General features: G+C 60.5%; 13 protein-coding genes across 24 annotated transcripts in view; 8 read left to right on the top strand and 5 right to left on the bottom strand.

Annotated features, from left to right (window-relative positions):
- Positions 1-3,256, top strand: part of CBX4 (chromobox 4) — a 4,532-nt gene extending 1,276 nt beyond the window's left edge. Inside the window, exons 4-5 of the mRNA XM_041485753.1 lie at positions 444-510; positions 1,039-3,256. Coding sequence (XP_041341687.1) covers positions 444-510; positions 1,039-2,373 — 1,402 coding nt within the window. The 3' untranslated portion in view covers positions 2,374-3,256. The remainder of the gene's footprint in view (positions 1-443; positions 511-1,038) is intronic.
- An 18,011-nt stretch (positions 3,257-21,267) lies between these two features.
- CBX8 (chromobox 8) lies at positions 21,268-24,948 on the top strand. 3 transcript variants are annotated; one of them, XM_041485755.1, is made up of 5 exons: positions 21,268-21,395; positions 21,724-21,767; positions 21,947-22,012; positions 22,111-22,177; positions 22,328-24,948. In XM_041485755.1, exons 1-5 carry the CDS (start codon positions 21,327-21,329, stop codon positions 23,150-23,152), a joined length of 1,071 nt encoding a protein of 356 aa, XP_041341689.1. In that variant the 5' UTR covers positions 21,268-21,326; the 3' UTR covers positions 23,153-24,948. The 3 variants fall into 3 exon arrangements, with proteins under 3 accessions (XP_041341689.1, XP_041341688.1, XP_041341690.1); XM_041485754.1 differs by having other exon boundaries at positions 22,087-22,177; XM_041485756.1 differs by lacking the exons at positions 21,724-21,767; positions 21,947-22,012; positions 22,111-22,177 and having other exon boundaries at positions 21,297-21,395.
- Positions 24,949-30,128: 5,180 nt separating this feature from the next.
- On the bottom strand, positions 30,129-34,080 carry CBX2 (chromobox 2). The gene is made up of 5 exons (XM_041485854.1): positions 34,009-34,080; positions 33,883-33,926; positions 33,293-33,358; positions 31,729-31,798; positions 30,129-31,484 (listed from the first exon to the last, which is right to left on the bottom strand). Exons 1-5 carry the CDS (start codon positions 34,078-34,080, stop codon positions 30,129-30,131), a joined length of 1,608 nt encoding a protein of 535 aa, XP_041341788.1.
- Positions 34,081-34,723: 643 nt separating this feature from the next.
- On the top strand, positions 34,724-164,900 carry RBFOX3 (RNA binding fox-1 homolog 3). Of its 5 annotated transcripts, none has more exons than XM_041485733.1 (15): positions 34,724-35,063; positions 97,084-97,198; positions 136,123-136,167; positions 146,266-146,602; positions 158,030-158,281; positions 158,825-158,962; positions 159,358-159,411; positions 159,916-160,008; positions 160,933-160,993; positions 161,238-161,291; positions 161,666-161,798; positions 162,349-162,388; positions 162,963-163,024; positions 163,316-163,394; positions 164,850-164,900. In XM_041485733.1, exons 4-15 carry the CDS (start codon positions 146,501-146,503, stop codon positions 164,850-164,852), a joined length of 1,071 nt encoding a protein of 356 aa, XP_041341667.1. In that variant the 5' UTR covers positions 34,724-35,063; positions 97,084-97,198; positions 136,123-136,167; positions 146,266-146,500; the 3' UTR covers positions 164,853-164,900. The 5 variants fall into 5 exon arrangements, with proteins under 5 accessions (XP_041341667.1, XP_041341668.1, XP_041341666.1 ...); XM_041485734.1 differs by having other exon boundaries at positions 146,550-146,602; positions 164,190-164,885; XM_041485732.1 differs by having other exon boundaries at positions 158,828-158,962; positions 164,190-164,885.
- Positions 41,218-46,326, bottom strand: ENPP7 (ectonucleotide pyrophosphatase/phosphodiesterase 7). The gene is made up of 5 exons (XM_041485736.1): positions 46,077-46,326; positions 44,315-44,460; positions 42,917-43,537; positions 42,112-42,327; positions 41,218-41,304 (listed from the first exon to the last, which is right to left on the bottom strand). Exons 1-5 carry the CDS (start codon positions 46,321-46,323, stop codon positions 41,218-41,220), a joined length of 1,317 nt encoding a protein of 438 aa, XP_041341670.1. The 5' UTR covers positions 46,324-46,326.
- Positions 164,901-167,001: 2,101 nt separating the features above from the next.
- Positions 167,002-171,292, bottom strand: ENGASE (endo-beta-N-acetylglucosaminidase). Its single transcript, XM_041485788.1, has 14 exons — positions 171,111-171,292; positions 170,848-170,924; positions 170,537-170,738; positions 170,100-170,248; positions 169,853-170,010; positions 169,602-169,750; positions 169,295-169,460; positions 168,868-168,971; positions 168,534-168,642; positions 168,260-168,432; positions 167,902-168,056; positions 167,719-167,821; positions 167,513-167,627; positions 167,002-167,421 (listed from the first exon to the last, which is right to left on the bottom strand). The coding sequence occupies exons 1-14, from the start codon at positions 171,221-171,223 to the stop codon at positions 167,017-167,019; spliced, it is 2,178 nt and encodes a 725-aa protein (XP_041341722.1). The 5' UTR covers positions 171,224-171,292; the 3' UTR covers positions 167,002-167,016.
- An 820-nt stretch (positions 171,293-172,112) lies between these two features.
- Positions 172,113-176,969, bottom strand: C1QTNF1 (C1q and TNF related 1). 2 transcript variants are annotated; one of them, XM_041485793.1, is made up of 5 exons: positions 176,840-176,969; positions 174,396-174,530; positions 174,024-174,174; positions 173,768-173,910; positions 172,113-173,425 (listed from the first exon to the last, which is right to left on the bottom strand). In XM_041485793.1, exons 3-5 carry the CDS (start codon positions 174,158-174,160, stop codon positions 172,875-172,877), a joined length of 831 nt encoding a protein of 276 aa, XP_041341727.1. In that variant the 5' UTR covers positions 174,161-174,174; positions 174,396-174,530; positions 176,840-176,969; the 3' UTR covers positions 172,113-172,874. The 2 variants fall into 2 exon arrangements, with proteins under 2 accessions (XP_041341727.1, XP_041341728.1); XM_041485794.1 differs by lacking the exons at positions 174,396-174,530; positions 176,840-176,969 and having other exon boundaries at positions 173,768-173,942; positions 174,024-174,156.
- On the top strand, positions 176,961-181,303 carry CANT1 (calcium activated nucleotidase 1). 3 transcript variants are annotated; one of them, XM_041485792.1, is made up of 4 exons: positions 176,961-177,066; positions 179,260-179,899; positions 180,141-180,344; positions 180,793-181,303. In XM_041485792.1, exons 2-4 carry the CDS (start codon positions 179,281-179,283, stop codon positions 181,161-181,163), a joined length of 1,194 nt encoding a protein of 397 aa, XP_041341726.1. In that variant the 5' UTR covers positions 176,961-177,066; positions 179,260-179,280; the 3' UTR covers positions 181,164-181,303. The 3 variants fall into 3 exon arrangements, with proteins under 3 accessions (XP_041341726.1, XP_041341724.1, XP_041341723.1); XM_041485790.1 differs by lacking the exon at positions 176,961-177,066 and adding an exon at positions 177,631-177,752; XM_041485789.1 differs by lacking the exon at positions 176,961-177,066 and having other exon boundaries at positions 177,778-179,899.
- A 3,193-nt stretch (positions 181,304-184,496) lies between these two features.
- TIMP2 (TIMP metallopeptidase inhibitor 2) lies at positions 184,497-192,868 on the top strand. Its single transcript, XM_041485795.1, has 5 exons — positions 184,497-184,843; positions 190,290-190,390; positions 190,473-190,581; positions 190,837-190,961; positions 191,349-192,868. The coding sequence occupies exons 1-5, from the start codon at positions 184,717-184,719 to the stop codon at positions 191,547-191,549; spliced, it is 663 nt and encodes a 220-aa protein (XP_041341729.1). The 5' UTR covers positions 184,497-184,716; the 3' UTR covers positions 191,550-192,868.
- A 24-nt stretch (positions 192,869-192,892) lies between these two features.
- Positions 192,893-203,555, top strand: USP36 (ubiquitin specific peptidase 36). Of its 3 annotated transcripts, none has more exons than XM_041485786.1 (20): positions 192,893-193,550; positions 193,888-194,176; positions 194,242-194,466; positions 195,129-195,239; positions 195,503-195,605; positions 196,216-196,283; positions 196,672-196,742; positions 197,093-197,175; positions 197,478-197,598; positions 197,856-197,996; positions 198,329-198,429; positions 198,646-198,784; positions 199,001-199,666; positions 200,238-200,341; positions 200,942-201,442; positions 201,680-201,816; positions 202,200-202,364; positions 202,635-202,750; positions 202,830-202,962; positions 203,047-203,555. In XM_041485786.1, the coding sequence occupies exons 1-20, from the start codon at positions 193,548-193,550 to the stop codon at positions 203,049-203,051; spliced, it is 3,282 nt and encodes a 1,093-aa protein (XP_041341720.1). In that variant the 5' UTR covers positions 192,893-193,547; the 3' UTR covers positions 203,052-203,555. The 3 variants fall into 3 exon arrangements, with proteins under 3 accessions (XP_041341720.1, XP_041341721.1, XP_041341719.1); XM_041485785.1 differs by having other exon boundaries at positions 193,021-193,550; positions 200,831-201,442; XM_041485787.1 differs by lacking the exons at positions 202,830-202,962; positions 203,047-203,555 and having other exon boundaries at positions 200,831-201,442; positions 202,649-202,752.
- A 4,369-nt stretch (positions 203,556-207,924) lies between these two features.
- CYTH1 (cytohesin 1) lies at positions 207,925-219,436 on the top strand. The gene is given in 14 exon segments (XM_041485746.1): positions 207,925-209,673; positions 209,675-209,768; positions 212,179-212,261; positions 212,935-212,999; positions 213,649-213,715; positions 213,899-214,017; positions 214,310-214,390; positions 214,482-214,594; positions 214,667-214,815; positions 214,911-215,022; positions 217,363-217,439; positions 217,538-217,609; positions 217,921-218,075; positions 218,298-219,436. Coding segments are annotated over 14 exon segments (1,329 nt in total). The 5' UTR covers positions 207,925-209,610; the 3' UTR covers positions 218,377-219,436.
- Positions 219,437-219,537: 101 nt separating this feature from the next.
- DNAH17 (dynein axonemal heavy chain 17) lies at positions 219,538-254,485 on the top strand. Its single transcript, XM_041485744.1, has 80 exons — positions 219,538-220,882; positions 221,595-221,788; positions 222,059-222,251; positions 222,343-222,442; positions 222,520-222,605; positions 222,726-222,851; positions 223,102-223,257; positions 223,335-223,418; positions 223,742-223,909; positions 224,165-224,281; positions 224,398-224,666; positions 224,781-224,976; positions 225,078-225,224; positions 225,475-225,583; positions 225,723-225,826; positions 225,930-226,070; positions 226,190-226,333; positions 226,505-226,687; positions 226,784-227,038; positions 227,145-227,314; positions 227,554-227,776; positions 227,856-227,972; positions 228,088-228,174; positions 228,400-228,552; positions 228,924-229,172; positions 229,405-229,527; positions 229,744-230,091; positions 230,171-230,262; positions 230,405-230,531; positions 230,750-230,902; positions 231,284-231,409; positions 231,535-231,642; positions 231,763-231,894; positions 232,188-232,348; positions 232,435-232,591; positions 232,857-232,961; positions 233,393-233,550; positions 234,134-234,272; positions 234,781-235,008; positions 235,161-235,298; positions 235,808-235,940; positions 236,125-236,252; positions 236,343-236,491; positions 236,656-236,938; positions 237,028-237,201; positions 237,801-238,008; positions 238,103-238,268; positions 238,352-238,454; positions 238,596-238,743; positions 238,840-238,931; positions 239,107-239,268; positions 239,359-239,523; positions 239,668-239,859; positions 240,280-240,546; positions 240,977-241,138; positions 241,629-241,862; positions 242,054-242,218; positions 242,313-242,408; positions 242,501-242,718; positions 242,952-243,159; positions 243,341-243,456; positions 243,721-243,913; positions 244,015-244,250; positions 244,549-244,665; positions 245,156-245,360; positions 245,688-245,852; positions 245,980-246,120; positions 246,261-246,431; positions 246,574-246,696; positions 246,837-247,030; positions 247,139-247,287; positions 247,393-247,520; positions 247,759-247,986; positions 248,498-248,689; positions 249,281-249,460; positions 249,780-249,962; positions 250,618-250,800; positions 251,000-251,143; positions 251,625-251,850; positions 252,598-254,485. The coding sequence occupies exons 1-80, from the start codon at positions 220,535-220,537 to the stop codon at positions 252,843-252,845; spliced, it is 13,389 nt and encodes a 4,462-aa protein (XP_041341678.1). The 5' UTR covers positions 219,538-220,534; the 3' UTR covers positions 252,846-254,485.
- On the bottom strand, positions 252,364-268,774 carry PGS1 (phosphatidylglycerophosphate synthase 1). Its single transcript, XM_041485745.1, has 10 exons — positions 268,564-268,774; positions 264,453-264,642; positions 264,015-264,092; positions 263,036-263,135; positions 262,204-262,393; positions 261,702-261,880; positions 260,286-260,819; positions 256,657-256,805; positions 254,496-254,638; positions 252,364-252,779 (listed from the first exon to the last, which is right to left on the bottom strand). Exons 1-9 carry the CDS (start codon positions 268,722-268,724, stop codon positions 254,519-254,521), a joined length of 1,701 nt encoding a protein of 566 aa, XP_041341679.1. The 5' UTR covers positions 268,725-268,774; the 3' UTR covers positions 252,364-252,779; positions 254,496-254,518.
- Positions 268,775-270,073: the final 1,299 nt, after the last annotated feature.

The raw sequence follows: 270,073 nt of genomic DNA, 5'->3' as shown, positions 1-270,073 counted from the left end.
CCCGGCGGGGCGGGCGGTGCGGGGCCACCGGGCGACGCCTCCGGGTCAAGGTCCCCACGCCGCGGTCCCCCCCGCGCCGTGCCCCCCCACGCCGCGCCTCGCGCTCCTTCTCCCCGGGATTCGATGCCGCGAGTCGAGGAGGCGGCGCTGCTGCTGCTGCTAATTTTTTTTTTCTCTTTCCGCGCATTTATTTCCTGGAGTGTTTTGGCGCAAACTGTGAACTTCAGCCCCTCCCCGCAGCGGGGAGGCATCAGCGGGGAAGGCGCCTGCTGCTTCCACAGGATGCCCCGGCCCCCTGCCACCTGCGGGCCCCGCTCCCCTCCTGCTGCCCCCTCCCTGCGCCCGCCTAGGGTCACTGCCACCGCGGGAGCTGCCGTGCTGGGGGGTGGCTCCGGAGGTCCGTGTGCCGCCCTCGGGCTCACCGTGCCGCTGTGTTCCCGCAGGGAGCGGCAGGAGCAGCTGATGGGATACCGCAAGCGGGGGCCCAAGCCGAAGCCGCTGGTCGTTCAGGTAACGCGGGCGCCCAGCCCCAACCCCCGCGGGCCGTCCCCGGGGAGCCGCTTGCAGCGGGTTTCATCATGCTGCGGAGCCTGCGCAGCCCGGGCGCCTCGCAACGCCCCGGGGACCCCCAGCGCTGAGCTCAGCGGGTGCCCCGGCCCCCCTTCCCTCCCCTGCGGGCCACAGACCCGCTGTGCCCGTGCCCGGCTGGCATTAGCAGGCTGCTCGCGGGCTCGGCAGTGGCGGTCCCGCTCGGCCCCCGTTCCCAGACAGCTGATTGAAGGGGGCTTTTCTTCTTTTCATTGCTTCATTAATCTGGAGCAATGCACAGCCTCTAAGTTGGAGTGGGCTGGGGCCGCCTGCTCGAGGACGCGGTGCCCCAGGATGCAGCATCCTGTAAGGAGAGCTGCCCGAGGGGCAGGGGCTCCGCCGCGACCTCGGGCACCTGGCGGAGCTCTGGCACCTGACACCCGGAGCTCTGGCACCTGGCACCCAGTTCTCCAGCCCCGTCTGACCGCAGCTCTCGGTTTTGCCTTGCAGCTTCCATCCTTTGCCCGCCGCTCGAACATCCTCACGGGGCTGCAGGACCCGGCCGTGGACACCAGGCCCAAGCTGGACCTCGGCTCCTCTGGCAAGAGCCAGCAGCACCAGTATGAACTCAACAGCAAGAAGCACCACCAGTACCAGCCCAATGGCAAGGAGAGCAGCATGAAGCACCAGTCCCACAGCAAAGGGAAGTATTACTACCAGCTGAACAGCAAGAAGCACCACCACTACCAGCCTGACCCCAAGATGTACGACCCCCATTACCAGCCCAGCAGCAAAGAGCCGCAGGGCCAGGCCTGCTTGGACAATAACAAGGCCCCCCTAGTCGCCCACCCAGACAAGTGGGCTCATGGCCCAGCCAAAAACTTGCTGGGCCCAGTCAAGAACCTCACAGCAGAGAGCAAAAATGGAGCTGAGAAGAACCTGTCCAGTGGTACTGGGCCTCCCCCCCGGGACAGGGTGACCAGCAATGGCCTTGGCGGGAAGATGAAGATCGTCAAGAACAAAAACAAGAACGGGCGCATTGTGATTGTGATGAGCAAGTACATGGAGAACGGCATGCAGGCGGTGAAGATCAAGTCTGGGGAGCCTCCCCGGAAGCGGGCTGCGGAGGAGAGGACTCCTAAGAAGGGTGGGGAGGAGAAGGTGGAGGCTTGGAGGAAGCCAGGGGAGGACAGGGTGGTGGGCAGCAATGCCCTGAGTAAAGCGGAGGGCGAGAGCCGGCAGCCCCCTGCGGAGCTTGAGGAAGGTCCCCAAAAGACTCCCTTGGCCAAGGAGCTGCCCCTTCCTCCAGCGGAGCAGCCCTTGCAGCTCACTACCAAGCCGGACCTCGTACCCTGGTCCCTGAGTCCCGTCTGCGAGCACAGCCCTTCCTCCATGGGACTGAACCTGTCCAGCGCCAGCTCGCGGAAGCGCTGCCTGTCGGAGCCGCACGCCGAGCACGAGCCGGGCAAGAAGCGCCTGACCTCCCGCAGCATCAGTGCCCCCACCTGCCTCAGCCCCCCGGCCCCCGAGCGGCCGGAGCCGCCCGCCCAGCCGGAGGTCATCCTGCTGGACTCGGACCTGGACGAGCCCATAGACTTGCGCTGCGTGAAGCCGCGGGCGGAGGGCGAGCTGGCCCTGGCGCAGGTGAAGCCGGAGCTGCCGCCACCGCCACCGGCTGAGAAAGCGGCCCCGGAGCCTCCGCAGCCCCAGGAGGCCGCAGAGGAGGAGGAAGAGGAGGAGGCCGAGTCCCTGCAGGAGTTCAAGCCCTTCTTTGGGAATATAATTATCACAGATGTGACCGCAAACTGCCTGACTGTGACCTTCAAGGAGTACGTGACGGTGTGAGGTGGGATGGCAGCCGCTCCCCGTGGGAGCTGCCTGCCCATCCCGGGGCCGCCGGCCCCACGGCCTCCCTCCAAGGTACTGGTGCCCCTTCCCCGGAGCCCACGTGCCCCTGCCCGCGCCGCGGCGGCCGAGCCCGCCGTCTCCAGCCAGGGGACACCGGGACAGGGCCAGGCACGGTGGCCATCCCTGCCACGTGGGGTGACCCCGCAGCTGGGGGCTGCTCCAGGACCTGCAGGCAGTGGGACACGCAAGGATGGGACCCGCCAGTTACTCAGAGTTATAGTATTATATTTTAACAGTGCTAACTTGTCAAGTGATTCTTGCTCCCGTTTGTACGTGGTGTTACTGAAATGTATTGTTTGAGCTGAAAGCTGGTCGCTCCCTGGCCACGCTAATATATTTATTTGTAGGTATTTATATAATGAAATATAAAGCCTAGATTTATGGAGTCCCTAGATCACCTTATAAACTATATCAAACGACTATTTTCGTTCTCCTTTTTAACCATTGAGCATTTGTTAGTCTTGGTCCCTTGCCCTCCCCACGACCCGCAGGACCATCCCGTATATATTTTTTGATACTGTACACATGTGGTGTTTCTATGTGCAAAAAAAATCGTTATCTAAAGCTAAACGAGCTATTATAGAGATTGCTGCTATTAGAAATGTCTAAACTATAAGCTTCCAATTATTAATTGCTTGAATGTAAATATTAAATGGAGATGTTGAAAGTGCATTTGATGTTCTGCAGCTAGTGTAGATCGGAGTGCAAAGCCCAGCTGCTGCAAGCTGCCAGCGGCGCATCCTGGTCTGAGGGCTGTGTCACAGGGGAAGAAATGTATCATGCAATCATGGCAAAGGACTATAAACCTTTACAAAAACTACTGGGATTTGGAGTGCATTTGTTACAGCTTTACGGATGGCAGGTCCCTGTGTGGGCCGGCTGCAGCTGGGCTGCCCCAGAGCTGGTACCTGCAGGTTAAAAAACGTACTCAGAGGTGCAGCGTTTTGAATTTAATTCAGTTTTCACCCCCAGAGTGTCGTGCCCAAGTGCTGAGGTCACCCTGTGTCGTGGGTGGGCAGCGAGGCTGGAGGAGCCCGAGGTGTGGTGCTTCCCTCCAGCAGGGCCGGGGAGGTCTGTGCTGGGAACCCGAGGGAGCTGTGGAGGCACAGGCTGGGAAGGTGGCACAGTGATGGGTGATGGTTGCCATCCCAGCAGTGTCATCCCAGTGTTGGGGAGGGTCACAGTTAGATAAGAAGCTGAACGTCTCCAGAAAGGAAGATGGTCCAAATTCCACCAAGAAAGCTGCAGCTGTCTCTGAACAAGATTAATCATTGCTGGAGTCTACTGGAAATACAGTGCAGGGCTAATTCTTTGTGAGAGGGCTTACAGCGTGGTGACCAAGATAGAGTGCTCAGTCTCTGTTCCCCCAGTGACCGGCTGTCACCTCCCCAAACAGAGCTGAGTGCCTGGGCAGTGCCACCCTCCAAACCCACTGCTGGCAAAACTGGCTCTGCTGCCAGCAAAACTGGCACTGCTGCCAGCCTGTCTCCTCTTGGGCTTTTGGTCAAAGTCGAGGTCTCCTCAGCAAAGGTCTTGGCTGGAATAATGTTGATGGCACATTGATGTGGGTGGACCAGAGCCATGAGCTTGTGAGAAGCAAATTGAATTGGTTTGGGTAAGGTGGGGCCTGCAGTGATGCCTGAGCCATGGGGTGAGGGACAGCCCTGTGTCCTGCTGTCACCTGTCTGTCTGTCCAGCCGTGGGGCAGTGCTGTTCCCGCAGCACAAATCACCCCCCATCTTGTGCTGCCCACTTCTGGGCCACCCAGGCTTCCCAGGTGTCATCTCATTTACATAAATTACAAACTCATCTTGGTAATTGTTCCTTTGCAAAGCTGAGGGTGGTGTGGTGTCTGTGGGAAGGTGGGACAGCATCCAGGCAGGTGTGGGTCACAGCAGGACCCCCTGCCCTTCAACCCAGGCCTTGCCCACAGCAGTTATGCCGGAGCTGGAGCACTTTTCCAATGCAGTTTGGGTTGAATTGGTGGAAAAGGAACCACTGGGTGTGTGGATGCCATTTTCCCAGCCAGAGCAGCCAAAGAGGCTTGTACCCAAGTGGGAACACTGCCTGTGGACACATTGCTGCAGATGCAGGCTTGGCTCTGCTGCAGCTCAGGCTGAGGTGGGAATGGCAGTGGGGAGGTGGCTCCATGGGCAGGGACAGTGCTGACAGTTCGGTTCTGCCGTGGTTTTGGTTGGTGCTCCAAAGCCAAGGACACTTGGGCAGTGTTCACCTGCCTGAGCAGAGGCCCCAAAGCTGGTGGTTTGTGCACCCAGGGCAAGTGGAAATGGTGAGCTCTGATTGATTAAATTCAACATTTGCCTGATAGCTGTGCTGAATGTTAAGAGGGTTTTAATCAACGCTACGTGTCACCAGAGCTCTGTGGGTGACGTGCTGAGGGTGCTGGAGAGGTGGTGTCGGGGTATGTGCTGGTGAGCCCCATTCTGCACAGGGGGGTGCCCAGGGATGGGTTGGTGGAAGTGTTTCCCTGCCACCCCAGGCTTCAGGATCAGAACATACAATCAGAAATGATGCGTTTCCCTTGATTAATTAAGCTAATGGTTATCTGAAAACAAAAATGGCATGGAAGAGGAGACGCATGCTCAGAATGCAAAATGTGATTTATGAAAGGGGAAGTGTGGCTCAACAGACAGCCACGGGAGCCAGTGCAGGAGCGGGGCCGGGCCACGGCTCCGGGGCAGGGCGGCTGCCAGGGCACAACTTGCTTTTTAGCCAGACAAAGGTGGATGAAACCGGCGGGGTTTCTCACAAACAGCAGGTTGTGTCTTTGAACGTGGGCTTGCAGGCTCCGGGCCAGAGCCTGGGCATCGCTGCTGCCACGAGCCGGCTCGGCAGCTCCCTTCCCTGGGCTGTAGGTGTGCGAGGCTCTGGGCAATTAATAACTGCTGCAGGTTTGCAGTTAGCTCAGCTCATTAGCATTGCTGAAAATGGAGGGTGTTGTGCTGCCGGTTTTTAAGGGAACGCTGTCCCTGTGAGCTGGTGTTTCTGAGCTGCCTCCCTGCAGCCAGCACCCCCCGGGCTGCAGAAGCCCCTGAAGCGCTGTCTGTGCCAGCAGCAGCCGTGGCTGGTTTGAGGCACCATTTCCCGGAAACCACACGGCCAGATATTTCTTACTTTAATAGTTTGATCATGTTTATCACAACTCCAGCAGCTTCCTGTGCTGTGAAAGGTGTGATAAGTAGTTACTGGTTTAAAAGCTGCGCCCTTCCCTCGCTGGGCCGGTTGGCTGGGAGAGATGAAATGTTTGGATATGAATTACTTATTCCTGCCACTCTCTTTCCCCAGTAAATGCATCAAACCTAAATGCCTGTTACTGAGCAAATTAATGTGGAGTCCACGGTGACTTCCAATGGTTATCAGAGTGATCCAGGGCGAGCTGGAGCATCACCACGCTCCATTAGGAAGACTGGTGTGCGCTACATTTAATGTATTTCCCAGGAATGTGTTAACCTCTGCTTGGTTTGGATTTATTCCAGACAAACATTTGCTGATGTAAAAGGAGAATTTGTGTTCGTCTTTGAGCCCTTCTGAAAGGGCCTGATGGATCCTGTGCACAGGGAGGGGCTGCAGCTCTGTGCTGATCCTTTCAGGTTCTCCCTTCTCCACGGTGGTACCAGCACCAGGCTGGGATCCAGCTCCATCTCCAGCAGCTGCTGTGGCCCTGTGTGGTTTCAGGAGGTGTCAGTGGGATCCCTGCTCCATGGAAATTGATGGAAACACCACCCCAGGCAACGACCTGGCACAGTGGCAATGTGGGCCTCAGGACTGGGAGGAAGGGCTCCCTCCGTGGCGTGAGGATGCTGTAATGAAGAAGGATGTTCAATAAACACAAAACAGAGCTGATGTGTTTGAATCAGAGTAAGAAACAGTCTTGTGAGAACTGGGAGGTCCAGTCTGGGAATGGATCCAGACTTCAGGTCCAGACTGGGAATGGGAGAGGAGCTTCTCCTGAAGAGGGGCAGAGAGTGGATGTGGGTGTACGCAGTGGAAAGTGGAAGATTTCCCTGGCAGTTGGGGCACTCAGTGCTTTTGCTCATATGTGGGGTGGGGGCAGCTCCTCCACGCATCCACTGTGTGCATTTTGTGAGATTTCTCCTTTATTTTCCCATTCTACTCTGGTTTTGCTATGCAGTGTCAGGAGGTGACGGTGTGACTGCTGAATGTGGTGATCTCAGCAGCCATCCTCGTTGGAGCAGTCAGCCACAAGGTAAAGCATTCATGGCCACTTTTTGGGAGGGAAGGCCACTGCTTGGGTTATGTTTTTCTATGCCTGTCCCTTTGAGCACAGCCATACACAGCTGTTACAAACAATTTTACCTAAAGCTGGGTCTGCGGGGCTGATCCAGCAGCCACTGAGGGGATTTACTGGGTTTTGGTGGGGTTGGTGTCCCTGTGTGTGGGAGAGCAGCTGTGGGAGGTGCAGCCCTCACCAAACTGGGACAACTGGCAAGGGATGGAGAGGGGGCTCGCCCACTTCAGCCCCAGCCCTGAACTCCCTCATCTCCCCCATCCCACAGGGCTGCCTCTGGTTTGAGCAGTCAAAAATGCCTGCAGTAGGAAATTCTCAGTCTCTCCACAGATAAGATCATTTGGACTCAGCCCAGATTCATGTGAGATCTGTCAGACACGGCCACAAGGACACAGCTCTGTTTACGTTTGCACCAGAAGAGGAAGGCAGCTGCACACAGGCAGCACAGCCCAGACCATCTCCAGGTGCTTCCAGAGCCTGGTGGAGTGGCTCTTGATGATCCCCTGTGCCTGGGAAAGCTCCTGCTGCACCCTGAGCTGGGGAGGATCCCACGGCAGGCAAATTGAAGCATCTCACACACAGGATGTGGCTGGGGCAGCACTGTCTGACCTAGCCAAGGTCTGTGGCATGGCCCAGCCTCAGGCAGCAGCAAGGAAGAGCTGTTCTGTGAGCAAGAGGTTGGATGGAGACAGGGGCTGAGCTCCCAGGGCCCCCTCACTGCACTCCCCAGGAGGGATCCCCGTGGTTGCTGCAGGGAGTGACAGGAGAGGGGACAAGATGGGGGACTTGAGAGAGGGGCAGAGGTGGCTGCGGTCAGGTGTGTGCAGCCTGCCAGGGAAGGAAAAGAGGTTGGTGGTGGGCTGGGATAGGGATCAGGAAGGGAAGAGGAACGGGTGGTGCAGCTGCTCGTGGGAGCCATCCCTGGATCCGTGCCAGAGTGCAGAGACTGAAGGGGTATCACTGCAGGACAGACCTCTGGGTGCAAACGGAGAGAAATGAGGGTCTCTGCAATGATGGAAGTTTGGGCCAGGCCCTGGCGGGGCTGGGGGTGGCCGGGGTCTCCTCCCCGAGGGCTGGGAGCCGCTGGTGCCTCCCGTGTCAGGGTGAGATCCCAGGCTCACCCCAGAGCCATTTGCCAGCACCTCCTGAGGTCGTTTCTCAGAGAGCCGTCAGTTCAGCTGACACCTTGATGTAGTTTAAAGCAAACTGCAAACGCGAAGATTTATTTTTATCGAAGGAGCAGGCACATAAAGCACGCGGTGTGACACAGCAGGAAGCACCCCGGGTGCCGGGAGCCGGGACTGGGGCACCGCCCTGGGCCGCCCTGCTGGCAGCGGGCCCTGAGCCTCCGGGCTGGGGACAGAGGAAATTCGATCACCGACTGCCAAACCCTCCAGGATTTCCAAACCCTCCGTGGTCCCCAAACCCCCCAGGAGCCCTGTCAAACGGCAGCACCCGTTCACAAGAAGCGGCGCTGGCAGCAGGTGAGGGGACAGGAGCTGCCCCAGCCCAGGCAGCGAGGCTGAGCTCCGCCAGCGCTGCAGGCTCTGTCCCGGGAAGCTGCTGAGAAGGGGGGCACGGCCACGCTCCAGGGAGTGTGCATTGCCAGGGAGTTTATGCATTGCCGTGGCCTGAATGGGGGCACAGCTTCCACAGCATAGAAGGAAGAGCTGCTTCAGTCAGAAGGTCTTAGTTGGACGTGAGAAAGGGATAACCTAAACCTTTCAGAGGTGCTGCTGCTGTGCTGTAGCAGCCAGGGCGAGGACTTGGATATTATTAGAAAATGCATTAACAGAAGCCTGGATGGAGGGTCTGAGCTGATGGAAGCTTTAACAAACGTGTATTTAATTTCGATATGAAGACTACGCTGAGCAAGGAATTCTGATTGGGAATTTTTCGTGTTGAGAATTGGGAAGCCCCTGGGTGCTTCGCCTTTGTCCTCAGCAAGGATGAGTCTGGGATGTCCAGGACAAGGGGTGGTGTTTGATAATGGCTGTGAAATGAGCCCCAGAGGGAACACCCTGCCCCAGGAAAGGGCTCCGGGGTTCCGGGTTTGCCCCCTGCCCTGATGCCCAGCAGGGGAAGGTGTCACTTCGTTTGTGAAACACAAGGATAGGAAAATCAGGATGACTCAAATGTCACACGCTATCCCTCGGCTCCAGCAGCCCAGGGCAGCTCCCAGAGCTGCGAGCAGCAATTCGGGGCTCAGCGTTTCCCGCCTGCCCGGTGCCGCGGCTGGCGGGGGGAGCGCGCTCAGCCCGGGGGTGGCACCGGGCTGCTCCGGGGGACGTTCCGCGGAACCGTGTCCCGCCAACCGCGTGGGCATCGTCACGCCAGCCCCGGGGCGGGAGCTGTCCGCAGCCGCTGGAGGGAGCGAGGAAGCGGCGGGGGGCGGCGAGCGGGGCTGCGGCAGCGGCGGGGGAGAGTGCGGGCTAAAATGGCCACGGCGGGCTGCGGGCGTGGGCTGTGCCATGCGGAAAGGGCTCATCCCCGGGCGGCACGCCGGGAAACGGGCGGCAAACAGCGCCGGGGAACGCGGGGAGCGGCAGGGGGGCGGGCAGCCCTCGGCCCCCTCGCTGGGGAGAGCGGTGCCGACCTCCTGAAAATGCCCTTTGTGATGGACTGGGCATGGTGTTTCAGAAGATGAGGGTTAGAGGGGTTCCTCTCTGAATTTCTGGGTCCCTGACCTGGTGCCGCCCCATCTCCTGCACCCCGGAGGTGGATCTCCCTTCCCACTGCCGGTGCCTGTGGGGGGAGCGGGCTCCTCAAGTTCGGGGAGTTGCTCGGGAATAAATATTTTATATTTTGTCTGAAAGAAAAAAAACAATGGAGCGTCAGGTTCCTAAAAATGCCACATACAAGCTTAGGGGAGGGGAAGTTTGCTCGATATCAAGGAGCCACCGAAGCATCTCAAAACACAAAATAAATGGTAATATTCACATATGCTTAGAAACGTTAATTTTCACACGTTAGTATTTCCACACGGCTGAAAAATGAAGGCTGAAGCGTTGTCCCCGCTGCACCCACCCATTCGCCGTGCGGTGCAAGCCAGGCTGTCATTTCAGCATCAGGAATGTGCACTGGATCCAGCCGTGACACTGTCCTTCTTCCGCCTGTGTTCTTTTGGCACATGAAGTCACCAGCAACAGACAAACCAGGGGATTCACGGTGAGCTGTGCAAAGAGGCTGCGGTGCTCGGACACCAGCGGTGCCACCCCTCTCCCCGGTGGCTGGTGGAACGATGCTTTATCTCGAGTTTAAGGGCTCAACCTGACCCTGAGCCATTTTTAACCCGAGGTGGGAAGAGCCCTCCCTGGGTGTCTCTCTCTCTCTGCTTTGAAAAATCTTTCACTGGCTACACGGCAGCCGATTTCCTGGTGTTTTTCCTTTTGTAGCTCTGCCACCTGAAGCAGACCCACTTTCTCAGGGTTTGATGCTCTGCTGCTTGAAGATGCTTTAACTCTCCGGACTTAGAAATAACTCCTAGAGCAGAGCCCCAACAAGAAGGCGTCTAATCTGATATATTCCATTTCCATATTTTGTGCTGCAAGCAGCAATTTGTGGTTCAGCAGCAGCGGCTGAGCAGGGACGAGCATTATCACAGGAATGAATTCCTTCCATCTCATGCCTGAGTATGTGACAAATAAGTCTCGCTCGTGGCATTGTGTCTCTGCTCTTGGGCTGTCAAATTTAACTCCGTTCTCTTTCCTCCTGTCTTTGCCCCGTGCCTTCCCCCGACGCCCCCCACGGTCCCCGTGGCTGAGAACGGCCGCTGGTGCCACGTCCCGAGTGCTGGGAGATCAGGACGCAGAGCTGGGGGGGCACAGGGGCCGTGAACAGCAGCACCCCCGTGGCCGTGGGCTACCGGCGGCCAGCCGGGGGCTCAGCACAGCCCGCTGAGAGCTGGAATTCCACGGGCGGGGAACCTGCGTGGGGGTGCCTGGGACCGCGTCCTGCGAGGGGCTGGGTCACAGAAGGGGCTGCGATGAGCGGGGGGCTGCTGTAGAGAACCAGCCCGGCTGCCGCTGGAGCGGGGCTGAGGGGCTCAGCCACCCCTGGGGGTCCCGGGACCCTCCCCCGCTGGGGCAGGGCGAGCTCTCAAAGGGCTCCCGAAGTATCCCTGCTCCCGGAGAGGAGCCTGGCAGGAGGAGCCGAAGAGCCAGGGCTGAAGCTGCTCGGGGGACGGAGGTCCCCCACCAGCACCCGGCTTGCGGTCAGGGGTCGCTCTGTGCCCGCACACATCCAGCACTGCTCGATGAGCTCACAGCAAAGCTCCGCCGCGGGCACCGCGCGTACCGCCGCCCTCTCGGTGCCAGCGGGAGCTGTGGCACTTAGAGAGGGACAGGGACGGACACAGGGACAGGGACTGCATCCCCGCCGGTGGGGGCTGCCCGCGTGTGCCGGGGACCGAAGGCAGAGCGGGGCGGCGGTACTGCTCGGTGTGTGGCACTGGTGAGCCCGCTTTCGCGTGGAACAGCCTCCGGTAGCTGAGAAGAGACATTGAAATATTGGAGAGGAGTCGGGGAGAGACGGAGGGATGGCGGGGGGCGCGGGGAGCCCCAGAGTGAGCTGCGGGGGTGCCCGGCCTCCCGAAGGGAATGTTAAGGACATCTTGATCAGCCCGAAAAGTTCTCCCAGGGAAGAAATTCAGGGGCTTGGCTGAGCTTTCATCCAGTAAATGCAGACATGGCAGGATCCAGCGGCTGAGTCCGCACCAGCAGGAGCTGGAGCTGGAATGCGGTGCCATTTTTACCGCGTCAGAAAAAAAACATCCAGGTGGGAGGGCAGAACCCGGTTTGCCTGGCATGGCCGGGAGAGAATTACTGGATCCAGCCCCAGGTTGCTGCGGCAAAAGTCGAACAGAGAAGGGGGTGATCCAGAGCCTGTGGAACAGGGGCGGGCAGTGGGGGGCTGTGGTGGCCCCCCAGTCTTAAGTCCCGATATTTTATGCACCTCATGGTCCGCCGTGCCCTGCTGGGTTTGTGCCTTTATCAGCGGCTTTTACAAGCTGAATAATCCCTTCTCTCCAGGGCGCTGCCCGCACATCACCACACACGGGCACCTCGAGGTGGGGGGAGGCGACTGCGGCGCGGGGCTCCCCCTCACCGGATGCTCCCACGAGCGGCCGCGGTGCTGCGATTCCGAGTGTCTGACGGCAGCCGCGGGGGGACCCCCACCCCGCCTGGGACCCAGCAGCGCTGTTTGCTGCTGGACTGCGCAGAGGGGTCAGCGGGGACAGGGAGAAGGAGATGGGGACACAGAGACCCGGAGGATAGGTGGGGAGGAGAGAGATTCTCCCGGGAGAAGCTGGAACGGAGCAGGGCAGAGCCCAGGGATCCGTCCCGAGTGGGTGCAGCACCGGGGGCTCCGCAAGTCCCGGCATCGAGGGGAGACGCATAGAGAAGCCGGGGTGCTGAAGGGGGCCCCCAGGGTGGCTGCTGGCGGCGTCCGCCGGCATTCAGGATGAGGGTCCCTCCGAGCCCCCAAAACCGGGTGAGCGGGCGATCCCGGGGACACAAGCCGGCTGCGTCCCGCCGCGGGAGGAAACGTCCCGCGGTCCCGGCAGGGGCGGGAGGAAAACGAAACGGGGCCGAGGAAGCAGGGGAGAGCGGCAGCCCGACGCGTCTGGGGCAGGGTGCGGCTCGACCGGGCAGGGGATGCCCGGACCGGTTCGGCCCAGCCCGGGTGGGGCTTCCATCCGCATTGCCGCAGTGACGGGCGGCGGAGCGCGGCCGGGCCGGCGGGCTCGGCGCGGCGCTGCATTGCAGCACTGCAGGAGCCCCCTCCTTCCCCGCTCCTTCTCCGCCCTCCGCCGCCGCTCGGCTCCGGGGGCCCAGCCCGGGGCACGCACCGGCCCCGCCGCGCTCCGCTCCCGCTCGCACGGGGCATCCGTCGCCGCCGCGCCGGGGTCCCCCGCGTAGTGCCACATCCGACCGCCTCCCCCGAGCCGGGAGTGCAGCCGTGGGAGAGGGACGTGCACCCAGCGGCGGGGTTCTGTGGTTGGTGTCAGCCCGGCGCTCATCAGCCCCGCGCGGGTGGAGGGACCGGCCGCCCCCGTCGGGGCATTCGCTGTCCCGCCCGCCCGTCCCCGCGCCGCCAGTGCTGTCCTGCGGTTCGTCCCGGCCACCTCCGTCCGTTCTCCTGCCACCCTCCCCGGAGGTCTGGCCATGCCGTAAACCCCGACGGGGTGCCCGGCCTCGCGTGGGCCAACCACTGTCCCCACGGGTTTCCCGCGAGGGAGCCTGGGCTGGTCCCACGGGGAGCCGCGACAGCCACCGACACCGGGCAAGGCTGAAGGGTGCTGCGCCGGGCGGCACGGCCCCGCCACGAACCCTCCCCGATGGGACTGTCCCCTCGGCCGTCAGGTCACTTGCGCTGCCCATGGGGTGGGCGGAAGGCGGTGACCAGCCCCGCGTCCCCAGTCCATCGGGAAGGGAAGCCGGGGACCGCGCTGCAGCATCCTCCTCCTTGGGGCCAGCGGCCCGGGACCCGGTGCCAGCCCCGCGTGACAGGGTCCTGCATGGACTCGGGCAGCCACGACCCTCGGGTGCTGCGGGCGCGAAGGGGAGCGAGGCGATCCCGGTGGGAAGGTGCCGGCGGTGGCCGCGCGTCCCGGGACCAGCCCCGCTGCCGGGTGCGGCGCGGCGGGGGTGGGAGGGAACGGCGACACGGGTCGCGGGGGGCGTCCGCCCCGGCACAACGGGGGCCCGTTCCCAAGGCTCCCGCTCTGTGTCTGCTTTGGGAAAACGCCAGCACGGTAACAAAATGGCGGGGAAAGGGTGGGATTGTCACGGCGAGCCCTGCGGCGTAGCCCGGCTACCCCCGGCCCCGCCCGCCCGGGCTCGGGGCGCCCGTCCCGGCGGAGGGCAGCGGGGCGGGGGTCCCCTGGGCTGTGCCGCCTCCCGGTCCCGCCGCCCGGCTGAGCTCTGGTGGAGAAGCAGCTGCAGAAAATGGCTGCTCGGCGGAGCCCGCTGAATCCTGCCATGGTGGGGGGGACGGCGAGGAAGCGGCGCAGCCCTCCCCGCCGTCCCCCCTCCGGGGAGCCCCGGGGCAGGCGGCGCGGGGCACGGTCGGAGGTTCCGCAGGGCGGCGGGACCGGAGTAGAGCCCGCCCGCAGGTGAGGCCCGGTGTGTGGCCTCACCTGCGGCGCGCTGGGGGACCGGGGCAGCCTGCCCCGAGCGCGCTCGGCCCGTACCGCTGTGCACGTGCCCGCAGCCCCCGCCCGGTGCCCGCCGAAGCAGCGGCGACTCCGAGCCCAGGGGGGCGCGGCGGAGGGGCGGCCGGTCATCCCTGGCAGCCCCACACGGCGGAGGAGCACCAGCTCCGAAGCCGCTCTGGCAGCGCCCAGTTTTGCTTTCGGTTTAAAATAAAATAAAAATAAAATAGAGAAAAATCATCGGGGCGCGGGCACGCGGGACCGTGCGGCCACGACTTGGCTACGCATGGGCTCCGTGGCGAAGCCGCAACGAAAACTCGACCCGGTGTCGCTGCACCGTGTCGCCGCCCCCTGCCCGTCACGGCGGCGGCCCCCCGCAGCCTGCCCGCAGAGCAAGAGCGGACACGCGTGGGTGCGCGGCTGTCGCCTGCGCTGCCGGAGGCTCCCTCCCCGCCGGTGGTTTTCGCGGGTGTCTTTGGGGTGAGGGGATGTCCCGAAAACGGGATTGTGGGAGCCGAGATGGGGTGGTCCTTTCCCCACCGGAGAGCGGGAAAAGCTTCCCCCGCGGCCGGTGTGCACCGTGGCGGCCGGACACTGCAGGCGCTTTGCCGCGCCGTGGGTGCGCATCACGGGAGGCGCCCGCGTGCGCGGAAGCCGCGTCCGCGCCGCGCTCGATGCAAAGGGCGCCGCTGCCTTCTGTGAATGCCTCGCCTAGCAGCGTTGCCCCCCCGGCCGCCTCCGATTTTTGTGCCTCAAATCGGGGTCACCCCAGCCCGTGCAGCGCGGGGGCCCGTTCCCCCCTTGCCCACGCACGGTCCGGCTCCGCAGAGCAGCGGGACCGCCCCGTCCCGCCGGCTGTCTTAGCCCGCGGTCCCTCCGGGTGCTCTGCCGCAAGTGGGGCAGGCAAGGTCGGCTTCCTCCGTGCCCCACGTTGCGGAGACAGAGGACCGGTGCTCCCGCCGCACTTCGGGAGCGCCGTGGGCTCCCAAGTGCCGTAGGTGTCCACGGAAGACCCGTGGCCAGATGGCGGGTGGGGATCCCCGGGTCGGGAAGGGGCAGCGGGGCGGCGTGGGGGGCGCACGGCAGCCGGGGTCCCGCCGGGAGTGTCCCGTGGGAGCGGAGGGTCCCCGCTCGGTGCCCGCGGGGGTCCCGGCCGGGGGCGGGGGGGCGTGGGGCCGCTCCCCCCCCCCCCGGGCCGTTGCTGGGGAAGGGGCAGCGGGGCGGCGTGGGGGGCGCACGGCAGCCGGGGTCCCGCCGGGAGTGTCCCGTGGGAGCGGAGGGTCCCCGCTCGGTGCCCGCGGGGGTCCCGGCCGGGGGGGGGGGGGGGTGGGGCCCCCCCCCCCCCCCCCGGGCCGTTGCTGCGATACGGGCGGGCCAATCAACGCTCACCAGCTCACCCGGGCCCCGGCACCGTTTCCTTATATGGTGCGCGCCGTCCGCGGGGCGCCGCGCGCATCACCATATAAGGGCATGAACCTAAATACAGCGCCTACCTTGGTCCGGGGGCGGGGTCTCTGTGTGGGCGGGGCCGGGCCGCGCCCCCCGCCCCACCGGTCCCGGTCCCGCCGCTGTCGCCGGAGCGTGCCCGGCCCGGGGAAGCCGCCGGTCATTAAGCGGAATGCAAATGAGCGGCGCTTTACCCCTAATTGCTTTTGTTAAAAGCGGAGTCGCGGGGCTGCGCACGAGCGAGCGGCGACGGTGGGAACGGGCGGGGACGGGCAGGGACGGAGCCGGGTTAGAGCTGGACTGGGTGAAAGACGGTGGTAGCGGCAGCCCCGGGCGGCTCGATTCGCACTTCGTCTCATTTGTCACATTCCAGCCCCGTTCCCCCCGCGGCGGGGCCGTGGCCACCGGAGCCGCTGGGCCGCGCTCCGTGTTCTGTCCCGCCCTGGCGGGGCCCTCGCGTGGCCACTGCCCACTCGTGACACTCCCTTGGCCGCCGCAGGGACAGATCCGTTCCGTCCTTCTGCCGTCCTTGCGCGATCAGCAGCCGGCGGCGCGGAGACGCGCCGACGAGACGGGGTGCAGGAACACCCCGGAACATTCCCGTTTGCTCTCCGTATTCCAGCCGGTTCCTCCCTCTCCCCATCCGCACACAGCTCGTGTTTATGTTCCTACAAATAATGAGCAAAATCAGAACCCCCGTGAACAAAAGATCTTTTGTGCGGAGCGCTCGGAGCCTGGAGCGGGCGATAAACGACGCCCCCCGGCTCGCCGCCCCCGGGAGCGGCACTTTCCCCGCCCGGGCGGTTCGGGGCGACCCGCGGAACCTCCGCGCCGGGGGTGACGGGGGGCTCCGGGTATGTGACGGCACGCCGGGAGAACCGAGAGCGGCGCTTTGCCGTCGGGGCGCTCCGTGGGCGCTCCCGCAGGGAACCGCTCGGGGATTCCGCCGTTCGGTGCGGCCGGAGCGGGGGCTCAGGGCACGGCGCCCCCGAGAACCGATGGCTGCAGGACACGCGTGGGTCTCTCCCACGAGCTAAGCCGATGCGGGAGGCTCCCCAGCGCCCGTGGGTCTGTGCTCCTGGAAAGAACGGCGGCTTCTCTCCGCCGCGGGCACCGCGGAAGGAAAAAAACCCGCGCTTTGCCCCGGGGCTTGGCACAACTCCCCGGGGCTCCTGCGGGCGCTCCGCCCGGCTGAACCGGCGGTGCGGGGGGGCGGCCCGGGGTGGAGGCGGCGGCAGTGCCCCCCTGGGGTGGCAGGAACGCCGCCGGTTGCGCAGAGGCCGCAGCCGCCATTTCCAGGAGGACGGTGCCACCTATGGAAAGCACCTGGAATTCACCGGGCCGGCGGGGACGCGCCGGGAAGTGCAGCGCTTCCGTGCGGCACGGTCGGGACGAGGCCGGGCTGCGCCCGCCGCTTCCCGGACGGTTCATGGAGCATCAGAGGGACTTGGCCGCCACGGTCCTCGGCACCGACTGCCCCGGGGAAGATGTGCGGCTCAGTCCCGGGGCGGCGGCGAGACCCGAGCGGGACGGGCACTGAACTGCATCTCATCGGGGCGGTCGTTTCGCTGACTGGCCAAAGCCTCCGTAACCGGGCAATAACGATCGCAGGGGCGGAGAGAAGTTCCTCTGCCCAGGTGCCCGGTAGTCCCCGAAGCCGGGATCCTCTCCTCGCTCTGTGTCCGTCCACGCCGAGATCTCTCCGCGGCTCCGCCAGCCCACTTCGGTCCCCGGAGAAAGGGCAGCAACCGTACCCGGTGCCCTCCCAGACGTCGGCCGGCCCTGAGCCGTGTCCGGGGGGGCACGGTGCCTCCCGTCGCCACGTCGTCTCCGGAGCCGCCGGGGAAGCCCTGCCCCGTCATGAATTCGATGTCAAACACCTCGACACGAAAACTTACTCGCACGGGAATTTCTGGGATCTTATGGAGCGTCGGCGTCGCCGCTGCATGGGCACACCCGAGATCTCCCCTCCTCGGACCGGATACCCCCGCGCTAGCCGGCAGCAGCCCCGGCGGCACTGTGGGGTACCGGTGCCCCAGGTCGGAGCCGGTCGCTGTCTCCCCAGTTGTCCCCGAGCTGCTCGGAAACGAAAAGGCAGCGTCTTGGGGGCCGGGCTGAGCCCCCAGTCTCGGACAGGACCGTGAGCTGGCGGTGCCAAGGAGTCTCGGGTCCTCGCCCCCCCCCGTCGGCACAGCCCGATACCGGTCCGTGGGGCAGTGAAGTGCCGATGCTGCTCCCGGCTCCATTCAGCTACCGAGGGAGAGAATAGTTTTCCTGCACGGCTCGGGCACGGAACCGAACCGGGAGAAACGCGCAGCAGATCCGGGCGGCTGGGTTGACCGGGAATCCGGGGCTGGCCTCCCCGAATGTGCAGGGGAGTGCCCACGCAAGCAGAGAACTCTCGTGGAAAGTGGCTCCGGGGCGTGCTCTGTCCTGCGCGGCGGTACCCTGGCTGCAGGATGCCTCTCCCGGGACCCCAGGGCCAGCCCGGTTGGGGGATCGCTTCGGGGGTGGGCAAGCTTTGGGGTTCTGCCGGGGGCCACTTGCTCTTCCCCGGCTCCCCTCTGCGGTCCCAGAGTGGGGGCCGTGCTCCGATCGCCCAGGAGATGGGGACACGCTGGGACGCGACCGTGGCACAAAGGGGTCTCTGAGGGACACTGGAATCCTCGGCCACCCGGGCAACCGGGTCGGGTCGGACTGGGAGCTGTGATGGATCCTGTCGTCCTCGACGCGGGTGGCCGCGGGACGGAGCAGCTTCTGAAGCACGGCCACCGGAGCACACGGGAGTCGCGGGGAACTGCCCCGCTGCGGTGCGGGGATCCGTGGTGCCGGCGGTTGGGTCGGAGCCAGGTCCGCCCCGCAGCCCCGTTCTCCCGGCTCAGCCGCACTCGGACACGCGCACTCGTCCCGCCGCCCCCACGCGCGACCCCGAGAGGGGCTCCAGCCCCCTGGTTTCGTTGCAAAACTCGCTGCCGTGGTGTCCTCTGCACAGAGAGAACCGAGGGGGGAGCCGGGCACTCTGCTCCTCAGCAGCCCTCTGAGCCCGAGGAGTTCATCTCACGAGTGCGGGCTGGAGGAGCGTAGACCCCGCAGCCGAGAGGATGATTTGGGGTCAAATGGGCGGAAACGGGGTTTGCCGCGGCAGCAAACGCTCTCGCCGGTCCGGAGCTGTCCCCTTGTCGGCTCCGAGTCCCGGGATCCCAGAACCGGGCCCCGGGCTGGTGTGGGTGACGGGAGCCGCAGGGATGAGCGGCCCCACCTGGCCGAGAGCCCGTGGGGCCCCCACGCAGCTCCTGCCGTTGACCCCGGGAGCGTGGAAGGCTGCCCGTGCCCGGCTCAGCTCCTGCTCCCTGTGGCTCGGTTGTGCGGGAGGGGCCCCCGCAGTGCCGGCAGCCCCGGACACCCTTCGGCAGCGGTAGGAACTGCCCGGGTACCGTCCCGCCCGCCGCTGCCTCGCCCCGCACGGCTGGAGCAGCTCTGTCCCACTTCTCCTTCCGGGCCAAGACCCCCACGAGTGGCCGCAGCCCCGGCCCCGGCTCACCCACGCGCGGGGACTTCGGGCGGTTCCCCCGCGGTGGCGGTCGCTCCGCGCTGCTTTCCCCGCTCCGTTCTCGTTTGCATCTCGCCTTCTGCCTGCCCCCCTGCACCTCAGCCGGGGCGCAGCTCCGGCCCCGCGCGTGTTCCGCGTGGGTTCCGGAGGGAGAATGGAGCTGTTTCTCCGCTGATGCCATCGTGGGAAGCAGCCGGAACCTCGGCTTCTCCCATCTGCGCCCCTACGCGTGGCCGCGGGGCTCCTCCGCGGCGCCTCCGAGCGCCGCGCAGGCGACGGGGCAAAGGCAGCTGCTCAGGCGGGAGTTACGCGGCCCCTCAGGGCTCGCGTGTGGCGCCGGTACCGGGCGGAACGGCCTCCGATCCGCGGTTCCAACGTGCACCGAGGACACCGATAGCCAAGATGCCGGGCAGACACCGACTTGCTCGGGGCTGCGGCAGCTCCACGGCCACGGGAATGGGCGCCGCTCCGCCAGCACCGGTCCTGCTGGGGGGCACGATCAGCCTCCGACCCACAGCCTCCCGCCCCCCGCCGGACCCTGCGCCCGGTGCCGCCGGCTCTGTCCTCTACGAAGCACCTTCTCAGGAACGGGGACCAGTCAGCCGCGTCCACGCCAAATCACGAGCCGCTCCGCGACCAGCCTTAATTAACAACGATTAATTTGACATTAACGAAAAACTTCCCGGGACGCAGCTCGCCGGTGGCCGGGAGACCGCGGAGGTTGCGCTTTCCCCCGGCCCGGCCACGCCACGCAGAACTCGCGTGCTCCCGTGGCCGCGGGGTTTCAGGCTTGGTGTGAGATTACGGGAGCTGCGGAGTGGGAATCTTCCGCCTCCTCCCCGGAGAGCGGTTTCACTTCGGCCGGGAGGGGCGGGAGGAGGGATCTGGCCACGGAGAGCCCACACACGACCCCCGCGTCCCGCGTGGAGCCGTGCGGGTCCGGTTGGCGGCGCTCCCCGCGGGGTCCCGCAGCCCCACTCGTGTCCGCCGTTGGCGGTCCCTGCCCGTCCGGGTGGCGCGGCGGCAGGCAGGATCCCCGGGAAACTACGCCGGTGCCCTCCGGTCCTGGCACCCCCGGGGGGCTTCCCCAGCTGGGGAAAGGGACGGGTCTCGCAGCCCCAGCCCCCGGCCGACGCGGCTGTGGTCTCATTCACCGGAGGGCAGGCGCAGCCGGATCCCCGCGGCCGCTCCCGCCGTGGGTTTCCCGCGCGTGAGCGTGGCGGCCGCCGCCACGCTCGTCGGCTTCGAGCTCCTTAGCGGAGGGGACACCGAGATGGGGACAGGAGGGAAAAACCCACGAGAGACTTCGTCTGGTCTCGTCCGTCGTGAACGGCGCCGCAGGAGCCCACGCACGTCCCACTCTCGGGGCAGCTCCCAGCGGCGGCGCTGCCCACGGACACGGAAACCGCTTCACTCCGCGGGACCGGGCTGAAAGGCTGCCCGGTCTTCCCGGAGCTTCACACCGACAGCGCGGGGGTCGGGTTCGGTCCCAGCCCACTTGCGAGAAGCGGTCTCGTGGGTCCTCCTGTCTCCCAGCGGCTGCACCGGTTTCCCGGGACTCGCGCGTGTCTCGTTCTTCCGTGGCCGGCTCGGGGAGAAGGCGCTGTCTCCCGACGCCGTGCCGCGGGGCGAGAGGCAGAGCCGGAGCGGGAAGGGGGTGCGGGTACCGGCTGGCAGCCTCCCCGGTACCGGCTGGCAGCCTCGCGGCGCAGCCACATTCCTACGCCCGTTTGCTGACAGATAATGCGGGAGATGGACCAAATCCCGCGTGGGGCCGCCCCGCTGGCCCCGGGTCAGCTCTCCTCCCGCCTGGGACCGCAGCCGGGGGCTGCCGGCACAGCGAAACCGGCGGCCGCGGTGCCCTATTTTGCCGGTCGTGTCCGCGTCGCCGGGAAGGATTCTCGTTTTCGCAGCGGCGGCGGCGCCGAGCGACACGCGCGACCGCGTCTGTCCGCGGACGGCTCCGCGAGCTCCGCCGCTACCGGGACGGCCGCTTCGCGCGGGAGCGCTCCCGCCCCTGACACCGCTCTCTTTGTCCGACCACCGGTAGGCGTGCCAGCCCGCGGAACCCCCCATTCCGCACCGTCCGGGCGCCGCGGAACCACCCTGCCCGTCCGCGGTGCCGCAGAACCCCACTCCGCCCCTTCCCGGTTCCTCGGCCCCGCTTTGTGCCCCGGTCCCCCTCCCGCCCTCCCGGGGCCGTCCCCCCGAGCGGGGCGTGGCGGTGGGCGTGTCCCGATGGGCGTGGCGGCGGGCGTGTCCCTAAGCCCCGCCCCTGCCCATCGGGACGCGGCGCACGTCGGGTGGGCGGGGCGCGGCGGGGCCAATGCGGCGCGGGCGGAATATTCCACCCGGCTCCGGCGCGGCGCGCGCGCGGGGGGGGGGCGGGCGCGGTGACGTCAGCGGGCGGAGTATTATGGTCTGGGCTGCGCCGGGGCCGCCCCTGCGCTGCGAGCGGCCGCGTAAACATGGAGCTCTCGGCCGTCGGGGAGCGCGTCTTCGCGGCCGAGGCCCTGCTCAAGCGCCGCATCCGCAAAGTAGGTACCCCCCCCCGCCGCGCCCCGCACCGCTGAGGGCGGCCCTGCCTCCCCCCGCCGCTGGGCGGGCTCCGCTCCGCCGCTCCCGCGCCCCGCGCCTGTGGGGGGGGCGGTGTTAAATCCGCGCGCGGGGGGGGTGCGTGTGGGAAATCCGCGTTATTTTTCATTGTTACATCCCCCCCACTCCGATGCCGCCCCCACCCCCCGCCCCGTGCTCCGCTGCCTGCCCGGGGCGTTGCGGGGGGACCTTTGTTGCGGGGCGGTTTGTCGCGGGTTTGTCGCGGGTTTCGCTCCACGCGTATTTATTTCCCTCGCTTCCCATCCGCAGGGCCGCATGGAATATCTGGTCAAATGGAAGGGCTGGTCGCAGAAGTAAGTGGCCCGTGGGGCCGCGGGGGGATGCGGCGGGGGCCGGGGGGATGCTGGCTGCACCCCCTGCTCTCCCTTTGTGCCAGAGCGAGAACCTTTATGCCCCTGGTTTTTATTTTATTTGTCTTGCTCCCTCCTGGCTCCTTATTCTGTTCCCTCTCTCCATCCCGCCTTCCCCCCAGGTACAGCACTTGGGAACCCGAGGAGAACATCCTGGATGCCCGGCTGCTCGCAGCCTTCGAGGAGAGGTACAAGGCCTTTACTAGCTGTAGCAGTTGCGCTTGTAAATATGTTGCTGTCTTGTAGCTATGCTGAATTGAAGCTTTGGTTCTTTTAACACCTCTAGGGAGCGAGAAATGGAGCTTTACGGGCCCAAAAAGCGAGGCCCCAAGCCCAAAACCTTCCTGCTAAAGGTAAGGAGGCCGGAGCCCGCGGGCCAGCGCAGGGGTCCCTCTCCGGCCCCCTCGGAGGATGCTCCCCTCAAAGGTGGCCTCTTGCAAGTTGCAATTACACAGCCGGATGGCAGGATAATAAAGTCACCGGGTGATTTATCTTCTTTGCAGGCCCAGGCAAAAGCCAAAGCCAAAACCTATGAATTCCGCAGTGACTCTTCCAGGGGGATCCGGGTGCCTTATCCTGGCAGGTCCCCCCAGGAACTGGGCTCCACGTCCCGGGCTAGGGAAGGACTGAGAAACATAGCCCTGGCCCCCCAGGGCAGCTCCAGCAGCAGCGCCCCCAAGGCAGACGCCATCCGGGACCGGGTGATCCGCGTGGAGGAGAAACCCGGAGAGACCCCCAAAAAGAGAGGCCCGAAGCCCAGGAAGGAGCTTTACAAGGACCTTGCGGAGACTCTGGATGCCTCCAAGAGGAAACTGGGGGACCCGGGGGACAAGGTGGGGGACTACCTGAAGGCCAGGAAGATGGAGGAGGCGGCGGCAGGGGCAGCCAAGTTCGGCTCGGGACACAGCGTGATCCAGCTGGCCCGGCGGCAGGAGCCCGACCTGCCCGGCGCCCTGCCCGGTGCCAACCGCGCCGAGGCGGGGGCCGAGGCCTTCCCCCCGCGCCTGGCCAAGCACCGTGCGGACTTTCTGGACCCCAAGGGGCAGGGGGGGCTGGACCCCGGCGGGGCCAAGCTGCTGCACGGCGCCGTGAGCCCGGGGGCCGTGGGCAGCCTGTACCGCGACGGCGTGGGGGGCCCGGCGGGGCGGCCCTCGCTCATCGCCAGGATCCCCGTCTCCAGGATCCTGGGGGACCCCGAGGAGGAGTCCTGGAGCCCCTCTCTCAACAACCTGGAGAAGGTGGTGGTAACTGATGTGACCTCTAACTTTTTGACCGTCACCATCAAGGAGAGCAGCACGGACCAAGGATTCTTTAAGGAGAAGCGATGAGTTTGGTGGAGGTGGTGCTGGGGTTTTCTTCAGTCAGATCCAGACAAAAGCTTGGTAGAGCTTGGTGGGCCTCTCTTTTTTCTTTTTTTTTTATGCTCTTTTTTTTTTTTTTTCCTTTTAAATTTTTTTTCTTTTGTTTTTGGTCCTGGAGAGAATTTAGAAACTGTCCTAAATTCATTAACTCATTCTTTTGTTTTGTTGTTTTGTTGTTTTTTTTTTTTTCACGTCTTACATTTCGTTGGAAAGATTATCTCTAGAGTTATATTTTCTATTAGATGTAAATATGTTATTTAAGAAAAAATGCTTATATATATATATCTATATATATATATTTCAACTCTGAGTTGTTTTATTTAAATGGAGACAACAGTGACTGCTCAGTTGCTCCTAGAAAGGACAATAAAACTGAGAACTAACGAGTTCACGCATCTGCCGCAGGAGCCGGTGTACATAACAGTGTTCATAGCTAAGTATGTGCTGGTTTTTTTTAACTATTATTTTTCATATGATGCTATGGATGGTGGAGGGGGACGTGTTGCTCCCTCGGAGGGCGAAGTGCCCGGATTTCTTGATTGTGATTTAAGGTGTTGCTTGTACAATCAAGTGTGCTGTGTCCAGGACTGTTGCCCTTGACAGTTGACGTGAGCACTTGAATTCACAGTGTTGTTGGGGATGGGGTGTTTCCAGTCTAACAAAAAAAGTCATGTTGCTACAAAGTCGGGGCGGGGAAAAGCAGAAATCCATAAAAAGGCTAAAAGTGTTGGAGTATTAACTTGAATTCCCTTTTCTTGCGGAGGAGAGGAGTTTGTGTGTGTAAGGTTCCTGAGGGGTGATACTGAAATGCACTTTAATAGAGTTGTCGTAGCAGTTGTGGGAGATGGGACTGAGCTGAGTATATCTGTTTTCATTTTGTCTGGTCGCTTGATTCTGTTCCCCCACCCACTAAAAACAAAAAACCCCAACAAAACCCCCCTCTGTTTACATTCCTGAAATGCCAGAGAGGTTGGGGACGGAACATCTCACTGCCCATATTTAGTTACTTTATTCTGCTACAGAAAGTGGATTATTATTATTTTTATTCCCATTCACAGTTTACTTCAGATTGCTGGAAGACTCCTGATAAAGTGTTTTCTAATATCCACATCCCTGACAAATCCCAGGGTCACCTTTATGCATTCAGAGACAATAAATGTTTCCCTTTCCTTACGGTGGTTAAACAATAGCCAAGAGGTGAAATATTCCTGTGCGGGGCAGCCCTGCTGCCTCGGGTGGATTTTGTGCTGGATTTGCCCATGGGATTCCTCCAGGGCTGAGCTGCAGAGCTGAGATTCCTCCCTGGTTGGGGCAGGGAGGGTCTCGGGGCTCTGGACAAGCTGCAGCAGGTTGGGGGCTGGGGGTGCCCCTGCTCTGCTGCTCCCCCAGCTCGGCCACCCCGGGCAGGGGAGGGAGCCTGGGCCGGGCTGTGGCAAGGTGAGGTGGGGCAGGTGGCCCTGTCCTCACACCTTGCTCTGTCTGGGCAGCAGTCGGATGGGAAGCACAAGCCCGGCAGTGCCTGAGGGCTGGGACTGAGCCAGGGCCCCTTGTCTTTGCAGCTCCTGGCCCAGGGAGCTCGCATGGGCTGGGCAAGGGGCATCTCTGCTCCAGGGCCCTTCAGCAGCTTCACCTTGCCCGGTCCCCTTCCCCATCCTTTTGGGACCCATGAGGTGCCTGGCAGGATGCTGGATTGGCTGTGCAAAGGGAGCCATCGTGTCCAACAGTTCCCAGTTTGTTTTTCCTTTCTTTTTTTTTTTTTTTTTTTTTTTTTTTTTTTTTTTTTTTTTTTTTTTTTAATATTTATTTTTTTTTTTTTTTTTTTTTTTTTTTTTTTTGACATATTTTATAAAATTGAGATTTTTAACTTGGTTTGTAAGAAGAGCCGATGCGTTGGTTCCGGTGCTGACACGGTGTTGTTGGAGGATGAGCAGGGGGTTGAGCTGTTTGTGCTCCTGCTGCAGCCGAGGCCGGAGGATCCTTCCCTTTGCAAAGAGCCCGGAGCCGCTCCTGCCCCGCTCCAGCGCCGCGTCCGTGTGTCCGACACACCTGGAGCAAACCGTACCTGTGGGTGTAACTGTGTGTCTGTACATAGACGTGTACTCTGCGTGTGTGTGTGTGCGGGCGGTGTGTGTGAATTATTTAAGACTTGTACAAAAACGATTTGGCTAAATCTCAGTCTCAGAAGTGAAGCTTAACTACGTGTCTTCTGCCAGCCGTGAATGTCCATATGAGACCTGCTTTTTATGTCAGTTTAAATATATACTTTGTAAATAGAAACGTGTCTGGCTTCCCTTTGTGGTCCTGGGGTGCCTGGGAGTTCCGTGGGGTGCGCTGGCGGTGGGTGGCCCTGCAGCTCGATCCCTCCCGGGGAACAGCTGGGGCCGGGACCCGACGGGGCTGGGGGCAGGCGGGGGCTTCCCGGCCGCGGATGTCGCCGCTCTGGGCGCCCCCTCGGGGGTCCCGCGGTGCCCTCAGGGGGCCATGGCGGCCGCTGTGAGCGGCTCCGGTCCGAGAAACGGCGCTGGGGCCGCCGCCACGACGCCGACCGGTACCGGGCCGGGCCCGGGTGCTCCGCCCTTCCGACGGGTCGGGCCGCGGCGCTCCCTGCCCGTCGAGCCCGGCCTTTGTGTGCGGACGCGCCCAGGCGGGGGTGGGGGGCTCCATGGGGTTTTTGAAGCCGTGTCCTCATTAACCTCCTTTTTCTGCTCGGGCGGGTGGGGCGCAGACCCCGCGCCGCGGGAGCTGCCAGCGCCGGGAGGAGCGGGAGGAAGGGCCGCACAATGGCGCCTTTCTCCGCCGGCCCGGCGGGGGGGCCCGTTCACACGGGCCGCGGGGCCCCGCGGGCGGCCGGGGCTGGGGCCGGGCCGGGGGCGTTCCGGGGCCGCTGCCCGCGCCCTTCCGCGGCCGCGCAGCGCCCTCCGCAGGCCAGCCCGGCCCGGCGAGCCCCGGGCCCGGCCCGCTCTTGTCCCGCTCCCGGCCCGCTCCTTGTCCCGGTCCCGTCCCGTTCCCTGGCCCGCTCTCTGTCCCAGTCCTTGTCCCGGTCCCGGTCCTTGTCCTGCTCCCTATCCCGGTCCCGGCCCGCTCCCTGTCCCGGTCCCGCAGGTGCGGGCGGAGGCACCTCAGCTCCGCTCACGGTGCAGGGGCAGCTCCAGCCGCAGCGGAGCCCGGGGCCGGAGGGGCTGCGTCCGGCACGGAGCCCCGCAGGGAAAGCGCTGCGGTTTCACCGTTCTGGTTTCCCGGCTCCGGTCCCAGCCTCGCACATCCCCAGCCCGGGGCCCCGCCACATCCCGGGCCGGGAACACGGTGCCTCGGAGCGGGGCCGGCCTCAGGCGGTGCCGGGGTAACGGAGGGGGACGGGAGCTCTCCGGAGCAGTGACCACACGAGGCTGAAAAGTTTAAAAAAATATTTATTGATATGCTAGAAAAAAAGTGTGGAAAAGTCATACAAAACCCCCCACCCGACGTAAGCATTTCCTAGTGTTTTCCTGCAAATAAATTAAAAGCAGCCTAGAGCTGGGGGGCTACACTAGCATTAGTGTCCAGGAGCACCGGAAAACTGCACAAGGAATGTGGGCTGGGAGGGATGGGGGTGCTGCGTGGGGAGCTGGTCCTGCTCCCACAGCACTCATGCTTTCCCAGGGCAATAACATCCCCGACTTTTGTTCTCAGAAAATAAAAGCAAACAAACAGCTGCAGTTTAAAGCAATTATAAGTGTCATACAGGACCGATTTGGCTCTCTCTTTAATTAAAACGTACAAATCAGAGCACTGACTGGCACAAGTTATAAGAACAATTGTTTGTATTCACCTATCTCAAATTTGATAGTAAAACTTTCTCCTGGCTCTGGAGCTTATCACACACAGCCTAGAAACTCAACACAAACCAAACCCCTAAACTATCTCCATCCCTCCGTGTACTCCTGGGAAATTTTTTTTTGGTACAAAATATATATATAAAAATAGACTCAGTTTCTCGGGATGATGGCTGAATCGGCCACCTCTTCCAGTCCAATGGAAAACAACAAGGATGCTTAACCAGATTACGCCTGGGGAAAATATCCATTCACTATACAAATACCGCAGGACTTTCCACATCGGAAACCCCTTAGAAAATGACAAGTGACAAACCTTTAATTGCCTGTCTGACACCCGGCTGAACATGCCAACCCATAGCAGCAAACTCAAAAACAAAAAAAAAGGAATAAAAAAAGGTAGAACTTGAATCCTAATGGTACATAACCAGGGTCTGCACCGACCAGGGGTCTTCTAACCCCTGTCCACCAAAGATTCCAGTAAATTACTCACAGGATCTGTCTTTGGGAAGCAAACCCCAGTGGGAACCACGCACTCAACCCCCCCAGCTGCTGAGTGAGCCATGATCCCAGAACACCAAGTGAGAAAGGGGCTGGGGAAGAAATGTAGAGTGAGATGGCCAGAAAGAAATCCTGGATTATCATTTTCACCATCGTTAGACCTTTGGAATTGAACCAGCTGGTGAGCAAAAGGCACAATAGCAAGTGGTGACAGCAGAGTCCTGTGCTGCTAGAGGGGACATGCCTGGGAAGGCTGGGTGATGGAGGGGCTGCCCGCTGGGACACGTGTCCCCTTTGCCCGAGGAGGAGGCAGGAGCCAGGTCCTGCAGGAAGAAACCCGTGGGATAGAGGCTCTGGAGAGAGCAGCCAGCCCAGAGCTGCTGTGAAGTGCAGCCAGCACTTCACCTGCTGTCACAGCCCCACCCTTGGGGCCTGGCCCCTCCTTGGAGCATCTTCAGATGATTTTCTCCCCCTTGGAGAAACCAATCCACACATCCTCTTGCTGCAGACAAGAGCATCCCTGCCTGGCCAGCTTCCCCTCTGGGGGCATTGCTCAGCAGGGCTCTGCACGACAGCAGGTGTCCCACTGGGGACCAGGACACCTCTCCCCACTGGTGTCACCGTGTCCCCAAGACCCTGTGACCACCCTGCTTTGCATAGGCACAAACCTGTGGTGGCAGCGGTGCCACAGACAAGGCTGAGATAAGGACGGTCCAAAAGGCACATTGTTATCAGTTTGGATTCCCAAAGGCCTAGTAGCAAATGTTTGGTGTGCGGCTGAGCGTCACCCCACACTCCCAGAGCCCTTAGTTCTTCTCCCAAAGCACTGGCACCCCTGGCACACGGGCACAGCACACACCCTGCTTGCTGCTGACACAGCCAATGCTTCCTTGGGGCTCGTTTGGCAAAGTTACAGTAGAAGGCAAACTGCACAGACTGTGACATTTTGGCATCACCTGAGAGTGACCCCACTGCCAGGCAGTGGCAGCAGCCACCACCATGGGGGGCTGCTGCCTCAGGGGGTCACAAGTACCTGCACCCCCAGTATGGTCCAAGGACCCACACTCCTGTGAGTGGCCCTGCCTGGGGCAAAGGGAAATGCCTGTCCTGGTGCCAGCTCAGTCACCTGGGGACCCCCTAAGCAGTGACCTGCTGGTCAGGTGGAGGCATCAGAACCATGCAGGGAGGGGCAGCTGCCAGCTGTTCATCGCCTCCGAGAAAAGGACTCAGCATCAACAGAACGAAAATGACCTCGAATGCTACTAAACTCTGCCTGAACTGCTGCTAATTTTGGCTTCTAGGACAAATCTGCAGCAGGGAAAACACTGCAGTGGAAAAGCCATTTAGTGGGTGCCATTACAAGCCAAAAGGAGCACCCCAGCTGCTGGGATGGCCAGGGGAAGGTGAACGGCTGCTCTGGTTCCTTGGGGAACAGCCGCTTGAGGGACCCACTGGTCGTAGCCCTTCTCCCCCTCCCCTTCCTTCCCACCACTCCAAACCACCTATGCAGGTGACCTTGACCAGCTTCTGAGCATTCTGGAGAAAACATGAACGATCAGAGTGGGTCTAACCCAGGGAGCAGCAGTCCTGGGTGTCCTGGCAGCCCCAGCAGCAACGCACCTGCTGCTGGAAGGGTTCACACATTCTGCAAGGCTTAAAAAATATTCCCCAGCTCAGTCCCTGTGAGTGCCTGGAACCTGCTGAGCAGGAGGTGGAGATGCTGGCAATGCCAGGATGAGGTACAGGAGTGGTGTGGGGGTTCCCTGGGCTGCCCAGAAATTCATGTTCTTCTGGAAGTCAAGTCACTGCAGAGAAGCTGGTGGATCCTGCTGGCTTTCAAGGCAGGACTTTCCTCCAGCAGAAAGGAAACACCCTCCAAAAAAAAAGCATCTCTGCCACCTGTTCTGTTAGTGGCATCCAGGACTTCACCTATCTTAGACTGGGGTTATTTCCCTCCCTCATGAAAAAAAAAATCCTTAAGAAAAAATGTAAACAATGTTTCCCTATCAACTGGAAACCCCAACAGAAATGCTGTGGGTTTCCCATCATTGGAAATGACCTCGCCCAGGGGGGTGGCTGGGCTGAGCGTACCCTGAAAAACCCCCAAATGCAGCTGCCCTCCACAACCCTGAGGGCTGGGAACAGCAGCTGCCTCATTTGGATTGACTTGCAGCTCCCCATGGCTCACAGACAGATCCACAGGAAGCCCAGAAGAGACTCTCCCAGGTGTAAGACTGTCCCTGGCAGCTCCACACCCCTGTGGCCAGGGAGCTGCAGCCCTTGGCATCTGCTGTTTCAAAGCAGAGAGACCTGCAGGCAGTGAAGCCTGGCTCGAAACCAGCCAGCCTGACACCCCGGCAGCCCCAGTGTCCCCAGAGCATGGCATCGACCACCCCCACACGGGGCACGGCTCCAGAAGAGGATGGAGAGAAGCCAGGGAGGAAATCCAGGAGCTGCTGGCAGTTTGGAGCGGGTTTCACTGCGTTATTGGTCCAGCCTATCCAGACACGAGTTCCAGCAGGTCTCACGAGGGCTCTGCGTTTGCTTGAAGAAAAAACCCCTGATGGAAGAGCTGGGCAAAGGTGAGGGTGAGGCTGAAGGGCCCTCTCCCTCCTCTTAGGCTCCTGGGCTCAGTATTGCCGCAGGTTGAAAAACCCGACGCTGGTGGGGGACTCCTTGACCGTCACTGTGATCAGGTTAGCGGTGACATCGGTGACAAAGACGTGCTCAATCAGGCTGCGGGTGGGTTTCCAGTCCTGGCTGGTCTGGATGGAGACAGACATGTTCTGACCCACACCTGGGAGGGAAGCAGAATCCCGGTCCGAATCCGAGCTGGTGTCCTCGCCTGTGCTCGCTTCGGACAGGGCGGAGGCTTTGCGGCTCTCTGTGGCCACGTGTCCCTCTGGAGCGCCCGCTGAGCCACCTTTGGCCGAGTCCCTGTCACCTGCCCGGTGTGTCTGCTTCCTGCTCTTGCCGGCGTCCCCCCCTGGCAGTGCAGCAGCACCGGCAGCGTTCAGCCCGGCCCCTGTCACACCACCCTTGGCACTGCCAGCACCCTTGGAACCCGCACTGGCCATGCAGGCAGCGGAGCCCTTGGCCAGGGAGCCGCAGAGGTGCCTGGGCAGGCTGCTCCCGCTGGCCGCGCTCGGCCCATTTTTGACGCTCTGCAGGTTCAGAGCCTGGAGGTTCAGCTCCTGGCTGGAGGCTGCCTGGCTGCTGGCCCCAGATGAGCTCGACGGTGCCTTGCTGCTGTTGGGCAGCATCTGGCCTCCAGCAGCAAACCCCGATTTCTGGTCCCCTCCAGAGCTGCTGCCGGAAGCCTTTGCAGTTTTGGGTCCCTGTGTGTTCAGTCCCAGCTCCCCAGAGCCTTTCTGGCTCCTCATTTTCAAGTCCAGCCCTAAGCTGCCCTTACTGGCTGCCTGTGCCTTCAGCGCCAGCCTGCCCAGGGTCGAGCTTTCGGCTGCGCTCTGGCTTTGGGACATCCTGTTCATGTAGTGCACGATGGAGCTCTGCCAGCTGATGGCCTGGCTGGGGCTCGCTGAGCCGCTCTTCATCATGTTGGGCAGGTTCTCCACTGAGGAGCCCCCTGAGCTGAGCCCAGCCAAGGTGCCCGGTGGATCCTTCAGCATAGCCATGCCTGAGCCCTGTGTGCTGTGCTGGGGCTGCAGCTTCCCCACCAGCTTGGCACTGCTCCCCACCTCCTTCCGGGACGTTTTCAGCACCTTTGTCAGGTTCACAGTCCTTCGAGCTGCTTTCTGCTCTGGGGGAAGAGGTTTCCGGCCACGCTTCTTCCTGGAAGCGTCTTTCATGTCGGGCTTGGCCACCAGGATCTGAGCTTTCTTCTGCGGCACCGGGTGCGTCTCCCTACTGCGGGGACCTCTCTTTGCTTCCAGATCACTCTCATCCTCTTCCTCGGAGGAGGAGGAAGAGGAGGATGTGGAGGAAGAGGAGCTGCTTGACTTAGTTTTCGCAGGCATCTCTGGTTCCTGCAAAGCAGCAGAGACAGGGAGAGTTAACAGCAGTGACCAAGGAGTGGTTATGGGCACTATAAACCCTCCAGGGTGGCCTGGCCAGGGGCCTCAGACACGGCCAGGTTCTCTCTCTCTGTAGCTGATCTTCAGGGGTCCATCAGCTGATGGGACGAGTTGTGTGCTCGAGGCCTCCCCCAAACCCCGGTGCCCTCCAAAGCCAGAGCCCCTCCAGAGCTGCCCCAGCACTGCTGGGACTCACCACGTTCTTCCTGGGCCTGCCCCGGGGCCGCTTGCCCCTCTTCCGATTCTGCACTTCTTTCTCGTGTTCCCTGCAGGAAACAAGGATTAAAGACAATGTTTATGGGGAAGAAAAAACATTTGGGGAAACTGAGGCAGCCAGGTAGTGACAGGACAGCATCCCAGTCTGCACCAGCAACATCCCTGCAGCTTCCAGCACTCAGTGATTGACCACATGGTGTTACCCATCCTAAACCTGTGCCTTTTCCAGGTGAGATTTGCCATTTTTCTGGCACAAGAGGATCAGGCAAAGGGAAGGGTCTGTCCCCAGCCCTGCTAAGCCTTGCTTTGATTATGCCCCTGCTGTGCTGAGCTTCCATGCTGGGTGTGGGAGAGGCAAAGCCAATCCCTGGAAGCTCAGTGAGTCCCCTCCTCTGCTGGACTCCTTCCACCTCTCCTGCACCTCCTGCTCTGGCCATGGTGGCCCAGGCTGGGATGTCTCAGGTCACAGTACTCATTTCCTAGTTCTGTTTAAATGGGATGGTGTTTAGATGTAACACATCCAGCTGATTAAACACCATCCTATCTGCACCCAACACCAGATCCTATTCTTGAATAAAATGGATCCAGAAACCAGTTATAATTGAATCCTATAATAAACTTTAATGATTTTTATTATTACTATGTCAAAGTACTTGGCAGCACTATGTCTGCCATGGCCAGCTGGCTCCCCTCTGCTCTGTGAGTGGTTCCCGGGGTGCAGGGCTGTGGAACCATTGCTGTTCTCAGCCTGGCTCCAGGCAGGAGCATGCACCGGACAGGACAGACACCATTTTGTTCTGCCATCCAGGTGCTTCAGCCTGGAGAAGGCTCTAGGGAGACCTCAGAGCATCTTCCAGTACTTAAAGAGGCTCCAAGAGAGCTGGAGAGGGACTTTGGACAAGTGCCTGGAGTGACAGGACACAGGGAACGGCTTCCAACTGACTGAGGGCAGGGTTAGACGGATATTAAGAAGAAATTCTTCCCTGTGAGGGTGGTAAGGCCCTGGCACAGGCTGCCCAAAGAAGCTGTGGCTGCCCCATCCATGGTAATGTCTAAGGCCAGGCTGGACAGGATTTGGAGTCACTGGAGTAGTGGAAATGACAGGGTGGATCGGGAAGAGCTTTAAGATCCTTCTAATCCAAACCATTCTCTACCATTTTCTCCCAGATATTATTTCCCTCACCCTCCACAAGCTCACTTTAATGCCTCACAAGCCCAGGCACCATATCCCCCCAGGGGTCTGCGGCTGTCCCCCAAGCATAGCCAAGGTCCCTGAGCCCCGGATGGGGACAGGGAGCCCCAGGTCCGTGCCCCATTCCCCTGGTGCACCCGGAGGCCATAAACCCTCGGGGTCTGTCTGGCCAGGGCACAACGCTCTAGGTAGACCTGGACCGACCATGACTCCAGGGACAAACAAAAGGGCCTGGCCACAAAGGGCTCCGCCAGCTCCAGGCTGTTGTTTCCAACGGCTTCCACCACACGTGCAGCCAATTAGAAGTTAATTGACTTTACAGTTTGCTTAGAAACATTTAGAGTTTGCTCACTTCTTTTGGAAAGCCAGGAGCAGCCGGGGGTCCAGGATGTTCTCCTCAGGCTCCCAGCTGTTGTGCCTGCAACAGAGGACACGGACCGGCTGAGAGCAGGGGGCCGGACCCCCCCCGCCGTTCCGGCACCGACGGGGCACCGGGGGCTTCCCCCAGGGACACCCGGGCCTGGCACGGACCGGGGCATGCCGGTACCGGGGGCCGGCACAGCCGGGGGGCGGGCAGGGGAGAGGGGCCGGGGGAGGGAGATCGGAAAGGGGGCGGCCACGCCGCCGCGGGGCGAGGCGAGCCCCGCGCATCCCGGGGGAGCTCCGGTTTCAGCACAGCGGGCGAGGGGCCGGCACAGCCGGGGGGGTGCGGCGACTCCGGGGGGGGGCTGCACCGGCCCGGGAGGGGGGAGCGGAGCCCCACGCGGTGGCGGGGAGGGCCCGGCCGCGGCCGCGCTTATTTGTAAACAAAAGGAGCGGCACGACCCAAACAAAAGCGGCCGGGCGGGCGGTACCCGCGCTCCGCACCGCACGCCGCTCCGCACCGCATGGTTCCGCAATCCGCGCCCCGCACCGATCCGCGCCCCGCACCGCCCCGCTCACTTGGAGGACCAGCCTCGCCACTTGACCAGGTACTCCAGCTTGCCCTGCGGAGAGAGACGGGAGAGAGGCGTTAGCGGCGGCGGGGGGTGCGGGGAGAGCGGGGGGTGCGGGGGCGGCGGGTCCCACCTTGCGGAGCCGCTTGCTGAGGATGCACTCGGCGGCGAAGACCTGCTCTCCCACGCTGCTCAGCTCCTCCATGGCCCCGGCCCCGCGCACACCCCCGCGCACTCACACACAAGGGGAGCCCCCGGGCGCGCCCCCGACGGCGGCCGCGCGCGCTCCGACCCCCCCAGATCCACGCGCGCCCCCCGGCACAATACGGCGGAGGGGCGGGCGGGGGGTCCCCAAATTCCCCGCCGGCCAATGGGGAGCGGGGGGCGGGGCGATCCGGCGTGGGGGGTGGGGGGAGGCATTGTCTGTGTGCGACCCCTCCTCTTCCTCCCGCGCGGGGGCGGCCGCAGCCCGGCCGGAGCGGGGACAATGGGGTGGCCCGGCCCGGGGCTTTGTTTGCCTAGGCAGCGCAGGGGGCTTCCCCGGCCGGCCCCCGCGGGGATCCCCCCGGTCCGACCCCTCGAGGGGTTCCTGCTGCGAGGAGCCGGGCTCCGAATCCCCCGCCCGGGGTCCTTCCTGGGGACAAAGCACCCTGGGGCCAGGGCAGCCGGCGCCGGTCCCCGCCGGTCCCCGCCGGGCCGGAACAGGCGGCAGCAGCACCGGCACGTTTCAGTCCTAAAATAGTTGCTTATAATAGAATAAAAGATTTCCCGGGGGGGGGCCCGGTTGTGACCCTCGCGCGGTGCCGGCTCGCAGCTCGGTACCGCCCGGCCCACGATCCCTCCCGAGCCGCGCTACCGGGGGTGCGGCGGCACCGACCGCGCCGGCACCGCACGCACCGGGGCGTGCAGGGCTGCGTGAGGAGCTGCTGCACGGCGGTTGTGCGCTGTGGGCGTGGAAGGATGAAATATGGTGCTTTACAGGCATGGAAGAAGATGAGTCAGCACCTCAGGGAGTTCGCCGCCGCGGGCCCGGAGCCTGCCGTTAACCGTGCGGGAGCCGCAGGGATATGAATTGCCGTCGCCCCGGCGCCTGGGTGCCCGCGGCGCGCAGGGACTGAGCAGGAGCCGGACGGGCCATGGGGTGTCCTGCGTGGGGCCTCGCCCGCACCCCGGGCACTGCCGTCTCCGGTAAGCGATGCCGGGTTTAGCGGTGCCGGGTTTAGTGAAGCTGAGTTGAGCAATGCCGGGTTTAGCGATGCCGGGTTTAGTGGTGCTGGGTCATTTGGAGCAGCAGCGGGTGCGTTGGCTGTCCCCGTTGCGGGGGGAATGTCACCACGGGGGACCCTCTGAAGGAGGCAATGAGAGGCTGGAGTCAGGAGCGGGACTGCTCGGGCACCGCGGGATGTGGACGTGCCTGGGGTGCTGGGTCCATGCCAGGGGGCTGTCTTGGGTCGGGCGCTGTCACCTTTCATTTTCTTTGACAATTACCGTGGCCGTTCGCTGATGAGCTGTAGGAGCGGTTTTTTAGCCGAAGGTGACACAGAATTGTAACAGCGCCGCACTTTTTGTTTGAGTTCATTTACCTTCTGCCAGCTCGGCTCTTTGTGTGTGACACCTCTGAGATTTTAGAAGCTCTGTGTGACCTCCCCTCACCGTGTGCCTGAGCCGTGCACAGCCATCCCAAGGGATGAGGAGCCGTGGGGCTCTCCTGGCTGCAGGGATTCGCCTCTCAGAGACGACCCCTCTTGGGAATGAGCCCTGGTTCGGTTGATGCTGGGTGAGCTCCTCTCCCAGCCGCCCCTCAGTGCTGCTGTTCCTCTGCTCCCCACGAGGATGCTGGGCTGGGGTCGCTGTTCTCTGCCCTCCCGGGGCCAGGAAGGGGAGGCCGTGTGAGTGGAGAGGCTCCATCCGCTGGCTGCTGGGCTGGCGAGGGGCTGGGCTCAGAAGTGGGAGCAGCCCTGGACGTTTGTGTCTCCTTAGGGATCACAGTGTTTGTGGGGCTGTGCCATCAGCACTGTCCCTGGTCCCTTGTGAGGACTCTGAATGATCCCTAATGCTGCTCATGCCACACGTCCTGTTCCTGCTGAGGGTGGAAAGGACCGTGCTGCTCACTGGGCTGGAAATCTCCTTTCTCCTCCCAGGGGTTTATTAACAACTGGTCCTGGGCAGTCCCTCGGCTGCCATGGGCTCTGTGCCTTTTACCCGTGGCAGAGTGTGGTACCCCAGGGCTTCTGGGATGTCCTGTTCCCTCCTGGTCAGTCAGAGGAGACCATCCCAGCCCTGGAGCTTCCCTGGGCGCTGCTGGTGGGAGCCCCCACTGGGGCTGCCCCTGCAGGGGCTGCTCACTGGGGTGGGATGAGATGACCCCCTGCTGCTGCCAAAGCTGTGGCTCCACCTGTGAGTGCCTTTTCCATGAATTCAGTGTTTCCCATCCCTGACAGGGACTTCACCTTTCTGGAGAAACTCAGCAACACGCACTGGATAACTTGGCCCCACGCTCCCACCAAGCAAAGTAACAGCAGGGCAAATAAATTCACCAATCACCATGAAAACCATCATCATCTTAAAAACGAGAGTCAGACCCCTGAACTAATCTGATGGAACATGATTTTGTAGCTTTTCCCAAGTAGGCCAGGCATCCCAGGAATGCCATGTGTCCTGTGTTGTGTCTGTAGCAGGGGCTGTCAGGCTGAAGTGGGGGTTTGGTGTTGAAGGAAGGGATGGGGATGGTCCGAGTCCCCTTTGTGTGTTGAGGGGGAAAGGGCTGTGCTGCTCCCCAGACTGGAAATCCCTTTAAACTGGGGTTTACTGGGAACTAGTTCAGGTCACCCCTGAGCTGCTGTGGGCTCTCTCCCATCCTGCCAGGCTCAATGAAGGACACGGCCGCTTTCCAGGGCCTGTGGAGCACGGAGCCCTGGCCTGGTAGGTGCAGGGTGGGGGTCAAGGTCCGGGGGGATCCAGGCCGTGGGGGTTCCCACAGGGTCTCTGTGTTGCTGCTGGACCCCCCAAAAGCAGATGCATTGCAGGGGTGCCCCGTTCCCTCCACTGCGCCGTGACCCCCATGCCGGGAGTGCCTGAGGGGGTGCGGGATGTCCCTGACCCCAGAGGGTGAGGCTGGGGCCAGCCCAGGGAACAGCCGGGCCATGGTGGCCATGTTTGTTGTGGACAAATGGTGGCTGTTTTCCCCAAGGCATCAGCCAATCAAAGCACAGAGATCTGCATCTCATTTGGGTACTGCAGCCGGGTGTGGAGCTGTGCAGCTTCCCAGGATGGGGTGGCCGGGGACCGCGTGGTGTCCGGGTCCTGTGGCCCTGTGCGGGAGTCGGAGGGGCGCGTGCCACCCCCAGAGCAGGCGTTTTGGGAGGCAGCAGTGTCCCCACACACTGTGTGCCATAAATAAATAAATACGTGTCCTTGTATGTTTGTTGTTATGTTCCCATCCCGGAGCGGCTGGGACCCCTGGGCAGCGAGCAGCTTCCCAGTGCAGGAAAAAGAAAAGGAAGCAAATGGTGTGGAAATGCATGGCAAATTGGGATGCAATACACAGCGGGGCTCTCCCTGCTGCGTGACCCCCAGCCCGGGGAGGGGGGCGGTGGGGAATGAATTACGTGGGGCCGGGAGGGCGGGAGGAGACGCGGGGATCCTGCAGAGGATGTGTCCGGGCAATGCCAGGCTGGGCTTTGCCTTTGTCATCGGGAAATATCTGCTGAAAATGTCCCACATTGCCCATGCACGAGGTGTGAGGAGCAACAGGAATGGCTGGGAAAGGCTCCAAGGACGTGCAAAATGCGACAGTTTGGGGTTTTCCTTGGAAGAGGCTGAGCTGGAGATGGCTCCTGTCTGGGGAGCAGGAGCTGGTTTAGGTTCTGTGTGTCTGTGGGATTAAAACTCGCACCCACAGCAGGGAGGATCCATCTCATCCGTCTGGCCTGGGACATGGAAGCATCCCCCAGCCCGGGCACGCAGTCAGGACTGGGAGGGGATGGTGACATTCCGGTGTGTGTCGTGGATCTTCGGGGCATCCCTTGGATCATCCCTGCGAGGGTGGTGCAGCCGGAGCTGCAGAGGGTGCTGGGGAGCGCCCCGGGCCCGGCGGCACCGCGGGTGGTTCCCAGGCTTTGTCCCTCGGGACGAGGAGCGGATCCCTCTCCGGGGCAGCCGCCGGGGCACCGCATGGCTCCGGGGCAGCGTCCGGTGCTGGGCGGGAGGTTGGTGGCTGCGGGCGCCGCGGCTTTGGGGAGATGCTCCGGGCCGCGCTTTCACCGTGAGCCGCTTCCCCCGCCGGTGCCGGGAGCTCGGGGGAGCTGAGCGTGGCTCGGGAGCCCTCGGCCGCCGGCTGCCGGTACTGCACGGGACACCGGGACACACCGGAACACCGGTACTGCACCGGGACATTGGGACATTGGGACACCGGTACTGCACCGGCAGGGACACCGGGACACTGCGACACCGCCACACCGGGACATTGCGACACCAGGACATTGGGACATTGGGACGCCGCCATACCGGGACACTGGGACACCAGCAGGGCGGGAGGCAGCGGGACAAGGGTACGAGGGGATGGAGGAACAGGACCAGCTCTTGGGCCAGAGGGGGGATCCCCCAGGTCCCACGTGCTCAGGAGCCCAGGGCTGGGGGATGGTCCGTGCTGGAAATGCGGCTGCAGCACGTACCGTGACCAGCGTGCTGCTTCCAGCCACCCCGAGTGGGAGCAGCCCCAGCGAGGTGTGTCTGGTGGCAATCCCTGTGACTGGAGGGCAGGGGAAACCCTCCTGCAGGGATGTGTCAGGGTTCAGCCTTTCTCTAGGATGGTCCCTTCCTCACCATGGATTTTTCTGGCAGAGCTCTGTCTCACCTAAATGCTGCTGGTTGAGTCAGGAACTCAATTCCTGCTCCCAGCTGAGGGAAGATCAGCTCTCAGATGAGGATTTGTGTCAGGAGATTGGTCACTACAAACTCCATGTTCCCTGTGTGGGTCTGGGAACCAGACTGGGACCAGCCCTATGAGCACTGTGGCTCTCCAGTACTTAAAGGCTTATAAAAAAGGGAGAGTGGCATTTTAAATGGGCAGAGAGTGATAGGACAGGAAAGTGGTTTTAAACTTCCAGAGGAGAAATTTAGGTTAAATGTTAGGAGGAAATCCTTCCCTGTGGGGTGGGCAGGCCCTGGCACAGGGTGCCCAGAGCAGCTGGGGCTGCCCCTGGATCCCTGACAGTGCCCAAGGCCAGGTTGGACATTGGGGCTTGGACACCCTGGGACTCTGGGGTGTCCCTGCCATGGCAGGGGTGGCACTGGATGGGCTTTGAGGTCCCTTCCAACCAAAACCATTCCATGAGTTTGTGATCCTGCTGTATGCCTGCTGGGCATGAAGACGGTCAGAACCTGGTACCAGCAGGTTCTGAGCTCTGCAGGCTCTGCCAGGATCTCCAGGGTACCAGCAGAGCTGGCTGCCCCTGCCCGTGGCTGTGCTGACCTGCCAGGGAAGCCCCAAGGTCACCAGCAGGAGAGCTGGGGAGGTTTCTGTGCACACTCTTATCATTTAATACCATTTTCAACAGCGTGCACAGCACTGGCCACGCTCCCCTTTCAGAGCCTCCCTGCTGCTGCTGCTGCCCTGACCCCCACCCCAGCAGCGTTTCAAGCCAAACATTTTCTTCCTGTTTTTCTGAGGGTGCGGCTCTTGTTTCATCTCGTTGGGTGAAGCCGATGCAGTGAGAGAGTCTCTATGGCAACAGATGTTTATCGAGCCCCTGAGATGAGGCACAGAGCTGGGGAAAGGCACCACAGCATCTGGGAGGGGTCTGGGGGTGCTGGAATGTCACGCTGGGAGGGCTGGAGTGGGGGCTGCAGGATGGGGGGAGTCTTGCTCCCTGTCCCCTGAGCGCCAGCCTGGCTGAAGGACCCTGGGCTGCTTCCTGCAGAGAGAGGTTTGGATTTGTATGGGGGCTTTTACCTCAGCCCTGCTGGGGAGAGGTCCTGGAGCCTGGCACAGCCGGCCCAGGCTCTGCCAGCCCCTGGCTCAGGATTCACAGGGCTGTTTGCTGTGAGCTGGGGGGTCTTGGCCCTGGCACTGCCACATTCCCTGTCTCTCCAAAAGACACCAACGCCCCTCCCAGAACTCCCAGGAGCTGACTCGGTTGCAGCTAGGGCAGGTCTCAGCCATGGAGCAGAGCAGCCAGGCCCATCCTGCCTGCAGGTTTGCTGCTCAGGGCTGCACTGGTGGCATTTCCCAGTTTTGGCCAAGCCACAAAGCACAGAAGGACAAGCAGGATGGTGCTGGTCGGGCTCTTGCGGCAGCAGCTGGAAGTGCTGAGTGACTTTGGGACGCTTCCCAGGCTTTGGGGCTGGGGGTGCCACGGCCAGCCCTGCATGTGACCAGCAGGGACAAAGGGAGCTCTGTGTCCTCGGCAGGTCCGGGCTGAGCGGCTCCACCCTGGGTGGGGCCTGGCACCTTTCAGGGGAGGCTCCCAGCATGCTCGGAACACATTTTAATTAGATAAGACCCTCATTATGTGTCAGCTGTCTCTGCTCCAAACCCACCCTGGAGCTGTCCTGCCTCCTGCGTTTGGGGTGATGCAGACACGGGGTGACTGTGTCAGGCTGGATGGACAGCAGTGCCACCTCCTGCAGCAGTGCATCCCGGTGTCCCCCAAAGCCTGGGAGAGGCATCTCCTCTGGGGACTGAGGCATGCTGGAGGAGCGTGGGTCAGTCATTTAGAGAGGTTTTGGGAATTCTGTCCCATTCCCTGAGCCTGGGACTCAGGTTTTCTGTGAGCCATGTGTCTTTCCCCATGTGTGCTGGTAGAGTTGCCTGGAGCTTGGGGGCTGCCAGGACAGAAGAGCACGGTGCTGCTGCTGCTTGTTTCAGGTCTCTGCAGCCTGTGGGTGCCAGGGGATTGGATCAGGAGTTACTTGTTCTGGTGGTTCCCTGGACAAATTTGTGCTGTGAGGGAAAAAGACAAACTCTGGTCTGGCAGCCACACAGAGCCACATGCAGAGCCAGGAGCAGTGAAGGATCCACCCCTCGTGGTTGCTCATGGTCCAGACCTGGCTGCACACAAAGGAGAGAGGGGACAGGGCAGGGGGCTGTGCCAGGGTCCAAGAGGGTGCCCCCCCTTCTCTTCAGCCCAGCCCATGCCCTGGGTGGTGCCAGTGCTGACCCGGGGCAGGACAAACTCAGAGTCCTGTCTGAGGCGTGAAGCCCCTGCTGTGCCCTGCAGGGAGCGGTTTCGGGGGCTCCACAGACAGGGGAAACCCGGGGAGACCACGCCCAAACGAGGCACGGTTTGCCAGGGTGTTTGTCCCCTCCTGGGGGTCCGTGGGGTCGGGTACCTGACTGCTGTTAGAAAACTCCTCCCCAGCATCCCAGAAGGACAGCGAGTCCCAGCATCAGCGGCAGCTTCTCGGCGGGGTGGAGAGAGGGACCGGAACCTGCGGTGCCGAGAGCGGGGTGAGTGCCAGCCCTGCCCCGGGGCCGGCACCCACCGGTGGCGGGTGACTGTCACCTCCTGCCACCCGTTCTGCTCCCTCCACCCGGCCGGGAGCAGCTCCGCCCCGGTGCCACGGTGACCTCTGCCCGGTTACCGAGCGCGGGAGCCAAGCGGCGGAGGGGGCGGCGGGGATGGGGGGGCACGGCCCGGTGCCCGGAGCCGCCGGGCGGTGGCGGGAGCGGCGGCGGCCGCCAGGTGTCGCTGTTCCCGCGGGAATCCTGGCGGAGCGGAGCGCTCCCGGTGCCCGGTGCCGCTCCGGTGCCGCTCCTGGTGTCCATTGCCGCCCCCGGTGCCCTCCCGGTGCCCATTGCCGCCCCCGATGCCGCTCCCGGTGCGCTCCCGGTGCCCATTGCCACTTCTGGTGGCTGTTGCTGTTCCTAGTGCCCACTGTCACTGCCTGCTGCCACTCCCCCTGCCCCCCATGACTCCCGCTGCTCACCATTGCTGCCATTGCCATTGCCGTTGTCATTGCCATTGCCACCATTGCCATCGCCATTGCCATTGTCATTGCCATTGCCGTTGTCATTGCCATTGCCACCATCGCCGTTGCCATTGCCATTGCCATTGTCATTGCCATTGCCACCATTGCCATCGCCATTGCCATTGTCATTGCCATTGCCGTTGTCATTGCCATTGCCACCATTGCCATTGCCATCGCCATTGCCATTGCCACCATCGCCATTGCCATTGCCATTGCCACCATTGCCATTGCCATCGCCATTGCCATTGCCATTGTCCGTGTCTTCTCTCAGCATGGGCTTGGTGACCTCCAGGGAGCCATCGTGGGGCTCGGGGGTGATGCCCAGCAGCTCGCAGAGGAGGGCGTAGACATTGACACTTTCGAAGGGCTCCACCTCCAGCCCCTTCTTGAAGGCCGGTCCCACGGCACGGAAGATGGTTTTCATGTTCATGGCCTCGTTGTCAAAACCGTGTTCCCCTTTATTGAACTGGACCTTGTACCTCTGGAGGGGAGAGCAGGAATGTGACCACCCCAGCCCCGCTGCCCCCCACACGCCCCACCTCTCCCACCTCCTGCACTGCGCTGTGCAGCTCTGGGCTTTCGTGGTCTGGTCAGTTCCTTTCAGTTTTGGGAGTTGATCTGTTGGTGTTAAACTCTGCAGAATCCAGAGGTGCCTCCAGACACAGCTCTCAAGCAATTACATCCTGCACGTTCCCTCCCTAAACGTTGGCACAGCCAAATTTTGTTGTACTGAGGAGCTTCCAATGGGAAGCTGCCTGCTGCCCTTGATGCTGGGCCTTTCCTTAAGTCAGGCTAGGAAATTCTGCATTGGATATTCTACACTGGATATTCTACAATGGATATTCTGCATTGGATATTCTGCATTCATGCAACTCCTGCTCCAAGGTTTCTGGATACTTTCTCTTCTCAACAGCAGAGAAGATCTTTACACAAAGAGCTGAAATTTGTATCTGTGTGTATGGAGACCATTTAACACAAAGGCCTAAAGCTGGGAGGGTGCTGGAGTGGGAGGAGAGGAGTGAGAGGCACATCCCAAAGGACAGCAGGATATGCCTGAGCATACACCTTACCCCGTGGATCACGTAGCCTGGATCGCTGTACAGCAAAAGCGGGGTGATCCGGGAATGGTTGGCGTAGTGGAACCTCTTTGGAAACTCTTCCTTCTTGTAAACGTGCAGCTTTGGGTGGGCGTTTTTCAGGACTGAGTACACGTGCTCCAATTTCCCTTCCTTTGGCACCAGGAGTCCATTTGGTCCATAATCTAGGAGTTCGAAGTCAATGTCTTTGAAGGTGAAGTTGCTGACGGTGCGGAGGTGAATCTCGTTGGTTTTCAGGACGGTCTCCATGCCGTGGTCGGATGTGATGATGAGGTTGAGGGTTGACTCCAGGCCGCTTTCCTGGATACGCTGCCTCAAGTAGCCGACGGTTCTGTCCACCTGCTTGATCATGTTTTTCCTCTGTGTGGATTCAGGGCCGAACTTGTGTCCTGAGGAGTCTGGCTCCCCAAAGTAGAGCGTGATGAAGTCGAGGTTGTCCACTGTGAACCACTCCATGACGGTGTCGATGCTCTGCCTCCAGTTGGTTTCATTGCTGTAGTTGAACAATGCAGGTTCCACCAACTTCTTGTACACTTCTTCTCCTTGGTATTTCGCTTTGGTTCCAGGGAAGTGGATAGAGCCTGTCTTCAAACCCTGTGAGTGGAGACATTCCATAAACTCACCTGAACTCTCGGCAGCATCCTTCCATCTGTCAGTGCAGCCACCTCCTTACACGATTAGTTCATTCAGTCCCTAATGTCTACTTCTGCCTCTAATGAGGTTTGCTCGTTGCCAATTAAAAGTGAATAATTGAAAGCACTGCCCTTGCACCTGGTCCCTTCACTGTGTTTTAACACCAGTTAAAACTTTGGAACCAGTGACCCATTTGCACCTTGCATGGGCCCTCCACCTCTTGACCATCAAGACATTAAGGTGTGTTTTATTGAAGTCAGAGGAGCCAATTGTCAGGCAAATGTGGGCAAAGGTCTTGGGCTGGGGTTCATGTCCTGCCTCAAGCCAGATTCCAGGCCTGCTGGGCTTGCTGCAGTTCCAGGGGAGTAGCCCCTATAGCTGCCACCACCCAGCTGCCCTGGATGTGCCTCGGGCTGTGTGGGGCTCCCAGGCTCAGGATGCTCCCTGAGGAACTGGCTGAGGCTTCTTTAAACAGGAGCAGGATAACCTGCTTTATTGATGTCTTAATAAAGCCAAAATGCATCTATTATTTTTTGCTATTTTTAGTAGAATGTTCATAATTATTCCTGCTAGAGTCTGGGGATTTCAGTTTTTTGCTGGTCTAATTAGCCTGACGTTCATAGGGAGGCTGGGATCTCACGGCCACTAGGGATCCTGGCTTGCCTGTAGCTTTTCCCGGGGGATGGCAGGTTGGATGGGTCTGTGCAGGGTCTGTGTGTGAGGAGGTCCCACACTTGCCTGTCTCTGGGCAGTGATCCAGATGGGGAGGCTGCCGTTGTCCCACCAGCTGCTTATGCCTTGTGTGGTGTAGTAGGGCAGTTTCACGCCCGTTTTGGTGTTGAACCACATGTTATGGATCACCCCGTGGTTCTCCAGGTACCGCCCTATGGGAGAGATGAGAGGAGGGGGTGAGCCAGGCTGTGCTGGGGGGTCTCACCCCCACACTGGTGTAGGGCAGAGGGGACCTTTGGCCTCCCCTTCCTACCCTTGCCCTCTCCCAGCTGGGGTCCCAGGGCAGGGAGGGAGATGCTGGGGGACTGCTGCTTCCCATGTGGGTTGGTTGATGTCTGGTGGGTCTCACCTGGACCCAGCCAGGCACTGGCAGCACCTGCAGTGGTTGCTGCCCTCTGGGCACGGGCAGGTTCCCATTATCCTGGGTGTATCTAACCACATGGTGTTTCACTTTCGCTGTTGCTCGCAGTCTGCGAGGTCAGTGAGCAGAAGTTTCCATTAGAAGGGAGAGATGCACTTTGACTCCTACATTTTGTGCTATTTTTGTTATTCTGGTCCTGAAGACTGTGCAGTCCCTTCTGCACGACATCCCCATCCTCCCTCGTATTGACGCTGCCGCCCTGCTTTTGCCCATCAGCAGATTTCATTAGCATGCTCCACTCTTTCATGCCAAGGTTATTAATTAAAATCTTAAATAAGATTGGCTCCAAAATCGATTCTTCAGGAATTCCCCTGGTGCCCTCCCTCCAGCTTGACAATCTCCTCTCAGCATCCACTCTGTCCTCCTCCCGTAGCCTCTCACTTCCCCACATTACAGATTTTGTGCTAATCTTCATCTTCTCCATCTTAACTAATGATTTCCCATGTGGCACTGTATCAAATGCACTACTCAAGTCCAGAAAGATTAAATTTAGAGCATCTCCCTTGTTTAAAAAATATTTTATCTTATCAAAGGAGGCTATCGAGTTGGTCTGGTGCTATTTACCTTTGATAAATACAGGTTCAGTTCATGGAATCCCAGAATGGTTTTAGTTGGGAGGGACCTGAAAAACCATCCCATTCCACCTCTCTGCCATGGGCAGGGACACCTTCCACCAGACCAGGCTGACTCCAAGCCCCGTCCAACCTGGCCTTGGACATTTCCAGGGATGGAGAAATCTGTGCCTCACCACCCTCACAGGGAGGAATTTCTTTGTGTCTGGTTTAAATCTATCATTTCTGCATCTCTTGCCTGTCTGCTCTGAAGCTCCATGTGCTGCTGGGTCAGGATGGTCTGAATGCCTCCTGACCTCATGTCCTTCACTGGCCCCTACGCCCTGACCCTGTGTGGTTGTGTTCAAGGGTCTCAGGACAAGGGAAGAAATGAGAATCTTGACTCCATGTTTCAGAAGGCTGATTTATTATTTTATGATGTTATATTAAAATGCTATACTACAGCTATACTAAAAAGAATAGAGAAAGGAAAGCATCAGAAGGCTAGAAAAGAATGGAATGGAATGAAATCATAAAGAAAGCTCATGACTCTCAGAGAGTCCACAAGCTGGACCATGGTTGGTCATTAAGTAGAAACAATGCACATGGACCAATCAAAGATGCACCTGATGCATTCCACAGCAGCAGATAATTATTGTTTTTCTTTTCCTCTGAGGTTTCTCAGCTCCTCAGGAAAAAAATCCTAGCAAAGGGATTTTTCGTACAATATGACAGTGACAACCCTGCCCTTCCCCAGCGCCCGTGCAGCTCCCGTGGCCCCGGCCGGGGCACTCACCGGTCAGCAGCGTGAAGTGGCAGGGGCTGGTGAGGGTGACGAAGGCAGGAGTCATGTACTTGGCCTTCACCCCATCTGCAGCCATGGTGTCCAGGTTGGGGGTGTCCACGTCCTGGTCGTAGTTCCAGCGAAAGCCGTCGAAGGACACCAGGAGGAGTTTGCTGCGGTTGGGCGCCTGCTGCAGGGGGATGCATCTTCCCAAGGACAGGGCAGCAAAGAGCAGCCCCAGTGACAGGAGCATCTTCATGCCCTTGAGCCGGAACAGCCCAGGTGTCCGGAGAGCTCGCATTAATACGTGCAGGATGGGACCAAGTTCAGTCCTTATCTAATCCTGCAGTTGCTGATCGGGTGTGTGGCTTCAGCCAGCATTTGCTATCAGGACAAGTGTCTGTTGTTTGTCTCTCTGCAGTAGATTATCTTAAAGTTCTTTCTGGGTCAAACACCAAATCTGCATCTTCCCTCAGCAGCGGTGGTGCTGTTCTGGTGTGAACAGGGAGGTTCCTGGTGTGGTGGGAGGCTGGGAACCTGCCTCCATAGCCCCCCGTCCCTCTCAGCCCCCCGTGGTGTCCTGTCCCCACTCCTGGCTCTCAGTGCCCTGCTCTGTGCTCAGCAGCTCAGCCTCAGAAGGCAGCTCACGCCCCAGGACTGCTTGTCCACCTTGAGATGGAGGCTCCGAGGCTCAGGGAGGGGCTTGGATTTACCCACAGCTTTCCAGTGTGGCTTTGTTGAGCTGCTCACTGGAGAAGGAGGCTCTTCCTTGGATTCTGACCATGCATCAACCCCCAGAGATGCTCCTGAGGGTGAGCCCAGCTCTGAAGCCCCATGTCCCACTGCGCTCTGCTGCTCTCCACGGGTGACCCTCCTCTGCTCGTGCACTGCTGAGCTTCGCTGTATCAGCATCCCACCCTATCAATATCTGCTGGTTTATGGCTTCTCTGGGGTTTAATCATTGCTGACGACTCGTTTCTCAGAAAAACGGAGTTTAAGGCTTTTGTAGAGTTATGTAACAGAGGTTGCCTTGGTTCCCTGGGCTCTGAACTCACAACATTTATGTCTTTGCTGATGTTCCTCTGCTCAGGTTGCAGATTTATTCCTCGGTGCTTTGCTTCCTAACTGCCTGCCACCCTCTCCTCACCAAGCAGAGCTGTCTCCACCTGGTTTTCCCTGCCCTGTCTGGGGTCATTCCTTGATGTTTCTCCCCAAGACTGGGCTGGGTAGATGAGTCTTAGGCACATGGGTTTGTTCTTCCTGTATGGAGTGACAGCCTCTTTGTAATCCTGAGCGTCTCAAGTATTCCCACCTGGACTGATTTGTCAGAGGGCGTTGGTGTCTCTTCCAGTGTGGGTGTTTCCCTGGTGTGACATGGGACAATCCTGCAAGAACACTGCCAGAGCACCAGGGGATCCCAGCAGGCTCCTCAGGGCTGACACCAGCTGGGAGTGCAGCCTTGGGCATTTGCAGGCAGTGAAATGCTGGGGTGGATCCTGCCCTGAGCCCCCAGCCCTGCGATCCCAGCCCTGAGCCATCCCTCCTGCTAACGGAGGGCTGGACTAACAGCACCCCAGCTCTGCTGTTTGCCAGCCCACACTGCACTCCCTCAGCTCGGTGTGCCTCTCTGCCAGCCCAGCACCTTCTCTGCCAGCCCAGCACTGATGTTTACTCAAGGAACTGTTTTTTTATCTGTGTGTGTTGCCCTGAGTTCAATACTGTCCTTTAGTGAGGACAGAGCCTCCTGGCAGCACCGAGGGTTTAAAGGGCTCACGATAAAGATGTTATTGCTTGCCAAGCTCAGGGAAAGTCCTAAATATTCAGCTGTTCTGAGGTGGGTCAGCAAGTCCCTGTGCCGCTGCTAACAGCAGGTCCTGATAACGTATCGTGTCCATCGCTCCTCAGGGAGGGAGGAGATGAGCCAGGAGGAAGCACTGCACCAATCTCCGAGGAATGCTGGATGTCAGGAGTGTTTCCAGGCATATTTTGATATCGGTATCTGAGGAGCACAAGGCACAGATAAAGAACATCACCTTTGGCCACCCTGCCTGGGGCCGCTGCGAGCTCTAGTTGAAAGGGCTGATTTTGCACTAACAACGCCCCAGGCGCTGGTTCCGTGTGTGTCTGTGCCCCAGGGGCCGTGGCTGCTCTGGGCCCATCACGTCCTGCTCAGCACCCTCTGGAGCTCCAGCTCCAGGCTGGTAGCACCAGTCCTGCATCCTTGGAAACATTGCTGAGTTCCATGGGCACCACAAGCCGTCAGCCCTGTCCCTGCTGGGGCTGACACTGTCCACCCTGCATTCGTGCACCAGGTAGCTCCATGAAGATTGATGAAAGGGCTACACATAGAGAACGTGAGCCCAGAGAAATCTCCTGCTCGTGGAACTGTCCTGCTTGGTGTCCCAGCCTGTTCCCAGCCTTTGGAAGAAGTGATGTGCTGAGCACCCCACGGGCAAACCTGCAGCTCCCTGTGGCACGTGGCTGCATGGGCAGTGCTGGGGCAAGCGGCTGCTGAGCACCAAGGAGTGGACAAGCTAAGGGTCAGTGTTACTAAAACCTCTGCTACAGCCTAATGCTGCCCCAGGAGCAGAGCCAGGGATGCTGCAGCATCCCTGGGGGTCTGGGGTGACTCTGGGGGGAGGTGTGGAGCTCTTGGGGATGGGATGCACCTGGGCAGGTGTGTGGTGTGATGGGTGTGCACCAAGGAGCAGGGCAGCGCTGCCAGGGTGTTGGATGGATCCGGGAGCAGCCCTGGACTTGGCTCGAGCCCTGAAGCAGATGGAGGGAGGAAGGTGCTCCAGCCAAGCTGCTTGGGAGGGCTGGAAAAGAAGAAGGAGGTGGGAAAAGAAGCTTTGAGTGCTCTGGGGGGCTCTTCGGGCAGGAGCTGGCTGCCGGTACCAGCAGGCAGGAGTTCGACTCCTACCCCTGAGCTGCAGCCTTGGTGCCCGCGGGAGCCGCTGTGGGGTGTCCCGGCAGCTCCGTCCGCGGGGCTGGACTCTCTCTCCAGCGTGGGGATGACTGAAGAGACCCCCGAAATGACCCCTTACCCTCAGCCCCTGCAGTGAAGGGTCGGGCAGTGCCCGCGGGGCCCAGGCGAGGAGCTGCTACCTGCCGGGGGGAGCTCGGAGGGACCCCGGGAGGGACCCCGGGAGGGACCCCCGACCCCCCCAGCGCGGCCGGATTGGGCCGGCAGGGGGCGCTGCGGGGCCGCGGCGGGGCGGGCGAGGCCGGAGGGTCTCGGGAGCGGCGGGGCTGGGATGGAGCCGGGATGGAGAGGGGATGAGAGGGGATAGAGCGGGGATGGAGAAGGGATGGAGACGGGATGGAGAGGGGATGGAGCAGAGATGGAGAGGGGATGGAGCCGGGATGGAGAAGGGATGGAGACGGGATGGAGAGGGGATGGAGCAGGGATGGAGCCCGTGTCCAGAGCAACATGAGGTCCGGGAACACCTCCCGGGATCAGGGGTGAGATTTCACCCCGGTGGGAGAAGGGAGCCCATCCCGGTAGGGATCTCGGGGAGCAGCTGCTTTCCTTCCCCTCCTCGAGCACCGCCCCGGGCTGGAACGCTCTGAGTCAGCTCTGCCCCCGTGCCTGCTCTGCCCTCCCTGAGGATTCTCCTCATGCTGCTCCTCCCTTCTGCCTCGGGGTGATCGGGCTGTGGCCATCGAGCTTCGGCGAGTGTGGGAAGGGAGCAGCGGGGCTCAGGACTGAGGGCGACAGCCTCGGAGCACGGCGCTGCTGTTCGGCACAGGGGTCGGGCTAGCTGGAGGAGCGGGGGTGATGGAGCCCGGGGAGGGTCTCATCTCCAAGCTTGAGTCACTGGCTGCGCTGTCAGAAGCCGAGGTAGTGCCCACTTGCTGTCTGCCTTTCCTAGCACTAAATTTGCTCATGGGCTGAAAATCAAGACTCCCTCTTGAGGAATTCCCGTGCGGGGGCTCAGCCGGGTGGCTCCAGCCAGGGGGACACTGGGGCACCGCTCAAGGCTGGGCAAGCCCTGACTCAGCAGCAGCTCTGCTTACCTGGGCTGGTGCAGCCCCTTCCTTCTCGGGAGGGTGAGCTGTTCCACGCTGAGAGCGAGCTCCTCCCATGCTGGGGTCCTTGGGGAGTGATCTGGCCAGCACTCAAGGTGAGGAGAGAGACAAAAGGATGAGAGCAGGGAGGAAGACTCCGTGTCTTGCTCTCTGCAGCCAAAGACAAGCGCCGTCCCTGGGTGATGATCAGGGGGTCCGGCCCCATTCCCTGGTCGCTGCTACTGAATCTCGTGGTGATTGCCAGGGCTCAGCCTGGGCTCCTCCTTCTGCTCCTCGGTGGGCTCTGAGCCCTGTGGAGCAGAGCAGGGTCAGCCCTGGGGCTGCAGCCCCGCTCTGCTCTCTGCCCGGGACCCTTCCTGTGCAGCTTGGTTAATCCCGGCTCTGCTCCCTCCGGCCTGCGGCTCTCGCTCAGCTTCCTTAGCTGATGGCTGTGTCTGCCTCCCATTGATCCCCAGCTGCAGAGCTCATTGATTAACTGCATTTCTTATTACACTTAATGGTGTTTTACTCCTCTCTGTGCTTCCCTCGTGCCAGCTGCTCACCCTGCTCCTGCTGGGTGAATTCCTCTGCCCAGAGAAACCCCGTCCATGCCGGCCCTGCTCTCCTCCCCCTGCCACCACCGTGGCTGCCCTTTCTCCTGCTCTGCTTGCCCCTTCCTCCTGGGCCAGGCAGTGCCTCTGCCTGCTCTCTGCCTGTTCTCTGCTCCTTGGGCCCTGCTCCCATGCAGGGCTGATTTTCTTCCAGCGGTTCCTGCAAGTGGCACAGCCCTGCCAGGGTGAGGCACTGCCCAAGGCACTGTGTTCTTCCCTCCCCGACACCTCCACACTCACCACGTGCTACTTGCTCTGTGCCTCACCTCCTTTCAACTCTCTTGCATGCATCATTCAAAAGCCATAACATTATTTGGCATAAAATATTTACTTAACTGAGCTTTTTGCAAATATTCCCCTCCATTATTTCCTCTCCTTTTGGGAGCAGACACTGCTTCGATGCTCAGTGCTCTCAAATGGCTTCTCTTAAATAATACAGCAAGAACGCATGAACACCCAGTAGCCTTTTCCTTTCTCCTGAAATACCCATAAATGTAACAGTGTCACCAATCCATTAGGGCCACACCAGGACCATGCTCAGGAGCACCCAGCAGCTCAGCCTGCGGAATCACCTCACTCTGGGTGTGGGACAGGCAGGGAAGGTGCTCCAGGAGAGAGCAGAAATACAGGAGAAGGTCTGACATGACGCAGGGTATTAATATTAATTAAAGAATGTTCCTTTCAGAAGGGACAGCTGAAGCTTGGCAGAGAGAGTGCAGGAATGAGCATTCCCAGTCTGCTCCCCACAGGATGCTGGGACAAATGCTCCAAACAGAATTCCCTCCAGCAGGGAATTGGCTGGTTCTGGGGAGGCCAGCCTGGGACACAGGGTGCCCAGAGACATGTCCTCTTGTCGGCAGCAGGATGGGCAGGTCCTAAAGATGGGATATGGAATTGTAGGAGCCCCTGGAGCCATCCCATCAGGAGAGGCTCAGCGGGTCCCTGCTGTCCTGGGCAAAGGTTTGTGGTGCAAACTTGGGCTTCTGCTTGTTTTCTTCTGATGAGGGGAGTGGTTTGGAGCTGAAAGGGAGCAGGTTTGGGTTCTGTTTTCTTCTGAAAGGGAGCAGGTTTGGGTTCTGTTTTCTTCTGAAAGGGAGCAGGTTTGGGTTCTGTTTTCTTCTGAAAGGGAGCAGGTTTGGGTTAGGTGTTGGACAAAACTTCCCTGTGAGGGTGCTGAGGCTGCTGGGGAGGCAGGGATGGAGCCCGGGAGCTCTGACCTGCAGCCAGGGCCGGGCTGAGGCAGCTGAGCACACGCAGCGCTGCTGCTCCGTCATTGCCCGGCCCGCAGGAGCCGGCTCTGAGCATCCCCGGCTCTGCCCGGGGCCGGGCTGGCCGCGGAGCTCGGTCACTCCGGCTTGGGACCTGCCTGTGTGTTACCGAGCCCCGTTTCGGCGTTCTGTGTTCCAGCCAGGCAAACAGCCTTGTCCCTGTAATGCCGGCAAATCCCTGCTCCTGCGGAGCCGTTAATTGATTTCCCTTCCCGGCGCTGCCGCCCGTGGCTGTGCTGACACTCGCTCTCCTGCCCGCGCTCCCGTCAGCGCCTGCGACAGCCAGATCCTGAAATTATTGATAAACACTCATCGGGGCTGGAGCCTGGGAAATTGCCAGCAACCCCAGCGGGTTTCTCTCTTGCCAGCATCATTTTTCTTGATGACAGCATGTTCCGAACTTTGGCAGGGAGGGGACAGGGCTTCCTGGTAACTTTTTTTGTTGTTGTTTTATGCATTGGTAGTTTTGAAAGATCCCTGCAAAGAGCAGAGTGGAGACACTGGGGAGCAAGTGCCTGTGATTATCTCTGTCCTCCACCCAGCCCCACAGAGAGCCGTGCTGGGCTGGATTCTGCTCAGAGCTCTGCTCTCACAGGTCAGCCCTGCTCCTCCATCCCACTCAGTGCCTCAAGGATCCCTGTTTCTTCCTCAAGTCCTCTGGCTGTTACCCTGCAGGGACACCAGGCCGGCTGGTGTGGGCAGGAGCAGGAGAGGCTGCCCAGATCCAGGACAGTCCTCATCACCACGGAGCCCAGATCCAGGACAGTCCTCATCACCACGGAGCCTGACTGCTCTGCCAGAGGGCAAAACCCGTCTGTGACAGCTCCCTGAGCTGGCCCCATCCCCATCCCCCTGGAGCCGTGCCGGCTGGTGTTGGTGCTGTCCCGGCTCACACGGCACACTCGCGTGTGGCTGGCACCTTGGGTTTCTCGCTGGGGCTCCTCCTGGAGCTCGGGGCATTTTTCTCTCTGCAGGCTCTGCTAATTACTGGGAGGTTGTGGATTAGCAGCAGAGGGAAGTGTCCTTCTGTGGTTCTGGCACTAGAAATAATTGAGCCATTTTTCACCTATGGCCAATCTACTTCTGTCCACATCTTGATTTTTCTCTTAATCGCGTGGAGATGCTGTTGCAGCCCTTGGATTCGCAGCCATGTCCAGAGCTTTTCAGTAATCTCCTGGATTTTGTACTCTCTTTTTGCTAACTGGTTGCTGGTTTCTCCTAAATTTGTGCTTCAGCTCCTCCGGGGTGGAGCTCACTCTGGCCGGGCTGTGTTTGCCTCTGTGCCGGTGTTGCCCAGCCCGGGCCGGTGGCTGCAGAGCCGGGGCAGCTCCGGCGGATCTTGGGAATGCCCCAGGAGCACATCCCGGCACGGCCCGGCGCTCCCGGACAGCGCTCCGCTTGTCCGGGGATCAGGGAGCCCCGGGGCCGTGCCAGGGCCGTGCCAGGGCCGTGCTTTGCCGTGGCAGCGGCCGGCCAGGCTGGGGAAGTGAAGATGTTCCCGGCAAACTGAAGGGTGTGATTTATCAGTGCTGGTCCCCAGAGGCACAGGGCCTGTCAGGCACCAAAAAATCCCATCCATCACAGTGGGGGAGTGAGCTGCCTCTTGTAGTTTTTTTTTTCTTTTTAATTTTTTTTTTTTGGAGTGTTTTTTGGCCATTTTATTTCTGTGTGGGTGCTGGAGCTGCAAGGGGGAGCAGTGAGAAAGGCAGCCCTGGGCATGGGGGCTGTAGGGATGGATGGTGCCTCTCTCCTTCCCGTGCATTATGGAAATCTCTCTCCTCTGCTGTGCTTTTTGGGGGCTGCAGCCGGTGTGAGGTCTCCAGACTGTGCACAAAGCAGGGGCTCAGCTGTCCCCCCCAGCTTCTCCCTGTGTCCCCCGTTTGCCCCCGTCTGTCTGCACGTGTGTGTGTGTGTACATCTGTGTGCAGATCTGATTGTTTGCTTCTTTATAACATTTTCTTTTCCCAATGTTTATGGGCCATGGGATTGGAAGTGAAGCATCTACTTAATTGCTGTCAGGCAAGGAGACGGGTTATAAAGTTGCCAAGGGAGAAAATAGCTCACTCTGGGGTAGATGCAGGGGAGCAGGGCTGATGAGAAGAGGAGCAGGCGGAAGGCTGGGGATGGAGGAGATGAGGAGAGAGAAAGAACAGGAAGGGATCAGCAGGCAGTGAAGGAGCTGGCTCAGGAGAGGAGCTGCTGGGGAGGAGGAGAAAGGCCACACAGAGGTGTGCTGGGCAAGAGTCAGCTCCCCTTGGGGAGCCTTCTGTGTCCCCCAGGATGCTGTCATTTGCCTTCTCGTGTCATGAGTGTGGCTCCTGGAGCACTTTACAGAGGGAAAACAGGAAGAAGGAAGCCCTCCTGTCCTCCCCATCCTCCCCAGCCTCCTGCCTGCCGCTCCAGTTCCAGGTTCTTTGCTTGCAGCCCTCTTCATCTGCATCTCTTTCTTGTTTGCTTCATTATCTCCCAGTGTAACCCTGCACCGTGTCATCCTCATTGCACGGCTCCTCCCTCTCCCTGGTCTCCACATTACTCAGGCAAGGACTCCCCTTCCCATCTTTGAGTCTCAGCACTGCACATAAAAGCGCTCTGATGGCCGTGGCGTGATAGCAAAGACAGAACTTAATTTCACAGCATTTTCATATAATACTCCATAAAACTGAGCAAATTTGCTGGAGTCCAAATCCATCTCATTATGCAGAGTCATTGGAAGGGAGCTTTTCTGTTTGGGGCCTCAGAGCTCGGTGAGGGGATGGTACAGAAGAAGGGAAAAATAATTAATTAGGTGCTGCTCTGGATCAAAGATCCTGCGTTGTAAGGCACATTAAATAAATGCCTGGCTCGTGGATAAAACTGCACCAAGCCCCATTTTTCTGTCCCCACACAGAACATCTTCAGTGCAGCTGAAGCTGGATCTCCCCTGTGTGGGGAGATCTTGGGCCTGAGACCATGCCCCAGGAAGAGGAGATGGAGCAGGAGAGGGGAGATGGATCTGGGCATGGAGGGGATGGGTCTGGGCATGGAGGGGATGGGTCTGGGGATGGAGGGGAGATGGATCTGGGCATGGAGGGGATGGGTCTGGGCATGGAGGGGATGGGTCTTGGCATGGAGGGGAGATGGATCTGGGCATGGAGGGGATGGGTCTGAGCATGGAGGGGAGATGGATCTGGGGATGGAGGGGAGATGGATCTGGGCATAGAGGGGATGGGTCTGGGCATGGAGGGGAGATGGATCTGGGCATGGAGGGGAGATGGGTCTGGGCATGGAGGGGATGGATCTGGGGGTGGAGGGGAGATGGATCTGGGGATGGAGGGGAGATGGATCTGGGCATGGAGGGGATGGGTCTGGGCATGGAGGGGAGATGGATCTGGGCACGGAGGGGATGGATCTGGGCATGGAGGGGATGGGTCACGGTGTGCTCAGCCAGGCAAGGGAGCAGAAAACCTTAAGGAGGAAGCAGGGAGTGTGGCTTTATTCCTTGGCATTCCCCCAGTGCCCTGGTGTGGGAAGCAGGGTTGGCTGGAGCTCCCCTGCCCCGATGGATGGCAGTGCTGCTTGCCACGGCAGGACAGGGCAGGGCAGGTGGATTGGAACTGCAGCAGCCACGGGAGAGGAGAGGAGAGAGCTCGCTTCGCTTCACTTCACACTGTTAATTAATCTCCGAGCCAATGAGGATGTTCTCATCTGGTCTTTGCTTAATCCATAACCCAGAAATCCTCAAATTATGTCATTTGTTCAATACAGATGAAATTAATTACTCTGGGAAATAGGCAACAAGTTGCATTTCTGATGTTCCCAGCGAGCTCGGTGCAGCCGCAGCGGCAGCAGCGGGATCGCCTGCAGGGCGGGAGAGCTGAGCAGCATCAGCTGCGATCCTGCCACCGGGAGGGAGCCAGGGCTGCCTCCTGCCGGGACCCGGGGCCGGGGAGGCTCCGGGATCGCCGGGGACGCAGAGCCCGGGCGGTGCTGGAGGTGCCGAGCAGCCCCAGCTCAGCCCCCGGCTCTTCCCCTTTATTGCCTCTTGCTGCGGTGTCAGACACGGCTTGCAGCGCTCCCTGGGCACCAGAGGGAAGGAGCAGCCCTCCCGGAGCCCTGCCCACTCCCCTGGGGCTCTGCAGGATGTGTGCCCACAGCCCTGCCTGGGCACGGGAGGCAGATTCTCGTCAGGATGGGTCAGAAGAGCTGGGCACAGAATTACAGCATTTCCTCACAGAATTGCAGCATTTCCTCACAGAATTGCAGCATTTCCTCACAGAATCACGCCATTTCCTCACAGAATTACAGCATTTCCTCGCAGAATTACAGCATTTCCTCATCCCTGCAGTCATTGTGGGGACCCAGCAGCACCAGGGATCCTGTGGGGAGCACTAAGGGTGATTCCCAGAGGTGTCAGAGCCACACTCACATCCAGGGGAGCTCCCTCCCCTCAGTGCCTGCTGTGCCCATGGCCAGGGGCTCTGAGCATCCCAGGGCATGTCCCAGAAGGGCTCCAGTGACAGGACGAGTCCCTGGGCTGGGCTGCCTGCACGGGGGGACCCCTCACCCCCTCTCCCTGCTCAGATGGGGGGTTCTGGGGATCCCTGACCCCTTCCTGGGGGGAAAGCTTTACTGTAAGTGCTTAAGGCAGGCACCAGCTGACACACAACTAGCAGAAAGAGCTGTTTTAACAAAAAATCCGTAGCGGTTGTTTGCTAGAATGGCTGTAATGAATTGAAAAATATGACAAGCTGGTGCAGGCAGCTATTGGGAGGTGTCAGGGCCCTCAGCCCAGCTCTGCAGCTCACCTGGGTCACCCAACACGGCAGAATCCTTTCAGAGGAGAGAAAAACCAAGTTTCTCTCTGTGCTATCAATTTAAATAAATTACCTATTACATTAGCTGCACTTAAAGCAAAGCAAGAAATCAATGCCTTGCCTCAGCTGCTCTCAAATCCTTGGTTTGCACCATGAAATCTGTAACTGCCAGAGCTCCCCATGCCAGCAGTGTCTGGTGGTGAGGAGCTGTGTGTGTGGGGCAGTGTTGGGGGCACGGCCCAGCTGTCCCCAGCACTGCTGCCCTGGCCTTGGCAGTGCAGGTACCCCGAGGTACCCCCAGGTGAGTGGCAGCCCCGTGCCAGGCTGGCAGCAGTGCAGAGGCTGGGCTGGCTCTGCATCCCTGGGCACTGGCACCTCGGGGCACCCGAGCCCCAGGGCAGCTGCGTGGCTTTGTCCTGGATCCCTCCAGCCCCAGCTCGCCTCGGAGGGGGTGAGCAGAGCCCTGCCCAGCAGGCAGGGAGGGGGACATGGGGCAGGGATGGATGCAGGAAGCAGGGATGCAGGCAGGGATGCAGGCAGAAATGCAGGCAGGGATGCAGGGAGGGATGCAGGAAGCAGGGCTGCAGGGAGGGATGCAGGCAGAGATGCAGGCAGGGATGCAGGGAGGGATGCAGGAAGCAGAAATGTGGGCAGAGACCCCTGTGGGAGGTGGGCAGGGCAGGGTCCCAGAAGGCAGGGCAGATTTCAGGAGCAGCCTTTCAGACATGGCTGTTTCCTTTGTTTTTTTCCTGCTGAAACTGCTGCCTTGTGCAAAGCTGCTCGAGCTCCTCAGATAAATTAGCGTCCAGGGGATTGTTTTCCTCTACATTTTGTGCAGTTGCATAAGAGGGAGGAACAGAGGAGCCCAAGGAGCAGATTGCTTTGTAGAAGCATGAAACAGCCGCTGCCCCTCCTGCTGCCAGAGCCCAGCGCCTGCAGCTGGATGGGGCTGCAGGGTCGGAGCTGGGAGAGCTGGGTCAGCCTGGGCAGGACAGGGAGGGCAGGGGCTCTTCCCAGCGTGCCTGGACATCGCCTGGCTGCTCCCGGGTGTCCCAGTCCGCCGCGAGGCCGTGCCCAGCAGTGCCTGCGGACAGCCCAGCCCCTGCCCGCTGCTCTGCCTCCGCCTCGAGGGGACTGGGAGGCTCCTCGGCAGGGAGAGCCAAGAAAGCCCCAGCAGGCTGTAGGAGCTCTGGGGGCTCCCGGGCGGAGGCCATTCCCAGCACGAGGAGGAGGAGGAGGGGGAAGAAGGTGTCAGTATCCACTCAGCTGCCTCCCCCTGGCCCGACCCCGTTGATTGTACCGATCCCGGCGTGAGGAGATGTGTGAGGATCGATGTCCCTCAGCCCTGCCAGCGAGGCACGGCCTGGGAGTTTGCTTTAACCCTTCTCGCACCCCATTGCGGGTCCCTGCTGGGCTCAGGGGCTCCTGCCCTGCTCCTGCTGGCCGGGCTGGGCTGCAGATGCGTGGCTCCTGACCTGAATTATTCCAGGTGATTATTCTCAGGCAGCACCTCCGAGCCGTGGCCTCCCCGGCCGTGCCCAGGTGGGTCCAGTCCGGTGAGGGCTTGGCTCAACGCCCCAGCGTTACTGCTTCACCTTCCCGTAAAACTCCCGAGAGGAGCTGGAAATGAGCAGGGGCAGGATGAGAGACCCGACGAGGCTCAGACTTGCAGGAGGGCGAAGACATTCGGGGAAAGGGGAGGAATTGAGGGAGGGCGGGAAGGGGGGAGGAGGGAGGGCAGGGGCTGCAGAGATGTCGGGGGTGCTGGGGAAAGGAGCCGGCGGGGAGGAGGGAGCGTGGCTGGGAGCGCTTTCATAACCCTCAGCCAGAGTGATTTTCTGAGGCATAAGTGATGGAGGTAAATAGGATTATCTCACAGAAGGGACCAGTGAAATAATAAACATCTCCTCCAGCACCTCTCCGGTGAACGAGCGGGGGTGCGGGAGCAGCCCCGAGCGGAGCCCGTGCGGGGCACGGGGCTGAACGCGAGCCCTCGGTGCTGTTCGGGACCTGGCCCGGCTCTCGGCTCCTGTGAGTGCCGTGCCGGTCCGTGCCGGGAGGGCTGCTCCGGGGTGAGCTGGTATCCTGCGGGGGGCTCGGTGGGGCGGTGCTCGCAGCCTGCAGGGACCCGCGGGTCCCAGGCTCGCCCCGGGCTGTGACCAGGTGCGGGCAGAGGCCGCGGGTCCCCAGCCCGGATCCCTCGGAGGGGGGACCCGTGAGGGCTGTGCCGTGCCCTGCCGGCTGCCACCGAGGGCTCTGCCCTGCCCTGGCACTCTGCTCCTGTCCCAGAGCCCGGGGGGTGCCGGGCTGGTCTGACAGAGCCCTGCAAGTCCTGTGCCAGGGGCGCTTCTGTGAGGAGGGGGAGCGGAGTGCTGGGAGCCCCTCGGGTGGGCAGGGCACGGCAGCTCGGGTGTGACCGGGAGCAGCAGTGCTGGGAGTCTGAGGGGTGTGGTGGCTGCAGGGGACAGCAGTCCGGGTGTGACCGGGAGAAGCAGTGCTGGGGGTCTGAGGAGTGTGGTGGCTGCAGGGGACAGGGGTGCAGTGGCTCCAGGGTGCCTGAGGGGTGTCCCCGCAGGCAGGGGATGCAGTGCTGGGCCTGGGGGCTTCTGCTCTCCACAGAGATCTCCTTGGGATGCTGCAGGACAGAAGGTACAGAAGTCTCCCTTGACTTTGTTGCGGTGACAGTCTCAGTCTCCTCGGGCTGGGAGAGGCTCTTTAGCCACATTAACAATCTGAGATCTGTCTCCTCCCCACCACTCACTTGAGGTTCTGACAGAATTGCCACAATTAGAAAAATTCACCTCGAAGCTTCATCTGTGAAGGACCAAACTGTGAGGAAGTGTTTGGCCCAGAGGGAAGCAGAGGAGGAATTTCAGCTGCCTCTCATCTTTCATCATTTGCCTTCTCGGGCTCCTATCTTGGCAGCCCCAGTATTTTGCTTTGTCTCCTTCAGGTGACTAATCATTAGACTAATTAGTTGCTAATCAATGTTTAATTAAAATGTAGTGGTTAATTACTGGAGGTGGTACTGCAGGTTGACTATAAAGTGTAATGGAAACATTTTTAAGGGCAGTTCCCAGGGAGCTGCTCCCTGTTCCTCGGCTCAGGGGTGCTCCAGGCTCCCTCCCCTGGGAGCTGCAGGTGAAACACACCCTGGAGCCAATTCCATTGCCTGGGACCAGCTCCTGGTGTGGGTGGCTCGGGAGCATCCCTGACACTTTCCTGTGCATCAGCTGGGGATGGAGGTGCCTGGGCAGCCCCGGGCAGGGCGAGATGTGGAGGATGTCACCAGGCTGGAATGGGAAGCAGCCAAAGCAGGAGCCCAGTGCCCACCCAGGGTTGCGAGCCCCTTGCTCTGGGAGCTGTGTGAGCATTTGGGACGCTGCTGAGCGTCTGCCCAAAATCCCAGTGTAGGAGAACAGCTCCTGTTCTCCCTGCTCAGCCTCTGCCTGTTCCCATAAACCCTCGGAGGGCCAGGAGTGAAGGAGGCAGGGAATTGTGACAGGCCAGAGCCAGGAGGCTCTGCATGCTCAAGCCGTTGGAAAGCGCTGTAAATGTTCCATCAGTGGTGCTATGTAGGTCACCCAGGTGTGTTCCTGCTGCCTCCAGGAACCGCCTCGACTCAGCCCTTGGTGGGGAGCCTGAGCCTGCTCATTAGCTCTGCAGCTCTTCCCCCTCCCTGTGCCCGCTGTGCCAGGGCTGCTGTGCCCGCCTGGGGCAGGGTCTGGGGGGTTTGTGCCAGCTGGGGGCACCGTGTCTTGTTCAAGGCTCTGAACCCCTACAGCTCCATAGGGTGGGCACCTGAGGGAGGGCAGGGACCCCCAGGATGGCCGTGCACGAGCTGTGTCCCCTCCTGGGTAGTGGTAGGGACAGGCGCTTGGTGGGTGCTGTGCTGTGCCAGTGCCACCATTTACATTCTCCCTGCTGCTTCCATCCCTTATTTCACTTCACTTGTCATTTTATGGCTCATTTTAATGTCTTGAGAGCAGACCCACAGCATAACAAGGTCTGATGCTGCAGAGGGTCCTGCGGCAGACGCGGTGTCTCCATCCAGCTGGAGACACTGGAGCACAGCGAGTCTGGGTCAGGAGTGGGGTGTCTGTCACCAGGGATATGTTTTTTGGGAAAAAACATCCTTGTTTTTTCTCCCCTGCTAGTTAGAGGAAGATGCTAACAGCAGCCCAGGGGTTGGGTGGTTCGGGTGGTGACAATGCAAGGAACAAGCTATGTTTAGAAATAATTGCTTTGTCTTTCACAGAGGTATTAGTGCCTCCATGCTGGCAGCTACAGGAATTAGCTGGAAGTTTTGGTGACACAAATACAGAAGCAAAATTATTGCTACTTATCATGGTTTCTGTGTGTGTGAGGGGAAAGAGACGTTACCAGGGCAGAGGGAGGGAAGCAGTGAAGCAGAGGGGCTGGATCTGGGGGAGCCCAGCTCTGGCGGCTCTTGCTCCACCAAAGAGATGCTGGTTTTATGCCAAGGGGGTGTGCCCATCCCTGGGACAGTCAGAGGGGACCTGCAGCAGCTGGACTGGGGAATGGCACACCCTGCAGTGGGAACACTCAGTGCTGGGATCCTCGTGCAGGGCTGATCCAGGTGAGCAGCACCACAGGCACACAGCCGAGGTGAAGGTTCCCTGTGGTAAAATTCTCCTCTCCCTGGATCCTGGTGTGCCCAATCCAGGCTCCTCTGTGGATGGAGGAGCAAACCACGGGGCTCAGAATTGGCACCATTTGGCTGTTCACATGGCATGGGTGGCAGTGCCCGCTCACCAGCCCAGGGCCCCTCGGGATGTGGGCGCTCAGTGGAGCAGCAGCAGCTCCGTGTGGAGTACACGGTGCAGGGTAATGGGAGGATCCTCCCTCAGAGCAGGCAGCAGAGCCCCTCGGGAGGCTGCTCTCCCCGGGTGGCAGAGCTGCTGCTCCGTGGGGAGCACCCGTGGCTCTCTGCTGTTTGTTTCTGCCTGGCTCCGCCAGCGCGGTTCCCGCGGCAGCGTCCTACCCCGTGCTGCCCGTCCCTGGCGGCCCACTGCCTCCAAAAGTGACGTTGAGTGTTTGGGAGGAACAGATCTCTGATGAAACGGGGCCGTTCGTGCTTTCCGATATTAAATTCCTTGCAGAATATTAAATAATTTCCTCTTCAATGATCCCGGTAAATTTAATTAGCTCTTGTTCCCCCGATAGAGTTGTTGTTGCCATCGTGAGGCGTGGATGAGGGTTGGAGTGAAGGGGAATGCCGCTGCCTTCCTGGGCCTTGCCAGTTCTGTCCCCAGCATCACCTCCCTGCTCCTCTGGAGCGAGATCCCAGCTCCAGCTGCTGCTGTGGGGAGCTGCCTGTGGGAGCTCCTTGCTCGCTGCTCTGCCTGGAGGGAGCAGGGGCTGGGAAGGAACCGGGGGCAAAATCAGGGGTATTTTGGGTGGTGGTCCAGGGCCTTTTTTATAGCTTGAGAGCTGGTTCCAGGAGGGAAGATGGGAGTCACACAGGAGTTCACTTTCAGGAGACATGTTTGCTGTGGTGGTTCTGGTGTTGCTGGTGATTGGTTTTTTTTCTGTGTATGTGATGTTTGGTTTGTTTTTACAAGTTTTAGAACATCAGAGCAAAGAGGGGAAAAAAAATCTCTTTGCAATGGAAGCAGCTAATAGTGGGTTATAAATGTGTCTCTGGCACGGTTCATTAGCTGCCATGACATATTGAGGGCTGGGAGTAGTGTGATCCCAGCAAATCAATTCCAAATTTCATCTGAGAAGGAATGTGGGGAGGCCAGATCATGCAACATGTTACCGAACATTCCTTCCCAGCCAGAATGGGGCTGCTCCTCTCTCCGGGTGCTGCTCCTGCTGGGCTGCGGCTCAGAATGCAAAATAAATAAATAACCAAGGATCTAATTTACTGATGATTAATTTGCATAATTAGTGCTGTGTCAAATCACTTCACCGAGGTGCAAGGCACACTCTGCTGAGGTGTTTGCATGGACATCTTCGCAGGTTTCCCCAAGCTCACCTTATTTCACGTTTAGCAATCTCCTGAGCATGTCACATTGGTGTTGATGGGATTTCACAGGGTCGAGGGGGCTGTGAGAGCTGGGGGTCTGCAGGGCCAAACCCCTGCCAGCCTTCTGGTGCCCCAACCTGGCGCTGGAGCAGTGCCCTGCCCGGGAAACCTGTGTGGCAGCGGGTGGCTGCAGTCCTGGAGGCAGGGATGAGCTCAGCCCGAGCCCTGCTGTGGGCACGGGGCTGCCGGCTCCGGCTGATGCCCGCTCCCTGGAGAGGGGCAGCGAGGTAGTGGCTGGATCCCGGCATTCCGGATCCACTGCTGCTCCCTGATGCTCCAGGGGTGCTTCGGGAAGGGGCTTTGGCTGGGGGATCAGTGCAGCGCTGGGGCCCGAGGCGGTGCCTGGGAGGGGACAGCGGTGCCCGAGTGCCGGGCAGCACCCGCTGCCGTGTGCCCTTCGCTTTCCCAAGGGCTTTGTCTCTTTGCAGGGCGATTTCAGCCCCCGTCGCTCGCCATCGGGGCAATCCCCGAGTGGGACCAGCGGCGTTTCCTCACCCTGCTCCTGCTCTCAGCAGGGACTGGGGTGCGAGCACAGGGCTGGCTCTGGGCTCCTTCCCTGCCTGGAGCAGGGGAAGCAGCTGCGGAATGCCGGCAGGTGAGGTGGCCATCGATGCCGAAATCCGCGGAATGCTCTAAAGCACGCCGCGCTGCGGGCAGCCCCGGTCACATCCCTGCTCCTGCTCCGTGTAATGGATATCAGATTGTTCTCCCAATCTTGGCATTGTTTCAATAATTGACTGATGCAGCGCAATGTTCACTGATTTAATAAGTTTGTTAGTGTAATAGAGGCTCAGGATTTCGCTGTTAATGTGCAGTGACAATTGCATTGTGGATTTGCTCATTATGTTACATAACTTAGCTATAAAATCTATCGGAAATTATATTTAAAAAAGCATTATTGCAGAACCCATCAGCATGGCTCTCCCCGCTCCTCCCACGGTGCTTTGCAGTCTGAGTGTGTCTGCTCAGTGCCTCGCTGGGATTGCACGTTCTGCTTTGGGTTTTTTGGGTCAGGGCACCTGACACTTGCCAAAAAAACAACCCGGGTCTTGCCATGCCACCCCATCTTCCCCACTGCGGCCAGGGGTGGTGCAGGTACCCGCTGCTCCGGCAGCTCTGGGGAGAGCTCCAGCTGGCACCGTGCCCCCCGGCCCGCTGGTGGGACAGGCACTGGCAGGTGAAGCTCTTGGCAGGTCCAGGCTCGAGCTGCCAGGGCTGTGCCAGAGCTGAACACGCTGCAAACCTCCCCTTTTAGGGCAGAGTCATGAGGAGGGGCTGGACATCCTTTGGGCACCTCAAAGCTGAGGGTCCCTGAGGGCCATGGGGGAGGATGTGGGAGCTGTTGCCGCATTGTCTTGAGTCTCTCCCTGGTGCTGAGTGGCCTCCTGTGCCTTGTGGAGGAGATTCCAGGATTGGCTGCCCGACAGTGTCCTGACTGGGGCACGGTGCTCAGCCCTGGGGCCTGAGGGGATCCCCAGAGCTGGGGCTCCACATTCCAGCAGCTGTGTTCAGGGAAAAACCCAGATGGAGCCACACTGGGTCTTGTCATCTCTGTGCTCCAGCCGTAGCTCTGAGGAAAACCTTGTCTTCCTTAAAGATAAAACAAATCCCAGCAGCAGTAATTTAAACAGCTCTGACTGCCTCCAAATGAAGGCCCTGATAGCAAATAGGCTGTGAAATCGGCTAAGAAAAAAGGAAAACCATCTTTTTCCCAGAGTAATACTTGTTCCCGCGGTTCACAAACAGCCTTGCAGGGGTTTGTTGCCTTGTGCTGTTTCCAACGGCTGCTCTTCCCTCCGCTGCCGCTCCGTGCATCCTCAGCCATTATCCCCCGCCTGCTCCTCCTCCTCCTCTCCCACGGCCCGGGAGGACACTCCTCCGCTCGCCCTCCTGGAGATCCCCGGGCAGGTTCCCCCGGAGGATTCCCCCGCGGGTGGTTCCCTGCCCGGTGTCCCGGTGCCGGTACCGGGGCTCGGGCCCGTTCCGTTCGGGCGGGCTGCTCAGCAGGGCCGGCCCCCCGAGCGCGCTCCGCGCCCCTCCCGCTGCGCCTCCCGAGTGGGAGCCGGGCTGCGATTCCAGAGCGGGTGGATGTCAGCCAGCCGGGACCCGGCTCGGCATGCGGGGAAGGTTTTGCAGAGCTGAGCTCTCCCGCGTTCCCAGCTCCTCGTTCTCCAAATCTGCTGCCTAAAGCATCTTCAGCCTCAGCGAAGCGTGAGGAAGCGGCACAGCGGGGCAGAGCCAAGAGCGGGCCTGGCTGCCTTTGTCGGGAGAACAAGGGCTGCCGCGGCCCCGAGGGCTAAAAATACACCCGTGGATCATACAAAATAGATGTGGGGATGGGTGAGGTGCAGCCCGTGTGTTCACGGTCCTCACTCATGTGGTGGCTCCTCATAACCCTGATGGTTTCTCCAGAGTGGGAGGGAAGGGGAACAGTGAGGGGAGGGGGAGCAGTGCCTGGTTTGGGGGGCTCTGCAGGAGCCTGAGAAAGTCAGATATGACCCTGTGCTAAAGTCATAAGAGATAAAGTCCTGCTAAGGCAGGCTGTAGATATTCCAGATATTTCTCAGGAAATAGAGCTTGGGGAGCTTCACCACAGTCTTAACTATTGGGAACCACAAATAAATCGTTTGAGCCGGGAAAAAGTGCTGAGCCCCATCCAGGAGCACCAGCAGGAGCAAGTCACTGTCACAGCACTGTGACATCCCCTAGGCCGGTGGGATATGGGGGGCTTGGCTGCCCGCTGAGAGGGACCTGCTGCCAGAGCGGCTCCCGGCTCTTTCCGGGATGGAAGCTCCCGGCAGCGAGCCCTGGAAAGGGCAGAGCAGGAGCGCTGACAGCCGGGCTCTGCTCGGCCCGATAGCGCAGGTCTGCGCCGCTCCGCTGCCTTCCCAGGGGAGGAGATGAGCAGCCGGAGAGCGAGAGAGCCGTGAATGCCAGAGGTCTGCTCTTGCATAACACCCCGGGAAGCTTCCAGCTGCTGTGGGAATGCCCGGATCGTTGCCCAAAGATCCTTAAATGTGATTGAAAGGGAAGAAAGGGTAAGAGGCTGAGACACGCACGGAGCTTTAGTGCGTCTGGGGGATGCTCCAAACCCACATCCTGTGGACTCCCGGCACTGCCTCGCGTTTCCCGGTGTTTGCAGCGAGGATTGGAAATCCCCTTCCCCGCTGCCGTCCTGCCAGGGGCTGACGCGAACCTGGGCATCCCACTCAGTGCCGGGCATCCCACCCAGCGTCCCGGTGGGTGCACAGCGACGGAATCGGTGTCCCTGGTCCGGCTTGTCCGGAGGTCTTTGCTCCTCACCACCCGCGGGGCTGCAGCCCCCGGTGCTGCTGAGGACGGGGAGGTATTGGGAGGAAGCCCCGGGGCAGCCCGCTCCGTGCCGGGGCCGCTGCTGGAGGCTCGTTTTTGGGGGAGAAACGGACAAAACCCGGCAGCGGCGGGAGCGTGTGCGGAGCGGCCGCCGGGCGCGGTGCGGGGGGGAACAGAGGGTCCCGACGCCCCCATCCCGCTCGGGTCTCCCCGCAGAGGGAGGGAGCGAGGGAGGGGACGCCGGGCGGGGGGCGGCAGCGTCTGAGCGCGTGAGTTACCGGGGGCGGCGGCGGCACCGTCGCACCCCCGCCCGGCCGCACCGGGGAGGGGAGCGGGGGGGCGGCGGGAGGGGGCGGCGAAGTTCCGCCGGGGCGGCTCTGGGCAGGGATGTCCACCGGGAGCCGCACTGGGAGGCACGGCGGCAGCCCCGGGGCGGCGCTGGCGGAGCGCATCCCGGGGGAAGGCTGGCGGCTCCCGGCGGAGCGGGGGAGGCCGGGGTGGCCGCGTCCACCCCCGCACCGGGCGGTCCCCGCTGCGCTCCGGATCCGGTTCCGCGGCGGCGATGAGGAGCCTGTGAGGGTTCGTGGCTAAGCCAGCCCGGTCAAGGGGCAACGCGCGATGTGCCAGGGGCCCCATTAAGTTTGTGTTAAGGATTCGTAATACCCCTTAATTAGGGAGGGCTGCTAACAATAACCTGGCGCTGGTTGTCATCACAGCCTCTAGGTGAAGGTAATTTGTAGGAAAAAGTTGGGTGAGGTGGAGTCTGGAGAGAGGAGGAGAAGGAGAGGGTTCTGGGTCAGTTGTGGGGCAGAGCCAGGCAGGCGAGGCAGCTTTCCCTGGGCTGTTCTCCCGAATTCCTGCCTGTCTCCTGGAATTTCGTTGCAGGACGGGCTCCCTGTGCAGGGCTCATGCGCCGGGAGGGGGGGTGCGTGGCGCAGGCCCTTCGGGGGTCGCCTGGTGTTTCTGTGTGGTGTGTGACCGCCCGGTGCCGCTATCCCTGTGGAAGTGCCCAGTGCCATTCTGCAGCCGTTTTCCTGGTCCCTGGAGGTGTGCGTGCCAGGAGCTGTACCGTGCTCAGTGCTCACAGCATCCCTTGCAGCGTCACCCCCGAAGGCGGCAGGGCACACCTGGAGCGAGCAGCCGCGGTATGGGGCAGGCCCTGCACGGGCAGTGCCCGGAGCTGGGGCACGGGCTCGTCCATTCGGGGGGAGCAGCCTGGCAAGGCGTTGGCAGCGCTCGTGTGTGCAGGCGGAGGGATGGGGGGAGCAGGGATTTCTCAGCTTCTCACTCCAGTGAGCGTGACATTAACAATCCCAGCTATTTTCGGCTGCTTTTGGTGAAGATTTGGCGCTCGCTCACTGCCTCCAGAGATGCTTGGCACTGGGGCAGGGCAGCTCTGGCTGCTGCGTTGTGTCCTGAGGGGCACAGCCCAGGGTGGGCGTAGATCACCATTGGTGACTGCCCTGTTCATTTTCCCTTCTAATGTGCCCATCGTTCTCTGGGATGTCCAGGGCTTGTGGTTCAGCTCTCAATGTTTTGGGGGTGCATCCTGCTGCCCAGTGCTGTTTGCAATACCCCGATATGGAGGCCTGGCTGTGCTGGGTACAGTGCAGAGATGAAGGCACTCTGCTTCCCAGGCAGCTTCCTGTTTTCAGGCTAAAATGGTTGAGGCTTGATAAAGCCTCACAAAGCAAGAAATTAAGGCTGTTTTTTCTGGGTAACAGATGGAGAAAGAGCCCAGAGTTGATAATTTTCAGGGAGGGCTGATTGCAGTGGCTGGGGCTGGCAGGGCTGCCTGGACCTGGCTGTTGTTCGTAGCTCATTCCTGGCTCTGGGGAGAGGTGCCGAGGCTCTGTTTGTTGTTTCACAGAAAATACTGAAGAATTTTTACTGCCCCCCACCTCCTTTGGAGTGATCTGTGTGGTTGTTTGGCACGATACAGGGCACACAACCGCAGCAGCGTGTGAACCTCTGCTGATTGCTTTTGGGGATGGAGGGGCTGGGAAGCCCCAGCCTGGCAGCGGCAGCTCCTGCTCCTCCCTGGCACTCTGGGCACCATGTGCGGACAGGCACTGCAGGACTGAGGTGCTGAAGGAGCCGTGGCTGACAGGCACTTCCCTGGGAGCCTGCTGGGTGCGAGGCTGGCATCTCTCCTGGGCACCCTGTGCTTGGTGACAGGGCTGTGGCAGTGCCTCTCCTGTCCTTTCCTGCTGCTCCTGGGCAGCCTGGGAGGTTTTAGGATGTTTTAGGATACCAACCCTTGCTCTCTGTGATGCTCCCTTTGGAAAACCACCTCTTGCAGCCTTTCTCCCCCAGCCTCAGCCAGCTGTGTGCACTCCGTACGCTCCACGCTCACGCAGCCCCTCTGTGAAAAGGGCTGGGCATTTTCCCTTTCCCAGTTCCACTGTTTCTCCATCTCCCGTCACTAGAACATGTCGTTCTGAATTACCAGGATGCCATCCCAGGCCCTGGGATGGCTGGGCAGCCTGTGCTGGTGGCAGAGCCTGTCCCTCCATGCAGCTGCTGATGCTTTGCCACCCTGCAGGATTCCTCTTTGCCACCCAGGATGGGACAGTTGAGTTCTTTTGCCACCCTGGCTGAGGGGAATCTCCCCAGCTGGAGGGGGAGTGCATTAGTGGGGCTTGAGCCAGCTGTGTTCAGGCACTGGGGGGTGAGGGTCCCCTCAGTGCCCTCTCCAGCAGCCTGGGCCAGATTCCTCCTTCGGTGTGTGAAGGTTTTCAGCTGTGCATTTCTTGAATTAGTTTGTCGGCCCAGCTCTCAGCTGCTCAGCTGACGGTGGATAAATCCCTCTGAAGGTTATTGAGATAATAAAAGGCATGAGGGAAGTTCCGTAATTTATTTGAGTTCTCTTTTAATTTACAGCCTTACGGGGTGAGAGCTCAGTGGATAATGAGTCCTTATGGCAGATCTGCTCCTTTCCAAGGGCCATGGCAGAGAAAGGGGAGCTGGGGGGGAGGTTTGAGTCGGGGCAGGGTGGAGGGGATTGTGCTGGAGGTGCTGCAGTCCTGGAGCTGTGGCTGTGTGGAGCCTGGAGCTGCTTGGGCATCACCACGGAGCTGCTGCTGGTCGGGAGCTCTTCCGTGGGGCTGCTCCATCCCTGCCCCGGCTGGGGCTGCTCCATCCCTGCCCCGGCTGGGGCTGCTCCATCCCTGCCCGGGCCAGGGTGCTCGGTGCTGCTGACAGCAGCTTCTCCTCCCTCCCTGCTGTCGCTGTACAGGCAGTGGCTGCTGTTGGTGCTGTTCCAGTGCTTTCTGCTGGAATTGTTTGAGGTATTTTGGGATGTGTGTTCCTGCAGATTAATTGACAGGCTGGGGTACCAGATGAGGAAGCAAAGTCTGTCATTTTGTTAGTTACTGAGATTGCAGTTGTTCTGAACCTCTGATAAACCAGTCTGAGGGCAGCTCTCCCCTTCGCTCCGCTCGCACGCAGATGCTCCTGGCATCCTTGTCTCTTCCCAGCGAGACCAGATTGAATTTCTAACGGGCAGAAACACGCACAGGAGCACAGGATCCCTTTTCCTGTTCCATTACCCACTGTGGATGTGTCTCCTCGTCCTGCCATCCTTGTCACCTGGGAGGTTCAGGGGCTGAGAGGACAGATCCTGAGTGGGAGGAAGGGGATCCAGAGGGTTTCCTTGCTGGGAAAAGCTGGTTTCTCACAGTGTTTTGCTGTTGGTTTTCCCAGAGGTGGAAGGAGGTGCACACTCCCATGGACCCTGCCAGATTGCCCACATTTCCCCTCTAGGATGCTTTTCTACCTGGGGGGAAAAAAAAGTAAAAAAAAGGCTCTTCTGGAATCTGGGCTGGTGCTGCTGTGGGAAGTGTGAGATGCTGGGATGAGGATGGGGGTTTCCAAGCCCCAGCAGGTTCCTTCCTCTCATGCCTGGGCCACTGTGCCTCTCTGGCACTCAGCACTGCCCAGGCAGAGGTGGGGGTAAAATGGGATTTCCATTAGCAAGAGGACCTGGACTAGTGGATTTTGAATGCATCCACTGCTGTTCCCTCTGGGCAGTCTGGTGGGTTTGGGGGTTCCTGGAGTGGGAATCTGGCAGTGGCCTGGGAGCTGTAATCTGCCAGAGTTACCACAGGGATCTGTGAGTGTGTCTGGAGAAGCAGGGCAATTGAAGTGAGGAAGTCACCACAGCTGGAATTTATGGAAGTGATAAAACAGCTTTTGACAACAGGCTCAGCTCCCGGCAGCTCCTCTGCAGCAAGAGAGAATATTTTCCTCCTGTTGGATCAATAAACAATTAATTCTAAAGCAGGAGCTGGAGCAAAAGGGAGAGTTTTCCAGGCTTCTAAACTCTTAATCAAGCTCTGGGTGAAACACAGATGTGAGAATCTGAGACCTGCTGATAAAATCTTGACCTTGATAACGTGTTCCTCAGTTCCTGGGCCATGGATGATACTTCCTTAGCTGAATAAATCCTCTTGTAAATATAGAACTTGTTCCCCAATATTTATGTTTCCAACATGTTTAATGTAGCTTTGCTTAATAATCTGCTTCAAAACGCTGACTTTCCCCCCACATTTTAATTGGATTCTAATTTCCATTCAGAATCAGCTTAAATTAAATGAGTTTTAAAATATAGTAAATAATACTTATAATTCACTTACTCTCACCATAAGCTGTGAAAATAAAGACTCAAATAACCCTTTAAAGCTGCTCATGGTGCAACCCTCTGCTTAGCAGAGAACCTGGCATCCTTTGGCTGAGTGTGGCAGTTTAGGAGTTTGTGCCCAGCCGGGCTCAAGGAGCTCTTGGTGCCCCTGGGTTCTTTGGGGCTCAGACTGTGTGGGGACAGGAGGGGGGAGCTGGGGGCGAGGGCACTGCTGTTCTGTGGGTTTGTGAGGTCCCTGATCACTGCTGATGAACCTTTGGCTCTGGCAGGTGCTCCAGCAGCCTTTGGTGCCATGGCTGATGGAAATGGGGTTTAATGGAGCTTCCCCAAACACTGCTGGGGCCAGCACTGATGGATGAGTGGTGCTGGGTTGGGGGTGCGCTCCAGCACAGGCTGTCTGTGAGCTGGGAGGGTCTGTTCACTCTCCAGCGCTTACTGGGCTTGTCCAAGAGCCTCTTTTGCTGGAAAAAGGGTTTAGGGAGCTCTCAGAAGCTGTGCTTTGGCTAGTGGGCAGTGATGGCAGCTCTGCCCTGTAGGGATGGGAGCTGCTGGGGGTGGACACTGGTCTGGCGGCTCTCTGGCCCTGGGATGGTGATCTGTGAGGTCACGGTGTCACTGTCCTGCTGCCTGAGTCCCTCTCTGGCAGGCTCAGGCTGCAGGGCTCCGTGTGCAGGTGTTGAGCATGCAGGAGAGGTGGATGATGCTGCAGAACACCCCCTGTGCCCAGGGGGCCGTGGGCAGCCCCCGCTGCAGGCACCCAGATCCAGGACAGAGCTCTGGGCGGGTGCGTGGGCTGTCCTGCAGGCAGTGCTGTGGTGGCAGTCAGCATGGCAGGATGTGGCAGCAGCACTGGTGAGGCTCTCCCCGTGTCCTCTCCACAAGAACAGGGCTTGGGGTGCAGCCCCCAGAGCCCCCCGAGCCACAGGCAGGCGGGGGCTGCCCGGGAAGGCTCCCAGCAGCAGATCCATCTGGGAAGGTGCTTCACGGACTGTGCAAATCCCGGCGTGGAGAGGCCCAAATTGTTCCGTGCATAGCCAGTTTTTTTTTTTTAAATAAAGCTCTCTCCAGTACATTGCAGGAGTAATTAGGAATCCTGAGCTGGCTGGATCTCGATCTTTATAGCAACACAGCTGATAAAGCATGATTCAGGGACCTCGTTAGCTTTTTTTAAAGAAGTTTTTATTTAACTTCCGTGAAGTTGCCATGGTTACCCCTGTGCATGGCTTCCCTGCCTCTCCTGCCTTGAGTGCAGCTGCCAGTGTTGAGAATTAAACATCTACATTTGGAGCAGCCGTGGCCTTCCCCCAGCGCCGTCCTGGGGTTTGGAGCCTTGTCCCTTTGCCCACCCTGGAAAAGGCTCCTGTTTGAGCTGTTTGATGTGGTAAAGCCCAGCCTGGGCTGTCCAAGGGCTTTCTGCTGGAGCAGGTGGGGAAGGAGGCTGCTCTGTTGGTGACACTGGTGACATGAAATGTGCCATGGGCACACACTGCTGTGCACCAGCACAGCCTGGATACTCCCACTGTGTGACACAAAGCTGCTGTGGGGCACAGGAGGCACTGGGGTGCTGAGAGGGTGAGGGGTGTCACTGGGAGCAGGGGCCAGTGCCCTGAGTGCCATCTCACTGTGGTTTGGCTGACAGGGCCTCGCTGTCCAGGAGCCAGTGGAGGCAGGGGGTTTAATGAGTCCCACATGAGCTGTTCCCAGTCCAGCGCTGGGAGGTGACAGATGTGGGCATGGGGGAGCCCAGGTGGGGTGTGAGATCAGCCCATTTCTGTGATGATGGCCATGATGTAGGACACTGACAGAGGTGCTTTGTGGTTGTGTGCCTTGAGCCAGGCAAACCCCAGGAGCTGGGGAACAGGGAGGGAGCAGCCACCCCCCACTCAGTGCTGGGTGCTGGGAGGTGCTGGCGCCTCCAGAAGGGACAGTGAGCACTTGAGCAGGTGTTGGATGGCAAGGTGGAGCTGTGCTGCATCCTGCCGCTGCGGGGCTGTGCTCTCTGCCGGCAGGGGCAGCGGGGCTGGCGGTGCCTGGTGCTGCTGCTGCTTCTCCCCGTCCCCGTGACTCTGGCCAGGTACCGGGGACCTTGTGCTGGGCTGGCGGTGCTGGCCATCTGTCCGGGCAGGGCTGGACTCTGTCCTCATTCTGTCAAAGTTTTGTCATGCTTCCCCCCTGCTCCTCTTGGCGTTTTCAGCAGTGGAGGGTGGGAGGGTGCGTGGGAAGTGAAGCCGCACCAGAAATAATCCTGCGCGTCCGGGTGCGAGCGGCGCTGCGGGGAGGCTCTGCCCCCCCTGCCCGCCGGCTCCTCCCTGGGGTCACCAAGTCCCCAGGCTGAGGGGAGCAGCTTTTATTTGTTTGTCTCCCGGTCTTCCTCCTCCCTTCCTTGATTTCTCTCTTCCCTTCTCCATTTTCCTTCCCGATGAAAGATTTTCTCGCAGTGTCAAGGCAATGTGACCTGGTTCCGTAATAAAGAGGAGGCTTATTAGAATTAAAGCCCAACAGTGTTAAAAAAGCAATCTTTGCAAGATTGAGGCCATGAGGGAATTGTAAATTCTCAGCAAAGACCTCATTTAAAGACTGGGATGAAAACACATGCGCATGCATGCACCGAGGCCTGGCACCGAGGGCACATCTGGTTCAAGAAGAATTTTGGGGAGGATGAGGGATTGGAGCAGCACTTGTGTCCTCCTGGCTTTGCTCGGGGTCCTCCTGCTGGTTGGGCACGTTAGTGGCTGTGAATATCGCTGGAGTTTGGGTTTGTTTTCCTTGTTCTCCGGGGATACCCCCCCCGTAGCCCCCCCTCTCCTGCATCCCCGCTCATCCCCTCCTGGCGCGGCCGCCCACCTGCCGCGGGGTGGGAGCGATGGCAGCCGGTGAGTCAGGGCTCCCCCGGCTCAGCGCAGCCCTCTTCCAGCTGCTCACCGCAGAAATTTTCCTCGGGGTGAGACGGGTGCTGGGTCGGTCCCGGAGCCGGGATGGGTGTCCCTCCCTGGGGCGAGGTGTGCCGGTTCCGTGGACCCCCTGCCCTGTTGCTGGCTGTGGGTGCTCTGGCCGAGGGTGCCCATGCAGGTGAGAGCTCACAGGGGCTCCCGGTGGCCCCCCAGGGCAGACAGTGCCATGGCTTTGGCCTCACCCTTGGGTGCATTTCCCTCCATCCCATCTCGATGGACGGGACCTCTTGTGGGTGCCTGGGGAGCAGCCGAGTGTGCTGCCGGAGAGAAGGAAAGGCTGCAGTGGGCGGCAGGTGGAGAGACCTCACTCCCCTCCCTTCCTCCCTCCCTCTCCTGGTTTTTTCTCCGCGGCCGCATCCCCAGGGCTGCGGGGAGCGAGCGCAGAGCGACAGAGCTGTGTCAGGCCGGAGCCGCGCTGCGGGAGCGGCAGCAGCCCCCGCCGCTCCCCTCGGTGGTCTGTTGTCATGATTTGCTGTTATCTGTGTAATTAGAGAGCCGGCTCTCCCGGCGGGGCTCCAGCGCCGCGCTCACCTACGCTGCAGCAGGATGAGGAGATCGGAGCAGCAGGGGCAGGGCGGACACGCGTGTGAGGCCAGGCTGCGGGAGCCCTCAGTGCCCAGCCGCGGGCCCCAGGGCTCCTGCTCAGCGATGCCCAAGGTCGGCAGAGGCTCTCGATGAAGTGGATCCCTAGAGCCGGTGGTGCCCGAGCCTGCTGCCCTGGGAACACAGCTGCCATCCCCAGAGGTTCGTGCCCTGGGCTCGTGGCTGAAGCTCCCCCGCTGCCTGCCCTGCTGCTGGGGCACCTGCAGGGCCGGCTGTGCCAGGGGGACAAACACACGCGTGCCTGGATCCTGCCCAGGATGGGACATCAAGGAGTTTTTCCCCCAGGTGCCCCTCGGGTGTGGGGACAGACAGGATGGCTCCGTGGGCGGCTGTGCTGCGCTGCTGGCGAGGATGGTGCTGCTTCAGCTGCTGCCTTTGTTGTCAGTCCTGCTCCAGGATATTTATAGCAATCCAGAGCTGTGCCCAGCTCTGCTGCTCCTCCACACCTTGCAGAGGGATCCCTTACAGGGGTTCCTCCCTGAGGAGCTTGGAGCAGATCCCTGCCCTGCTGCCTGTGGCCTGGAGGAGCCAGGCTGGCACTGCCACCTCTCCCTAACGTGCTGTTAATGTAATGTCTCGTCCAGGAGCCTTTCCTGCAGGATAAATGGCCTTTCCATCCGGAGCCTGCGTGAATTACGCTGACGTTTTGCTCCTGAGTAGATGTGTGTAGGGGAGCTGGGTATTGGATTGGTGAGAGGCAAGAGAAGCAATCTCTGGGAGGCCATCAATTTGGATTAGGCTTTGTGAACTGGGATGGAGGGTAATCACCATCCTTCATTTCAGAGAGGTAAGAAACAAGTCAGCTTCTTTATGGATCATTATAGCTGCAGCAGGAATTGCTTCCACCTCGGCCATGGCATGGATCCCCCCGCCGGGCACAGGGGGTGGAGGAGGGTGTAAAGCCAAGGGAGGGAGCTGGCTGTGCCTTTGGAAGGACGAGCCAGCCTCCAGCCTCCTGGGTGCTGCTGCCACATTCCTTCCTCGGTGAGATGGCCCTGCTGGGGGTGCCTGTGTCTGCCTCGCTGCCGCAGCTGGAGTCGGTTGAGGTGAGGTGAGTGGTGGGAGTCAGTGAGGGAGAAAACGCTCCCCACTCCCCAGGAAACGGCTCTGGGTCTGTCTGGGGGTGGCATCGCATCTGTTCCCCTTGCAGTGCCTCCACCAGCAGCCTCTGCCAGTGCAGGCTCTTAGATGGGTGAGGACCTCAGCATCGTGCCTCGGCGCTGCAGGGTGGCAGGGGAACCGGCCGCTGCCCGGCTCCATGGGCACCGCATGCCCCGTCCCCGCTGTGGCACGGGGAGCGTTGGCATCCGCAGTCGCAGCCCCGGGGAGGGGCCCGGGCGGTGCCCGGCGCTGTTGGTGCCGTGTCCCTCGTCCCCACCGGCCGTGGCAGGATCGCAGCGCACTCCCGGCCCGCTGACAGCAGCGCTCCCAGGCATCCTCCGCCCGCCGCCCGCGCACGCCCACGCGCAGCGGCGATGAAAGGCACAGCCCGTAAACAGGGGAGAGGAGGAGGGATGCCATGGGATGGAAATGGGGCAGCTCCGGCGTGTGTGCAGCTGAACCAGCTGAGCCGAGCTGGTGGGGTTGGTGCTGTGTCGCCGGCTGGGTGGGAGTTGCTCGGGGCCAGCAGGGAGGAGAGATCTGCTTTGGCCTCTAGGAGCGAAAGCCTCTCCTCCCTCCCTTTTGTTTGTACTTTTTTTTTTTTTTTTTTTTTTTTTTTTTTTTTTGTATCTGAGTGCTTCATTTTCCAGAAGCTGTCATTTTACATAAACCTCTCAGCGAGGTACATCCATTCCCACTGCCAGAATCTCCATATCAAACACTTGTAACACACGGCTGAACTGACAGCCCTGCCTGTACTCACTCCGTGCCTTTACAAAGGGATGCTGCGTCGGGGAAGGATATAAATACTCGCCTTGCAGTGACACGCAGCTCGTGCTGCCCTGCTCTCTCGCTGCCCAGTTCAAATTTATCTGAAACCTCGGCACAGGCACCCACAGGGGCCTGGTGGCACCACAGCGCCCACAGCCCCTGGCAGCACTGGGGTGGGTGGCAGGATGCCCGTGGGCAGCTGCTGCGCTGTGGTGGGCTCAGGGCTGGGGTGTTGTGTGTGCTGAGCTGTGGGTTTGGGGGCAGCAGCCCCCCGGCAGTGATTGCTGCAGCCCCTGTGCGTGGGAAGCCTTTGCCGGTGCAGTCTGGGGGCTGAGTGCTGGCTGTGCTGGGGCTCCTGTGCCCAGGGGCTGGCAGGATGTCCTTCCCTCCCAGGTGAGCCCCAGGGTGACTCACACACTGTGATGCAGCAGGAGTGGGGCTGCTCAGCCTGAAACTCTCTCTGTGCCTCAAATCCTGTTCCAATGGGAGTAGGGACAGAGTGTGTTAAGCAATCCAACTGCTTCCTTTTCAAACGAAATTATTTTCTTCTGGATGAAGTTCAAATCCAACCCCAAATCCCTGTTTCTTTGCAAAGGAGAAGGAAGGAAATGCAAAACATGCTCCCCACCCCCCAAGTCTATCAGTCTTGCGGCTGATGAGCAGAACCATTCCTGCTCGTCCTGGGATTCCCTCCCTCCTTGTGCAAGGACGGCGCTGCCGTAGCCGAGTTTTGTCACACTGGCTGTGATCCTCAGCTGCTCCCAGGACAGCCCTGGCTGTCTGGGCAGGCAGTGGAGTGCTGGAGCAGGTCTTGGGAAGCACTGACAGCTCCTCTGGGGCCACCACGGTCCGTGGGCATGTGGCCCTGCTGGGGTGCACTGGTGATGTGGCTGTCACTGGCAGGGCTGTCCCTGTCACTTGTGCTTGATGGTTTCTGCCGCTCTTCCAGGTGGAGACCTCGATGTGGGAAAGATCAGAGTTATTTTTTTTTTTATGTGATAGCATTACAAATGGCTTTTAATTGAGTACATTATGGCAAGTTTGATGATAATTTTTTTCAGTGCCTCAGCTGGGAGAGATAGGTCTGTGCTCAGCTCTTCTGCTTTCCACACCAGGGAAGCTCCAGGACTTGAGATGTTTCTGGGCTGAGCTGTTTCCATGCTCAGGAATCCTCTGAGATCTCTGGCCCCAGCTAAGGCAGTGGTGGCACATGTGTGGGGGAGTGTGTTGTCTGTGTCCCCAAAGCCCCCGTTCCCCCAGCTCTGCTGCTGAGGGGTGCTGATGCTCTGGGTCAGGTCTCTGCAGACCCCAGCCTGGCTGGGGCTGCCAGCAGAGGGTTTGCTGTGCTCCAGCTGGGAAGGTACCTGGGGGCTGTGATGCAGTTGTGCTGCCCAGCCGTGCATGGGGAGGGCACAGCTGCAGCCAGACGTGTCACAGTGCCCAGGCTGAGGATGGGGGGTGGGTGAGCTGCCTCTGCTCTGCCTTGTGCTGCGGCTCCTTCCAGCCAGGATGAATCAGCCTTTCCCAAGGACCTGGGAGCAATCTGCCACCACTGTGGCCTTGTGTCCCCGGGGAGTCACAGCCCTCCCTGGGCAGGGAGCCATGAGGTGAGGGCAGCAGCAGTGCCAGCTGTGATGGCATCTGCTGCTCTCGCTGGCAGAAGGCACAGACCTCAACCTTCGTGTCCCCAGACTGCTCTTAGCAGAAAGAAGGGCACCATGCTGGTGATGCTCCTGGCTCTGAAGTGCAGCTGGCAGCTCCAGGGGCTGCACCATCCCTGAGGGGCTGCTGCACCCTTGGGGACCCTCTGTAGGCTTGGGCAGTCCCTGCAGCCGAGGGCTGGGATTCCCTTTTCCCAGGATGGTGGGAACGATCCCGGCTGAGCCCTGGCGCATGGCTCAGCCCAGAGTGCCGTGCTTGCCCTGAGGGGAGGCTGAAGGTCCCTCCTGGTGCTGGAGCCAGCCCCTGGCTCTGTCCCTGCTCTCCTGCTGCCGGTGGCAGCTGCTGCTGCTGAGCCCAGCGGGAGCAGCCCCCGGTGCCAGCTGCCTCGGGCCACCTTCCCTCTGCCCTGCTCATCCCGAGGCTTTTCCCTTCCTCCCACCTGTGAGTGCTCCTGGCATGGAGGGCAGGAGGGCTCCAGGTTTGGCTGGAGCTGGGCAGGGCTCAGTTGGGCTGAGAGGGATGGAGGGAAGTTGGGCTCTGCTAGCAGAGTTTCCTCCCGTTCATCACGGGCGAAGGGATGTTTTGGTGTGTGCTGATTAACAGCCTCCTCCCGATGTGCCACGGCGAGATAAAATATGAACAACTGCATTCTTTGACTTAAAATTTAATTAAAACTATATATCAAAAACGTGAGACCCCAGGCTTAATAAAACCTGATAAAATTATACTAATACACTTCAATTTCAATCCAAGGCTTCCTGATGGAAGAGCGTGAGAGGCTGAGCCTGTAACTAGATTAGAAACACCTCCTATGCAATATTTATGGTGCTGTCCTGCTTGAGATGCATGGCTGCCGAGGAAGGCTCTGACACCGTGATGAAGAGGAGTTGTCAGCCTGGCTTATGGTAAACAGGAGAGAGGGCGATATCGGACAGGCTGTTCCTGGTGGGGGAGAGTGGCTTGGGCAGAGGATGAGCTCATGGAGGGAGGGAAAAAGGGAAGAAGGAGGGATGCTGCTCCCCCCGTGCTGCTGTGCCCTGGGGATGGTCCCTGCATATGGCACCAGTGGCCCAGCAGCCCTGATGAGTTCAGCCCCTTGGTGAGTTCAGGGGTGGCCTCTGCCCTGGGGGAGCTGCCAGTGGCTGTGGGCACCTCATTTGCAGGTGATTTATTGAGTGGGGATTGGCAGCTCAGAGGCATTGCCCGTCAGCTGGGGCAGTCAAGCTGGTTTGTTCCGTGTGCAGGAGCTTGGCTGTGCCAACAGGAATGGTGGCACCAAGCTGCTGGGGGGCATGCCGTGGTGAGGTGCCTCTGCTCCAGGCAGGAATCGGCAGGAGCACTCAGTTCCCCACATGGTCCTCTCAGGCAGGATCCCTCTGGCACAACGGAGCCTTTCCATGCAGTCCCATATCCCCAGAATTTCGCTTTTGGGTGGAAATGGCCCGGATGCGTGCCTGCAGGGGCGTTGGTGACTGGGGGGGTCACCCAGAGGGCTCAGGATCACCAGCAGGGCTCGGTGTGGCACGGGCGGCTGCGGTGCCAGCTCGGAGGCGGCTGGGGCAGGCTCTTAATGGGCACCATAAATCCTGCTGAGACAGGGGAGGTCAGAGCAGGGAGGCAGGAGCTGTAAAGCACTGCGGGCAGAGCGGCTCCGTCCTCAGAGGAGAGCCCGGGGGCTGTGGCTGAGCGCAGGGAGGATGGGTGGGGGTGTTCAGGGCCGGCTGCCCGTGGGGACACAGCGGGGTCTGGGGGCTCGGGCTGTGCTGCTCGGTCTGCTGTGGTGCAGCCAGTGGGGCAGGGGTCTTTCTTCACCTTCCATGCCTTGACTCCTGCCTGAACCCCTCCTAGCCTGATTCTATCTTGGATGAGGTCAGTGTGCAGCCTGGCTTGGGCAGGATGCTGGGTGTGAGGTGCCAGAGTGCTCTCTTGGGTGCTGCCCCAGCGCTCTGTGCCCATCTCCCACTGCTGCCCCCCTGTTCCCCCTCTGCTCTCCCTTCCAGGTGAGTGGGCATGCGTGCCCCTGGAGCGCTGACGTGTGCTGGTGCTGCTCCAAGGCTGTGGCAGCAATTCCAGCAGCAGCAGCCTGGCATGACCCCGGGAGCTGAAGGAAGGGGGTGAGGTGGGCACTCAGTTGGCATGGAGCCCCTCCCCGGGCAGGAGGGGACTGACAGGCAGCAGTATCAGCCCTGCCAGCCACAGGCTCCTGCCCCTTGCCCCCTCTCCAGATCCCTGGGGAGCTGGAAGTGAGGGCAGAGGGAAGGGATGGGGTGTGTGTGCTGGTGCCCATCCGTGCCACCTCCACACACCCCTCCCTGGCCAGGGTGTGCCCGGGCTCGTCCCTCACGCTGCCCCTCTTCCTGCTCTGTGGAGCTGTATTTTCAGAGACTGTGGGGGATGTCGTGTGTGTAAAATTAGCGCTGCCTTGTTAGTGCTTCTCAGGCTAATTCGGAGTGAAATGCTTTAGCAGCGGTGGGCTGATTCTATCAGGAGAACAAGAACTAATTAAATTCACTCTGACCATCAAGCAGTAAATTATTTATACCCAGACAGATGCAATCTAATCTGTGGTGTCCAGCCCCACTGAACCTGTGGCCTCCTTGGGTCGAGGAGCAGAGGGGGACCTGGGAAGGGCAGAGCAAGGGCTGCCCGAGAAGGCAAATTTTTCTTTCCCTTCTGGTGCCAGTGCTGCAATGGGACCCTCCACTGGCCCTTCAGCCCCTGGGCCTGCTGGGGAGCTCTGGGGCATGAGGACCTCTGGGGCTGGGAGCTGGAAAGAGATGGGGTGTCCTCCAGCAGCTACCCATTCTCCTCCATCCTGGGAGCTGGCACAGACCCACCCTGCTGGCTGGGGAGGTGGTTTGCCAATGTCAGCAGGGACATGTGGGAGTCCTTCTCCTCCTCCTCCCAGGAGGAAGGCCAGGCACAGTCAGAGGTCCTCACCTCTGCTTTGCACCACCGTGCTGTGGTCCCTGTGCTGCTGTGTGATCTCCATCACCCCCCTTCCTGTGCCTCCCCAGACCCGGTGCTCTCAGCCAGCTCAGCTCGGGCAGGAGCCAGCCGTTATCATCTCTGCAGGGGTTTGTTTTTTGGCCATCTGACCCGGTGCCTGATTAGATCATTCCTGTCACACAGGAACCGCAGCTTTCTCTGCCTACCAGCCGCAGTTGGCTCTAATTGTGATTGAGCCGAGATCCTTTTTCTCTCCAAACCAAAGGGAAGAGTGAAAAATCATTTGCTGATCCTCTGGGGGTTGTAAAAGATTCTGGCAGCCTGGGAAACAGCTCTGCTTGGGGCTGGGAAAATGGTGTGGTGAAAATTATCTGGTTGTTTTGTGTGTTAGAGGGACAGAAAGAAGGAATTCCAGAGCAGCCAGAACAGAGCATCACGGGGATGGTCCTTGTCCCCAAGGGGATGGTCCATGTCCCCTTGGGAACGGAGATTTCCATTCTGTCCTGGGGCAGGCGTGCTGTTGGGGGGCTGGTTTGATTGCAAAGAGCTTGGCTCAGTTCAGAGCAGGAGCCCCTGGAAGCAGGTTAGGGTCGCTGGTGGGTGCCCCTAGGGCCAGGCAGGATGCTGGGCTCGGTGCTCTCCAGCTGCAGCTTCCCAGCAGGCAGGGGCACCTCTGGTGAGATGCCCGGGAGCTGCCCCACAGAGGGAGGGATGGATCCTTGGTGCAGGGTTTGGGCTCTTGCTGCGTTTAACGAGGTGTTTAAGGATAAATCGGCTGTAACCGGTTTGTGCCCATGAGGGCTGAGCAGAGCTGGTGCTGCTCCGTGATTCCCGCCGGAGGAGGCAGCACAGGCGGGCTCCCGGGCTGGTGCCGTGTTTGCACGGAGCGCGCAGGCACTCGGAACCAGTCCTTTGCACAAAGAATTTGTTTTCCACAGCGCTGGAGGTGCGGGCTCCGCCGCCAGACGCGGCAGCAGCGCCGGGAGCCGGCAGCGCGCTCGGCTCAGCTCCGCTCCAGCTGTGCCGCGCTTCGGGCTCGGCTGAGCCCGGCCCCTGTTTGCATTTGCACCGGTGATTAATCTCTCTAGCAGGGGAGGGAACTCCTGTTATGAATCAGGCTCGTAACTCCCGGCACACATATTTCCAGAGCCCCGCCGGACTATTAATCCACCCGGCTCCCTGGGGTACGGAGGATGGAGGGGGAAATGTCACCTTGTGGCAGCAGAGCTGTGACAGGCAGCCAAGCCAGCAGCTCTGTCTTGGAGACGGTTCCTGCTCTCCAGATCCCACCGATGGACCATGTGGCCTCGCGATTGATTTAAAAAGGAGAGGAACAAAAAAAAAAAAAAAAGAAAAAGAAAAGGCAACTGCTTCACTCTGGCTTTGCTGCTGATGCTGAGGGGACAGATTTGCCTGCTGGCAGCTCTGCCATTAACTGGATGAGCTATTCAAGTGTGGGTTATGGATTTGGGATCAGCCTGACTGTGCTGGAGAAGGCACATGGTGCTGAGCCCAGATGGATGCGTGGCCCAGGGTGGGGCCTGGGGAGAGCTGAGGGCTCTTTTCAGGGGCAGCAGAAGGTGGGATGGAGGAGCCTTCCCTGGGAGCAGATAACCTTGGGAGGGTGAGGAGCTCTTCCAAACTCTGCCCAGGTCCCTCCTGGCTGCGTGAGAGATTGATGGGTGGGGGCTGCAGCCCCCAGCAGCAGAAGGGCTGCAGGTGGAGCAAGGGAAGGGGGCTGGGAGCTGGGTAGCAGGAGGTTCCTTCCACTGGCAGGGAGGGAGGGAGGAATTGGGAATATCCTAGCAGCGCTGGGAGAGGAGCCATGCTTTCAGAGTCTGGGAATGACTTCCAGGCTGCAAATATCCCTTTCCAGCCCCAAAGCTGCCACAAGAATCTTCCCTGCTCCTGCAGGCAGCTGGCACTCATGGCCCTGGCATGCCTGGGCTGCTGTGGCAGCGCGAGAGTGAGCTGGACCCACGGGCTGCCAGCGAGGAGAGGGACTGGGATTCTGCTTTTGGCTCACGAGGATCAATTGGACACCGAGCACCAGGAGCTGAAGCAGTCAGGAGTTGCTCCCAGCTGCTTCACTGGGGTGGGATACAAGTGCTCACAGCCTGGGATGCTCCCACAGTCCCAGCACTGCTGTCTCCTCCCTCCTGGGTGGGTCTGACCCGGCAGTGCCAGTGCGGTGCAGGAAACACAAGCATTTTGATATATTTTATTTTTATTTTCCATTTTTGCCACAGTTCCACAGCCCCTCTGTCGCACTCCTTGTTAAGCTGTTAAATCACTCCATTTATTTAGCACGAGCATTGCTGAGAGCTCATTTTTATCTTGGTGAAAACCAGACTTGCTCATGGGCACATAATGAAATTGTATAAATATACCCTTAGCTGGGAATCTAATTTATTTTTCCTGTTCATTATGGGGTGGAAGGCCATTATGAGATGTAGAACTTTTTTTTTCCAGTGCTGGAATTGAAGGGCTGGTGCGGGCAGTTTTTATACTGATGATTTTGCCCTGATTCAATTTGAAGCTGGTTAGAGCTCAAATACTGAAGCATAATTGACAGAGAGCAGTGTGGGTTGCCATGCTAATGCCCTGGCCGTGGCTCTGTGGCAGTGCCAGACCAAGGCTGGGTGGAGCACGGCCCAGAGATGGGCACGGGATGGAGATTCCCTGGAGCTGGGATGGTGGGGAGCAGGGGTGGCCCAGCCCTGGGGCAGCAGGAGATGAGTCTGTCCCTTTGTCCATCAGCAGGATTGATTTTGGACGGCATTGATACCGCTATCAAGTCCTGTTTATGGAGCTATAATTAAGCGGGGCCATTCAGCCAGCAGTGTTAAGTGCTGAGCAGATTTATGGCACGGCTCAGCCTTCGGCAGGGCTGTATTTCAGCACGAAGCACACCAGGTTTTTATGTGTTCTGCGATTGTGTTCGTGTGACAGTGATTAGTATAATGGGGGCTTCCGGGGTCGTGCTGCCAAGCTGAGGAAACAGCAATTACGGGTGGCCGCAGTATCAACTTAATTGCATCCATTTGCAAGCACAGGGGCTGGGTGTGCGGGAGCAGCTGGCGGGGCGAGCCCTGGCACCCCTCAGCCACTGCCCCTGGCTGCCCCTGCCTCCCAGGGCCTGGGGTCTGCTGGGCTCTGAGGGTCCATCACAGGCAGAGCAAAGGGCAGATCCTGTCCAGCACTGGGACCTGCTCGGCTGAGCCAAAACCTGCACTGCTGGGTTCAGTGGGGCACTGGAACAAAACCTGCACTGCTGGGTTCAGTGGGGCACTGGAACAAAACCTGCACTGCTGGGTTCAGTGGGGCACTGGAACAAAACCTGCACTGCTGGGTTCAAGGTCCCTGCTGCTGGGGCAGTGGCCTGGGAGAGCTGGGGGAATGTGCTTCCCCAGGAGCTGGCAGTGCTTGCTTTGGTGGCATTGCCCAGGGCTGGGGCATCTCCCTGTGTTTCAGCCTCGGTCCATTGGCCGTTTGCCGCGGGCCAGCAGCTGTGTGGCCACTCCAGTGCCCTGGGTGCTCCCATGGCTTGTCCCCTGTCTGGGGGATGGACAGGCCAAGCTCTGCAGCAGCGGGGAGCAGGGACAGAGCCATACAAGGGCGAAAGGGCCAACGGTGGATTTGCAGCGGTGCAATTAGAGCTCACCTTGATGTGCACTTGGCAGCCTTTCCTTTGAACCCTCTCCCCTGACAGCTTTCCTGAGATCTGGAGGTTTGCCAGCTCAGCCCCTCGCCATCCTGAGAAGGCACAGGGAGGTTCTGCAGAGCACCTACAGAGACCCAGAGAAGGCTGGGACTGAGCTTCTCCTGAACATCAGGAACTCCTGTGCCCTCTCTTGGGCAGGCCCCGTCATTCAGCAGGACTTGGGGATGCTGGGGCTGGCACAGGCAGGGCCTGTGGGTGCCAGGCCTGGCCAGCATCCTGTGCAATTGTGCCATCAGCACCCTGCAGCAGCTGGGAAAAGGCATCTCCGTGGGAGCCGGGCAGGGTGTGGATGTGTGTCCTGCTGAGGAACACAGCCCCTGGGTGCTCACCTGGAGGCAGTGGAGCATCACGTGGGGTCCTGGATGCACTGCCACAAGTGCATCACGGACCACAAGGTCTCTTTCCCAGGTGGAACCAGGGCTCAGAGGACATCTTCCCTGCTCCTGCCCTTGCTGTGTGCACTCTCCCAGTTTGCTGCAGGAATTAGATGGGCTTTTGCCGACTAAGAGGTGTTAAACGGCTCTAAATACTCCTCACACTGCAATATCTCCACCACAGCATTTAATCGAGTGCCACAGAAATGCCTATAAATAAACGTAATGCGCCTGTGCCAGTTCCCTCCCACGGCACCTCGGAGCTCACAGGAAAGTCAGCAAGTGGCTTGTGCTGGGCTGCAGCTCCTGCCCTCCCCTCTGTCCCTGTCTTTCTGTCCCCTCTCTGCCCCTGCCCTTCATTCCCCGTTCCTACCCCTTCCTTTTTCCCCTTTTCCCCCACCTGAGGGTGAGGGGGTCCAGCCTGGGGGTGTGGAACCTCTCGCTGGAGTGCAGCTGCAGGAGCAAGCACGGCAGGGCTGGAAGCAGCAGCCAGCCCAGGGCCCATGGAGACAGGCCTGGGAAGCTCCTTGCAGCTGTCCCCCCGTTGTCCCTGGGGGCCCAGCGAGTGCCCAGGCTGGCACTGCGCCCGTGGGCACCCTGGCATCAGGCAGCACAGCCAGGAGCAGGTGTAGAGAATGAGCAGAGGGAAGAGCATGGAGCATTTCAAGGCTGTTTGTGCTGCTCCTACATTGGTGTGTGAATCCAGGCTCCTTTGTGACTGAAGATCCACATACACCAAACCAGATGGATTTCCCACCAGGCTGCCTTAATCTCCAGCATCTTGGCCCTTGAGTCCAAGCAGGCAAAATATGTGTGTGGGGCTTTAGCTGCTGCAAAAGGCACTTTTATCTGCTGCTGCACGGCAGCGCCTCCTGGGAAACACTGCGAAATTCCTTCCACATTCCCTTTCCCGAGCCTTTATTACAGAAAATAAACCATCTTAAAGAAAGAGAGGAGTGGGCAGCGGGCACTCCTTGGCAGTTCTGGTGCTCCTTGGCTGTGCCAGGTGCTCCCTGTGGCTGCAGGGCAGGGGACAGAGCTGGCTGCGTGTGCAGGGCTGTCCCTTTGGCACTACCTGACAGGGCTGCTCTGTGTCCCCAGGTAGACACTGGGGGGGCTGTGGGGTACCTGGGGCACCCCTGTGCCGGCACCCTCTCTCCGAGGGGAGCCCTGGAGCCCCGCTGAGGATCCTCAGCCAAACAGGATCCCTAAATAAGCTCCTCAGCCTGTCAGTTGACTGCCTCTTCAGCGCTGATGAGCCACTCTGGTGTTACTATTTAAAATCCTAATTGCTTTAATCAGCTCGCCTTTAGCCACCGCAGCCAGCGAGCGAGTCCAGGGGCTGAGAGCGCTCCCGCTGCTCCAGCACAGCTGCGGCCGGGCACGGCACGATCACCCAGCTCCTGTCCATGTGGGCACCCAGCACCAACCCTGCAGGTGCCCGGCGTCCCTGTGGGCACCCAGCATCCCTGTGGCTCTGCTCTGGCACATGTTGGAGGCACAGCTGGTGGGACAGCAGTGGGACGGTGGTGGGGTGACTGCAGAGCTGAGCACAAGTCCCCTGGGCAGGGGGAGGACAAGAACTGAGATGGATGAGGAGAAGAGGAGCTGCTGTTACCATGGGCTGACAGATGCCAGCACTTTAATGAGCTGGGAATTCCCATGTCCTCTCCCTGCGCTCGCCTTTATCACCGTGAATTCTCTTCCAGGGTAAAAGCAGATTCCTCCCTGGGGTTCAGGGCCCAGCAGCCCACTCCTGCCTCCCTCCAAGCACAGCCTCGGGGTGTTCCTCCACCTCGAGCAGGTGCAGGGCGCGGGGGCGCGGGGCAGGGCTCTCCTGGGGCTGCACTCGCAGTCGTCCGCACTGGGATGGTGGGAGATGCGGGATTAAAATAGCGCGGCGCTTCCCTGGCGAGGGAGCCTTGCGGCAAAGGCACCCACGCGGCTGCGCCGAGGAGGAGGAGGATGATCGGCGCCTGACACCGGCTGGGGCAGGGGCAGGAGATGCAAAGACCCAAATCTGTGGGTGCAGCGCTGCCGCTGAGGAGCCCCTCCTGGCCGTCACTGCCCCTCCTGGTTCCCCGCACAGGTGTGTGGCACAAGGGCATCCCCAGGGCTGGTTCCCGCCGCAGCAGGAGGCTTTGCGCTGGCAGGAAGCTGGGCCGGGCCGGAGGGAGCTGGCAGAGGAGGGGCAGCGATGCCGCGGTGCTGGGCGCTGGCCGGGCCGCAGGCCGGGAGGAAATGAGCAGAGCCGCCCGCTGTGCCGAGCTCCCCGCCGGGGCTGGCCGGCTCTCGGCTGCGGCTCCTCCACTCCTGCCCAGCCTGGTACCGGCGAAGGCATTGCCAGGGGCCGGTGCTGGCACCCGGGTGTCGGTGCCAGCTCCTGGGGACCGGCTGTCCCCGCCTTCTGTTGGCTTCTCCGGGGCATCGCGTCCCTCCTGCAGCCCCTCTGTTGTGCCAAGGGAGCCCTGCTCCCCATGCCGCTGCGTGCAGGGCTGCTCCACCTCCCCCTGTGCTGGGTTTGGGGGCAGAGTGGTGTCTCCAGCCCTGGAAGCACCCCTCCCTCGGGCTCTGGGCCCCCTACACCCGTCCTTGTGCCGCGGCAGCCTGCCCACCTCCGGCATTCCCAGTGATGGATGGGTGACATGCGGCAGCGGCCCCGGGGCTGTGCTGTCCCAGAATATTCCTGGATGAGCGGAAAACCTCGTTCAGGGGATTGTTCAACTCGCGGCAGCCTTCCTGGGGAGTGAGGACATCTCTGCATTTATTCAAGGACATCCCTTCTCAATTAAATCCCTGCATGGGCTAAACAAGCGGGCTGCTGAGATCAAAGGGGGTTTTTTCCACTCTTTTTTTCCCCGAAATCGTTTAAATGATGCAGTGCAGGGAGCGTGGTGTGTTTGCCTTCCAACACCTGGTGAGGAGGAGAAGCTGCCATTAAATTTCCGTAAAGGTGTTTCCCTGTGCTGATGTGGGACTGGGCCAGTTTGTAGGTGGTAGCCATGGGGTGGTGGCACCGGGTGTCCGCAGTGGCCGCGGGCGAGCCCAGGGATGCAGATCGTTGGGCTGGGTTGCCCTCCTGGAGCTGTGTGGCCAGCCGCCGATCTGCCGCAGCCCCGGTCCCGGGGTGCAGCCCCCGGAGGGTCTGGGAGCTCAGCCCCTGCCCGGCCACGTGCCGGGGCTGAGCCCGGGTGTCCCCCCGCCCCTGCTCGGGCTCCTCAGGGATTGATGGTGTCATTAAAGCGTCAGGCTGGCCTGGGGCCGGCCCCGATTTATGGTGGAGCGTGCCTTGCTGAAGGTTTTATCACCGCTGTTAAAGAGCCGAGCGTGTGCCGGGGGCCGGGCAGGGGGGTCTGCTCTGCCGTCATTGCTGGGGCTGGGGTCACTTCGCTGGGCACCCTCCGACGGGGCAGTGCCGCCGAGGATGCGGTGGGATGCTGCAGCTGCCTGGGCACAGTCCCTGCGGGGCTGAGCTTGGTGGGAGCCCCCGGGGCCAGCCGTCCCTGCAGCGGGACGTGGGGCCAGGTTTTTGGGCGTGCACAGCCCTGCGGCCACCCCGCGGTGCGACCTCCTCCCCTTCCTCTGCCATGGATCCGTCAGTTAAGAAATCGATCCCTTTGCCACCAGCCCGGTCTCCTTTTTCCTTTTAAATGGTGTCACTCTGCTATTTCCTGGCCTCTCTAATAGATTTTTATATAATCACTACAGTGCACTTTTAAAGAGCGATAGATCACGTTCATTGCTTTTCCCCGTGATTAATTTCCCATAATAGTCCTCTGTAACACCAAGGCAAAGAGAGGAGAGCAAAGAAAACCCCCACATTATCCACTTTGTGCTCTGAGTATAAATGAATTAGATTTAATTTTTGTTTAATTGTTTCCATAGCTCAGCCTCTGCTAACTTTGCAGGATAATTTATTTTGCAGTCTTTGGGAAAAGAAGGAGAAAAGGTCCCCGTGCCGTGCTTTGCCCGCAGCAGCCGTTAATTACAGCTGATTGCCTTCCCTCCTGATGAAGCCGTGGATTGGAGGGTCCTGTCACAGCCCAGGACCATGGCTGGTGGGCAGAGAAGAGCCCAGCTGGGCATGGGATGCTCCATGTGTTTTCACATCCAAGGAGTGCAGGGTCTGAGCTCTGTGTTCCTCTCCCTGCCAGGGACCTTGGCTTCTGGGAATCGTATCCTCTGTCCCCTGCCTGGTGTGTGCACAGCAGGGAGAGGAGACTCTGGGAATCACATCTCAGCATCCAGCATCCTCCTCTCTGCCAGCCCAGGGCCACTGGAAGCGGGTCCGTGGTGGCACGGGAGGAGCAGGGGGCCGGGGCCACGCTCGCCCATGAGTCACGGGCTGCGGGCAGCGGGCTCTGCTTGGAATGCGCCGGCAGTGCCGAGGTGAGAGCAGGAGCTCCGGAGAGCCGCGGCTAATCTGCTCCCTCCGAGACGGGCTACCTTCGGCCTGTTAATCAGTCGCAGTAATTACAATCCCAGCTTTACATGTGGAATGTTAATTAAAGGACGGGACACGGGATCTGCAGCCTGGCAGCGAGTGGTGTGCCGGGGGCTGGGGGTCATGGGGCACCCCCTGCCCCTCTGGGTCACTGCTGCTGCCTTCAGCTGAGCGTGGAGGTGGGGACAGGCTGGAGCCATGCCAGGCAGGGGGCAGGCAGGCCGTGGTTGCTGGCACTTGGCCCTGCCTCTGCTTTGTGCTTCTGTGGCGGCTGCTGCTTGCCTCTAAAATTGCTTTGCTGATATGGATGGATGGATGGATGGATGGATGGATGGATGGATGGATGGATGGATTTGTTGGGAAACAGGATAATGCAGCTGGAGCTCCACTGCCCTCCCTGCTTCCTGCCTTGGCCCTGATTTCCCCGTAACCTCCCCAGTGCCCCCGAGCCTCTCCTCTGGGCTGAGCACCCACCTTGCTCCCACTGTGTCTCTGTCCTGTGCTGCAGCCTCTGAGCATCACCATGAGCTTCTGCAAGATTCCCTCCTGTATATTAGTGCCATCTGCACTGGGGAGCCCAAAGCTGGCTATGGGACACAGACATGGCCTTGGAGGGGAGATGACAGGGCTGGCCTGTCCCTTGGTCCCAGAAGTGCGCTATTCTGTCCTCCCCGGCAGCTTATCTCTGGGAGTGGGGCTCAGCAATTCACCTCCTGAATTTCAGGGTCCCCCTGAGCAGCAGCTGCTCTCTCTGTCGTACCCATCCTCCTCTCTGGGGAGGAGACCCTCGCAAGTCCTGCCTGGCTCACACCCTCACAGGTCCTGCCTGGGGTGCTGTGTGGATCCTGCAGGCAGAGCCCCAATTCCTGTCGAGTCCCTGTGCTGTCCCTGCCCCTGCAGAGCCCCGTGCCACGAGGCTCTGAGCAGCGTCCTCTGACGGATGCTGAGCCACGCTTGTCCCTTCCCTGTCCCCGAGGAATGTGTGCTGTGCTGGCAGCCTGCAGCCCCTCCGGCTGCTGCATTGGTGCCCTTGGGTGCACTCGCCTGGCCCGGGGAGCCCTGGGGGGCCAGGGCTGCCAGGAGAATCCTGCGGGTCCTTGGAGGGGCTGAGGGTGCAAGATGAGCAGGTCCCAGCTGAACCCCCACGGAGCTGGAGGTGGCGGGTGCTCCCCGCCTCTCCCTGTGGAGGGTGCAGGCGTTTTTTGGAGGAGGGATGCTGGGGAGAACCTGGCAGCCAGTGGAGGTGGGGACCAGCCCCAGCACGGCCGAGGGAGTCATTAAAACCCCGGTCAGCAGCGGGGAGCTGCGCTGAGCAATCTGCTGGGGCGTCAGTGCCCTGGATTATTGCTGTGAGCAGCTGAAGGAGAGCAGAGAAGAGGCGTGAGCTGAGAGGAATGACAAAGAGGGGAAGGAGAGGAAGAGGCCCTGGAGGAGGAGGAGGAGGAGGGGGAGGCTGGATCAGTGCCGCAGGCAGTGCAGGGTGCTCCAGCAGTGTTGCTCTGCTGTCCCAGCAGATGCTGGTCCCTGCTCCCTAGGCAGGCTGTGGTGTCCCGATGTCTCTCCTGCTGGCCCTGTCCCTTGGCAGCCCCCTCCCCGCAGTCCCTGGGGCTGCCAGGCTCCTTTCTTGTGTCATTTTTATTTTCCCGACGGAGAGGTGGAGCTCTCAGGTCACTCAGATCCTGCTGTCACTTTCCCATGAGGCTTTAACCAGGTTCACTAAAGCTCCTCTGTCTCTTCAGCTGTGCTGGCTGTAAATCTGGGCAGGTCTCACCGGGCACTGGGCTGGTGCCAGTCTTTACATGATCTGCCTTTCTGAAATAAGGAATGCTTTCCCTGGCATTTCTAGCTCCCTGCCATCACTGGAAGTGCTGGAAAGGGCAGGGGGGAGGATGTGTGCTGGGAGCTGTGGCCGTGTGTGGCCAGGAGGGCTGGAAGGTGCAGAGCCCTGCGTGGGGCCAGCTCAGGGCTTGGGTGAGTCCTGGGGGTGCCATTGTCCCTCCTGCCCATCCCAGAACCTTCTCTGCTGAGAAGCCTCGGCAGCACCAGGGCTGCACCCAGGTGAGGGGACTGTGGTCTGTGTTTCTCCAAGAGGAGCCATGCTGTGTATTTGATCTCCAGGCCTGGGATGAAGGCTGATCCCTCAGGACCTGGCCTGGAGAGGGCAGGGTGTGAGTGTGGCTGAGCTGCTGGTGTGCTGGGGCTGAGCATGGCAGCGGTTGTGGGACAGCCAGGGAGCTGGAAGAGCCCAGTCTGGATCCACTGCTGTCCCCTTAAACTGTGAATCTGCTGTTGCCTCTGGTTGACCCCCAGGCCCTTTTCTCCATCTTGCAGCTCCTTGGATCTGCTCTGTGGTCTTTCTCTCTCTCCCTTGGTCCTCAGGTACTGTTCACAGCCACGTTTTGGTCACAGGAGGTGGTGCCTGGAGTCCGGAGTGCTGGTCCCAGAGCTGCCAGCACAGATCCTACCTTGGGATCTTCAGCCATCCTTCTGTGCTAGAAAGTGCTGGCATTTCTCCATGCAGCAACTTCCTCCTGGCAAAGCCCCAGCTGGATCACCGTGAGAGGCACACTGAGGCTCTCTGGATGTTTCCCCCATGTGCTCCCTGACTGGTGGCAGGGTCTCTCCCGCAGGAGGTGAAGCCCCCTGCCCTGGTCCCCATCCCCTGTCGGGACAGGCTGCTCGTGGGGATCCTGGGGATGGAGCTGGGAGCTGCAGCAGCTCACCAGGGGCGAGCCCCTGGGATATTCCCAGCTCCTGGCTCTGGCACATGGCACTGGCACAGGGCAGGCTGCCCTCCCTGGCTGCTCTGGGTGTGCTGTGGCTCTCCCAGTGGTGGCTGGTGCCGTGGAGTGCCTGGTGTGGGAGCTGATGGCTCCAGTGTTACACAGCAGAGCACAGCCCCTTCCTGCAGCAGCACCAGATGCTTTCCCTGCAGTTCAAGTTTTCCCATCTCATTCATTTTAGAGATTAATTAAAGTGATTCCCCTCCTTCTCTCCCAACCAACCTCCCTCCCTCTCTTTTCCCTGTTCCATACAGCTGCACATGGATTTTAGGGTCATGCTTGTTTACATCCATTATATTTACGTTAATGGATGTTTGTTTTAGGGAAAACAGCAGAAATCCCATAAAAACAAATATTTGTGTCCCACAACTGGTCCTGCAGCCCCACTGGGGTGGGGCCTCCCTGGGCAGCCCGTCCTGCACCCTGGCAGCAGGTCTGCATGGAGAGCTCTGCTGCAGCGTCTTTTGGGGGCTGCTGAGAAGTGACCCCCGGTGCTTAGGGGGTATTTGGGTGGGTGTTCCACACATCCCTGGGTCCTGTGCTGGGTGGTGGCAGCCAGGTCAGCTGCATGTGTTTGCCAGGGATAATCCCCCATCCTGGTGCAGGGATGCTGCTAAACTGCCTTTGATGGGGCAGGCGGTGGGTTCGTTCTTTCATCAGGAGTTTGGAGGAGGGAGAGTGTTAAGAAGAAGAAAGAGAGAGAGGAGGAGGAACGATAATTATTTTTTCCAGTGGCTCTGAGCTGCTGGATGCCTTTAAAGTTGCCTTTGTGTTCCTGTGGGTCAGGCCGGGCAGAGCCTGGCCCGGAGCCGCGTGGCGCAGCCGCCTTTGTCGGTGGGGCCGCGGTCTCGGTTATTAACGGGGATGTGGAGACCCAGAACCTCAGATCTTCCGTGTGGCTGGTGGGAGAAATGTGCAGGGCTGCCTTATCACGCTCATTTAACTGGTTAATACATCTTCAGAGCAAATAATGCAGGCTGGGGGTGAACTGCTTAACCAACCTCATTACTATTGTGCATTTAGCAGCTTGGAGAAAGATAATACCTTTCAGGTTTGACCCAATTTTAGTTTTTGTTGTCATAACCATGGAAAATCGACCTTCAGAGACCCTCAGCAGTGAGCCTGAATAGGAAGTGATTTACAGCAAAAGTGCTGTGTGGAATGCTTAATGCACTTGTGCAGGAAAACAAGACTGCAAGCAGCTGCTGGCATCCCTTTGCCACCGCCAGGGCTGCCCCGGCTGCTGGCACACTGTCCCTGCTGCGGGGGCTGCTGGCACTGCCCTGCCCGTGGGCACGCCGTCCGTGTGGGATGAGCCCCGGGCTGGCACAGCTGTCCTGGGGCCGCGCTCGCCTGCACAGTGCTGCGATCCCTCACTGCAGTGCCAGCGCTCCTCGGGTCAGCTGGAGCAGGGCTGGCCTGGGCACCACTGTGGCCACGGCCGGAGCTGCTCGCTGCAGTGGTCAGGGACCCCGTGGTCAGTGTGCACCCCATGGGCAGCGTGCACCCCACAGTCCCCGTGCACCCCTGAGCACCTCTTGGCCCGGGTGTGCTCAGCCTGGCCCAGTGTGCTCGCTGATTTTGGCCTTGGCCAGCCTCTCCCACCACGCCAGCCTGTGGCTTTTCTGCTGGTGCCCTTCACCACCCAGGCTGTGCCGTGGGAGTGGTGCCAGCCCTGCTGCCCCAGTGCCAGCCCTGCTGCCCCGGTGCCAGCCCTGCCACCCTGGTGACAGCCCTGGTGCCAGCCCTGCCGCGGCGCCAGCAGCGTTCCCACGGGTGAGATGTCACCCACACCCGTGGAGGTGGTTCCCATAGCTCTGGTTTTGTCTGGGGCAGGCAGAGACTTCCTCAGCTCCAGCAGTGGGGGTGCGTGGGACCTTCCTCTTGCTCCTGTGAGGAGGAGGGTGGCAGGGGGATGACAAGCCTTCCTCCCCTTTCCCTGAGGCAGCTGCAAGTGTGGCTCTGCCACCCAAGCCTGTCTCTGTGGTGCTGCTGCTGTGGTGTGTGGGTGGTCCCTGTGGCACGGGATTACGGCTGACAGCAGTGCCTGGGGCTGGGGGAGTGCTGGGAGCGGCTGATGCCCACGGGAGTGGGTGATGCCCGTGGGCTACAGGTGATGGCTGTGGGTTCCAGGCTCCCCCAGCACACCCCTGGGGCCCAAGGAGCACTGGAAGCAGATGGTGCCCATGGCATGCAGGCTTGCCCAGCCCAGCAAGGGGCTCTGCTCACTCCTGGGAGCTGTAGGAGGAGCGGGTCTGTCCAGCCAGGGGGGCTGTGGGGCTGTGGCAGTGGGGGCGTGCTCTCCTCCCTCCCCTCCCCAGGGCTGTGTTGGGGTGGGGGCACGACGAGGGCAGGCAATCACTGTAATTCTGATGTTGGAAGGAGAAGCTGCTCCCTCAGCGCAGGAGTTGAAACTCTTCAGCCTTCCTCAGTGTCACCTCCATGGCCATGGATACCTCCAGGTGTGACGTGAGACCCGGGGAAAAAAACATCTTCTGTTTAGCATCAAAATCCTATTAGTGAGCGCCGTGTTCTGCTGCACAGCTATCAGCTGTGGTGCAGATAAGTGGGAAATAGCTGCAGGTCGGGCTGGAGCAGGAGCTGTATCTGGGGCTGCACAGGTGCCGAGTGCTGCTTCAGCGAGTTTGCTGCTGGAAGAAAATTCCTCTCCCCGCGCCTCTGCAATCTAGGGAAAAGCACTGCGGGCACCTGTCCCCCAGGCTCCTGCTGCCCCCCAGCCCTGCCTGCTGAGGGGCATTTCTGTGGCACCTCACTGCCACGGTGGGGTCTGACAGGAGGCACTGGGCTGGGGCCAGGAGCAGCGTCCTGGGAGTGTGGAGGCAGCGGCAGAGGCTCAGCCTCCTGAAAATGAGCCTCCTGAAAATGAGCCTTGGTTCTGCTTTCTGCAGCGGCCGCCAGGCTGGCCCAGGGATTGCAGATGCTGTGGGCAGCTGCATCATATTCCCATCTCCTCCCTGAGGTGCTGCTGGCTTTGATAAAACCTCTCAGCCTTGCAGGGGTTGGCTTGTTGATCTAATCGCTGTGCTTTAGTGTGCAGTAAAAGCCCAGTGGCTCCTGGGGGAGATGTCCCATAGGGATCTGCAATTCACTTTCTGTCCCTCCTGGGGAAGGAACTCTTTCCCAGTGGCAGGGTTCTGCAGGGATGCTGCTGATGGTGAGGGATGCTGCTGGGCCCCCAACACCGGTGGGGAACGTGCCAGCCTCTGTCCTGCACTCACATGGCTTTGCTTTTGGAAACAGAAAGTGCTGAAAAAATCCTGCCGTGTTCAGTTTGTTTTAGTGATGCAATTGGGTTTTCCCTGTGTTTGTCTTGTCCTGCACTTGCTGCACAGGATTGGAGGGGTTCAGTGTGGGGCAAACACCACTGTGTGAGTCCCCTCTGAGCCCCCAGCTCCAGCGTGGTTCTGGTCACTCACAAACCACAGGGAGGGACGAGGCACTGGTGGCAGAGCCTGTGGAAAGGGACAGCCAAGGGGCATTTCGGGGACACCAAGGGAGGTTAGGGGACTGGCTGTGACAGACCAGCTTTAAAGAGGCTGGGATGGAAGGGCTGGGGAGCGACGCTACTGAGCTGTAGCTGTGCCTGCTGATGAGGAGCAGAGCCTAATGAGCAGGACTAATGAAGCAGGAGGGGAATTCCAGTGAGTCTGGGGAGTGCCTGCAACGTTCACTGTATCTTTGTGGGTTCTCTGTGGTCTGTCCCCAAACCAGTGACGGTGCCCATCGCAGGGATGGTGCCCACTCCCAGCAGCATGCTTGGTGTGCTGGGTGACTGACTGCAGGTGCCAGTCCCAGAGTGGGTGCCTCCAGTCTGCTCCTGGGGCCAGCATCCAAGCGCCTCTGTAGGCTGCCTCTTGGATTTTTACTGGCTCTGCACTGCTGGGAAGCCCATCCCTGTGTGCTGGGGTTATTGGAACATACTGGCATGGTGTTTAGGAGACACTGGTGGCTTCACACAGCCCTGGCAGCAGCCTGCCCCAGGGATTGCAGCAGAGCCAGCCCTGAGGGGGGCCTGGCTCCCTTCCCACCTCCCTTTTGGAGGTGCCTGGTTCAGAATCAGGAGGGGATTTGCAGCCACACCAATGGGCAGGTCTTGTCTTCCTCTTCTCCTGGGTTTTTAGTGAGCCAACCTTGGAGGACCTTGAGTGCCATTCCTGTAGCTCTGCTGTGACTTATCTCCCAGCTTCTGCCCCTGTTCCGCCGAGGGGATAAATCTCAGCTCCCGGTGTGCAGCCAATGCTCTGAGCCCATCCCACAGCAGGGTGCAGGCATCGTAACTCATGGCACCAGGGGGGCTGCCTGGCCGAGGTGCCAGGGAATGTCACAGCTCTGTGCTGTGGATGATGGGCTGATGGATGTGCTGCCCGGGGGAACAGGGAAAAAGTCCCATTACAATGGGGGACAAGCTGTTAAATTATCTCCTGTTCAGCCTGGGTCGGGGAAAATCAAACTGGAGCTGCCGGTGGCCTCTAGAGAGCCTTCGGGGGAGCAGGTGGGTTGGGGACTTTATTCCTTTAGGAAGAAGTCTTTGCCTTTCCTTGCCTCCATCCCATGCACTGGTCAGAGGCCAGGGCTGGTGCTCTCAGGGAGGCAGGACCAGCCTCAGCATTTTCTGTCAGTGCAGAGACTGGGACGTGTCCCACTGGGGACGATAAACTGGGACCTGCTGCGTGCCCCATGCAGCCAAACCCCGTTCCCTGGGCTGAACATGCTTCCCTCTCCCCTGCCCTTGCCACTGGGCAGGGTCCTGCCTCTGCCCATGTCAGGGGCTGCTCCAGAGCTGCTCCCAGCTGTGATAATTGTGCTGTTGAAGGAGTGGGCCAGGCGCGTGCGAGTCCCCGGGGCCATGGCGCTCCGAGGCGCCGAGCTCCGCCGCGTCCTCCTCCGTTATTAGCGCGGTGCCTACACAGGGACAGCACTGGAGCCTCTCCCTCTCTCTTCCAGGCTGAGAAGCTGCTGCTGTGAGATCCTGACGGCTCTTCCTGACGGCGTGGAGGGCTGAACACGAGTGTGAGCTCCACCTGCCACCACACCTGAGGCACCTGCTCTTGCTCTGCAGGTATGTTGTTTCCACCCAGCAGTCCTGGTAAGGGAGGGCATGGGGATATTTTTTGGGTGAGGATGAAGATGCTGCTTCCCATGGCTGTGCCTGGGGCAGCAGCTCACAGTCAGCCCACCAGGGACTTTGCACCAGCCCTGGGTACAGATCGTGTGTGTCCAGACTCTTGTGTGCTGACCTGGCAAAGGGGAACGTTGCTGGGACAAGCCACGTCTGCTCTAATCCTCGTGGGATATGGCGTGGGGGGTCTGGGATGCATTGGTCAGTCCCAGCCGTCTCCCCCCTGCTGGCTGCAGGAGCGTGGAGGTCCTGGAGCGTGTGGGACGTTGGTAGTGCCCTGATGGGAAGGGGCTGCGTGCCCATGATGCACACACAGCCCTGCACGTCGCAGCCCGGCTGGACCCGCCGAGACCCGGCTCCTGGCGCTGACTGTGCTGCAAACTCCCCTCAGGGCTGTGTGCAGCTCGTGCTCTGGGCTGAACCCGTCTCCGTCAGGTCACGTTACACGGACTGGAACCCCCTCGTGCTGACACCAGTCTGCCCTGGGAACTCACACCAGCTTGAGGAGGAGTTAAAATTCAAAACTCCTGCAGGCAGTGGGACTCTCTCCTCCAGACAAGGCATTGTCCCTGTTTGTTCCCAGCACTGCAAGCACCCACAGGTTCAGCAGGTGCTCAGAGAATCATGGCCATGCTGTGGCAGCCATGGTGCCCAGGGACTGGGCTCTCCTTGGGGCTGTTCTGCCACAGAATTTGTCTTCCAGTGCCCTCTCCACCAACTGCTGTGCTGGGGGGACCCCCAGAGCTGGGACTGCTCTTCTCCTAGCTGGCAGTAGCCAAGGGGAGTGCCTGGGCAGGAGGAGTGCCCGTGGGGCCGTGCAGCACCAGCAGGGCTCACAGTGTGAGAGCTGTGTGTGCTCCCCTTGCAGCACTGCTCACTCCACACTGGCTCGTCTGCTCTGCCCCAGCCCCAGGTGCCTGCTTGGGAATCAAGAAATGAGAGCTTGAAGCTTCTCATCCCTTACTGGGGTACAGGTCGTCCAGAATGTGGGATTAGAGTGGCCGTGCAGATGGATTCCCCAGCTGCATTAATCAGTTCAGAGGCAGCAAAGGCAGCTGAGCTCTGTGCATCACCTTGAAGCTCTTTTTTTTTGTCTTTAGCAAACTTTGGGTGGATGTTATTGCTCATGAAAGCAAGGGGCTGATCATGCTGGGAAGGAGCAGGCGTAGTGTGGGCTGGCACTATTATGCAAGCTTCCCACATGCCGCTCTGCCAGTGCGCTCCGTTCCAGAACAACAGCACGCGTCCGTGTGCCAGCCCCGAGCCCACCCCCGGGTCTGCCGGAGCACCGTGCTCCCGTCGTGCCCACGTCGTCCTCACCGTGGCCCTCCTGTGCCCGCTCAACGCCGAGCCAGCCACCCCACGGGTGGGCAGTTCTGGGTGAAGGGTGCCCGCTCCTGCCCGGCCCCACGGCACTGTGCAGCCAGCTGTTGTGAGCATCCTGGCCAGAGTGGGAGCGCCGGGAGTTTCTGCCAGGACTTTTTGCTGCACTGGGGCATGTCTGGCTCTGGGGCTGGGACTGTGCTGCTTGTCAGGGGATGGCAGACAGGGTGTCACCCTGGCCGCAGTGCGCATCGTGCCCCTGCATTGGAAGGGCTGTGCCTTGTCTGTGGGGTCAGTGCAGCCATTGCTGCCAGCACCTGCTCTGGGCACCAGGGCAGAAGTGGGCTCCCTGGAGCTCGGGCCACCAAGCCTCTCCCTATCCAGCTTTTCTCCCTGCTGCTGTCCTCCTCCTCTCCTGGAGCCTAGCTGGGCCCGTGTGAGGCTCGGGGCTGCTGGCTGTGGGGCTTGTGGGTGCTGGTGCCAAGCTTGGGGCTCACTGGGCTGGTGGGGAGCAGCCTGGAGCCAGTGCAGAGCCCCTGCAGCGACTCTCCCCATCATCCCCAAGCCTGCTGGAGCACCCCCGGGAGGAGAGTGCTCCTTCAAGGAAGACTTGGAGATGAGCAATGGAAAACATCTGACAGGGGAGCCCTTGAGGCGCTTTTGTTCCAGCGAGTGGGAGTGTGAGATCCGCTCAGACATGAAAGGCTGCGCGGCTCCGTCCCCAAAGTCACGGCGAAGGGAGGACGGGGGGTGTGCGGCTGCACCGGGAGGTCATCCCGGGAACGACTGGCACCGGGATCCCCGCTCCCTCCCTCCCTCCCTCCCCAGCAACTAAATTAGGTCACACTTGAAAGTCAGTTTCTTGGCTGTGGATTTAATTTAGCTTTTCCAGGCTAGTTATCATATAATAAATTCCAGGAGATTTATAGAAAACATGCCCAGGGAGGCTTAGCCAGTGTGTAACAAGATTTGTGCCTCTTTCCTGCTGTTGAGCAGCTCTGGCGAGCGCGGCGCTGCCGGCAGATGTGCAGGCAGGGCTGGCAGCCCCGTGGGAGCTCCCAGGGAGACAGGGCAGCCCCAGAAATGGGGTGGGGGCACCACCCCACAGCTCTCTGGGGAACGGGAGGGTCCCAAACGCAGCTGTCCTCTGCCCTGGCTCCCCACCAGCCATAAACCACCCAGAGCAGGTGCGTTCCCTGGCCGTTCATCACCTGTCCTCTCGCCGTGGCTCAGCGTGGGCAATGCCCAGCAGGAGCCCATCCCAGCGGTGCCAGTGCGTGCCCAGAGGTGGTGAGCAGTCAGAGAGGAGAGACTGGGGTCTCCCGGTGCCTTTCTGCTCGAGGGGTGACGGTGTGTGGGACGTCCCTGCTGGGGGTACCTTGTACCCTCGCTGCCCTGGCTCCCGGAGCATGGGGGCCATTCGGCGGAGCTGAAATCGGCGTCTCTTGGCTCTCCCCAGTGCTGGGGCGGGCTTTCCACCACGCCGGGAGAGGCTGAGCGGGGAAAGGCGCTGGAATCCGGAGGGATTTGTGGCAATGGCAGCACACGGCAGCGCACGGGAGCCGGCGGCTCGGCGCGGAGGGCACTGCCAGCGCTCCGGCTCCGCTCCCTGCTAACGCCGCCCAATTAGTGTCTTATTAGTCACTCCGTGTGTTAAGGCATTAGAAACAATTAAGGGTGAGAAGAGTTTCCAGATGTAGCGGCAAGCGCCGGAGCTGGGAGCTGGCAGCTCCGCTGGCTGCTCCCATATGGAAGGGATCTTGCACACAGTGGGACTCGCTGCGGGGCCATGGGGCCAGCGTGGCAGGGTCCGGGGGCCGTTGGGGTGCAGGGAGCTCCTTCTGGGCAGCCCTGGGGGCAGTGCCCACCTGGAGCCACAGCCAGGGCTGGTGGATGGAGGAAGTAGCTGCTGAGATGCCCGTGGATGAGGGGCACAGACGGGCGTGCTCCCTGGGATTGGGTTTGCTCAAATCAAGTATTTATTTACTGCTGCAGCTGGGTGTGAGTCAGTCCCCCCATGCCCCCAGCCGGTGCTGGCAGCCCTGTGCCGTCCTGGCGAGACACCGGGGCTGGGGAAGTGCCTGGCTGTGAGCACAGGACATCTGGGATGTGGCATGTGGGGGACAACTGCTGCGACAGAGACGACGCTGTGTTGGGACACTTTTAGGTGCGGGAGAAGTAGCACAAGCAGAGACAAATGTGACTTCAGAGCCCAAATGCAAGTGACTTCAGCTCCCCAGAAATAGTACCTGGGCAGTGCAGGGGGAGGGAACCTGGAGCTGCAGTTCCTGGGGATGTTGGGGTGCTCCTGTGACTTTTTCCCCTCATGCAAGGTGGGCTACACTCCCACCATTGCCCCCCACCCCATGGAACTGGTGAGGCCACCAGCCAGGGGTCACAGAGGTGACTGGCTCTGGCCAGTACAGGCAGTCTCTCCCCAGCACCAAACATCTCACCCTGTGACGAGGACTCTGGGAGGGTTCCCTGTCAGCTGCTGGATCCCTTGGGTGCCCTCGTGGTGTGGAGGGTGTGGGGGACATCAGTGGACATTGATGCTGTGGTCACCCCTCATGAGCTGAGGCTGAGTGAACACCGTGAGATGCTGGTGTGCAGCAGGATGGTGGAGAGGGGCACAGTGGCCTTCAGTGCATTGAAATAATTTCTGTGCTGCTCTCCCCAGGGCGAGGAGCAGTGCGTGGACAGATGGTGTTTTTGAGTGACCTTGGAGCTCTGAGCCGTTCCCTCGGCTGCTGAGTAACGGTGGGAGCCGCGGGAAGCGGCAGCGGTGCCACAACCTGCTCAGGCCGGCAGGAGCGTGGCAGGGAGCCAGGGCTGCGAGGGATGTGGGGTGAACCAGGGGATGGAGCCAGAGCCCGACAGCCCTAACGTGAGGGCTGCGGGGAAATTCGCTGTGCACTGCGATCCCCGGCTCCCCGTGGCTGTGGGAGGTGTGTGGTGCACGCAGTGAGGCTGCTCCGGGCTCCAGCCGCTCCTCCAGCCCGTGTTCACCTCGACAGTGGGATCACTCCTCCCTGTGCTTTTCCTTGGGAAGGGCCTGAGTTGTCTCCAGGAGCTGAGGCAGCAGTGCCTGCAGCTGGCACAGAGAGCACCGGGGAGTCCTTGTTGTGCCCAGGAGGGCAGCAGGTAGAAAGGCTTCTGCCGTGTGAAGTTTCTTTCAGAGCTGTGATCCAGGGCTGTGGTCCTGAGGGAACAGATCCACGGGAAGGGAAAATTGCACTGCAAGGTGCAGCTTTGCTGTCGAAGAGTCACCCTGGGCAGGCTCAGCTCCTCTGGCACCCTTGCAGCCTCCTACGAACTCCGTGCGGGCTGCAGCACCGAGAGGTGTCCTAAATTGGGGAAGGAACAAGGAGCTCTTGGCACTCGCCTGGAGCATCATTTGCATTCCGGCGCAGCTCCCGGCTGCGAGGGAGGCGGGGGCCCGGCAGCCGCGGGGTGAGGAGCGGGGCCGCTCGCCAGCTCCGGCTGTCGGAGCATCCCGTGGGACCGCTGCGGAGGGGGTTGTGACTTGGGGATCACCGTGCACCAGGTTCCTTGTTTTCGTTCTTCTCTCACTGAACTTTGTGTCCAAGTTCTCTGTCCAAGATTTGTGCCTTTGCTTCTTCCAAACGGGAACGGCCGTCTCGCTCTGGGGCCCTGTGATGGGATCTCTGATGACCCGCGCTGCAGCTGGCTGTGATCCCATTGTTTTGTGCACTCCGGGGATGGAGAAGGTGCGTGGGCCGCGAGGGGCAGCCGGGGCCGGGCAGTGCCCGCAGATGGCTTCAGGCGCTGTGTGGCAGTGTCCCTGCCCTGGGGATGCTGGCCCTGCCCTGGGGCCGGCGGGAGCAGACCCGGCCGGGCTCCTCTGACCAGGATGTGCGGAGGGCAGGGCGAGGCGAGCAGCGGAGCGAGTGGGGCTCTCGTGGCCCCCCAGCGCAGCCGGTCAGGGCGCAGGACCCCGAGCTGTTGTGGAGTCACTGGAGGGGGCGAGGAGCTCCCGCTGTGCCTGGCGTGTCGGGGTGAGCGCTGTGCAAGGGAGCAGGACGCGGTGCCCTGCAGCGCCCGGGGCACGGGGACCGTCCTCCCGAGGGCTCCCGGGCAGGACGGGGCGCGGCTGCGGGCAGGGAGCTCTGCGCGGGGCTGGGCTGAGCCCCGGGGCTGTACCCCGTGTGCGGCGGGCGCTGCCGGTGCTCAGCTGCGGAGCATCACCCACCGCGCCGGTGCCGGGCTGCCGCGCAGCATCTGAGCAGCTCCCGTTACTTAACATGCAGCAAGTGTTGTACTCGGAGAAATTTAGACGTAATTTTTTTGTGCTTGCATGTAAATGTGGGTAGGTGCTGTCCTGATTGATGGCAATTAGCATTTTCTAACGGTAACAGATGTTCGGATTGCCAGGAGGCTGGTACCTAACGCCCACACTGCCATCTGTTCTGCTGGGCACTGCCTGGGGAAGCGGCACCAGCGCTGCGGACCTGCGGGGCCGTGCTGGGGTGTGTTTAACAGCAGTGTGCAGGGGGGTTTATTATGGTTTTTTTTTCTGGGGGAAAATAATAATAATAAAGACGTTTTCAGGTTTATAAATAGTACGCTGTTTATTATGGGATGGAGACTTTCCATCTAAACAGCAGCCTGGATTGCTGCACAGTTAGCAAAACAGTCTGGACAACACGGGGAGCAGCTTTCCAGGGGATGCTTTCCAGTGGGAAGGGGTCTGGTGGAGTGGCCAGTGCATGTTTGTCCCACCCCACCCTCTGCTGGCTCTCCATGGTGGGTGGTTGCTGCTTGTGGGGACAAGGGCTGCTCTGCTGTGGGCACCTCTTGTCATCTCTGGGATGGAAGCAGTGAAACATCTGTGGGGTGTTTGGAGGTGTTTAAAGGTGTGTCTTAGGAAGAGACTCAGCCCTGAGCCCAGTCCCACCGCAGCCCCTTTCCTCACCCAGTGCCTGTCCCTCCTCATTTCCTCCTGCCTCCCTTTATCTGCAGCCTTTTACACCCATTTTTCTTGTACCAACCTTGTCCTTTTGCATGATCAGCTCCTCCCAGTGCCCATTCCCTATGTACTTATAGAGAAGCTTTGGTTTGGCTCAGACCAGGCTCCTCTGTCCTGCTCCTTCTGTGTGCTCCTGGAGCAGCTCTCCATCCCCTGGCAGCCTGACCCTGCCAGGCAGGGTCAATCCATGGCATGGATCCAGTGCCAGCCAGGCTGGCACAGCTGCCCTCCTCCAGAGCTTGCAGCGCCAGGCAGCCCGGGAGCACACTGTGTCACACGCTCACACTCACACACTCACACTCACACACTCACACACACTGCCAGTCACATGCTCACACTGTTACACTCACACACTGCCAGTCACCCGCTCACACTCACTCACTCACCCGCTCACACTCACTCACTTGCCCACACTCACCCGCTCACACTCACCTGCTCACACTCACCCACTCACACTCACCTGCTCACACTCGCACGCTCACACTCACATGCTCACACTCACCCACTCACACTCACCTGCTCACACTCGCACGCTCACACTCACATGCTCACACTCACTCACCCGCTCATACTCACCTGCTCACACTCACCTGCTCACACTCACATGCTCACACTCACTCACCGCTCACACTCACATGCTCACACTCACTCACCGCTCACACTCACTCTCCTCCCAGATGCTGGAGCCGGTGACTCAGAGTCAGCCCGAGGCTGAGTAATGCGCTCAGATGTCTCCATGTGCTTCCCAGGTTGCAGCAGATACTTCCAGGTTCAGTGCTTTGGGCTTTGTGCTGCTCAGTCTCAGGGCCTGCCGGCCCCCTCTGGGCTGACCCCCTCCCCCTGCCTCCCATCCCACTGGAGTGCTGCTGCTGGCCCAGCCATGCACAATTCCCAACTTATTGTGGCCTGAGCTGCATTAGGTACAGGCAGATCTTAGATACAGATCATGAGGTACATTGGATCTTACCTGTTTGCTGTGTATGTCCACGCTGCTTTTCACTGAGCTCCTGTTCTGCATGTGGGGACTCGGGAGGTCTTTCCTTGCCCTGACCCCTCTCCTCTCTGTGCTGTGCTTTCCTGTGCTGTGGCCCAGTGCAGCTTGACAGGATGTCCTGGGCCAGTTCTGGGGGGTTTCTGGGATGAAGGACATGCTGTTCCTGGTACATGACCTGGTGGGGGATTGGCAGTCACCACACTGGGCAGAGGAGCAGATTTGGGATGAGCCAAGGTCTCACGCTCGTGTGAGAGGTTCAGCCCTTGCTGCAGTGCTGGCACCAAGGCACCTGGTGATGCCTGAGAGGTGTTTGTGGAGAAATGTGGGCTGGGGACGGGGATTTGGGCTGGGGACAGGGATTTGGGCTGGGGATGGGGATTTGGGCTGGGGGTGGGGTGAGGGGCTTGAGTGCAGACAGGCTTCTCCCCCACGCTTTCTTTTTTTTTGTTGGAAAACAAGCCTGCTTCGTCTTTGTTTCTTCCCGTTGCTTTTCAAATCCATCTGGGAAAACTTCCCCGGGTGCTCGCAGAGGTGTCACCAGCCCGGCAGCTTGTGCTGCTCTAATAAAATGGCTCCGTAGCAGAGGGTTTGATCTATTTTTAAAGCGAGCGTTGCGCTGTCTCCTCCCGCCCTCCCACTGGCAGCAAAACAGAGCCCGAAGGCTCCTGGGAGCGCGGCAGCGGCGGCCGGAGCCCAGGCCTGTGCCACATCTGTGCCACAGCTGTGCCCGGCCTGCCAGTCCCATCCCTGCTCTCCCTGCCCAGGAAATGCTCCAGGGAGCAGGACAGTGGCTCCCTCCACTGCTGTGTCAGGGAGAGGAGCGCTCTGCGTGGTTTTATTCCTCCCAGCGGTGGTTGTGCTGTATAAATTAACATACAGAAACTTTGCTCCGCTTGGAAGTTGGGTATTTTCTGCTTGTTTGATGCCCCGTTATTAAAACTCGATTTCTACGAATAACATCCTTTAAATAGAATTCGTCTTCCAGCAATGAGTCATCGCAGAGCAGCAGCTCCTCACAGGAGAAGGCAGCACGAGGGCAGGTCTGGCACTTGCAGCCTTGGGAATCCCCAGATCGGTGCCCGGGGCTTTGCTGCGTGCTGGGGAAGCCGCCCCGGTGTCTCTGCTGCCCATCCTGCTGCCCCCGCCTGCTCCAGCTGCTGCCAGTGCCTGCAGGCTCAGCCCGGGGGATCCCCGGTGCCCTCTGGGGTGTCCTGGAGCCTGCAGAGCCTCGCTGGGAGGAGGGACCGTGCTGGCCCAGTGGTGTCACCCTGATGGTGTCACCGTGATGGTGTCACCGTGCCGCTGTCTCCTGTGTGCTGTGCCCTGGCACTGGCTGGGGATGAGGTGAGCTCCCAGAGCCGGAGGCTGCAGGACCAAGGGTGCAGGAGGCTGCAGGGACCAAGGAGGTGATGGATCTCTGCCCAGCCTGGTTGTGACCAGCTCTGCTGGGCAGTGGCCAGGGCAGTCCAGCAGCAGGATGTGGGGCATGGTGAGATCTGCCCCCACGTGTGTGCCCATTCTGCTGGCACTGGCTCTGCCTGTGCTCATTCCCTTGATGAAGGTTCTTACAGCAGTGTCAGGGACAGGAACAGGAGTGGGAATTGTGCTGGAGAGAGGAGGTGGATTTCAGGTGCTCTCTAGGTGGGGGGTCGGATGGAGTCCAGACGGAGCCAGCAGGATGGATGGGCTGGGGCTGAGGGGCTTCTCCCCAGAGCTGTTTCACCAGCACGGCAGCACATCTGCACGGGGCAGGTTTCCCCCAGGGAGGAAGAGGAGGGCACAAGCCAATCTCCCAGCCCAGGCAGTGTCAGGCTGGGGCAGCTCCAAGTGGTCCTGAGCTGCTGCAAAAATGAGTTTTCTCTGTGCTCTTGCCTCCTCCCTGGGACGCCGTTCGCTCCGGTTCAGGGGTTCCTGCCAGGATTATTATTCTTTCAGGTCTGACATCTGTTAAGGTGACAGCAGCTGGGGAGAGGGAAGGGATTGGAACAAATTTCTCATAAAAAGTAGCTAAGTTGATGAAACCATTACGGTGCCTGCATTCACCACTCCATCACCGTGACACACTGGGGACAGGGACAGGACAGGTGCTCCGTGCGCTCAGCTGTCCCTGGGAGGGCAGGGCCAGCCCTCTGTCCCACCATCCCTGTCCCTCAGCTCTGCCCCCTCTCTGTCCCACAGCATGAGCATCGCACATTTGACCCTTTCTCCCTGCTGGTGCTGCTGTGCCCTGTGGCAGAGGCACCGGGGGCAGTGAGCTGGGGCTGGGGCACACGGGGGAGAAAACAGGGCTGAGGGCTGGACTCCAGAGCACGGCCCTGCTGTGCAGCACCCAGGGGCTGCAGGCAGGGCTGGCATTAGCCCAGTGAGGCCGGGGGCTGTTTGCCACCAAGGGTGGGTGTTGGTGGTCAGGATGGATCACTCATGGTTCTTGGGCATAGCATCTGCCAGGCTAAACGTGGTGAGGCTCTGTTTGCTGGCCCTGGCCTGTGCCCAGCCAGGCTTCCTGGGCCTTAAATCCTGCCAGTGCCTTTTCCTGCAGAGGTGCTGCTCCAGGGACCATGAAGAGCCAAGAGAACTTCAGAAAAGGCAGCTAATCTCCAGACCATGCCTCAGAAATGGTTTTAATCCCTTTTCCACCCTCACAGCCTCCTTCATTCTCAGCTAGAAGTGGTCACCCCTGTTAAGTGCTGGCTCCTGGGCTGAACACTGAGCTGGTGGAGGAGGTGCTGGGATGTGGAAGGAAAACCCTTTTTCCTGGAGGCGTTGAGCTATTCCTTACCGTGACCTAGATGTCAGTTTAATGCTCCGACAAGTCCCAAGACTCACATATGAAGTTGCCCAGGGGAAGAGGATATTTCAGGAACACAGAAGCTGCTCAGCAGTGGTAAAGTGCACGAGCTTTCCCTGGCAGGAGCCGTGCTGAGCCTCCATCTGCTCGTGCCCGCCTTGCCAGCCATGGAGCAGTGCCCCCTCTCCTCGGGGTGTGAGCACAGTGCTCGGGCACTGGGAGGGTCGGTGGGGCTCTGGCACACCATGGCAGTGCCATGCAGAGCCCGTGGTGCTCCGGGGCTGGTGTGGGAACGGGAGCTGCTGGTGCTGCCTGCCCGGAGTGCAGGAACCGTCCCTGCTCCATCCCGTGGCTCCACGGCAGACCTGGGCCTGGGCTGCCAGGAGGAGAATGCTGCAGGTGGAGGATGTCCAGTGCTGTGCTGGGTAAATCTGGATAAATCAGTGCCAGTGCCCTGCTGGGTAAATATGGGCTTGCACACTCACCTGTCACTGTCTCCCTGGCCATACCCAGCTGGTTGTGTTCCCCCTTTCCCCCTCACTCCCCGTGCTCCTCTGTGCCTGCTGGACTTGGGTGCATTCCTGGGGCTTTGCCAGGGGTGGTCCTGCTGGGTCCCCCCTCTCTGTGCTGCTGCCTTTGTGGCACAAAGCACAATCACAAAGTTGATGCTTCTATCTTGTGTTCCCCCGCACCTGTGAGTTCCCCTGTGGATGATTTAGAGCTGAAAGCCTGGGCTCTGGCACTGGGAGAGGGTTCCTGAGATAAAATAATCTCTGCCAGCAGCTGAAGTGACAGAAGCCCCATTAACAGCAGCATATGCCTGGGAACACCCGTGCTGCGCGGGAGGACGCCGGGAGTGGGGAGCAGGGGAGCAGCAGCCCACAGGAAGGGGGATGTGGGAGCTGGTAATTACTCTGCTGCCATTGGGATGCTCCTCACTAATTTACAGCCTTAGTGGAATCAGGATGTGATTCTTCCTCCTGAGCCTGGGCAGGGCTGTCCCCTGGTGCAGGCAGCCGTAATTATCCACATTTAACTGAGGGCTTCTAAAATGTATTTGTCTTGCAGCATGTGAGTGTAATTGCTGAGGATTAAATAGGAATGCAGTTGTGGCTGGAGCAGGACCTCGTCTGACAGGGAGCACATGGAGCTGGGGCTCCCCGGGCTGCTCCCTGGCCCTCTGTGCTGGCAGGCAGGGAGGATTTGGGGGCTTCCTGGGCATCACCATGACCTGCCCTGCCTTGCTCTCCTGACTGGAAGTGTGTGCTGACGGGATGGATGTGCTGACAGTAGGAGCCAGGCAGCCTGTGAGTATTCCTGAGGATCTGCTGGCGTGGCCCCTCTCCCAGTACTGGGGCTGGGGCTCTTGGTTTGCCTTGATGTGTGTGTTTGGGGACACCAGTGCCACACTGCCAGCTCTGGGCTGTTCTCAGGTGCAGGGCTCTCTGCTGAGTGGTCTGTCCTGGCATCCTGCTGTCCTGCTGCTCTGGGCTGCAGCCCCAGCCCCAGGTCACCTCCCCACTGCAGCCCCATGGCTGGGGGGCTCGGGTAGCAGAGCTCAGGGGCAAGGTGGGGAGCAGAGCCTGGGCACTGCTGGGGACCTTTGGTGCCTCTGGGTTTGGGGTGCTCTGTGGGACATCTGCTCTGGGGCTCCCCAGTTCTGGTTGCTGCTCCCCTCCTGAAGGCAAGCTCCCAGGTGGGTTTTAAGGCATCTTTGCTCCCTGAGGGGCCATTTCCTTGCCTGGAGTGGTGGTGACAAACACATGACCCGGACCTGCTGAGCCCGGAGGACGTGCGCCAGGGTGACAATGGTGTCAGCTGTCCCCTTGGCCCAGGCACAGCTTGCTGGCTGTCACAGGGGTTTGGGGACCATCCTGATCAGGGGGGAGCTGGCAGGAGGGGAGTGGGGCAGGTGGCCACTCTCCATGGCTGTCACCCCCTGCCCCAGGGCTGGCTGTCCCCCATCTCCGTTAGGCTGACGGTGGCTGCGGCCCCGCTCTGGGTGGGGTGAAAGGCTGCCCGTGGGCAGTGAGGGGCAAATGTGTGCTGGCACCACGCTTGGGCTTCTGCTGGAAAAACACGGGTGACACGTGCAGGAAAGAGCTGCAGAAATGGTTCATGGGCTGGAAAAGCTGATCAGCTGGGGGAGACAGAGCCTAAGTAGGTTGAACTTTTCATCCAAGAGAAGTTTAAGAGGTGGCTTGACGATGTGGGTTGTTTTAGCTTGTGATCAAGAGATGTCTGTGGGTACAGAGCGCTCTAATTTAGCAGGGAAAAGACAGAAGAGCCAGGCTCTGAAAGCTCCCTAAGACAAACCCTGACTGGAAACAAAGTGCATATTTTTATCACGGAGGTAATTAACGACTGGAATGGCTTAAGCCTGTGGGGGTTTCTCTCTTGCTTGCTATCTGTGGATCACAGAGGGATATCTGTGGGGGAGGAAGGCACTCCGTGCATGAGCACAGCACCGGAGCCCTTGGCCTGTGTTCCAGGAATGCTCTTGCCAGGCCTAAGGGCCCTTCTGGCCTGGGCTCTGTCATTCAGTGTTGGTGCTTGAGGGTACTTGGAAATCTGGGTGTATGGGAGAGATGAGCACTAAAGCACTTGAAATGAGATTTGGGAGTGCTTGTCTCTGTGGAGAAGGGGGTCTTGTTTTCTCTAGGGAGTTTTAGAAGGAGGCTGGCGCTAAAGTTGCCCTCAAGTCAGGCACCTGCCCTCTTCCCTCAGTTCTGGCCTGCCCCAGTTGAGTATCTGCAGAAAACCACAGAAAACTTCCTCTTCTTAACTGTGAGTGTCCCACACTCCAAAGTCAGGCCTGTTTGGGGTTTTCCAGCCTGCTTTTTGTACCCCTGCTGTAATGCCTCTGGCCTGTTGGCACTGCTCAGCATTATCTGCCCACACTGTGATGGGGCAGTGAAACTTGCCCAAAGTCAAAGCCAGCTGTGTTCCTCCTGTGCTGGAGACTGGACCCTCAGGGGAATGAAGGGAGATGGGGCTGTGACCCTCAGGGGAATGAAGGGAGATGGGGCTGTGACCCTCAGGGGAATGAAGGGAGATGGGGCTGTGACTCTCAGGGGAATGAAGGGAGATGGGGCTGTGACACCCAGGGGGAATGGGATGGGGGTGTCTGTGACCCTCCGGGGGGATGAAGGGAGATGGGGGTGTCTGTGACTCTCAGGGGAATGAAGGGAGATGGGGGTGTCTGTGACACTCTGGCCCATGCAGCTCTGACCCTGGGCAGGGGCACCGTGGACAAACAGATCCGTCTGTCCCGCAGCTCTGGGTGCTCCAGGCCCCGGGCACGGGCACACGGTGCCAAGGCGGGGAGGACACAGACTCAGCATGCACTGGAGGGTTCCTAGCCCTGTCCATCTGCTCCTCTGTGGCAGAGGGAAGTGCGTGGCCATGGGCCAGGGCCAGCCTGCTCGGGCACCTTCCTCGCGGTGCCGTGGGCAGGAGCTGCCGGAGCCACGCGGCTGCCAGGGCTGCAGCTGGCACCCGGCGTGGCGCCGGGACTGACCACGGGGCACGAGCATCCTCCCCCGTGCACCAGGGCTGCAAATAGCCACTGAGTCACACTCTGGAATGGGACCATCTTCCCAGGTAGTGCCGTTGTCCAGATATTCTGAGTGTTTTCTGTGCACGGGGTGTTCAGTGGCATTGCTGGCACTCCCGTGCCGTGGGGCAGCGTGTCCCCTCTCCCTGTTTCCAGTGCTCACCCAGCCCTGTGGGCTCCATGCCAGGCTGGGGCACCACAGGTTGTCTGGTCTGGGTGTTTTTGAGCCTGCAGAACTCCTGTGAGGGCAGAGCTGGTCCCTGTCCCGTGGGGTTTGAGGAGTGTGGGCAGCATGGCAGGGCGGGCAGGGCAGCACGGTGCCTGGCTTGCTGAGCTGTTACCCCACTTATCTGTGCCCATCCCCTTCATCCTGGGTCCAGGATGGGGGGGATTGTGGGCACTGGCCTTCCTGGCTGGAGGAAAGGGGGACGTGGTATGGGAAGGGTTAATGCAGGAAGATTTTCACCCCCTGGCATAAACAGCACCGAATGCATGTTTGCCTTCATTTGCATATTGAAACATATCCTAAAGGCCCCTCGTTTGGAAAGTTCTGTTTTTTACTCCATCTTCCTATAGAAGGGAGGAAATTATTCATAATTAAAAAGCAATAATAATGCAGAATGAAGGAACCCAGCTGTATAATACCCAGCACAAAAGGGGGAGCATGGGGAATCTATTTTTAATGGTTTCCACAGCAACTGCGATTTTGTTTACAGTGATTTTCCTCCTGTGCTGTGAGGCTGTTCCCAATTTACATTTTTAAGGAGCTCCTGCATGGGAGGCCCATCACTGGAGGGTGCTCTGGTGCTCGGGGAGGATGCTGAGGAGAGGAGATGTGGCTGTGGAGAGGCTGCTGGGGCTGGCTGTGAGGAGCCAGCACTGCCCTGGCTGCCTGCAGGGGCTGTGGGCCACTGAGGGCTGGCACAGCCAGCTGGGGACACTCAGAGCTGGCACAGCCCGGCTGGGGACACTCAGAGCTGCCTCTGGCAGTGCGTGGTGACCCCGCACTGCTCAGGGACACCCACCTGCCCCTGGGCACGGCCAGCAGTGTGGCTCCCTTGGGAAGGGGGCCTGGGAGGGGACACCAGGCTGTGCCACCCAGCTGTGCCAGGCCAGGGGTCCCTCGTGTGTGCTGAGCCCTTCTGTTCACTCAGAGCAGCCTGGGGGTTTGGTTCTCCTGCTGCACAGGGGTTTGGGTGCTGGGGACAGGAGGGCAGAGCTCCCTGCTCCCTCCTGCCCGGCCAGGCTGTGGGGGAGCCCCAGGCTGGGCTGGGGGTGCAGCTGAGATTTTCTCAGGGCTCTGGAGCGAGCCCAGCATCAGTGCTGTGAGTGATGGAGCAGTGGAGGCTGGTCCTGAAGAGCTGCACAGCACAGGATCCAGGAGCTGGAAACTGAACCTCGCCTGAGAGGTGCTGCTTTTTAATGAGGGCTAATGGAGCCATGGAGCAATTTGCTGGGAGCTCCTTGCATTTCCTGGCTGCTCTGGGGCTCCCCAAAGCAGACATGGAGCTCCCTGCAAGTGTTGCAGCTGCTGTGGGAATAGCCCAGGATGGAGAATGAAGGGGGTTTGTCTGTGACTCTTCCTGGAGTCTGTGCAGGATGCTCCTCCTCTGGGAGGATCAAGAGGCTCTCCTGATAAAGGTGCTCCTGATTTATTTGTATTTTTTTTTAGCTTCCCTCCTCTTTTTCCTCTGGGAGGAGATGTGAAGGTTCTCCCCTGTGCCCGTTCCTGGGTGTGTGTCCCCAGGGATTGTGGCCCAGCACTGCCCCAGGACAGGGCAGCACACCAGCCCTGGGGACCTGGCAGGGGCAGGCTTTGGCTCTGCTCCCTCTGGGCCAGGCAGTGTCCCTTGGGGCCACAGCTGTGTCCTGGCGTCCCCTGGGGCCAGAGCTCTGTCTTGGTGTCCCTTGGAGCCAGAGCTGTGTCCTGCTGTCCCTTGGGACCTGAGCTCTGCCCCCTGCCCTGGCTGTTCCCCAGGCATCCCGCTGGACTTTGCTTTAATTACATCTTGGTTCTCGGGGTTGGCTCTCGGTCCCAGGGTCCAAGGTGCTGATTCTGGCCTTGAGCACCCAAAGGAAGTGAACCTGGAGCCGATGGTGTTTCAGGGCTCACCAGGAGCCAGGGTGATCCCAGCCAGGCTGCTCAGGGGGTGCTGGCCCCTTCCATCTGCATGATGGGAAGCCGCTGCCTGGAGATCAGCTCCTTTCATGAACCAATAAAAGAAGGTTTTTATCACCTGTTCCAGCTAATTTTCTGTGGTTTGTAATGGCTTTGGGAAGCAGGTAATTGCAGCGATTGCATTCCATGTGTAGCATTAAAGGGAATTGAGGGGACTGTTTGTTAATTAGCTGTACTTGTGTGCAACCTGAAACATATTAACCTTCACAGAATCCCAAACTATTAGGGATGAAGAAGGGATTTAATGATGGGAGAAGCAGAAAAACAAAGAGCAATTAGGGCTCTTTTTCCCAGCATTGCAGGCGTGTTGGAGGGGGAGGACTGGCAGAGCAGCCCAGCGGGCTGGGGAGGTGGGAGGGACCCTCAGCGGCTGGGATGGGCTGAGGGAGAGCTCCGTGCAGCAGCAGCCTCCTCCGGCGGCAGGAGGGCGAGCAGGGAGTCGGGACACCCCTTTAACCTCCCGATGTGCTGATCTCCCCTATTTTCACCTCGGCATCATCTGAGTTGGGACTCGAGTGCTCGTTGCATTTAGAATTCCTGAGGTGCTCTGGGATGCAGCTGGGGAGCAGCCCCGGGGTGCAGCTGCGGGCTCAGCACCCTGAGGGTGTTGCAGAGGGGCTGCAGCCCCCGGAGGCTGAAGCTGGAGGCAGGGGGTGATGGTGCTCTGGCCTGGGCAGCAGGACTGAGCGGCGGGCAGCCTGGGAGACTGGGGCTGCTGGAAAGTAGAAATAGTGTTTCCATGGTAACCGCTCAACAGAAACTCTTTTTTTCCCTGACTGTGGAACCCTGGCTGCTCCCCCCCGTGGCAAAGCCCTTCAGGTGTTGGTTGTTTTTCATTCCTCGGTGCAGGAGCTGGCGGTGGTGGCAGTGTGTGTGTGCCAAAGCAGGGCTGGAGGGGCCGTGGGGGCTCCTGGTGCCCGGGAGCCTGGGCTGCAGCTCCAGAGCTGGGCACTGCCTCCTCCAGGGACGTGTGACCCAGCCCTGCTCTGCCTGACAGGGATGCCACAGGCTTCTTGCCCACTGCCAGTGCCCCGTGGGTGCTGGTGTCTCAGTGACTGGCTGTGCTGTGGCCCCTGACAGATGTGAAGCCTGGGGGAACTCGGGGAGCCCCAGTGCTGCACTTCTGGCTGGTGGCCTCCAGTGCCACCTCCTGCAGTCAGCACCTGCACGTCCCTCTGCCTGGGCACCGCTCTGGATTTCCCATCCTTGGACTCCTCTCCCTGGGGATAACCCTGGTTTCCCTGGCCCTTGGGTTCCTTTCCCTGGGGACAGCCCTGGATTTTCTTAGTCCTTGGACTCCTCTCCCAGGGGACAGCCCTGGATTTCCTGGCCCTTGGGTTCCCTTCCCTGGGGACAGCCCTGGATTTGCCCATCTCTGTGCAGTAGTAGCACATGCTGTGACCACCGTGGCACCTTGTGCCCAGAACTATCAAAGCCTGTCTGGGCACAGGGAGCCCATGGAGACAGCCCCAGTTTCCTGCTGGGAGCCCTGGTGCCTTTCCCAGTGCTCGTTAATACCCATCAGCACCATGCAAACAAACTCCCTGCTCCATTTATTCCACCCAGCTCCCAATTTAATTAGTTTTTCCAGTTTTCTGCTTGTCCTGGGCCGATCACTCCTTAAAACAGTGGAGAATTAATTTGCACCTGCTGTCAGAAAACGTCTCTCCCCAGTTAGAAAATAATTAAGCCATCATCACACATCGGGGGTAATGAATCACTGCGTTCAGTTCCCTTCACAGGTCGTTTGTTTCCTTCCACACTGGCAAAGAAGGTGCAAACTAAATGTGAGCAGCTGCCAAGTTACCCCCTTGCCTCCCTGTCCCGTGGATCTTCCAGCTGAGCTGGGCCTTTGGGGAAGGTCCTGAGCAGGGCTCAGTGGTTTCCCAGTAGCCCCAGGGATGAGAGCGCTGGGTTTGCTCTGTCCCACTGCCTGGGGCCCTCTTGGAAGGCACTGGAAGGGAAAAGGGAGAGGTGGCAGGGGCTGGGCCAGTGGCACCCCCGGCCCACGGGTCCCTCCCTGAGCGAGCTCAGGTTTGATAAACAGGCTTGAGTAGTTGAGTCTGGACGTGCCAGAACACCAGGGAGGAACCGATCCAGCGTGGAACTGCCGTGTGTTTGCATGATGTGACATGATTAATGTCACATCAGTGTAATCACTAATTGCTGATTAATGACTTGGGTGTAAATGTGCCCCAGGTTTGGGCTGGGGAGGAATTTGCCTCTGGATCAGCATGGCCAAGGGCGGCTGAAGGCTTTGTCCTTTCACCCAGAGCAGGAGGGCTCTGCTCACAGTGGTCACGAGGAGCTTTCAAGGAGCTCTGGCCCTATCCCCTCCTGGGCCATGTTGCACTTGGGCCATTTCCCCTTCAGCTCCTGGCAGGGCTCACATGCCAGGTGTGGGGCTGCTGTGGTCGGATGCTTCTGCACACCCTCCACAGCTCGTGAGAGGCAGCAAGGAGGCAGCTTGGAGGGATCCCAGGTCTCTGCAGGTGTCTGGAGCAGTGGACAGGCTGTGTTTGCCTCTTCTCTTTGACAGACCTGGGTTTATTTCTCCTTGGGGGGGTCCCGTGGGCACCGGGGATGTCTGAGCCAGCAGCTGCTGGGCACGGGAGGCTGCCTGGCCTTGGGGTGAGGAGAGATTTCAGAGGATGCAGCACAGAGGGCACCTTTCCTCCTGTTCCTCCTGTCCCCTTTTCCCAGAGCCAGGCTGGCGCTCCCCCTCTTTGCAGTAAATCAATCTGTCATCTCTCATACGGGAAGCATTCGGGGAGCGAGGGTGGGACCTGGGAATGGCAGGGTGAGCTCCACACAGCCGCTCTGGGTGACGCCTGGGGATGGCTCCTGCTGCCCTTTCCCTCCCAACAGCCCGGCCCAGGTCCCAGGGACACGGCAGGGTGAGCATGCCTGCGAGCAGGGCCAGCAGGTTCCATGCAGGTCACCCATGGCCTGTCTGCCGTGAATCCTCCTCCACGCCGTGGCTCCAGAGCGCTGGGGCTGCTCCAGGAGCTTTCCCGAGGGGAGATGTCCTGGCTCGGCCCAGGCTGGGGCACGTGGTGCCTTTTTGTTGGTGCCAGGTGGGCTCACAGCACTAGCAGCTCCTGTTCTCACTGTGTGAGCGGGGCTGGAGCTCTCACCTCGCTGGTCCGGGCTCACACCTGCTCCCATGATCGCCCGGTGCCCACTTCAGAGCCAGCTGATTAAATTAAAGTCCTAGCGAGTTTGAATAATTTTCCCTGTGAAATGTGGCAGATGGCCTCCATTAGGCGTCTGCTCCCAGCATCTGCCAGGATGTGATCAGCCCCTCTTTGGAAAAGGCACAAAAGGGATTGGAAGTGGAGAGACCTGGGAATGGGAGCCCATCCCTTCACCCATGAAGACAGAATCCAATGCTCCTGTGGAAGCTGTGGAGGAGCAGCATCCTCGTGTTCCTCCAGCCCCTCTGCCCTGCCCAGTGTGGGGAGGAGTGTCACTATGAGACACAGAAAAACACGACATGAACACGCTGTTGTTCTTGAGGTAAAAAGGGGAGTTTATTTTCTGACTCTAACATTTATAGATTTCCAAAGGTGACAGTGGATTGGAAGGTGAAAGTGCCATCTCTCCAATAACACTGGACAAACTAATAATCTATCAAATTTTTCTTCTTCTATAAAAGAATGCAAAACAATAAGTTATTTACAGAAAGTGTGTGAGAAAGTTCGTTACAAGAATTCAAACATCAGAAGGCTTAGAAAATCTTAAAAAATTAGGATGACAGAGGAGGGAGGGGGCTGCTGCTCCTGCTGCTCCTGCTGTTCCTGTCCCACCAGCCCAGCTCACCCTGGAGCCAAACTGGCTTCTGTTGGCCTGGCCTGGGTCGTGCTGTGTCCCTGTGGTGCAGAGCCAGGTGGGCTCAGGGGGCGCTGCCCCTCCTCAGCTGGGCAGCTCCAGAGAGCGTCCCAGCCATGGGCCCCGCAGGGTGTTCACACAATCCCGGGCAGGCTCTGAAAGTCGTGCTCAGCCTCCTGTGCGCCCTGGCTCCTGTCCTGGCTGTGCGTATCCAACGCGTGGCTGTCCCCGCTGGGACCCCGCTACGGGCTGCGGGCAGGGGGGTCCGGCCCGGGGGTCTCGGCTGCGGGCAGCGCTGGGGCCGGCAGGGGGCAGTGTGTGCGCGCACTGGGGACTGCGGGACCCACCCCCCCCCCCGGCTGTGACCCGGGTGTGACCTGGGTGTGACCCGAGTGTGACCCTAAGCGTGATCCTGAGTGTGACCCCAGTGTGACCTGAGTATGACCCCGAGTGTGAACCAGGTGTGACCCCGATTGTGACCCTGATTGTGACCCTGATGTGTGACCCCGTGTGACCTGTGTGTGACCCCGTGGTCTGGGGCACAGGGGGACCCCGCACAGACCCCCTGGCAGGAGGGAAGAGCAGGCTGCTCTGGGTATTTGCCAGCCCCAGGCAGGCAGGGACGCTGCTTCACCCCAGATCGATGTGGATGAAGGTTTCCCTCCAAAACAGCTCAATAACGCAGAAAAGGTGCCAGAGCTACACTGGAGCCGCTGCAGGATAGCTCCGGGGTGCAGGACAGTGCTGGGGTGTAGGACAGCCCTGAGGTGCAAACCTGTGCTGTGCAGGGGACCCCCAGGAGCTGTCCCCCTGCCTGCAGGCTCCGTGGAGGGAGCTGAGCTCAGCTCCAGCCCCACTGTGCCTGCAGGTACCAGCGAGGCAAGGCTCCCTGCCCAGGGGCTGCAGCGGGATGGGATCCTGCAGACTGGGTTTGGGAACACGCCGAGGAGGAGGAGGAGGAGGTGCTGCTGGCTGTGAGCTGGCAGATAATCCCAGGGAGAGCCGTGGGTGGGTGTGCTCAGCACCCCAGGAGGGACGAGGAGGTGAGAGGATCCCTGGAACCTGTGCTGGTGCAGAAGGGAGCTCAGAGCTCAGTCTGTGCTTCTGCTGTGGGGCCCCACGGCATCCCCCGTGCTGCTATGTGTACCCTGCTTGCAGAGGTGTTCTTGCTCATTTAGCTGTTGTTGTGTTCTTTTAATTAAATTAGCATCTTTTAATACATTTTGTCCTGCCATCACAGCTTAATGTCTCTGCAGCTGCAGGAAGCTCAGAGCAGCTCCAGGGCCTGTGGTGGGTGCACAGCCTGGCTGAGAGTGCTGGGATGAGCCAGCTCTTCTGGGATTCCTGGGTCCCAACTGTCATCTCCTGCAGTTTCCTGGGGCCTGTCCAGAGTGGGAGCAGAGGGAGATCCATCCTCACCAAGTGCCTGGCACCGCTGGAAGCAGGGGAAGGGGTGGAGGTGTCCCTGGACAGCCTCGGTGCTTGTCTGCTGCCTGCAGACTGTCAGCACCTGCCCATCACGGTGGTCGGGCAGGCTCAGGCATCTTCTGTCCTTCCTCATCCTCCTGACACAATGTCCTGGTGCTCAGCACCAGTGGTCTGCACTGCAGCCCCCCGCCAGGGCAGAGCAGGGCAGGACCCTGTGCCCTGGGACAGGTTCACCAGCCTCTTGATGCTTTCACACAAGTAATTTCTGCTCCTAAAAGTGACCTTTGAGTGTGACAGCTGAGGGACAGCTGGCCAGCAGGGAATGGGGGCTGGCAGGGCCAGGTTTCATCCTGCCGGTGTCCCCTCAGTGAGCTGCAGCCCTGCCTCGAGGGCTGGCACGCTCTGGGCAGCACGGGGTATTGGAGTGTACCAGTATTACTGGCGGGACTGCCTTGGTCTGCCTGGTCCCAGCTACTGACCAAACAGCGGCACCTGTGTCCTTCCTCCCCAGAGACGCTGTTCAGTTCCCTGTGCCTGCAGCCGAGCGTGGGGACAAGTCCGGGCACGTCCCGAGCTCCAGTGCTTACGGCTGGAGCTTGCTGTGAGGGGGTCACTCCTCAGGCCTCCCTGAGCTGGAGAAACCTTTAAGGCGAGGTGAAGAAAGGAATGGATCCTGATGGAGAGTTTTTAATCCAGAGTTTTTATTTCGGGCCTGCAACACCTCCACAGAACCCTCCAACAGAACTCCGACCGCGTGCTCTGCTCGCCCTTTTACCTGGGCAGAGGGGCAGGGGAGGGGACCCAGGGAGCACCAGCCGGGTACAGGGGGAGGGGGGTCTCAGGTGAGAGGGACACCTGGGTGGGCCAATGGCCCCCCAGGGGGTGGAGAGCATCCTTTGAACCTGCCAATCACTCGATGCTCCCCTTGGAATTTCTGGTTTGATAGACAGTGCCCAGCGGGGGTCAAGGGTGGGGAAAGGAAGGGTGATTGACACCCCACCTGGGGAAGGAGATTTCAGGGAGAAACCAGGGGAACTGGACACCCCACCTGGGGAAGGAGATGGCAGGGAGAAACCGGGGGAACTGACGCAAGCCATGACATCACACCGCAACAACGGGGGCTCCAGGTGGGCGGTGATGGGTCACCTGCAGAGGTGATGGGTGCTTTTATCTGGAGTTTTCTCCCCAGGAAGGTGCTGAGTGGGCTCCCCGGGCTCACCTCTCCTGCTGTCACTGTTGGGGCACAGATGGGTGGGACTGGCCTCACTGCTGGCTGTCCTCACATCTCCAGGTGGGACTGGCCTCACTGCTGGCTGTCCCCACGTCTCCAGGCTGCGGTGGGATGCTGGAGGTGTTGTTGCAGCGCTCGTGCGGGTGCTGAGGGTGGGCTGGTCCCTCCCAGCCCAGCGAGGCGAGGAGCTGGCCCGGCCCCAGCTGTGCCACAGTGAGGGGCTGCCGTTGTCACTTTGTCCTGCGTGTTTGCTGCAGTTGTCTCCTGGCTGGGCTCGGGGTGGGGGGGCGGAGAAGCCCCACGGTCACCCTGCCTCGCTGATGTGCGGCAAAACACCTCAATTGTCAGTCGGGGCTTGTCAGCTGCATCGCAGGAGCAGCGGATAAAGTGTTCCAGCGAAGAAGATAATTGAAAATCAAAAAAGACTTTGTTAATTTGATTAGGCAGAGCCATAGTTGAATTGTTCTTCATCAAAAGAGATTTAATTTTGACATGCAATTAAATCCTTCTGCTGTGCTGGTGCCCTGCACGTTCCCAGCAATGGAGTGGGTGGGCAGGGGGCCTGCAGGACAAGGTGGGGGTTTGCAGGGCAGGGGGTGAAGGGAGTGTGGGTGCCTGGCAGGCGTGATGGGAGCGCCAGCATGAGAAGGCTCTGGTGTGGCCAGTGCTGCGCGTTTAGCGCCGACTTGGAGTCATCATTTAACTGCTTTAACTAATTGCATTAGCACAGAGACTGCTCTGTGCCCGCTCCCCCTGGGGCTGTCCCCTTGCCCTGCCAGCCCTCATCTCCCAGTGCTGAAGTCCCTCATCTCCCAGTGCTGAGTTCCCTGGTGGGAAAAGGCTCTTTGCTGGCCTTTGCTGGGGTTGGTGCAGCAGAAGAGGAGCTGTGCCGCAGGATCGGCACCCGCGGCCAGGCAGGAGCTCCCTCCCATACAGGCAGCCCTGGCACGGGGTCCCCGTGATCTCCAGCACCCTTCTCTCCAGTGCCTCCCGTGCTGATAAGGCAGAGGATTATCACTGTGGCCAGGCTGAGGTGCCCTAATCCATCCCCATTGCACTGGCAGGGATGGTGGCCAGCTGGAAATCCCACAGTCCGGGCTGCGGATTTAGATCTGTTAGTGAGAGCTGGGGCTCAGTGGGATGTGACAGAGCTTTAAAACCTGTGAAAAAATGTCTGAGTGGCTCCTGGGCAGGAGCAGAGAGAGGCCTGGCTGTGAGGAGGAGCTTTAGGAGCCTGCAGGAGCTCTGTGTGCTGCAGCCATGGATCGTGGCCGCTCTGCCCAGCGTGGGTGAGGAGCCCCGGGCTTGCTGCTGCTGCAGCTCACGGAGCTGGACTCTCTCTGAGGCCCCTCTGCCTTTGCAGTGCTGCCAGTAGGGCTGGTCTGGCTCTGCTCAGAGCTGTGGCTGGTTTGACACGGGGCACTGGCTGAGCCGAGCCCCGTCCTTCCCCTCCCTGGCTTCCCATCAGCCTTGCAGGGTGAAGCCAGGCTCGGTGCTGCCCTCTGAAGCTCTCTGAAGTGGTGGTGTTGGCACATCCTGTGGTGCCGTGAGCTGCCCCCACACCCTGCCTGCTCCTCTTCTCGGCTCAGCACTGCCAGCAAGGCTGGGAGCTCTTGGCACCAGGGGCTTTAGGCTGCACTGATCTGATGCTGCTGCTTAGACTGGATGGAGCCACATGGAGATTTTCTGTTACAGCCCTGCTCTTACACTTGCCAGCCCCGGGAGCCCAGCTCAGACGCCATGCAGGAGAGTTTTTAATCCCTGTGCTGATGGGCTGTTGGAGGTGCCCGGCACAAGCTCTGCACTGGTGCCCTGGACTGGCTGTGGCTCTTTGCTGGTCGCTCCTGGGCAGTGAAGGTCTCTCAAAGCTGTGCAGCCCTTGCCCTTCCCTAGAGGAGATAGGCCAGGAATGAGCCACAGGGCTGGCGTAAATCAGGTTCTGTGCTCAGGGCATGAGGTGCCCAGTCCTGCCCATGGCTGCTCTCCTCTCCACTTTTTGCCATCCCTTTTGCCATGGTCTTGGGTCTCCATCCCAACTCCTGCATTGCCATCTGCCTGGCTCCTCCATCCTGCTGGAGCTTCTGCTACACCTGCCCATATTTCCCACTGTTTTCCATGTTGACTGGCCCAGCTCCATGCACTGACCATGCACCAAACTCTATTGCCTGTGGTCGTCTGTCTCTCCTACTCTTCCTTCTTGGGAGAGGGAGTTTTCCTTTGTGTTCTTCTATCCCATGCTCCAAATGGCAGCACTCAGTGCCAGCTCCGACCAGGACCCACTGGGCTGCTCGCTGTCAGCGTGGGAGGTGGCAGGGCTAAGCCTCCAGCAGCTGCAGGGTGCTCAGGGCAGGGTGAGAGCTGGGGGGTCCCTGGGGACTCCCCTGTGCCCTCCTGGTGGCGCGGGGTGCCTGGCCAGCCTGTGCTGCTGCAGCCAGGGCAGCCGAGGCTGCAGGGTGTTTCCAGCTGTGGGTTCTGTGCTCGGCCTGGCTCCCAGGGCTGCGCAGGGGGATCGGGCACTGATCTGCCTCATCCCTCTCCCGTGGTTCCTGGTGCCGAGGTGGGTGACCTGGGCAGGGGCAGATGTGACACACGGCCCTCCTGTGCTGCCGGGCTGCTCCAGGCGCAGCTGACAAATCTTGGGCTTTTCTAATTGCCTTTGAAAGTGTGAGCCGAGAGCCAGAGGCACCACACGAGGGCCAGAACCCCCCGCTGCCTGCAGCAGGAGCTGTTGGGAGGATCAGAGCGATGGGGATGTGGTGAGCCCGGGAGCAGGGCAGCCTCGAGGGGAGCCTGAGGCTGGGAGCAGCAGTGAGCTCTGGCACAGGGAGCGTGGCACTGGTGGATTGTGCACAAACAGGATTTGTGTGTTTCTGGGAGGGATGGCAGCACAGCTCCGTGCGGTGTTTGCGTGGACTTTGATCCCTGTCCCTGTGAGTGCTGGTCCCACATGCACATCCTCAGTGGTGCCCATTCAGCAGAGGGCAGGTTGTCCCACATGTGGATGTTGGGCTGTGGCTTCGCCCTGCCCCGAGCTGTGGGGTCCCTCGGTGGCTGCAGTACCAGCTGGGATGGATGCTGGTTCCCACAGCATCGGGACAGGGAGATGAAGGGGAGCAGGGTGGGCATCCCCCATCCCAGCTGCGGGCAGGGACAGGCCTGAGCAGCCCGTGGCTGCCCACGGAGCGGGCACAGGAGCCCTGCACTGTGCTTACCACTTCCATCTTGGCTTGTTGCCTTATTTGTTCTCCTCTAATTGAGCAAATGCGCTTTCGGCAGCGCGCTCAGCCAGCATCGACTTGATTAGGGGAAGGCATCGATACCACACTGCACGGCAGGAGGCTCGGGCTGACACTGTCAGACTACCCCAGCCTTACAGTTGCACTTTATTCATGATGTTTTGATTTCTCTTGCTCTGGGGACTCCGACTTTGATAGATTGTGATGCGGTACCAGAACAGTCTGATCCACTAGAGCATCTTCCTTCCAGAATAGGCATTTGCCACCAGAGCCCAGCATTTTCTTGATTTTTTTAGAGTGAAAAACGATGGCATAAAGAAATCTTGAGCTTTGCACAGTTCAGTCATCCAGAATTAGCAGCTAGAAGGTTGGTTTTCGTGCTGATGGGTGCTGTTGGAGGCAGTTTTCGCCGAGCTGATTCCTGGGTGCGTTCTGCTCCTGCGGCAGCGCTGGCAGGAGCTGTTTGCACTCCACAAGTTGGAGTTTCTGCTTGCTGGTTCCCAAATCCTTCTGTTCCAAGGGAGCGCCCACTCCAGTGCTGTGTTGTGCTGCTGTTCATTCCTGGGGTCTCTTTGTGCCCCCCTGCTCTCCCGGTCCTCCTCGCACTCGAGAATTTTGCAGGTGCAAGTGCAGGTGTAGAGCCCTGGCTGTGCCCACTGCCAGGGCACCAGAGGATCTGGTTCCTGAGAACAGGTTATAGATTATCCAGCGTGCCAGCGATTCACAGCACAGGATGCATTTCTTGTGTGTGACTGTTGCTGGGTGCTCAGAACTAAGCACAGCCTCCAGAAGGACTGGGGGACCTGGGCTGTCTCACTGCCTTGTCTGGGACTTCTGCTGGTGCTTTGCAGCTTCAGCCTTTTCTTGGCTTTCCCAACTCTGTGAGGAGAGGAAGTGCTGGGCACTGTGTGTGGCTGCCAGGGTGGGCGGGGGCTCAGTGGGGGAGCAGGGACCCGGGACACGCACAGCCTCCAGCCCTGCTCCGGCTCCTTACCGGCCACAGGAGCTGGGAAGCCTCCTGAGCACCAGGGCTGTAGAACACCTTTTTTTTCCCCCAATGTGTCAAAACAGCATTTTTCCTCTGCCTTGTTCTCGGAAATGTTTGAACTGTTTTTGCTAAAACTTCGCTCAAAATTTCAGCCTGAGGCAGATGCTCAGTGTGGGGAACATCAGAGCGAAAAGCATTTGCTCTGCAGAAAGGCAGAGGAGAGGAGGATGGGGCTGTGGCTGGACCCGCAGCTGGCTGTGCTGGGCAGCCCTGGTGTTTACAGAGCGCGGGGAGTCTCTCAGGAGAGCCAGCACTGCTCGCATATTAAACCAGGAATTGCAATTACCAACAGAAAAGGGCATTTTTATAACACTTTTATTGGAGTCTTAATGAACAAATAAAGAAGTGGAGAAATCTGCACATGCATTTGTGAGATATAAAACTGACTGAATCGAGATGAAGCAGCAAGAAGTGTTGGCTGCTGTCCTTTCTGCTGGGTGGGGAAAACAAAACTGCAAGGAGGGGAAAGGAGAGGGACAGGGGAGTGGGAAGAATGCTGAAGTACGTGATCTGGGAACAGGGGTGCCCCAGTAAGTGGTTGTGAGTGGTTCCCGTGACCCCTGTAAGAGGTATAAGGTGGCTCAGCAGAGCGGTGTGTCATCCTCCTTCTGCACTGTGCTGAGGGAATTTGCAGGAATTTCAGAAGACATATTGGGAAGGAAATTGGGAGCTGGAGAAAGGTAGAAAAGCGTGGATTTGGCCTCAGAATCGGTACAGGCAGGAGGTGCTGCACTGCCAGCATTTGGGTGCCACACCGAGCCCCAGGATCCCCCGTGCAGAGCTTGGGGGACAGGTGGAGTCTGGAAAGCCAGCAGGATGTCCCCAAATACTCTGGGCTAAGAAACAGGCATGTCAGAAGCAGCTTCTGTGGTGCCGAGGGCCATGAGGTGCACCAGCCACTGCCGGAGGGGATGCGGGAGAGCCGCCGGGACCGGTCGGGAGGGCTGAGGAGCTGCTGTGCTCGTCCCTTCCCTGCTCCTGCTCTGTCCAGGAGCTTTGGAAGCTGCTCCGGAGCCTTTCCGTGTCTCAGGGGTGTTGGGTGCCGCTGTTCTCCCCGCCGAGGATCCCGGGGCACGGCAGACCCTCTCTTCCTTGTCGGCACGAGTGGCTCCAGTGGGGCTCCTGCCAAACACTTCCCGGGATGATTTATGATGCTCCTTCAGCTCACTTCGAACTCTGGCTTCTCCTTCTCTTCAGTAGAATTTAACTTGTTTGCCTGGAATATTAATAATTAAACATCAAGGAGTTGCATCCCAAGCAGCCTCCTCAGAAGTGTGTTTGTGATTGTTTTCAAGCGCCCAGCTCCGAGCTGGGGTGGCTCTTTGATGGGATTTTGCTGCTTTCAAACTGCTGACACCAGTAACCCCATAAATTAGCAGCTGATGGAGGGAAATCTCCTGGCTGCAGCTGTGGGTTTTTATGGTTTGATTTGTTAATAGGAGTTTTGGGTCACGGCCAGAATTCCTAACCCAGCTCAGGGAAGGGTTTGCCCCATGGTGCAGTGGTGAGGACGGGCTGGGCCGTGCCAGGCTGGGCTGGCAGGAGCTGGTATCACCTCTGGTGGTATCAGAGCTGGTATCACCTCTGGGAGCTGCTGCTGTGGGTGCCAAGTGGAGGGCTCTGTGTGCCCACTCTGTGCCCGTGGGTCTGACCAGGCAGGGTGTAAGGGCTGGGCAGTGGGACAGGGTTCTGCTGGGCAGTGGGGGAGGGGGGGGTCTGTTTCCTTGAGGAATGACCTGGAATTCGATCACATGGCTTTTATTAGATTGTGAGACTGGAAGTGTAACTGTGCAGGATCAAAGAGAAGCCGGCACTGCCGCCAACCAGGACCTGCAGGGCTGAGCGAGAGGAGCCACCCTGGGAGATGAAAATACCCCCAGCAGGCTGCTGAGGGACTCCAGCTTCTAATGACAGAGCCACTCTCCTGCAGCCGTGACGCCTCAATGGCTGCTGGGGGACAGCAGGTTCCTCTGCCGAGCTGCCACCAGCTCTGGGGCCTCTCTGCCCTGTGCCACCAGCCAGGACCTCAGTACCAGGACTTCGACCCGCTGGAGCTTGGTCAGCAAGAGGGAAGGTCCTGGACATGCCAGTCCCAGCATGTCCTGGGGGCTGCAGGGGGTCCCAGCAGGGCTGTGCTGGCAGCAGCCCAAGGTGCCGCAGCAGCAACACTCGGGCAGGCGCTGGGGCTGCCGAGGGCAGTGCTGGGACCGGGCAGGATGGGCAGGAAAAGCAATTGCAGCAGTGATTAATGGCACACGGGCAGAGCTGACACTCGGGGTGCCCACGATGGCAGGGAGCAGCTGCATCCTCCACTCCCTGCTCTGGGTCCCCTGGCCGGGGGCTCTGGGTCCCCTGGCCGGGCTGCGGGAGCCCGGGGCCGGTGCTGCTGCTGCCGGGGCTGTTCTCCTCGCTCCGGCCGCTCCGGCAGAGGGGAGGGCCCGTTCGGACATTCCGGCAGCATCGCTGGGTTTATTAAGCTAATAAAGCAACGTTAAGTACCCGCACAGTGGAGCCCCCTGAGGTGTGCTTGTGTGCGGAGAGGAGCCGGGGGATGCCGGAGCCTGGCGCCGGTGATCGCTCCGTCACACTGCTCGCGGCTGGAGAGGAGCGGGTAGCGCTGCGCCAGGCTGCTGCGGCACCGGCTGCGGCTGCCTCTCCTCGGGAGCCCCTCTGCCCTGCCCCGTGCTGTCCCTCCGCACTATCCTGGGGGCCTCTGGCCCTCAAGGGGCTGCACAATCAGGGCATACTGGTGGCATCTCCCTCAACCATCCCTGGCCCCTGTGGCTGCCCAGTGCTGGAGTCGAGCAGGGAGAGCGTTGTCTCACCCTCCGCCTGGGGCTCCACTCCATTCCCGGCCCTGCAGAGCTGTTCTGTTTTAAAACCAACCAGGTTTTAAAAACCCGGCCACAGGTTGGTAGAGAAACACTGCTCCTGAGCTCCTCATGCTCCCACCGGGTTTGTGAGGGGTGCAGAGCACCCTGGATCACCCTGGGGTGGTGATGGCTCTCAGCCCTCCTGGTGCTGCTGGGCATTCTTGTGGGTGATGGTGGCAGGCAGTGCTCCAGCAGCATGCAAAGGAGGCCCTGTGTAATAGATAATAATTAATAGACTGCTCTGGTGGCAAGCTAGGTAAGTAGATAAATAATTTTAATTATCCTTGGGGAGGCTGTAAAATTCACACACAGCCCTTTATTAAACTCTCTGTTTACAACAGTCATTTATATTGTGTGTCATTTTGCATAAAACCCCCCTGAGGCCGAATAACACCGTGCAGCACCATCCCTGGCACTGCCAGCACCACTGCTCCTCAGGAGGGCAGGGAGCAGGGACCTGGGGGACACGGACACCCCAGGCAGAGGGCAGCTCTGGCTCTCCCAGGACCCCTTGATGCACCCACCTGAAGCTGGTGCTGCACCCCAGCCCTGCCGAGTTCTGCTCACCTGGGGATCCCTGGGGGCTCCCCCGGACCCCAGCTCTTTCCCAGCAGAGTTGATGGTTTTGTGCTGATGGCAGAGTATTTTTTCCTCCTTTTTTTTTGCGCATGTCTCTCAAAAGAACCATAAATTCCAAGCTGTGATATCCCGCTGTGTCAGCAGTCTGCAAAATGAAGTGATATTAAACGTGACAAAAGTCTCTCTAATTCACCCTGGCCAGTTCCTGCTTTCCTCCCCGAAGCTGTAATTGAGAAGTGGAAGAATGGAGGTTGCCTTGTCCCTGCCTGGAATCCACTGAGCCATCCAGGCCTGTGAATCGTATTAATTAAGGATTATTTACGAATGGCTCTGCTCTGGCTGTGCCACACACGCTGCCGTGTGCACACGTGTGTTCTCCCTCCTGGCCCAGGCATGTTCACCTGTGCTCCCCGAGCCCCTCAGCTCCCGAGCATCTGCTCGTTGCCCCAGCTCCCAGAGGGCTCCAGGGTGGCTTTGCCAGGGCAGGGGGACACAGGAGCAAGCTGTCACCCTGACTGTGACCCCTGGTGTGACCCCCCTGCCCTCGCTGTGCAGCAGAGGCGCTGCTGCCTTGCCGCAGTGCCCTCACTTGCAGAGCCCGCACTGTACTGATCCTGTTTCCAGTGGCAGATTCCAGCAGTCCCTGCCGGCATCAGGATGAGTCTTTGGGGAATTGAAGTCACTTTTACAGGAGCAGTGTGTGTTTCTCTGCTCATGGATGGGTTCTGTGAGGGTGTTTTCAGTGCTGGAGGGGCAGAGTGATGCTGCTCTGCCACCAGAGCTGGCCAGGCCTTGCCCGGTGCCCTTTGCTCACCTGGCCCAGGAGAGGGGTGACCGGGATGCCCTGTAGCCCCCACCTGTGCCAGGCAGGCTGTGAGGAGGGGGTTTGTGTTCTCAGGACACAGATCTCCCTGGTGAGCACTGGCAGTGGCTGGGTGGGCGCTGGCCCAGGGAGCAGCTGCCTGGCACAGCATGTGCAGAGGGTCAGCAGTGAGGAGGGGAGGCTGTGCTAGGTGGGCTGTCACCAGCCCCAGGGGGCTGCTGGGGACCTCTCTGCACGGTAGCAGGTGCTGTCACCCCAGTGCTGTCCCTCCTCCAGGCATGAAACTCTGCAGAAGGTCGTCAAATGTAGAGTTTAATATCCCCACAATGGGGCTGACATTTGTGTTGTTAATTTTAAACCACTTTATTTCTTCTGTGTTAAGTCAGACTCATTTTCACCAAGCTGAATAACTCCTTCTCCCTAACTATGGGGCTTCTGTTTGATCGTTTCCTTCCCCGTGGGTTCTCTTCCTGTCCTGGGAAGGTCAGTAAGCTGGCAGGACAGAGCGCTGTGCCGTGCTGGTGTTACCTGTCCAGGTGATCCTGGTCTATCCCCACAGACAGGCAGCCCTCACTTTCTCTCCTCTGGAGAACACAAAGAGCTCTGCTGCCCATGGGTGAGGTACAGGGGGTGGTGTGGGGACTCAGGTGGTTTGGAGACCTGGAGCAGGGGTTGTTTGGGGTCTTAGAGTGGGCAGGAGCATTCCCCCACCGTGCTGGGCCAGGGCTATCAGTTATTTTTAGCAATCGATGGTATTGATGACATGCTAGCTGAGAAGGCCACTGGAGGGCTGTTCTTCCAAATCATTACATTCAGAGCTGAACTATCCCCTTTTCATATAAATCCTGACAAATAAAGATAAAGCAGGACCTTTCCCATGGACCTGCAGCCCAGAGTCAGGATTGGCACTCTTTGGGACACCCGTGCTCGGGATGAGCAGGGCCTGGAGCAGAGGTGCCAGGGACAGGAAAACTGCTCTAGAAGGACTGTCAATTTTGGGTCCCCTCTACTGCATCTCTCAGTTGGATAGGAGACCTCCCAGGGGTTTTTCTGTGCTTAATATCCAGAGGACACAGGACACACTGTGGGGATAGACCTGAATGTGATCATCCCGATGGCATCAGTGGCAGCAGGAGCACCTCCGGGGTCTGGGGAGCAGGATGTGCCTGTTTCCCTGGGGATGGTGTCCCTGCTGCTCCTGGGGTGCACGCTGTGCCCTTTGGAGCTGGCACACAGAGCTGCTCCTGCCTGGGCACAGAGCTGAGGGCACCTACGGGCCCGGCACGATGCCTGCAGCCACGCTCGCCGGAGAGGGGCTCGTTCCATTTACTTCTGTCGTTTTTCATTTCAAGATTAAATTAGGCTACATAAAGAAAACCCCAACCTTTTTTTACAGTGCTGCATCAGTACATCCCTCGAGGGGAAAACACTCACACGGAGGTTTTCCTGCACTCTGCTTGTCCTCGTGTCTCCACTGAGTGCTTTCAGAACGCTCACCCCTGGCCAATTCCCCGTGCATTGGGTTTGGTGCTTTGGGGTTTGTTTCCTTTTTTCCTATTGTTTTCAATCAATTTCACTGTAGGTTTGTGGTTGGGATAAAAGCATTCCCTGCTCTCCTCTCGCCTGGCAGCGTTTTGTGTCTCTGCGTCCCTGCTGATGCCACCCCAGGGTGAGCAGGGTGGGCGGGTGCTCCTCGTCCATGGCTCACCTACCTCTGCTCCGGGCTTCACACCGTGCCCAGGTGTCCACAGCCAAGGGTGCCCCAAAATCCATGATCTTCTCTCACACTCGTGTCCTGCTCAGCTGCTCCATGTTCCTGACAGCTCCTCCAGCCTCTCTGGTCCCCCTGTCCCCGCTGGCTTCACCCCAGGCATTCTCCTAACTCCACATCCTGGTGTCATCCCAGGGTGGATCTGTCCCCTTGTGCCCTGTCCCACAGGGTTCTCAGGGCGAGGCTGAGCCACAGGTTAATTTACAGCGTGCGGGGAGCGCGGAGGGGAAGAGCGTCTGCCCACTAAATAAGTCATGAAGCCGGATCCCAACAGCACAATTAGAATCCTCCGTTAATGATTATTTATGGGGCTGGGAATGCTTATTTAACCTGACTATATTAAATATTAAACCAAATTATAACTTTTATACCGGTATTTACAACAAAAAAAAGGTGGTGGGTGGCTGGGGCAGCGGCAGGTGAGTGAGTGAGGTGTGTCCAGTGCCAGACGGGTTGTGGGCAGCACTCAGGGGTCGTGGGGACCAGAGGAGGAGTCAGGGCTCTGTCCCTTACCCAGCCCAGCCATAGCCTTTAACCGAAGTGGCAGGAATGCTGCTGGAGGAAAGGGAAGGGAAGGACTTTTGGGTGGGAGATGGTGTCTCCTAAGAAAGAGAAGTATCAGCCACCAACTGGGAGGGCAGAAGCCAAAGGACCCCCCCCAGCTGCTGTGGGGTCAGAGGGATGTGCTGTGCCCAGAGCAGTGCTTTGCTGCTTTTGTCACCTTGGAGTTGGAGGTGACAGCTGGGCCTTGGGGTCTCTGCTTGGGGCTGTCACTGTCCCCACTTGGGGCTCCCAGCTGCCTGTACCCAGTGGCTGCTGCATGCTGGAATGCAGCTCCTTGTGGCAGAGCCATGGCTCCAGTGCCACCAGCCCGCAAAGCTGCAGGAGTTCAGTGCAGATCCCTGTGTGCTCCTGAGCCGCTGTGATTGCTGGTTCTGCAGCCCGTTGCAGACAAAATTATGATTAAGGGGTCCCACCCTATAAGCAGACAACCATGTTGACCTTATTTAGGCTCCTAATCAATTTGCCCCTGGTGTGATTAATTGAGATGCTTGCCATCGATTTTCTGTGCGACAGGAGTGGCTGAGGTGGGATTCAGTGGGATGCCTGCAGCGAGATCTCTGCGGCAGCTGTGCAAAGCTGAGCTGGGGAGTTCTCAGCCAGGCAGGATTATCCCAGCTCTCCTCGGCCCTGGCTCCCAGGGCAGCCTCCTGGGAGGTGCGAGGGCTGCTCATGGAGCTGCAGGGGGGGTTTGCACTCCTGGGAGCATCCCCCAAATGCTGCCATGGATAGGGGACCTGGAAGGACGGTGTGCTCTTCTGAGCGAGCCAACAGCTTGGGAAGGAGTCCCCATGGCCCATGCCACTGCCAAAGCCTCTGCAAGGGCTGCTGTGACCTCTCCCCGAGGTGTGGCCCCTCCCCAAGTGTCCCTGATGGAGGTGTTCGGGGATTACCAAGCACCAGGAGCCCCATGAGAGCTGCCAGAGGGGGAAAGGCCCTGACAGAGCCACCAGCTGGGACAAAGGACCTACAGCATGGATGATTGGAAAGGATTTTCTAGCTAAATTGCTGAGCAGATGGATTTACCCTGGACTGGTCCTTGTGGACTCTGGAACATTTTCTCTTCTGTCACAGTTCCTTTTTATGACCTGCCATTTGCTCCAGCAAGCGAGAAGTGAGCCCTTGGCACGCAGCTCCCGCTCCGGCTGCGGTTCAGGAATGCTGCGGCTGTGCTGCCGGGAGCCACGGCTCCTTTTCAGGAAAGTGCTGGGGCCTGGCAGGACACCCCTGCCCACTCTGGCTCCCCGGGCACGTGGGGGCTGGCAGGGGCCGGAGGGGTGGCAAGGGGCAGCAGCGGCTGAGGCAGAGGAGCTGGCAGGGCTGGCACGGGGCACGCTGTGCCAGAGATGCGGCCTTGGGTTTATAACAGATCATTGCAGTGACCACCTGCAGCAGCAGCAGGGCACGTTCAGCAAGGCTCCAGATGGAAGGCTGTGGTGCAGGGGAAGCGTGAAGCCACATCCTGGCTCGGCAGATCCCTCTGTGGTGGCAGCATGGGCAGAGGGACAGTGGTGACTCCGGGGGGGACTGGGTTTTCTCCTTGCTCCACCGTCAGCACTTCCATGAGGTGATTCCGTCATCAGCACTTCCGTATGGTAATTCCACCAGCTCTTTTGGCTTCTACTGTCCCAGCTGGTGACTGATATGTCTCTTTCTTAGAAGAAGGGGAAGGACAACACAATCTTCCACCCAAAGCCCTTCCTCCAGCAGCGTTCCTGCCATTTACATTAAAGGCTATAATGGGTTAGAGTAAATGGAGCAGGTTTGCAATTAGTTTTCCAAGTACTTATCTCATTAAAGTAAATGAATTATTGATTTAGTGACACTCATGCTTTTAGTGAGCAGCACAGTGCCATCCCTGCTCCCTTGCTGGCTCCCTGCAGCCGGTCCTTGCACGCCTGCTCCCGTGAGCACACATGTGTGAGCGCGTGGGCAGCGGGCGACAGCTCTGCCTGCTCCTTGGCTTGGGAGGCAGCACAGCCCCGCTGGGCAGGGGAGCTGGAACCTGCCTTTGTGAGGGACCCTGCTGAGCTGAGCCCGAGGGAGGGATGGGCTGGGGACCTGCTGCCTGAGGGCTACACCCTGCAATGCTGCTGGGGACATGCCAGCTGTGCCAGGACACCTCCTGCCAGCCCATCTGTGCTGTGCAGAGGATGACAAGGGAAGGAGGAAGGCAGCTCACCCACACCACCGGTGCTTGGCTTGCTCTGGGTCTGTTAGTGCAGCACAGGGCTGGCATGGGGCTGGCAGGCAGTGTGAGGAGCTGCATGTGGCTCCTTGGGCCATCCTGGCACTTGCAAGGGCGGGGAACAGCGTGTGGGGGTGCTCAGCACTGGCAGGGTCTGGCAGAGTGTGGCTGCAGGAGGATGAAGCACTGACAGGCTGTGCTGGAGCCAAGTGCTCATGGCTGAACCTGCCACCCCCAGCTAGCTGCTGATTCAGCGCTTTTGGGCTCCTCTGGACAGAGATTTAATCTCTCCTGTAAGATAAACCACTCCATTAATGGAAAGCTGCCTGCTTAGAGCTGCCCCTCACCGCTGTCCAGGCAGGAGGGGCTGCACTGTCCTGCTGGGGCTGTTGGCAGCACAGCCAGACACGCTCCCCGCAGCTCCCGTGCCCGAGGGGTGCCATGAGGGCTGTGCCAGGGATGCCAGTGGGGTGCCAGGGGTGCCAGGCTCCTCCAGCGGGTGCCCCTGGCTCACAGCAGGTTCCAGGAATGGCACTGGGAGCACTTTGATCTCCTGGCACTGGAAGCCCTTTGATCCCCTGGCCGGCAGGAAGGAGGTGGTGATGCCACAGGAGCCACACTCACGGGCTGGGAGGAGGTGCCAGTGGCCAGCAGGAATTGCAGGAAGGATTTTCAGTTCACAGCTGTTACTCAGGGGGGGTTGGTGGCCAGCGATGCTGGTGTGGTGTGGCAGTGCCACACTGTCACCTCTGCCCCCCGAGGACCCTGCACAGGAGCTGGTGCTCAGCCCCGTGCCAGGACCCTGCCGGGCCATGCACCCTGCCACCCAGCAGCCCATGTTGTCCCTGTCCCCGGGATGGGACTGCTCTTCCCAGACCTGAGCTGCTGCCTGGAGGGCTCTGCTGGGCAGTCCTAGAGCTGTCCTGCTGATGGCCCCTTTCTGCCCCACCAGGGCTCCTCTGGGCACTGCCCGAGCCTGTCATGCCTCAGCTCCTGCCCAACAGTGTGGAACAGCCCTGGCTTGGCCCTGGGCACAGCAGGATCATGGGGAAATGTGTCCTGAGAGCCACTGTGCAGGAGCCAGCCTCTGCCCCAGCCCCTGCATCTCCTGCCCCTGCCTCCAACGCTGCTGGGAACGGGATGTTTTATATTCCTTAGCTGGGAAAAAAAAAATCCCTTCTCATTTAATTAAAAATGTTGACATTGTGCCTGGCCATCCCACCCGCCAGAGAAGGTGGTTATAAATTAAACATTAAACCTTTAATGGCCCATAAAGAAATTTTCGCTGCTGTTCTGTATATGGGGATATAAATAGAGAGGGCTGTGGGGGGAGGGGTGGGACATTATTGTTCCTCAGCCAGATAATCTTTGCTAATGAATTTAATTAAAAGCAAAATTAATTTAGGATTTTTGGTGGAGGGAACGGGGCTTAAAATGTACTTTGAGAAACTACCAACAAGTTTCCCAGCAGATCAGAGCCAGGCCTGCCTCGGTTGCAGCGTGGGGATAGGGGGTGATGAGGTGCAGCTTTCATGGCATCTGTGCAGCTGGGTGGGTGACACGGGTTGATTTCTTGTGCAGACCCCCTGATTCTCACCCAGGTTTAGCTGGGCTGGGATCACTTGTTCTGGCAGCGAGTCCCATTGAGGCTGTGCGAGGTTCCAGGTAGAGTCAGTCAGCCTGGACTGCTGCCAAAAAAGCAGAAACTGGACCAAGATCCCCCCAGATCCTGCCCAGAGTTGCTCCTGCCTCTCTCCCACCAACGTTGTGCCAGGGGTTTCCCTCTCCCGCTGCAGACAGGGAGGCTCTGGCTGAGCCTCCCACTCCTGTGTGCCGGGACCACCAGAGGGGTCTGCCTGGGCTGGAGCTGGGCTTGGCGAGCCCCTGTCTGTGCCAGCAAGCGTGGCACATCCCAGCTGAGGCACATCCTGGCTGCGGGTCCCATGTTGCTGTGAGGAGCTTCTCAGAAGGCGCCTTTCTTGGGAAATGTGTTTGGGAAATGCGGCGTTACCCATCGCTGAGCCTCCCCCAGGAGCGCGCCGCCTCAATTATTCATGGCAGAGCAGGCAGACCGGGCTCCCAGCTCTCCCAGCTCTCCCAGCACTCCCAGCTCTCCCAGCTCTCCCAGCTCTCCCAGCCCTGCTGCTGGAGTGCTCTGGGCCTGCTGTGCCATCTCCTGCTGCCAGCCGGGATCCTGGTGGGCGCTTCCTTGGCGAAGCCGTGGCACAGCTCAGGAGCGGTGGCTGGGGTCTGCCAGGCCTGCAGGGGCAGGGCTGTCAGCACGCTGCTGGGAACCAGGGAGTCCCCAACCATCTTTTTTAGGACACCCACATCCCACAGCTGGGTCTGCCCTGTCCTGGTGGGAGGGGAGACCCCCAGCCTGGTGAACGCATGGCGCGGGGTGAAAGCGTTTGGAGGGTTTTTATCATAAAAGTGCTAATGGAAGTCAGCACCAGCCTAATGAGCTGTACTCCTCCATGAATCTGATTCATTGAGGCAGGAATTACCATAATTGATTATCCTGCTGCGCGGCTGAGAGCTGTGTTTGCTAACACCAGTGCCTGGGAACAGTCTCTGTGCTTCCTGAGCGGCCGGACCGTCCGTGGGGCGTGTGCTCCTGGCACCGCCATGAGCTCAGAGCAGCCTCCAGGCACGGGGTCCCTGCAGCCACCCTCGGGACCCTCATCTGGGGGTGCTGGCCCTGCAGTGGGGGCTGAGCTGTTGGGCAGGTGGGACTCAGCCCTTGCTGGCCTCCAAAGCAGCGGGTACAGGCATACACAGCCCCCCCCCCCCCCCCCCCCCCATTCTTTAGCCACTCTTGGGATGTATCAGCCATTCTCATTATTTCTGAGGGTCTAACATGATTGATGAATGTTTGCCTTGGCCACACTGCAAAAGCCAATTAGTTGAAGTGCAGCTTTCAGGAAGTTTTCTTTGAAATTTGGCTTAATTTCCAAGAAGTGCCCAGAGCCAGGAGAGCAGAGGAGCCACGTGCCGCAGGGGCTGCTCCTCACAGGAGCGTGTCACCGTGCTGCTGTGGGCAGAAGGCTTGTGATGCACCAACCCAGATGTGCAGCCAGCACTTGGATGGCAGCTGTGCCCTGTCCCACCCCGTGGGGGTGTGTGGGGCTGTGCTTGCAGGGGAGCCCAGGAAAGGACCCCTGGTCTGTGTGAGCTGGGTCGGGTTCGAGGTGCACTGGTGGAGCTGAAGGGGGGGATCCTGTGCCCATCACCCTGGGCATGTTACTGGTGGGTGCTGATGCTGCTTGGCTGCCCTGGGCTGAGCCCCTGGCCTGGCCACCAGCTCCTGACCAGCACAGGCTCCCTAGTGCCCAGGGAATGACACTCACATCCGTGCTCGTATCCCAGGACTGTGCAGTCGATGAGCAGACAGCACTGAGTGTAACAGGTTAGTGATGATGATCATTGATTTTAATTCTTCCTCCTCTTCCCTGTCTTTTCTAGAGAGCCCAGTGCAAGCGCCGCGGGAGGAGCTGGGCTGAATAAAAGGTACGGAGGGTTCGGATCCCAGTTCCTGCATTGGGCTCTGCCTTGGCTGCTTCCGGGTCCCTCCTGCATGCTGAACCTGCATGTGTGGGGCTGGCAGGGGGGCCAGAGCAGGCCAGCACCCTCAGCCTGTGGCTCAGGGATTGGGCAGGGGCTGGTGGGCACAGAGCCGTGCTCAGGGCAGGAATGGGAGGAAGGCTGCCCCCTCCCCTCTGCCAGCAGCCCCCTGCTCCCCCCGGTGTTGAGCCCCACGCAGGTGTGAGGTGAATCCTGCATGAGGAGAGCTGAGACTGACGTGCCTGTGAGTGTCCGTGTGTGCTGACCTGCGTCTGTCCATACTCTGCGGCCCCAGGAGCCTTCCCTGGAGGACCCAGGGTCCCTGTCCCTCCTGGGGGCAAAGAGCAGCCCACAGCCCCATTCTGTTGCAGTTGCCCACCCCAGGAGATGTTTGTCCCCGGGGTTCTGGGAGGTGTCACAACAGCTCCCAGTGTCCCCAGGCTGAGGCAGGGCATGGCTGATGTGAGTGGAAGGTGGACCAGAGTAGGTGCCCTCTGCCAGCCTGGTGCCCACTGGTCAGGTGTGGGTGGCTCCTTCCTGTCCTACCCTCACATTACTGGACTTTGCAGCAGTAGGAGGACCCCATCACAGAGGGGACATTGCATCCCCCCAGGGTCCATCCCACTGAGTACAGTGCTCCCCCGTGAAAGCCAGTGAAGCAGAGGGGCAAAGAAAGCTGAGGGGCTGCAGAGGATGAGTCTGGTGCATCCATAGCTCTGGGCCCTGGCATGGGCTGGGGGTGCCAGTGGGCCCAGGGGGTGATGGGGCCAGGGCAGTGGCACTGTGCTGCAGGAGCTGCCCCTTGCAAAGCTATGGAGAGGTGTCTGGCAGGGGAACACTCCCATCCTTGGCACGTACAGGACAAGGATGGAGGTGACCTGCTGGGAGAGTCCTGAGATCCCAAGGGAAATGTGGAAAAAGAGCTGCTAGGAGGAGCAGGAGGGCTGGGTGGGAGCAGGGCTTGCAGGGAGCCAGGATGAACCGGAGGAAGGCTGGGCTGTGCTGTGGGCCTGGAGACACTGGCCAGCTGCAGGGGGGGGCTGTGGGGCTGGGGCTGCCCCCACCCTGGGCTTGCTGATGTCTCAGTGCTTCCCTTGCTGTGCTCAGGAAGGGCTTTGTTCAGTGCCCTGCTGTGTGTGGGGTCAGAGGGCACAGCTCAGCCCTGGGCTGTGGCCACTGGCTGTGTCTGGAGGAGGGGAGGGCAGCGGGGTGGGTGTCCTGCAGCTCAGCTGCCCCGTGCCCGCTCTGGGTGGGACATTTGGGATCTGGCTCTGGGCTCCAGGCTCTGTTTGTGTGGGTGTGGGGGGCTGCAGTGGGAGAGGGTGGAAAGCTGATGGGAAGGGAGCTGGGGAGGTGCTTGTGCTGCTGGCCCTGCCCTGGCTCCAGGAGGGTTCTGAGCCCTGCCCAGGGACCCCTCAGGTGTTGTCTGCCGGTGATGGAGGGGTTTCATTCTGCTGTGCTGGGCCCCTCTGTCTGTCCCATACAGCAGGGCTGGGGGATCTGGCAGGCTGAGGGGACCCCAAGTCACAGCTGGAGCTGCCTTTACAGGATGCAGAGAGAGAGGAAAGGGTTTGGATCACAGAGATATAAGAGGGACCAGGGAGCCCCCCACCCCAGCTGCCTGCAGTGGTGCCTCTGCTGCTTTATCACCCTCTCCTGGTGCTGAATTATTGAGAGTGTTGCTCTCGTTTATTGCTGTGCTGGAGGAGAGCTGCCTCCAGCCTGGTGCTGCTCTGAATATGATTATGGGGCAAAGAACATCTGTAGATGTCAGAACCAGCTGGGCCCCGGAGACCAATCTGCTGCCCCCCTCACTCCTCTGCTTCCCTTATCCTTATTTATTCCCTCATACCACTCCTGGTTCAGCGCTCATGGTCCCCTCGCTCCTTCCACCGCATGTCCCTGGAGGACAGAGATTTAGTGCCCGAGGAGCAGCACTGCCCGGCTGCCAAGCCTGCACTGAGTGCCAGGGGCTGCTGGGGTTTGTGTGCAGGACTCCTGACCCACCCCCAGGGGCCACGCCGTGGCCAGCCCCTCACTCTGTCCCTGTCCCGTGCTGCTGCTCTGCCCGGGGGTCTGCGGGGGGGCTGCCCTGGCGCTGGTTGGGATTTCTGGGTACCCTCTCATGCAGTCCATGGCCACATCACGGGCTCCAGGGACTGTCCCCATGGCTCCCCATTGTACGTGGGGGCTGGGGGTGCTGGCTCTGTCCCCCGTGGGACGCTGCTCGGCTTCTCCAAAAACCGGGGGGACAGAGCATCCCAGGCGGAGCAGGCTGAGCATCCCCGCCGGCCGTGCCCGCGATGGCAGCAGGGGCTCTGGCACCCGCGGGGCCGGGAGCCGGCTGGCACCTCGCAGGTTAACTGTGAGCGGCGGATTCCCTTATTGACAGGGTAGCTTGAAAAACGCTGAGGCAGACCTCGGCTCCTCGGAGTGTCAGCGGGAGCCCACGCTGCCGCGGCCCCAGCGCCCAGCCCGGTCCCGGACCCTCCCCAGCTCACCCCCGGGGCTGGCGTCCCTCACACGCTCGCCCTTCCCTTTGGTCCTCGAAGACGCTGGAGAGGATTCAATTTTTTTCTTCCTCCCCATTTTCCCGGGGGTGGATAAGGCGCTGCCCAAGGTGCTGCCCCGGTGCCGCCCGGCCGCTGCCCTGCCCCAGCAGCGTGCCGGGGGCTGCACGCCGGCTCGGAGCCCGCCGGGGACGGAGGCGAGCGAGCTCCGGGAGCACCGGCAGCACCGGGAGCACCGGCCCTCGGCGCCGGAGTCGGACAGCCGACGGGCACAGAGCAGCCCGGAGGAGCGGGGCCGGTGCAGCCGCGTCGGGAGCAGCTCCCATCGCCGTCCCATCGCCCTCCCAGGCAGCCCCGCCGAGCCCCTCAGCCCGCCGCTCACACGATGATGTATTTTTGGGTAGGTACCGCTGCCAAGGGTGGGCGCTGTCCTCCCCGTCTGCTGAGGTTTCGCTCAGGATCGGGGTGGTTTTGCACTCCCGGGCTCCAGGGAGAGCTTCCCCCGTGGTCAGGCACTCTCTGCCCGGGCTGGCAGCAGCGGGCAGGGCTGCAGGGCTGGGGACGGGCCCAGGGAAGGAGCAGGGCAGCGGGCAGGGGTCCCTGCCTGGGCACCCCCAGCTGCCCTCCTGCTTCTGCACCGCCCTGTCCAAGCTCCGTGCTGTGCTGCCTGCCCTGGCAGTACCAAACCCTTGCCCCAGCTGTGCTGTGGTGGTCACTGGTGGGCTCTGGCTGTCCTGGGAGGGGACACGGCTCTGTGGTGACAGTGGGACATTCAGGTGATGGCTCTGTGCAGAGCAGCAGCCCCCTCTCACGGTGCCCACCCAGGATCTTGGCAGATGCTGGTGGGACAGCCCCCACATTTTATCCCAGGCCTGAAATTCCTGAGGCTACTGAGGGGAGCCTACCATGGGACGCTGTGGTCCCCTTGTGGACCCCAAAGTCCCTCCACAGCAGTCTCTGCTCAGGGGTTCTGAGGCTTGAGGGGATGCCCAGAGCGAGGGGCATTGCTGGGGAGTGGGCTGGGCACGGGGGCTCAGCTCTCCCTGCTCTAGCAGGGCACAAGGCCATGGCTGGAGGGGGGACAGGCTGACAGGCTGACACCTACCCAAACATCTCAGAGCTTGGTGCAGTGATGGAGAGGAGGGGACAGGGTCTGTCCAGGCACTTTGCTTGAGGCTGGACACTGAGTGTGGGTGTGAGCCCCAGTCTGGGTGCAGCTGAGGCAGTGATCAGAGCAGAGCCAGCAGTGCCCCATGGAGCTCCACTCCCTCCCCAGAGCTGCAGGAGCTGGGCTGTATCAGGCTCTGCGCTACCCCAGGGTCTTCCCATGGCATCCCAGCCTACCAGCTGGGGCTGCAAGCCAGTGGCACCTGCTCCTTCCACCTGCTCCCTCAGAGGTGGCAAGGGGCAGCAGCACTCTGCTGGGGCTTACAGGCTCCAGGGAGTTGTGTGCTCTCCTGGATTTGGGAGCAGGGGACAGAGTGGGCAGAGGCAGGCAAAGGGAGGAGGAGCATACTGCGAATTCATTGTTCCTCAGGAAGCAGCTTTCAGGTGTAAGGTGCTTTGTCATGAGGGATGTCGGCGCTGCCACGGCTCCAGCCCTGTCAGGGCTGGCACAGCCTCCTGCCTCGGTGCTAATTCTGCCCAGGGACTGAACCCCACCGCAGCTGGAGAGCAGAGCAGAGCTGTGTGGCTCTGCAGGGCTGGGCTGAGCAGGCACGGGTGGCATGGGGTGCCCGTTCCCACGGGGCACAGCGTCCCACACCGCCCTGGCTGTGGGGCAGTGGCACTCCAGGCTCTCTGTTCCCTGTCCTGTGTGGCACACAGAGCCAGTCACCCCGGGACAGCTGGTCCCAGCCCTGCGTGGTGGCATCCCCAGCTGTGCTGGAGGGGCAGGGCGAGGGCTGTGCTCCCGGCAGAGCAGTGAGCTTTGTCACTTCTCGGCATCGTGGGCGTCTCTCCATTGCAGCGTGGGAGGAAGCAGAGGGTCTGGTACCCCTGAGTGACAGGAGAGCTCTGGTGGCTCAGTCATCATCACCTCAACGGGCTGAGATGCTAAAGCAAAATGCCTTCAAACAAAGTAATTGCAGAGAAATTAAGTGTGTGGGGGGCAAGGGGAAGAGGGGGTCTCTAAATGCTACAATTTATAAAGTGTGCCCTGGGTCACAGCACCTGTTTAGCACTAACATCCTCTCTGTGCATTTAAAAGAATCTTATTATGAGGATGGAGTGTTTACTTCTGGAGTACCTCCAGCCTGGTGTTCCCCTGTGCCCACCTCACCTGTCTGCTGCTCAGGTGGGTCCCAGCCCAGTGCCACTGCCCACACTGGCAGTGCCACACGCACCCCTGCTTGGGGTGGCTTGGACCCCTCCTGTTGTGTGCCATGTGCTGGCACCTTGGGGGCTGCTGCTGAAGACCCCAGCAGCCTTTGAAGCACAGAGCTGCCATTTCAGAGGGGCTTTTTCTTAGGAACCCTTTCTCAGTCAGTGGAGCTGGTCTCAGGGAAGAGGGGGACCCTGGGAATGCAGCATTTCAGGTTCCTGGTCTGCAGTTGCTCCTTCCTTGCATCATCCTCCATCAGTCCTTCCTCGTTTTTAAGTCTGTGCAGGGCCTTGTGGTGGTGCTGGCCCTGGCCTCAGCGTTGGTGGCCATGGTCCTGGCCCTGGTGACTCTGCCAGCACGGTACAGCCATTCCCCTGCTGTGGCCCCAGCACTGCCCACCCGGCCTGTAGGCTTGAGGTGCTCGGCAGCAGCTGCTCTGCCACGCTGCTGCTGCTGCAGGTTAACTCTCATTAAATCCAGGGAACCTAATTGCCATTTCATGTAAATATTTTGTCAAGTGAAACGGCTTCAGGAAGGGTGGCGTGGTCAGAGGCGAGGAGCCAGGCATGGTGACAGGCTCGGGCTCGTGCTGCCCAGCCAGGGGTGTCCTGAGGAGCTGCCCCGAGTGTCCTGCAGGAGCCAGGGTACGGATGGGACTGGCTGCTGGGGGACCCTGTGTTTGTGCTAGGTGCACTGGCTGCTGGGGGACCCTGTGCCCCTGTTTATGCTGGATGATGGGGACAGGGGACAGCTGCAAGGAGGTGCCATTATGTGGAGAGCACCAGGGCTCCTGTCCCTGCCCAAGTGGCTCGAGGGCAGAGGAGGGGTGGCACGGGAGGCTGTGGAACATCCCCACGTGCTGGCCCAGCTGCTGTCCTTTTCTGCACGGTGCTGGCAGCTCTGGTCAGAGGCTGGCAGATCCCCAGACCCCATCCTGTTTCCCCCACAGTGGGTCAGGAACATCCTAGTGGGGCGTTTTTTTCCCTCGATCCCATTACACTTCCAGGTGCTTTCCCTCCATTCCTGCTCCCCTCCTACTGCCAAGCTGCTGTCTCAGACACTGGCTGTGGTTTGGTCACAGTCCCCTCCTCACCTGGTGAGGTCCTACCTGGGTGCTCCATCTTTGGGAATTCAGAGCAGGCACTCAGAGTGGCTCCACTGACCTCTGAGAGCTGCTGGAGGAGGGGGAGGAGGAGGAAGGAGGAGGGGAAGCTGGAGTGGTTTCACAGGGTGCCAGGGAGGCTTGCCAATCCCTTCTTGCTGTCCTGGTCCATGCCCTAAGTTGAGGCCATCCCTGTGGCCAAGGTACAGGGGGCGTGGGACCTTCTTTGCCATGGGATGTTCCTTGTCACACGGCAGCTCAGATCTGTCAATGCCTTCATGTAATTGCTTGATGTCTTTGAATAACTACTAATGAGCTTCTAATTAATGAATGCCTCGGCTTGGGTGCATTTTGGAGTGGGTGGGAGGAGAGGATCAGGTTGGTACCGCTGTCCCTGGGTGCTGGTGTGCTGCCAGCCCTGCACTCACAGGATGTCCCCAGGGAGGCTGGAGCACCTGATCTCCCTGGTCCAGCCTCGAGGGCCCTCCTGGCAGAGGTTATGTCTTTGCTGATCTGCAGCCCTCCTTGGCAGCTCTCACGAGTGTCAGCATTGGGCTTTGCCCTGTGGGAGAGTGCTGCAGGGACCACAGGGTCCTTCTAAACACCAGCAGCCCCCGGGACACCCAGTGCCCCATGGCTGTGCACTGTGCCCCACGGCAGGTCCTGGGCATCGCATCGTCCTCTCTGCTGGGAGAGGAAACACAGGGCTCCCAGGAAGAGCCCTGCTGCCAGGCACTGGGATTCCCACTGATCCTGTGGGCTGGAATCTGGGCATGGAGCTGGGCCAGCTCTGGGCTGGCAGCAGCTCTGACAGGTGCTCAGGGCTTGGTGCAGCCCATGCAGGGCCCTTGGCACCTGGATGTGCCACCGTGTGCTCAGCAGGGCTGGGGGCTCCAGGCAGACCCCTGGGCCTCGTTCCTCGAGGATGAAGTTCCCTGATGGTGGGGTGTCCCTTGGAGGAGGCCTGGGCTTTGCTGCCATTTCCCAAGGAGAGGATGGCACCGCACTGGCTGCCTCGGGCATCTCCCAGCAGCTCTCCACTGTGCAGCAGGTCCATCCCGGTGCCTGGAGCAGCCAGATGTGCTGTGCTGCCCCTGGCAGTTCCCTCAGTTTCCCTCAGTGGTTTGGGGGTGCATGCCCACCAGTGCTCCCAGTGCAGGCTCTGGCCCTTGGCTCCAGCACCGGAACAGTGGCCAAGACCACTCCTGTCCCAGTGCCATGTTGTTCTCCCTCTTCCAGAAAACAAAACCAAGGAGCCCCGAAGGGTTCATTTAAAATAAATAAAAAGCTGGGAATTGTGCTGATTTGAAGGAAAGGCAGCCCCATGCTGAGCGGGGAGCACAGCGCCAGCCCAGCCCCGAAGGGCAGAGAGAGATGTGCTGAGAACTGCAGCCCTGTGCAACTTCAGCCTTGATCGTATATCTCACACGTGCCCTTTGCTTTCCCTCTGCTGATATTTATTAGGTTTAATTTTACTGGGACGTGGCTGTAAGTGAGACAGATGGAATGGGGTCTGTGCGCCTGGTGAACACATCTTAATTAAACAGATAAATAAACTTTCATTCCAGAAGGCTTCAGTTTCGGAGGTGCTCCTCCGGGGCTGCGGCTCTGCGGGGCTGGGCACTGCCCTGGTGCCACCGCCAGGCTGCTGGCTGGGACTGTGGCACAGTGTCACTGGGAGCAGCAGGGTGAGGGAACTCAGCCAGTGGTGCCAGCACGGTGTTGCCACTGCAGCTGACTGGGGGCTTGGTGCCACCCTGCCCGGCCAGTGTCCCCAGGACTCCCCTCTGCAGAGGGACATCTCTGCAGCCAGGCACGCGCTGGTGATGGCAGGAGAAGGGACAGAGGAGACTCCAGCACTGCTCAGCTCCCAGAGCTGTGCCCATTTCGCTGCTGGCTCAGGGCAGTGCCAGCACTTGTGGTGCTGCCACCGGCCAGGAATGCCTTTGAGTCACCCTGGCCGGAGCAGCGCGGGGGAGGATGGGCAGATTACCTCATCCTGGAGCCCGTTTCTGCCTCACGTGGTTGGCTTAGCTGGGCACCGCAAGGCCAGTGTGCCAGGCAGCACCCTGCCATTGTCACCTCCAGGAGCTGCAGTGGAGCCAGACCGGCCCAGGGCCTTTGGAGCTGCCTGCTGGCCTGTCGGTGTCTCTGTGGTGCTCGGGTGCTTGCGGGTTCCTGGGGGAGCCCCTCTCCCCTCCACTGCACCAAGGGCTGTGGGGGGACGCATTGTCCTTTCAGAGCTGTGCCACATCCTTCCCCGGGCGCTGGAGGGCACAGGAGGGCATGGCACCCGGGCCATGGGGGTCTCTGGGAAGGGAAGCTGGAGCCAGCAGGTGCTCAGGGGTCTGAGCACTACAGTGTGTTGAAGGGGCCGCTGCTTCTGTTGTGGTCCTTGGAGCTGGAGGGGGAACAGCTGTGGTGGGCATCCACAGGGAGCAGTGCCTGGGGATGCTGTTGGCAGCAGATGTCACTGCTGAACCTTTTTGGTGCCCAGTGCCACAAGGTGGTGGTGGTGACAAAGGTGGTTGTGGTGACAAAGGTGGTGGTGGTAACAAAGGCCTGCCATCCCCTTCCTAATCTGGGTCCCTGCAGTCCCTTTGGAGTGTAGTCCCCCGAGTCTCAGGACCTGCTGGGAGGGGCTGGCACCCCCTTGGCCCCACACTGCTTTCCCAGGATGGCTCTTACAGAGCTGTTTGCAGCAGGTTTTCCCTGTGCTCTGGGCCGGCCATGCCACACACTGCTGCTCTGGAGTGTCTGCAGCAGAAGCCGTAACTGCTGTGAGTGTACCAGGACACTGCAGCATGTCACTCTGCCTGGGGATACTGTGGAAAATCCCAGCTCCAAACGGCTGGTCGTGTGCTGGAGGCTCCGGCAGAGACAGAGCATCAGCAGCTGCTGGCACAGCCCTGCCTTTGTGCATTACATTTGGCCAAGACGGAAACTGAGCCGAGCCCAGGTTTCGTTTCCTACATGCCCCAGCACAATGCCAGCCTGGCAGCGTCGGCACTGCCATGGCTCCGGAGCCGGGCACGGTGCTGCCGAGGCGTGGGCACCAGGGAGGGACCCTCGGCAGTGTCGGGGCTGCTGCGGGGCCCGGATGGGTGGAGGTGGGACGGGACCCGAGCGAACACACGCGGCTGTCCCTCGCGGGCACTGGCACGTAGGCTATTGCCATGGCAGCTGTGACAGCGGCGAGTGTGGTGTGGATGCGTCAGGGCTGCTGGCAGCACCGCAGGGCCCTTGGAAACGCCAGAGCACCTCTGGAGCCCTGCCGGGGCTGACCTCTGTGGATCTTGGGGCAGAGGGTCCCCATCGCTTGGGGAGCGCAGGGAAGCCAGTGCCAGGGGGCAGCGCCCGTCATGTCACCCCAAGGGGCAGGGGTCCCCGCAGCCCTCCGTGCCTGGGGGACGGGCAGGCAGGTGGGGACTCACAGGGCCCTGCCGGGGGCTCCCACACCTTGGCAGGGTTGAGCAGTGGTGCCCGGGGCATGCGGGCGTCGGTGAAGTGCGGCTGGTCCGGCAGGGAACGCTGCGGGCTGCCCGCGGCTGCGGGGCCGTGCGGGGCCGGTGGCTCCGAGGAGGCGGAGCAGGGGTTGCTGCGCGGCTCCCGGGCCCGGCAGCGCCGGCGTCTCGCAGCGAGAGCGTGGCGGTGTGCACGTGTGCGGCGGAGTGAGCACGGGGGAGTCCCCGGCAGCCCCGCCGCCGCCGCTGCCGGCACAGCTTCCCGCGGCACCGCGCTGCAGCACCGCGACTCCCGGTAAGAGCCTTCCTCCCCTGGGAGCCAGCGCCGGGAGCGGAGCCGGCTCTGCCCGCCCGGCCCCGTCCTGCCCGGCTGCTTCCCCAGCGTGCGGCCGGGGTGGCGAGGGCGACGGGGAAGCCATCTGCAGAGCGGCGGCGGTGGAGGGGTTAAGTGCGGGATCAGCTGTTCTCATGTCATTACGGATTCTCTTCATTTTATACAGAGCTCTGTTTGATGTCTGAATGCACAGGGGACTCCCCCTCCTCCTCCAACTCCCACCCCTTTTATTTCGCTCCCGAGCCCTCTCTCCTTCCTCCTCCCCTTCCTTTCTCTCCCGCTCCGCTCTGGCTCACGCACACCCTTTGCAGACCGTGCGCTCAGTGCCAGTGTCTAATGGCCCCGAAGTGAAGAGCCAAGCGCTGCTCCGGCGGCGGCGCGGCCGGCCTGCCGCAGATGAACCCTCCTAACTAGCGCCGAGGGGTCGGGAGGGACGGCGAGGAGGGGAGAGCCCGAGGGGCCAGCCGGGAAGACGAGGATAGCGGTGGATAGCAGTGTGCGGAAGAGGACGGACCCGCGAGCAGCTCCACGGCTACCTGTCGACACATGCTGTGCTCCATGGCTAACTCGGGCTGCCTCCTTGTCTCCAACTCAGGCATGCTTCCTCACTCTCTCCCCTGTCCTCCAGCCTTCCTCTACCTCCAACAGGTAAGCCACCCTCTCCAGGGGATTTTTTTGCTTTCCGGTTCGCACGTGTTTCTGGCTGGTTCCCTCTGGGCAGAGGGCAGGAGCTTGACAGCTTCCTCGCAGCCTCCCCGCTCCAGCCCCACGGCAGCCGGAGTTGTGCCGCCGGGGCGGCTCGGCTCCTCGGCTGCAGCTTTTGGGGTTTCTCCGCGTTCCCCGCCGTGGCTGCGGGAGCAGGGCCAGGGCAGAGGCGCGGGCAGTGCGGCAGGCAGAGGCGCCGGCGCGGCTCCAGCGCTTCCCCGCCTCGGCGCTGCTGCCGCTTGGCGATGATGGATGCTCGGGTGAAGGAACGAGGCTCCTGCGTGGCCTGAGCAGAAGGGAAGGTGATGAGCTCGTGCGTGCACACGTGTGTGCACGTATGTGTGCGTGTCCACAGCCGGGCGGGCGTGGGGCTGTCCCGCTGCCGCTGGAAGCTGCTGCAGAGGGACTGGGGGCACGTGGTGCCCGGCTTGGGCAGCCCAGATAGAAGCTGCTTAGGTCGTTCAGTTTGTTCCTTCACCTGGGCCAAGGTTTCGCTGTCCCACAGGGTTGCCCTGGTTCTGTGCTGGACACTGAGTGCGAGGTTCCTGGGCCCATCATCCCAGGGGAAGGGCAGCTTGGGAGAGGCAGCATCTTCCTCAAATGCCTCTGTGCTGCGTCGGAAATCCCATCTCCCAGCCAGGCAAACCACTCCATTTGTGCTTTCAGGAGTTTAAAAATTCATGGCATCCTCCCTGCACTTGGCGTACCCAGCGCGGTTCACCCAGCGGCGAGGACAGGCACGCAGGTGCCAACCCTCCGCCCCAGCGGGGAAGGCTGTGGAGTGTTTGCTCCCTTGGGGTGTCTGTGGTGGTGTCCGAGCAGGGTCATGGCCAGCGGTGGTGGGGATGGCGAGGCCCAGGTCTCTCTCCCGCGCTGGAGGCCAGAGCTGGCTGCACGAGCATGGGCACGGGGGCTGCGGCAGGGCTGCCGAGACGGGCGCGTGATTTATGGCACCCTCCCGTGGGCAGAGCCCGGGGACAGCCAGGGCTGCGCTGGGTTTCACCCTTCCCAAAGCTGCACTGAGGTCCCTGTGGCTGCCGCACGTCTGACACGGGGCAAAAACTGTCCCTGAACCCCCACCTGTCCAGAGGATGGTTTCTGTCCTGAGGAAGGAAGCACAAGGATGCTTTGGAGTGGCAGCCAGTGCAGGGCCCAGGGCCTGTCTTGCAGCATGGGAGATGTCGCTCTCCAGCTGGGATCCCCCTGTCCCTGGCCACACCAGGGGCTCAGCTGTGCTGCTCTCTTGCCCTGCAGAGCACTCTGGCATGGCTCAGCCTGGGTCTGGCAGCAGTGGCGGTGACAGCACGGCCCAACGGGTGCTCCCAGTGCCTGCAGGGCTGGGAAGGAGGAGCTGCAGGTCCCTGGGAAGCAGAAACTTTCCTGGGTGTGCAGCTCTGCACCTCGCAGCTCCCAGTTCCCCCATCACCCTGCCTGGTTTGGTTTGACCGTTGTGTTCTGCATCTCTTCCTCCCTGCTCTCCCAGAAGCCTCCTGCTCCTTGGCAGCAGCTCTGGAGTTACAAGCCAGGAGGAGGGTTTTGCTACAGAATTTGGAGTTGGATTTTCACTCGGCTGATGAGCATGATGGAGGTGAAAATCTCCATCCTCTTCCTGGAGTTTATCCTGTGCTGAGGTTCTGCACCCAGCACTTGGGGACAGTGTGACAACAAGATGTCACTGGAGGCCATCACGTGGGGCAGGGGCATGGGCCATGCATGGCTGATGGGCCCCTCAACGGGTGGGCACCTGCTTTAGCTCTGAATTTGCTCTGGGTTTTAGACTGTCCACCTGTGCCACCTGCACCCCAGGAGCACACAGGGAGCAATGCTGCTGCTGCCTGTGGGCACGTGCCCACCCCAGAGCTGGCTCTGGACAGCTGGCCTGGCTCACCTCTGTGTAGGAGGGACACCTGAGAGGGTTCAGCTGACTTTCCCTTGGTTGGCTGTGCCATGGGGTCTGGGGGGCCTGGTTGTGACCCCCTGGGTTACAGGTCCCTGTCCAAACCCTTTCTGGTTTGTAAGAAGGTTGTACCGTGATGGTGCCTGGGCCAGTGACCAGGACTGAGTCTGCTGGGCTGGCCAGTCGGTCAAGAGCTGGGGCATGCCAGGCTCTGCATGCAGTGACTGCCCTCGCCCCCTTAGACAGTGCTGTCCCTGCCAGGAGCCTGTGGCTGGACTGGTCCCTGAGGATGCTGCTGATGTTCCATAGCTCCCAGCCCCAGTGTTTTCAGCTGGGTTGGGGTTTGAAGGAATGACCAAGTAATGAAGCTCTCAACAAAACCTCAGTTCTTCCAGCACCAGGGAGGGCTCAGCAGTGCCAGTGGCTCTTCCAGGTGCTGTGGGTGCCTCTCAGCTCACTCTGCTCCGCTTTCCTCACCTGGCCACCCTGGCCCAGCCACAGGAGCCATGGTCCATGGTATTCTGGGTTGTGCAGCCACACCGTGCCCTGGAACTCCCCCTGGCACTGCCATGCTCCAAGAGCAGGACTTTTGGAGGGCTGGAGGGCAGCGGCCACAGGAGGGCGGGTGCATGTCTGCAGCCTGGGCCAGTGGGAACGCTGCACCCTTCGGTGGGGCTTGGCAGGGACATTTGGTTCTTGCTCAGTGAGGGTCTGGGGGTGGAAGGACTCTTGGGTGGCTTCGTTTGGTTAACAGAGGATTCAGTCAGTGCTTGAAACACACCTCAGCTGCTGTGAGTGAGCAAGTGATGGCTGCAGGGCAGGGCTCGGTGCTGACCCAGAGCACAGCCAGGCTCTGAGGCTCAGTACAGTGCTGTACCCTGCACGGCCCAGGTGCAGCCCCAGCCACGTGCAGGTGTGAGCCCAGCCCGGGCTGACGTACAGGTGTGCTGAGGCCCACTGCAGTGCTGCCCCTGGGATGCTCCTGGCCGGGAACATCCCTGCTGCTCACAGTCACACCACGGCACAGGAGACTCAGCTGAGCGACGCCTGGCGCGCCGGGAAACAGCCTCTGCAAATCCTGCTCGGAAAATTCCTTTCCGAAAGGGCTGCTGCCAAGTTTAGCATGTTATATTTTTAGGGAGCGGGTCTATTCCGAGCGGTGGTGCCGCGTGTTGCAGCAGTGGGTTTGTTTCAAACCGGGTTTCTCCCCCTGCCCGGGCATCGCGCGGCTGCGAGACCTGGCACGGCAGCTCCCGCCTCTGGCCGTGCTGTGGCAGCTGTCCTGCTCACTGAGGACAGGCCTTAGAGCCCCAAAAAAGTGTTTTCTGGTTCGGGTTCTTTTATACTGAAAACATTGATATTAATTTTAGCTTTGCAAAGCTGCTTTTCCCACAATAGCTGTGATTTTGGCCCACACTGCCTGGCAAAGCTCTTTTTATAGGTATATTCCTATTTTTATGCTGTAGGGATGGGTGAATGAGTAGATTAAATTAGATTTAGTATCTGTCATTCTTTAAAGCATCACATGCAGTTGGAGTGGGGGGTGTAACAAAGAAAGGCTAATTAGAAGAGCCGGTGCAGGCCACCCCCACCAGTTCCACCAGCTGCACCACCCCTGGCTCTGGGGCTGCCCCCGCTCAGGGGCCACCATCCAAAAGGAAGATGCTTTTGAAACATGGTTTTCTGTGCAGCTCCCCAGCCAGGCCAGCTCCACGGGCTGCAGCCAGGGATGGGCAGAGTGCTGGGAGCTGCAGCTGGGCACCCGGGCACCTCCAGGAGCTTCAGGGTCATTTGGCTGCCTGGCTGCTGTCCCCACAGGGGTGGGGGCTCCTGTGTGGGGTCACTGTGTCACTATCCTGTGGGATAGTGAGTGGGCTTCCATGGAGGAGCCAGGGCACCAAGGGACACTGTAGCCCCTCCAGGAAGGGCGTTAGTCACTTCAGTGCTGCTGGTTTTTGTAGGCAGGTGTGGGGCTGGGTGCTGGGAGGGTGTGGGGAGCTGTGCCAGTGTTGAGAAGGCTGGGAAGGGTGCCTGGGCACAGGAGAACTAAATGTCCAGGGAAGAAGGTGGATCTTCCAGTGCTGGTGTGAGCCTAGCAGTGTGTGGTCAGGGGCTGTGCAGTGCTGGCCATGCCATGGCCACTGACCCAGTGACGTGCCAGTGCCATTGAGCAGGCTGGGAGCTCTGGGCTGGAGCTGTGGGATGGAGCTGTGGGCTGGAGCTGTGGGCTGGGAGCTCTGGGCTGGAGCTGTGGGCTGGAGCTGTGGGCTGGAGCTCTGGGCTGGAGCTGTGGGCTGGAGCTGCTGCAGGGTTCACCCCTCCACTGCCCATGGGCAGCCCCAGCAGGGCTTTAAGCTGCACCACATCCCTTGGTGTTCCAGGGGCCAGGAGGGAGCAGCCCCCTGACTCCTGGAGCGTCCCAGCAGGTGAAGAGTTTGTGGTGGCCCCCACAGTGCTGTGGGCATCGCCTGCCAGGGGCTGGGTGCTGTTCCCACATTCCATACAAGCCCTGCTGTGCCCAGCCAGGATCCACACACGGGTTCTCACCACAGCCTTCAAATAGCTCCTGTGGAAAATCAAAACTGGGGAGAAAAGAGTGGGAGCAGGCGACAGTGGCAGCTTATTTGTGATCTGCATTGTGTGGGGAGCCCTTAATTAGAGGTAATTAGACTAATTAACTTGCAAATGAGAAACTCGTCTTTTTCTCCTTTTCTCTTACAAGAAAAAATAGAAAAGATGAACAACAAGATAAATATTGAAGGTAATTACGTTGTACCTGCTGCAGACCCCTCCAGCCCATGGGATGCCTCTCTGCCCACCAGCCTGGCACTGGGTGCCATCCCTGTCTGGGTGTCCTGCAGTGGCTGTCCCCACTCAGGGCTGGTCACACTGCCAGGCATGTCCCTGTGGTCCCTCCTGGTAGAAGGGGACCACTGGGCACCCCCTGCACACCCAGGAGGGACGTGGTGTGTGTCCAGGAGCCGCTGGGGACAGTGGCCTCCATGGTTTTGGCCACTGCCAAGGCCCAGTGGCCAGGCCCTGGCAGTGGCAGTGCCACAGAGGGCATGGCTCCAGCTCCTTACCTGGCTCACTCCTGCCAAAGCCATGCCATGCCACCCCAGGCCGGAGCAGGGATGTCCTCTCTGTGACACCGCCAGGTGCCCGGCTGTTTCCCAGCCCTGCCCTCAGGGCATCTCTGCTCTCCCCTCACTCTGTGCCGCACACCCCAGGCGTTTTGTTAGCACAGCCCGGTTCAAATGTCTGATTAGTCTTTAGGAGATCGAGGGGTCAATTTTCCACAGCTCCTTCCTCTCCATTTAACTAATTTAACTGCACGATTGTTACAAATTTCATTTTATTATAGCGCTGCTTCTCAGTCCAATTGAATTACCAAAATCTCATTTTCTCAGAAGTGCTGAATATGTAATTAGAGGAAAAATTATGCTCCTGGCTGCCTATTAGAGAGGGCTGCGTGCAAGCACTGTCCAGGCACACGCATGGGTCTGTGGTGCCACGAGTGCCCACACCGTCTGGGTGAGCGAGTGCCACATGCAGCTGTGCCAGAGCAGCACGGTGGCACTGGTGTGACAGTGACAGGGGCTGTGGCTGGGCTCCGGGGTGCGAGGGGCTCTGCAGGTGCAGGACCCAGGCTTCAGCGGGGTTCGTGGGGCCCTGTGAGCGGTGGGGCCAGGTGTGGGGGGCAGTGGAGCTGGTGTGGGGCTTGTGGGAGGTGTGAGGCCACCGGACGTGGCCACTGGTGCCACTGCCCGCAGGTCTGGAGCTGTCTGCCCGCAGCTGGGCTCTGGCAGCTCCTCGTGAGGGTTCTAGAGCCCCAGCCCTTTCCAGCAGGGGGAACACAGCAGCTGGCCCAGGCCCACTGGAGCAGCAGAGCGGTCACCACTGAGCAGTGCCACGTGTGGGTACGTGCGTGTGGCACTCTGCCACCTGCAGAGCTCAGGAGGGGCTGGTGAGGACTCAGGTTACCTCCAGCCCACCCCTGGGCTCTGCAGCCTAGCTTGTGCCTCGTGTGCCACCTGTCACAACCTTTTGGTGACCACTGGGGACCGAACACTGCTGGGAATCCCAGCCAGCACTGCGAACACCAGGTCTGACTCGCCCCGGTGTGCCTGGAGGCAGAGCTGTGCCACCAGGGATGCCACCAAGGACTGCCATAGGTGTGCCCTGGCACCGCTGGCAGTTCGGGAGCTGCCGTGGGTGAGCCCGGGCCCCGGTGGCGGTGGCGGGCGGTGTTCGGGAGGGAGCCAGAGGGCTGTGCATCCCGGAGCTCTGTTCGTCCCGCCGCCGCGCCTGATCCTGCCGTGTCCCCGGCGCTGACGCAGCCGTCGGTCCCTGCCGGTGCGGTGGCACCGGTACGTGGCGAGCCGGGAGCTGCAGGCGGGGGTGGCCGGGAGCCCCCCCCAGCACCCCCGTCTCGCCTTGGTTACACAACATTATCATTTCATAATACTCTGAAATATACATGAAGTTGGCTGAATGCAGATGAAATTGCACCATTTACTTAATGAATATTTCATGAAGCCTCAGCTCCGAAGTTTCCAGCTGGCAGAGCCAGGAGCGGGGCCGGACCGTGGCCCTTCTGCCCGTGCCGGAGGTGACAGGGACACACGTGCTGGTGTGTGTCCTGTGTCATCCTCACTTCTGGATGTCACATCGCTCTGCCTGTCCTCCCCAGGCTGCCGGGGCAGAGGGGCAGCAGCGTCCCTGGCTCTGTGAGCTGGAGCCCAGGGGGGCCAAGGGCAGGAGCAGGGTAGGGGGATGCACAGTGCCGGGAAACGCGTGGCAGCCCAGAAAAATGGTGTTTCACATGCCAACAGGCTGCTCTGCTTCCCCCCGCTGCTCCTCCTCCTCCTCCTCCCCCTCAGGTGCTGCCTGCTCACTGGAGCACTCCTTTCCCACCCAGCGTCCCTGGCAGATGCCATTTCCAGCCTCTCACCCCTCCCTGCGCTTTGCTGATGAAGACATTCAGTGAAACAGCTGCTGCCGCTGGTCCCTGCAGCTCCTCGCTCCTCCCCTGCTTCCCGCACAGGGTCCATCCCCATCATGTCCCCCAGCTCTCTGTGGGATCACCGTGGCCCCACTTTGGGGGTAAGCAACCCACCAGCAGCTCCTGGCATCCCCACGGTGGGCAGGGCTGGTCCCTGTTGGGGCTCCCTGACCCCCCTGCCCCGCAGCCAGCAGCTCTGCACAGCACTGGACACTGCTTTGTATGGATGGCACAGCTTTTGGGGTAATGAAATATTTACAGGTCAGTGGTTTTGTGAGAAATGACAGGGATCAGTCAATTCCTTTTCAGGGAGTAATTTTCTTCCCCTTCATGGCCTCTGTTCCGTGTTGACAGTCATTAGCATGAGCGAGGGCCGGATCGAAGGGGGAGCGCTGCATCTGTCATGCAGATGAGTCCTGCTGGGCACGGAGATGCCTGCATGGGCCCAGGATGCCTGGGGGCAACCTTGGGCCATGCCAGGACCCTCCTGCCTCCACTGGGGCATTTCTTGAATCCGTCTCTGCTGCTCAGCACAGTTTCCACTCGCCCTGCTCCAGGGCAGTGGGTGTAAGGGCTGATGGCCCCATCAGTCTCCCTGGCTGCTCCTCGCTCCAGTGTCCTGCTGGTGGGCACAGCGGGTCTCCCACAGGAGACGTTTGGAATTGCTGAGCACCCTTCCCTGTGCTCAGCAGTGACCTCAGGCTCCCTCATGATGAAGCAAGGATGTGCCCTGGCATTAGCAAGCAGGCAGGAGCTATTCCAGGTCACAGCAAAGTGGTTTCTGCCTGCCCTGCCCTGCCCTGCCTGCACTCCTTACTGCCCTGCCTGCAGAATATGCTTTCTGAGGCTCTGCAGCTGGCAGGAGCACGGGGGCTCTGTGGATACCATGGTGCTGTGGGCCCCTCTTTCCCCCTGCAGCAAGTGCCTGGTTCCCAGTGGGAGGAGCAGGACAGCCACAGGCAGAGGGGACTGCTGCTAGGGTGGGGAGTGTGTAGTGACAGGGCTGTCTTCCCTCTCCCCACATGTGGCTTCACCCAGCTGTGCGTGTGCCATGACCTAATAGTGCTGTGACCATGCAGTGTCATGCTATGACTGGGCAGTGCCATGCCGTGACTGGGCAGTGCCATGCTCTGACGGGCCATGGTTGGACAGTGCCATGTCATGACCAGGCAGTGCCATGCTGTGACCATGCAGTGCCATGCCATGACCAGGCAGTGCCATGCCGTGACCGGGCAGTGCCATGCCATCACCAGGCAGTGCCATGCCATGGTTGGGCAGTGCCATGCCGTCACCAGGCAGTGCCATGCCATGGTTGGGCAGTGCCATGCCGTCACCAGGCCGTGTTGTGCTGTGCCACCCCTGCAGCATCAGCCCTGTGCAGCGCAGGCAGGGCACAGCCCAGGGCAGAGTCAGCTGGTGGGAGTTGTCCTGGGCTGGAGATGGGGCTGGGGTCAGGCCGAGGCAGCACGATGGCCATGAGGCTGGCAGGAAGCTGGCACGTCGGTGGCAGCAGCAGGGACGGGTGCTGGTGAGCGCCGTCAGCCCAGCCCTCCTGCGTGGCACCGTCACACCGTGCTGGCAGGACGCTGTCACGGCGAGGTTGGTGGCCCTGTGCAGGTGCTCGTGGCTGGCAGCTGCCTCATCCTTAGTGCAGGGCCCTGCACTCAGGTGATTGCTCTGACCCGTCCTCTGTGTCCGGGGGCTCCTGGCACGTTATTTTCTTCAAAAGGAACAAATGTGGGAAACGGCGGCGTCAGCCCCGAGCTGACAGGCACAATCACCAAAATGCGGTGTCGGCAGGAACTGGCCCCACGCGCTAAATGACTTGAAAGGAAATGGCCTGGATTGTGCTGAGGAGGCAGAGTGTGGGGGGGGGGGGGAAGCAAGTGGAGCAAACAAAAAAACTTCATTAATTAAAGAAACTCGTTAATGAGGGACATTTAATCAGCTAAAGATGATATCTACCCCCTGCCTGCTGCCTCAGCCACTGCGCAGGGCTGGTGGTGTGAGACTGAGCCGTGGGCAGGGCAGAGGACACAGGGCAGGGGACGGGGGCAGGGGACGGGGCAGAGGACACGGGGCAGAGGGCACTGCACAGGGGACACGGGGCAGGGAAACTTGGGCTCCCTGTCCCAGCCTCTCCACCGCCATCCCTGGGGCAGTGGTGTTTCAGCACAGGGCCATGCCACAGTCCTGCTGGTACCTGCCCAAGCAGGTGGGCAGTAGAGGTGCCAGGTACAGCTTGTGCCCCCTGTGCTGCCAGCTTTGCTCCAGGCTCAGGCACTGAACTGATCTGTCTCATTTTGAACTACGCCAAGGGCTGTTAAGGACCAGAATTTCTTTTACTGCAAGTGTCAAAAGCAATGTGTGGGAGCGTCCCCGTGCCCCCAGGAGGGCTGGGTGCTGGCAGAGCAAGGGGTGTCTCTCAGAGCCCCTGTCCCTGGCACCCACAGGCCAGCGCTGTGCCACAGGCTCCCTGCATGGCCTGGCACCCCGAGCTGGGATTCTCATGGGCTGTAGAGATGCGTCCCCAGGGACCCCCTGGGTGCTCAGTGCAGTGGGACACCCCAGAAGGGAAGAACAGAGGGACCCTCAGTGCCTGGGACTGCCCTGGGATGGGGCTGTTCCAGTGCTGTGGGCAGCGTGGGGTGTGGAACTGAGTAGTGTGATGTCCACGGGTAGCACACAGCCAAGCCTGTCAGTGTTCCCCTCCCCATAGAACCCTCATCCACAGCAGCCCCGAGTGAGCAGCTCTGTCCCAGTGGGGAGGCCAGGCCCTGGGAGCGGACAGGAGGCCCTGGAAGCCGTGGATCTGTGGATCTGCAGCAGCCGCAGCTCCAGCGCCATGAGCAGCAACCAGGGGAACCTAATGGTCCCTGAATGAAATAGTGCCCAGCTGACAGGCACTGCGACAGCCCTGATTAACAACTGACACAGACATGGCTGGTGGGACAGGCTGACGAGGGGCCGGGAGGGCCCAAGACCTGGCAGGTGGGGACAGTCCCTGCTGACATCCCAGTCCCTGCGTGTTGGTGGCTGATCCCGGCTGTAGTGACAGCAAGGCTGTGTCCAGTGCAGAGCAGGCAGGAGGGATGTGGGCTGCTCCTGGTTCTGCCCGTGCAGGCAGGGAGGGACGGGCACAGGGCGCCAGGGATCAGGCAGGGAGGAATGGGCAGCAGCACCGGGAGAGTGACACGGTGACTGTCGGTGTGTGCCAGCTCCCTGGAGGAGGGCTGAGTGCCGAGACCCAGGCGAGCTCAGGATGGAGCCTCTGGCCTGCCAGGTGGAATGAGCACCTGGGGTGTGGGCAGGAGTGGCGTGGGCAGTTCCCGGGGCAGGGCCGTCCATGGGCTGGGCTCCTGCAGCCTGACAGCCCCGGCCCACGCAGGCAGGTGCATCGGGCTGGCGCGTCCCGAGCAGCTGAGTCAGCGCGGGCAGGCGCTGCCGCCGCCGATGACTTGCAGATCTGAGCGGGGCTATTCCCGCTGGGTCTCCGTGTGTCCCCGCTGCGGCTCTGCTGCCACCCTCACAGCCTGGGGACGGCAGCTGCCAGCGCATCCCCCTGCCACCCCCACCATCCTTCCCTGACATAAATCGGCGACACACACACGCAGTTAAGGAGCTTGTCTCTGCGGGCTGAGCCACAGGCGGATTTCACAGGCCAGAGGCTGCTGCAGCGTGCTGTAAAGCATCCAAGGGGCTGCGGGCGCTGCCCCCCGCGGCCCTGGCACTGCCTCGGGGGCTGCAGCTGTGCCGGCCGCAGGTGCGTGCACACCTGTGCGAGGGGCACGGCCAAGGGTGTGCTGGGCTGTGAAGATGGGCAGTAGCTGGATGGGTGGGTGTGCAGACCAGACACTGCCTGGGAGCCCCACGCTGCCCTCTCAGCCCCACACGAACCCCAGCAGCCCCTGGCCCGTGGTGTGTGTGCAGCTTGTCCCGTTTGACCAAGGCGGCCAGCTGCGTTAGAGCAAAGGGCCTAATTAAATATTTAGCGGTTAATTGATCCCTGTCTGGTGTTTGCCAAGGGGCCATCAGCATCCCTCCCTGACAGCCCGCCCAGCCGGTGCTGGTGCTGTGCAGCTCCCAGCATGATGCTGCTGGCCAGGCTCTGCTTTGCCCTGTGCCGGGCTCCAAATGGGGCCTGGCCAGGTCTCCCTTCCCAAGGAGAGGGATATGCCAGCTTCAGGAGTTAAACCCCACATGGAGGCCTCCGTCCTTCTGCCCAAGCCCAGCACAATGGGCAGGCAGGGCATGGGAGCGGGAGAGGATGGGGCTCAGCTGCTGGCAACGTGACCCCAAAGCCACCACAGCACAGAGACAGCCCGGGGTGTGAGGGAGACACCAAAGGCTGGGGGGCAGTGGGGCGGGTGGGGCTGGCTCTGGCCATGGAGATCAGAACCCCATCCCAGGGCAAGTGGCAGCCCAGGTGTGCCAGCAGCTGAGGGGGACGGTGCCGCTCTCTCGGCAGGGTAACCAGGACGCCACGGCCCCGCCGGATGCGATGGCTCAGCCCTACCCCCCCGCCCAGTACCCCCCGCCCCCCCAGAACGGGATCCCCGCAGAGTACGCGCCGCCGCACCCCCACCCCACGCAGGACTACTCGGGGCAGAGCACGGTACCGGAGCACGCCATGACCCTCTACACACCAGCACAGAGCCACCCCGAGCAGCCGGGCAGCGACGCCAGCACACAGTCCATAGCAGGGACACAGACGGTACCGGTAAGGCAGTGCTGGGGCTGTGGTGGGCTCGGGGCAGTGCCAGAGGCACGGGAGGTGCTGGGGCAGTGCTGCTGCAGGGTCCAGGGCAGTGCCAGAGCTGCCAGGAGGGTCCTGGGGCAGTGGTGCTGCCTGGCCAATGTCCCACAGGGTACCAGGCTGGGTATTCCTGCCACCATCACTCCCCCTCAGAGCCCCCATCATTTCTCATCACTCGTAATCCACTTGCTTGGCTCTGCTCTAGGAGACCGTGGCAATTACAGCGCTGGAATGCAGCACCAGGAAGGTGCTGAGCTCTGCACTTTCCAGTCCTCCCACACGGTCCCGGGTGCAGCATCTGCACCCCCACCCCGAGCATCCCCATAACCCCACCAGCATCCCCTGGCTCACCAGGAGGGAGGGACACCCGTGGGGTACTGCCCAGAACCTGGGGACCACAGGGTGTCCCTGGGGGCAGGCAGGGCCAAGCACAGGGCAGGGGGACATTCCCACTGGGGACAGGGGGCTGGCACGGCCGGGGGCTGATGGCAGCGGTGCCTCCCGCAGCAGACAGACGAAGCGGCACAGACAGACAGCCAGCAGCTACACTCCTCAGACAACACAGACAAGCAGCAGCCCAAGAGGTTACACGTCTCCAACATTCCCTTTCGATTCCGGGACCCCGACCTGCGGCAAATGTTTGGGGTGAGTACAGATCCACCCAGCCATCACATCCCTGCCCCGTGGCACCATTGTGACCTTGGCACTGTCACCTCCCAAGGGACATCCTGCCCAGCCCCTGTGTGTGGAGCAGGAGGTGACACAGAGCCCTTGTCCCCCTCCACTGTCCCCTTCCCAGCCCTCATTTGGACTCAGAGCAGTGTTAATTAATGAAATTTTGGTTGAGACTCCCCAAGTCCTGTCAGAGTGGGAGCCATGGGAGGAACAAGGGCTTTCCCTTGCATGACCCTGGGGGTGCCCAGGTCTGGCCCCCAAGGCAGCCCTCTTCCCATCCCTGGCACAGAGCCCCATGCCAGCAGCTCTGGATGCAGGGTCAGGGGCTTTGCAGGCACTCACCCCTCTGTTCTCTCCACTTGCAGCAATTCGGGAAAATTCTGGACGTGGAGATAATTTTCAATGAGCGGGGCTCCAAGGTGGGTGATGCCCAAGGCCAGCACCATACAGCGAGGCCTGGGGAGGGTGCCAGTGGAGCCAGGTTGCCCAGCAGTGCTGTAACCTGCTCTCCCCTCCTCTCCTGTCCCATGGAACCCTGGCATGCAGTGCCCCATCGGGGTAGCCCCGGCGCCAACTCGGGAGGTCGTGCGGGTCCCGGTACCCGGCACTGGAGGGAGGAGAGGGCTTGCTGTGTCCCACCACGGGCAGCTCGTGTCCCTCTGTGTCTGGATGTCTCTGTTGTATCTTCCCTGCTTTCTGTGCCCCTCTCCCAGACTCTTCTCCCAGCTCGTGGGCGATTCTGGGGCCTCAGCCGGGACCCCCAGCCCCTGCGGGGACCCCACTCTGGGCTCTTCATCTCTGCACTGTGGCAGCCTCACCTCCTGCGCCAGCTCTCCTGATTCACCCCCTCTCTCTCTCTGTCCCCACACCCTCTCTCTGTCTCTCTCTGTCTCTTTCTTTCTCCTTTTCTCCTCTGCTCACAGGGTTTTGGGTTTGTAACTTTTGAAACTAGCACAGATGCCGACCGGGCACGGGAGAAGCTGAATGGCACCATCGTAGAGGGCCGGAAGATTGAGGTGCTCAGATAAGTGTGCTAGTGCCGTGCCATGCCTGCGTGTGCGTGTCCCCCGCCCGGGCTGTGGGGCGCTTGGGGCAGCTCCTGGTGCCCTGGGGAGCTGTGCCCGGCGCGTGCATGTGTCCCTGAATGTGGCACGGGAGCATGCGTGTTGGCTGCGGGAAGGTCGTCGCTTGGCACAAGGAGTGTCTGGCCCCAGAGGAACCTCCCGGGTGCACGGAGAGCCGGGGTGTCAGCTGGGGCTGCATTCTGCCTGCTACAGACAAGGCTGGCACACCCCCGTGCCCACAGCAGTCGCCCCAGGCTCTGCAGGGAGCTCTGGGGCTCTGCCCCGCATACCACCCCCCCTGCCCTGTGCTGGGAGGGAGCATCCACCCGCAGCTCCACACCTGCAGTGCCCAGCAGCTGCCCAGCCCCAGAGGCTTTGATTTCTCCAAGCTTAGCACAGGGATCAGGCTCTGCCCGTTTGCCAGCAGCTCCCCACTGGTGGCTGGTGGGTGGTGGGGAACAAGGTGGCACATGGCAGAGGGAGTGGGACAAAATGTCCCCAGCAGTGCTGACACCAGAGAGGGATCCTGGCAGGGCACAGCAATGCCCCATGGACAAGGAAAACGTCATCCAACAAAATCGGGCAGGAGCTCATGGGCAGCATGTTGGGGCTCAGCCTGAGCATGGCACTGCAGCTCTCGGGGCACCAGCCAGCAGCCTGAGCCACGCTCACAGCTGGAGCATGGAGGCCTGGGCTGGCTGGAGGCACGGGCAGGTCTGTGTACAGCGGGGTGCTGCAGGCAGAGCCTTGTCTCGTGTCCCTGGTGCAGCTGGCATCCTTTGCTCCGGCCCCCAAAGCAGTAGCAGCGGGCCCTGGACCCCAGCCTTGCCAGCTCCACGTCCCTCAGGCTCTGAACCCCCATCCCTCTCTCTGCAGGTGAACAATGCCACGGCCCGGGTCATGACCAACAAGAAGGTGGCCAACCCCTACACCAACGGTAAGGGCAGTGTCCAGAGAGCAGGGGCTGCAGCAGGCAGGGGCACCCCCAGGCACCAGCACTGTCTGGCTGCCCTGGAGCTCTGGCAGTCAGTGCCCTCCACACTGCCGGCAAATGGGAGAGCAACTGCTGCTGCCCAGTGCAGGAGGGCAGCCCCATGCCCTCCTCCTGCCTGGGATGGGGCTGTTGTCCCTCAGAGCACCATGCAGAGTGCCCTGTCCTTACTGGCTCTCCCTGCCCACAGGCTGGAAGCTGAACCCAGTGGTGGGAGCAGTCTACGGCCCCGAATTCTACGCAGGTAACATCGGGCTGCAGCAGTACCCGCTGCGGGTTCCCCCCAAACGTCAGCTCTGCCCTGTGTCTGCCACTGCTCTGTGCAGTGAGCAGCCCCGGCCCCTCTCCCTGTCCTTTACACCTGCCTGGACAGTTCATCCTCCCCTCCCCTCCCCTCCCCTCCCCTCCCCTGTCCCGTCCTGTCCTGTCCTGTCCTGTCCTGTCCTGTCCTATCCCATCCCATCCCATCTCATCCCATCCCCTCCCCTTTCCCAGCCTCCCCACGGGGCCATGTCCCTGCCAGCCTGAGGGGACAGGGGTGGGCTGTGCCACAGGTGCCCCGTGGGGGCTGTGTGGTGCCGCCGTGCAAAGCCCACAGGTGTCCCCTGCCTCCTGCAGTAACGGGGTTCCCGTACCCCGCCACGGGGACGGCCGTGGCCTACCGAGGGGCACACCTCCGGGGCCGGGGCCGGGCTGTCTACAACACCTTCCGCGCCGCGCCGCCGCCGCCGCCCATCCCCACCTACGGCGCGTGAGTACCCCAGGGGGCTGCTGGGGGGCTTCTGCTGCCACACCGCTCTGAGCCTGTGCTGGCATCACCGGGCTCGTCAGGAACGGGCTGCAGCTCCTGCAGCTCCTGCAGCTCCTGCCTGGCCACAGGCTCTGTCCCAGCCCCACTCTGCTGTCCTCGGGTGACCCACGCACTCCGCAGCCTCCTGCCCACCAAGGCACAGGATGTTATTCCAGCCAGGATGGTTGGTTTAATGGAAACTGTCCCAGCACATGCGGCTGGGATGGCCTTGGTCACAGACACAGCCATGGCCATCTGTGGCTGCTTGGCTGCTCCCAGCAGAGATCCTGCCCTGGGATCCTCCTCTGGCACGCCCTGCCCTTGGCTGTGCCCTCTGCATGTGCCCATGTCCCTGCCCAGAATCCTAGCCCAGAGGTGCCTTTGGGGCCTGGACAGCCACCCCTTGCCATGAGCCATGGGGCTGAGGCAGCTTCCCCCAGGCACTGCCCTCACCCCGCTCCCCTCGTCCAGGGGCGCTTGCCGGGCTCTGATGCCTCCGCCTCATTTCCAGGGTCGTCTACCAGGATGGCTTCTACGGAGCTGAGATCTACGTAAGTGACACTGTGCCCAGGGCTGGGCTGTGACGGGGACCCCATGCCAGCACAGGGGACAGACAGTGTCACACGGGTCCCTGGTGGGCTCTGCCTCCCCCAAACCCCTTCCCCTGGGTGACAGCAAGAGCATGAGCACAGCACAGCTTCTCCAGAGCAGTCGGGGTGGCACACACCACGCAGGATCCTGTGCCCAGTCCTGTGCCCCTGCCAGCCCCTTGCAGGGCTGGTGCCACGCGGGATTTATGGCCTCAGTTCCTTACACCCGCGTTTAACCTCCATGTCTGAGGAGCCAGCGGCGATATTTCAGGCGGGCACTGAAGGATTTATCTAACGTGACACCTCATTAAGGCGAGCGGGGAGGTGACAGTCTCTTCTCTGGAAATTTAATTTTTTAAGGTTAATGTTTGTGAAAGCCCCTGGGGAATGGTAATGAGGCTGATGCGTGCCCAGTGGCACTGGCACCACCCCCTGTGGGCCCCACACTTCTCCGTACAGTGCCATGGGGCACCCAGCTGCTCCAACCCCACCTCCCCGGTGGGTGCAGTCCCTTGACCAGTCTCTCTCCCTGCAGGGGGGCTATGCTGCCTACAGGTACGCCCAGCCCGCAGCAGCAGCGGCTGCATACAGCGACAGGTGAGCACCGGGCATGGCACCTAGGGGAGCCCCGTGTCACCCCTGCACAGCCCACTCTGACACCCCCAGCTCCTGAGTGCTGTGGGACAGGACAGAGTCAGGCATGGGGAGAGTGTCTGCAGACAGGGATACCTTGGTGCCCTCAGGGCTAGGCTGGAAAGGGTTGCCACCACTGCAGGGGGAGCAGGGAGATCCGGGGGGCTCCCGGATGCAACTGGGAGGGAGGGAGGGCTCAGAGGGGAGACAGGAGCCCAACTGTTGTCACTAACACCTGCCGCTGTTTGCTCCTAGCTATGGCAGAGTGTACGCAGCAGCAGACCCCTACCACCACACCATTGGCCCCGCCGCCACGTACAGCATTGGCACCATGGTAAGAGCAGCCCCTCGGCCTTCCTCTGCTTCCTGGGGGGCTGCAGGCAGCCCAGGGAGGGTCTGGCACGGCGGCTGTGGGGCACAGGGCAGGGCCGGGGGGCTGTGGGAGGGGAGTGGGAATGGCACAGCCCCTGCCTGGCTCTGTCTGCAGGAAAGGAAACCCCCACCCCACCCCTGCCCCTCCTTCCCCTCACACCCCGCAGTCCTGCCCACACATGCCACTTCCCAGGGGCCTGGCTGTCCCCCACCGGCTGCCTGGGCAGGCTCCAGGACTCCTCTGTCATCCCAGTGCAGGACAGTGTCCCCAGGGCCCCACGTGCAGCCACACACGGGGGCACTGAAGCCCCTCATGCACCACAGTTCTTGGCCAGCTCTGACAGCATCAAAGATGAAAAATCGCACTCGCGGCTGGGATCGCAAAGCCAACCTGTCTTTTTCTGCCTTTTTTTACTCCCTGGGCAGCTGCTAGTGAGGGGCCAGGGGCACTACATCCTAGGGGTTTTCAACTCAGTGCCACAGCAGGAATGGGGCAACTCCTTGGCAGGCATGGCACTGCAGTGCCACGCTGGAGGCATAGGGCAGCCCCTGCCCCCAGGGCAGTGCCCGTGGCCACCACAGAGCCCGGGAAGCACTGGGCACCCTGGCCCTGCCTGCCCCTCACATCCCAAGGACAGCAGCGATTTGGTATCATTTGAAAGAGGAGGAAAAAACAAAAGAAGAGAAAAAAGGGAAGATCTAGGCTTTGGCTATCTCTGAATACTGATTGGCTTTTTTTTCATCTTTGATGTTGCAGGCTAGTCTATACCGAGGAGGGTACAGCCGCTTCACTCCCTACTAGCAAGACAGACCCAGCCCCCCCACCACTGCCCCCGATGCTCACTAGCACCAAACCAAACCAGGCAGACAGAGCCGAGGCCGAGCCTGCGGAGGAGCCGCGGGTGCTGCCCGGGTGGCCGGGGCTGGCGCCGGGCTCTGTGGGGCAGCAGCACCCCACACCCATAGGGTTACCTCAGCCGTTCCGTCCTGCCGCCCGCCCGCCTCTCCGGCACCTTCCAGCGGGGCCAGCCCTCGCCCCAGCAGCGCCCCGTGCCCACAGCCGGGCTGCCGGGTGCCCCCGCTGCCCTGGCCGGGCTGCCGAGGGCTCATCCCCCCGCGGATGTGCTCAGCCTGCAGGGCTGCTCGCTCCGCAGGCGCTGGGGCTCGACGGGACAGCAGCCCCCCGAGCAGCCCCTCTGCCCCATAGGAGAGAGAGGAGCCAGCTGGGGTTGCTGCCAGCTGTGGGGCCTGGCGAGGCTGGGGTGGGTTTGGGATCCAGGGCAGCCCGGCGGGCAGGAGCGCTGCTCTGCAGGGCTGGGTGTGATGGGCTGGGCTGGGACGGTGCCTGCGTGCCCCCGGCCACCAGCTCGGCCTGAGTGCTCCAGCGAAAGACCTGCCTCTCTTGTTTCTGTTGTAGTGAACCCGTGGCTGTTTCCTTCTGGGACCAGGAAGGGCAAAAATATACCACCCCCCCCCCCCCCCCAAAAAAAAAAAAAAAAAAAAAAAAAAAAAAAAAAAAGAACCCAAATATATAAAAATTTAAAGTGAAGCAACGGGGGGAAAAAAAAAAGAAAAAAAAAAAAAAAAAGAAAAACCAAACAAATAAAAGAGAAACCAAGGCAAGCGGCAGCAGCCAAGTGAATCCCAACTGTCCACACACACCGAGTGAGCGAGTCCCAGAGGAGCCGCGGCAAGCACCGGCGGTCGGATGCGCCGGAGGGACCCCCAGCGCCCCGGCCCCACAGCCCAGCAGGGAGGGAGCCGGTGCAGGCAGGCGTGAGGGTCCGCGGGGGTCCGGGGGGCCCTCCCCCGCCCAGGTGCAGGGCCTGGGCGCCACGTCTTCCTTTCCCTGGTGCAGCAGCGCTGGGGGTGCCGGCAGAGCGCTGCGCCCTGCCCGGCTTGTGGGACCGGGTGAGAGGGTGGGGACCCGGCTTGGTGCCACCCGGGCCCCGGCGCTGGCGGCCATCAGCGTGTCGGGTGTGCGAGGCCTCAGCTCCAGCGCGGAACTGGGGCGGCGGCGCGGATGCGGTGCTGAGGTATTGCAGGGGACGACCCTCTGCCTTTTAAAGGGAATTTTTGTTAAGAGGAGCTTGCAATTCGCTTGTGACCCCTTCCCTTCCCCTTCTTCCTCCCTCCTTCCCTGACGCCCACGCTCCCGCCCTGCCTGGACCAGCCCTGACCAAGCTGGGCCAGGCGCTGCCCCAGTCCCACCCCCGCTTGCTCTGCGGCACGGGACACGCTCATGGCCACCCGTCCCTGCCTGAGGCAGCGGGATGTCCCCAGCCTTGGGCGCGGGGTCTAGGCCACTGCATCACCCACGAGGGACCCACCCAAGCCGCAAGGCTGGGCTGCAGCCGCCGGCACGCTGGGCAGGGTGCCCAGTGGCGTGGGGCACTGTGGAGCCCATCCCGGGGTGCAGCGCAGTCCCGCGCCCTTCTGGCTCTGCCACTCCTCAAACCTCACTTTATAGTCTGCAGACGCCCCCGACGCCCCAGCGATGAGCTCCCCCTTTTCTATTCCCGGTGTACATAGCCCCGGCCCCGCTCCCCTGTACAAAGCTCCGTCCATCGCTGTACTGGCTTCTCCCTTACAGCACCCCTGCGCCGCCCTGGCGTGCGGGCTGGCGCCGGCCCATCCTGTATGCTTAAAAGTGTGACCATTCTAATAAACAGTATTATTATTATTATTATTATTATTATTATTATTATTACGAGGATTATTATTATTATTATTATTGAAATTATTAATAAAGATTTCTTTCTTCAACCAGGGCGACTCAGGTTTTGACTGGTTGCGCGGGGCCGTGGCTGCTACAGCAGATCTGGCTGGGCAGGGGGCCACAGCCTGTGGGCAAATGGGGAGCCCTTGGGGCCCCCAGCCTCACCATGGTGAGGGAGCAGGGTGCTGCATGAAGAGTCCTCTCCTGGCTGGGCCTAGCCCTTCGTTCTTCAGGCCATCAGGTAATACATTCCTGCTCCGCCTCAGGAGCAGCAGCTCCACTGCTGGCATTGGTGTCCCTGGCAGAGCCTGCATTGTTTGGGGACAGGGCTTGGGACCCCACTGCAGGAGTGCTCGGCTGCTCCTGCCTGCTAATTGCTTGCTCACCAGACTGTGAGAAAATAATTGCTGCTATAAATTTTCTCTCCTCCTCACAAGATGCTCAGGGGAGGCAGTGTAGGCTGGTGGTACTGGGCTGGGTCCCCGTTAATGAGCACAGCGGTCACCCAGGCTGGGCTGCTGCAAAGCCCATGCTGGCAGCTCCCCACCAGGCTGAGCCCTGAGGGGACTGTGTGCCTTGGGGTCTTAGGGCCAGTATCCCCAGCCTGTGGGCAGACAGCCTGAGGCAGTGAGGGCTCAGGAGCTGCTGGGGTTCTCAGGGCAGGTGCCCCAGTCTGGGGTCACACATGTTGAGGATCCTGGTCAGCACTCAGTAGGCCCCCACAGTGAGGGTGAGCACAACCACAGAGCTGGGAGGAAAGGGACTCACCAGCCCCGGGTGATGAAGTGCAGCCTCCCTCTGTGTCCCCCACCACAGCCCACCCGCCACATGAAGGAGACACGGCACGGGCTGCACCACAGTTGCTTTAATGCCCATCTGAGCTGGTGCCACTGCCTGGTGCGGAATAGACCAGCACGAGGTGGCCCCAGAGCTCGGGGTCCACAGGCAGCTCATCCCGCAGAACCGGCTCCACCAGCAGCTCCAGCCGGCAGGACTGTGCGGGCGCCGGCCGCGGCACGGCCAGCCCCACGACACGGAACAGGCAGCCCTGCGCCAGCCCCAGCACCTGCGGCGCTGTCTGGCCCAGGCGGCACCGGGTGCCCTGGCTCAGGACACGGAACCATCTGGCACGGCCAGGCGGGAAGGACCAGCGCAGGGTGAGGCTGAGCGAGAGCTGCTCGGGCTCGGGGCCCTCCTGCCACCAGAGCTGCGAGGCCATCACGCTGTGCACCTGCGGCGGGGAGGCCGCCACGCTGGCCGTGTCCAGCACCTGCGAGGGAACCGCAGCACTGTCAGGGTCAGGGCAGGCATCCCCACCTTCCCAGAAAAAGGGCAGGTGTCTCCACCAGGCAGGCACTCACCCGCACCTCCCCGAGGAGGCAGGTGAAGGATGTCTCCTGCAGGCTGGGCTGCTGGCGGGACACAATCAGGGAGAGGTCTCGTAGGCTGCAGTCCTGCAGCTCCAGCTCATAGCACCTGAGAGGGAAGAGGCAGAGCAGGAATGGTACTAGGGAGCCCTGGCATCCCGTGCCTGCCTGTGGACACAGGATGCAGGCAGGGCACTCACCGGCTGGTCCAGCCATGGGAGCCACGGTGGCAGGCGGCGAGCAGCTTGGCGAGGCCAGGCGGCGGTGCCGGGAGGAACCGGGGGTGGTACCGGCCATTGGGCTCTGCCAGAGGGAGCCAGGTCAGGGGTGAGGGACTGCAGCAGGTGCTCACTGCAGAGAGCATGGGGGGACAGGGTCCTCACCGGGCAGGGAGGTGGGGTTGCCCTCAAAGCACATCCCTGAGTCCCAGGTGGTGACCTCCAGTGCCACTGTGAAGTCATCAGGCTGTGGCCCCCCCAGCTTGTAGAGCAGGGTCAGGAAGAGCTTGGGAGGGGCTGGCATCTGCAAAGAGAAGAGGCTGATGACCCCAAATCCACCCAGAGAGAGACAGAGACAGAGAGAGACAAAAAGAAGGTGCATCATGTTAGGTGTGCTGTGCAGTGTGGGCAGAGCCTGGGCACACACGCCACCAGGCCCGGGGCCACACAGTTCAGGCCATGTCAGGTTGACATGGTGCCAGCCCAGCGCTGAGGAGTGGTAAAGGGCTTTTCCCCAACTCACCGGACAGCCACACGCTCCTCGCCGGGGGGAATGGTCCCCTGCAGCTGCAGGGAGCTGCCCCCACACCAGGCATCCTGCAGGCAGCAGCTGGTGCTCAGCGTGCCCTGCTGCTCCGGGTACAGCGGCTGGATGTCCTGTGCGCTCAGATCGTACCAGGGCCCAGACTCTTCATCCTACAGCACAGGAAGAGCTGAGCTGGGGGAGCCAAGAGCAGGGACCTCCCTGCCCAGCCCAGCCCAGTCTGACCAGAGCAGAGCTGTCACCCTGCACCCACCTTCCCATCCAGGAATGTGCTGGTGCCCATGCCCAGGCTGAAGGAGGTGGTCAGGGGCAGTGTGCAAATGCTGTGCGTGGGCAGGTACTCTGCCAGCGAGCCCCAGAACCTGGAGGCAAAGGTGGGTGTCAGGGCAGAGACCCCTGTGATGGTCACTGCCCTGCACGGCCTCAGCTCGGGCAGAAAGGGGCCAGCTGCTCCTGGCCAGCAGCCATGGTGTTCTGACAGCCACAGTGTCCCTGTAGCTGTGTCCCACCACCCCACAGCCTTCCTGAGCCAGGGCACTCCTAGCCCCATTCCTCCCCCAACAGCCGCCCCGCTGAGCTGCCCTCACCTGTTCTCGTTCTGCAGGAAGTTTTCCTTGCCCAGGTGCTCATAGACCCAGCCAGGAGCGAAGATGGCTGCAGAGAGGCCATACTGGCGGATCAGGCGCAGGGACTGCAGAAACGAGCGGTGAGCAGCATGGGACAGGCCAGGTAGTCACCTTGTCCCCTGTCCTATCCCTGCTCCTCCCAGGTTCCGCTGGCCCCATGGTGGGGCAGGACACCAGAGGGATGTGCTGCAGCATCTCCCTCTCCAGGGATGGCAGCACTGGGATCTTTTCATGCATGGCCAGCACTCTGGGATCCCTCACTCCTCACCTGTTCATCCCCAGGTTAGCAGCTCAACAGAGCACAGCCCAGCAGGGCCGCAGTGTGAGCTCAGAGCCCTGTGCTGGGAGAGGTCAGGGTCATACTCTGGCCCAGCCCTGTCACACACACCTTGTCAGTGTCGAAGCCACCACCAATCACATCCCCACGGCCAAAGACATCAACGCCGACATAGACGTCGTTTAGGCGCGGACCAGCCAGCCTCTGCGTGCGCTCCAGCTGCTCCTCCTTCCAGTTGTAGTTGGTGAACAGCCCGTCACAGGCATCAAAGAACATCCTGGGGACAATGGTCACAGTGGCAGACACTGTGGTCACACGTGGCCTCACCAAGGGCTGTGCAGGTTGTGCCTGACTGGTGCCATGCTGGGTTTGGGGTGGGCTCATGCCCCCCGCCTGGGGACAGTTTTTCCAGCCTCACCTATTCTGATCATTCAGCTCGTTCTGCCACCTCAATGTGCCATCCTTCAGGACGCTGTCATACCAGATCACCAGCCCTCCTGGCACGGCGCTGTGCACCCGTGCCGTCAGGTCCTGCAGGAAGAGGGGCAGGTTCCCCACCGCCGCCGGCTGCCAGGAGAGAGAGACACGGGTGGGTGAGGGCACGGGGTAGGGGGCTCCCCACGGGAACAGCACAAAGGCAGGGCAGCGAGCAGGGCCAGCAGGACTCACGCTCAGCGTGTTCTCTATGTTGATCAGCCAGCCGTCGAAGCGGTAGTGCTGGGCGATGCGGGCCAGCTGCTCCGCCACGGCGCCGTATGCCTCCTCCCCGCCAGCCAGGAACGCCTCGCACAGCTTCTCTCCATCCGTCCACTCCGTGATGAATGTGCCTGCGGAGGCAGCCAGGGCAGCGTCAGCTGCACATCCTGGAGAACCCACCTCACTGCTGGGGCTGCCCCAGGCTCAGCCCTGCCCCTACCCAGCACAGGGACGCTGTTCCGGTGCGCTGCATTGGTCCAGACCACGGGCGGGATGGTGACAGTGTGGTGGCTGAAGTAGACAAAGATGTCGATGTAGCGCCAGTGGTAGAAGACGTAGGGGTTGCGTGTGGCCGAGCCCTGGATGAACCTGCAGAGGGAAAAGGGTTGGGCAGTGCAGGAAGGACGCTGACAGACGCTGTGGAGCTGGGTAGGAGCCTGACTCACAGCCGGGAGCTGGGCAGAGCTGTGGCACTGAGCCACCTCTGAACATCCCAGCCTGAGCAAGGCTCCCCAAGCATCGAGTCAAACACCCCATACTTGCTCACCTGCGGCTGAGCCGTCAGGAGACGTGTCAGACAGAAACAGAACTGCCTTGGGGTTTGAGACATTGAGTTCCACTGTCACACCTCCCTTCCACCTTCCACCTAGCACGTACCTGTCCTCCAAGTACCCGCCACGCATGTCGTGGCACACCAGCGTCCGGGGCCTCCTGCTGAGGAGTGGGGGCTGGCGCTTGGCCAGAGGCACAGCTGACACATTGAACTCATCATTGCTGTTGGGCTGCCAGGCCAGCAGCTCCTCCAGGCCGGTCAAGAAGAAGCTGATGGGCTCTGTGGTCTTCGTGTCAAAGTACCTTGCTGGGAGCAATGGGGCGGCGGGACAGGGTCAGCAGCGAGCACTGCCTGTGCAGCTCGGTCCGGGACGGCACCTTCCCCATCCCGGCCGGCCCCTCTCCCGGTGCCTCACCTGGCAGGGGCTGCGGGCGGTCGCTGATGGTGTCGTGCAGGACAGTGGTTCCCTGGATGTCCGCCGCCGGCTGCAAACTGCCCCGGGAGGTTGGGTGAGGGCCGGGCTGGGCCAGCACCGCGGCCAGCGCCGACCGGGCCCTGCCAGCCCCGCCACCGGTCCCCATCACCGTCCCTCTCCCGGACCCCATCCCCATCACCGTCCCCGTCCCCGTCCCCATCCTGGTCCCGATCGCGGCCTCGGCCCCGGCCCCCGCCATCCACCTCCGCCGCCGCCGCGCCGCCCTCTCCGTCTCGGCCGGCTCCTCCGCCGCGGCCCCTAGCTCGGCTGCCGTCCTCTTGCCGCGCCGCGCCGGCCCCTCCGCCGCCTCCGCCATGGCGCTGCCTCCGCCGCCGCTGCCGCACTGACGGCGCCGCCGCCGCCACCGGGCCCGGCTCTCCGGGGGGCGCGGCCCCGGAGCTCCTCCCACCCGGCCCGCACCGCCCCGGGCACCGCCCGCCCCCTTGTCCCGGGGCGGAGTGTTCCGGGACGGACCGCGTGTCCTGGGAAGAAACCGCACGCCTCTGAATGGATCGCGTGTCCCGGGGGAGAACTCTGTGCCGGGATGGGAATCTGTGTGCTGGGATGCGCCTGTATCCGTAACAGGCCCTGCTGGGCAGGCTGTCACGGAGATGGTGCCTGGTCCCCAGGGAGCTTTGCCCATGCCATGGGACAGCGCGGGGGCCCTGCGCTGATGCCCCCACCCCACAGCAGTGAGCGCCCTGACCTGCCTCACTTGGCCGCCACCATCCACCCACTCCCCACATGTGGGACCAGGGCTCTGTTTAAGGTCATCCTGAGTCCCCGCAGCCTGGTCCCCTCCCTCCTGTGCTTGGGGTGCTGGTTTGCAGCTGCAGCCCTGCTCAGCCCAGCCATGGACCTGCCACTCCAGACCCTGACACTTGGCTTCACCTCAGACCTACCTCCTCTCCGTGGATGTGTTGGATAACCTGCACTTCTGACAACCCTGCCAGCCTGTCCTGCTCCCAGGCTGACAGTTCTGTCACTGCACGCAGCTCCTGGCCCTTGGGGCACAGCTGGCCCATGCAGTGCCTGGCACAGGTCCCCAGCTCTCCAGGGACAGTTTGTTCTTCCCCCTCCACCCCAGCTCAGCAGCACCATGCCAGCTCCCTCCTGGGAGCCTCTGCACCCCAGGAGCAGAACCTGGCCCTGAGTCCCTCGGAGCCTTCCCACACACAAAGCAAGAGGAGACTGAAGGTGTGAGCAAGGCTGGAAATGTGAGGTGTTTAATGTGGCATGAGCTGAATGGGGGGTCAGAATGCTGGCCCATGCTGCTGCTGCATCTACACAAACATGAAGCCTGGCCAGCAGATAACCTAAGGGAAGAGGAAGTGGCTGAGGCCAAAAGCCCCACACCCAGGGCTGCTGGTGGGTAGAGCGCCCTTCCTGAGCAGAGGCTGCAGCGAGCAGCAACAGAATCTGCGGAGGGAACTGACACAATTCACTCCCCACAGGGGGACCCAGCCTCCCACTGCAACACCTGCACCGGGGAAGGCAGGAGGGCCCTTAGTGGTTTATTGCCTTTCTGGATGGTGCTGAGCACCTTCTGTCCGTTCTGGCCGGGGAGCACAGCATGGTGCCAGGAGGTGAGTGTGGCACCGTGCTAGTGTCTGCGCTGCATGGCACCAGGGCACCAGTGGTCACACTGTGCCGCTGTGCCAGCGCCGCGACAGGCTGAGCCTGGCAAACCCAGCTCTGGAGCAGGGAGAGGGGGTGAGCTCCCTGCCCACCCCAGGTGAGCAGCTGCTTCCTGGTCACTAACGTGGCAGGGGCTTACAATTGCTCCAACTCTTCCAGGTGTGTCTGGTTAGCCTTGAGGTGCTGCAGCGAGGGAATTCACACACTGGTGCAGCTGCTGGGGGTAGTGGCACTAGGGTGACTAACAGCATAATGGGGGTGGCACTCCTGGGATGAGAGGGACAGGGGCTCCTTGGCCACCTGGCCTGGCACAGGAGGGGTGGGGGGGCTCAGGGGTCCCCACTGTACTTGATGAGGTGGCCACTGAAGGTGATGTAGGTGTCGTACTCGTCACTGAAGACGGCGTTCTCGCGCTCACCCTTGTAGAGCCGCACCCAGACCTCATCCTGCTCCTTCAGCTCCAGCATGACGCTCTGGCTCTGCATGATGCTGCGGTCGCTCACCTGGGCGTAGAGGATCACCACCTCCGCCCCGTTGCGCATGATGTGCAGGTACGTTTCCTTCTGGTTCCAGGTGTGCACATTGAGGCTGAAGTAGTAGATCCCAGGGATGTAGCAGTAAAACTTGCCCGTGAACATGTTGAAGTGGTCGTAGAGGTTGACGAACTCCGTGTCAAAGATGAGGGTCTGGTAGTAGTCGTTACTGTGCAGGGGTTTCTTGCGGCCCACGGAGAAGGCGGCGTAGTGGCTCTTGCAGCGCTCCCCGGGGGCGCCCACGCTGCCCTTCTGTCCCTTGGGCCCCGCGTGGCCCCGGCTGCCAGCCACCCCCGTCTTGCCAAACTTGCCCTGCATGCCACGCTCACCACGGTCCCCCTTCTCTCCTGGGCAGAGCAGGAGTGAGAGTTGGGCTGTCAGGCAGGGGCCAGAGCTGAACCCAGCACCCCGAAAGCCCCTTCCCCAGTGGCGGATGGAAGGAGCAGGGACCCACCAGTCCTGCCCCTGCCTCTCCCCAGGCTCTGATGCTGCTGCCCAAAAGCCACCAGAGCAGCGGCTGTTCACACCCCAGCGCGGCTCCTGCCCCCTGTCTGTGCAGGGCACAGGACCACTGGCACCACCCCACTTTCTCATTCCCAGCCTGTGCAGGAGCTGGCACTGTGAGCCCAGCTCAGCGCTGGAGCTGGGGCAATGCTGGCAGCACAGCGTGGGGTCCTGCCAGCCCTCACCTTTCAGGATGGTCATGTTGATCTGAGGCATGGGCTGGTACTGGGGGTAGAAGCGCTTTTCAGGTGAGGGGCAGCAGCGGACACAGCGGGGCTGTGGGGGCAGCCCCTCCTGGGCATCACCAGCCTTCTGCTCCTGCGTGGCCCTGGCAAGGCAGAAAGCAAAGCGCAGCAGGAGCTACAGGGGAGTGGGGGGTCTGCGGTGCCAGGGCTGCCCTGGCCCCCACTGCAGAGCACCCTGGCTCAGGGGTTCCCTCACCTGGCAGCTTGGTGCTGGGAAGGGGCCTCATTGGGGTCTGTCCACCATCTCTGGTCAGGGAGGGAGCTGGTCTGGCTCCCCACAGGGCAGGGCAGCAGGAAGATCAGCAGGACACTGTGCACCCACAGCCCCTCCATGCCTTGGCAGGGTCCTGTGAGGTGCCGGGGACAGGAATGAGGAGACTCCCAGCCCAGCCATGCCCCAAGCTGTCCTGGGACAGGACCTGTGCACTGCACAGCCCCGGGGTTCTGGCTGGGCTATGGAACAGTGTCACCCCAGTGAGCACCTGTGGAGACCCACACTGGGGCAGTTAGGGGGCTCTGGGCTCATGTGCAGCCCCTGAGCCCTGGCACATAAGGCAGATGGGATTACCTCAGAGCTGAGAGTGGAGCAGAGCAGCAGCCTCTGAGCGGGCCAAGTCCTGGACCAAGTGCTGCTGCTCCTGCTCAGCCTGGCTTCAGCTGCCTCCCATGGACATCCAAGAGCAGCAATTTAGGACGTCAGCACCTGAAAAATTACAGAGAGCTCCAGATGCCATGAGGCAAATGTCAGAGTGCAGCCCTGCTTGTGTGTGGGACCCCAGGTGGGCCCAGAGAGAGCATCTGCACCCTACTCCTGCAAGGGGCTCCTGTGCCTTGGGGGCTGCCAGCCCAAGGGTTTGCAAGGGGACACAACCCCCTCCTCTAGAAAGAGGGATGTGGGCTGCTAGCCCTATCTGGGAGCTGGCTGAAACCTTTCCAAGAGCCCACACCCTGTATGGGGCCAAAACTAATATTTGCAGTGGTGGTGGCATTGTGGCCCAGCCCGGGCACTTCGCGACCCCTCCCTCTATTATCAGAATCGTATCTGCTGGAGACGTGGGGCCGGGCACGCAGCACCTTGCCCTTTGGACAGCCTTGGCCAAACAGGGGCGTAGCACTGCCCAGCGCTGGGCATCCCGCGGCTGCAGGCTCCGAGCGGGACGGGGATGGCCGCTACCCGGCTCCTATCTCAGCCAGGTGCCTCCCTGGGGTGGGACATGCGTGTGGCTTTCGCCGGTGTCCCCTCCCAAAGAGCCGCCCGGCTGCGCTCCGCCGGGATCGCGGAGCGCCGGTCCCGCGGCGCAAAGCGCCCCTCTCAGCCCTGTCCTGTGTTCTGCGGCTCAGCCAGGCCATGACGGATTTTGGGGCAGAATCCTGTGGTTTAGGTGAGCGCCTGCTCTCAGTCGGCGGTCGGTGGCTGTTGTCACTGTCCCCAGGTGCGGGGTCCTAGGGACCACGTGCGCTCCCGCAGCGGGCGCGGAGGGCTCCGGGGCCGGGGGCGGATGCCTGGATTATGAGTCACTGGAGTTGGGAAGGGGCGGAGGGATTGGGAAAGGCTCCAAAGGGCTTTTCCTGCTGCTCAAACCCTCTGCCAAGGGCCTGGCCCCGGCACACACTTCCCGCTGCCTCTGTCTCTCACCCCGTTGTGTCGGTGCTGCCAGGTGTGGAGGGAGGCAGGGGAGAAGCGGATCCATGGATAGAGGTGGAGGAGGCAGCCAGGGCCCCGTGAGCACCAGGGCGGCCCTGGCCCTGGCCCTGGCCCTGCCCCTGGCCCTGGCTCTGCTCAGCCTGCCTGGCCTCCAGCTGTGCCAGGCCCACAGCACTAAGCAGGGCACGGAGCGTGCCGGGTTTGGGAAGCCTGTGGCTTTCCCCCAGCTGTGGGACTGTCACACCAGGCATTCCTCTGGGATCTGGAGCAGGCTGGGCCCTGGGGACAGCGCAGTGTCACAGAGAGCTGCTCCACAAGGAGAAACCCTCCACCAGGAAGTTCCCATGGTGGAAGGCAGTGCTTCCCAGGCTGTTGGGGACAGAGGTGAGTGTGTGGTGCTCGCAGGTTGCTGCCAGCAGCCCATGGGGATCGCTGGGCCCTCAGCATGCCCCCCTGTACCCTGCAGGTGTGCTGGGCATTGTGTGCCCACCTGCACACGGGCACACACCGCCCCACCAGGGACACGCATTTCCCTCAGGGTTGGCTGCTCTCCAGGAGCAGTCAGAGATTTAAACTCAGTGGATGCAGAAGCCTTGGGACTGCAAATCAAAACATCCCAAAATACTTTCCAGATGGAGATGAAGACTAGGATGAAACGGAACAAACCCTTGGGGAGGGATGAGGAGCTCGGGGCAGTGTGGAGGCAGCAGGACCTGCACCAGTCTCTGTTTAGGGTGTTGGATACAAACTTCCCTGCACATCAGCTAGAACCACTGTGCCTCTGGAGTCGTGCTGGTGGGCCAGGTGCCCCATGTGCTGCTGCAGACGCTGGAACGGTTGCAGAGCCCTTTTTTCCCTGGAGCAGGGCAGAGCCGGCAGGCAGCAGTGTGGGGGCTGCATGGGGCAGATGTGGGGAAGGAGCACGGGGTAGTTGCAGCCCTCCAGCTTCTCTAGCACCAGCAAGACGTTGTGCTGGGTCACAACAGCCACTGTAACCCCCAAAGATATGCCGGAGGTGGCCCAGCGGGGGTCTTATGTGTTTGTAGCCATGGGATTTTTGGGAACGCAGCTGGGGCAGGGCTGGGGGAATCTGTGTCCTCCCAGAGCCGCGGAGGGTCGGGCTGTGCCCCCAGACTACTGTGAGGCTCAGCCGTGTGGCCCCCACTGCTCCTTTGCAGGCAAGGCAAGGGCCTCGCTCGGCTAGGGGGGCTCAGGGGCCGACCCCCCTGGCTGGGCGTGCGCCAGGGCACCCGAGCGCTCGGCGAGGCGGAGCCGCCTCCCGGTACCTCGGCACCGCCCGCCGACGGGAGCTCGGCCCCTGCAGCTCCGGCGGTGATCCCAGGCCTCCCAAAGCTGCCCCCACCTACCTCTGGGGCACGGCTTCTCCCTCCCGGCGCTGCGTTTGCTGCCCTAGAGCATCGCCCGGGCCAGCGCAGAGCCTGTCCGCGGCCGACCGCTGCCTCCCGCTCCGGAGCCGCCTCTCCTCGGCCGGCCCGGGCGGAAATACACTTTTGGGAAGCGCAGGAGGCAGCGAGGCACGGGACGAGGCTCGCAGCCCTCCCCCGCCAGATGTGCGCTCGCGGCTGCCTTAACCGTGAGTGCTCCCGGGACCGGCCGCCCCAGTCGTTCGTGCCCCGGGGCCGCCGCACCGGGAGCAGAGGCGGCACGTGCCAGCGGCTCGCCGGAGCTGCCGCGGGGCCCGGGATCCCGGAGGGTGCGGCTGGCCCCGGCGCAGGACCCTGCCCCGTGCCGGCGTTGCCGAGGCCGTTCCCAGCCCCGAGGGCACCGCGGCCAGCACAGCCGCACCGGGCTGCAGCCTTTGACAGCCGGGCACGCGCACGGGTCCCAAGGCGCGGTGCTGGGTTTACCCCGCTGCCCGAGTGGCGGCGGGACATAAGGGGCAACCGGGAAAGGATAGAATGTGTTGCGGGCTGCAGCAGGGCCAGCGCGGGGGTCATGCCTGCCGAACAGCCGGGCTGTGCCCACCCCGCAGAGCCGGCTCGGCCCCCGCACTGCCCCCGCCGCGGGTCTCCAGCCGCCCGTGAGCGGCGCCCGCTCTAGCGGACTTTGCTCACCGTGGACCACAGCTCCCGGCAGGCCCCGCGGCGCAGCGGGAGGGGCGGTGGGGGCGCGGTGACGCGTGGGTCTCCTGGGAGTTGCAGTTTTTGCGCCAGACGGGGCCGTCAGGCCGCTGCCAGGCGCGGCGGCGGCGGCGCGCGGGGCCGCCGGGAGCTGTAGGCGGCAGCGGCGGCGGCTGCGCGCGGGGGAGGCGGCGCCGCGGTGAGCGGGGACACGGGCGGGGGGCGCGGGGCCGGGCCGGGCCGGCAGGCGGGGGTCCGCACCGGACGAGGGCACCGCGCACCTCAAGCACCCTGCCCGGGCTGCTGTGCCCCGCGCGGAGGTCCCGGGGGCGCGGGGACCTCAGGGCCCCGCTCCGTCCGGGCGGTGCCCGTCAGCTCGGCCGGGGAGGGGGCGCGGGGGTCCCCGAGGGCGCGCCCGGCGCAGGCGGGCAGTCCCCGCGTCCTTAGAGGGGCGTCCCGTGTCCGCGCCCGGGGGTGCTGGGGGGTCCCCGTGTCCCTACCCGGTGACCGTGCCCCGGCGTTCTGAGGGGTCCCCGTGGCTGTGCTCGGAACGGGCTGCAAGCGCGGTGGGGCTCAGCGCACCGAGAGGGGTCCCCGGGGCTCTGCCGGGCCCACGCTACGGGATCCCGACGGGACCGAGAGGCGCTGCCGTGCCCCCAGGCGCGGGCGCCGTGCTGTGCCGCAGCTCCCCTGCCCGGGGCCGGCCCCCCACGCTCAATGCCGCCTCTGTTTGCCGCTCCGGCTGCTGAAAGGCACATTGAGACCCTGCGGCACGGGCCCTTTGTAGAAAGCCCTGCGATGGCGGCTGGGGATCTCTGCCCCGGGATGGGGATCTCTGCCCCGGGATGGGGGTCTCTGCCCCGGGCTGAATGGCACGGGCTGCATGGCGCGGGTCCAGTGGTGGCTGCTTGCCACCCGGGCAGCCCGGAGTGCCCATCTGCGGGAGCCCGGGGTGCTGCCATGTCCCCTGTGCTGCAGGGAGGGAGGTGGCACTGAGGGGCACTGCTAGCACCCCGGCCCGCGGGTGGGCACAGCCTGGGGTGGGCTCACAATGCTCACACGTAGAGGACATGCTGTGTCCTGGGCAGGGATGAGGGGGTCCTGTGTCTGTGAGGCTGGGCAGGTCACGGTGTGAGTCCCTTGGGCACTGCGCTTCCTGCTCAGGTGTTGGCATCCTGCTTGGGCGGAGCTGACACGTGTCCCTGTGTGGCTTGGAGACAAGCTCACAGCTCATCAGTGGGGTTGGTTCTCGGGGCCACAGGAGCTGGGCCAGGCTGCCCAGCCACTCTGGAGACAGCAAGGGTCATCCTTGCCACCCGAGAGGAACCTACTTCCTCCCAGGACCCTGTGGGGAGACGTGCCCCAGGACACTGTGACACGGGGCTCGCCTTGAGCCAGGTGCCTCAGCTCGCTGCCTGAGCTGCAGTGACCATGGCACAGATAGAGCTGCCGGGCAGGTCGTGCAATCCTGCCAAGATGCTGGGGCTCCTGGGCAGGGGGCGCAGAGGGAGCCAGGTGAGAGGGGCTGAGGGTGGTTCCAGCAGCAAACAGCCCCTGGGCATGGTGGCTCTTAGCTGCATGAGGTGGGAGCACCTTCTGCTGCAGGAGAGGGGATGAGGCCCCTCATGGCTGTGTTCTGCTGTCCCCCAAGCTCAGTCAGCACCAAATCCAGCTCTTTGACCTTCTCCCTCCCCTCTTCCCACCAGGTTCTCCTCGCCCCCTGTCTCATGCCAGTCCCGCCCTGCCATGAGTCTATGAGCCCCCTCCGGATCAGTGTGGGTGGTCTGCCCGTGCTCGCGTCCATGACCAAGGGTGCTGACCCCCGCTTCCGACTGCGCTGGAAGGCCATCGTGCTGTCCTCAGCCTGCGTGGGGCTTTTGCTGCTGCTGCTCTGCCTGCACCGCTCCTCCCCAGCACGGCATGGCCCCCCCAGCCCTCGCACCTGGCAGCTCGGCCTGCAGGCGGGGGACCGCTACAATGACACCTACCCGCTGTCCCCGCCGCAGAGGAACCCTGAGGGCGTGCGCTACCGCATCGGCGTCATTGCCGACCTGGACACGCAGTCCCGGGGCTCCCAGGAGCACACCTGGTTCAGTTACCTGAAGAAAGGCTACCTGGTACTGTCAGACAGTGGGGACAGAGTGACAGTGGAGTGGGACAAGGATGAGAGCATGCTGCAGTCCCACCTGGCTGAGAAGGGCCGGGGCATGGAGCTCTCAGAGCTGGTGGTTTTCAACGGGAAGCTGTACGCGGTGGACGACCGGACAGGCGTGGTCTACCAGGTTGAGGGCAACAAGGTGGTACCTTGGGTGATCCTCCCAGATGGGGATGGCACGGTGGGCAAAGGTGAGCTCCTGTCCTGCCCTGTAAAGCCCTTGGCTCTTTTCACCTTGCTGGGGTGGGGTGCACCTTTCCTGTGACCTCTGAGCCTGGCCAAGAGAGAGCAGTTCCTGCTGGGAGACCAGCTGGCTGCATGGGGGACACTGTAACCAGCACCGGGCTCAGGGGTGCAGGGTGTGGGGCACGTGGGACAGTCTGATAGCCACGTGCTGACTGAGCTCCCCTCATGCCATTCTTTCCACCACAGGCTTCAAGGCAGAGTGGCTGGCAGTGAAGGATGAGCACCTGTACGTGGGAGGACTGGGCAAGGAGTGGACCACCACGACAGGGGAAGTGGTGAATGAGAACCCCCAGTGGGTGAAGGTCATTGGCTACAAGGGTGACGTGAGCCACGAAAACTGGGTGACAAACTACAACGCGCTGAGGGCTGCAGCGGGGATCCGGCCCCCAGGTATGGAGCGGGGCAACCTCCTGCCACCGCATATCCCACACTCTTGATGGCTCCAGAGCCATACAGTCACAGCCATACAGTCACCCTCCCTGGGGATACTGGCACTGGGGGTGATTTAAAGGCTGCCAGAGGCCAGAGATCTCCTCTTGTCCTGGTCCTTTTCCTCTGCTGCTTGTGCCAGGAGCAGCTGAAGGGTGGCTCAGCTGGCATTGGGCCTGGCAGCTCTGCCCCCAGGCAGAGTGGGGTGTGCTGGGTGCCCCTGCTTAGCTCTGGGGAGAACTGTGGGGCTGCTGCCAGTCAGTGAGGCAGGAACAGGCAGAAGAGTTCATAGGGGATGCCTGCGTGGGGCTGTGGGGTGTTTTGGAGGGGAAGGGGAAGGAGGACGGTCCGGCCCCAGCGTGGCTGTGCCCCTGTGGCCTGTGTGGTCTCACTCCGCTTCCTGCCGCAGGGTACCTGATCCACGAGTCGGCCTCCTGGAGCGACACGCTGCAGCGCTGGTTCTTCCTGCCGCGCCGTGCCAGCCACGAGCGCTACAGCGAGCAGGCGGACGAGCGGCGAGGCACCAACCTGCTGCTCAGCTCCACCCAGGACTTCGGGCACGTCACAGTGGGGCGTGTGGGCGACGTGGTTCCCACCCATGGCTTCTCCTCCTTCAAGTTCATCCCGGACACGGACGACCAGATCATCGTGGCACTGAAGTCAGAGGAGGACAATGGCAAGATCTCCAGCTACATCATGGCCTTCACACTGGACGGGCGCTTCCTCCTGCCCGAGACCAGGATTGGCAGTGTGAAGTACGAGGGCATTGAGTTTATTTAACAGACATCTGGAGCGAGTGGAGGCGTGTGGGCAGGCCCTGCTAGCCTGCTCCTAGGCCGGGGTCTATGAGGGATGTCAGGCAGCGCTCCCAGCTCTGTCCTTGGCCCTGGGCTCTCCTGTAAAGTGTTGACTGAGCTGCAGCAGGTGTGGTGCGAGTGTTTCGGCAGTGGCACCTGGTGGCAAGGCACAGCCACCACAGGGTGCTCCCGGCCCCGGGACAGTGTCCAGGTCCTGGAGTGCTGGTGCCTAGTCAGGTCCCAGTGCAGCCCCTAGTGCCCAGCCCTGAATTGCGACAGAACCATCTCCGGTGGCTCGGTGGCTCTGGTGACATCCATGCTGTGGGGTTGCAGCTGAGCCCCAGCTCTACAGCTGTGCCTTGTGCGCCATGGGGCTAGCTGGGTGGAGTGGGGTGTGCGGCCAGAGAGGGTCAGACTGGGGGGATTTCATCAGGCTTTTTCTTCAGAAGCTGGATTTCCTTCCCTTTTCCTGTAAGCTGGGTGAGGTGATGGCTGGGGTGACAGGTGGCCTGTTTCAGAGAAAAGTCTCACATGGGAGGGGACAGTGTCTGTATCCCTCTGCTCCTGTGAGCACAGGGGATGTAGCAGTTCCCTCACCACTGTGGTTCCAGAACAGTGGCTGTGCCTATGGGGCAGGGGGTGTGGGTGATGGGGCCACCATCTGTGGCCAGATGTGAAGTGGGCCCATCCTGGTGCCATTCCCAGGCCACACCCTCAGAGGTGTGTGTGTGTGTGCTGGCCATCGGTCTTCTCCAAGCCCTGGCTGCACATGGCTCTGACCCCAGAAATGCTTCCAGCCCCAGAGTTGTCAGCTCTGGGAAGAGCTGCGCCCTGGACAGAACTGCTGGGAGCTGGCGGCAGTGCAGCCATGCTGTGCAAGGGCTGCTGTGCTCGGTGCAGGAGCAGAGCCAGGAGCTGCAGTTCTGCTTCCCAGAGCCAGCAGCAGCTGAGGAGCGTTCACAGCAGCCCAGGGCTTTGGCCAGGGAGCCCTCCCCACGCTTGCCAGCATGTTGTGAAATTGCTGCTGCAGCCTGTGGCCCCCAGAGGAACTTGTGTGGTTTCAGAAGCCACAAGGGCCAAAGGGGCATCTGCTGGCCCCAGGGCCCTCCTGACCCCCTGACCAAGGGGACTGTGGCTCCTGGCCTGCCCACGCCGACCTGGCTCAGGCCTGGCCTGCCCCAGGTCACAGGGCAGCATATCCTCACAGCAGGACTGGTGCTTGGTTCTGTGGTGTCCCCACTTTGGTCCCCATTAACATTGCCCCTAGGGCAGGTCTGCCAGCAAGTCGGGCTTCAGAGAGCTGGGCGTGGCCACTGTGCTTTGGGGGGTCCTTGTGCCCCCTGTATCCCTCTGCCATGCCTTGGCACTGCTCTGCTGTGGGTCCAGCCGTGCACAGGGAGGGAGGGGGCCTGTCGGGGCAGCAGTCAGGCTGGGGTTGGGTGGAAGGATCCACAGAGTGGTTGGGGCCCTCCCAAGAACCCCACCAGGCTGCTCCCCCCACCCCTGTTTACAGTGTCAGCACCTCTGTGAGCCATGCAGAGCTACAGGCCAGACATGTGTTTTCATTTAGCCCAGACAATGACTCGGCCAGCGCTGGGCTGCGCTTGCCTCTAGACAGGACCTGTCCCCAGCCTGCAGACAGGCCTGGTTTTGGCCCCCGCACGTGGCCTGGGGATCGTGCAGCACCCAGCCCAGGGCACCCAGGATGCTTTTGCAGCCCACACTGGGCGCCAGCTGGCCACAGTCCATGATGGCCACTCAGCCATCACTGGCACTTGGCAATCTCTCCTGGCCTCAGTCACCCTCCTGGCCTCACTCACCCTGCCAGCCCAGTGCTGGCAGCTCCACAGCACCTGTTGTGGCCCAAGGCTGTGCCAGTGGCTGTCCCTACTACCTGGTCCCTTCTTGTCCCCTGGGCCGAGGCACCCCTGGGACCCTGCCCTGAGCACTGCGCTGCCCTCAGAGTGCCTCATTTCCTGCTGCTGCTGCAGCCTCTGCAGGCCGTGGGCCCCACGGTGGAGTTGGCAACCTGGGGCTCCATCTCCAGGTGTCATCTAGCATCCCAGAGCTGTCAATGGTGTCACCTCTCCTGTGTTCCCTGCAGGCTCAGGCAGGGTTTGGGCCGGGTCCAGGTGCCCAGTTCTGCTGTTTCTTCTCCTCCTGGAGGCTGAGCATCTCTGTTACGTCTCTCTTCTGTGTGTATCCATGGCAGTGCTGTGACAAGAGGCTGGCTCAGGAGCATATTTTGTGGCCGTGGTGGTGGCTGTCCTACCAACACATGCCCATGACACCTGGCCCAGCTGTGCTCAAAAGCTGTGGCCCTGCCTGCTCCACTGGGACAAAGGCACTGCTGGGGACATGGAGCATTCTCAGCAGCCAGCCAGGCACAGAGTACAGGTACAGTGACAGCTGCAGCATCCTGACACCTCCATGGTGACACAGCGAGTGGGTTTGGACTGGCATAGAGTCTGTTTTTTCCATATTAGATGGTGTAGGGCAGTGTTTTGGATTTGTGCTGGGAACAGTGTTGATAACAGGGATGTTTTCATTACTGCTGAGCAGCATTTGCACAGCTTGTGGCCTGTTCTGCTCTTCATCCCACCAGTGAGGGCCTGAGGGGGCACAAGGAGTCAGGAGGGGACAGAACAGCTGACCCAAGGGATATTCCACACTGTAGGGAATCATACTCGGCATATAGAGCTGGAGGAAGACGGAGGAAGCAGGGGGACATTCGGAGTGATGGTGTTTGTCCTCCCGAATCACCATCACGTGCTGGAGCCCAGCTGCCTTGGGGATGGCTCAGCACCTGCCTGCCGTGGGGAGGGGTGAAAGAATTCCCTGCTTTGCTTTGCTTATGTGTGGCTTTTGCTTCACCTTTATCTCAGCCAGCAGTTTTCTCACTTTCCCCTTCCCAGCTCTCTCACCACCCTGCTGGGACGAATGAACCAAAAGCAGCTGGGGGCTGAGCTGCCCGCCGGGGTTAAACCCCATCATGATCCAGGATAGAGTCGAGGTGGGGTTTTAGAGCTGTGCTCCAGGGCAGAAACTGCTGCCGTGGGGAGAGGCCCGAAGCCTGGGGCAGGGGCACAGGAGCCCCAGTGGGAGCAGGAAGCAGGCAGGGGAGCGAACTCGGGTGTGGGACAAGCTGGGGTGGAGGAGCCGACGGTGGGGAGGGATTCTCGGGCACAGAACTGCTGCCGGTCCGGCCATCCGCTGCTACGTCGCGGGGGTTTGGGCCCGCGGCGGGGGCCGTGCCGGGGCGGGGGCAGCGGTCGCGGCGGAGCCGCATCCCGCGGAGGGCGGGCGCAGCCGGGCTGGCCCCGCGCCACGCGGAGGAGGAGCAGCAGATCCCCGGAGCACGTTAAAGAGCGAGGCCGAGCGCGGCGGGGAGGAAGCGAACGGGCTCCGTGAAGGCAACGGAGCGGCGGCTGCAGAGCGCCCGCCCCGGCCGGACCCGAGTTCCCGGCGGCGGCTCGGCCGGGCCCGGCGGTGGGTGCGGGATCGGGGCCGGGCGGCCGCGCCCGCAGCCCCGCACCATGCCCGCCGCGCTGCCCAGCCTGCTGGCCTGGCTGGCGGTGCTGCTGCTCGGCAGGGCCCGCCCGGCCGACGCCTGCAGCTGCTCGCCCATCCACCCGCAACAGGCCTTCTGCAACGCCGACGTAGGTGAGCGCCGCGGGGAACCCCGCCCCGAGCCCCCCGAGCCCCCGCCCGCGCCAACTTCCCGGCGGGGGAAGGAGCGGAAAGTTGGCGCGGGGCGGACGGGGAGCGGGCAGAGCCCCCCGACCCCCGGCACCTGCCCGCAGCGCCCGCCCGGCCCGGGGGTGTGTCGGCGGGTGCAGATGCGCGGCCGGGCGCGGTCCGTCCGTGCGGGCTGTGCCCGTCCCGCCCCGCCCCGCACCTCCTCCCACCGTCTCGGGGGGCTCCCGCGCCCGGCCTTGCTCCCGGGGGCGCCTCCGCCGCTGCGAGCGGCGACCGGAGCGCCCGGGTCCCCACTGGCCGCCCCCCGGTGAATGACACGGGTGGGCCCGGCCTCCCCCGAGTCTGGTGACACCGCGAGGTACGTGGCAGCGCGGGGCTGGGGCCCACCGGGACCTTCCGAGTGCGGCCACGGCACCGGTCCGGAGCCCGGAGGAGCCCCTGTCCCCGGCAGCTGCCGCCACGGCTCGGTCACCCCTGTCTGCGCCTTATTTCCAGGCATTTCCTTTCCCCCGTCCCACTTTGTTCGGCTTGGATGCTGCTGAAAGGGAGGGCTTGGCAGCGCCGGGATCTGGATTCCTCTTTCTATGAATAATGCCCTTATTAAATTTTAACATATGAACCAAACAGGCCGGCCCCAGTTCCCGGCGCTTTCCTTCGCGGGCCCGTTCCCAGGCTCAGCTGGAGAGGTAACATTCCCAAACACTGAGGCAGCCCCAACCTCTGGATGGCCCTGCCCTGTCCCCTGCTCCAGATCCAGGATGTTCATCACAGGCGTCCCTTCCAGACCCCACTCCCAGCGTCTTCCCTCCATGAGGGCAACTCCCACAGCACTTGGCTGCTGCCTCGGGTGCCCTGCCTCACCACGAGGCGTGCTGGGGACAGGGAGGTTTTGAGACAAAATGGAGCACTGGGTTTTTGTAGCTGCTGCTGGAGCTGGTGTCCCTGGCCCACAGGATGCCCTGTGCCTGCTCGGGCAGTGCGGCTGCGGCTTCCCATCACGCTGCTGTCAGGATCAGCTTTCGGGGCACTCGTGACTCACTGCCCGTCGTGGGGTGCCGGCTCAGCCCTGACTCAGCTGCTGAGTCACTGTCTGTCTTGGCGGCCCTGGCTGTCTGCACCGTCCCCTGGGAGGGCACTGCCTTGCTGAGCTTTGCTCTCCAGCCGCCCCGCTGCCCTCAGCAGGTGCCCATCCTGCCAGGCAGCGTCCTCCCAGCCACGCTGCCGGCAGCGCTGGCACCTTCTGGCTCCTAGCCCAAGCCTCTTGTGCAGCTCGTCTGTATCAAATGTGCTTCGTGTGGGCCTAAGTGAAAACAGTGCTGGGCTTGGGGACAGCAGGGCACAGCCTGGGATGGTCCTGTGTGCCCTGGCCTTTTGCTGCTTGTCTTCCCTGGGATGCTCTCTGGAGTTGGGATGTTCCTCAGCCAGTTCCATCCCAGCAGGTGTGTGGAGCCCAGGGAGAACCTGGGCCCCAGTGGTGCTGGGAGCTTTCCCAGCTCCTGAGGGACCTGTGTCCAGGCTGGGCCCTTGACAGAAGTGTGGTGCTGTGGGGATGGCTGATGTCCTGCAGTGCAGGGTGGGTGCACCTGAGGTGAAGGGACCCTAAGGCTCATTCTCAACCCTCAGTATGGGGTATCAGGCTGAGCACAGTGTGGGTCCTGGCCCTGGGGCCTGGGATCTCCTCTCCATGGTGTGGGCAGTGCCTGCCACATCCCTCTGGCCTTGCACCTGCCCCTGCACTGCTCTGCTGTGCAGGGACTGGAGCAGCCACAGCCCAGAGCTGCCCTTCCAGGCGATGCAAGGGGAGGCAGACGCAGCTCTACATTGGGTGGAGGGTGCCTGAGGGGCTGGGGGTCATAGAGGAGCTGGGGTTGTGTCACTGGGGCTGGTGACTTAGAACCTGCCAGCCTGTGCTTGCATGTCCTGGCTGATGACATGAGCAGGGCTTTTCTGCAGGGCCCAAGCACTTGGGGCTGCCCCATCCACCATTCCTCACGGGCTGTGCCCAGGCTCTGCTGGGCTGCTCTGCTGCAGGAGATGCTCAGCTGCCCAGTGGTGCCACAGCAGGACACCCAGCTCCTGCTGCAGCTCCATGTGGGGTGTCAGGGGGTGATGCTGAGCCCTTCTAGGCAAAGCCATGGCTGTGCCCCTGCGAGGCAGCAGGCGGTGGCTGGGGCAGGGGGGGAGCAGGGCTCGGTGCAGCCTGGGCCGGGGGCAGCTGGGCCGGGCAGCTGGATTGCAGTGATCCCACTCCTTCCAGGGCTCGGTTCCCCGGGACGGGCACGATGAGGAGTGTGGGGCTGCCAGCAGGGACCGGGCAGAGGAGGGGATTTGCGGGGGAGTGGTGGGAGCTGTCCCCGCGGGGGTGCAGCTGCCTGCAAACCCCGCCGAGCCTGCCGGTGCCGGTGCCCGGTGCCGGTGCCCGGAGCCGCCCTGCCGAGGGCGGCAGCCGAGCCCTCCCGTGCGGCTGGCGCAGAGGGGCCGTGGGCTGACGCGGGGGCTGCCGCTGATTGGGCTCCATCCCGCTCCCGTCAGCGGCCGGAATGACGCAGGCGGCCACGGCAGCGCTCAGCCCGTGGCTCCCGCGCAGGCCGGCGGGCGAGCGGGACCTGCCGCCCCGCGGGCACTGCTGGGCACCTGGGGCGCTCCGTGGCCTCCGCTTCCCCCCGCTGCCCTGCTCAGCCCTGCACGCCTGCAGCCTCAGCATCCTCACACCGCATCCTCAGCATCCTCACACCGCCGTGCCGGGCGGGGTGCCTGCCGCTGCGGCCGCGGGTGGGCACGGGGATGCCAGCAGGCACCTGGAGGTGGCTGCGGCCCTTGCGCCGGGCAGGGCTGAGTGCAGGAATCCCTCCCAGCGTGGTTAGCTATCTCCGCAGCTCTGCTGGCCTCAAGCAGGGCTGGAGTGACCACGGGGCTGCCCTTGCCAAGGGGTCAGGTGCCTGGGCCGGCAGTGCCAGGCAGGCAGTGGGCAGTGCTGGCACTGGCAGCCAGCCCCTCTGCTGCCAGCAGCCCTGGAGAAGGGAGTTTTGTTCTCTGGGCATCCAGCCCAGCAGTGGCCCCTGCTGTCCGTGGGTACTGGCGCTTCCTGGGCAGCTGTGGGTGCATGTGGGCAGGGTGGCTTGGTGGGGTTTGGGGTGGCAGAGCAAGGGAAGGGACAGCCATTCTGCAAGGCTTGGGCCAGAAGGGGGGTCCCATGGCCAAGGGTCTTTGTGCTGCCCTTCTTCCCATGGGGCACAGGTGAGCACAGTGGTGCCCTGAGGTGGGGTAGCCCCACATGGGGCCAGGGAGGACAAACCCCAGCACTGGCAAGCCCAGAGAGACAACCTGGTTGTTTTGTGGCATTGGATGACTGTATATGTCCCCAACTGATGCTGGTGGCAGAGGGCAGCAAGGGGACATGCTTACCTTGCAGGGTCTCTGTCTGTCCCTGGAGGGTCCAGGGTCCTCACTATGGAGATGCCGCAGTGGCAGCCCTGGGGGCCCGCACAGGAGATGTCACCAGTGGGGATCCCACTCTGCCAGGGGACCCTCTGCTCCCACAAAGCACCTTCTTGCTAGGCCTGCCTGGGGAAGGAGCATTTCCAGCATTTCCCTGGTCCAACTTGGTAAGCCAGTGCCAACTGTGTGCTGTGCCTGCCGTGCGCCCCAGGAGCCAGAGAGCCTTGGCTCATTTCTCAGAGGGTCTGGGCTCCCTGGCTGGTGGTTGCCCACGTCGGCAGCAGGAGTGGTGGGTGACAAGGTCAGTGGGGGCATTGGCACTTGGGGAGCTCTGACTACTGGTTCTTGGGCACCCAGGGGTTGCCTCCATCCCTCGCCCAGCCTCCTTGCCCAGGCTCTCCTCAGGGCTCCGTCCGCTGCCCTGGTTCCTGGCGGGCGTGGAGCAGCTTGGCTGCGCTGCGGGGTCTTGGCGGGGAAAGCACAGCGCAGTCGTCCCCTCCACAAAGCCGCACTGTTCAGAACAAATCCACCCAGAATCGGGCTGCATTTTTGTCAAGTGATTCATCAGCACGTGAATGGAAAAGGCTGGAGCCCACTGAACCAGCAACCATTCCCCGCACGGGAGCCGGCACTCGCTGCACCCGAGTTACACTGGTGGCGCGCAGGGCTCGGCTCACGGAGACGCGGTGGCCGCGGGGCGAGGGGTAGCCTGTGTCTGCGGTGATCCCAGGACACTGCTTACACAGGAGTGGGCGCTGTCCCCAGGCAGGGCTGAGGCCCAGCCCTTCCCAAGGGAGGGGAGCAGCTGGGAAAGCCCCCAGTGCAGCCATTGCTTCCCCCAGCCCCGCACAGAATGAGTGCTGCCTGTGACTGGGGATGGCCATTTTGGGAAACCTCTTCCCTGGTCCCTGCTCATGTTGGTGCCACTGTCACCTTCCCAGAGTAAACTCTGTTGACACTTGCTGGTGCCCACATGGGGCCGTGCCCCCTGACCTTCAGCTTAAATAGCCTGCTTGCATGCCCCCACAGCCTGCGGTATTTATAGAGTGTGGTCAGATTCCCTCTCTGGCCATGCCAGGTGGGAGAAGCTCCTCTGTGCCAGGCAGTGGGTGACCTCTGCATGTCCCTGGCTGCTCCCAGCCCAGCACCCTTCAGTGGGGACATGAACCAGGATGAACTCTGTGAGAGTGCCCAGCTCCCTGTTCCCTGCCCCACAGTGCTCGGGGGGCTGGCAGGGCAGGGGGAAGCCCTGCAGGGTGGGGAGCTGCCCTTCCCTTGGATGGGGGTACCCCTGGCAGAGCAGGGAGCCCTGCCAGCCACTGCCCTGCAGCCAGGCCCCCTCTATCCTCGGAGTGCTGAGTAGGAGCTCTAGCTTTGGCACTGCCACTCTCCCCTTCACCATCAGCATCCCTGGTACTGCCTTGGAGCTTCTGTCCCTGCACTGGTGGAGGGAGCTGGGCACAACTGGGGGCTGCAGGTCCCAGGAAGGGACCCAGGCACTGTGCCCAGCATGAGCCAGCCCGATGTCCCAGCCGGTGAGTAAGGTTGAGCTGGCTGCCCGCCCTGCCCCTGCAGGTCACTGCCACGTGCCGAGCCCTCACATGCCGGAGTGCTCATCCTGGGCTGTGGCAGCAGCATAACCGCAGCGACCCTGCCACAGCAGAGCTGTCCCCTGGCTCACCGTGCCACGGCCTCACCAGCCCTGGGGCCCAGCGATGCTGTTGTGAACTTTCCTTATCACCCGCCTTGAGGCTGCTGCTGCAATGCTGCTGGCCACTGTCCTGCACGTGCCAGAGATCCATCCCTCTGGGGACAGCGGCTGACATCCCTCTGGGGTGACATCCCTCTGGGGGCAGCCAGGCAGGCAGTGGGGTCTGCTGCGGGCAGTAGTCCCCTGTGTAGGTGGGAGACCCTGTGAGATGCAGGGACTGAGTGGGACTGGTCATCCACTTACCTCACCTCTCCCTTCCAGTGATCCGAGCCAAGGCAGTCTCTGCAAAGGAGGTGGATTCGGGGAATGATATATACGGGAATCCAATCAAACGCATCCAGTATGAAATCAAGCAGATCAAGGTAATGGGACACATCGGGTCAGGAGGCTGGGGCCGTGGGGTGGCCCCTTCACCAGTCACTCACGCCTGCCTCTGCTCCCCAGATGTTCAAGGGCCCCGACCAGGACATAGAGTTCATCTACACGGCTCCATCCACTGCCGTGTGCGGCCGGCTGCTGGACACCGGCGGGAAGAAGGAATATCTCATCGCAGGTGAGCACTGTGGGGAAGGCTCTCAGGGGGCAGCGGGACAGTGCCTGATGTGTGTCTGCTCCCAGGGCACATTCTCCCCTTGCCTCTCCTGCTCCTGCCTGTGCTCGGCAGCCCTGAGCCATGGTGGGGGCAGCCGGGGACAAGCCTCTGCTCCCCAGAGTCACCAGGGCCAGGGCACAGTGAGGGGCCCCAGGCACCACGAACTCTCAAGGCCCAGGGCAACCCCCTTGAGTGGTCTGTCTGGCCTCTCCCCAGGCAAGTCAGAGGGCAATGGCAAGATGCACATCACGCTCTGTGACTTGGTGTCCACCTGGGACTCGCTGACCCCAACCCAGAAGAAGAGCCTAAACCAGCGGTACCAGATGGGCTGTGAGTGCAAGGTGAGCAACCAGGCTGCCCCCCACATGCCCCATGCCCCACACCACGGAGGGTGTGCAGCCCCCAGGCAGGGGTGGGCTCCACAGTGAGATGCTCTTCCCTATCCTTCACGGGTGATGCTGTGCAGGGACACAGCACGTGGCTGGGCAAACAGGAAGGGCAGCCCTGCCTCTGTCTTCCTCCAGCTGGGAACCAAGGCCAGCCCTGGAACTGGCAACCAGGGGTTCCCCAGTTCCCTGCATTGGGGTTGCATCCCCACCATGCCCCACAGGGCAGGGTCAGCCTGGCATCCCTGTTCAGAGCTGGGAGGCGAACAAAGCAGAGCATGCTGCTTCCGCCTGGCCCAGTGCCCCCTCAGGTTGGTGGGTGACAGTCTCTGTTACGCACAGATCTCGCGCTGCCTCTCCATCCCCTGCTTCGTCTCCTCCTCGGATGAGTGTCTGTGGACAGACTGGGCGATGGAGAAGAACAACGTGGATGGGCGGCAGGCGAAGCATTATGCCTGCATCAAGAGGAGCGACGGCTCATGCGCCTGGTACCGCGGCATGGCCCCCCCCAAGCAAGAGTTTCTCGACATCGAGGACCCCTAAGCCAAACGAGCGCATTCCAGTAGCCAGTAGAAAAAACCTGCAAGATGTTAGACTGGTCCACGCTGATATCAAACCCTGGAGACAGCATGAAAATCCACTTGGCTGCAGGGGGCCCCGGTGGCTGCCACACGTGTGGGGGCCAGGGCCAGGGACCCGCTCTGTTGCAGGCTCCTGGCAGCCCGCAGCTGCACTGGGCATCCTTCACTCGTGTCAGGGCTGAGCAGGGTGTGGGCACCTCCCTGCCAGGGTCACAATCCCCCAGCCATGCTTGGCTCTGGCAGCTGTGAAGGAATCAAGCCCTTGTGAGTGGTGGGAGCTGCCCTGGCTGCGTAGCAGGTCTACCAGTGCCCCGCTGCGGGAGCCTCCCCCACAGCTCCAGATGCACAGCCCTTCCCACTGCAGCACCTGGCAACCCTGCTGTACCCCTCCCCCCACCACCTACCTCTCCCTTTGGGGTGCCAGAAGGGTACCCCTCTGGGCAGGGGCTCTGGGGGGCTTTACCATGGGGCACAACCCCCAGCAAGGGGCTCCGGGCCTTTCACAGGGCCAGACGACTCCTGCACAGGTGCCTTGTCCCAGAAAGCTAGAGGGGCATGTTAGCATATCTGGGGTGACCCCTGACATGCACCCGTGCACTGTTGCCTCTCTCTCCACGTGGTCCTCTCTCCAGGGGTCTCTGTTCCCCTGCAACCTCCTACAGATCCTTCTGCAGATGCCACCATTGGACAGGCTCAACCTGGAACCCTTGGCAGGGCACCAGGGGCCGCAGCTCTGGCTGCATGGGCACAGGGTGTCCATCATCGCCTCGTGCAGATCTGGGCCATGCCGTGGCCCTCAGCACCACTGCAGCCAGGCAAGCTCCCTTCTCTGCGGTGTCAGGAGCGGAGCCTGGAACTGGCAGCAGGGCAGCTGCAGGAAAACCTGTCCCCTCCGGTGACCCCTCACACCCCTGGGCCCTGAGTTCTCTGAGCCATCCCCATGCCGCAGCGATGCTGGCGTGTGCCGCGGAGCTGTCGCGGCACTGGCACGTGCACCCGTGGCTTTGGGAGCGTGCCGGGAATGCTCCCTGCAGCCCTGTGCCGGTGGGGTTTTCATGCTGTGTGTCCCTGTAAGGTTTGAGATGTCATACTGGACCAGTCTGGGCAATTTCAACATATTAAAGAGAAAAATTAAAAAGAAAGAAAAAGAAAAAAAACCCCCAACCTTTACTCAGTCCCGATCACGCATCCCGGGCGCTCTGTATGGCTGTACCCGTTGTGCTCCTGTCGCTGCTGCTCCTCTGTCTTTGACTTCAATATCGCCACTTGTTTTGCCGCCGGCTCTGTCGTCCCTGTGCCGTGATTTCCGTCTCCTCGTCCGGCGCTGGAGCCGCCCCGGTACCCGCAGAGGGTCTGTGCCGGGAGCTCCAGGCAAGGGGGAAGAGGGGACTGCCGCTCCGGTTCGGCCCTGGGGGGCTCGGCCGGGATCCCCCCGAGCCCCTCGGACCCAACCGGACCCCCGGCCCCAGCTCAGCAGCGGAGAGAAGCGAAGCCCGCGGGGCGGCCGGAGGGAAGGGAACGAGTCAGGGAGGGGAAGAGGGAAGGGCCCACCTTCGGATGCGGGCGGCAGCGCCGAGGGCGGGATCGGGAGGGATCCGACGGCACCGGGAGCGGGACCGGGCGGGGCCATGACTCAGAGGGCTCGGGCGGGGCCGCGGTACCGCATGGTGGCCGGTCCGCGTGGAAACGTCTCCTGGCGGGACCGTCCGCTGTGGGCGCGGCGTTGCCGGCCGCCTTTGCCCGAGCAGTAGTCGCGTCCCGCCTCCGCCCGCGCCGGGACTCGCAGCGGGCGGGCGGAGCTCGTGTCTCCGTTGGCTGTTCCGAGCGAGGGGCGGAGCGGCCGCGGCTCCGGGCTGCGCGCAGGCGGAGCGCAGCCGTCCTGCGGGGCCGGCGCGGAAGCAGTTCGTGCCGGCGGCGGGCGAGTGGCGGTGTGGCGACACGTGCGTGCGGCGGGACCCGGATGGTGAGCGCTGCCGGGGCCGGGCGGGACGGGCCCGGGGACGCCGGAGCCTGCGCCCCCGTCCCGCCGCGCTGCTCCGCCCTGCCGGCGGGGCCGCCCGCAGGGAGCGGAGCGCCGGGACCGGCCGGGCCGCAGATGGCGGCGGCTGGGCCGAGACCGCGCGGTGGAGGCGCTCGGGGTCGCAGGTGGCGGCGGAGGGTTTGCGGTGCCCGCGGCGGCCGAGGGAGCCGCCGAGGGGGCCGTGGCGGCGGCCGGCTGCTCTGAGAGCCGGAGCGCAGCGGGAGAGGCCTTGCCGGGCCGGTGCCCCCCGCTCAGCCGCCCCTTTCCTCCCTCTCTGCAGCCGCGGCCGCCGGGCCCGCCGAGCCGGCCGCCCACGGCGATGATCGCGGAGAAGCTGCGGGAGGCGCTGGAGCCGGGGCGGCGGGAGGCGGCGGCGGAGCTGGGCCGGCCGCTGGCCGCCGCCGCCCGCTCCGTGCTGCAGCAGCGCATCGAATTCGTGCCCGCCCGCCGCGGCCTGGCCGGGCAGCTGGAGCACCTGCGGGACAAGTACGAGCACATCGGGGCCGAGGCCATCGGCCGCCCCCTCGGCATCACCGGCAGCCTTCCGGAGCAGCCGCAGAACCCCCCGGGTAAGTGCAGAGGGTGAAGGGACCCTCCGCGCTCCTGCCCACGGCTGACTCTCTGCTTCCCTCAGGACACAGCCATGCCCCGCCGAGGGCCGCGGGTGATGGGATCCCCGCGCCGCAGAAGGTGCTCTTCCCAGCCCAGAGCCTCTCCATGAAGTGGGAGCGGGTCCACCGTGTGGGCGCCGGGCTGAGTAACCTGGGGAACACCTGCTTCCTGAACTCGGCGCTGCAGTGCCTGACATACACACCGCCACTCACCAACTACCTGCTCTCCCGGGAGCACGGACGCACCTGTGAGTGGGGACCCCGGTTCAGGGGGCTGGGAGGGATGAGCAGCGCCTGCCTGTCCTGCTCACAGTGCTGTGCTCAGCACCTCTGTGCCTGGCTTTGGTGAGGCCGTGCAGATATCAGGATGCTCTTTTCCTGCCCTGCCTGTTTCTCTGTCAAGAGGCTGTTCCTGGGTCCTACTCACTTTTCCAGGCCATAACAGTGTTCCCAAGCTTGGCATCTTTGTCTCTGCTGGGTGTAGCCAGGACTAAGATGGGCCCAATGGGGCCTGCTGGCTTCTTGGGGGTCCTGAATAGCCCCTGACTGTGGGGAGTGCAGAAGAGCAGTGTGGCAGGCGCTGCTGTGAGCTGTCACCACAGGGAGCACACAGGCCTTGCATCCCCATCCATAGGAATGCCAGCAGGATCTGTCCCTCAGGGCCAAGCTATGGGATGGTCCAGTGCATACCTGGGACCTGTGTTCTATCAGTGTAAACACTCTCATGTGGGGAGCTGCCCTGGCTGGTCCTGTGATGGGCTGTGCCAGTTGGGATGGCACGGGCTGGTCCCCATGTCCCGTGGCATCGAGCTCATAGGGAAAACTGAGCTGTATTGGACCAGAGATTGCCTGTCCTGCCTCCATCTCTCCTGGGTTTGTCCCCAATGTCGTGTCGTCTCTCCTGCTCCAGGTGCCCACGGAAGCTTCTGCATGATGTGCACTATGCAGAACCACACGATTCAGGCTTTTGCCAACAGCGGCAATGCAATAAAGCCACTCTCCATCATCCGAGACCTCAAGAGTAAGGAGGGCTGCCCCCCCATGACTAATGTGGGAGCAGAGCTGTTGGGATTGGGGCATGTTTTGGCAAACAGCTCCACTGAGATGACTCATGGAGCCTCGGAGTGCCTGGAGACTTCTTGGGCTGCCAGGGGCTTCCTCTGTGACATGAGTCTGATGTGTGGTTTGGGTTGAGGGGACTCAAGCCCCAGAGTCCTTGCCTCAGAGAAGGCAGGGAGGGATGGCATCTGTTGCAGCACGTGCTGAGTCCTCCCTCTCTTGCAGAGATTTCCCATAACTTGCGCTTCGGCAGGCAGGAGGATGCACACGAGTTCCTGCGCTACACCATCGATGCCATGCAGAAGGCCTGCCTGAATGGCTACACCAAGTATGTGGGGCCTGATGGCCCATCACTGCTCTTTGCTGTTCCCTTGCTGGTCCCCTGCACTCACGGGAGTGGACTGTGGAGTGAACATATGCCCCAGGTCAGCCTTATTGTGGGGAGGTTCTGACTCCAGGGGCCTCGGGTGTGGGGTCCAGCTCTCTGCCCCTCAGGGACAGGGCTCTGGGCTGTTGTTCACCTTCTGCTGACTCTTCCACCTCAGCATAGCTGCAGTCCTGCCCCCAAATCCCAAGGCTGCTACAGGCTGGGATCACATCCCACTTGCTGAGGGATACAGGCCTACTTGCTAGCTCAGCCCCAACTTTGTGGCTGTGTAAGGGCAGCTTCCCCCAGGCCATTTGTCCTGGGAAGCTCTGCCTCTGCTCTGAGCTCCAACCAGAAGCTTCTGCTTCCTAGAGAGGAAGGTGTGTGTTGGAGCCTGGTGTCACCCCTCAGCTGGGACACAGGGAGAGCAGTCTGGCAGGGGCTGTGACTTCCCACTGCCCCTGGGGCTCCACAGCCCAGCCACTGGCCAGAACACAGAGTGGGGCTGTCCTGAGGGGTCCAGCAGGGCTGGCTGCTGCAGTGTGAGATCTGTGCTGCTGTCTCTGTGTAGGTTGGATCGCCAGACCCAGGCCACAACTCTGGTTCACCAGATCTTCGGTGGTTACCTGCGGTCCCGTGGTGAGTACCAGCAGTGTGGGCCTGGGCCTGGGCAGTAAAACCCTTTGGGAAAATGGCTTACATGTTTGACTTACCAGAGCTGCAGTCGGTCAGTCCTGCAGCACTTGTGAGTCACAAACCCTGGTGTGGCAATGGGAAAAGCCACTGCCTGTGGGGCCCAGCTCAGTGCCATCAGCAAAAGGAGCCATGTTCCCAGCTGTCTAGCAACAGCTGCTTCCCCAGCAGAGTGGATGTGCCAGCCCTCCTCCCTGCGAGGCTGTCAATCCCAGTGCTGACATCCCAGAGCCCAGACCTGGACTGGGGGGACACTGCAGCTGTCTGTGCCCTGCTGGGGTGTGGTAGGTGCTGGTGTTGTGCCAGCGTGTGCCCATGGCTCTTCCTTTTGCAGTGAAATGCTTGGAGTGCAAGACTGTCTCGGATACCTATGACCCTTACTTGGATGTGACACTGGAGGTCGAGGTATTGCTGCAGGGTTGGGATGGGGGTCTCTGCTCTTGAGGGGGGTGTTCCTGCTCTGAGGCTCCTTAATCTGCAGTCAGGTGCTGGCAGGAGGGAAGCAGCTTCTGCTGTTGCTCCTCCTTCCCTGTCTCAGTGCCTGTTGTCTGAATATGAGCCGTGACCCCTCCTTGCAGGCTGGCAGGGCTGTGGGGCAGAGCAGCCACCACGCCGTGCCAGGGCCAGGCACAGGACTCTGGGGCAGCCTGCAGCCCTGTGCTGTGTGCTCTCTCCTGGGACCGGCACCTCCGCAGGGAGTGGGGCTGTGCTGTGGGCAGGCCCCACGTGCCCTGACCTCCACCCTGTCCTTGCAGCGAGCCGCAAACATCGTGCGGGCCTTGGAGCTGTTTGTGAAGCCAGAGCAGCTGGGTGGGGACAACGCTTACAGGTGCAGCATGTGAGTGTGAACATAGGGGCTTAACGGAGTCCACGGGTGTGCTGTGGGAAGGCTGCCACAATGTGGGAGGGCTTCTGTGCCTGCTGCATGGCTAAACCATGAGGCGCAGGGCCATGGAAGCCTGTGATGAAGCCTGCTGCTCCTCAGCTCCCTTGTCTTCAAAGGCATGGCCGTGGGGAGGTGTCTGGAGCAGTGCCTGGTGCCAGCGGCACCATTCCCAGCGGGTTTGCCATTGCTGTGTGGCCAGGGCAGGCAGCCATGGATGCTTGAACAGCTTGAATAGCTTGAGCTTTCCTGGGCAGGTGCAGGAAGAAAGTGGCGGCCAGCAAACGTTTCACCATCCACCGAGCCTCCAACGTTCTCACGATTTCACTGAAACGCTTTGGCAGTTGTGGCTCTTCAGGTGGAAGGAAAATCACCAAGGTGAGTGCTCAGTGATCCACAGCCAGGGCTGTGTCCTGGCCCTAGGTCCTGCCCCCGAGCAGGGCGGGAGGTGGTCCTGGTGCAGTCCTGAGGCCGTTCCCCAGTGGGAGAAGTTGGGTTCATCCTGGCATCTTCCTCGCCAGTCTCTGCCTGGGGAGAGCATGTCCCCTGCCTCGAGAGATGAGACTCATAGCACAGCAGAGCTGCTCTTGCTCTGGCAAGAAAGCCATGGCAGCTCCTGAGACTTCTTTCCACAGGACGTGGGATACCCTGAGTTCTTGGACATCCGGCCTTACATGTCCGAGCCCAAGGGCGACCCCATCACGTATGGACTCTATGCAGTGCTGGTGCACTCTGGGTACAGCTGCAACGCAGGGCACTACTTCTGCTACGTGAAGGTGAGCCTGGGATGCTCCTTTGGGACCCTGCCTGGGCTGGGGCCTGGTAGGTGCTTGTGGGTCCCTTCAGGGTGCAGAAAGGAGGGTGCTTGGCAGGGTGGATGGTGTGGAGTACTGGACATGGGGTTCAGACTGTGGTCAGCTGCAGGAAACATGAAGGTCTGCCCTCACAGAGCTCCCTGGTCTGCCCCTGGGCCATCTGTGGGTTTTGGGGAGAGGAGCTCTGATGATGGGTGCTGTTCCTGCTGCTCTGCAGGTCAGGAGACTCCCTGGCCAGAGCCTGACCCTGTTCTTGGGCACAGCCTGACCTGCTCCATGTTCTGCTTCCACAGGCCAGCAACGGGCAGTGGTATCGAATGAATGACCATGAGGTCCACCCCAGCAACATCAAGGTGGTTCTCAACCAGCAGGCCTATGTGCTGTTCTACCTGAGGTAAGAGAGCACCCGGTGCCTCCTGGTGCCCTACCCCCACCAAGCAGCCCCAAGGCCCCTGGATGTGTGCTGGCCCAGAGTGGGGGTGCAGGGAGTGGTCCAGTCCCTTTTCATGGTTTGCTGTAGCACCTCACCTCCTCCAGCCTCTGGCTCCCCTTCCTCGTGTGCCTGCTGCTCACCAGTGTTCCCACGGCTGATGTGCTTTGCCTTCCCCAGGCTGGGCAGCCCCAGGAAGAGCTCAGCAGGACCCATGGCCACCGCTGCCTTCAGCCCACCCAGCTGCACTGCCAGTGACTCCAAGCCAATGAAGAAACCTGCGATTAACGGGACTCTGTGTGTGCCACCGATGGGCCTGGTGAGTCCTGAAGGTTGGTGCTCCCAGGAGCTGCTGCTCCACGGGCCCTGGGGGCTGCAGCCAGGCCGGGAGGTGGATGAGTGGGAGGGTGTTGTGCAGGAGAGATCCTGATCCTGCTGAACCCAGGGATCCTGGCTGGGCATGGGGAGGGTACTATCACTGTGTCTGCGGCTCCTTGAGTTTCCTCACTGAACTTCTCTCTTTCTCCGTGTCTAGAAAGAAGACAAGCTGCTGGGGAAGGGGCTGCCAGACCCAGGTGATGTTGGAGTCCCTGTTGCCCGCAGCTCTTCTGGGATGGGGTCAAAGCTGACAAATGGAGTTGCTCTGTCAAAGCTACCCTTTCAGACCCCATCCTACAAACTGCCCCACAGAGCCACTCACGAGGCCACACTGCTGGGCAGTGACACAGTCCAGAGGCCCAAGAAGCCACAGACACCTGGCATGCCCAGAACAGGCTTTCATGCCGCCACCAGCACCATGTGCAGGGCCAAAACAGGGCTTCCCCCACAGGGCTCAGACAGTGAGAAGCCACCTACCTCATCCAAGCTGCTGAAGTCCAGCCAGGAGCCCAGTGGCTGTGGGGTGATGGCCAGGACCCTTAAGAATTCCTGGGGCAGCACAGTAGGGCAGCTGGCCAAGGAGACCCACAGGGCCAAGAGCAATTCCAGCAGCTTCTGCACCTCTCAGGGAAGGGACTCTGGCACCCACCTCCCTGCTGGCCCTGGCACCAAGCTGGCTGTCCCTAAAGACTGTGACCTGGCTGCCCCCAAAAGCTCTGGGACAGCCCCTGTGAAACCCTCCCTGCTGGGCAGCGCTGCGCTGGAGTGGGGCAGCACCACGGCACCGCTGCTGGCCAGGAAACCAGAGCTCTCAGCCAAAAAGGTGAGTGAGCTTCTGACCAGAGACTCCAGCTGAACACCTTAGGCCTTCTGAGCAGGTTATGTAGGGCTCCTGCCAGGCACCTGCTCACCAGGGGTGGGTGGGGAGAGCCCCCCAGCTCCTAACCCAGGGCCGTGCTGGCTGCTCTCCCCCCTCTCTGGGTCGGGGTGTGGGAGCAGGCCTTGCTGTTGTCCACATTCCTGAGTGGTGCAGGGGTTGCCTGGGACAGAGGGGTGACTGCCAGTCCCTGTGGGGGGGGCCTTGGCACCTTCTTGGTGTCACCTGTCCCCTGGGGCCAGTGGCAGGGGGTGATGCCACAGCAGGAGGGTGGGGGGGTGCCTCCTCCACAGGCAGCGAGTGGGCTCAGGAGGGTGCACTGGGGTTCCAGGTCTTTAAATTTCTCTCCTTCCTTTTTTCCTTTGTTCTTCTAACTGAACACACTTCTGATTCTCCCACCCCCCACTTCCCTGCCCCTGTGTCTGGTCTCCCCTTTCTCTGGGCTCCCCTTTTTCTCTTGGCTCATGGAGACCTTGGTGTTAGACTGCCAAGTTTTTATTTATGTCAATAATTGCAGGGCAAACCCTCTCAGAAGGTGAGTGTGAGTGACCACCAAGCACGATCCCAGCCCTCCGCCACCACCCATCCTGACTCCACTCCTAGGCCTCTGGGCAAGTCCAGGTAAGCAGTGCCATTGCTCCCAGGCTCCCACGTGGCAAGCAGGCCAGTGACAGCCTTGGGTGCTCCATGGGGTATCTGTGGGGCCTTGCAGCCAGCTTTTCTGTTCTCCAGGGCTGGCAGGGCTTGCTCCAGGTCTGAGAAGAGCTGACTTCAGCACAGAGTGGGAGGGAGTTTTGCCAGTCCTGACTCTGTACTAATGTCCCATGGGATCAGGAGGCACCAGCGTGGTCTAGATCTTGCTCTGGGTGTCCCTTGTAGCCTTCACCACCAGCAGGTGCTGCAGCAGCACCCACTCTTTCCTGGTCTGCTGTGGGACCTGTGTGTGCTTCCAGAGCAGCATCTGATTCCCATTTTGTGGGCAAGATGGCAGCAGTTGGGTGTTGTGCTTCTGCACCTCAGGGGAGGGAGGAGGAGAGGGGCTTCCAGGCTTTCAGGTCAGCCTCTTTTCCTGTCCCTCAGCCTGTCCTCTTCTCCTCTTGACCTTCCCAGTCCTGAAAAGCCTGCCTTCAGCTTCATGCTCAACTTGCCTGCTCAGCACCCAGCCTCCCTGCTGACCCATGGTTCCACTGCCCACACTTCACACCACCTTCTTTCTGGCAGCAGGGACACGGGGTCTGGCCAGGAGGAGCCAGAGGGTTCCTTCAAAAAGAAGCGTCGGAAGAGGAAGCATCGTAGCACAGACAGGAGCCCTGGTGCTGTGGCTGTGAAGGACGTGGGTGAGGTCTCCAGTCTTCCCAAGAAGGAGAGAATTGTTTCTCCAGAGGGCTTCAAGGACAAAGACTCCAGGCTCCCCAAGAAGGAGGTCATTGCCTCTCAGAAGGACTTCATTGATAAAGACTCCAGGCCCCCCAAGAAGAAAATTGCCTCTCCAGGCGACTTTGTATCTGTCACGGGGAAGGACGTGGCACACAAGGGTCTCAGCCATGGTCTGGTCTGTCAGGACATGAAGAGTGGACCCAAGCAACATGTGCCAGAGCCCAGTATTGGCCTGGGCATGGAGTCAACTTCACCTCTGAAGAGGAAGAAGAAGAAGAAGAATAGGAGCAAAGACAGGCCCTTGAAGATAGAAGAGTGCAGCTCTGGGATGCTGTCTTCAGACAGGTGAGGGACAAGGGGCATGTTACAGCCTGAGGTCAGGCTCCCTGAGTCGGGGGCTTCTCATCTTTGTGCAGCTGGGATGCCCCTCAGCATGCCTCCAGCTGAAGCCCCTGATCACTGTGGGTGGGTTCATCTCTCCCTGGGTGCTGTCTGGGTATCTCTGTGCCCTGTTGCTCTGTGGGCAGTTCAGACCCCTGCTCTGGTCTGGCTGGTGTCAGCTGACCCTGCTGCCTTCCCCAGCTCCAGGACAACTGAGGCAGAGCCCTGCAGGACACATCAGAGCGTGGAGGCTGGAGAGCACAAGCACCGCAAACGCAAGTGGATGGAAAGCCTCAGCAGCCTGGCTGCCAACACTGTCCCCACTGCCAGCACCCCAGGTGTGACCCTGTGCCCTGTCTGGTGCCTGGCAGGGTCAAGCCTGCCCAGGAACATTGCTGTGCCATCCCTAGTGTTTGCTGGTCCCACAGCTGCCTGGCAGTGCCTGTGTCCTGCCCCCTGGGCTGGGCTGCCCTGTCCCAGGCCTGCCTGCTGCTCCTGGGGGACAGCGTGGGAGCCCTTGCCTCTGCCCTGGAGGAGGAAGTGGGGACAGGTCCCTTGACTGACCCCCAGGACAGGCACTTACGTGCCCAGACACCCTCAGCCGTCAGGACTTTGTCTGTCCAAATGGTGTCTCCTGGGATGAGATCACTTTGGAGAGGGAGGGGACATGGTAGCTGCCCTTGCTCCCCCTGGCTCATCCTCACCCTGCCTGTTTCTGCAGTGGCAGCACATCCCAGTGACAACCAGACTGGGGATGAGAGACCCTCCCTGGCTGCCCTGAGCCCTGTGGCCAGCAGCTGGGCTGGTGCAGCCCCTGAGGGCCAGGAGTCCAGCGTGGTGGGCAAGCTGCTCCAGAATTCCTTGGACAAGGCTTATGGCAAAGAAGGTAATCCTGGCTCACCTGGGTGGGCAAACATCTGTGCAGCCCCTGCCCTAAGCCCTGGGTGTGGGCAGAGCCTCCTCAGCTCTGCAGGGCCTGAGCTCCCCCACCCCAGTGCAGGCAGGGGGTGCAGGGTGCTCCTGGAAGCAGGCAGGTGCACCCGGGCACGGGGCTGGCACAGGGTGGGCAGCAAGGGGCTCGGGCCCGGGGGGGGGGCCAGGTGCAAGGGGATGCAGCAGGGCACAGCCCAGTCCTTCTGAATTCACCGCTCTGCAGTCTTGACCTGGCAGGGTGAGATTTCGGCCGTGAGCCAGGATGCCATTCGGGACACAGCGCTGGCCCAAAGCAAGACTGTCATTGATGAGTGGGACCAGGAGTTTGACAAAGGAAAGGTGGGTGCTCAGCTGGGGCAGGTGGGAAGAGGCTGGGGCCTCTGCACTCTGACCTGAGTGCTCTCCTACCTCTGCACAGGTAAAGAAAATGAAGAAGATGAAGCAGGAGCGGAGGAGAGACTCAAATCCGTTTCAGAAGTTGCAGAACAAGCGCAACTTCTGGTTGATGTCACATCCTGCCAAGATGGCCAGCCTGGGCCACCGGCTCTCAGGTGAGTGAGCCAGGGGGCACAGCGAGCTTGGGGGCTGGGGGGATGGCGGCCTGGTGGGGGATGACACTGCTCCTTGCCTTGCAGGTTGAGATCTGCATCCCCGACTGCTCAGGGAGCAGTCCCGGGTCAAGGACCGAGGGCAGCGCTGTCCTGGGAGCTGTCGGTGGAGCACACTCAGAGGGGAGGGAATACAGCCGCAGCCCTGGGGTTGTGCCTTTTCCTTCGGGGAGCTGCTTTCCAGCTGTAGAGGAGCCTGCCCACTCTGCCTTGCCTGCAGCCTGCCTCGGCCAGGCTCCTCGTCAGCTCCTCCGTGCCTCTTGCCCCAGCCCGCACCTGCGGGGGCTCCTGGCAAGTGCCTCAAATCCATCCCTGTTGCTCCATGCTGCTGTGCCTCCCCTTCCCAGCGTTACCGACCCTCACTCCATGACCCCCATCCCCTGCACGGGCTGCATGGAAAGCCTCCCCCGGCCCCGTGTCGGCCCGGCCCCGCGCTGGCGCGGGGGCACCGGGGGGGGATCCCTGCGGGGCCGCAGCGCCGTCGCCGGGGCTACGGGCATTGAAGGATGGAACTGAATAAATCCCGGTCTTTGTCACTCGGCCATGGTCGGCTGCGATCGGGAGGGGCGAGCGGGAGGGGGCACCGGCGCGGTGGGACGGAGGGATCGCCGGGGCGGATGGCAGGGGGCGGGGGCCCTGCGAGGCTCCGCCCCGCCCGGGTCACGTGCTGCCGGCCGTGGCGGCTGCGGCGCGCTCGTCACGCGGGCGGGGCTGGAGCGGCGGCGGCGGGATGGAGGAGGAGGAGGGCGGCGGCTGCGGTCAGTGCGGGCCGGGGGCGGGCGGGGGGCTCTGGGACACCCACCTGGCCCGGGACGAGGCGCCGGGGTAGTCCGTAGTCCCCGCTGGGCGGCGGCGACTCTCCCGGGCGGGGCGCGTTTGGGCCGGGCCGCTCCCAGGTGCAGGACCGGGGGCGGTGGCACCGGGACGGGCGGGGATTCGGCGGCGGCGGGACCTGCGCCCGCAAGTGACAGAGCGGCCTTGGCGGCATCGTGCGGGCGGCGGCGGAGGAAGCGCCGGGCGGAGCTGGCACCTGGTGCCCGCCGGCAGCGCGGGGGGCGGGCGCGCCGTGGGGCCGCCCTCCCGGGGCCCGCGGAGCTCCGTGGCCCGCTGCCCGCACGCCTGCCGTCGGCCGCTCACACTTTGCTCCGGTGCTCCCACGGCACTGCCGAGTCCCGGCCCCGCAGAGCTCCGGGCAGGTTGGCCTCGATGGCGCCCGCTGAATGTCACAATCCCCCGGTTCGGGAGCTCCCGGCGTGTGGCCAGACCCGCTCCCAGGGCGGGCCACGGTGGCTCAGGGGTTGCAGGGTCTCCCCTCTCATGCCTGTGCATTCTCCTCCCGCTGCCCTCTGCCCTCCGTGCCCGCAGAGCGCTCCTTCCTCCCGGTTCTGAGGACCGGGACTGGGCAGGGAGACCCTGCCTGTGCTGGTCTCTCCCAGGCAGGCTCCCGTGTGTCGGCAGATGGTTTTCCTTGGGCAGGGCCTTGCTGAGGGGAGGCTGGAGTCTGGCTGAGATGTGGGGCCATGGCCCCGGTGCTGGAGCCGTGCTGGTGACCGTTCTTCCTGGGAGCAGCTGGTGCCAGCCGAGTGCCACTGCCGGCAGTGCTGGTTCTGGGGCCGGTTTCCTGCCCAGCTGTGCGACGCGGCCGATTAGGAGCTGCAGTTCCACCCCAGCAGTGACAGTGCTGGGCTGCGAGGACTTCACTGTGTAAGATAAGGAAGGTGCCGGCGGCTGCGGCCTGGCTCGGGTGTTGTCAGATACAACCCATTAGCGGGAGAGCGCTGTGGGGAGTGGTTCTGCCAGCAGCCTCTCGGTGCTTCCCGGAATCACCTGGAAGACATCCCGGGTCATCTCAGCATTAGAAGTGTCCCGCTCATCCTGCCGCGGGGGACGCAGGGAGTGCACAGCTGCCTCCAACCCACTGCTCCTGTGCTGGGGGCAGCACAGCCCACAGCTGCTCTGAAGCCTTAAGCTGAGTTGGTTTAGCCAAGGACATTCTGCCGAGGCTGTAGCGTGGTGGGAGCCGACGGGGAGTCTCTTTCTGGTGGGATTGTGCTGACGCCAGTGTCTGCCCCACGGCTCACGGCCTCTCTTCAGCCGTCTGCCTCGGCAGAGAGCAAATCCCAGGGCGAGCAGCTGGCGGCACAGATGTGTGCTCCCCCTGCTCCTGCCAGGGTGTGGGGCTGCACTCCCACCCCCTTCCCAGCATCTCCCCGTGGGAACAGCAGCGAGACTGAGCCCATCCCAGAGCAGAACTGACCGAGTGGTGTGGCTCAAACGCCTCTGGACCGTGGGGAGGAGATATCCTGGCGGGGAACCATCCTGGCTGCTCCTGCCTTGCCGAGCTGCAGCACTGGTGAGAGGATGTGAGGAGCACAGTCCTATCCTGGCACCGTGTCCTGAGCTGGGCCCCATCACGGCTCAGGCTGGCCCCAGGGAGAGGGGGATTGGGCACTGCTGGTAATCCCACTGCACCCGAGGGATTACTGCTCACTCTGGCCTGGGGATTAAGGGATTTCTCTAAGCGGGGTTGATGCAGCCTCCAGCAAAGCAGCTTGTGCCTGGGGGCCTCACTGTCTGGGGCAGGATGGGTGTGATGGCAGGGTGGGCTGTGCAAGGTGTGGGGGATCCCCAAAGGAGGGTGGGCTGCCAGGTCTGCAGCAGGCTGGTGGAGGGGCTTCTCACCCAGGTAGTCACTGCCCTCCTTGCCACTGGCCTGCAAAGTTCTGTTTTGCCAGTGGGTGCTGGCGGCCCTTTGGCACAGGCTTGGCTGTCCCGTGCTGGGACCATGGCACATCCCATGCTGGAACAGGTCCCACTGGCACCAGGGAACACTGCTGGGGGAGCTGCTGCTGATGCTCCAGCCCTTCCCTGGCACAGTGTGAGGTCAGCCTGGGCAAGTTGCTGCGCCCAGCTTGGCGAGCCACTCTTCCACAGAGCTAAGGGATGGACTCCCAGGTCAGAGGCAGAGGGACAGTGCTGGGGTAGCACCAGGCTTGGAGAGCAGAGCCAGCAACTTGGGCAGAGGCAGTCGTGCAGCTCCTCTCCTGAGATGTTTGGAGCAGAGAACAATGAACCCTGCTGCTGACACTTGCAGTCATGTCAGGGCTGTAGCTATGGTTTGTAAACACCCTGCCTTGCCTGGACAGGGTGCAAGGACCCAGCCAGGCATTCAGGTCACTCTGTATGGGAGATGCCACCTGGCCCTGCCTCGTCCCAGTCACAGCACCCACGTGCCTGTGTCACACTGGGGTTTCTGCAGATGCCAGTCCAGGCCCAGGCAGGTGCTCGTACAGCACGTGCCCAGCTCAGCCTCCCCCCTGCCCCCGGCTCCCTTTGCTTGCCCTTTTGTCTCCTGGTGATGTGGCAACCGCTGCTCTGGCCCCTGGGAAAGGGGAAGTGGTGTTGAAAACAGAAGGTCAGTCACATCAGCAGTGAGGGCCTGGCTGCCCTCGCAGCCCTGTCAGCTGCCCTTCTCCACTCTCTCCTCCTCTCTGCAGTCACACTGCTCCCAGCATCAGGGACTGCTCATGCCTGCCAGGGTGCCCTTCCCCACTGCCTGCCCTGTCTGGGCTTCTGCCTGCCCCGCTCAAGTTACTCCTGGCTCAACGATCCCAGTGGATGCAGGGCTAGGTGAGCGGAGCTGTCGAGCTGCTCCTGCCCTGACTCGCCCTGGGGTTTGTTACTCACGGCCATGCCCTGTGCTCAAGATCACTCCTGCTTTGAGGAGAGGAGCTGTCAGTCCGGTTTGGGTTTGCTCAGTGCCTGTGGGGTGGGAGGCTGGGAGGGTTGTGCATTTCCCCAGCTCCACAGCTGTTCCCCAGCCTGGGATCCCAGGGCACGACCCCTGGTTCCTGCTGCAGGAGCCCCCCACACACCAGGGCCGCAGCAGAGTGGGCAGTACCTCTGGGGCACGACAGGGCCTTGGTGTCTGCTCATGCTGGCACGCAGAGCTGACTGAGCCTGTTGGGCTGGGTCAGGGCTGGGGCTCGGGCCCTGCGCCCCAGGAGCGGGGGCCGTGGTGGCACCCCCACACTCGCACTCCGCGCTTCTCTGGGTGCACCTTCCTCCATGCGGCGCTCGTTGCTATGCGACCGCCGGCTCCTGATGCTTAATGCTCTAATACGGAGGGATAAAACCACTCTAAAAATACCCCGCTGCCCGCCCCCCGCGGGGGTAAGGGGGTTGCCGGGGGGCAGGCAGCCTGGGCAGGGGGGCCGCTAGGAAGTTCCGAAACTCCTCGTCCTCCAAGTGGCTTTGAGGCGCCCGCTGTGGCTCCGGCGGTGGCACGGCTGGTCTGCCGGTGCGGCGGGGATTGGCTGGGGCTGGCGCGTGGGCTCCTGCGGCTGGAGCTCCCCTTCCAGAGCCAGCTCCAGACAGAACCGGGACTGCTCTGGCTGCCCTGCCTGCGCCCTGCCCCAAGCACTGGGGAGCTGCCCTAGGTACTGGCTACCTGCCTGGCACTGGGGAGCCCACCTCTCGGCCACGCGCACCTGTCTGGCCTCTGTGTGCTCCTTCCTGACCTCTGCCTGTCCCTGCCTTGCCCTGCCGGAGCTGGTGGCATTCTGCGTGGGACCCCCGCAGCATGGGGACAGTCAGCGAGCTCTGCGCCTCCAGTTTCCAGGCATTCCTCTGCCCCTCGGTGGCTGCCAAGGCAGGTAGGCACTGCGTGCCCCCTCCCCTCTGTGCCGCGGGGTTCCCATCCCCCAGCAGACGTGGCGGTGCCCATGGCTCCGGTTCCATATGGCTCTGGCTCCATATGGCTCCTGCTGAAAGCAGCACAGAGTGTCCTCGCCATCTCACTGCCTCCTTCCTCTGCCGGCCTTCCCAAGCTTGGGCCTCTGCAAGCACTGGGCCCCTCGCCTGGCATTGCCCTGCGCTGGAGCTGGTGCCGTGGTGGGACAGGGGTGTTGGGGAGCCAGTGGTGGTGGCTGGGAGGTCACAGGCAGCGCAGCATGGCCATGGTAGATCCTGCCCCAGCCCCTCTACCCTGCCCTGCCCTGGAGGATGTGTGAGCGCTCGGTCGTCCTCATCACAGCAAGTGCCGGAGGCTACAGAGGGCAGGGTGGCACTCTCCAAAGGGAATTCTGTGTTGGAAAGCCCAGCTCCTGCTACGCTGTGGGTGTGCTGAAGGTCTGTGGGACTGGGGAGCTGCGCAGTGGGGCAGGGGGTTGTGGGACCCCCTCAGCCAGCCCTGTGGCTGAGCTGGGCTCTGCTCCTCTTGAGGCCTGGCACCATAAGCAGTGCTGGGAGCAGGTGAGGTGCCTGCCTGGCTGCTTCCTTGCACATGCACAGTGTCTGTAGACGTGGCTGAGCTGGTGCTCACCCGGCCATGCTGGAGGCTGGGGTCTGTGCATGGGAATGTTGGACCTTGAGCCACTGGGAGCAAGGTAGTGGCTGTGGACAGGGTTCCTTGGCGGGCTCTGGGTCAGGGAAGCAGGGTTAATGGAGTGTTGGGCAGGGCTGCACAGAAGCAGGAGAGTGTCCTGAGCACAGGGTCCAGCAGCCTAGGAGGGCCCGTCCCCAAACCCTCCTCCTGCTGCACCTCTGCTGTCGGTGGGGAAGGATGGGGCTGACGCAACCCAGGGTGTGCACATGGTGAAAACAGGATGTGGTATGAGGAGACAAGCAGGATGTTTCTGGGGGCCCCACAGGACCCCACCAAGGGGTGGGGGTGGTGGCACCCGCAGCAGCACGCTGAGACCCTGGGCTCATCCCCATGGCCTGCCTGACCCTGGGGCTGTTGCCCCTCTGGTGTGGTACAGCGTGGGCTGGCAGCAGGGCTGGCTGCTGCAGTAGCTCAGGGGGCCGAAGGACACCCTGAGGCATCTGAAGCCCACCCTCCCCTTACTCCATAGCTGGCATTCTGTGTGCTGTGTCTCCCATCTCATGCTGCTGAGCAGGATTTAGCTGAGTCAAGGCAGCCAAAGCTGATGCAGCCTCTCCCGGCGACTGACGGTGACAGGGATGGGGACGGGGACGTGCTGGGGTCGCTCCCATTGCAGGCACGGCCCCACAGCTCCCAGACTCGCCACACAGGGGTCCTGCATGGAGCAGTGGGGTCCCTGCAGACACCCCATAGCAAGGGGGAAGACAGTGGGGAACAACATCCCGTGGGGACTGGCATGGCTCCTAGTCCTTCTCCTGGTTCCAGTTCTTGTCCCAGACAGCTGTGGGAGATGCCATGGAGCCTGTGGAGAGGAGCGGGCACCAGCGGTCCCTACGGCCAGCGCAGGACCTGGACCTGCAGTGGAGAGGTCTGGCAGAGATGGGGGAGCTGCAGGGCTGGGGGTCTGCTGGCCTGCCCAGCTGGTGGAGGGGAAGGGAGGGGACCCCGGCGCTGTGCACTGAGCTCAAGATGTGCCGGGTCGGGTGTCCTGGCAGGCTCCGAGGAAGGAAGGGCTGGGCCAGCCCAGGGCCTGCCTGGCTGGGACCCCAGCACATGGCGTCCCCCGGCCCCGAGTCAGGGAGGGGGAGCAGGCCCTGGCGCCCATTTCCCACCCGGCCGGGAGCACAGGAGTTAAGGTGCTGACGGTTCTGGCTCATGGCGGCAGGAACAGGGTGGTGCTGGTGCTGGCTGCTGGCGAGGCCGGGATGACGCCCGAGAGGCCCCGGAGCTCATTGGTACGGGGCCCTGAGTCACCGCGGAAGCACCGAGGCTGCAGGTGTCCACACCCGGCACGGCAGCTCGGGCACGGCCAGCGGGGCCGGGGAGGGTCCTGCCACGATGGTGCTCAGGGCAGAGGGCAGCGGTGAGCCGGGCCGGGGCGCGGGGGGGCCGGGCGAGGGTGGCCGGTGGCTCCGTGTGTGCCCCGCTGCCCTCGGGCAGCGCTGGGACAGGGACGAGGCCAGCAGGGCCCTGTGCCCAGCGCCCCCCGTGCGGCGGGGCTGTGCTCTGGGCGAGGTGCGGAGCAGGCTGCGGTTGCTGCTCGGGGGTGAGCAGGCCCGCTGAGCCCCGAGCCCCATGGACAGATCCTGCTGCTCTGGGACAGGATCCTGCCTGGGGAACCCGCGCCTCCCTGTGCTGGTGAGGAAGCCCAGCCATGCTGGGATCCGGCAGTGTGGTGGGTCCCTGTTCGAGTTCTGTGCCAGGCTGAAGCCAGAGGCAGTGTCTGTTCCCGTCCCCCGGCACTGCTGTGCCTGCGGCCAGGCTCACTGGGGCTCTCCAGGGCAGTTGCTGTGCAGAGCCAGGGAAGGGTTAATGCCGCCTTCCTTCCCCAGAAAAGCTCCTGCGTCTGGGGTTTCTCTTCCTCTGGCTGCTGCTGACATGGCTGGGCTGCTTGTCACGAGTGCTCAGCCTCCACCGGGGAGGGACCTTCCGGGGCTCGGGAGCAGCCCTGCCGTCCCTGCTGCCCTGCAGCGTCTCATCTACACCTCTCCCGGCTGGAACCCCTGTCCTCTCCCAGGTGGGCAGGAAGAGGCAGAGCTGAGGGCTTGCCTGAGGCCTGGCATGAATTTGGCTTTCCCTGCCGCCGGGACGGGGGTCTGGTGGCTGAACAAGAGGGTCCTGCAGTTAGGCAGGAGGGTCCTGTGACACGCGCAGCAGCCCGGGGATTTGGGGGTTTCTGTGTCTGATGAGCGGGTGTGACGAAGCACATCCCTCCCTCTACGAGCCTGGGCTTGCTGGGCGCCCTGGGGGCCTGGCAGTGGAGGCTGGTGCCGGTGGGAATGATGAGAATGGCGCTGGGGTGTGCAGAAGGGCTGGGATGCATCGACACAGCTGTAAGTAACTTTTAACCTGGTGCCATGAGCCAACCGGTCTGGCTCAGGCTTCCCGACATGGGAGACTGAAAGTATTGGGAGTGTTGGCGTGTCTGAGTGTCTGAGGGACGGTGTCGCAAGCCGAGGCGCCTCAGCCTTGGCAACAAGGGGCTGTGAAGGAGGAAGCTCATCAGAGCCAGAGCAGAGCTGGGAAGTGCTGAGCTCAGAGATTCAGGGTGCAGGGTGGCCCTCACCCAGGGAGTTCCCACTGAGGTAGCGGCAATGTGGGGAGAATCGATGCACAGTTGAGGACAGCGCTGGTCCAAAGGCACATGGTGTTTTTGGGCACTGGTGTGGGGCAGTGACTGCGCTGGGGACACTCTGGTGAGTCTGGGCTGGTGGCAGCGGTGGCTGTGTACGTGGTGGCACACGGGACCTCAGCAGGTCAGGGGGTAATGCTTGGGGCAGGGGAGGATGGTTACAGCCCTACAGACGCCTGTTCCCAGCACCCCAGGGCGGGAGGTGGGGGTGACACAAGAGCTGAGCTGGCAGATCCTGCTGCCACCTCCCTTGGGGACAACACTCTGGAGGGAAGGTGTTTTGGTGTCCTTGCAGGTGACCTTGGTGCAACACACAGAAGCAGCTGGCAGAGGTGGGAGACATGAGCATAGTAGGAGGGCTGGGAGCACTCTTGAAGGAGCCAGTGACCTTGGGGACTGGAGGGAACAGGAATGGGATACCTTGTCACTGTGAAGCAAGGAGGTCACATGCCAAGGAGCACTAGGAATGTTCCTGGAGCACGGGAACCATGTGGTGGCCCTGAGCGATGGTGTTGGAGAGGGGGTATCTGGCTCCCCAGGGTGACAGGAAGGTGTAGATGTTGTGGTGTGCAGGTGAGGTCTGTCTGGAGGGTGCACCAGCTCCAGGCTGGCCTCAGAATAATGAATCCACTGTAGAGGGAGCTGCAAGGATGGCCAGGAGCTGCTTTATGTTTGGGGCTGACCTGGTGCAGCAGAACAACCTGCAGGGCTGCAGGTCGGTGTGGAGCCTGTGCTGAAGGGCACAGCAAAGCTGCCCAGCCATGGGGAGCAGAATGGGCACCCACACCAGCCCGGCTGAGGCAGAGCAGAGTGAAATGGGACTTGGAGGAGCAGCAGAGCTGGCAGAAACAGTGCTAGAGGTGATGCAGAGGCCCGTGTGGGTTCTCACTCTGCAGCTGCCACAGTCTGAAGGAGCAGATGCCCTTGCCCTCAAATTCCTTTCATGCCATTGGTGCCACTTGGCCTCTGTGTGGGGCTGGGGACACTGCTCGCCAGCCCAGCTCCTCCTGCCACCCAGCACCTCCACGTCCTGCCTCCACCCAGGCCCACAGCTGCTGGCTGGGGACAGAGGCTGTGCCAGGGGCCTGGCAGGTCTGATTGCCAGGAGCACACATGCTGACCTGATCGTGTCTCTGCTCAGTGCCCAGTGACCTGACCCCAGAGGAGTGCCAGGAGCTGGAGAACATCCGCCGCCGAAAGCAGGAGCTGCTGGCTGACATACAGGTACGATGCCAGGGGCCCACACAATCCCCCTGTCCCAGAGACAGCAGCCTGGCTGGAAGGGTCCCTGGAGCCCCATGCAGCTGCCCCACAGCTCTTCCTCCGAGGGGCTGTGGGGACAGGGCCCCAGCTGGGATGTGGTCCCAGGTGGCAGCCAGCCATCCCTGCCCTGCCAAAGCAGCCATGCCTTTTCCTGTACCCTGCAGAGCTCCAGGCTGTGCAGTTGTGCCAGTCTGTGCCAGCCCCTGCCTGGCACGGGCAGGGACCATGTCTCTGGGCCAGGCCACTGCCCTGGCAAGTGCCTGTGAGGTCGTGGCTCATCTGGGACACTGTCAGTTGTGTCCCTGATTAAGGCAGCCGAGGCTAATTACTGCCATATGCTGGGCATGATCTGAAGGGATTAGGGGTAATGTTGTTAACCTCTGAATCTCTTCCTTCCTGCATGCTGGGAGCGTGGCAGTGCTGCAGGGATTAGCAGCGGGGGGCAACCAGCCCCACTGCCAGTGCCCTCCGAGCTGGTTCAGCCCCTGGGCAGTGCTTGGGGGTGGGGGAAGAAGGGAGGGAAGGAGGGAGGGGCTCTGGGGCCTCTTGGGGGCATGGGGCTGTCTCCAGGGCTGGGGGCTGGAGGGTTTGTAGGGGAAGCACCTCCTCATCTCAGTGCCCCCTCTCCCCACAGCGCCTGAAGGATGAGATAGCGGAAGTGACGAATGAGATCGAGAACCTGGGCTCCACGGAGGAGAGGTGAGTCCCCGCACTTTGGAGCCCCCTCGGGCTCGCCTATGCTGTGCAGGAGCCAAGGGCAGTGAGCCCTGGCCCACGACTGCTGGTGTGAGCAGCTTTCCCAGGCGCTCTGAGCTCCTGGGAGCAGGATTCCAGGATGATCCGCTGCTCCCAGGTCTATTTTTCCAAGCCCCAGCCCCTGTGTCTGGCCGCAGCCACTGGCTAGCTTTGTTATTCTGAGCTGGTGCAGTCAGTGCCAGCCGGGATTAGGGGGGCCTGGTGAGAGCTGACTCCCAGCATCATCCCAGTTACCCACTGGGGCATGAAGACTGTCCCCTTCTGCCAGCCCCACTGCTCTCCCCAGAGCCCTGCTACAGTCAGCTTGCCCAAGCCTGCCCGTGTCTGGGTGACCTGACAGGTGCTGTGCTTGCACCCCCTCTGCTCAGGGTGACCCCAAGGACACGTGGTGGCAGCTGTGCACTGTTCCAGGGCCTGGCAGGCCGAGAGCAGCCCCAGGACACAGTGTGGGGCAGACACAAAGCAGTGGGTCCAGCATGGGGGCCTGGGTCCCGTCAGTCCAGGCTGACCCTCCCCACAGTGCACTGCCCCAGGGGCTGCACAGAGGCAGTGGGGCCCTGCCAGGTGCTCAGAGCTGTTTCATGCCTTGCAGGAAAAACATGCAGAGGAACAAGCAGGTGGCCATGGGCAGGAAGAAGTTCAACATGGATCCTAAGAAGGTACTGTGGGATGGGGAGCAGCGCTGGTTACCCACCACTGGGGATGTGCACGGCTCTACCACCTCCCAGTCCAGGTTGCTGGGGCTGGGGCAGAGCCAGCAGCCAGGGCAGGGGCTGGCAGTCAGGGAGCAGGCTGGCAGGGGCAGCCACAGACCCCCAAGCACCTCTCTTGCACCCCTCCAGGGCATCCAGTTCCTGATCGAGAACGACCTGCTGAAGAACACGTGTGAGGACATTGCGCAGTTCCTGTACAAGGGAGAGGGCCTCAACAAGACAGCCATTGGCGACTACCTGGGCGAGAGGTGCACTGGGCTCAGCTTCCTGGGGGTGCTGTGGGCTCCTGCCACCTGAGAGATGGGACACTGCAGCTCTGAGCTCACAGGGCAGCTCACTGGGGGTACCCGGGGTGCTGGGGGTATTCAGTTCATGGCTGGCTCTTGCAAGTGGCTGATTTGTGCAGACCAGACCAGGTGGTAGCTGCAGCTTTCCCCCATGAATGAGTAGAATCTGGAGAAGGGCAGGGGCAGTGGAGCCACTCAGCAGTCACAGGATTGCTGATCATGCATCCCTCGTGCTCTGGCTTTGTTCCCACAGGGATGAGTTCAACATCCAAGTCCTGCATGCCTTTGTGGAGCTGCATGAATTCACTGACCTCAACCTTGTGCAGGCTTTGCGGTGAGTAAGGGGCTGGGAGCTGAGTGTGGCCCATTGAGGGTGCTGGGGACCATGGAGCCCCCAAATCAGCAGCACACCTGGCCCTCCACAGGCAGTTCCTGTGGAGCTTTCGGCTGCCAGGGGAGGCACAGAAGATTGACCGGATGATGGAGGCCTTTGCCCAGCGGTACTGCCAGTGCAACCCTGGTGTCTTCCAATCCACAGGTGAGCGCCTGTCCCAGATGGTGCCCTGGTATCATCCTGCCCCACAGCTGACTTTCCCCTCTGCCCCTGCAGACACCTGCTATGTGCTGTCCTTTGCCATCATCATGCTGAACACGAGCCTGCACAATCCCAATGTGAAGGACAAGCCCACGGCAGAGCGATTCATCGCCATGAACCGTGGCATCAATGATGGGGGGGACCTGCCTGAGGAGCTGCTCCAGGTGAGGGCCAGGGCCAGGCTGCAAAGCTGGCCCAGAGCAGGGCTGACCACGGGGCTGCTGGGCGAAGCAGAGCTGATTCCATGTCATTGTACCAGAATCTGTACGAGAGCATCAAGAATGAGCCCTTCAAAATCCCTGAGGATGACGGCAATGACCTCACCCACACCTTCTTCAACCCTGACCGAGAGGGCTGGCTCCTGAAGCTCGGTGAGTGGCCAGTAGCAAGGGAGGGCAGGCTGTCACCAGGGTGCAATGCCCCTGGACTTCCCACACTTCTCCTGCTGGCCTGGCTCTTCAGAGCATAAGGAGGCTACAGAGACAGGCACAGCCTTCACGGGAAAGGCATCTGTACATCCAGCCCTCCATCTTCCCTTGGCTGGGCAGCAGGAGCAGACTCAGAGCTGATGAGGCCCTGCAGAGTGGCTGGGTGGGTGTCCTGGGGGATTCTGCCTCTAGGCTGGGCATGCCCCTGGGACACAGCGCTGGTACCAGGGTGTGGTGTCAGACACAGAGACCTCAAGGCCCTTCAGGTCACCAAGTCACAGCAAGATGTGGAGCAGGCCCCCGGGAGCAAGCGGCGAGCTGCCCCAGGCTGCGTGCGTCCTCCCTCCATACCACAGACAGCCCCTGCCTCACCTTCCCTCAGCATTACCACCTCTGCATCCCAGCTCCACATGCAGGCAGCATGCATGGCATCCCTGCTGCACCACCCGGCTCCGCAGCCGGAGCCCTCCGCGCCCTGGCTCCTGTGGCTTCTCTTCTTGGCACCTCTGGGGAATCCTCTGCCCGGGTTTAGCGAGGGGGAATGGGAGTTGGCAGGATCAGGGTCCAGTGGGGCGTTTCCCCAGGGTTCTGCCTGGGGTCGGAACTCCTGATACATGGCCAACCCCTTGGGAGGGGAGAGAGCAAGAGGTGCCTGCTCCCTGCCCTGGGGTGGGGGGACACAAGACAGCCCCAGGCTCTCCTGACTGGAGGGGCCCCACACACCCAGGTTCAGGCTGGCACCACCCATGGGGAGGTGGAGGGGCAGCAAAGTGGCTGTGGACCCCAAGTGCCTTGGAGGGCAGGGAAGAACCCTGCCAATCAGCCAGGGGGTGGAGTGAGCCAGGCCCTGTCCCCAGCAGCCAAGGAGCCCCATCCACAGAGCCACAGTGAGCCAGGGCAGTCAAGCCCCACAGCCCTGCCGCTGGCCCAACCCCTCACAGCTTCCCTGCTGCAGCCCGGCCCCACTGACCCGCAGGGCAAGGGGGGGCTTTGGGTTCCGCTTTTTATTTTTTTCCTTTTTTTTTTTTTAATTTTCTTTTCTCCCTCATTTATATGTTTCCATGATTTTGGCTCTTCCTTTCCTTGCCCCCAACTCCAGGAGGTACGTACCCCTTTTCCCTGCTCTGCTCACACTGCTGGGGCTTCGTTTCCTTTGTATTTTTAATTGCTGGTGATGAGTCTCATTGCTGCTGCTGTTGCTGCTAACCCCACACGCCCGGGGACCTCGCCTGCTGCAGGACAGCCCCTCTCCATCTCCAGGCAGGGACATGGGGTGCCAGCCCTGCCAATGCCACGCGTTCCCCAAGATCTGTGGCCTCCTCTGCTGCCCCGGGGAAGGATGGGGCTGTAGTGGCACCTTGCCACCCCCCCAGCCGTGCACCACCATGTCTGCAGACAGTTCAGCCTGGCCAATGCGTCCTTGCCTCCAGTGACACAAGGGATGGGGACAGGTTTGGGTTTCCTCGGGAGGGGCCCCAGCCTGTGCACGGGTGGTTAGGGTGTGCCAAGTGACTGCAGCTGGATGGGATCTGTGTGCGTGGTGCCCTGTGCTAAGGGCTCACAGCAGTCCCCATGAGGCACCAGCACTGCTCCAATGCCTGCACCCCAAGGTGTCAGGGAGCATTGGTGCTGGCCCTCAGAACTGCTCTGGAGCAGGGACAGGGGTGGGCTGCCAGCTGGCACAGGGCAGCAGGGGCCCAGGGCCTTCCTGGCAAGGGAAGGGGATGAGCAGGACCCCCAGTGTACACTGTGGCTCCTGGTGTCCGTGCCGGATCCAGCCTGCAAGGGTGGGCGCTCGTCCTGCATTCAGCACTGCTGCAGTGGCTGCGCTGGAGGGGAGCTGGGCCGGGTGGGGGGAGCAGGGCAGCTTCTCCTGCTGTGCTGGCAGCTGTGGAGCTCGGCCATGGCCTTGAGTCCTGCCTTGCCCAGGGTCCAGGACGAACGGGACCGTGGTCAGTGTGGACAGAAAGTCCCCGTGTCCTCCCAGGGAGCTGCCTGGCCGCAGTTGCCTCTAGCTGTGCTGAATCTGTGTTTGGGTGGGAGCGGCCAGCGCTCCCGGCCCGGCGGTCCCGCCCTCGCCTCCATCCTCATCCGTGCGCTTCCTGCTCTGGTCGGTGCGGTGTGCGCTGCCTGCTGCTGCTGCCCGCCGCTGCCTGGCTCTGCTTGGCTCTGTGTGTGCGCTGCTGGAGCCCCCGTGTGCCCGGCCGGCTCCGTGCTGCCGAGCTGCCGCGTGCCCGGCCCTGCTGGCCAGGACTGTGCCCGACTGGCCCTCTCTGCTCCCAGGAGGCAGGGTGAAGACGTGGAAACGGCGCTGGTTCATCCTGACTGACAACTGCCTTTACTACTTCGAGTACACAACGGTGAGTGGGCTCCTGCAGGGTGAGCTGGGCTGGGGCAGGGAAGGGGCTGGACTGGGGGTGTCCCACCCCACAGCTAAACATCTGCTTGGCTGCACCAGGATAAGGAGCCCCGTGGCATCATCCCCCTGGAGAACCTGAGCATCCGTGAAGTGGAGGACTCAAAGAAGCCTGTGAGTGCTGTGGCAGTGTCCTCTGGGGTTTGGGGGCAGCTTTGGCTTGGGCAGAAAAAGCTGGGAGGTTGCAGCACCCTGAGATGTCCCCAGGAGGGGCAGGGGGCCGCAGGGCGGTCACTGTCTTCATCAAAGTGGGGCTGGTCACCACAGGGGCACGTGCAGGGCCAGGGGGTGACAATCACGGTGTGTCTGTTCCTCTCTGCCGTGCTGGGGTGGCTGTGCCCGGGGTGTGTGGCTCTGCTTTGTCCCTCCCAGTCTGGGGTCCCTTTGGAAATGGGGGCTGTGTCTGAGCAGTCTCTCCCTCCCAGAACTGCTTTGAGCTCTACATCCCTGACAACAAGGACCAGGTGATCAAGGCCTGCAAGACAGAGGCAGACGGGCGTGTGGTGGAGGGGAACCACACCGTGTATCGCATCTCTGCCCCCACGCCTGAGGAGAAGGAGGAGTGGATCAAGTGCATCAAGTGAGTACTTGGGGGAGCACGTGGGGGCACGGCACTGGGCAGGGGCACAGCAGGGACATGCCTGCTGTCCTCAGAGGGGACAGTGCTTCCCAGGGCATCCTGCAAGGATGGGGGGAGAAGGCTTCCCCAGGGATATAAAGGGACCTGCCCAGGGCCAGGCCGGGCAGGTGGCACCCATCACTGCAGCAGTTTGGCCTGACCCAGCCCTTGCTCCCCTGCCAGGGCAGCCATCAGCCGGGACCCCTTCTACGAGATGCTGGCTGCCAGGAAGAAGAAGGTCTCCTCCACCAAGAGGCACTAGCAGCCAGACTGGCCCTGCGAGGCCAGCCCAAGTGTCCCCCTGTCATGGGGGCATGGGGGGTGGGGGCCACGCTGCATGCTGGCCCTTGAGGCCCAGGGCCCAGCTTCAGCTTAGCTATTTCTTTACTGTGGGGGGAGGGAAGGGGCATGGGCATCTCAGTGACTGGCCCCCCATCACTGCCTCATCACTGACAGCATCTTCACAGGCTCAAGCTGGAACACAGCACCCCTGGGAGCCCTGGCCTCAGCACCACAGGCACCTTCATTGCCTCTGACCCCCAGGAAGTCTGTGGCCATATGGCACTGGGTCCCCCAGCACCAGTGCTCAGACGCTCTTGGGGTGTTCTGTCGGGAGGGCAAGCGGCTGTTGGTGAGCAGCTGGAGGTTTCGGGGTGCCACAGGTGCTGGGGTGCAGCCCCAGCCCCAGGGTGCCCTGCAGAGATACAGCTCCTGGCCCTCGTTGTAGCGGGCCTGGGTCTGTCCTAGGTGTCCCCACGCTGCTGCCTTGGACCCCCCCAGTGACCCCCTGCACTCGAATGGTCCCACAGACACAGGAGGGACAAAGGGCAGGGACTGTTGATGAGCAGTGGTGGCACACAGGGCAGGGATGTGCCCTCACCCTGCTGTGGGAGCTGTGGCTTGGATGTGGCAGCACTCAGTGGCATTGCCCCAGCCCATCCTTGTGCCATGGCCGTCGTGGCAGGGTGGCATGGTGCCATGGTGGAGCCTGCCCTTGGGATGGCTGCTGGTGGGGGTCTGGGTGGGTGGGCGCTGTGGCCCCACCTCTCTGCCTCACAATCGCCTGTGTCTTGTCCTGTCCCACTCCCCACGCACAGTCTGGAGGCGCCTGGATCAGTATTAGTCTATTTATCAGAGGTGTAAATACTCCTGTATAGTTTTCTCCTTGTAGATTATTTTGTATGTGGGTGGTTCAGTGCAGAGGCCTCACAGGAGTGGGGCAGGTGGGCAGGATTTTTTATTCTAATTTTTTTTTTTTTTTTAATTTGCCATGGCCTTGTAAACTAGTGCTGAAGATCAGCAATAAATAAATACTTGTACCACGCTTCCCTTGGCCTCCTGTACTCTGTGCAGCTTGGGTGGGAGTCCCCTGCCCCTGTCAGCCCTTGCCCCTTGCCCAGCCTTGGACTGGGCTCATGCTCCTCCCGGCCCGAGGTTGTGTTTGCTGGGGGTGTTTGTGAGCCTTGTGCCTTCACCAGCTGCCCCAGGCCACCAGGACAGTGCCTGGGGTACCTCACTGCAGCATGCAGGGTGCCTGTTCTGGGCTGGGACAGCTCTTGGTGCTGGACCCTGCTGTGGGCGCCATGCTTGGCTGGGTAGGGCTGTGGTCACCCTTGGCAGAGGCGTCCAGGGCACTGTGGAGGACCTGGGACAATGGGGGCAGAGGGTACCCTTTGTTCTGCACCAGGCTGGGGATGCATACCCAGCTGGTGCCAGGTGTGAGTGGGATCAAAGCCAAGCCGGGAGCACCAAGCCTGTGCCGGCTGTGTTGGTGCCATCAGGCCTGGAGGGGGTTGTCCAGTCACACTCCCTTGTGCCATGGGGGGGATCTGCCAGAGCATTCCCTGCTGCAGTCCCTGCCCATCCTGTGCCTCAGATGGGGCAGCCTTTGGCACTGCAGCCTGAGTCTGGCCAGGGTGGGCAAACAGGATTGCTGAGGGATGGGGCAGTGGGGTGTGCAGGGGGAAGGGCAGCCCTGCAGTTGGGCTGTGCCCGTTGGGCTGGTGCCAGGGTCAGTTGGGGCAGACCGTCAGTTGAACAGCTGGCAGTGTCAGGTGGGGTGCAGACAGTGCCTGGAGGCTGTTGGAGGGTTGAGGAGTGCGACAGGGAAGCAGCAGAGCCAGGTAAGATTGGGGTGAGCCAGGGCAGTGATAGGGCCAGTCAGGGATGGGGCAGGACAGGGGGCAATAGGGCTGGGTGGTGATCGGGTGGGCTTGGGGCCACTGGGCCCAGGCAGGGATGGGACTGGCAGCTTCCCCTAAGACTGCATGTGCAGAGGGAAGGCTGAGGGCAGTGGAGGGGTGGAATGGGAGTGTCAGGCGGTCAGGGTGGGGTTGGCACAGTCCCTGGCTGAGCGGGGTTTTCCCACTGCACCCCCCCGCCAGGTGCTGGGGAGCTGCAGCTAGCCCGGGGCTGGCAGGATGGCAGATGGGCCACAGGACGAGCGGTTAGTCCTCCTTGAGAGCCTGGCCACGGCACTGCTGCGTGTCCGGCCAGACAAGTGGGCCAAGTTTGCGGCCAGCGAGGAGACTTCAGTCATGCTGGACAAGTTCTTCAAGCAGCCAGAAATGCTGGAGCTGGTGCTGGGGCTGAACCCTGCTGGGCAGCTCCTGCCCACCACCTGCTTCCCACCTGCCCTGAAGGGCAAGGGAATCTACTGCGTGAAGAAGAAGGAGGAGAACATCACCGGGGAGAACTGTCGGAGTGCTCTGCTGGTCGGAGACATCGGCCCCTCACCTGTGGAGCAGCTCATCACCGTGCTGCTGGAGGTGGGTTGCCCATGCAGGCACAGGCTTGGGGTGAGCAGGGTGAGTGGAGCTCCCTGGGTACACTGCTGTGCTGGGACCCCTGCTGTGGGCAGCTCTGGCCAAATTCCAGGTGGGCTCCAAATTTCCAGGTGGGCTCCAAACTAAAATTCACAGAAGAAAACTTGTGTCAGGTCCTCACCCTGACCTTGCGGTGGTTCCCATCCTATGTTGAACAAGCCCCATGAGGACAAGAGCTGGGTTAAGGTCACCAACCTGGTTTTCTTCTGGCCCCTACTGGATTACTTCCTCCCTGCAATTTTAGAAACTCATAATAATGCCCACTTACCTTTACCCTGCAGCTGGGAAATGTCTAAGTGGATTTCCCTCAAACTTCCCATAAATATTCCCACTGCCAGTCCAGAGCACCCAAAAGCTGCATCAGCTCCAGGAGCCCCCACTATTCCCCCTCACTTCTGGGGGCTTTTGCTCATGTGCCAGCCCCTGACTCTGCCAGATTCATTCACTGTGCCACTTCCAGCCCTTCCCAGGCCATGAGAGCTGGAAACCAGAGCAAAGGACCTTTTGGTCACACTGGTATCAGCAAAACCTATCTGTGGCCAAGAGAGCTGTGACTGCACTGAGACTGTGCTTCAATGGGCAGCGAGAGGGAAATGCCCACTGCCTTGTGTACAGGAGGTCATGACCAAGTGCCTGACCTAGCCCTGTCTTGCAGGTTGTGTCCCCTCTGCTCCTGAGCCAGGATGAGGGGGTAGGCTGGCCCAGGATTGTGGTGGAGGACATTGTGCGCCACACTCACCAGCTGCAGAGCAAGATGTTCCTGATGACTGGGAAGATCCAGGGAAAGCCACTGCTCCCACTGCCCGAGCACCTGGTCAGCTGGGAGGACTCAGGCGCCACCCTGGACTGGTGGGTGGCATCACTTGGTGCCAGAAAAGCCTGGCAGGGGCCCAGGACAGCATAAATCACTCAGGAAGGAACGGGAGCTGGGTCACTGGCTTGGTCCCTGCACAGCCCTGGGCAGAGCCATCCCCTGCAGCAATGTTTGAGGGGTTCATGCCAGGCATCTGCACTGGCAGAGATGGCCACAAGCAGGAGTGACTGGCTTCCCTAGGGCTGTTTGGGGTTCCCCTGGGGCAGTTCAGGGCTCCCAAGGGGCATAACCCGTCTGCCTTTCAGCCTGGTGGGGCCCGTAGATGGCACAGTGCTGCACTCCATTGAGACCGTGGTCATCGAGTGGTTCCAGCAGGTTGAGGAGATCTTTGGCCAGGACCCAGCACAGCAACTGCTGGAGGGGCTGCACCCCCTGCCCAAGGTCGAGTTTGATTTCTGGCAGACCAGGGTGACCAGCTTGGAGTGCATCAGTGAGCAGGTACTGTCTCACCCATGGTGGCCACATCGCCTCAAGCTGAGCCCCCTGTGCTGAGCCCCCCGTGCTTATGCTGGTGCCTCTTCCCTGGCAGCTGCTCACACCCCAAGTGACCGTGCTGGCCAAGACCCTGGAGAAGGCTGACAGCTGCTACTGGCCATCGCTGCAGAACATGTTCAGGGCCGTCAATGGTGGTGAGGTCCCATGCCAGGGTGGTAGCTGCCTCCAACCAGGTGTCCTCATCCCAGCACAGACTTTCTCCATGTCTTAGGTCTGGAGGAAGCCAATGATGTCAACCTCCACCTGCAACCGGTGCAGGGGCTGCTGGAGGAGATGGAGCAAATGGACTATGCCCAGGTAGGTGATGTGTGGCAAAATAACCAGGCACAGCCTGGTGGCCTCATCTGGGCAGGAGCAGAGCCCCAGAGGCTTTGGGGGGACACATCCCCCCGCACTGATGAGGCTCTGCTCCCGCAGCTGCAGCCCTTCGTGCCCAAGGTGCTCTGCACCATCTGCCTGCTCCGGGCTCACTGCGTGCACTACCACTCGCCTGCCCACATAGCCCGTATCCTGCAGGAGACCTGCAACTTCTTCATCAGCCTGGTACAGCCCCACGGCCAGCACTGACCCACCCCTGTCCCCTCCAGTTGCCTCTCTGGGGCAGATGTGGAGAGTCCAGTCAGGGTGATGTGGAGACAGCCTAGACAAGGGAACAGCAGAGTCCCCGTAGGGCTGGGAGGAGTCTGGGGCAGTCATGGGCTGCAGGCAGCCACCAGCAAGTCTGTGGGGGTGAAGGGGGCAGGAGGAGCCTCTACGTCCTCCTGACAGCTGCCCATGCCTGTGTCTGTCCCAGACCTATAAATTCCTGAACCCTGAGGACATGCTGAAGGGGCTGCAAGGAGAGCCCCAGGAGACCCTGCAGGGACTCAAACAAGCCATCTCCACCACAGAGAAGTTCTTCCAGTCCTACAACACTTACTGCTCTGACCTAACGCCCATGTTCTTCCCGGTGGGTGCAGGGATGGTGCAGGAACCTCTGACCCCCTGCACACCAGCACCAGACTGACAGCTCCTCTCCCCTCCCAGGAGGAGTCAGAGCTCTGGCAGTTTCCCCCCACACAGATCTTTGGGAGGATGGATGCCTTCCTGCACAGGCTCAAGGCCATCAAGGTGAGAGCACAGCACTTGAGGGCACAGTGCCAGCCTCAGCCAGGCCTTCCCTGCCCTGGGGATCCTAGGGAGGCAGTGGCACAGGGGGAGCTCAGCTGGGGCCACTGGCTCAGTGGGACATCACTGGGAGTTCAGTGGCACCATTCCCAACACAGTTTCCCCCCAACCCCGAGCCCCCATGGCAGGATGGGCACACCCTAGCCAGGCCACCCCTGGGGCTGCTCCTCAGGACTGCTGAGCAGGCAGGACTCAGCCCTGTGCTGGTGCTGCACCTGCAGCCTGGGACAGGGGAAGCCTGGTAAAAGGGGGTTTGTGCTTGCCAGGAGCTCTTCCAGGTAGCCATCGATTTCCAGAGGCTGGAGAAGACAGTGCTGGGAGGGGTGCGAGGAAACTTCCTTGGGACCTGGGTGTTGAGGATCTCTGAGGAGATCTGTGAAGCTACCAAGGCTTTTGCTGAATGCAAATATGATCCCTTGGATCCCGATGAAGAGGTGAGCAGATGCTGGAGTGGAAATGTGATGGGTGCTGGAATGGAGGTGTTAACATTGGCTAAGTGAAAATAAAAAAATCTCTTGTGAGAACATGCTGCAGAGGGACACATGGGACTGCCCCACAGCAGCACAGGGCTGGTTCTGGAGCACATCATGGGGCTCTGGACCCTCTGGGTTCAGCAAACCCTTCCTGAAGGATTTGAGAAGGAGTCACAGGGGCTGTGCCACTTTAACCCATTTTGCTCTCAATGGCAGCAATGGAACAAAGACTTTGAAGAGTTCCAGAACAAGGTTGAGGATGCAAACAAGCAGCTGGCTGCCATCTTCTGCCAGGGCTTTGATGACTGTAACCGCCTGACAGGTGCAGTGAAGGTACCTGTGCCCCAGCTCGGCAGCCTGGCATGCAGCTCCCACAGGACCTGGGGGTCTCACCCGTCCTGGGACTGCTCCAGGGTGCAGAAACCTGTGCCTGCCTCTCTCTCCTGCAGCTGGTGCACATGTTTGCCTCCGTGCTGGAGAGGCCCCTGATCAAGGCTGAGGCTTCCCCCTGCTACCTGGCCCTGCTGGGAATGTTCGAGGAGGAGCTGGAGAGCGTGAAGGCGCTGTATGACACTCGGTTCGTGTCCCCCCCGCCCCCCGGGGGAGGCCCAGCCATCCACAAGAACATGCCACCGGTGGCTGGGCAGCTGAAGTGGGCTCTGGAGCTGCAGCAGCGGCTGGAGGGGCCACGCAAGGACCTGCTGGCCATGACCCACCCGTAGGTGCAGGTCCCCTTTCCCCTGGGGACACAGGGCAGCAGCGGGGCAGCACCCAGCCTGGAGCTGGTCCCCTGCCAGGCCCTGCTGCAGCAGCTTTACTGTGGCTCTGACAGTGCCATGCTGGGTGCTGAGGCTGAGCTGGTGTCAGGGAAGTACGAGGAGATGATGGAGCTGCTGCAGCGCTACAGCAACAGGATCTACGAGGAATGGGCGAGGGGGCCCGGCAAGGACTGTCACTTCAGCCTGGAGCAGCCCCTGCTCCAGAGGGACCCCGAGTCCAGCCTGCTCAGCGTGAACTTCAGCAGAGAGGTGGGTGCTGGCACGGGCAGCAGCAGCAGTGCCCCGGGTGACCCCGCGGGCTGGGGCTGCCCCGCTGCCGCGGGTGATGCTAACGAGCCCTCCCCTCGCAGCTCTCGGCCGTCCTGCGGGAGGTGAAGTACCTGCACATCCAGCAGCAGCAGGACATCCCAAGCAATGCTGAGAGCCTCTTTGCCCAAAATGAGACCTTCCAAAAGATAGGGGACAATCTGGAGCTCATCGTGGGCTGGTACAATGAGGCAGGTTCTGAAGGGGAGACAACACAGCTGCTTTTCCAGGCTGAAAGGGACTGGGGGGTTTGGGTACCACAGGCACATCACTGGCACCTCAGGTCCCTGCCCATCCTGTAGCTAAGCCAGGCCATGGGTGCTGCCATCCACCTCCTGTCCCCCACCACTCTGCTGGTGGGGTGGGGACCCTGTTCCTCGATGCTCACCTGTGGGTGTGTTGGCTCAGGTGAAGCACTCACCTGTGGGTGTGTTGGCTCAGGTGAAGCAGCAGCTGATGCCAGTGGAGCAGCCTCTGCTGTCAAAGGAGCGGGAGGCCCTGGATGTCCGTCTGGCCAGTGCTGAGAAGTCTCTGTTCTGGAGCCATGAAGGTACAAACCCCCTCCTTGGCCATCCAAGGCTGGGGATCCTCCTTGTGCATTTTGGGGTCCCTGGTCCTCAACATCAACCAACTTTCCACTGCCCTGGGGGTGTCTCCACAATGTGCTCGTGTTCCCATTTCCCTCCCAGGTGTCATGGAATACATCCAGGAGATGAGGGAAACCCTGCACGACCTGCAGAGACGAGTCCAGACAGCGAAGCTGAACCTACAGAACATCACCCAGCTGATGGAGGTAATGTTTGCTGGCACTTCACAAGCACCTTTCTGGGACACATCTAGCTGGGACTGTCCTTTCCCTGGCATAGCAGAGCAGCCCTGTTCTCCCCTCCCTGCAGGTCTGTTCAGCCACTCCCTTGTTTGGAAGAAAGGACAACAAGGAAACGGCGCTCCTGGACCTCGATGGCAAAGAAAACGCCTTAGCTCAGCGCCGCACTGTCATCGAGAGCACGGGCAAGAAGATCCAGGAGATGGTGAAGGTGACACGTGGCCCTGGAGCACTGAATGGCTCACAGGGGCGTGAGGGAGGACTCTGAAGCAGTGTCAGGAGCCAATGCCTTTGCTGGGTGCTCACTCCTGGCTGGTTTTGTCGTGGCAGGAGAACGCAGAGATGTTTAAGGCTGATGTGTCCTCACGGATATGGCAGAGCTATGTGGGATACATCGACAAAATCGTGTTGGATGGGCTCTGCAGGCTTGTTCACAAATCCCTGCAGCTGCTGCTCACCAACATGGACCCCGAGGTAGGTGCCAGTGTTGTGGCACTGGGTGTCCTGGTGCTGGGCTCAGGGTGTCCCACTGCTCACTGCCAGTGTGGTCAGTGGCCAAATGTGACTGTCCCCGTGCTCCCTGCAGCTTGCAGGGCTGTGGGGCTGTGGGACAGGAAGCCCACAGCCGCCTCTGACCTGTTTCAGGCCCAGGTGTCCCCGCTGTTCGAGGTGCGCATGGATCTGTCCGAGGACCGGGTGCAGTACCAGCCCTCACTGGAGGTGGGGGCCGGCGACAACTTCATGGTGCTGGTGGAGGGGCTGCTCGGGGACACGGAGGCGGTGGCAGCCTCCATGCCACGGCTGCTGGAGGGGGCGGTCAGTTACAAGGTGAGTCCGTCACAGGCAGCACTCCCAGCTCAGCAGGAAGGGGGTGAGGGTGGCCGGTGTCCCCAGCCCGTCCCTGAGCTCTGCCCGCCCCTTCAGGCGGCGCTGGAGGAGCAGCCGGATCTCCTGAGGATGCAGGAGCAGCTGATGTCGCTGGTGGTCAGCACCATGGCAGAAGGTGAAGAATTCAGTGCCAGCTTTGAGGAGCACTCCCACCTGTGGAGGGAGACCCCCGAGGAGTTCCTGCAGCGCTTCCTCACCTTGGACAGTGCCTCTGGAGAGGGCGAGGCAGAGCCACCGCCGGGGAAGCCCTTGGCGCCGGGGATCCCACCCCTCGCGCTCTTTCAACAGGAGGTGTGGCAGGGGTGCCTTGAGATGTGCTGGGTGCTTGGGTGCCCTAGAGGACACTGGGTGCTCAGAGAGGTGCCAGCCACAGACTGTGACCCATTTTTGTCCCCAGATCGACGTGCTCGAGGCATTGCATGAAGAGGTGTCGGAGTTTGAGGAAATCAGGGTGTTTGGGGGGTGGCTGCAGAGTGACTGCCGCCCCTTCAAGAAGGCGCTGCTGCGTGCCATCAAAGGCCACAGCATGGTGCTCCGGCAGTACCTCGCCCACCACGTCACCAGCAGGTAAGGCCTGGTCAGCCCTGGCGCAGGGACGGGGTGCTCCCACTGGCTTGAGGCTGGCTAAGCTGTGGCACAGCACCACTGCGTGCCAGGGCAGGTCTGACCCAGGGAGACAGCCCTGGCACTGCAGGTTCCAGGTGAAGGTTCCAGGCACATTCAGGGGTGAGTTTCTGGGGGGGTCATGCCCTGCAGAGTGAGCCCCAAGCCCCAAGGACACCTGGTGAGCACCATTGTCCTCTCAGTCTCCAGGAGTTGCAGGCTTTCATCAAAGAGTCCACTGCTGGCTTGAGTAAACCCCTGGAGGAGGGAGACTATGAAGGACTGGTGGCAGTGATGGGGCACCTGGCGAAGGTCAGGGAGAGGCAGGAGGTGACTGACATGATGTTTGAGCCCTTGAAGGAGACAGTTGCGCTGCTCAAGACTTATGGGGACAAGATGCCGGAGGAGATCCACCTGATGCTCCAGGTGGGCTGCTCAGGGTGTGGGGGGCCGGGCAGGGGCTTACTGGGGTGAAGCTGGTGACCCCACATGGTGTCCATTGCAGAAGCTGCCCGAGAGCTGGGACAACAACAAGAAGCTGTGCCTGCGGGTGGCGGACAACGCGGCACCCCTGCAAGCCGCCGAGGCCGCCATCCTCCGCAACAAGTGCCAGGACTTTGAGGTGCCTGCCGGGGGCTGAGGGTGGGGAGGCAGCTCCTCAGCAGCTTTGGGAAGACTGCTGCTCTTCCCAACTGCCGGATCCTGGCTGTCCCCGTGAGCCCCATGCTCCCACACAGGTCCAGCAGCTCGCCTTCCGGGAGAGTTTCCAGGGACATGCTCCTTTCTCGTACACAGAACCAGAACCATACAAGTCACTGAACAGGGTAAGGAAGGGGAGGACACCAGGGCCACTGCTGTCCCCGCTGGCACTGCCTGGCCACTCCACTGACTTTGGATACTGGGGAGGGGCAGCTGCTTCAGGTCTGGCTCCAGCTCTCAGGCTGACAGGGAGGGTCTGGCCCTGCAGCAGGGATGGAGCCCCTGCTGGAATAGAAACATGTCCCTGGCACACAGTCCCTGGCTGACACCTTTTCCTTTCCTCCATCCAGCAACATAAGGGCATCGCGGTCTTGGAGAAGGAAATGGCAGCCCTGGCCACGTCAGCTACACTGTTTGAAGTGTCAGTCCCAGAGTACAAACAGCTCAAAATGTGTCGCAAGGAGCTGCGCCTGCTGAAGGACCTCTGGGACATGGTCAACCTGGTATGTGCTGGGCTCTGGGAGCCGGGCAGAGTGCCCAATGCTGCATCCAGGCAAGGGCTGGACAGCACTGGCATGGGCACCTGATGCAGGTACCTGATGCAGGTACCTGGCACAGGCACCTGTTGCCAGCTGGCCATTGCCAGCCAAAGGTGCAGAGCTGTTGCAGCTTCTCAGAGAGCTCATTGCCATCCTCCCAGAGGGACGGTGAGACATGGGGCAGGTTGTTACACTTAGAGCAGGTCTGCATGGCATGTGCATGAGTGGGGCCCCAGTGGGCACACAGGGCGTGCGGGCACTGGGTATGCTGCTCCTCTTCCCAGGCAGGAATGCTTCTGCTAACCCCATGTTGTGGAAATATATCCTGGGTCCAGGTGAACCTGAGCATTGCCAGCTGGAAGACAACCAAGTGGGCAGAGCTTAACGTTGAGGATATGGATATTGAGTGCAAGAAATTTGCTAAAGACATCCGGAGTTTGGATAAGGAGGTGAAGAGCTGGGACGCGTTCACAGGACTGGACAGCAGCATGAAGAACATGATGACATCCCTGCGTGCCGTGAGCGAGCTGCAGAACCCAGCCATCAAGGACCGGCACTGGCAGGAGCTTGTGCAGACAGCCAAGGTGCTCCTGAGTTCTCCTGCCCATCCCTGGCCCAGGAGCCTCCAGCCCCCAGCCCAGGAGGCTCCCAAGATCCACACCCAGCAAGGGAAGGGTGCCATTAGGTTTAAATCTGGCCACATGCAAATATTTGTGTGGGATCTCTAAATGTGGGTGTCAATGAGCTCGTTTGGGTGAGCTGCTGGACTGCCTCTGTGGAGGGGAGCCCATGGCCCAACCACGCTGGTTTCTCCAGGTGGAATTCACCATGTCCGAGAACACCACCCTCGCGGACCTGCTGCAGCTCAACCTACACAAGTTTGAGGAGGAGGTTCGTGGCATAGTGGACAAAGCGACAAAGGAGGCTGGGATGGAGAAGGTAAATGGGGCTCAGCTCCTCCCCTGCTTTGCTGGACCCCTGTGCCAGTGTGACTCCAAGGCCTTGTGTTCCGGCTCCTGGGGCTGGAGTCCACAGGGAGCACACAGAGCTTGTGGAGCCCATGCCTGCAGTCAGCACTCCTCTGTCCCCCTGCTTCCCCACGGGGGCTGGGCTCAGCACCATGGCACCCAGCTCATCCCCATGCCCTGACCACAGGTGCTGAATGCCCTGGACACCACTTGGGCAGGAATGGAGTTTGAGTATGAGCCCCACGGCAGGACCCAGCTCCCACTGCTCAAGATGGATGAGGTGCTCATTGAGACACTGGAGGACAACCAAATGCAGCTGCAGAACGTGTTGGCATCCAAGTACCGAGCCTTCTTCCTTCAGAGGGCACAGGACTGGCAGCAGAAGCTGTCAACCACTGACACTGTTATCAACACCTGGTTTGAGGTACAGAGGAAGTGGAGTCACCTGGAAACAATCTTCATAGCGTCCGAAGACACACGAAGTCAACTGCCAGAGGAGTCGAAGAAATTTGATACCATTGATGAGGATTTCCGAGTGCGAAGCCCATTCTCCCTCTCCTTTTCCCTGTAGCTCTTTGCCACTTCGGGGTGGCTGAAGTGTTTTTCCTCCTCAGGATCTAATGGCTGATGCAGTACAAACTCCCAACGTGATTGAATGCACCAACAAGCCCGGGCTGCACACTAAGCTGGAAGCTCTGCAGGACAGGTAAGGATCCAGTGATCCTGGTGAAGCATTTAGGAGGCCAAAGGAAGGGCTTGGTTCCTCCAAAGCCTCAGCAGGACAAGGACTGAGTAAAGGGTAGAGCTGATATATGGGGGTTAATGCAGGTTTTTCTGTTTTCTGCCAGGCTGGCGGTCTGTGAGAAGGCCTTGGCTGAATACCTGGAGACCAAAAGACTGGCTTTTCCCCGGTTCTATTTTGTCTCCTCTGCAGACCTACTGGATATTTTATCGAAAGGGACCGAGCCCCTTGAGGTATAGGCTGTGTGCGAGCGTGGGGCTGAGTCCTGTGCCATTTCCCTGCACTTGTTTGAGCAGTTTTAGAACATTGTTCACTCTTATGGGCAGACCACCCACCTGACCCATCTTCCTGGGGATGCAGTACCCAGGGAGCGTGCAGGGGTAGATCAAATTGCTGATGACCCCTATGCATGTGGCAGGGGTCCTGACGGTGGCTGTGCCTCTGCCCTCAGGTGTCCCGGCACTTGACGAAGCTGTTTGACAGTTTGGCCAAGCTGAAGTTCCAGGAGGACTCAGACAAAAAGCCTCAGAAGGTGGCCCACGGGATGTTCAGCCGGGATGGGGAGTACGTGCACTTCGATGCAGACTGTGACCTCTCTGGCCAGGTCAGCTGAGCTTTGTGCAGGCTGTGGGGGGGCAGGTTGAGGATGGGGATGAGCCTTTTGCTGGTTGTGCTCTAACAGCCTGGCAGGAGTACAAAAATGCAATTACAAAGATTTTTGGCTAAAAACCCCAGAAACGGCACCTGCATTGTAGGTACAGAGCAGCACAGTGGTGTGAACTCTGGAGCAGTCCCTCGAGGGTTGCAGGGTGGTCACCCCTCAGCTGTTTGCCCTCACACCACCCCTCATCACATCCCATGGGATGTGCCCTGTGGGAGCGGCTCCGGGCTCTCTCTGCGGGACACTGCCATGTGCAGGGAGAAGTTTGTGCAGCGCGGGCGGCCTGGAGCAGCTCGTTCAGCCCTGCTGGGTGTGACCCTGCAGGTGGAGGTTTGGCTGAACCGGCTGCTGGAGCGCATGCGCTCCACTCTGCGAAACCTCATGCCCCAGGCCCTGGGCACATACGAGGACAAGCCACGGGAGGAGTGGGTGTTTGACTACCCAGCACAGGTGGGTGCTGCTGCACGGGGCCAGGCTGCGCCGGCTCTGAGAGGGACAGGAGGAGACACAGGCGCCCACCCTGAGCCACAGCAGGTTCCTCTTCATGGCTGTGTTGTCCCCATGGTTTGCCGCAGATCGCCCTCACGTGCACCCAGATCGCCTGGACTTCAGAGGTTGGAGTTGCCTTTGCGAGTCTGGAGAAAGGTTATGAGAATGCCCTGAAGGATTATAACAAAAAGCAGGTTGGCATCTTCTGCACCTGACCTGGAGCCAGCCTGAGCCTCTCTGCCAGGCCAGGGGTCATCGGAAGACAGGCAGACAAGGGCATCATCTCTATGCCCATTATTCCTGTGCTTCCCCAGATCGCTCGGCTGAATGCCCTGATTTCCCTGCTCCTCGGGAACCTGAGTGCTGGAGACAGAATGAAGATCATGACGATCTGCACTATTGATGTCCATGCAAGGGATGTTGTGGGCAAAATGATCCAAACAAAGGTATTTGGTACCAGAGGGAATTTTTGGTGCAGCATCCCTCAGCACTCTGGAGCACAGGTTTCCTGTCATTCCATTACATTCAGGCTGGGCACCTCTGCTGGTGGGTGTGGGCTGGGCTGGACTGTGAGGAGGGATGGTCCTCACCCACCCCAGCACGGCCCTGGGACCCATTTGCCCCCTGTCCCAGTGCTGGGAGGTGGTGAATGGTCCCCAGGCAGGGTGTGTGGCCGTCCCAGTGGGTCAGGGTGGGCAGTGCCCGTGCCTGCCTGCCTCCACAGCCAGCTGCTTCGCAGGTGGAGACCTCGCAGGCGTTTGCCTGGCAGTCCCAGCTGCGGCACCGCTGGGATGACGAGGAGAAGCACTGCTTCGCCAACATCTGCGACGCTCAGCTGCTGTACGCCTACGAGTACCTGGGCAACACGCCCCGGCTGGTCATCACCCCCCTGACCGACAGGTGCGGGCTCGGCTCCCCACCCTGCCACTGCCGGGCACTGCGGCCGTGCCACGGCCCCGCTCAGCCCCAGGGCCCTCCCTCGGCAGGTGCTACATCACCCTGACACAGTCCCTTCACCTCTACATGGGGGGAGCCCCCGCTGGCCCTGCAGGCACCGGGAAAACAGAGACCACCAAGGACCTGGGCAGGGCCGTGGGCATGATGGTCTACGTGTTCAACTGCTCCGAGCAAATGGACTACAAGGTAGGGCACGGGGCAACAGCATGGTGGCACTGAGGTGAGAACCATGGGGTGGCTGTGACAAGGGACCCTGTGTTTGGGTCTGTGGGAGCCCAGGGGAGCCTGGCAGGGGGACTTTATCACTGTGGGGAATTTCCCTAGGGAAGAGCACAGTCCGTAAGGCATGAGCAGCTCTCAGCTCTCGAGTGTTGTCACCAAATCCCCCTCTGCAGCTGCCGTGAGGGATCGCAGTGTCTGAGCCCTGTCCCACTGCTCTGTTTCTCTCCAGTCCTGTGGGAACATCTACAAAGGACTTGCCCAGACAGGAGCCTGGGGCTGCTTTGACGAGTTCAATCGCATTTTGGTGGAGGTCCTGTCTGTCATTGCAGTGCAGGTGCGTGCTGTCCCCCAACACAGTGGCACTGGGTGCCAAAGAGACTTCCCAGCTCACGTCCTGCATGCTGCCCCAGTTAAACCTGACTCGCAGGACAGTTTGCCACTGTTCTCTCCACCATGTCCTGTTTGGACACAGGGTGGAATTCCAGCAGTGCAGGGGATTTGGGCACAGTTAAACCTCACAGTCCAGCTGTGTCCATCCTGGTGACCTGTCACCCTCCAGCTCTGCCATCACATGGGACAGGGAGTTGGGGTGATTAGGAAGGAGCTGGTTTAAGGCCAGCTTTCCTTTTTTTCTCCTGCTGCTGTGGCTTCAGCAAGATCTCAATATTATTCCTGGCAAAGCCAAACCCTCAGGCTCACCTTGGGGAGCAGTCAGGGCCAGCCAGGGCACTGGGCAGGGAGCCAACACCTCTGCTCACCTGGCAGGTAAAATCTATTCAGGATGCAATCCGTGCCAGGAAGAAAAAATTCAACTTCCTTGGGGAAACCATCTCCCTGGTGCCATCGGTTGGGATCTTCATCACCATGAACCCTGGCTACGCTGGGCGCACAGAGCTGCCCGAGAATCTAAAAGCTCTGTTCAGGTGGGTTAATCTAAAAAGTCTAAAAGGTGGGTTAATCTAAAAAGTCTAAAAGGTGGGTTAATCTAAAAGCTCTGTTCAGGTGGGTTGGGGTCTCTGCAGCACTTCCCTCCCTGCTGACACTCCTGTTCCACACCCGTAACACCCTCAGCCAAGGGTGGTGGCCCCGGTGTGAGGGAGCTCTTGGCACCATGGGACAGTCCTGTCACTCCCCAGAGGTGGCCAGGCGGGGTGAGCTGGGCTGCTCAGCAACGGGAGAGCATGCTCGGGTGGGTTGCCACCCTCAACTAAAATCCAATTGAGAGTTGGCAAGAAGGTGGTGAAGCACTGGAAGGGGAGGCACAGAGATGCTGTGGGACCCCTGTCCTTGGTGAATCTCAGCCTGTGACTGCAGAAGGGCTGGTGTGCCCCAGTCTGGTGGGACATGAGTCCTGCTTGGAGAAGGAGTCTGGGCAGGAGACCCCAGCAGGTGTAACTGCAGCAGCCGACTGTTCGTCACACTGGAAACTTGGGGGCAAACCCTGGGAGCTGTGGGAGGGTAAGGACGTGGTAAGCAGCCCTGACAACTGCAGCTGCTCCTCTCTAGACCCTGCGCTATGGTGGTCCCTGATTTTGAACTGATCTGCGAAATCATGCTTGTGGCAGAGGGATTTCTCGATGCCAGGCTCCTGGCAAGAAAGTTCATCACTCTCTACACGCTCTGCAAAGAGCTGCTGTCGAAACAGGTAATTAACAATATTACACAGTGCTGGCTGGGAGAGGAAAGAGTCCATTTGATCATCAAAGCTGACACACTGTAGTGGGATTGCTGGTGATGACACACAGAGTGACAGTTCTGCACTGCTCAGGTCTGGACAAGATCCACTTCTACCTGGTGCATCATATGGCACCTTGATTCCTTAAGGAAGGAATCAAGAAGCCCAAAAGCTGAATAGCATGGAATTAGAATTAGAATTAGGCCAGTTAAGGTGAGAGCATTCAGATATTATTCATCTCAAGAGAGGTGATTCACATATAAACGTGCCTCCAAGAAGGAAGTCAGATTCCCAGCTCCACACCACCCCCATGACTGACAGAGGCTTCTCCTGCAGATAAGCTCAGTTTAGGTCCAGCCCAGTGGGTGCCATGTGAATGACCTGGTTGGGGCTGAAGGACAGGGTGCTCCTCTGCAGTGCTGTTTGAAGCAGTTCTCCCTCACCAAAGTGAAATGGTGATTCTCTGCTTCCTGTCCAGGACCACTACGACTGGGGGCTGCGGGCCATCAAGTCCGTGCTGGTGGTGGCAGGCTCCTTAAAGAGGGGGGACCCCGGCTCTGCAGAGGACCAGGTCCTGATGAGAGCTTTACGAGACTTCAATATCCCCAAGATCGTGACAGATGACTTGCCTGTGTTCTTGGGGCTGATTGGAGACCTGTTTCCAGCACTGGACGTTCCCAGGAAGAGGGACCTCAACTTTGAGAAGGTGCAAGCCCAAGCATGGCACCATCACCAGAGATGTCCCAGTCCTGGCAGGATCCAGAGGCTGACGGTCTATTCAGCCCTTCTGGGGGCAGCCAGCTCATGTCCAGGGCCTTTCCAAGGCTGCTGGTGGTCAGTGCCTGCTCTCCCTCCCAGGTCATCCGTGAGTCTGTGCTGGAGCTGAAGCTGCAGGCAGAGGAGAATTTCGTGCTGAAGGTGGTACAGCTGGAGGAGCTGCTCCAAGTGCGACACTCCGTCTTCGTCGTTGGCAACGCCGGCTGCGGCAAGTCCCAGGTAGGGCCAAACCATCCTGAGGACATGGGGCTCCCCTGGCCTCAGCCAAGCGTGTCCTGTGGCCTCCCCTGGCTTCTTGGTGAGGGCTGTGCAGAGCCCAGCCCTGCAGGAGCAGTGTTTGGGCAGAGGACAGCAGTGCAGCCATGGCTGTGCCCTCAGGCTGTGTGTCAGCCCCTGCAGCTGAGCAGGTTTGGGATGCACGGCTCAGGAGCTGCCCAAGACACCCATGGGCAGAGCAGAGACAAAGACAGAGAGCAGACAGGGGCATGCTCTCAGGATTGACCTGGGCGTGCTGTGGTGCTGGCAGGATGACAGGACAGGGCTGGCTGGCAGGGCTGGGCTCACACAATACCCTGTCCAGGGGCTGGCTCTGCACAGGGAGCTCAGAGCTTTCCCAGAAGCAGTCCAGGTGGGAGCAGGGCTCCATGACCCCCCCGCAGAGAGGCTGCTGAAGACTGTGTTTGCCCCAGTGGGAGCAGCACTGTGGCTGCACCATCCTCTCTGCACAGGTGCTGAAGTCGCTCAACAAGACATACCAAAGGCTGAAGAGGAGGCCGGTCACTATGGACCTGGACCCCAAGGCTGTGACCTGCGATGAGCTGTTTGGGATCATCCATCCGGCCACACGGGAGTGGAAGGATGGTGAGACACCAGTGCTGTGAGCTCAGTTTATGGGATGTGAGATGCAATGGGAAGACTTTTCCTTGGGACTCTTTCCTGGAGTGGGAGGGAGAAGGAGTATGTTTCACGGGAGCAGCAATCCCACATGTCCCCCAGCAAACAGCTGTGTGTGGAGAGGAACAACACGAGTCTCTCTGTGGGGCAGGTCTGTTCTCTACAGCAATGCGTGACCTGGCCAACATCACACATGATGGGCCCAAATGGATCATCCTTGATGGAGACATTGATCCAATGTGGATTGAGTCCTTGAACACAGTCATGGATGACAATAAGGTTGGTGCCATCACACCCCAGGGCTTTGCTTGTCTGTTGTCTCGGGGAGACCAACTCCAGACATCCCCCACAACGAGGCACTTCCCCCAGGTTCTCACCTTGGCCAGCAACGAGCGCATCCCCCTCACTCCCACCATGAGGCTCATCTTTGAGATCAGCCACCTGCGGACGGCCACGCCGGCCACCGTGTCCCGGGCTGGAATCCTCTACATCAACCCCACAGACCTGGGCTGGAGCCCGTGAGCTGGGCAGGGAAAAGGATGGGATGTGATGGGATGATTGGCATGGGATGGGATGGGATGGGACGGGACGGGATGGGATGGGATGGAATGGGATGGGATGGGACGGGACGGGATGGGATGGGATGGGACACTTGCGGCAGCCCTGTTTGTCTCTCCCACAGCATTGTGGCCAGCTGGATTGAGACAAGGACAGAGAAGTCTGAGAAGGCCGCTCTGATGATCCTCTTTGACAAGTACTTGCCACCATGCCTGGAGAAGCTCAAGTCTGGGTTCAAGACAATCACCCCTGTTCCTGACGTCACGGCCATACAGACAGTTCTGTCCCTGCTAGAGTGTTTCCTGACACCGAATAATGTCCCACCAGACTCACCCCGGGAGCAATACGAGCTCTTCTTCGTCTTTGCCTGCATCTGGGCCTTTGGTGGGGCCTTGTTCCAGGACCAGGTACAGTCAAGGGACTGTCCAGCACCTGCCACCCTTCTTTGCATGCCATCACGTGGCTGGGGTCTGACTGTCTCTGTTTTGTCCTCCAGCTGGTGGATCACCGCCAGCAGTTCAGCAAGTGGTGGCTGTCAGAATTTAAAGCCATCAAGTTTCCTAATCAGGGGACAATTTTTGACTATTACATTCATCCAAAAACGAAGACATTCAATCCCTGGGATGAAAGAGTGCCAGAGTTTGAGCTCGACCCCGACGTCCCCTTACAGGTATTTCCCACAAGTGCTGTGTTTATATGTTTTTATGATGTGTTTGTTTGACTGTCACTCCACAGTCTTCCACTCAGCAATGCATGGAGCATCATCAGGATTCCGACTGGTAGCACACATCAAACCCGATGGCTTCCAGTGGTTCTCTTTACCCCACAGAAGCCTCAGACAAGGGCTGTGGGTTCCATGTCTCCTTTACGTTCAGATTAACCTGCAGCTTCAGAGAGTCTCACAAAATAGCTGTGACTATTGCCTGAGTGCAAAGTGTCCTTTAGCACTCCATTTGTGTCTCCGACAGTGGCATCTTGGAGGGGTTATTGAAGCTGTCAGGGAAAAGGGCAAGGAGCTGTGGCTGTGTGATGGTTTCAGGAGCTGTCCATGTTGTTCTGTGTAATAACTTGGTTTTGGTCAGAAAGTCTTTAGGATAACAGAGCACACAAGATGTGCTGCTTTAGAGAGGGACCAGGTTTGCCTGCAGAGAGCACCGTCTGTTGGAGCTGCCAGGAGTGCTGTGCAGGGCTCTGGCACACTGCCCCAACAGAGGATCCTGCCTCTGCCAGTGCCAGGGCAATGCAGGGACTGACAGAGGCTCTCCCCAGGCTGCCGTGGTGCACACCACAGAGACCATTCGCCTCCGCTACTTCATGGACTTGATGATGGAGAAGCAGCGGCCGGTGATGCTGGTGGGGAATGCAGGGACGGGAAAGTCAGTCCTGATGTGGGACAAGCTGGAAGCACTCGGCACAGATGAATATCTGGTGCAGTCTGTGCCCCTCAACTTCTACACAACCTCGGCCATGCTGCAGGGTAAGGCTCGCAGAGGTAGCAGCTGGCCCTGCACTGGGCTGTGCTCCAGGGTCCTGCAGTGCTGACCCCCACCCATCCACTCCTCTCGCTGCAGTCGTCCTTGAGAAACCCCTGGAGAAGAAATCAGGGAGAGTTTTTGGCCCACCTGGCACCAAAAGGCTGATCTACTTCATCGATGACATGAACATGCCAGAGGTGGACAAGTATGGCACTGTGGCACCACACACGCTTATTCGGCAGCACCTGGACCACGGGCACTGGTGGGTGCTGGAGAGGCATGGCATGACAGGGGGAACCTGTCCCCATGCCTGGGGAAAGTGTCACAGTGCTGGTTCCTGCACAGGTATGACAGGAACAAACTGACCCTGAAGGACATTCGCAATTGCCAGTACGTGGCCTGCATGAACCCGACCGCGGGGTCCTTCACCATCGACCCACGGCTGCAGGTGTGCAGGGCCTGGGGGCATGGTTGTGCCTGGCACTGAAGCCCAGAGGGTGGAATGAGGCAGGGGACCCTGCAGTGCCAGCTGGCTGCATCAGCCCCTGTGGGACGAAGAGCCCATGTCCATTTCTGCCCCTTTCTGCAGCGCCACTTCTGCGTCCTCGCCGTGTGCTTCCCCAGCCGCGAGGCTCTGCACACCGTGTACGGCACCATCCTGCAGCAGCACCTGGCGCGGCACAACATGCCAATGCCTCTGCAGAAGATGCAGCCCAAGCTGGTAGCAGCAGCGCTAGGTGAGCCTTTGCCACACTGGGGTGGGACGAGCCCCTGGGGAATGCCCTGCTCAGGGGTCTCTGGGGAGTCTGCTCATCACCCTATTCTGCCAACAGCCCTGCACCAGAAGGTTGCCACCAACTTTCTGCCAACAGCCATCAAGTTCCACTACATCTTCAACCTGCGAGACCTCTCCAACATATTCCAGGTAGTGAGAGAGCTGTTTCTTCTAAAATATCCTTGTTCCTCCCTTTCCTGATCCCACACCCTTGCAGCATACCATGTCTCTGAAAAGGGCCTTGGCCAGTCCCCAGAGCAAACCTTTGCAATGAGCTCTGAGCAGCACTAAAATAACCCTAAGGGCTGTGGGATTTGTTTGTCAGGGGCTGCTCTTCTCCACCCCTGAATGCCTGAAAGCCCCTGTGGACTTGGTGCGTCTCTGGCTCCACGAAGCAGAGAGGGTGTATGGAGACAAGCTTGTCGATGAAGAGGATCAGTACAGCTTCAAGAAGGTGATGGCCGACATCTGCAAAGCCTCCTTTCAGGTGAGCTGTGCTGAAAAGTAGGATGCTCCAGCCCAGTGGTGCCCCGGGTGCCCCACAGCTGAGCCCCACGGCTGGAATTGCCTCTCCCAGGAGCTCAATGAAGAGCTGATGTTCGCCAAGCCCAACATCTACTGCCACTTTGCCCAGGGCATGGATGAGTCCAAGTACATGCCAGTGACAAGCTGGGCATCTCTGAGTGACCTGCTCGGGGAAGCCCTGGACAGCTACAATGAGGTGAATGCAGCAATGAATCTGGTGAGTGCCTGTGGCAGGCAGGCCTGCCCTGAAAAGATGGGATTGCAGCACTGCACTGCTTGGTTGGGTTGGTGCATTAAGGGGTATTCACTGCCCTTTCTGCCCTGGTCCAGAACACCAAACCTTCCCTCCTGTTTTCTTCAGGTGCTTTTCGAAGACGCAGTGTCTCACATTTGCAGAATTAGCCGGATCTTGGAGTCTCCTCGGGGCAACGCGCTGCTGGTGGGGGTGGGAGGCAGCGGAAAGCAGAGCCTGGCACGGCTGGCATCTCACATCAGCAACCTGAGCGTGTTCCAGATCACACTGAGGAAAGGCTACGGCATCCCAGACCTGAAGGTAGGAGCAGCTTTGGACCCTGGCTCAGTGCCACCTGCTTGGGGATGGTCCTGCACCTGCAGTGATAGTGCCTGGGGGGGCTCACGAGGTTCTGCTCTCCTTGTGACACGGTTTGCACACAAGGAACCACAGGTGACACCCCTGAGTCCTGCCCCAGGGGGCCACAGTGCTTCCCCAGCCAGGCATGGGCAGGAGCTACTGGTGACCGCGGGGGTGGTGGTGTGGGCAGCCCTGGTGCTGGACCTGTGCCTGGGCAGAGCACCTGGCACCAGCTCCTTCCCAAAGGCTCCTTCCCAAAGGCTCCTTCCCAAAGGCTCCCTTCCAGCTCTCCGGGGCAGCCCAGGGCTGCTCCAAACCAGTCACTTTGCAGAACACCTCACAGGGGTTGAACTGGAGGGTGACACTTTCTCTCTGTCCCAGCTGGACCTTGCTTCCCAGTACATCAAAGCAGCTGTGAAGAACATCCCCGGCGTGTTCCTGATGACAGACTCCCAGGTGGCTGAAGAATCATTCCTGGTTGTGATCAATGATTTCTTGGCGTCTGGGGAGGTGCCAGGCCTCTTTCAGGATACTGACATGGAAACCATCATTGGGTCCATGAGGCCTCAAGTGAAGACCCTTGGATTGGAGGATACAAAGGAAAACTGCTGGAAATTATTTATAGAAAAAGTCAGGCGCCAGTTAAAGGTGGGTGTTTGCTCTCCAGGTTGATTTATCTGTGCCCCTTATTTGCCCCATCCAAAACCTCTTTGCAACAGGCCACAGAACTCTGAGGTTTAGGCAAAAGGTGTTTCCAGAGACTCCCAAGTGCCCCCCAGCCCCAGAGGTGCAGGGCAGAACAGGCCTGTACTGACCTCCCTGGGGGCAGAGAGGGTCAGTAGCTTCCATGGCCACAGACCAAGCTGGGCACTCCCAGGGACACCCACACGAGCACCGAGCTCAGCTGCTGGCTGTGGGCACCAAAGGGGAGCCAGCTCCAGCCCTGGTGAGAGTTAATGGGAAGGCAGCAAAGCTCAGGTCTGCAGCAGAATCCTTGCAGCCATGTGGAGCCCCCACATACACTGCCCCCACCCTGGCAGCGGGGACACCCCGCTCAGGGACTGCTGTTCTGCCCCAGGTTGTCCTCTGCTTCTCCCCCGTGGGCTCAACCCTGCGTGTGCGGGCCAGGAGGTTCCCAGCTGTAGTCAACTGCACGGCCATCGACTGGTTCCACGAGTGGCCAGAGGATGCTCTCGTGTCTGTCAGCAGCAGATTCCTGGAGGAAACACCAGACATCGAGGTGAGCTGGGACCCAGCAGAGCTGCTGTCCTAGGGCACTGGGGATCCCAGGCTGCACTGGGCAATGAACTGCACCTCTGCTGCTCTCTATGTTTAGTGTGCCCAGGGATGGGGGTCTGGCATGGGGGTCAAGCTGGGAATAGGTCTGGGATAAGTTTACTGCTGATTCCAGTGTCAGAGCCTGCAGCCCTGTGCTGTGTTGGTGAGGATGAACCTCCCCTTTCCATTCTGTCCTTAAAACACCCCCAAAAGGCAACAGCCCAGGGACAGCAGCTCCTCCCCACACAGGGATGTCAGGGACAGAGCTGGGCATGGGAACCAGCCCCAGTGCCTTTACCACCAGCACCTCACCTCTGAGTTGTGCTGCTGATGAAAGGGGTCACTTTGCTCTGGCCTCTGTGGCTGCACACAGAGCCAACCTTGCAGGAGGGCTCAGTGCAGCCACTGCATGCCAGTGCTGCAGCAGCTCCCTGTGTGTGCTCTCTGTACAGCCAGAGGTCAAGGCCTCCATCAGCCAGTTCATGTCCTTCGTCCACACAAGCTCAAAGGAGATGTCCAAGACCTACCTGGCTGTGGAGAGACGCTATAACTACACCACACCAAAGACCTTCCTGGAGCAGATAAAGCTCTACCAAAACCTGCTGGCAGATAAAAGGAGCAAGCTCTCTGCCAGCATCGACAGGCTGGAGAAGGGGCTGATGAAGCTGCAGAGCACGGCGTCACAGGTGCCTGCCCATAGCCCCTCTTGTGCATCATGCCTGTTCTGGGTCTGGCAGGGGGGAGAGAGCAGGCACATCCCTGCAGGATGGTCACGGTGTCTGTGAGGTCCTTAAGCCATAACAAGACACTGATGCTCCACCAGGCAAGGCTTGGCAGGATCAGCCCTTTTATCTGCTCTGTTTCTTCCCTCATTGAGGTGGATGACCTGAAAGCCATGCTGGCAGTCCAGGAGATAGAGCTGAAGCAGAAGAATGAGGACACAGACAAACTGATCCACGTGGTGGGTGTTGAGACAGAGAAGGTCAGCAAGGAGAAAGCCATTGCTGATGAGGAGGAGCTGAAGGTCGAGGCCATCAACAAGGTGTGAAGTGCTGAGCTGGTGTCCAGCACGGGACAGGGCAGTGTGAGCTCTGTGGTTACAGCCGCTTACCCCATCCCATGTCCTCCCTCCCCAGATCGTGGCTGAGAAGCAACGAGCCTGTGCGAGCGACCTGGCAGAAGCAGAGGTGGTGCTCTCAGCCGCCCGCGAGGCCCTCGACACGCTCAACAAGGTGGGTGACCTCTCCGTGGGAAGCAGGTGCCTAGCCAGGGCCGGCAGCCCTGGGCCAGGGTGATGCTCAGTGGCCCTGTGGTCCCTCCCCAGTACAACCTGACGGAGCTGAAGTCCTTTGGGGCCCCACCACCAGAAGTAGTGAATGTGATGGCAGCTGTGTTGATTCTGACGGCCGAAAATGGCAAGATTCCGAAGGACAAGAGCTGGACAGCAGGAAAAGTCAAGATAGGAAAAGCAGACACTTTCCTTGCAAGCTTAAAAAACTATGATGGGGAAAACATCCCTGAGGCCTGTCTCAAGGCATTTGAGTGAGTCCATGGCTGGTTCCTGCCCCTTCACAGCTCCTGCCACCAGCTGCCCTGAGCAGGGAGGCCAGGGGGGACCCAGAGCACAGCAGGGTTCTGGGACAGCAGTGGGATGCAGGCACTGGCCCTTCTGTCCCACGCTGCCACCCAGAGGCAGCCCAAGCCCTGGGAGGAGTGGGACGGGCTGCCTGCAGCTGCGGAGCAGTGCCACAGCACGGTGTGTCCTCCTGTGCCAGGCCGTACCGGAACGACCCCAGCTTTAACCCAGAGTTCATCAAGTCCAAGTCAACGGCCGCAGCAGGGCTGTGCTCCTGGTGCCTCAACATGGTCCGCTTCTACGAGGTGCACTGCACGGTGAAGCCCAAGAGACAGGCGGTGGCTGATGCTGATGCCGAGCTGGCAGAGGCACAGGCGAGGCTGAGTCGCATTAAGAGCAAAATTGTGGTATGTGTGTGTCCCCAGAGCCCCTAGCCACGAGCCCCTTGGTCACCAAATGAGCAAAAGAACTCGGTGAACCCAGAGCCCAGTCCAAGCACTGTGCTGGGCTGGAGATGCTGCAGAGCTCTGGGACCATGGAGCCTCCCATCTGGGCAAGGAATAGCTCTGGGACTGTTCTCTTTCAAAGGCCCTGAATGAAAACCTGGCGACTCTCACTGCTCAGTTTGAGAAAGCCACAGCAGAGAAGATCAAATGCCAGCAGGAGGCTGATGAAACCAACAAAGTCATCAACTTGGCAAACAGGTACCAAGCAAACACTGGCTGTGAAGCATCAGGGCAGGCTGCTGCTCCATGGCATGGCCTGGTGGCCCTGACACCAGGGCCATGGGAGCAGCAGAGCCCCCCACACCCTCCCCGAATTAAAAAATTCTGAGATGAATTGGGCCAGACATTCATGGGGGGAGGCAGCCATGGAGATGTTTGGTGACAATGCCCCAGGTCACCATGGCTGACTTGCCACCCACCCCCCACCTGGTCACAGCAGCCCCCATCCCCTCCTACCCCTAGGCTGGTTGGGGGCCTGGCATCCGAAAACGTCCGCTGGGCTGAGTCAGTGGAGCAGCTCAGAGAGCAGGAGAAGACGCTGTGCGGGGATGTGCTGCTGGTCTCCGCCTTCGTGTCCTACATCGGATACTTCACCAAGAAGTACAGGGCTGAGCTTCTGGAGAAGCACTGGGTCCCCTTCCTCCAGGGGCAGTCGGTGAGAAGCCACAGGTTCCCCCCAAGTGCCTTCCCCAATGCCCACCAGCACTGGGGGCTCCCACACCTCTGTGCCAGGCACCCAACAGCCCCTCCTGGCAGGTGCCCATCCCCATCACCCCGGACCTGGACCCCCTCAGCCTCCTCACGGACTCTGCCGATGTGGCTGCCTGGAACAACCAGGGGCTGCCCAGCGACCGCACTTCCACCGAGAACGCGGCCATCCTGTGCAGCACCCAGCGATGGCCACTGCTCGTGGATGCCCAGCTGCAGGGCGGCAAGTGGATCAAGAACAAATTTGGGGAGGACCTGCAGATCGTCCGTCTAGGCCAGAAAAGGTGGGCCAGGGGCTGTGGGGTGGGCACAGGCTCAGGCTGCACCAGCCCCCCTTTCCCTGCCATTGAAGAGTGCAGAGTCAGGGCAATCACGTCCCCCATCAGATCCAGGGGACCCAAGGGCAGCAGCCCTGATGGTGTACCTGACACCTCCAAAAGCTCTGTGGGGCCGGGACTGGCAGAGCACAACAGGGTCCTGACAGGTCACAGTGGGTCAAAAGCACTCTGTGAGCCCCCCACAGCAGCCCAAGCCCCCCACAGTGCACAGGCTTGCATACACACCTCCCCTGCTCCCCCTCAGGTACCTGGACATCATTGCCCAGGCGGTCTCTGAAGGACAGACGCTGCTGATCGAGGACATCGGGGAGACGATAGAGGCAGTGCTGGACCCGCTGCTGGGCAGGACCTTCAAGGGCAGGTCAGCACACCCCAGTGCTCAGGGGTTTCACCTGCCCCAAGCAGCCACTGCTGCCCCAAAATGCTGCTAGATGCACCTTCACTGTGGGCAGCTTGGGAGCCTGATCCTTCTTTTGCTTTGGCCACATCCTCCAGTGCTCTCCAATGTGTCCCATGGATGCCTCTGTACTAAATGTGGCCTGGTCCTTGGCATCCAGTTCATTTGGTCATTCAAGGACATGTTCCCTGGGACACCTGCCATGCAGCATGAAAAGCTGTAAGGGGAACTGCACCCCAGAGGCCGTGAGGGGCTGTGGCAGGGCAGTCTCCAGCTCCTGTTCTTCTATCCTTGCCCTGCCAAGTCTGGTTTGGTACTTCTGCCCTTGCTGTGACTTTTCCCAACCAAAGAAATTCATCCCAAGTGGCCAGGAACAGCACACAGGCTGAGGGCATCTGGCTGTGATGAGTTATTGCCAGTGTGTGGGGATTAATTTCTTCAATTAACTGAACAGATACATTAGGATTGGAGATAAAGAAGTAGAGTATAACCAGCAGTTCCGCCTAATCCTGCACACCCGGGCTTTCAACCCGCACTACAAGCCAGAGGTACAGGCTCAGTGCACTCTCATCAACTTCTTGGTGACACGGGAGGGCCTGGAGGACCAGCTGCTGGCTGCTGTGGTGGCCCGGGAGCGGCCAGACCTGGAGGCCCTGAAGGTACAGGGGCCAGAGGGGCTGGTGAGAGGGGTGGAGAGGCCAGGGCACTGAGGAGGGTTTGGGCAGGGAGCGTGAGAGCTCCGCTCTGTGCCCGGTGCTGTTTGTGGGGAGCCAAGGAAGCCCCAAGCAGACCCGCAGCTACAGGTCCCTGCAGCCAGCGCTGCCTGGGTGCGCTCATCACCTCACCCTGGGGTGATGCTGGGACCCAGCAGGGCCACATCCACCTTCCCTCGCTCCAGCACCTTGGTGGCCCTGTGACAGAGGGACTGGTGCCAGCCCTCTGTTGTGATCTCCTGAGCGACACATCCCTGGGCACTGCTCTTGCAGGCAAGCCTGACCAAGAGCCAGAACGAGTTCAAGATCAAGCTGAAGGAGCTGGAGGACTCCCTGCTCGCCCGGCTGTCGGCTGCCGGGGGAGATTTCCTGCGGGACACAGCACTGGTGGAGAACCTGGAGATAACAAAGCGCACAGCCAAGGAAATTGAGGAAAAGGTAAATGTGCTCAGTGGAACTGGTGCCACAGGCAGAGGGACAGCTTGGCTGGGCACCCAGCAGTAGGGTGGGCACTACTTTGGTGTGTGACAGGGTTCTGGTAACACCCACCCCCGTGCACCTCCAGGTAAAAGAAGCTAAAGTCACTGAAGTACAAATAAACGTTGCGAGAGAGAACTACCGGCCGGCAGCAGAGCGCGCATCCCTGCTGTACTTCATCCTGAGTGACCTCTGCAAGATCAACCCCATCTACCAGTTCTCTCTCAAGGTAGATGGGGAGTGAGGAGGGACAGAGATGTCTGTGGGTGGGACAGAGTTAGAGGAGCACAGAGATTCAGTGTTTTAGCTTTCATGCTGCTGACATGACCCCAGCAGCCACATGATGATGCCTGCTGGGATCTTCCTCAGGCCTTCAACGGGGTCTTTGAGAAAGCCATCGAGCGAGCAGTCCCCAGCGACGACACCCGGCAAAGGGTGATCAACCTGACAGACCAGATCACCTTCTCGGTCTATGTGTACACTGCTCAGGGCCTCTTTGAGAGAGACAAACTCATCTTCCTGGCCCAGGTTACCTTCCAGGTAATCCCTCCTGATGTATAACAGGCATTCACGTGGCTTTAGACAGCTTGTTCTCTTACTCTGGTGCTGCTCAGAGCCTCTCGCCCCTCACACTGGGGCCGTGGGCGTTGGATAGCTGTGACTCTGCATTCCCAACTTTCAGGTCCTGGCCCTCAAGAAAGAAGTGAACCCAGCAGAGCTGGACTTTCTCCTGCGCTTCCCTTCCAAGACTGGTGTCACATCCCCCGTGGACTTCCTGCAGAACCAGAACTGGGGTGCTGTCAAGGTGGGTCTGTGCAGTCGCCCACTGTGCCAAGACAATGCCAGCACAGCCCCTAGTGCAGAGGGTCTGGGCTCACCTGCAGGGGGTCCCTGGGGATGAGCAGAGCCCAGGAGTGATTTAGTCCTTCTCTGTGGAACCTGAAGGCACTTTCAGAAATGGAAGAGTTCACCAGCCTGGAGAGCGACATTGAGAGCTCAGCAAAGCGATGGCAAAGGTTTGTGGAGATGGAGGCGCCAGAGAACGAGGTGTTCCCCATGGACTGGAAGAACAAGTCAGCCCTGCAGAAGCTGTGTGTGCTGCGGTGCCTGCGCCCTGACAGAATGACCTATGCCATCAGGTACCTGGTGCCCAGCACAGGGCTCTCCTGCAAGAGCCCAGAGTGTCACCACTCCAGCTGCAACCAGTGACTGCTCCCATCTCACAGGATGGTTCCATTTTTCTGCAGGAAATTTGTGGAAGAGAAAATGGGAACCAAGTATGTGAAAGGAAGGAGCATTGATCTCTCTGAGGTGTACAAGGAGAGCAGCCCCTCCTCACCCCTGTTCTTCATCCTCTCCCCTGGTGTCGACCCGCTGAAGGACGTGGAGGCACTGGGTGAGGCACTGCCCACCCAGACTGGCACCAGCCCCGCTAGCCAAGCGTCCAGAACTGCATGGACCCACTCAGTACCGATACTGACAGCAGACATTCCCCTGGCAGGCACGAGGCTGGGTTTCACCATTGACAACGGGAAAATCCACAACGTATCCCTGGGGCAAGGCCAGGAGGTGGTGGCAGAGCACGCCATGGAGAAGGCAGCTGCTGAGGGCCACTGGGTCATCCTGCAGGTAGGTGAGGGCAGTGGGGCACACCACAGGGCACACAGCCCTGACGGCAACTGGCACACCAGGGCACAAAGTCCTGCCAGCGTCCAGGCACAGCATGCAGGGTCACCCCGCTGGCGATGGCAGCGACACCGCCTGGGCTGGCTGGCTGCACCCAGCCCCTTCCCCCTGTGGAGCCACAGTAGGAATCGGGGTTGGGGGGGAAGTGAGATTCTCAAGGCGCAGAGAGTTTCTTTTGCAGAACATCCACCTAGTGGCCCGGTGGCTGGGCACGCTGGAGAAGCTGGTGGAGCACCACAGCCAAGAAAGCCACCCCGAGTACCGACTGTTCATGAGCGCCGAGCCAGCCCCCAGCCCCGAGACGCACATCATCCCGCAGGGGCTGCTGGACAACTCCATCAAGATCACCAGCGAGCCGCCCACAGGCATGCGCGCCAACCTGCACGGAGCCCTGGACCTCTTCACCCAGGTACCCCCGTGCCATCCCCGCCCTCCCACAGCTGCCTCCTGGGACCATTCTGGTCAGTGGGTACAGCTCATCCCCTCCAGGGCTCCACAGGCTGAGCACCTCGCGGGTGTCTCTGCTGCCAGGACACTGACCTAGAGCCAGCCCTCGCCAGCACATCCTCCTGGAGTGCCCAGGAGGGCAGGGGTTTAGGGGTAACCAGAGCTGCCCAAGGGTTTCCAGCACAAGGAAGTGCCAGGTTGCCAGTGCCTTTCCTGAGGCTGAACCTGGAGCTGCTGCAGCTTTGTCATGAAAATGCTGCCTCAGCTGTCAGCAGGGCATTGGGGTGTGAACTCCTAATTCCTTCATAAATAAATGAGTGCAAAAATTACCAGCTAGCAAATCATTAAAATACAATGGTGTGCCTTTTTTTCCTAATGAACACTCAGCTCTCTTTTGCCTATGAATGTTCTTCACTAGAGGGGCATCTGATAGCAGTATTGAGCTGCAACCCACCCTCACTGTTCCTCTGCAGGAAACACTGGAGCAGTGCAGCAAAGAGTCTGAGTTCAGGTGCATCCTGTTTGCCCTTTGCTACTTCCACGCAGCGGTGGCCGAGCGGCGCAGGTTCGGTACCCAGGGCTGGAACAGGTCGTACCCCTTCAACAACGGTGACCTGACCGTCTCTGTCAACGTCCTGCACAACTACCTGGAGGCCAACGCCAAGGTGAGGGATAACGAGGTCACTGCTCCTCAGCACAGCACACGCTGCAGCAATTGGCCTTGCTTAGAACATCCACCAGTTTGCAGCACAAATGTCTCATGAAGAAGCCCAGGGCCAGGAGCAGCTCCTCCCCTGCTCCCTGCATGCTCAGGCAGGGGAAGGGGATGAGTACTTGGCCTGACTGAGATGGCTGAAAAGGGCATCAGACACCAGCCAGAGCAAGTGCCTGCCCTGGCTCACCTGCCTGCCCTAACCTGTGCCTTGGTGGTTGGTGGGTGGTTCCTAAACAGCAAAGCCCACCCCAAGAACGCAGGTGCAGTGAACAGAGCTGAAGTCTCACCTTTAGGCCTGCTCTCACAAATGTGATCAGTGCTGGTTGGAAAAAAGACAGGATTCAAACCACAGATGGCTGTGTTCATAGTGGGACAGGGAGAAATCTGTGGGTGATCAAGAAATACCCCTCTTCCCAAGCCTCTGTGGGTCCAGGGACTGTCACCTCTCTGCACAGGTCAATCCTGGAGCCATCAGTCTGTGGTTGCATGGGGAACTCCTGGGGAGCCACTCAGGAGTCCCAGCTTGAGCCTCTCCCTGCAGGTTCCATGGGATGACCTCCGGTACCTCTTTGGGGAGATCATGTACGGGGGGCACATCACAGACGACTGGGACCGCCGGCTGTGCCGCACGTACTTGAGCGAGTACGTGCAGCCCGAGATGCTGGACGGGGAGGTGTCCCTGGCTCCAGGGTTTATGATCCCTCCCCGCATGGATTATGAGGTAAAAAACATTGCAATTTGCTGTAAAAAAACCCTGCTCTGGAAAAATGGGCATGGGTCCACGTTCCCTCTCGCTCACCAAGGGGAATGTAGGGAGAGAGTGTCAGTCCCCTGGGAATGTGCAGAATTGCTGCAAAGGTAATTCCTGTGGTTTGAGATGGAAAGGGAAAAACTTGGCTGAGACACAAGTTAAAAAGGAGCATCAGTGCCCATGGGCAGGTGCCATAAAGGGCCCCAAGATGGGTTTTCCAGGTTGCAGGGAACTTTGGGCTCCTTTGCCTGCACTTCCAAGCTAAGGCTGGCCCTGACCCTGCGCTCAGGCCTACCACCAGTACATCGATGACAACCTGCCAGGAGAGAGCCCCCACCTGTATGGCCTGCACCCCAATGCAGAGATGGGTTTCCTGACCGTCACCTCGGACAGGCTCTTCCGCACGGTGCTGGAACTGCAGCCCAAGGAGTCCGAGGCTGCCGGAGGCTCCGGTGTCTCCCGAGAGGAACAGGCAAGTCAAGTCCTTTATGGCAGAAATTAATTTTTTTTTTAAGGTGGAGTGAAATAATTACTATGGGGGAAAAAGCCTCTTAAGGATGACAACTGAGAGGCTAGAGAGGGGAGGCAGATAGAGGTCTGGAGACAATTGGGAGAGCAGGCCCCATAGCAGGAAGGGATAGCAGAGGGAGGGGATTCCAACCCAACCATGCTGTGCTCATCGGCCCAGGGATGGCAGCACGCACAGCACAGGGGCAGCTGGCAGCATGGCCAGGAACCCTGATGGGCCAAGATGCACCACTGGCAACATGAAGCTTACATGGGGCTCCTCAGCAGATGGAGCTGACTGAGGAACCTCCATTCATGAGAACAACTACTAAAAACAAAGATTTAAAAGAAAGTTTTTTAGTCTTCTTCCTGACTGCCTGGACTTTACACTTGAATTTCACAGCCTCCATGGCCTCAGGTCTCTTACCGTGGCTACCAGAAAAGAACTACAGCTTTTTAAGACCCAAGAGCAGTCAATAACAGAATGGAGTGTTAGTAACAGAGGAGAAGGTACAAAGAAACACCAGGGCAGAAAAAGAAAAAAATCTTACCAACTTAATTAAATGGAACTTGCAGCACTTTTCTCTGGGCAAGAGCAGTTTATGGCATTCTCATTTCAGGTGAAGGCAGTCTTGGATGAAATAGTCCAGCAGCTGCCAGATCCATTCAACATGGAGGAGATGATGGCAAAGGCAAAGGAAAAAACCCCATACACTGTCGTAGCCCTCCAGGAATGTGAAAGGATGAACATCCTGACCAACGAGATCAGGCGCTCGCTGAAGGAGCTGGACCTGGGACTGCAGGTATACAGCAGGCAGCTGCCTGGATCATCTCCCAGTCCTCCGAAGCACCCTCTGCCTTTGCTGCAGCTCCCACCCACCAAGCTGTGCCAGGTGCAGCCGGGCAGCCCCAGCCTTCTGCTCCCTGAGCCCACACACGTCCCTCGGGCTGTCCCACCTCCGGCTGCAGGTGACACTGCCTGGACTTTTCTCTTTTTCAAAGGGAGAGCTGACAATTACCTCTGAGATGGAAGAGCTGTCAAATGCTCTCTTCTATGACAGCGTTCCAGAATCATGGACACGTTATGCCTACCCCTCCCTCCTCAGCCTGGCAAGCTGGTATGCGGACCTGCTCCAGCGGATCAGGGTGAGCAGTGGCTGTCAGAGCCTGGGGTGCCCCAGGACTCTCCCCACCAGTGCACTGCTATATTGGTAACTGGTTTATTTCTCAGTGTCAATTTAACCAGCCTGAAGTAACTGAAAAGGGCTGTTACTCCAGGAATGGGAGCACAAGTCTGACCAGGATTCCCATTACAGTACATCACTGTAGCAAAAGAACATCAGCTCCCCCTGCCATTACAACCCTGGGTGTCCCATAAAAATATTAATAAAACTGGCTTTGTTAAAAAATAACAGCAGCACTTTCTGCACTATGAATTCAGGGTTTCAACTTCATTGCTGCAGGGGAATCTGCTGCTTATTCCTCCCACACCATCTTCAGCCAGTCTCCATTCTGCAAGATCAGCTGAAGCTTGGGTTTTACACAGCAAAGCGTCAGCTCTGTCACAGTGTCCTGCAGCTCAGAGCATGCCCTCCACCCTAAAGGACTCTGCTGGTTTATTTTCCAGGAACTGGAAGTCTGGTCAACAGATTTTGTGCTGCCTGCAACAGTGTGGCTGGCGGGATTCTTCAACCCCCAGTCCTTCCTCACAGCCATCATGCAGTCCACAGCCAGGAAAAAGCAGTGGCCACTGGATAAGATGTGTCTGGCAGTGGATGTGACCAAGAAAACCCGCGAGGAAATAACATTTCCCCCTAGAGAAGGCTCCTACGTGCATGGGCTGTTCATGGAAGGTAAAAACTGCATCTCTGATGTGCTTCAGACACGGAGCAGGCCCAGCTCAGCCCTTCTCCCTCGTGCAGTGTCAGCACTTGCTGGCCGGTCTGCTCTGCCCCACGCCGGCGGCAGCTCAGAGCAGGGAGCCCTGGGTGAACCTGGGTCCATCTGGGTCCATCTGGATCCAGGCTCAGCCGCCAGCTGAGGGCAGCACTGCCCGGATCACACAGCCTTTCCAAACCAGAAATTTGTGTTTTAGCAATTCAGGCTCCAGCCCATGAACCCCAGGGCTCCTGGAGCTACAAGGCTTTAGTGAATGCATTTGTGCTCAAGCATAGTTGATGCTCAAGTAGGACAAATTGAGAAACTTAAATCCACGATAATTACTGCTAATGAGAGGGAAGGAGGCAGTTCAGCAGAGCAGCTGAAGGGTCCACTTGGACAAAAGCAGAGAGCACACCAGACAGCATGTGACAGATCCCACCACAGCCAGTTCACCTTAAACTCTGCAATTCCCACATAAAGCTGTGTTGAAGGGAGGGCTGGGGACAGAATTTATTCAGACATCCCACACACAGTAAGGCAAATGCAGTCGTGGGTCACAGTGAGATGAGAACATGTCAGACCTAACCACCATTGAGCCACTCCACCCAACCTTAACCTCGGAGCCCCCAGCTGTGCGTAGCTGTGAGGAAGGGCCCTCGGGGAGCAGCCTGGGGTGGCAGGGTCCCCGAGGGCTGTCACAGCTGTCGCTGTCGCTGCAGGTGCGCGCTGGGACGTGCCCTCGGGCTCCATCGCGGACTCGCGCATGAAGGAGCTGACGCCCGAGATGCCGGTGATCCTGCTCAGAGCCATCCCCGTGGACCGCATGGACACCGTCAACGTCTACGAATGCCCCGTCTACAAGACACGGACGAGAGGGCCCACCTACGTCTGGACCTTCAACCTGAAGACAAAAGAAAAAGCTGCCAAGTGGGTGCTGGCCGGTGTGGCGCTGCTCCTAGAGGCCTAGACTTTAATGCCGATGGAGAACAGCAGTACTTCTACTTGTAAAAACCTCCACGTTGTGTAACTCGGTCTGTGTTTGATTGTACCAGAACCGTTTTAGCAAAGTATCAATAAAACCAGTGCTGGAAGCGCTGCTGTGTGGAGCCTGCTCTCGCAGCACACGGGGTTCTCAGGGCGGATACTGGTTTTCCACTGGTGGTTTCTGACGTGGTGCTGGTGGGGAGCCAGACCACCGTGGGAAGCCAGACAGAACAACTGAACACAAGTGCCTGACTCCTTTCCCTCTTCTGGCTCTCCATCTTCCCACAGCTCTTTGTGTGATGGCTCAGTGCAAACTGAGCAGAAACTCCTCACACTCCTGCATGGAGCATCTATTGGCTAGAGCAGATGGGAGAAGAAAGGTGCAGATTTGGTCCAGTTCACCCACACCCAACCTGCACAGCCCAGAGAAGGTCCAGCTGCAAACAGGTTCCTCTCTCAAGTATGTTATTTCTATTTCTAGGGTACAGAACCTACTCATCCTTTTCTTCACAACAAATAATCTGTATCAGCAGTAACACACAGTAAGGCGACTAGATCTGCCACGGCTGGTGTCTTTGGCACAAAACAATTCACCAAAATCCCATCCTGTGAAATATTTGAACAATTAGTTCTAAAGTACAGTTGCTTCAAATTTCTCTCACAGCTCACAGTCAGACAAGCCTCAAGGGCAGGCACAGAGAGCAGCTCAGTTCTATACAGAGCAGCAGTATTTATAATCAGTTATGACTGAATTTCACACTTACCATCAACTTTTTTCAGGTGCCAGAAATCCTGCTTGTGGCACTGCCAGATCAGAAACCCTTGCTCACACCCTACCTTGCACTCCCACACCTTTTTACCTGGCTTCCAAACACCTTCTTTGTAGGATGTTATGGTTCAAGCCTCCTACTTCCAGCAAGGAACATCCCAAACCCACACCAGCACCAAAAGTCTTCTCCTGCCCTTTCACAACTCAGGAAAGACACTTGTAACAGATCTGAGTGTGAAGGAGCCAGGCAAACCCTGCTAGGTCAGTGAAAGGGATGTGGGAACATGCAGCACCCTGGCACACGTGCAGCAGTGCCAACTGCACGGACTGTGCCCGGCACAGGAACAGCCTGGAGCTCACAAGGGCTCGAGTCACAGGGCAGTGGAACCACCAGGAACCCCAGGACACCACAAAACAGAAAAGAAAAACCAACTGTCCCTGTTAACCAATGCTACAGGGGCAAAGCAAAGCCCTGACTGGATACAAAGACAAAACATTTTAAGTATTCCAGCAATGCTTTTGATTGGCTGGTCAAGACAGCACAAACACAGTCTGTCTCTCTGTGAAACTCTGAAAGGGACATTTCAGAAAGGGAGTTTTATTTCCATGCTTGGAAAATACCACTGAATGGGTTCTCTGCCAGTGGCCCTTCCAGAAAATCTAGTAGACAAAACCCAATCAGGACCTGAGCACTGATCCCAGTCCCTGGCAGCAGTACCCCGGAGGAATCGAGAAGTTCTGGTTTTCCCCTCATCATCTGCATGTCCATGAACTAACTGTTCAAATCTTTCTTTCATGACAGAGCAGTGCAGCTATTCACTACAGTCAGTGCAATATAATTCCCCATAATGGCAGCAAACTCACCCAAAGCAGCAACTTTTCTCCTTTCAAAAGAAATTCTTGATCAAAGGTGTCACCAGCTTCACCCACAATTTCACATAACGGCTTGGCTGCTCAAACGTTGATGTTGAGACCACACTTGAGCAGAGGTAAAGCTGCTCTTGCTCCTGAACAAGGAAAGAAACATCATCTCAGTAAAGCCCAAGTGTTAAATTATATAATGGTCTTTCAGAGAAGCAAGTTCTCAGATAAAGCTGACCAGGGATCTTGCCACAAGTATGCACCATTTCTCCTGAAGAATTCGCAATTAAAACTCTATAGAGAACAAGGGTAGAGGATTTTGCCTTTTTGTGCCCCACAGCTGCATGAGCTGAGCTTCAGTTTCAGAAAACTCCTCAAGGCCAGGCTGTAATTGCCAGAAAAGGAAACCTCACCCAAACCTCCTGGGACTGGCTTATGCAGCTCTTTCTAGACACAGCTCAGGCGCCGTGTTTGCAGATGAATATGCAGTCGTGATCTCAGCTAAATTACCAGAAACACTCGGGCCCCCACAGCGTGCACCCAGTGCTGAGGGAGGAAATGAACCACCCTGCTGATAACACGCTCCCAGCACGTGAGAGCAGTGCTTTGATCACAGCTAAGTGGGGTTTTTAGCACAAACACTCAGGTTTCAAGATCTGCAGGCAAACGAGGAGCAGAAGAGCTCCTGGAAGTTTGTTCATCATCTTTTTTCATCATTGAAGCTGTCACAAACAGCAGAAAATACCCTGCACTATTTAAATTCAGGGTGGAACAGGGAAGCAGGAATCAAGTACTGGAAAGTAACACCAAAAAGATGAATCAACACATTAATCTGCCAATTCACTCTAATTTGAGAGCCCTCAAATGCTCCAAGATCTATAGTCAGCCCTGCTGTGAGGATTCTGCTCCATGACCATCCATTATGGTGAGATTGGAGCACCAGAGGCAAGGCCAGTTCCCTGAATCAATCTTAGTTCATTCACAGAAGCATGCAAAGACACCCAGACCACTCACATTTCTTCCCAAATCTCAGCACACATTTTTAAAATGGAACTGAACATTACATAGGCAAAGTGATTTCATGGCAGCATCCCAGGAATGGATTAAGTCTTCTAAAAAAGACCACAGAAAGTAAACACCCAGCCCATCTCAGAATCAGCTTCCAGCAATCGGGAATGGTTTAAAGCCCTTTGAATGAGATCACTGCAGCCCTGTGTGAGAAAATTCCTTTGTGTCACATTTCCATTGATTTTACCCTTCCATTAGAAACAAGCAGAGGCAAGATATGAATTGAAATACTCAAGCAACTCTTCCAGTAATAGAATTGTTTTTGATTAGATACACTCTGACTCATCCCAGGGAAGAGCCCTGATGCAAGAGGGCAATTCCCATTGATCTTGCAGACAACTCTGCCAGCACCTGCCTCACACAGTGCATTTCTGAGTTCTCCAAGGCACACAGAGGCACCAAACATCTGCTTTGAAACAGAACACTGCAGGAGAAATGACTTGGGACAGTCAGTTCCAGCAGAAGATTCAGTCAAGACAGCTGGAGAACCAGGCAGGATTTGGAGCAGCAGCAGAACTGCTGAGCATTACAAGGTGCCTAATTAAAAACAGCACAGAAAAACCCTGGGACATTGAATGTCAAACCACTTAAAAATGTTTGTGTCAAGATTATATAATGTCATATTACTATTCAAGACAAGGATTTTGTCATAGAACTTCATGGGCATCCCAGCCAGTCCAGAAACTCTTCCAGTCCAAGCTCAGACATTCCAAGGGCCTGGCCTCATTAGCCCAGAACCTGCCAGGCCCTGGGCAATGCTCAGATGCTGGGGTGAAGGCTCAGAGGCACAGCGTGGCTGGTGAGCAGAGGAGTCAGCAGGTCCTCCAAAGGCTCTGTGCACATCCAGCCCTGAGCACTCCCGAGGTCACTGGGGACACACATTCCTTCCCGTTATGGCCTCATTTCCCAGCACTGGGTACTTGCAGCAGGCAGCTCATCAATAGTCACTTCACTGACAGCTCCTCAGGACTCCCCATGCTCCAGCAGCTTCTGAGTTATTGTAGCTGGAGGTTTTTATTGCCACTGTGTCCTCAGCACTCCCTGTGTGACCCAGAAGTACAACATCCCCCCAGCATCCACAGAATCTGCTGCTTACCTGATGCAGCTGCTGCTGCAAGGCTTTATTTTCTGTCACTATTGCAACCTGAGCTTCCAAGTCACGATGAACTGATCGATATCCGAAATTTGGAGAGCCAATCAGAGTCAGGCAGGGCAGGTCACTCCCTGCCAGGTACAGCCAGAGGCCTGCAGGAAAAATAAGGAAGAGAGGCAGCGTGACAGCCAAGGGAATGGCCAGGGTGGGCTCACATGGTCCCTTTACTCAGACTGAATTAAATGCTTTAAACATGGATTACAGATTCTATACAGGACCTCGAGAACCCAGCAGGGCTGCTCGGCTGTGTGCAGCGTGTGCCATGTGTGGGGGGCGAGGGGTGTGTGCAGTGTGTGCCATGTGTGGGGTGTGTGCAGTGTGTGCCATGTGTGGGGTGTGAGGGGTGTGTGCATTGTGTGCCATGTGTGGGGTGTGAGGGGTGTGTGCAGTGTGTGCCATGTGTGGGGTGTGTGCAGTGTGTGCCATGTGTGGGGTGTGAGGGGTGTGTGCAGTGTGTGGGGTGTGTGCCATGTGTGGGGTGCCCTGGCACAGCCCAAATCAGTGTTCTGACTGGGAGTGCAGCACCCCCAGCGCACCCCAGGAACACACTGCCCCAAAACAACCCAGAGCAAGTCCTGTCACTGCATTAGAGGCTGTTTTGCACCACAGTGAATTCAGAAACACTGAGAGAAGACAAACAGGTTTTCAGTAAAGGAACCAGCCCCAAAGTCCCAGCCAGACAGGCTAAGTCTGTCCAGCCTGTCCCAGGGTCAGGGACCAGCCCCCATCTTGGGACCATGACATGAAGAGGCACCTCCCAGCTCTGGCAGGTGAATTCACATGCCACTGTGAAAAGACACAGATGAGAAGTGCAAATTATTTCATACCCTCACTTCCAGAGGAGCCATCAGGAATGAGATCAGACTCTTGCCAGGACACCTGGCCCCCAGTGCCACTCACCAACACAGCTCCCACAGCTCTGCCAGCACAGACAGCAGGACAGAGCCCAGGACAGGTTTTCAAGGGAAAGATGGAAACATCACATTATTCTCAAGCACATCACTGCAGCAGGGCAAGAAGGAACAGCCACAGGAGAATCAGGACTGCTGCCAAGGAGAGGCTGTGTGGCCACTCTGCACAAATGGAGCCAGAAAGCCTTTGCTCTCCTCAGCAGAGCCCTGGGTGAGTCTCTGGTAGAGGCTTATCCCCATGGCTGGTCACACACAGACTGCAACAAAGAACCCGTAGCATAAAAACCACCTCGGCCTTAAAATAGCAGCAGGTTTCCCAACTCAGCCCCAGAGCAGTTCCAAGAATGCCTTGAGTAAGATGCTGCCGATTCACTGCCAGTTCCTGTAAGCTCCTCCCCGCCCCCACAGCACAACTCACAGAGCTGGCACTGCCCTAATGCCTCCAGCCCCCGCGGGCTCACCCCACCACAGCAGGGCTGGACAGCCCTCCAAGGGCCCTGAGAGCCACATGGCAGAGTTTTGTCACGTTCTGCCACCAAACAGGACCCTGCCAGGGGCTGTCTGGTGCCTGACCAGCCAAAGGCTGGACCTCTGCCCAAGCAGCAGCCATGAGGAACAGATTCCTTGCCTTCCCAAGTGTCCTGTGGCAGTCCCACAGCCTTTACAGGTCTCTGGTTTCACAGCCATCTGGCAGGATCTGCTCCAACAGTGACTCACCTTCCAGCAAGGGGAAGCGCAGCTTCCCAGCGCCAGTCAATAGCACTACCAGGGTTTATCTCACAGCACACACCACCTGCCCCGCACCCTGCCACCACAGCGTGCTCAGAAGGGATCCCTGAGCCTCGTGTCACCCCCAACACCACATGCAGGCAAGTGGCAGGGGGCTTTGGGATGGACACTACTAGCAGTCCTGCTCAGACCTGCACCCCAACTGTGCAGAGCTCTGCCACACCTGCATGGGCACCCAGGAGAGACATCCCGGGCACTACCTGACACTCTGCACGCAGGTACAAAGAGGTTAAGGGGAGCAGGAGGGGCATGCAGCACAGTCCCAGTGTTTGGGGATCCCATGGGAGACTCAAGGCTGTCTCATGTCTCAGCCCAGAGAGGAAGCACCAACAGGCACTGTTTGCTGCTGGGAATCTCATGTCCTCAGGCAGGAGCTAGGCTCCATGTGCTCCTTGTGCACATGCCCTTCACATCCCCAAGGCTTCCTCCCTTCCCTCTTCTGTCCTTGTCCTCTCTGCCACACCATATGACTCCTGCAGAAGGAAATGAGGTGAATCCAACGTGTGCCAAGGGCAGAGCATGCCAGAGGAGGAGCTGCACACTGATCCTCCCAGCACTCTGAAAGGGAATGGAAACAAGGCAGCAAATGTCTCCAGCTGTCCCTCCTGCTAGGCATGGGAGCTGCTGAACTCCAAGCCCTGCATCCCCCTCCAAGCAAACACCACACAGCAGAGAGCCCACGAGGCCCAGCTGACCAAACAGGACCATCTGCACTTTGGTACCTGGGAAAAGCAGCCCTTGTTTCTGGGCTGTTTATGCCAAACCACATCCCACTGGGAGTCAGCAGTGCCCAACAAAGGCAGAACCTGGGAACCACAGATCGCTCAAGCTTGAGCATCCTGAAAGGCAGGGGACACCCCAGGCAGGCAGGCAGGGCCCTCCCTCGAGCTGCCCTGTGTCAGATAAGGGTTTTCCCTGCACTCCTGGCCGTGCTGGGGAGGGGCACTCCGAGCACTGTTTGTCATTTCAACACAGAGGCACCCAGAAGCACCCAGGGATTTTTGACAGTCGAGAGGAAGGCCAACTGGGCAGCTTTCCCTCCCACCTCTGAGCCTCCCTCTGAGCACTCCTGCAAGAAGCAGGGGGATGGAGCCATTCCTGCTAACAGCTCTCTTCAAAACAGGCATGGCTGGAGCCCCCGTGTTCCAATCACAGCCCAAACACTCCAGCTGGAGCACTGTGCTGAGCCCATGGGAGCTGGGCACAGTGTATCCAGCAGGAATTCAGGGTCTCCCAGAGAAGACCTCGAGGGTAGCATTCATTAACTCACTGCATGTTAGTCCACATTCCTTCCTCAGCCCCTTGCCCTCTGGCTGCACTGACTCCTGTAAGCACATGCTGCAGCTCCTCATACTGCACCCCTGGTGAGCTGGGAACGGGAGCTGGTGTGCAAATCCCCCAACAGTGACACTATCCCCACACAGACCTGCTGGGAAGGCCCTGGGAACAGCTCCCGTCCAGCACCTGCCCCCAATACTGCTGCAGGATCCCAGCAGAGTCAGCACTCCTGCCTGCTGAAACCAGCCCAAGGGATACAAGACACTGCACCATGGCACTGACTGCATCATAAACACATCCAGATGCTCCCTTTCCTTCACATCACCTTTCTCATCCAGGCAGTGCTTCAGTGCCACCACAGGGACAGCTCTCACATCATCCCTGTGACTGTATTGAACCAAAGGCAAAGGCAAGGCATCCCCCAAGTGATCCAAACCCTCCAGGTTTACACAAGCACGCTGTTTGAACCTTGGAGGAGTGTTTTGAAGGTTAAACCCAGACTGGCACCCAGCCAGCCCCTTACTCCTTTCGCAATCCAAATGCACAGCTCTCACACACCTCTGAACAACACTCCTGGGGATAAGGGCACCTTACCTTTGGCATGGAACGTCCACCCAGCACGGGAGTACTCCTGCAGCTGCACCCTCTCCTGCTGCTGCAGGCAGCAGACCTCACTGTAAAACTGACGTTCAATGTAAACGTAGGCAGCAGGGATGGCACCTGCCACCCCTTTGGCACCAAAAAACCCATTGACCTCTGGCGAGGCCAGGAGGATCCGGTACTCGGCCCTTGTGCCCAGGATGAGGTCCATGTAGGCCTGTGTCAAGTTGAAGTAGCCAGTGGTGAGGTATATCCTGGCATCCCGCTCAGCCTCTGTCAGCAGTGTCTCTGTGACCATCTCATCTATTTGAATCCCAAAAGGTTTCATTTGGATTAAGGGATAGATCCAGGTGTCAGGTTCTGGTTTCAGACTCCCAGATGCTTGAGAGCCTTGCTGGGATAAGAGGGAGCTGCCTGGCTGGCTGCTGTGGAAAGTCTTTGCATGAAGGAGCTCCTGCCGTGTGCGGGCAGAGTTGATGACCTCCATGACCCTCCGGTTGGCAATCTCACAGTAAGCCACTTTGTCTCCTGCAGGAAAAGTCAGAGAGATGTGTCTGAGCTCTACAGGCACAGAGCTACGTGTCACCTCTTACACACCAGGAAAAGCTACTGACAGGACATGGACACAGGAACAAACAGGAGCCAACACAGAGCGCACACTCTGTCTTAAGGCCCAAACCAGCTGTTTCAAGGTCAGCACAGCTACATTACAGAAGAGAAATGCTCAGCAACTGGCAGCAGCCTGAAAAATCCTCTGTGAAAGGAGAGGACGAGGGTGAGGCTACATTGACAACCAAAAATGAGCAGGAACACACAAATAAACTCCCACCCCCAGCCTGAACTTACATCACCCAGCAGTGCAAGGCCAGGACAAAAACTGATGACGCAATCAGCCTGGCACTTCACTGCCTTTCTCTGCCCAATTTTACACTTGTTCCCAGTCTTCCTGAACTGATTTCCATTGGATTCCCAGAACAAACTCTACTACAAAAGATTAATTACCAACAATAGCGGCACATTCATAAACCCTTCAGAACATGCACACCCAGAGCACCTGGAATTGCAGCTGCTAATATCAGAAAAAACTTCTCAGAGGACTGAAGTTCTTGTTTAAGGCCAAAAGCAGCACATTTATGAGGCAGCAGAGTCACTTCCAGTCTCTGCATGCCCTGTCAAATCAGCCTGTGACAGCCACTGTGCTGGGAAAACCCCAACAGACCCAGTACTGAAACTCAAGCAAGCTTGATTATAATACTGGATGGCACAAAACAGGGCACCCCCACAGCCTGAACAATGGTCAGACACCCAGCAATTCCCACACAGATGGAGTCTAAGCCATCCTTAAACCCTGGCTGTCACTCCTCTCCTCTGGATCCCATCACTCAACCAGCTGAGACAACTCCCTCCTACCTTGGTATGGGTGTACCATTCCCTCCATCATCTGGACTGTATCGTCCTGCTGTAACTGCAGGGACACATCCCCAATTGCATCCACGAGCTCCGTGAAGAAGTCTGCGATCTCGGGAGAGTCCCGCAGCAGGACGTAGCGGTCCTGACGATTGGTGAAGTACAGATCACTCAGGTTTGCACTGAAGAGAAAGGGAAGAGATGAGTTCAGAGCACGGGCACAAGATTCTCAACCTCCCAGGCTAGGCTACAGGCCTCACTCTGAGATAGCTGCACTAAAGCACAAATTGGCCATTTCCTTCAGAATCTCAAAATATTTTTCCCATTAAGAAAGACTCGCTTTCATCTGAGAATCTCAGGTGCAGGAACTATGGTGGCTCTCCCATTTCAGAAGAGCACTGATAGGATCACCACGGAGTCCAGGTGTTCAGACAAGGCTGGCAGCACAGACACCCTGCCCAAAGGCCAGCGAAACGATGGCACCAAGGCACAGAGCGGGACTCACCCGCTCAGGATCACGTTGTCATCGAAGAGATAGACCTTGATGTGCTGCAGCCCAATGGTCTCGTTGAAACGCTCTGGAATCAGGAGCCGGAGCAGTCCACGCAGGTTTGGGGTGTGGAAGAGGGACACGCGGACCTGCTCGGGAAATCGCTGCAGCAACGGGATCAGCATTGTTCGAGAATTCTTCCTGCCTGGCAGAGAAAGGGAGTTTCACACAAAGATCACACAGATAGGACACACCATGACACAGCTCTTCAGCTGGTCACAGGGTGAGCACCCCTCCCATCCACTGGCACTTCACATGTTTTCCTTTCCTCTTTGTTTTTTTTAGATCACTTTCATTTGCACTATGTCAATATTGAAACTGACATTCAGAATCAGTCACAGGACAGGTCTGACACTTTTCAAGCTTCTTAACCAAGCCTCATCAGCAGTGGTAACACATCTACAAGAGTCACTGCAGATGAACACAGGTTCCTGATTCAGTGTGCTGCTGCTTCCAACAATTCCCGTTCTCCTTTCAAAATGAAAATGTAAGTGAGCATGATGGGTAAGGGCAAATGCACTAACAAATGAACCAATCAAGACTATACCAGTTGCACAGAGTAGTTTGGCCCTTCTTGCCCCTACCACCTATTTTTGGAAGACAAGCTGTTCAGCTTGAAGATTTTTTTTGGAATATGCAGTTCTGGAATACAAAAGGACAATCCTGAAATGGGCATGTTTTAAGCAAGTAGGTCCAGCTGGCCAAGAGACCCACTCTGAAAAGAACTGTCTCCCTACCCTAATAGTAAAATCAGGCTCTGACAAAAGCAATGAGCAGCAATTCCTACCCCGGGAACCCCTGGTGTAGTCGAGGAGAATGGAAACTCTGAGGTCAGGTGAGCCTTTTGCTTGCAGCGATTTCTCCAGTGTTTCTTCTAAGCAATACACCTGCAGAGAGAGTTCTCTCCTCATTACAAAAGCAAATACACTTTCTAAGGGAAGTGCTCAGCAGCAGGAGACGCCGGCCAAGCTCCCACACCCTGGTGCAAGTCTTTCCTCCTTGTGCCAAGCACAGCCAGTTCAGACTTTGCATCTGCCAGCCTGGCAGCCTCCATCAGCCTAAAGCCACAGATCAAAGGGCCTCAGTTTTACATGTCTGCATTCTTCATGTCTCACAAGAGCAATTAATGTTCACAGAAAAAGTCCCAATATCATTCCCAAATCACAGACTTGTGTCACCAAAGACAAACGTTGGCAGGAATTCACTGGATTTTTATTCTTTAACTACAAGGTTGTTTGTCACATGCAAATTCAAATCCTATGTGCAAGTCTAGACAAAGTTGGGCATAAATCCTATGCAGGCTCCATCAACCTTTACCCTACCAGGGCATTTGCTTCCTAACATCAGAACCTGGAGTAGGCCAGGCTTCTTCCTCAAGCCTTTGCGCAAAAATGCTTTTGTTTCCAGGGGAAAGAACAAAAAAAGGCAAATACCATGAAGCAAAGCTGACCTCAGTCTCAAATGCAGAAAACCAATCCTTCATCTGTGTCCTGGAGCACCAAACACAGCACCATACAACTACAGCTCTAATCGAATTCAAGAAAAATGCCAGGGAAAAATAGATTCCCATGACCTGAGTTTTACAAAGGCCCCCTGAGCACTCTGAACAGCAGGCCAGTCCCTTCTGACAGGTCCAGGCTAACTATCCCCTGAAGAAGTGCAACAGTTCCCTGGCTCTATACCAGACCTCAACCAGAAGCGTGCCTCCCTTGCACATCCCTCCCCTGCATTCCCTTCCTGGCCTTCCCAAACCCTTCCACACTCACCAGCTCCTGCTCAAGGAGTCCTGTTCCCAGGTACAGTGAGGCCATCACCACCCGCCGCTTGGCTGCTTTTATCTGCACCTGGGAGCAGCAAAACACAAGTTCAATTTCACACGGGGTGCTGAGGAGCCATCGGCCCAGACCTGGCAACGCTGCACTCTCCTGGGAGGATGTCCTCAGCCAAATCTTTGCTCTGGCTCCCTGGCCAGAGGGAGGAAAGGTAACACATGGACAGAGGCACGTAAAACACATGGAGCTCTGTGGAGCCACAGCAGCACCACTGCTGCCTCCAAAATTCAAGGAAGAAACTAGTCCTTCCTGGGAAACTGAAGAGCACACTCCCTGCAGCTAAACCTACTCCATATGAGAGCAGTTACCGGCAGCAGCTGCAAAACTGGGATTGTATAAAACCATTCCCACAATTTGCAGCCCACACCTTACCTTCAGGAGCTCATAGAATTCTGCCGGGGATGAAAGCACCTTGACATGCGAGCTGGAGATCCCAAACTCTGGGACCAGATTCCTGATCCACTGGAACCTGTGTGCTCCTTCTGGACAGAGGGAACATGGTGGGGCTGTGATCACTGGAACAGGAGGGGTGAGTAGTGGGGCTAGAAGGAGCCATGATGATCTGTGCAAAAAAAATGGAGAAATTCTTTGTAGTGAAACTTTTGCTTCCCAGCAAGACTCCGAGCAGGTAAAGGAAGAGCTGCAGCCAGGGCCAATACACGGCAAGGATCCACAAAGGCAAGAATGCCTCTCTCTTTCTTTTCCACAATCTGATCTGGATCACCAAAATCGAATGTAGAAACAGAGAGAAACAGGGCAAAATGAGGGAAAACAGACCTGAACATCACCAGCTCCTCCCCTCAGCTGGCATGAAGATGAGGGGAAACAGCTACTTCATCAGGACAACATGGGAGGGGAAGGAGGCCGGGAGCTGCAGAAAATGAGAGTGTGGATGCTCAGGTGTCTGGCAGTGCTGCATTGGTACCACCTGTACCTGTAACCAGCCACTTCCGAATTATCTCCATCACACACACATCAGCTTGGCCACGGCCAACGCTCCCTTCATGTCAGCTTTGTTCTCCGCTGGGCTGAGGTCACCTTTCAGGTTTAAAGATCAGGCTGCTTTAAAGAGAAAAATGCCTCCATCCCTCAACCTTATCCAAAAATAGATCTGCAGCACACAGGGTGGCCAAGTGCAAGCCCCAAGCAAAGGCAGAGCAATCCCACCCCAAGAATGACCCTCAAAAGCAGCAACTACGTCCCAGGAGGAATGCACCAAGAACCACAACAGGAATCCGTCCCTGTCCAGCAATGCCACCAGCATTCGCAGAAGCACGACAGAGTCACAACTTCCCCTGCAAACCTCACAAAAGGAGAGCTTTCCACATGTTCCCTGTGAGGGAGACATCAGAAAACTCATTCTTCAAAAAGAAATTTCAGAACAAATTTAATTTCTTTGAAGTCACTTTGGGAAGAAACCAGCTTACTGCCAGCATCACGCAGTGGGTGACAGGAAGCAAGCAGCAACTTCTCCTCTCGGAGGTTTCACACATGCAAATTCATCCAGTCAGAGAATAACCCCCCGGCAGGAGTCTGTTCGCCTGACAAAACCACATTTCAGCACAATTAGCAGCAGCAGCTCCCATGAGATCCAGGAATCCATGAGCAAGGAACTGAACTGCCTCCCTGAACCCACTGGAACCATTCCAGTCTGCAAACCCCACTCATGGGAGCTTCTTGGGATGGAGCGGGCTGCCTGTCCTACCCTGAGGAGCAGCAGGCCCTCGGGCCAGCAGGCAGCCACCGTCCTGTGGCCCATCCTGGTCATTCCACCATCACCACACACCAAGAGGAAACTTGATCACAACTTTTACCAGAATTCGTTACAAGGAACTTCTGGCTTTTTTACCACAATCCAGAGCCCAAATGAACACAGATTCCAGGAAGATGATTTCACTCATCTGGTTCATGATACAACCCTGGATCTTCACAAGGTTTCCAAACATCCTTACAAGGAAACCAGTTCATAGTGGCGTTTCCTGGCAAATCCATGAGTTTGTCACTGACTATTCATGAACACCGAAATCTGAGTCAGTCAGTGCAGGAATTCCCGGGATGGTGGGTTTGAACGGGTCATGTGGACTGGGCTCAGCCTGAATACCCAGAAGTGACAGAGATCACCAGCACAGGCTGTTAAAAACAATGCAAATATCCCCTAAAAGGTGCAGAGAAAAATTAAAGCAGAACAGAAACACAAGAAATACCACTTTTCAGGTACATTCTCCTAAGTTTCTACAGAACCCGAGCACAACCTTCACACAGCTTTGCTCACCTCAGGCCTCACAGGCCACACACAGAGAGCAGATTCCCTCTGTTCCATCTCTGCAAGTGAGCATGGCACACAGAGCTACAGGAATTCACACTGGATCAAAAAACACAGGGGTTTAAAACCCACCCAATGCTCACCCCACAGAGCAGTGGCATTGTTGGGCTCTAACCCAGCCCCACAGGTCAAAAATAACATGCTCTGAAATTATTCCCAGGGAGGAAGCAGTGGCAAATTTTATGTATTTTACAATAACAATCAACAGAGAAGAATATTGTCTCCTCATCTCAGAAGCCAGACCAGTGGCCAAGCAGACACTTTCCAGAAACATGATTCCCAGAAGGCATTTTGTAGCAAGGATTGTTGGAACTGGAAGTCCAACTGCACCTGACTCCCTGCCTGTGGCCCTGTACCTGCCTGCCTGGAGCCAGGGGCAGCTCCCAGGGCTGCAGGCAGTGATGGGTTGAGCTTGGAGCATCTGGACTCTGACTGGAACATCTGAGGAACATCAACCTGCAGCACCAGTACTATTTGGTTTGGTCCAGACTGATTCTGTATAGGTCAATTTATCCTCACTAACTGCATCCTCCAGATTTTTCACTCCCTAAGTAATCTACAGTGTGTCAACATTGTTTGGTCTTTCAACCCAATACTGAAATTTACACCTTATTCAGCTCTGAGAACCTATGGCTTTTAGGATTATCAAATGAATCCGTATTTTGCTCCAGCCACAGGTCCACTGGCAGAGCAACTGGCTCCCAGAGCAGCAGCCCCTACCCACCAGCGACTGACATCAGCTCAGTGACTACCCAGTACAACCAACCTACCAACCACGCCCACACAACTATCAGAAACCATGTAACATTATGAAGAAATCATCAAAATTCCACACTGTGACAAAACAGGTTTCAGAGGAACAGAAAATGAATGAGGGGGGAGCCCTTTCCAAGTACTTCACATCACTGAGTTAACCAGAAAGAGAAAACGGAATCAAAAGGAACCACCTCATACCCCTTCTGAATAAAAAGTTAACCCTAAATAGAAACAACGGATTTTTTTGGGGTGTGTTCTATTTTTTAAAATGTAGGTTTGGTACAGAAACTCACAATGTAGTTGAAACTCCTATTCACTGTAAAACCTCATCTTCAGAGCCGGAGGTGAAATGAAACTGCGGGACACAGTGCTGTCCTTTCACCCACACACAGCAGCACACGGGGGCATCTACACTGCTGCTCTGCCAACTCAGTGATTGCTTTCCAGGGCTCAGCCCAATTTATCTGCCCTAAAAACACTGGCAAGACCAAAAGAGAAGTGTGGCAAGAATTTCCTCGGTGTGAACGAGAGCACAGACTGATGATCCAGCTCCTCCAGGAGCATGGTGACAGCCGCTGGCTGCTCACCACCGCCGGTCACTGTCACGGTGACAGCCGCTGGCTGCTCACCACCGCCGGTCACTGTCACAGTGACAGACGTTGCCTGGTGTCTGCCGCCGGTCAGTGTCACGGTGACAGCCGCTGGCTGGTCACTGCCGCCGGTCAGTGTCAGGGTGACAGCCGCTGGCTGCTCACCACCGCCGGTCACTGTCACGGTGACAGCCGCTGGCTGCTCACCGCCGCCGGTCACTGTCACGGTGACAGACGTTGCCTGGTGTCTGCCGCCGGTCAGTGTCACGGTGACAGCCGCTGGCTGCTCACCGCCGCCGGTCACTGTCACGGTGACAGGCACCGGGCACGGCGGGCCCTGCCCCTCTCAGCTCCCTGCCCGCCGGGCACAGACGGGGCTGGCACCTGTTTCGGCCCCGGCCCGGGGGACACCTCGCCCTCCGCGACCACTCGGCCGGAGGGACTGAGCCGAGCACCCAAACCCGGCAGGTGCCACCCCGAGGGCTGAGCTGTGATAGCCGCGGGGCGCCCAGTGACAGCGGGAGGCAAGGAAATGGGAAATGAAGGGGAAATAAAGCTCAGCTGCTGTCCCGAGGGCGATCGGGCACTGGGGCGAGCTACAGGGGTCTGCGAGAGCAGAGCCGAACGCGACCCCGAGCCCGGCCTGGGGGCACCGGGCCGCCCCTTTACCCTACGCGGTCTTTCCAAGGGGCTGGGCCGGGCCGGAAAGGGGAAGCGGTGAGCGGGGGATGCCCCGGTAACGCGACACCGACTGCGGGGGCTCCCGCTGCCTCGCAGCCCCGGGAGAGGCGGCGGGGTCCCGGCCGGTCCTTACCTGCGGGCGCGGCGGTCGCGACCGCGGGAGAGGCGGTCGGAGAGGCGGCCGAGCAGCGCGGCCAGGCCGAGGCGGCCCCGCGGCAGCCAGGCCGAGAGCCGCCGCCACAGCGCCGCGCCGCCCGCCGCCATCGCCCGCGCCTTCCGCTTCCGCGCTACCATGGCGACACCGCCTTCCGCTTCCGCGCCGCTGCCCGCGCCTCCGCCCCGCCCGGGCCCGGCCGCGGCTCCCGGGAACGCCGGCCGTCCCCCGCCGTCACTCCCAGCCTGGGAGCGCGGACCCCGCGGAGGGCCGGGAAGGGTCCGGGAGGAGCTCACGAAGGGCTCGTTGTCCGGCGGGGCCGCGCCGGGGCTCCCCTGCTCCGCACACGTGGGACGGGCTCACCACCTGCCCGGCAATGTCACCCCCCGGTGTCTCTTCTCCCCCCGGGGCGAGCCCCGGCGCGGCTGAACGGCTCCGAAGGGACGTACACGGTTCTTGCCCGCGGCGGAACCCCGCCGGGCAAGGCAGAGCGCGGGGACCGCGGGTCCCCCCCGCCAGGTCCCGACACGGGGAGCCGGTCCCGCCGGGGAGCCCCGGAGCCGCGTCGTGCCCGTCCCGTCCCTCCCCCGCTACCCCTGCCCGCCCGGGCAGCGCTCCGGGGCTCGTTTGCATTTCAGAGCAACCGGTTTGCCGGCGCTGATTCCCAGAACTGCCGCACTGGGTTGGTCTCTGCCGGGCAGCGGCCGCTCCTCCGGGGCAAATTAAACTGTTTAAAATAAACCACGGACAGAGCTCGGGTTGTGTGCGAGCTCGGAACCAGCAATTGCCAAACGGGTGGGGAGGGGAGCTCCGGCGCCGCTCCTCCCGCCGGGCACCGGCCCCACCGGGGCTCCTGCCGAGGGCCCGGGGCGGGGCGGAGGGCTGAGGAACGCCTCGGACCGAGCCCCGGGGAACAGCCACGGGCAGGGGGCCACGGTCCTGCCGGGCTCCCCACCAGCCCACATGGCCCGCAGACCGGCAAAGCACCGACCGCGCGGATCTCCCGGGGCTCCCGCCAACACCGCCGCCCGAAGCGGGGCTCGGAGATCGAACAGCTGCGGAGCCGGGAGCCCCCGCACAGCCCCGGGTGCGGAGTCCCCGTTGTCTTCGGTCCGAGGGCACCCCGCGGGTCCCCCGAGGCTGGCGGTAGCCTTGCACGTTGGCCTGGAAATCAGGGCTGGAATCGTGGGACCGGCAGCCCCCGCTCCGGTGTACCCCCGGTGTACCCCCATCAGCCGAGCCCAGACTCCTCGCCAGGGCGGGCCCGCGGCCCGGCTGCCCCAGCAGAGGCGGGGGACGGCGGAGGCCCCCAGGGGGCCGGCCCGGGGCTCTCCGCTTCTCTGCAGGCCGACGGGCGGGGGCAGCCGCCCTGCCCAGAATGGGCTGTCGGGGCCGGGGCCGGAGCGGGAAGGGCCGGGCTGGGCCGGTGGGGCCAGGCCGGGGGCCCGCGGCTGGCAGAGCAGGGGCTGGCGGGGCGCCGGGGGGCCGG

The sequence above is a fragment of the Pyrgilauda ruficollis genome, unplaced genomic scaffold, assembly GCF_017590135.1.
Source record: "Pyrgilauda ruficollis isolate IOZ18807 unplaced genomic scaffold, ASM1759013v1 scaffold72, whole genome shotgun sequence".
Lineage (NCBI taxonomy): Eukaryota > Metazoa > Chordata > Aves > Passeriformes > Passeridae > Pyrgilauda > Pyrgilauda ruficollis.
The sequence above is the reverse complement of the archived record's forward strand: the minus strand, read 5'-3'. Positions and strand labels throughout refer to the sequence as shown.

What these genes read in the sequence shown, in the direction of transcription:
- CBX8 (XM_041485754.1), top strand. Translation starts at nt 21,327, where the DNA reads ATGGAGCTCTCGGCCGTCGGGGAGCGCGTCTTCGCGGCCGAGGCCCTG. An exon ending in TCAAGCGCCGCATCCGCAAA is followed by an intron (nt 21,396 to 21,723) that starts GTAGGTACCCCC and finishes TCCCATCCGCAG; the next exon opens with GGCCGCATGGAATATCTGGT. An exon ending in CCAAAACCTTCCTGCTAAAG is followed by an intron (nt 22,178 to 22,327) that starts GTAAGGAGGCCG and finishes TCTTCTTTGCAG; the next exon opens with GCCCAGGCAAAAGCCAAAGC.
- CBX2 (XM_041485854.1), bottom strand. Translation starts at nt 34,080, where the DNA reads ATGGAGGAGCTGAGCAGCGTGGGAGAGCAGGTCTTCGCCGCCGAGTGC. An exon ending in TGGCGAGGCTGGTCCTCCAA is followed by an intron (nt 33,359 to 33,882) that starts GTGAGCGGGGCG and finishes CCTCTGTTGCAG; the next exon opens with GCACAACAGCTGGGAGCCTG. An exon ending in CTCCTGGCTTTCCAAAAGAA is followed by an intron (nt 31,799 to 33,292) that starts GTGAGCAAACTC and finishes TGTTTCCTGCAG; the next exon opens with GGAACACGAGAAAGAAGTGC.
- ENPP7 (XM_041485736.1), bottom strand. Translation starts at nt 46,323, where the DNA reads ATGAAGATGCTCCTGTCACTGGGGCTGCTCTTTGCTGCCCTGTCCTTG. An exon ending in CCACTTCACGCTGCTGACCG is followed by an intron (nt 44,461 to 46,076) that starts GTGAGTGCCCCG and finishes TCTCTCCCATAG; the next exon opens with GGCGGTACCTGGAGAACCAC. An exon ending in CAGGCTACGTGATCCACGGG is followed by an intron (nt 42,328 to 42,916) that starts GTAAGGTGTATG and finishes TCTCCCCTCCAG; the next exon opens with AGGTACAAGGTCCAGTTCAA.
- RBFOX3 (XM_041485731.1), top strand. Translation starts at nt 146,501, where the DNA reads ATGCTGTGCTCCATGGCTAACTCGGGCTGCCTCCTTGTCTCCAACTCA. An exon ending in CAGGGACACAGACGGTACCG is followed by an intron (nt 158,282 to 158,824) that starts GTAAGGCAGTGC and finishes TGCCTCCCGCAG; the next exon opens with CAGACAGACGAAGCGGCACA. An exon ending in GCGGCTGCATACAGCGACAG is followed by an intron (nt 163,025 to 163,315) that starts GTGAGCACCGGG and finishes GTTTGCTCCTAG; the next exon opens with CTATGGCAGAGTGTACGCAG.
- ENGASE (XM_041485788.1), bottom strand. Translation starts at nt 171,223, where the DNA reads ATGGCGGAGGCGGCGGAGGGGCCGGCGCGGCGCGGCAAGAGGACGGCA. An exon ending in GTGGCTTCGACACTGACAAG is followed by an intron (nt 168,972 to 169,294) that starts GTGTGTGTGACA and finishes TCGTTTCTGCAG; the next exon opens with TCCCTGCGCCTGATCCGCCA. An exon ending in GAGGAGCGTGTGGCTGTCCG is followed by an intron (nt 168,057 to 168,259) that starts GTGAGTTGGGGA and finishes TGGGGTCATCAG; the next exon opens with CCTCTTCTCTTTGCAGATGC.
- C1QTNF1 (XM_041485793.1), bottom strand. Translation starts at nt 174,160, where the DNA reads ATGGAGGGGCTGTGGGTGCACAGTGTCCTGCTGATCTTCCTGCTGCCC. An exon ending in TCCCAGCACCAAGCTGCCAG is followed by an intron (nt 173,911 to 174,023) that starts GTGAGGGAACCC and finishes CTGCCTTGCCAG; the next exon opens with GGCCACGCAGGAGCAGAAGG. An exon ending in CAACATGACCATCCTGAAAG is followed by an intron (nt 173,426 to 173,767) that starts GTGAGGGCTGGC and finishes TGCTCTGCCCAG; the next exon opens with GAGAGAAGGGGGACCGTGGT.
- CANT1 (XM_041485789.1), top strand. Translation starts at nt 179,167, where the DNA reads ATGAGGCCCCTCATGGCTGTGTTCTGCTGTCCCCCAAGCTCAGTCAGC. An exon ending in GGATGGCACGGTGGGCAAAG is followed by an intron (nt 179,900 to 180,140) that starts GTGAGCTCCTGT and finishes TTTCCACCACAG; the next exon opens with GCTTCAAGGCAGAGTGGCTG. An exon ending in AGCGGGGATCCGGCCCCCAG is followed by an intron (nt 180,345 to 180,792) that starts GTATGGAGCGGG and finishes TTCCTGCCGCAG; the next exon opens with GGTACCTGATCCACGAGTCG.
- TIMP2 (XM_041485795.1), top strand. Translation starts at nt 184,717, where the DNA reads ATGCCCGCCGCGCTGCCCAGCCTGCTGGCCTGGCTGGCGGTGCTGCTG. An exon ending in GAAGGAATATCTCATCGCAG is followed by an intron (nt 190,582 to 190,836) that starts GTGAGCACTGTG and finishes GCCTCTCCCCAG; the next exon opens with GCAAGTCAGAGGGCAATGGC. An exon ending in AGATGGGCTGTGAGTGCAAG is followed by an intron (nt 190,962 to 191,348) that starts GTGAGCAACCAG and finishes TGTTACGCACAG; the next exon opens with ATCTCGCGCTGCCTCTCCAT.
- USP36 (XM_041485785.1), top strand. An exon ending in TGGTTACCTGCGGTCCCGTG is followed by an intron (nt 196,284 to 196,671) that starts GTGAGTACCAGC and finishes TTCCTTTTGCAG; the next exon opens with TGAAATGCTTGGAGTGCAAG. An exon ending in GGGATGCTGTCTTCAGACAG is followed by an intron (nt 201,443 to 201,679) that starts GTGAGGGACAAG and finishes TGCCTTCCCCAG; the next exon opens with CTCCAGGACAACTGAGGCAG.
- DNAH17 (XM_041485744.1), top strand. Translation starts at nt 220,535, where the DNA reads ATGGCAGATGGGCCACAGGACGAGCGGTTAGTCCTCCTTGAGAGCCTG. An exon ending in TGGAGTGCATCAGTGAGCAG is followed by an intron (nt 222,252 to 222,342) that starts GTACTGTCTCAC and finishes CTTCCCTGGCAG; the next exon opens with CTGCTCACACCCCAAGTGAC. An exon ending in GTCCGTCTAGGCCAGAAAAG is followed by an intron (nt 244,251 to 244,548) that starts GTGGGCCAGGGG and finishes GCTCCCCCTCAG; the next exon opens with GTACCTGGACATCATTGCCC.
- PGS1 (XM_041485745.1), bottom strand. Translation starts at nt 268,724, where the DNA reads ATGGTAGCGCGGAAGCGGAAGGCGCGGGCGATGGCGGCGGGCGGCGCG. An exon ending in AATGGTACACCCATACCAAG is followed by an intron (nt 260,820 to 261,701) that starts GTAGGAGGGAGT and finishes CTTTTCCTGCAG; the next exon opens with GAGACAAAGTGGCTTACTGT. An exon ending in TGCAGCAGCAGCTGCATCAG is followed by an intron (nt 254,639 to 256,656) that starts GTAAGCAGCAGA and finishes TTCCTTGTTCAG; the next exon opens with GAGCAAGAGCAGCTTTACCT.